This window comes from Hippopotamus amphibius, chromosome 9, assembly GCF_030028045.1.
Source record: "Hippopotamus amphibius kiboko isolate mHipAmp2 chromosome 9, mHipAmp2.hap2, whole genome shotgun sequence".
NCBI classification, from domain to species: domain Eukaryota; kingdom Metazoa; phylum Chordata; class Mammalia; order Artiodactyla; family Hippopotamidae; genus Hippopotamus; species Hippopotamus amphibius.
In genome coordinates this window covers 63,925,134-64,213,491 of record NC_080194.1, presented here as the reverse complement: position 1 = coordinate 64,213,491, position 288,358 = coordinate 63,925,134, and the positions used below count along the sequence as shown (strand labels likewise).

The window sequence follows — 288,358 nt, the reverse complement described above, 5'->3', positions numbered from 1 at the left end:
TATTTAAGATGGTTTGTCTTGCATGTTAAGGTAAGATACAGTTTATTTCTTTGCAAGTCACATGCAAGTTGGAGTTTCTGTTTCAATTCTCATTGCTTTAAGAAAATATCCATAGTTTAAAAAGAAAATCTTTACAAACTAATACATTTATTGCCCAAGTTAGGGTGGTGGTCTTCAGTTTCTATATTTTGTTTTTTTGTTTTTGTTAACTGTGAGTTTACTCTTAGTTTTTTAGTTGGCTCTTAATACATCAGGTCATGGAATTATGAGCAGTTGTTTGTGACATTTGAGGATCTCTCCTTTCACTATTTATTGTTAAATTTTTTTTGTAAGCAATATATAATTTACTGGGGAATGCATAGAGCTGAGAGAGGGTTGTTTTTGTTGTTGTTGTTGAAGTTCCTTTGATTTTTTTAGGTACACTTTTCCCTTAACAGGTTCTATTTTTCTTAACTGAGTTTTTTTGCTTGTTTTGTTTTGTCTGTTTGTTTTTTGGCCACACTGCACAGGACACGGGTTTAGTTCCCTGACCAGGGATCGAACCCATGCCCCTTGCCGTGGAACGGTGGATTCTTAACCACTGGATCACCAGGGAAGTCCCCTTAACTGAGTTTTTGTTATTGATGCTAACTTACACCAATTTCAACATGAGTTTTTCCTTTGATCATTACAATAGTGGTCATATGTTAAATCTAGACTGAAAGCATGTGAAGTTATTTGGGCTTATGTACTTTGTTCATCTTCTTTACTTGATTTCTGGCCCACATTAATAGAAATTGAGAGAAGGACTGCTATTCAACAGTGGCTGTGTTTAATATAGGCTTATAAAAGTGTGCCGGCACAATTGTAGTGTCTGCTGCTTGCCAATTTTTGTTTGATTTTAAAGATTCTTTAAATACCTATATATTGGAACCACTCATCTCTTTAGTTTTTGGGAAAACCTCAAAAAGTTATCCTCCATAATTGTACAGCGTATTGCCTCCTTTCTTGCTCAGCATTAGAAGGAATTAGTGTAAAAAAAAATTACACTAAAAACATTGTTTCTTGAAAGTATAGTCTGATATTGTTTTGCATTATATTGTAACCTGTAGAGTTAGATGTTCTCAGGCATTTTTTACTTCCACTGATTTTTTAGCATATATTCCAAACTGATAACTTAGTCCCCTTGTCCCACTCCTTTTCTATTACCTTGACCAGAAAAACCTGAGTTCTGAATAAGTCCAACCACATGTACTTTTTTTTTTTTTATGGTAAAAGGCCGCTGAGTATTGCATTAAAAAAAAATTCTTGTAACCACAATCTCTGACTTCACCTTGGTTGTCAGTGCTGCTCAGCAACCTTATGTTTTTTGATAAACTCTTCCATCTCATTTGCCTTCTATCTCAACTGTTTTTTTTTCTCCTCTGGATGCCTTTAAGATTTTCCTTTTGTCTTTTCTTTTCAGCAGTTTGAAAGTGATTTGCCTAAGTGGGTTTTGTTTTTGTCTTTTAATCTTCCTTGGTGTTTTCTGAGCTTCTTGGATCTGTGATTTGATGTCTATCATTAAATTTGGAAAATTCTTGGTGGTTATTTTCTTCCAACTTTTTCTCTTTCATTCTCTCTGTCTTATCTTTCTTTAATTCTAATTACATGTATGCTTGACCACTGATATTGTCCCACAGCTCTTTTATGTTTTTTTTTCCTTCACATTTTCCCCTCTTTGTGTTTCAGTTTGGTTATTTTCAACAGACCTATATTCAAGTTCACTAAATTTTTCTTTGGCTGTGTCAAGTCTACTAAGTCAGTGATGGTATTCTTCATCTCTATTACTGAGTTTTAAAATTTTTAGTATTTTCATTTGATTTTTTCTTCTAGTTTCCATCTCTCTGCTGAAATTACCTGTCTAATCTTATGTGTTGTCCATCTTTTCCATTAGTGCCTTTAACATATTAATCATAGTTATTTAAAATTGTCTATCAATTCCAACATATATCTCACATCTGAGTCTACTTCTGATGATTACTTTGTCTCTTAAGAATATGTTGGTTTTTTTCTTGCCTTTTCACATTCTTTGTCTGTTTATTGTTGAAAGCCAGACATCTTCTCTAGGACTGGAGTCTGAGGTAAATAGTTTTTGTGCCTGGAAGTAGGCATACCTTATCTTCAACTAGGCCTTTGTTGCAGGGTTAGTAGTTGGGCTGGTTTTGAGGCTTTGAGATTACTATCACTGCACCACAGGCTTAAAATTTCCCTAGCTGTACCTTGTGTTTTGGGTGGGGGTAGTTTGCAGAGGTTTTCTCTTTAATGTTTCTCCACCCTCACCTTTAGATTTTCCTTCTGTGTTACACCTTAGAGAGGCTCTCTGTTGCAAGTTGCGTATTGCCTGGTGCTAGTTAACTGGCAGTAGGGATTGGGGGTTGAGGGAGTGGAGATGTTCCCTGTTTTAGTGAAGTCTCAGTCTTAAGCAGTCATCATGTTCCTGGATCTTGGGGATGTGGTCTACTCAGTACTCCTGCCTCTGCCGACATAGTTCTGAACCCAACACATATTTCTGCCTCTGCCCTTGGGACAGACTTTTTATTCTCTTAGCCACAATGGGTTTTCGCGGATGCCCTAAGAGTGACAGCTTCTGTCTGCCACAGATTAAGGCTTTTGTTTCCTAGGCAGGTAGGAGTGAAGAGTCCCAGCAAACTATTTTGTTCCTCCAGCAAAGGCTGTTGTTTCCGTCCCCGAGTTGTGCATGATGAGGACTTTTCCATTACTCTCCAGATCTTTTATGTGAGCACTCAGTGGGGTTCATGAGGGAAAAGCCTGCACCAGGGAGGAGACTCTCCTGTTTTCAGTACCAGACCCTTTTTAGCCAGTCACCCTAGCTGAACTCTTCTTGTCTTTGTCTACCTATGCTTTGTCTATGTAAGCCACTGTCACATTGTTTTTCTCAGTTGGTTGCCCTACAATCTCAACATTTGGGTGGATTCAAGAAAGTTGTGAACTTGCTGTTTGTTTGTTCATTGTAAGTTTGGCAGCATCTGTTTATCTAGCTTTCTGCATTCCTGAAAAGAGACCCAAAGTCCCACAACAGTTTTAAAAATCCGCTTGATCTCTTTTAGTAAAATTCCTACACACTGCATCCCTCTCCTCAGCTGGCAGTTGGTCAGTTTGTGAGGAAGTGGACGTTATCAGCTGGGAATACTTTCCACTTCCTGCAGCCCAACGTCTGTACCTATCCTCTTCTCCATTCTGCTGTCACTGTAGATGAGGTATTCGTTCCACCTATCCAAGGCTCATCTTTGTTCTAGAGGACATTCTGAGTAAACTTCTCAGGGATCTCCCTTTGCCAGTATTCCCTTTCTCTTGTATATCTTATCCCTCTCTTGGCTTCTTTCCAACAGCATTTAAACAGAGTCGAGTCTCTCCTCTCAAACAAAAAGTCCTGTATGACACATCTGTGCCCTTTCTTGGTCCGCTCTTCTTCATAGACAGATTTTTCAGTGGAGTTGCTATCTCTACTGTCTTATAGCTCAGTGACTCCTCACCCTTTTGCAGTCTGACTTCAGTCTGTACACTTAATTTAAACTAATCCACAAAGTCATTATTGGCCTCTTTGGACACTTCAATCTTAATTTTACTTAGCATTACATATTTAATCATATCCTTCTTAAAATGATTGAGCTTTGTTTCCACTGTGTACTTATGGCATTCCATGGAAACCCATGGAATTCTACACTAGTCCCTCTGTTTCACAGTATATACTTCTAAAGCAGTGCTTTCTAATATAAATATAATGTGAGCTATGCATATAATTTAAAACTTTCTAGTATACACATTAAAAAATAAATGAAGTGAATTTTAATAATATATTTTTAATCCAATATGTGCAAAATATTACCATTTCAACATGTAATCAATTTAAAAAGTAATGAAATATTTCACTTTTTTTGTACTAACTTTTGAAAATCTGGTGTGTATTTTATATTCACAGTTCATCTCAGTTTGAATGCCAAATTTTCAAAGGCTAAAGTGAAATGTAGTATTACCAAAACAGTGAAGTTGTGTTTATTGGGAAAACATTTTACACTGCTTTAACTTTTAAATTTAAATTCATTAAAACTAAAATTGAAAAATTCAGTTCCTCAGTCACACTAAATCACACTAATCCTATTTCATGTGCTTAATGGGCTAGAGGCTACCATGTTGGAAAGTACAGTTCTAGAGTGATCTAATCTATTCCAACACATTTGGATGACTCCAGATCTCTTTTCTGAACTCCTCAAAAGCCTCATGTCCTATAAGAACTTCAAAATCAATATATACAAAACAAAAGTAATCCCTTTCCTCTGCCTCTCTGCATGTGCCTTATCTTGGGAAATGGCATTAGGGAATTCCCTGGTGGTCCAGTGATTAGGAGTCCTCGATTTCACTGCCGAGGGCCTGGGTTCAATCCCTGGTCAGGGAACTAAGATCCCACAAGCCAGATGGTGAGGCCAGAAAAGAAAGAAAGAAAAAAAGGAAAGGGCATTAATTTCTATCAAGCTAGTTGCCCACAGCTTAAATACTATTGATTTCTCTCTCTGTCCTTCCTCCCTTATCCATTCAATGATTATGCTGAGTACAATCACATCTCCCTCCAAATAGTTCTTAAATTTGTTCACTAGTCTACTTCTGCATCTACTAGGCAGGTTAGGCCAGTGTTTCTCAAAATCTACTGTACCAACAAATCATTTGGGGAGCTTGCAAATGTAGATTCTGGTTCAGTAGGTCTGGGGTGGGTCTGCACTTCCAGCAAGGTTCCAGGTGATACTGCCATTGCTCCTGCCGCTTCATTAATCATATTTTGAGTCAGAAGGGATGAGGCTGTCCTTGAAAGAGTCTCTTCAAGAATCTCTTTGCTACTTTTAACCCTTCCTTCCTCCAACCTATTTGCTGCACTGCTGCCGGAGTGATCTTTATAATGTGTAAATCTGATCATCTCAATCCCTAGCTTCGTGTCCTTCAATAATTTCTCATTGATTTCAGAATGAAGTAAGGAATTAGTACCGATCCTCCTTAACCTCTTCAGCTTTATCTCTTAATACTCATCTCCCCCCACCCCCTGCTCTCCACTTCAACTTGCACATGTTCCACCATGTGTATATACCTGGAAGGCCTTGGTACATGTTTTTCTGCTTTGCTTGGTATGTTCATCTTCCATCCCCTTTGCTTTGGTAATCCTTCCTTAAGTCTTAACTTCCACTTCCCCTGAGACCTTCCTATAGCATTTTGTGACACCTAATCGTACCGTATTATTATTGCCTATTTGCTTGTCATTTTTATCTTCTTGAGGTCAGGAACTATCTTTTTCATTGTTGGCAAGTAGCAGTTGCTCAATAGATATTTTTTGAAAGGCTGAACAAGATATGAGGGCAGTATGCTTTGTGGAGAAGTAAGAGCTTCCCTCGTTAAAATGGCCTTATGTTCCTAATGGCTTCCAACTTGAGGGTTTCAGAAGGATCTACAAAGGAAGAAATTGAGGAATGAGAGGTATTTTGGATTTTGTTTTTCAGTAGGAAACGATATTTCTCAGGACTTTAATTTATCCCCTATTTCTTAAATGATATGTGAATATCACATGTAATATGGACATTAATTTCTTGAATATGGCATAATATATTATTTAAAATGTATTTCATAAAGTACTAAACTGCTAGATATTGCGAAAAAAAGGTTTCTGTGGTCAAATAGTTTAAGAAACAGAGCATAACCTTGCCCCTTCTTAACATTCATAGGGCTACACACTTGCATAATAAAATCTCTGCAAAATCCTCAGTAAAGAAACCTGTTTTAAATTTGTTTAACTTAGTGTTTTTCTAGCTTATTGGACTATAGAATTCCATTTTAATTTCTCTTTGGCAAGTGCAGTGATGTAAGGGAAATTTAATTCTTACTGTCAGACACTTAATAAGTGTAAATATGGAATAAAAGTCATTTAAACATGTTCTGGCTTAAACATTTATTGAAACAGTTTCATGGCCTGCTATTCCCTTTTTTTCCCATTCAGAACCTATTGTGGGCCAAATATGTACCAGACATCTGAGCCATCATCAAATTCTGATGTATCTGAGCCGTCACCAAATTCAACTTTTCTTATTTAATTGACCAAAAACAATACTTTCTAACAGTTTCTTAGATCTCTATAGCACTAGCAAATAGCTTTTTTTCCCAAAAAAACAAAGCTTTTTTTTTCTTTTTGCAAAAGTGCGTAGAGAACAATAAAGTTGCATTTTATAAATTTATTATATAAAGGTCAAGGTAATGACCTTTAGAGCCAGATGGCTGGGGTTCAAAACCTGGCTCTACCATTAGGTTACTGGTGTGACCTTATCAAGTTACTTAGCCTCTCTGTCTTAGTTTCCTTAATCTGTAAAACAAAGTGACAATAATATCTGCTTTAGAGGCCCATTATAAAGTACAGATGAGTTGATTTACACAAAACTCATAGACTAGTACCTGGTATATCCTATGTGTTCACCAAGTATTACAAATCAAATTCTTGAAATCTATCAGGTGGTATATCAGCCAGGGTCACACATTGATGAAATGACCTACCATTACATACCAGCTTCAAAGAGCAGTCAAATTGTTACATACCTTTGGGAGTTCTTATGAATGATGAAATGACCAATAACTGTTTGAATACTAGGAATATGTTGTATTTTTAAAGGAAAAATACATAAATAATAGGACTACATCAACATATGTTTCTTGTTTGGAATTTTATTTTCTTTATGTGGTTTGTGTACTTGAGGTTTGAGAAAAGTGGAAAATATAGTGATAGACAAAAGTCCTTCAAAACCTGGGGACCACTAGGGAGAAATAAAAGGAGGAATAGACAATCTGAATAGGCCTGTATCTATTAAAGAAATTGAATCAGGGACTTCCCTGGAGGTTCAGTGGCTAGGACTTTGTGCTCCCAATGCCAGGGGCCTGGGTTCGATCCTTGGTCAGGGAACTAGATCCCACATGCTGCAACTAAAAAGAGACACTGCATGCTGCAACTAAGACCTGGCACAGCGAAAGAAAGAAAGAAAGAAAAAGAAAGAAAGGAAGGAAGGGAGGGAGGGAGGGAGGGACGGAGGAAGGGAGGGAGGAAGGATGGAATTGAATCAATCATTAATAACCTTCCAAAATTGAAAGCACCAGGCCTAGATGGGTTCACTGGTGAATTCTACCAAACATTTAAGGAAGAAATTATACCAATTATCTACAGTTTCTCCCAGCAGACAGAAACGGAAGAAATACTTCCTAACTCATTCTGAGGTCAGCATTGCCCTAATACTGAAACTCGAAAAAGACATTAAAAGGAAAAAAAGAAAAACTACAGATGTCTCATGAACACAGATGCAAAAATCCTCAACAAAATATTAACAGATTGAATCCAACAATGTATAAAATGAACTGTGTACCATGACCAAGTGGTATGCAAGGCTGTTTCAACATTTGAAAATCAATTAACATAATCTGTCAAATCAATAGACTAAAGAAAAATCATACGATCATATCAATAGATGTAGTAAAAGCACTGGACAAAGTCCAACACTCATTCATGATAAAAACTCTCAGGAAACAGACAATAGAGGGCAACGGGCTCAGTTTGATAAAGAACATCTACAAAAAACCTACAGCTAACATCATACTTAAGGGTAAGAAATTAGAAGCTTTCTTGCTAAGATCAGGAACAATGCAAGGATGGCCCTCTCACCACTCCTTTTCAATAGCATGCTGCAAGTCCTAGTTACTACAATAAGAAAAGGAAAGGAAACAAAAGGTATACTGATCGGGAAGGAAGAAATAAAACTATCTTTGTTTGCAGATATGTTCCTCTATATAGAAAATCTGAAAGAACTGACAAAAAACTCCTGTAGCTGCTAAGTGATGATATCAAGGTTTCAGGATACAGGTTAATAAACAAAAGTTAGTCACTTTCCTGTATACTAGCAATGGGCTAGTGGAATTTGAAATTAAAAATATATTACCATTTACATTAGCACCCGCAAAATGAAATATCTAGGTATAAATCTAATAAGATATGTACAATATCTATATAAGAAAAACTGCAAAACTGATGAAAGAAATCAAAGAACTAAATAAATGGAAGGAAGTTCCATGTTCATGATTAGGAAGACAATGTTCTCAGGATGTCAGTTCTTCCTAACTTGATCCATATATCTAATGCAATCCCATTAAAATCCTAGCAAGTTATTTTGTGGATATCAACTGATTCTGAAGTTCATATGGAGAGGCAAAAGACCCAGAAGAACCAAATCAATACTGAAAGAGAAGAACAAAGTTGGAGGAGTGACAGTGCCCAACTTCAAGACTTACTATAAAGCTACAGTAATCAAGACAGTGTGGTGTTGGCAAAAGAAGAGACAAATAAATCAGTGAAGCAGAATAGAGAGCCCAGAAATAGACGCACATAAATATAGTCAACTGATCTTTGACAAAGGAGAAAAGGCAATACAATGGAGCAAAGATAATTTCTTCAACAAATGGTTCTGGAACAAATGGACATCCACAAGCAAAAAAATAAATAAATCTAGACATAGACCTTATACCCTTCACAAAAATAAATCAAAGGTGGACCATAGACCTAAATGCAAAATGCAAAACTATAAAACGCCTAGAAAAAATCTTGATGACCTTGGAGATGGAAATGGCTTTTTATATACACCAATGGCGTGACGCATGAAAGAAAGACTTGATAAACTCAGCAGCCATGGAGCAGGGTTCTAGTTCCCTGTTCCAAGTAGGTTCTTTGTGTATATACTGGACCTTTATAGAATGTTCAGCCGTTCTTTACTAACAGGTCAAATGACTCTTCCAAAATCATGTGGAATCCATAGGCAGGGAGCAGGCATCCAGCTTTCGGTCTAGTTAACTCTTCCCTGCCCTGCATGAGACCAGAGAAGGACCTCATTGTGTAAGTCATCAGGTGACAAAATAACTCAGGAGAGATTCACCATGTTTCTTTGTCTTTCGGGCAAGCCACTTTTCAGCCCACAGAATACAGATGTTTTAGCCCCTAGTTTCTTTGTGTCTCAAATTCTCTTGCATGATATACTCACTGAATGTTTACATGTGTCTCTTCTGCTTTTACCTCCATTTATCTTTGCAGGGAGAGAGGTTCTGTTAAGTGGGGGATTACAGGGGGAGTCCACTGAGTGCTTCCCAGCTGCAGCTCATTTTCTCCTAAAGTACCTTGCATTAGTGTGCTATTATGAGGATTAATTTTCAGTCCAGGACTATCTGATCTAATCTGCATTAGAAGTGTCTAATCTTCCTGTTGACATTTGCCCCTTTCTTTTTCTGGTTTTCCGTTCAAAAGACCCTCACATTACCTGCACATGGCTCTGTTTAAGCCCCCTGACTAATTAAAGCTAGGATTTAAGTGTTTCTCTTTAATCCTCAAATTTATTCCCTGATAATGGGATGAGAGGATAGATGGCTCCATTTTACAGCAACGCTCTAGTCTGATATTTAGTTGATGTACAAACTTGTAAGCAGACAAGACCACAGTTATTAACTTGAGCTAACTTAAGGAGAAGGGAGTTATTGGAAGACTATTAGGAAGCTCACAGAGTAATGGGAGCTGGGAGAATCACACTTGGAAATGGGCAGGAATCGTGGGGACTGTGGAGGGCTGGACATTAGGAACCTGGTAATCTTTGTAAAGCAAGATAGTGAGGACAGCATGCCATCCCTGCAGTGCATATCTTCCAGACTTTTCTCTTGTCTCTATGTCATTGGTTCAAGAGTCTGAGTCTAAGAAAGAGCATCTGATAACTGAGCTTGGGTCACACGTCTGGGCCCTGGTCCTGCTGAGTTAAGAAGGACAAGGATCTGTTTCCGTCAGCTCCGGTAATGGAATGTGCTCACCAGGAATTACTGCCCCATCAAGATTACCCACAGTCTAGCTGTATGAATTCCAAAAGGAAATCTGGGTGCTCTTGAGGCAGCCAAAACAAAACAAATGCCAACTGAAACTGTGTTTCAATGAACCAGTTGAAATATAGAAGAAAGGGATTGATGGGAGGAAACAGGGAGGAGGTAAAAGAGCAGGAAACATTCACTCAAGAAAAATTAATTTTTGACAATAGGTATATCTACATATAAGTAATCATGGCTTTTTGTCCAACATGGTATTTAAAGCTCCCTGAAAGCTCAGAGTATGGAAAACACATCTTGGTGACTTAGAAGTATAGTCACCTTCTTTCACCACCAGATGGTGCTCTACATATAAATGGTGTAAGACCGATCCTGGGGAAGTTCCCAAGCGCCTGCTGTTTACAAAGTGCTTTTGTGTAACAATCATTCAAGAAATATTGAGCTGCTGCTAGAGATGAGACATATAAGCGCAGATGAGGGACACTGAATCTACCTGTGCAGATAGGGAGGGCAAGGTTTCCCAGTGAAAGCTGAGGCTTGGGCACAAGGATGTGCCCATAGAAATATGGAGGGAAATTCTAACTTAAGAGAGAACCACCAAAGAAGTAGGGAGGCTTGAGAAAGCATAAAGGGGTGAAATATGTATGCGTTAGTTTAGATATAACTATGGCTATTTCATTGTTTAGTTTGCTATTTGGCTCATCTTAATTCTGTGTCCTATGACCTGAACTTGGAAAAGTGAGCTAAGACAACTATTCTGATTCTATCCCTCGGAATTCCCACTGCTTCCCTTAGCCAGTTGTTGCTCTCCAGCTTCCCCATTTTCCCATCCTCTCTTTTTCTGTGCTAGAGCTGGATTGGAACAGATTCATTGCAAAACAGGTGTTACATTAAAATACGCCAGGACCCCAAATGTTTATGGAAAATCTACACTGTTTGTATAGAAGACTAAGAAAAAGCCCATGCCGTATTACTGATGCATTCATTCTGTTTGTAATTTATTCCATGATTTAAGCAATTATTATTTCTTGTGTTCTTATGATACATCAGATACTGTGTTAACACTTTTCCTCTGTTATCTCAGACATAGGTAGTAGCTCTGATACAGTTTAGAATGATTACCATCCCCATTTTACTGATGATGAAACTAAGACTCACAGAAATTAAGTAGCTTGCCCAAGTTTTCCAGGATAGAAAATTAAAGACCCCAGGCTTAGTTTTCCACTAAATATTCCCATAGCTGGCTTCTTTACATTATTCAGGTCTCTGTTCAAATGTAGCTCATAATAAGAAAGCTCAACACATTTTTGTTTAAGGATTGATGCTCAATCCCAAACTCTTAACCACTATGCTATATTGTGTCCCTGGAGGGGATTAAGAAGATTCAACTTTTAAATTCCCTGATACCAAAGAATATGCTGTGCAAAGGCTGTGCAGGCAGTGTACCAAATAATATGTGCATTGCTGGTCCATATTTTTGTAAAAAAATTAGAGTTTAATTTGCATATAGTAAAATAAATATTAAGCATATATGTGTTTTTACAGGTATATATACTTTTGTAATCGCCACCCAGATCAAGATACAGAACATTTTCATCCCTCGAGGAAACTCTGTGCTACTTCCAGTTGATACCCCATCTCCCAGAGATAGGTTTTGTGAATTCTATAGCATAAATTAGTTTGCTGTTTCCCTCAGCTTCATATAAATGTAATCTGTAGTTGGTACTCATGTGCTTTTCTTTTTTTGTTCATCATAATATTTTGAAAATTTATCTATGTTGTGCATGTCAGTAGTTTCTTCTTTTTTTATTGTCATATTCCTTTGTATGAAGATACCATAATATGTTTATCCCTTCACCCATTAATGCATGTTTAGGTTGTTGCTAATTTTTGGCTATTAGGAGTAAACCTGCTATAAATATTCTTATACAAATTTTTACAGACACATGCACTTGATATATTATTTGGGGGAGGATATACTCAGGAGTGAAATTGCTGCATCATAAGTAGGTATATGTTTAGCTTCCTTTCTAAAGACGTGCATGCTCCAGTGTTTTGCCAAATTTAAAAACTTTCTTATTGATCTGTAGAGTTCTTTATATATTATGGATATAATCCTTTATCAGATATATGTATTACAAATATATTCTCCCAGTCTGTGGTTTGCCTATTCAATGTCCTGCTGATGGATTCTGATGATAGAAGTTCTCAATTTTAATGAAGTCAAATTCATCAATTTTGTCTTTTAAGGTTAGTGCTTTTTCAGTCATATTTAAGAAATCTTTGCCTACCTGAAAATTGTGAAGTTACTCTTCTACATTTTCTTCTAGAGCTTTAATTTTTAGCTTTCATGTTTAGATCTACGATCCACCTTGAATTAATGTGGGGGTTTGATGTGAAGTAGGGTTTATTGCTTTTCCTATATGCATATGAAATTGCTGAAGCACCTTTTAATGAAGAAGACTATCGTTTCCCTGCTGGAGTGCAGTGACACTTTTGTCATAAGCCAAGTGACTTTATAGGTATAGGTATATCTCTGAACTCTGTTTTGTTACATTGGTCTATTTGTCTAACCTTGCACTAATATCCCACTGTCTTAATTACTGCAGCTTTATAATAAGTTTTGAACTCTTATGGTATAAGTTCTCCAATTTTGTTCATCTTTAAGAGTATCTTGGCTATTTTAGGTTCTTTGTACTTCTGTATACATTTAAGATTTAGCCTGTCAATTGCCACCAAATATTCATGCTGCGGCTTTTGATTACATTTACATTGAATCCACACATCAAATTAGGGGAAACTGACACCAATATTCAGTCTTTTGATTCATAAACATGATATAGCTCTTCTTTTATTTAGGTCATCTTTAATCTCTTTCTATAATACAAACTTGCAATATTTTGTAGTTTTCAATACTAGTTTTATGGAACTTTTCTTAAACTTGTTTCTAGATATTTGATTTTTTCATCTACTAGAAGTGGTATTTTTAAAAATTTCATTTTCTGATAGTTTCTTGCAAGTATATAGAAATATGGTTTTTTTTTTACGTTAACCTTATATCTAGAGAGCTTGTTGCTAAATTCACTATTGATTTTAATAGTTGATATATTTTCAGATTTTCTTTTTTTTACAATCATGTAACATGTAAATGAAAATTGTACTTTTTGTTTCCAGTAATGTACCTTTTATTTCTTTCTAGTCTTACAGCATTGTCTAGGGCCTCTAGCGCAACGGTGAATGAAAGCTGTGGTAGTGGACCTCCTCATCTTGTTGGGGAGAAAGCTTTGACTATTGCACCATTGAGAATGATTTAGCTGTAGGGTTTTATTACTAGATAACCTTTTAAAAATAAAAGATTTTTCCTTCCATTTCTACTTTTTTGAGTATTTTCCCCCTGATATTGTGAATGCATGTTTAGTTTTGTCAAATGTGCTTTATTAATCTATTGAAATGATTGTGATTTCCCCCCATTTTTTAAATTCTGTTAATGTTGTGAGTTACACTGATGGAATTTTAAAATGTTAAACTATCCTTTTATATGTGGAATAAAACCCTCTTGGTTATGATGCATTATGTATTTTTTATATCCCTGGAATCCTATTTATTAATATATTGTTAGGATTTTTACATCTACATTCAAAGGAGAAACAGGCTTGTAATTTCTTTTTTTTTGGTAATGTCCTTTTTAGGTTTGGTATTAATGTTTTACTGGTCTTAAAAAACAGATCAGAAGTGTTCCCTCTTTTTCTTTTCTTTGGAAGAGTTTTTGTAAATTTGGTATTATTTTTTCCTTAAATATTTGGAAGAATTCACGATTAAAACCATATGAGTCTGCTGTTTTCTTTGTGGAAAAGTTTTTTCAAAGTCTGGAAGTAATTTGTTTGTGTTAGCACATCAGATTTTAGTCATGGGTAATTTCCTTGTTCAAAATAAATGTTATATCTTAAGTGATGAATTTAGATAAAAATAATAAGCTACAGATATGTCTTTATATTAAAAAAGTAAAAAACTGGTAATACTCAACTTAATTTTTCTTCATGTATTTTTGTTTTTTTTGTTTTTTGGCACACGGGCTTAGTTGCTCCGTGGCATGTGGGATCTTCCCGGAGCAGGGATCGAACCCATGTCCCTTGCATTGGCAGGCAGATTCTTAACCACTGTGCCACCTAGGAAGCCCTCTTCATGTATTTTGAAACTCTGTTATTAAGAGCATAAAAGTAATGGGATAATTAGGATACAAAAATTAGGATTTTTATGTCTTGTTCATAAATTGACCCCTTTATCATTATGAAATGACACTCTTTATCTCTGGTAACATCCTTTGCTCTGAAATCTAACTTGTCTGATGTTAATATAACCACTCCAGTTTTCTTTTGATTAGTGTTAACGTGGTATACTTTTTGCCACCTGTTTATTTTTTGCCTATTTGTTTATATTCCAAATGTTTCTGGTAGGCAACCTATAGTGGGGTCTTGCTTTTTAACTAATTTGACAAACTTTGCCTTTTTTTAAGAAATAAATTTATTTATTTATTGGCCGTATTGGGTCTTCATTGCTGCATGCGGGCTTTCTCTAGTTGCGGCGAGCAGGGGCTACTCTTCGTTGTAGTGCGCAGGCTCCTCATTGTCATGGCTTCTCTTGTTGCGGAGCACGGGCTCTAGGCGCGTGGGCTTCAGTAGTTGCAGCACATGGGCTCAATAGTTGTGGCTCATGGGCTCTAAAGTGCAGGCTCAGTAGCCGTGGCGCACGGGCTTAGTTGCTCCGCGGCATGTGGGATCTTCCTGGAGCAGGGCATAAACCCGTGTCCCCTGCATTGGCAGGTGGATTCTTAACCACTGCACCACCTAGGAAGCCCAAAACTTTGCCTTTTAATTAGGTGTCTTTAGATGACTTAGATTATGTTTAGCATGATTACTGATATGGTTGGGTTTAAATCTACCATCTTGCTGTCTTCTATTTGTCTCACTTGGTTTTTGTTTCCTTTCTTCTCTTTTTCTGCCTTCTTTTGGATTAATTGATTTTTAAATTCCATTTGTGGGGGCTTACTTGCTACAATTCTTTGTTGTATTATTTTAGTGGTTAAGTACAGGGTTTGTAGTATACATGTTTAACCTATCACAATCTATCTTTAAATGATAATATACCACTTTACCTATAATATAAGAACCTTACAAGTGTACACTTCCACTTCCCCCTTCCAACCTTTGTCCTATTGCTGACATACATTTTACTTTCATATATTTTATAAACCCTGTAATACATTGCTATTGTTTTTGCTATAGACAATTTCCTTTCTAGAACAGTATCAGTCTGTTAAATCATGTAGAAAACTAAAAGTGAAATCACAAACTGTTGTTACAATAGTACTAGGTTATATAATTGCCCATGTATTTACTTTTACTGAGATCTTTAATTTTTCATATGGCTTTGAGTTACTTCAAGTGTCCTTTCATTTCAATTTGTAAGGTTCACTTTAGCATTTCTTGCAGGGCAGGTCTAAAGGTAATAAACTTCCTCAGCTTTTGTTGATCTGGGAATGTCTTGATTTCTCCCTCACTTTGTTTGTTTGTTTTATTTTTGTTTTGGCCATGCTTCATGGCTTGTGGGATCTTAGTTCCATGACCAGGGATTAAACCTGGGCCCTTGACAGTGAGAGTGCTGAGCTCTAACCACTGGATCACCAGGGAATTTCCTCTTCCTCTCTTTTACAGGATCATTTTGCCAGTTATAGGGTTCTTGATTGACAGTTTTTTTTTCTTTCTTTTAGCAGTTTGAATATATTGACCCACTGCCTTTTCGTCCCCAAAGTTTCTGATGAAAACTCTTTTAATTTTATTTAGAATCCCCTGTATGTGATGTGTCACTTCTCTCTTGTTGTTTTCAAGATTCTATCTTTGTCTTTTTTTTTTTTTTTGAAGTTTGATTACATTGTGTCTCAGCCTGGGTCTCTTCCAGTTCATCCAACCTGGAGTTTGTTGAGCTTCATGGATGCTTATATTCATGTCTTTCATCAAATTTGGGAAGTTCTCAGCCATTATTTCTTCAAATATTGTCTCTGTCCCTTTCCCTCTCTTCTCTTAGGGCTTCTAAAATGCATATGTTGATCTGCTTGAAGATGTCCCACAAGTCTGTTAGGTTCTGTTCACTTTTCTTCAATCTTTTTTTCTTTCTGTTACTCAGACTCAGTAATTTCCATTGTCCTATTTTCAACTTCACTGATTCTTTCTTTTGCCTGTTTAAATCTACCTTTGAATCACCCTAGTGAATTTTTCATTTTAGTTATTTTACTTTTCAGCTCCAGAATTTCTTTTTGGTTTCTTTTTAGCTTTTCTGTCTCTTTATTGATAGTTCTATTTTGTTCATACATTGTTTTCTAGATTTCCTCTATGTCTGTCTTTAGTTCTTTGGGCATCTTTAAGAGAGTTAATTTAAAGTCTTTGTCTAGTATATCTGCCTTAAGGGCTTTTCAGGGACAGTTTCTGCTGATTTATTTTTCCCTTTTAATGGGCCATACTTTCCTGTTTCTTTGTATGCCTTGTGATTTTGTTGTTGTTGTTGGAAATTGGATACTGAATCTAATAAAGCAGTAACTCTGGAAATCAGATTATCCTTCTTTATCAGGATTTGCTGATTTTTGTTTTTGTGTATTGTTTTTGTTTTGATTCTTATAGGCTGTTTCTGTGTGAGAGTGAGCCTGAGGAGCAAGCTTAAGATCTTCTCAGGTTTTTTCTGAGTGTTTGCTTTTCCCTGGGCATGTGTAGTGACTTTTTGATTTCCCTCATATATGCAGTTGCTTTTAAATGTCCTAGTCTTTAACGTATGGCTCCCAAAAGGGAAAAGAGAAACATGAAGGTGGGGGCAACAGGATGCTGGTCATTAAATCTCCTGAAAGTCACTTCACAAGGAGGGAGAGGGGCTTGTAGTAATGGGGTGGGGGAGGAGGTGTAGCAATGATGATTGCTTCTTTGTCTGCACCTTTGTGATCAGAAGCAGCAATCAGTGATCAGAGCACCAAACCCTGATTTTTGGAGGACAGCTTCCTTTTTTCCCACCCTGACTGCTACAGAAACACAGGTGCCTGCTATAGGATGGGGATGTGGTGTAGATAGCAGCTACTGTGCTAAGAGCTGAAATTGACCAAAATTAACTGCAGTTTACTGTCCAAGCCTTCCCCTCATAGATGCAAGCATTCAGTAGACTCCAGAGTTCCAAAATAGTTACATGAGATAGATTCTGCATCATCTAGGTGAAGAGACACTTTTCTGGTGCTTCCTACTCTACCATCTTCCCAGAATTCTCTCCAGCTGATTGCCTTTTAAAGAGATTTAAATAATAAGAAAAAAATATTTATGCTTACCCATGTAGTTACCATTTCTTGTGCTCTTTATTCCTTTGTACAAATTCAGGTTTCCATCTGGTATTATTTTCCTTCTACGTGAAGGACTTTCTTTATATTTCTTGTGGTACAGGTTTTCTAGTGAGGATTCTTTTAACTTTTGTATTTCTGAAAAAAGTTTCTATAGTTATTTAATTTTTGAAAGTTATTTTTGATGGGTAAAGAATTTGAGGTTGACAGATTTTTGTTTTAGCACTTTAAAGACATTGCTCCACTGCCTTCTAATGTACATGGTTTCCAACTAGAAATTTACTGTCCTATTTATCATTATTCTGTTGTGAGTAAGTAGTCTTCTCTTTGACTGCTTTTACGTTTTCTCTTTATCATTGGTTTTAAGTAATTTGAATATGATATACCCCAGTGTAAATCTGTTTGTTTCTTGTGCTTGATATTCACTGAGCTTCTTGGATCTGTAGGTATATCATCTTCATTAAATTTGGGAAAATTGTGCTAATCATTTCTTAAAATGTTTTTTTTCTCTCTCTACCTTTCTTCTCATTCATGGACACCAGTTATATTTTTCTTCTTGAGGTTGTATCACAACTCACTGGTACTCTGTTCATTTTTTTTCCCCCAGCCTTTTTCTCTCTGTACTTCATTATGGATTTTTTTTGGCTATGGTTTCAAATTTACCAGTCTTTCTTCTGCCACTAATCCCATCCAGTATATTTTTCATCTCAGGCATTGTAATTTTCATCTCTAGAAGTTTACATTGGGTCTTTTTTTTTTAAATCTCCAGTGTCACTACTTAACATCGTCTGTCTTCATGAACATATAAAATATTAGATATTTTAAAATAACTGTTTTAAATGTCCTTAAACTAAAATAATGAAATTAAAAATTTAATTTTAAAATAAATAGTAACTGTTTTAATGTCCTTAAATAATAAATTTAAGTAAAATAATAACTGTTAAAATAATGTTTTAATGTCCTTGTCTACTAATTCTAGTATTTTTGTCACTTCTTGGGTCAGTTTCAATTATGTGGTTTTTGGCCTCATTTTAGATAATATCACTATTTTCGTGCTTCCTTGCATGCCTGATAATTTTTTACTGGATGTTAAACATTGTAAATTTTACCTTGTTTGGTGCTTGAGATTTTTGTATTCCTACAAATATTGAGTTTTGTTCTGGATGCAGTTAAGTTACTTTGAAACAGGTTGACTCTTTTGGGTCTTCCTTTAAGCTTTTTTGGGCAGAACCAGAGCAGCATTTAGTCCACGGTTAATTTTCCCCACTACTGAGGCAACTCTTATTACTCTACCCAGTGCCCCATGGATGGTGAAATTTTCTACTCTGACTGTTGGGAACAGGTACTTTTCCTGTGCCTGTGTGATCTGTGGACACTGTTCCCTCTCATTCTTTTGGTTGGTTCTTTCCCTAGCTTCAGGGAGTTTTCTCACATGCATTTGCTGATCAGTACTCTACTGAATACTTCAGGAGATCCTCTAAAGATCTCTATAACTCTCTCTTTTTGTGGCTCTCTCCCTTTTCTGCACTATGGCCTGAAAACTTCCTCTAAGAGGTTAGCTGGGGCAGTAGTTGTACTTACCTCATCTATTTCCCATCTTTCAGGAATTCCTTCTTGCTGGATGCCTTATTTTGATTTTCTTGTCACATATTTTATTTCTACATGCTATAAATCTCAGATGATATAGCTATTGTTTCTCTTAAGAGTCAATAATCTTTTATTTTTACCCATTAATTTATCCTCCCTAGGGCTGTTCATTCCTTCTTAAACTTTCATGTCCCACATGGGATCATTTTCCTTTAATCTGAAGTACATCCTCATTTTTTCTCTTAGATTTTATCTGAGAAACTTTTGAAATTTTGTTTTTGATTTTGAAGGATATTTCCTAGGTACAGTATTCTAGTTTGGTGTTTTTTTTTTTTTCTTTCAGCACTTTGAAGCTACCACTCTGTTGTTTCATGCTTTGATGTTTTTGTTGTGAAATTGGTGGTATTTCTTGCTATTGTCTTTTTTGATTGATGCTTTCAAGGTTGTCTTTTTAGCTTTAGTTTCATTAGATGTGGTTTCCTTTGTATTTATCCTGTTTGAGACTTAAGCTTGGAGCTGTGGTTAATGTCTTTCATCAGTTTGGTTACTTCTCAGCCATTGTGTCTCAAATGACTGCATCTTTCTCATTCTCTCTTCCTAGAACTTATTTGTCTAATATTTCTCATACTATGTTAGGTTCTTTTTACCCATTTTCCTCTTTGAGGCTCAATTTGGATAATTTCTTCAAGTTCATTAACCCTGACCTACACTGTTTTATTTTTTGTCTGCTGTTAAAATCCCCTGATGAGTTCTTTTTAGTTTACTTATGAATTATTTATTTAAGCTTACTTATCCCAGAACTCTGGGCTACTTTTTCTTAAAAAAAATCCTCATTGAGACATATTTTATGTACAACAAACTGTACCCATTTAAAGAGTACATTTGACAAGTTTTTTTTAATTCTTTTTTTAAATTAATTAACTTATTTATTTTTTTTATTGAATGTGTTGAGTCTTTTTTTGTTGTGTGTGGGCTTTCTTTAGCTACAGTGAGTGGGGGGCTACTCTTTGTTGTGGTGCTTGGGCTCCTCATTGCTGTGGCTTCTCTTGTTGTGGAGCACAGGCTCTAGATGTGTGGGCTTCAGTAGTTGCAGCACATGGGCTCAATAGTTGTGGCTCATGGGCTATAAAGCTAGACTCAATAGTTGTGGCTCATGGGCTTAGTTGCTCCGCGGCATGTGGGATCTTCCTGGAGCTGGGATCGAACCTGTGTCCCCTGCATTGGCAGGCAGATTCTTAACCACTGCCCACCTGGGAAGCCACATTTTGATGAGTTTTGACTGTTGTATACACCAGTGAAAGTACCACATATCTTCAGAAAGATACTGAATATCTTCATCACCCCCAAAAGATTTCTCACACCCATTTGCAATTCATCTCTGCTTCTGATCCTGGCCCCAGCCAATTACTGAATTACTTGATCACTCTAAATTAGTTTGCATTTTCTAGAATTTTATACAAATGAAGTCACACAATATGTACTCTTTGTGTCTGGTTTCTATCAATCAATACAATGATTTTGAGGTTCATCAGTGTTGTTACCTATACCAGTAGGTCATTCCTTTCTATTACTGAATAGTGTTACATTGTATGGATATACTACCTGTTGTTTATTTATTTACCACATAATGGACATATGGGTCATTTCACAGTTTTGGCTCTTGTGAATAAAGCTGCTATGAATATTTATGTATAAAAGTTTGTGTGAAAGTATGTTTTTATTTTTTCCTGTTGAGTGCTTAGAACTGGAGTGGATAGGTCATGTGGTAGATGTATATTTAACTTTATAAGAAGGGCCAGTTTTTCAAAGCACATTGAACCATGTGACATTCTTACCTGCAGAATATAAGTTCTAATTATTCCATATCTTCATCAACACTTGGTATTATCAGCCTTTCTAAATGTAGCCATTCTCATGTTGCAGTGGTATCTCATTGTAGTTTTAATATGTGTTTCCCTAATAACCAGTTATGTTGAGAATCTTTTCATCTGCTTATTGGCCATTTGTATATCTGCTTTTGTAAAATATATGTTCAAACATTTTGCCCATTTAAAAAATTGAGCTGTCTTCTCTTTATTGAGTTTTAGAAATACTTAAAAAATATATATTCTGTATACCAGTTGCCAGATATTTGTATTGTGAATATTTTTTTCCTGTTATGTCTTTCCATTTCATTTCATAATTGTGTCTTTTGAAGAGCAAAAGTTTTTAATTTTGATAAAGTCCTACTTATGAAATTTTAAACTTTTATTATTAATGCTTTTTGTGTTCTAAGAAATATTTGCTTAACCCCAAGATTACAAGATTTTCTCTTACATTTTATTCTAGAAGCTTTATAGTTTTTACTTTTAGATTTAGGTCTATAATCCATTTTAAGTTAATCTTTGTGTATTGTGTGAAGTGAGTTGGCTGACCAATTTGTCACACGTTGCCAAAATCCACCTACATTTCAGTTCTTCTCAGAGTATGTTCATTTATCAGTTTTCTTCATTTAAAAAATAGCCAAGAAGTATTCTTTTGTCTACAGAATATAAATTTTTTTTTTTGGTAGGCAGAATGGTACAATATAATGGTAAAATTGGGTGAGCAGCTACAAGTTTAGTATTTTTGGAAGCCAAAATTTTTTTCTCATTTAACTTTTCCCATTGTTTCTTTAAACATACTGGAATTTCCTCTATTAGCATCTATCATCATTATTCCTATTTTATGAATGAAAAACTAACTTCTGAAATATTAACTTTTTTTCAGTCATACAAATTATTTATGCTAACATCAGGTGTGAACTCAGGTCTTCAACTGCAAAATTTTTTATTTTAGCTTATGTGGAATAAAAAAAAAGGTGCAAAATGTTTATAAGAATGACAGGTCAGATGAGCATGGCATAAATATTAACTTAGTGTTCATAAATAGATAATGTTATATACATAGGTATCATTATCATATTTATTATTCATTGAGGTCACATCTATTAAACATGGGAAAGTCCTATTGTATGACTTTTATGCTGCAGATAAACCAGGTAGAATGGTGTCAGTGTGCTATCTATTACTTGAAATCTTTTCTTTCTGAATAGTCTGACGATGAATTTTCCTACATTTCTTCCTTGGGGTATCATGCCATAGCTTAGTCTCAAAGTATTCTCATTTGTCATATTATCTAATTTATCTTTGTTCAGTTGTGTTACATCTTTGCCATTTTGTCTGTCAAAAGTTTATAAACAGCTGTCACTCCCAATGACATTAATCATTCTGGGGCCAGTCTTCCCAAGGCTAGCACTTATCCTTTTAGTTATTTTGGTAGCTTTCCCTCATCTCTCTCAGAAATTTCTCTGATTGCAGTTGACCCTTGAACAGTGGGGAGAGGGTGAGGCTTGGAGTGCCAATGCTCCCTGCAGTGGAACATCCCTCTATAACTTCTGGCCCTCAGCCCCCGCCTGTCTACCCCCATATCTACTGTTGTGCATCTGTGGATTCAACCATCCCAGCATCTGTAGTACTATAGCATATGTTTAGTGAAAAAAATCTGCGTGCAGGTGGACCCGGGCAGTTCACATCTGTGCTGCTTGAGGATCAACTGCATAGTTGCCATCTGACATGTGGATTCTTTATGCCCTGTAATGAAATACCAACTCCATTTTAATACAATATTGAAGAATATAATAATCTGTGTGAGTGATCAGGTCATCCTTTTATGCCAGAGCCTTCAGGAACCATCAACACCTTCCAAGTAAATCCCAAACTTCTTTACTAAGCACTCAGACCAATCATCTCAGAAGTAACCTCCCTCCCCTTGTACTCCTATCATATGGTCTTTATACCTGTAACGTGAGAGCTGACATAGCTTTACAATAGAGTTGCAGTGCATAAGCACTTAATTTATGTGAATTCAAGTCTATGTGAAGCTGAAAGAGAATAATTTGATTTAAACATTTCAGTTTTAACCACCAGTCCTGTATCAGTTAGGGTTAAATCAAAGAAACAGAACCCCTATAAATGATAGAAAATATGGGATTTATTATGAGCATTAGCTCTTACAATTATGTAAGAGCTGATTAAGCTGACTGTGTCTGGTGTTGGGCCTAAAGTCAGCAGGGCAGCAGTCAGGAAGGAAAATGGTCATAAAATGGGATAGAGTAAGGAAAGATTGGAACTGGTGAGAACAAGCTGGAAACCACAAGGATAAATGGGAACCTGCATGTATCTCTCATTGTATCCAACTTCAGTGATATGAATGACCTGCCAGATAAGGTGCTTGGTCACACTGTTGAACTTGCACCTAGTTGAGGATTCAGAGACACTGAGGGAGAGATCTGGCAGAAGCTGGAGAGCTGCAGGCCAGGCTGCTTGCCCATGTCAACACAGTGAGCCACCATGATTAGTACCTGGCCCTAAAGTGATTTTCAGAGGAAAAAAAGTCTTCTGCTTTACTTCTGCCTTCCAAATCTCACGCAAATTTCTCTTTTAACTAACCCTAACCAAGAGTCATACAGGGAAGGGGATTCCGAGAAATGTAGTTCCATCTTAGCTGACTTGACATGGTACAAAGTCACCATAAACACTTGAATTAGCAAGGGACTGAAGATATACATCTGGTAGTTTTCAGTCTGTCTCAGTTCCCAAGTACTTCTCATATTGTAAGCATCTCTCTGTTCTGAGTTCAATTCTACTACTTGGTTGAATTTTTCAAAGACTGCTTTCCTAATCACCAGCCAACCGCTTCAATGCATGGTCACCTGAAGAAAGTGATCTGATCCAATGCTGGAGAGAAAGACTGGCTGTATTGGGTTTATGAACCAAGAGGTGGTATGTGGGTCTCCAACATGGTGCCTTCCTAAAAAGGTATTTCTAGAATAATTTTGCCCATATTCAATTTTCAAATTACACTTTGTCTTTGGAACCCAATCCTGGTTTTAGAACCATCTTCAATAAATATTTGTTAAATGTGAATGAATTATATACTTCTCATGTGTAGGGATTTTTCTTTTCTTTTTTAAAAATTTACTTATTTATTTATTGGCTGCATTTAGTCTTCGCTGCTGCATGCAGGCTTTCTGTAGTTGCAGAAAGCAGGGGCTAATCTTCGTTGTGGTGCGTGGGCTTCTCATTGTGGCGGCTTCCCTTGTTGCAGATCATGAGCTCCAAGTGCTCGGGCTTCAGTAGCCCAATCACATGCATGGGCTCAATAGTTGTGGCTCGTGGGCTCTAGAGCACAGGCTCAGTGGTGGTGGCACACAGGCTTAGTTGCTCCGTGGCATGTGGGATCTTCCTGGACCAGGGCTTGAACCCATGTCCCCTGCATTGGCAGGTGAATTCTTAAACACTGCACCACCAGGGAAGCCCAGGGATTTTTCTACTGCTGTATTTCTCTTAGCAAACAGCAAAGCATTTGATACAAATTAGATATTCAATAGATGTGGATTAAATTACTCATTGCACATTTTTATTCTGGTGTTATATAATATCAAAACAAGAGTATGTATTTTTTTTTTTTCAGTGAAAATAGTGTCTGTATTTACAGTTTTAAACATTGGGGTAAGACTTGCATTCAGTGAAATGCACGTGTGTTAAGTGTACAATTCAGTAAGTTTTGACAAAAATATACACCTGGAACCAACACCACAGTCAAGATATGGAGTATTTCCATCACCCCAGAAAGTTCCCTGGTGTCCCATTGCAGTGAATCTTCACCATTCATAGCCAAATACTGCTCTGATTTCTATCACTGTAGAGTAGTTGGATCTGTCTTGAACTTCAAAAAAATGAAATCATATAGACCGTACTCTTTTTGTGTCAGGCATCTTTTGTTCAACTTTGAGATCTGTGTGTCAGTGGATTAGTATTCCATTGTATTACATTGCATAAAGAGTTTATCCAGTCTTCTCTTGATAAACATTTGGGGTTGTACTTAGGTTTTGGCTATTATGAATAAAGATGCTATGTACATTTGTGGACAAGTTTTGTGTGGACATAAATTTCTTTTCTCTTGGGTAAGTACCTAAAAGTGGAGTTACTGGGTCATGTGGTAAGTGAATGTTTAAATTCCTAAGGAGCTGTTAATTTTCAGAGGTGGTTGTACCTTTTTAACCTCCACAAGCAATGTATGTTGTTTTACATCCTCACCAGCATTTGGTATTGTCAGTTTTTAAAATTGTATTGTAAATGTTTTCTTTTTCAATAGGTTTCTAAGTTGCCCTGAATATGAGCGACTGAATATTGTGTATGCTTTGGGACCTGGGTAAAAGTGACTGCTCTTTCAGTGTGGGTTTTGCAAGGCAAGTTAGAGCTTGCATAACAGTGTATGTACATTGAATTACTTTGGAAAACTTTGGCTCAGTTTGTTTGTTTCAGTGTTTGCATGGATCTCTGCAGTCAGCCTGTACCTCTCTCTCTCTGTCTCTCTTCTTTGGTAAATTATCTCTAAAATATTATGAAAGTAATCCAGGTTCTTGTTAAATAGTAAATAAAGGAGAAAACTGAAAGGTTCTCTGAACTCCTCTACCTCTACACACAGTTTCACAGTATCCAAAAATAACCACTGCTAGTATTTTTTGTGTATCTTTCCTCAAATATTTTATGTATTTGCTAACATATATATCAATATGCATGTGTAATTACATATATATGTGTTTTTGGAACAAATAGGATCATATTATAAATACTATTCTGCAACAAGTTTTCACTTAATATATCTTGAAACTTTTAAAATATCAGCACAGGGACTTCGCTGGTGTCTCAGTGGTTAAGAGTCCGCCTGTCAATGCAGGGGACATGGGTTCGAGCCCTCGTCTGGGAAGATCCCACATGCCGCGGAGCCAACTAAGCCCATGCCCCACAACCACTGAGCCTGAGCTCTAGAGCCCACAAGCCTAGAGCCCGTGCTCTGCAGAAAGAGAGGCCGCTGCAGTGAGAAGCCGCCGCTCACCACAGCTAGAGAAGGTCCGCGCACAGAAACGAAGAACCAACACAGCCAAAAAATAAATTAATTAATTCAAAAAAATCAGCACATGAATGTAGTCTTTCTTTTTGTCACTCTTAAAAATGTATTTCAAAGTACGGATTTATAATTTTACTAGTTCCCTATGCTGGTTATCTTAGGTTAATTCTAAGATTTAGCATTACAAACAATGTTGCATACAATTTTTTTTTTAATGTATCATGCAGGTATACCCAAAGAATGAATTCTTAACAGTGGAATTGCACAGTTTGCTCAAGTTTTATTTCCAGCTGGAGTGTATGTAGTTTCAGGATATAAACAGCTCATTGGAAGTTGCTAGTAAACACAGGGTAATGTGTGTTTCCACAGCCTCTTTTGTCACGAGACCTTTGACAAAAGGAGAAGGTGACCTTGAAAGAAAGGTCTTTGTCTTTATCTTTTGTAGATTCTCCTTTGGCCATCTACAATTTACTAATAATTAGCAGTCATTCATAACCATCTTCTGAAACTGAAGACAGCTTTTCTAGAGACTAAAAGTGTCATCACCATAATTTACTCAAAATCTAATCTATTATTCTAGGAAACTAATATATTTTTTACAGTTCCTTTATCTTAAGATAGAACAATAATGCTGATATTGCCACTAAAAATAACTGGCTGGGCAACTGTTCAGACAAGTGTCACAAAAGACTGTGTCCTTTGCTTGTTGATCCGTTTAGCAATCTTCTCTGCCTATTTCCCCAAAGGATTTGAGATGTTTAATGCTGCAAGGACAAGTGCTTCAAGACACAACACCATCAATAGACTAAAGGACAAAAGGCAGATGGTAAAAGGGAGGGTGAGGGGAACTTATTTTTCCAAGAAACTAACTTAAGGAATGCCCAGAACTTAGTTCTGAGCTTCTTTGTAAACAAGGTAGAGAGAGAAAGAGGCTGAGTTAGAGAGCTTGCCATTTTCTGGCACAGAGGTTCTCAGTTTTATTAGATAGAACAATTTTTTATAACAAATATTTTGTAATGCCTTCTTATTATCCTGAAAGAGGTTTATGGATAATATAGCATATAGTATAGCATGCCATTTAAAATGAATATAAAGTCGTAAATCTAGTATATCACAAAAATTAAAGGTAAGTACTTTATAGTAAAATAATACATATTTTAACATGTGTATGTCCAGGCATGACTATGCTGGAAGGCAAATAAAGTTACCACATGCTTTATCTATAGGAAGAATCACTTTGAATGCAACTGCTACAAATGTAGCTTAGTTCAGGTGTGTTGGCTACTCAGCTACCACCAGCCTCATGGATGGCGAGACCATACAGTTTTCCTAATTGGTAAAGAATTCTTCTTAAATCCTGAACAAGAGCATAATCTCCCCTCAATTTACTTGGGTTTTGAATTCTTAGGAAATTAAGTGATATTGAAATTGAACAAAAACTTCTTTGTGTTTACATGTAAAGTTGATTTTTATTCCAGGCTCATAAGCAGCCTTTTTTTTTTTTTTTTCTTACATGGAAGTCTGATGAGATATGCAAAAATGGTGCAGAATGTGGAATAATTTTCCCTGCACAGGCCTGCTTTGTGCATTGCAGGCCGTGGAGCATCTCTGGTCTCTGTCCACACTAAGTGCCAGAAGTTCTTCCCTCCCACCCCCATGGGGACAACCATTTTGGAAATCCGCTTGGCATTATTTGTTAAAATCTGCATTTCTCATGAGCCAGTCATCTACTCCTAGTTATATACATATCAGAAATGAGTACATATGTGCATCACAAATTTTGTTCAAGAATGTTTGCAGCAAGATTGTTCCTAATAGCTCCAAATGAAAACTCATGTCACCTCAACAGAGGAATGGATAAATAGTGCTACAGTCACACAAAGGAGTAACATGCAACAGTGAAAAGGAACAAAGTGCTACTGCAGAAACCACGGAAAAATCTCACAACATTTAGTGACAGAGTCACACACAAAAGAATACATACTGTATGATTCCACAAGTACTAACACAGGTAAAACTAATTTATAGGATTTGTTGGAATAGTGCCTGGAGGGGGAATGAGGTGTGTTTCTGTGGTATTGATGGAGTTCTATTTCTTGACCTGGATGGGGTTTACATGGGTGTGTTTGCTTTGTGATAATTCATTATCGGCAGAGGGAAGAGTATGAAAACAATTCTGCAGGATGAGATTAGTTACATGTAAAAGGAAGGGAGGACAATATGACTGTAATGAAAAAAAAGAAAAAAGTCAGCTCCCTCCCCAATCCTCCTGCCCTCCATTTCCTAGGAGGGGAGCCTAGGAAAAACCAAACCCGAGAAGCAAATTCCAGCTGACACCCAAACCCTCAAACACATCCAGAGACTCAGAAGTCCATCACTCGGGGCAAAAGGTTATTCCCAGATTTGTCCTCGCTGCTCAGGTAAGAGGGTAAGGAAAAAACAAAGTTAAAAAACATTGAATTACTTCTCAATCTCGCTGCCTGGAGCCCGGAACTACCCGGGCCACCTGGGACAGACCCACCTAAGGGGGCGGGGCCGAAGCCCTACTCTGACTCCTTAGCAACGGAGCAGCCCTTTGTCGCGTCCTAGCAACACGCTCCTCCCTCCCCTTGGCAGGCCTGCCTTCCTCCTATCCCTCTACTCTGCTCACTGCTCCGGCTTAACCTCTCACTGGGAAGCTTAGTGGTCCTCTGGGCTTGGATTTGCACTTCCTGATTCAAGTGCCGGACAGCTCTCTGAGTTCCTGTAGTGGGAGCCTTTCAGGGAGAGCCAGAGTGCGGGAGGGACGGCGAGAAAAAACGTTTAAGAAAGAAAAAAAAAATCAAGATTTGGTAATTTTTATTTTTAAGGCACATCCAAATTTCCCAGGGGAGAGGGCTGGTAAGTGGGAAAATCTCTATTTTGTAAACTATATAAAGAAGGACGAAAAGAGACCCGTTGAAGACCCAGCCGGCTGGGGACTGGAGATGTTGGACACCATCGTCCCTTCCCTGCAGGACGTAGGCAGGCACGTGCTGCCCACGCTGCCCTCGCTGAGCCAGGAGGGTAAGCGACATGGGACGGAGGTCTTGGGGACAAACCTTTACCTGCTTGGGGGGCAAGACGAAGACCTTCTTCCCTATCCCTTGTCTCATGGCTGTATTGCCTTGGCAACCAGTTGGCAGTCACTGTAGGCTCATGCTGGACATCCGAAGACACTTTGTTTATTGACTTCGTTAATGAGAGAAAGGGGCCAGCTGAGGGTTTTTGATTAAACCAGATAATGTATACACAGGGCTTAGCTTAGGGACTAGCACAGAGTAAGTGCTCAATAAATGTTAGCTAAAAACAACCACCCCAAAGGACACCTTCTCAGAGTTCATGCAAAGACAAGGCTACTTTTGTTGCCACTGGTATCTTGAGGTTGTGTTAAGAAAGTGAGATTTAAAAAAAAAAAAAAAAAAGAACTGGGTGTTTGGGAGAAGACCTGACATCTTCTCATAGAAAACTTACTAGGCTTGGTTAGTTTCTTAGAAGAGTGACCCAAAAGTGACACAGAACTGTCTGCAAGCAACAGGAGCCTTTGGGAAGAAAGGTGCTCCAGAAATGCAAGCTATTATTGCTATTAAGTCACTGTAACTTAGGAATGATGCCTAGGCTTTAACCAAATGATTTTAGGAGACAAAATAAATAGGAGTACATGCCTCTTCTTTCTCTTTCCTTTGCATCACTCCTATTTTTCTTGTTATTTCTAAAAGAAGTATTTAAAATAATGGTTTTATGGATTTTAAAATATTTGGCATATTTATAAATTTATATATAATTTATTTATTCAAGTATTTTGAGAACATACTGTGTGCTGGGCACCAGAGAACTGATGTTGAGCAAAAAACTTGGAATTTACAATCTAATGAGGAAGATACACATTAACCAAGTATTCGCAGAAATGAATATAAATTTACATTTAGTCAGTGCTACCAAGCAAGTGTATGGTACAATGAGAACTTGTAATGAGGGTTGAGAATGGAGTTGTGTGTCAAGATTTGCTGAAGAAGGAAAGATTTGAGCTGAGATGTAAAGAATGAGTTGGAATTGTTACAAAACCAAACTTGGGTCCATTTGCCCAATGTGCAGCAAAGTCAATCTACTGACGCCAGGTTTTGGTGAAGGAAAGTATAGCCTTTATTGCAGGGCCAAGCAAGGAGAATGGGAAGCCCATGCTCAAAAGAATTGAATTCTTCAATGTCTTTCAGGGAAAGGTTTTTAAACATAGTGTGAGGGAGAGGGTTGCAGGGTGCGTGATAAGCTTGTGTACGATTCTCTCCTTGATTGATGTTGAGGTAACACAGTGATGTTTCAGGAATCTCAGGCATCAACCTTCTAATTCCAACCTGTTTGGGATCTACATGCTGTTGGTCAGCATGCAGTTAACTTCCTCCACCTGGTGGGGGTTTTAGTATCTGCAAAACAACTCAAGGATATAGCTCAGGACATTATCTTTGGCCTCTGAAAAGGAACTAAAGGTCCTTGACTTTGTGGCTAAACTCATTATTTTGTCTTGCTTGACTGTTTTCCTTTGTTTTTGCATTTTCTCATGTCTCTGATTAAATTTGCTCTTTGGAACTCGGGGAAGGTCTAGGAGGCTAAAGCTTTCCTACAAGCAATACGCAGGGGACACAGGGGATGGGGGGTTTGTCCTTGGGAAGAACCCACATGGTCCTGCTAGGTTTCAGAATTAAGTAGGTGAACTGAATCAGTTGAACAGGGAGGGGAGGGGAGGGGAGAGTGCACTTGGCAGAGAGTAGCAAGAGCAAAACTCTGGAGGGAGGGAGCATGGTGTGATTGAGGAATTGAAAGAAGGTCAACATGCTCTATAGCTTTATAGCTGCAGGAGGGAATGTGTTCTTAAAGGAGGCTGATGGGAAGTGGAGGGGTCAGATTGTGCCTGGCCTCATAAGTCACATTAAGGATGTTGGCTGTTCAGCCTGAGGGGAAGCTATTAAGTGTTTTGAGTGGAGCTAAAGGAGGAGCTGAATGACATGGCCAAGTTTGTGTTTTGAGAAGATTGGTCTGGTGGCAATGTGGAGAATGAATTGGAGGGTCAAGAATGCCTATAACAGTAACCTAGTGAGAATGAGTCATTTGAATTCACTCTTGGTTTGAATTGGTAGCAGTAAAAACGCAGTGAAGTGGACAGACTGAAAGGCTATTTGGAGAAAAACTCTGCAAATTATAGTGACGGACTGGATATAGAAGTGAGAGAGAAGGGAGGTTTCAAGAATGCCTTCTGAGTCCTTGGCTTATATAACTGAGCTGATGATGGGGCCATTCGTTGAGACTGAAACCCTGGGTAAAGGACAACATTTAAGGGAAGGAAAACCCAAGTTAAAATGCCTTCGTGAGATGTCCAGGTAGGCAGCTGGGTCTGCAAGCAACTTTTCAGGTCTGCAGCCTCAAAAGACCAAAGGTGCCTGGGCTTCTAAATAAACATTTAGGGTCATCTACATATTCGTGGTCATTAAAGCCCTGGGCAAAGATGTGAATGCTTAAGCAGAAAGTATGGAGTGGAAAGGGAAGGCGGCTGAGGGTTGTGCCTTGAGAAACTCCAACATTTAGTGGCTGGGTTGTGGAAGGTAGGCTCACAAAGGAGACAGAAGAAGTGCCTCGAGAGGCAAGAAGAAAACCCAGGAGAGAGAAGTGTCACAAAAGCCAAAAGGAGATGTGCTTAAAAGAGGAGGGAGTGGTCAGAGAGGTGAACAATTAAACAAGTCCATTGAATTTATTGACAAGGAGATCACTGGTGACTTCAGCAAGAGCTTTATTGGTTGAATGACAGAAGTAGAAGTCAAATGACTATTTACTAACTTTCACAAATGACCCACTATAAAGGAGGTGAGGATAAACTCCCAATATCAGCAAAACACACAAATTCAATTTTATCATTGTGTATGTTAAGGTGTGCTGCGTCCGTACATTTCACCAAAGTTTAATCTAATGTAATTATAGTACTTAGAGGGTACCCTCGTCATTTTACAGATGTGAGCTGGTTGAAACTATGGAAGACGACATAGCTAGCAGTCCGGGAAGGCAGGAAGGCTGTAGGTCTTCAGACACCCAACACACTGATGTTCCCACTGCACTGTGCTCTGGGAATATGTTTCTTTGTCCAGATCACTCTGTAATAATTTGCTCTGTTTGTATATCAGTGTTTTAACTTTAGAGGATGTTTTATAAAGTCAGGGGACTTATCTTTTACTTTTGATATTAATATCTATTTCAAGTATATATTATTCTATAATTTACATAATGGGCACTTGGCCCTTTTTTTTAAAATAATGATTATATATAAAGATACAGTATTCCTGCTTGGAATACACTTGGCATTGTGTTTAAAAATATGGTTTTGAATGCACAAAATGTTTAGAATTTGAAGGCAAATGAAGGTTGAATTGAATATAGAAGGTATGTCCAGGGATTATTCTCGTGATTCTTGGTATTTCAGTGTCTGATTAAAATAAATAATAACCTCAGCTTTCCTAAAAATATAAAAGTAGCATATTCTTTAATTCACTTTTTAGACTGGATTAAAATTTTTCTTTTGAGATTTAGTGATACCTTTTCTGACACTTTGGGATATGGAAAAAATCAGTTAGAAATCACAGTCTGTAGCATTTCCAAATCTATTCCATTTGAATTGCAGGAGTCTAAAACTTGCTAAGGGAAATGATGTACATGTTTTCCTTTTCCTTCAGTGAAAAATATCAAATTTCAGTTTAGAATAATAACTCTGCTCTTATATGACTTTACCTATTAGATTTTACAGAGTAAAACAACACAGTGGACTTGAATGTATCATTCAAATGAGGAAAGATGATCTTCAAATTTTAATTAAGCTCCATCAAGACTTTTCACTAGGGTTGGATTGCAAGCTATCTAGTTTCTCCTGGCCCTAATTAAATCATTTCCTTTGGTTAGATTGTTTTCCTGAAATTTGAGCTGCATATCATGAGTCTAGGTGAAAAGCTTAACAGTTTTGCTTTGAAAAGTCTCCATGTAAGTCTGGATAGAGACTTTAACCATTAGTGAATTAATAATATTTTTAGTCATGATGAAAATTTGAATTTAAAGTACAGTTGGGACTGTTTGAAAGCCCTTCTTAGTTCTTAGCAGTCAGCAGTAGAATTCTTTTGTCTGTGGGGGTGAGGAGGAGTGGGAAATGCAGCAGGTTGAGGCAGAATAGAAGAAATGCCTGATTATAACAAACTGTATATCCATGATTTAGAGTGAAGGGCGGAATCTTGGCATTCAGCTCACTGTAGCACGCAGCCCTAGTTTTTTTGGTGATTAAGTTTCCATCACCCAACTGTTCCTAGATGCTCATAAGAGTCACTGCTACTTCTTGTTGCCTAACCTGCTCTTTTCCTGGCATATTAATAAATATTTATAGCCCTGATATACTGGATTAAAAGACTACAATTTTCTGCTTTAGCTGGTGGTTTAAACCATTAGGAAAAACAGTTATACCAATAAGTCAAGCAGTTTCTAAAATGAGGAAAGAATGGGTTTTTGTCCCCAACTGCATCTGTGACCTGAAGTGGCAATCTGGTAAATGCCAGTGTTCTTGATCCTCTATTTTGAGAATTAAAACATAACACTCTTTGGATTTGCAAAGAGTTCATTAGTGGACTGTATCTGTCATAAACTCATGACTAGATTTGGAATGGAAATGTCAACACAGACACAGTTTTCTATATCTATGAATATAAGTTATAACTAGAGTATACCTTCATATCATACATTAACACTTTAGTTATTGGCAACTACTTATTTTTCTACCACAGTTTTTTTGGAACACAGTTCAGTACAAGAAAATAAGCATAGAAGGCCTCCCCCTGATCATTCAAAGCAGAAAGTGCAACGTCTATGCCCTAATTCAAAGTAAAGCCCCTTGGACCCCTGTGCAAAAGACTGTTTTTAAAAAATGTTATTTTAGACATAATATTAGTATATTTGTTGAAATCAAGAGCACAACAGATCAGAAGCAGTGAATTAGGATTGGGTAGGGAGCCTGCAGAACACTAGCAGCAGAGAGAAATGACAGCTGGAGTCCAACAGTGACAAATGAGAGTGAAAAGTAGAGTCAAGAATTTAGCCAAAATAGAAGTACAGAGGCAGTTAGTATACAGACAGCAGCCTTTCATGCCTTAGTGGCCCCTGGCCTTCTTCCTGTGTTGTAGAATGGTGTAAGAATGCATCTTCATGTTAATCAGATACTAGAGTAGACCCTTAGAGGCTTGTTGAATGGGTCGTTAAGAAAAGGCTAGATTATACTTGGTTAATTCTGTTTATAGACTAAAGGAAAGGTGTGATAGATTTTCCTTTATTCTAGGAAGATTTTCTTCAGAAATTTCTTTTTCTTTCCCTCCACCTCCCCCGCCCCCTCCTCCTCCCTTCTTCCCTTCCTCTTTCTCCTCCTCTTCCCCCTCCTCCTGCTTCACATTTTTGGAACTTAAAGGGGTAAGCTTTACTTACCAGGAAAATTAACTTTGGAGAATGACCTTATTTTCTGTTAATTCTAAATTAATTAGAAATTACTGTTATTTGGTTCTGCATTTCATATTTACAATTTAATTAACACTAAGATACTATCACAGGGGTGCTTTCATAAATTATTTTTTGTTTCCTTTGAATTTCAGAAGTCTCTACTATTTGGGGGAATGTGTCAGAATTTGTGGAACGGCAGCTATCCCTATGTAAGGTAGGATTTATGCTTTAATTTTTTTTCGTATGCTTTAATTTTAATGTAGGAAGTCAAAGAATCTTTCTGCCTTAGTCTCATATAGTTTTGCTGGGAGCAGGAGAGCAGACTTTAGAGCCACCCAGTTTAACTTGCAGTTTTGGGATTTTATGATGCTCATACTTAGGACTTGTGAACAGTAGATTTAACAAACATGGATTTCACCCTTAGGTAATGAATTTGAAAGTTTTGCTCTTCTGGTGATAGGAAGTGCATCACTGATCAGCCCGGGGTGCATGTAGAGGAAGTAGGTGAATTCTGTTCATCTGTGACCTGATAGTTCCTGGCATAGCTATATAAGGATATGATGCTTCTTGTTTTGCCTCTTTGCAGGGGATGGATTTTAATTGAAATATAAGAAGGCAGTCAGGAACTGAACTCAACTTGCCAAAATTGAGGAACTTTGCCCGTGGCTAAACTTTTTCCTCCCATCAAGTTTTAAGTTTGGATGCTGTAGAACTGAACAGAGATTTTGGGAGTTTGGAGGGAGCTGGGATGTTGTGAAACTTTTATACCCTACTCAGAGGTCCCAATATGACAGCTTTTGAGCTAAATTCATCCTTGAAACCTATTTTATTTGGTCTGATAATTTGAATTAGTCATCAGCACTTAAAATTGGAAGAATTTATGTAAAGTTTTGTATTTATTTTCTCGAAAAATTAGCAGATTAATGATACAGTTTTCCTTCCCTACATGTGACACTCAGCTGGAGCTGACAGGGGCTCTCCCCTTCAGATGGGGCACACGCTCCCTAGCCATCACGTTATCTGGCTCAGTACCTTCACTCCCTTGCATTCTTTCTTGTCTCCTATAGGTATTTGACTTTGTAACCCTTGATGTATGATACTTTCAGGGAGACAGAGACCCAGTGTGAGAGCCAAAAGCATTTGCTTCTACCCATCAGCCAAGATCACCACACTGCAGCATATGTCTTGGATGTTTTGGGTCGTTGGGTTTTAAGTGAGGGACATAAAATCTAAAGGAATGAGAGAACAGAGATTCTCATGACCCCTTAAATCCCCCTCTGATGGCAAGGGATTAAAATTGAAAATGTCACACAATTTAGGACAAGAGTAATCTTAGATATGGATTAAAAGCAGCTATGGCCTCCATACAAGTTTTCTTAGTCCTCATAGCCTTTGAATGATATGGAGATGAGGGATCAGAAAAGCATCATGGATGAATATATTATATTTTATACTTATTTGAAAACTTAGAGTCATAAAGTACTAAAGCTGTAAGGAATCATAAAGATTATTGAATAATGCCCAAGGTTAATTCTCTTCATGTTTTTTTGGGATTACAGTGCTAAGGATTATTTTTCTTTACATTTACAGTGAATTCTCTTTGTTGCTTTTTTTCCCCTTCTTTATCTGCTCAGGGAGTTCAGATTCCAGGACTTGGAACTTTCACTTTCACGAGACAAAAACTTGAGGTGGGAAACAAGAAGGTTATTCTCATTCAGAGGCCCGTGTTTATCATGACAGAGAAGTTAGTACAGATCCATCGACTCAAACAGAACAAAGTATATACTCCTGGTAAATATATTTCACTTTTAACTTTCCCAAAAGGTGACCAGCCTGGGGATAAAAACGAAAGGGCGAAGCTTGGCCATTTGCTGCTTTACTGGTTTTTGATTTGAGGAGCTCTCCTTTCATGTGGTACGTTTGGCAGAGGGAGGGGCCGAGGTAGGAAATAATATACAGTCTTCCTGCAGGCCATGTTACACCTCAGTAGCTGAAGACCTGATGTGGCATCAGGGCAAATGTATATAAAACCACATCACCAAGTCATACATATTTTTATTCATATTTCAGATCCTAAGAAATTAAAAGTGGTTATAAAGAAGAGAAAGTTAATTAGGGTCACTGGTTGGGAGAATCACAGTTAATAACAGCTGGAAAAAGATTGCTGTGTCTCTAATATATATAATCTAAATGATTAAAGTTTAAAAGTTGTTAGAAGGTTAATAATTCCGTAAAGACTTAATACCATATACACCTCTCATGCCCTGAAATCTTCCTTCTTTCCTTCCATTCCTTGTTCCTTCCCTCCCTTCCTTCCTTCCTTCCTTCTTTCCTTCCTTCCTTCCTTCCTTCCTTCCTTCCTTCCTTCCTTCCTTCCTTCCTTCCTTCCTTCCATGAATATTTACTGAGGGCCAGCTATGTGTCAAGCCTTGTTGCAGGTGCTAGAGACATAGTGGGAGACATGACACCTGCCACAGGATATTGCATTCTGGCTTTCACGTGTGGCTCTGTGACACCTGCCCTGGTTACTTAGAGGCCTCTGGGGTCTTCCTTCCTAATTTCTGGCTGTGCTCCTTTCAACCTTCCTTATCGTACCCTCCTGCAGCAGACTCATATCTGGATGAAGAGAGATCGTCCACCCCCAATGCCAACAGGTGAAACGGCTGAAACTTCCCTTCATGTTAACATCCCTGAAAGTTAATTACCAACAACCTATACTTAGAATTCATTATGCATGTATTCTGCGTGGAGAGTTTGATGGATTTTCCAGGCATTTTTACCTAGAATTTTATGACAGAAGAAATATTCTAATTAATCAAAAACCTACCAAATGAAATGAAAATAAAGCCAACTTTTTTTTTGCAAAAACATTTGTAGCTTAGAATAGAGCTTATTTTGCATCTTGGATTTTGTAGTGTAGTCCAAAAAATTTCTTTAGATCTATAATTAATTTTTTTATGAGGTTGAAGAAATTTCAGAATTAAACATACATGATTGAACTCATTCATAAGAAAAAAGACAGTTTAGCTTTTTTTTTTTCCCTTCGGTTGTGCTCCACGGTGGCTTGTGGGGTCTTAGTTCCCCAACCTGGGATCGAACCCGGGCCCTCAGCAGTGAAAGTGCACAATCCTAGGAATCTTAACCACTGGACCACCAGGGAATTCCTGACAGTTTAGCTTTGGGGTGATGATTCTTCATTATTAATTTGGTAGCTAATCAAACATTATACAGTGATTCTTTTTTTAATTAATTAAATTAATTAATTAATTGGCTGCATTGGGTCTTTGTTGCTCCGTGCAGGCTTTCTTTAGCTGTGGCAAGCGGGGGTTACTCTTCGTTGTGGTGCAGAGGCTTCTCATTGAGGTGACTTCTCTTGTTGTGGAGCATGGGCTCTAGGTGCAGGGGCTTCAGTAGTTGTGGCACATGGGCTCAGTAGTTGTGGCTTGTGAGCTCTAGAGCATAGGCTCAGTAGTTGTGGCGTATGGGCTTAGTTGCTCTGTGGCATGTGGGATCTTCTGGACCAGGGATTGAACCCACGTCCCTTGTATTGGCAGGTGGATTCTTAACCACTGTGCCACCAGGGAAATCCCTATACAATGATTCTTAAAGATTATTAAGACATGGTCCTTGCTTTGAAGAGCTCAGAATCTAGCATGGTAGATAAATATATAAGCAAATGATGCAACATGATTAAGTGCTGTAAAAGCAGCATTGATCAGAACTGGATCATTGATCAGATCTGAATCAATGCCAGGGGAGCCCCAAGGGGAGGATGCCTAACTCTGCTTGGGGAGGTTTTAGGGAGATGACATGCTAGGAGGTCTTAAAGGATGATAAAACTTTGCTGGCAGAGAAGCTGTAGAAGGTATTTCAGGAACAGTATGAACAGTTCAAGTATAAGGGAAAGAATGAAGCTTCTGAAGGCAGTAACAGGTACTTCCGTGTGGCCAGGGCATTTCATCATGGAGGCAAGTGGAGGGAAGTAAGAGGTTGGTAGGAGTAAAATTGTGAGGAGCCTTATATGGTTTGGTAAGGACTTTGGAATTCATCCTGTAGGCACTGAGGAGCCACTGAAAGTTTTTGAGCAAGGGACTCTCTGTACTGGTCCAGTTTTTAGTTTAGGAAGGTAACTCTTTTTGATAAAATATGTGAAAGCTTGAATGAAATCAGTGGCAGTCAGGAGGAAGATGAGGGAATCTACTCGTGAGATATTTCAGATGTAGAACTGGTGGGATCTGGTCACCAGTGGAGAGCGGTGGGTAGCAAGAGGAAGGAAGGTATTGAGGATGACTCACATTTCTCAGAGAATAGATGAATACTTATGCCATTAATGGCCATAGGGAGTGAAGGGGAAAGGTGGGTTGTGTGGCAGATAAAATAATGAGTTTGATTTTGTACATGTTGAATTTGAGATTCCTGTTGGGATGTTTAGGTCTAGATAATTTCAGAAGTCAGGAGAGGGGTGGAGACTAGAGGTCAAGATTAGGATAAATTTACCCAGGAGATATGATGTAAAGTAAGAAGAGGAGACCGACAAAGACAAAATCCTGTTAAAACAAACACCATCTTATAAGAAGCAGAAGAGGAAGGAAGCTAGCAAAAGACACCAAGGAGGAGGAAATTGGAGAGCCAAGAGTGGTGCCATGGATGCAAGAGAAAATAGAGGGTGAGGCCCACAGAAGTTACAGAGAAGTCATGAGAATAAGATTTGCAACACATCTGTTGGCTTGTACATCATGAGATGACAGTGTCCTTACATAAAGGCTGGAAGACAGATTGCAGATTGGTGTTGGGCAAATGGGAGGGGAGAATCTAGGGGGAGACAGTATAGAATCACCATTAAATTGTGCAAGAGGCTGTGGACTGATATAGGGAAGATTGTGTCTTGTAGAGCTGGTAAGCCTCATCATCCAGCAGTGTTAGACCTTTGAAAGGCTATAAATTAATGTTTGCTGAGTGAATGTTTAGAATGTTCTTATCTTCCCTCCGTCCTGGCCCTCTATCAGTGCACCTTGTTTACTGTCTCTCTTTTGATGTATCATCTTGATCATCTTTCCTATTTTCCCCCTTTTCTGACTTGTGGACCATACATAGCTCCTATATCTGTTCTAGTTAAGTAGAGCCTGCACTTACCTTCATGCTGGATATAACCATGTTCCCCTGCAATGCCATTTATATACTCATTAGAGAGGAAAAGCTGTCTGCAAGTCACCCAGACTGATACCCACTGATAAGACCCACTTTTGTTTGAAAGGTAACTTCTAGTAGAGATGACTGTCTTTTCAAAACACTTAATGTTTGTAGATATTTATAATCATTTAAAAATGATATGATAACTGGAAGAGAGAGGCAAATACTGCCGCAGCATATCCTGAGAGATAAGGGGACTAAAAACTTCAGAAAACCCTTTGGTGAAGAGAAACAGTTGTAGTTATAAATAGATCTCCAAGAGAAAATGAAAAGCTTGTCTGGAGTATTGCTTAGAAAGCTATTTATTCTTGTTTTGAGCAAAAAAAAATTCTACTTTTAGGGAAAATTGTATTGATTAATATCTATTAATAGGGTATAACTAAAGGCTTCACATGGACAGTTCTATTTCTGAGTCTTAAGTGAGGATCAGATAATTATTTGTGAGTATGTTTGATATGTCCTTGTTGTAATTTCCACTTCTTTCCCCTCACCCCAACTGTCTTTTTCTCCTCTAGGTGATATCCCAATTGTTCCACTTAATTTTGTCATGATATCCCTAGAGGGTCCATTTAACAGAGATACAGTGGAAGGATGTGTGAAGGAGACATTGCTTTTTTTATCACGATCCATTTCCACCAAACGAAATGTGGAGTTTACATTCAAAGGAATTGGGGTCCTCGTGATCAAAGGTGGCAAAGTGAAGATGAGATTTTATAAGGACTTCCTCTGTACAATGGACGGAACTGGAGCTTTGGTGAAAGCTCTAGCAAATGTAAATGAATGTTTTCCTTCTCCTAACCCCTTTTCCGATTGTAGCTCTGAATCTTCTGTAAATGTGTCACCTTTAAGAAAAACTAAGGTTAACATATTTTATTTTATTTTATTTTATTTTATTTTTTTAGCTCTTTGTTGGAATATAATTGCTTTACACTCTTGTACCAGCTTTTGAGGCACACCAAAGTGAATCAGCTGTATTTAGACATATATCCCCATATCCCCTCCCTCCCGTGACTCCCTCCCACCCTCCCTGTCCTGGCCCTCTAAGGCATCACCCATCATGGAGTTGATCTCCCTTTGTTATACAGCAACTTCCCACTAGCTATCTATTTAACAATTGGTGGTGTACATATGCCTATGCTACTCTCTCACTTCGTCCCAGATTCCCCTTCGCGCCCCCGCCCCCCCAACCCCGTGTCCTCCAGTCCATTCTCTGCATCTGCATCCTTATTCTTGCCCTGGGTTGACATTTTAAATGGCAATTACCCCAAATCAAAGAAGGGCTTGTTTATAGATGATTAACTCTTTGACAAAAAAGTTATAGGGGCTAAGGAATTTTAAGTTTTGAGTCAATGCCACCTGAAAACTATAGTGATAGAAACTCATAATTCTGAACTTTTATAGTACCTTATGGTTTAAAAAATTCTTCCATGTATATTATTTCATTTGTCTCAAAACATTATAAAGCCAGAATCATTATCCTGATTTTACCAATGAGAAAAGTGGGGGCTCAGAGAGGTGACGTGGGGATCTGCAGTGAGGGTGCTCAGCTGTGGAACTGCAGTTCAAGCCCGGACTTCCTAATTATTCTTTTTGTGCTGATTGCACTATTTTATTTTAATAAAAAGTCTACAGAAAAATTGAATTCAAGTCACGAAAATATATCTTTAGCTTTTAATTTGCATTGTTGTAGAAGAAATTTCATAATTAACCCATCACTATTGATCGTTAAGTAGCTGGTGTGACCTACGTGCTAAGTTGGACACAGCGAACTTCAAGGAGGCAGTGAAACAGTCAGTCAACAGGACTAACTGAATCTTAATGTACTAAGTTGGTATGAATGAACTGGATTATCACAGATGCTATATAATCCTGTGTCCCATAGAGCAAAAGCCCGACTTTTAAATGAAAAAGCTATGAAAGGAAAGGTTATAAATAATTTCTCCTTTCATGGTGCTCTGGGATGGGGCTTTAGGAGATGGAGAAGTGCATAATGAGGCCCTTGGTGTTTCCTCCACACTCTGGCTTCATACAGGATTGCTAAGAGGGATGCCGACCCTGTGTGTACAAAGTGGAAGCACACACACAAGCATCACCCTCTCTTTTGCATAAAAATATTTGCAAAACCAGAAGCAAGGCCAGAGTGCTGCTTCATCTCTCACGCCCAGGGATTCCACAGAACTTAGAGCTTCCATATGTGTTTGAAAGAAAGGATAATGTTTTAACTGGTCTGCTACACTCTAAGACATACCTTTTAAGGAGCATTTTCCAAAAGAACTAGTCTTGAGAGATAATCTATAAAAAAAGGGTCTGGAGGCCCAAGCACATGGGTGTGTTAAAGGACCTGAGAGTTCTGGCTGGGAAGAAGCTGCTTTAACAGCCTGAATGTGTTTAATCATGGACCTTTAGAATGAGTCAGTATTCAATAACGTCTATAAAACACATTTTGGGAAACTGCAATAAGGATGTGAGAGTGACTGTTGTTCTCCCAGATGTTCCATAGTGTAAACCCAAGTGCTGTCCTGCAGAAGAGTGCTTGTGGGAAGATGTGTGCTAATTTCATTGATGCTGCTTTTGCTCAAAATACTTTTAAAACCTCTATTTTTTGGAATCCCCTTGAAAGCCTTTTGTAAACCATATCATTAATCCTAAAAGAATAATTTTATATATTATTCTATATTAGTATAATTGAATAATGTGATTATTATACATTATATATGTAATTATTATATATATAATATAATATAATGTATATAATATTATTATATATAATTATATATTTATAATAAATATATAATTATAATAGCCACTATTTGTGGAGTGTTTATACCTGCTGGCCACTTATACACAGTACCTCACAAAAATCCTGTGAATTTGATCCTGTTATTGTCCCCACATACTGAGGGTCTAAGGCTATGTAACTGTTAACAGCTTGGGAATTTAAACATGAGGATGCCTGACTCCAAAGCCCTTCTCTTAACTACCCAGTTTTAGAGTTATTTGGGTCAAGAGTGGAATTTGCCATTTTCCTGAGAGTTTCAGCAAGTTGGTTGTCCTCTTAAAGATGTCTAAACGGAGTTGTCAACTCTAAGGGCAGTTTCCAAGGAGGAAATGGTTTGAGAAAAGGCAGCATCAATAGAGCTGGTATGCGACCATGCAGGGTGACTACTGTGATAAATGAGCTCATTCTTCATTGGATTTTAAGCTCTAGGCTTTAAGAACTAAACAAAAATACCAGTAGAGAGTATCATGACAGTCTGAAGCCTCTGAGCACCCTGTTGCTCTGATTTGTTGGTGTGCTGGACCACAGCCCACGTGTAACCTGTCTCTGTCCCTGTCCCCAGAGGCCCGACACTGTGGATTCGGTGTTGTCTAGCAGAGAATCCTTGAGGAAACGGCCCAACAGCGTGCTTGCATTTCCCAGGTCAGCGCTTTCCTCCACAGCTCCCTCCAGGCCCAGCAGTCCTTGCTGACCTGTTGATGCAAGTGGAGAGTGTTTCACACTTGAGATTCTAGATCATGCTCCGTCTAGCTCTCTTTCTCTGTCTCTCTCTCTCTTTCTCTCTTTTTCTTTCTGTCTCTCTCTCACTCTCTCAGCGCTCCAGCAAATGAGTTAACTGCATAAACTTTCTGTAGTTACGTTAAAAAACAACAGGCACTTAGGATACTCTTTTTTTAAACTACTCTTGGTTCCCTGGAAATTCTCATAGTACCTGCCACCAACCTTAGTCCTTGCAGTATTAATTCTTCTCACCTGCTAGGCTTTCCTCTACTTTGCACCCCTTCCCCTGACCTAGCTTCTTCCTTGTCCTGCAGTCTAGACCACCTCCTTTCTGAGCTCTGATTTTAACCTCTGAATCGGCTAGGAAGACAGGGTACAGCTTTACTCCAAGAGCATAGTGGGCAGTACTGGTGCCTGCAGCTGACACTGAATAATCATAATCATAATCATAATCATAATCATAATTATTGTCTATGGAGCACTTACTAGATGCCAGGTATTGTTAAGCGCTTCCTCAATAGTCTTGTATTTAATCTTTACTACAGCCACTTGAGATATGTATTATAATTTTATCCATTTTATAGAGGAGCAAAATTAATTGTAATTTTAATTCTTTTTTAATTTTTAATTAAAAATTTTTTATTGGAGTATAGTTGATTTACAATGTTGTGTTATTCTAGGTGTACAGCATGTAATTTTAATTTTTTTTTTTTAACAAGTGAAGTGACAGGATGCAGTATTAAAAACACTGGAATAGGGGTCAGGAAATGTGGGTTTATTTCCAGTTTGGTCATTACTTACCTGTTATGAGCTCTTAATCATGTTTTTAATCTTAATTGCTGTGTCATTAACTACTCTGCATTTTGAGTAAGGGAAGTCTGGGAAATAGTAACCAACTTCCCAGAGTGTTATTTTCTCTCTCTCTCTTTTTTTTTTCTCATGTCTGTGACATCCTCTTGTGTTTGTTGGTTTGGAACAAGTCCCTCTTGGAAAAACTGTATGGCACAGATCTCAGCAAAATCAGTGTAGGGGGAGAATAAGCCTTAAAGGTCAATTAGTCCAACCCCTCATCTTGCAGATGAAATGGTTGCACAACTGAGGGGCCAAGCCAGAAATAAACTCATGGCTCCAGACTGCTCCAGTGTTGTTTCCATTGTAGCATGTTGCCCTACTCATTAAAAATAAATCGATGGGTTCAAATAATTTTATTTTGATTATATTTTGGAAGGCAAATTTGGCTGTCCTTTGGGACATAGTTTGAATTAAGCACTCCAGGAGGGAAATCGTTGCAGTTATTTAAGGAACAGAGGGCGGTTCCTGTCAAATAGAGAGCCTAGCAATGGCCATGAGGTCTCAAATACTGAAAACAACTGTAGGTGTTTCATGTCTTTGAAGTTTGGCCCCTGAATTTACTGCATCTGCCACCTCTGCCCCACCCTTCTTTCCCAGCTCTAACCCAGCACTCCATTCCTGAGACCAAAGAAAATCTACAACTACACACACCAACTAAACAAACCCCTCCCCCCTTGCCTTTGCAAGTCCCTCACTTTTGCCCGAGGAGAGGATGGAGAAGTGGGGAGGAGAAAGAGGGAGGAGAGGAGTGGTTATTTGTGGGCATACTCTGCCTACCAGGCTGTGAGTCCTTGACTTCAAGCTATCCAATGACTACCTTTCACTGTGTCAGGCCTGTGGCATCTGATTACAGAACTGGAAAAGACAAATTCAAGCTGAAATAAAAAGCGAAAACTTTAATCCAGGCCTTCAAGGCAATTTATCTATGTAGGAACTGCTTTTGGGTCCTCAGGATAGTGGGGGAGGGTCTTGGTTGGCTCCCAGACTTAGCCCCAAAGAGAACGAGTCCATGATTTGTACTCAGCCAATAAAAGCACTTACCCCCTTGAGAGACGTAGGCTTATTTCATTCAGAATCAGTGAGCTAGCTTGGCTGCTTCTCAAAATTGAGAGTTGACACAGTTACCTGTGGACAAATACCTTGGCTTGTTCCTAGGATGGACCTCAAGGAGATGGAGAGCAAACCAACTATGGAGACCATTGTAGAAGAAGGTGGACAGAATCGACAAAGGAAGAGCAAGTTAAAAGACCAGTCAGACAAAGAAGGAGGTGCCCGAGGTAGGTTGGGGATTTCCGGGTATAATCTGTCACTCTTTACTACTTATGAGACAAGCCATACTTCTTAGCAACTCTTGTGGCCAAAATAAATAAAGTTAGCTTCATGAATAATCACTGTATTCTTCTCTCTAACAAATGTCTTCTGTTCCTGGAATCTTGTATCTCATGTTAACCACTTTATGACTCTCAGACTCTTAGACTGTAATCTCTTTGTTGGCTCCCCACTGCTCAAAACTCAGCTGCCTACAAGGTCCAGGCAGGTAACGTAAATGTGTGAACTGGGCTGGATATCATATGATAGGGAGACATGTTAGCCTAAATAATTTTTATGAAAAATGAAGAGTGGTAGTTTTATATCTTTGATATTTGGCTTTATAGAAGATAGCAGATTCTCATATCTGCATCTTCATATAATCTGTTGTGATATGTTTGTTTTGGTTGAAGCATGTGAAGAAAATCTTAGGACTTCAAAGACTTTTTGAAAGGGTCCTAGGGATCCCCAGGGGTTGCCAGACTACACCTTGATAGGATAATCTAGCAGATTATTGATTTGTGGAAATGTGGGCCAAGTGGTAGGAAATTTTCTGATTTTTCAAGAGAAGCAGAGATCCTGACATAAGAAATCTATTGATTGTTAAATGTAGACAACTAATTTATACGGAAACAAAAAATGCTAACTGGACCAAACAAAATATATATCAGTGGGTAAACATTGCCTTGTTAATGTTGGTTTTGTGACACGTGGTCTACAGGGTTACATATAAACTTTTGGCCTAATACTCACATGCTTTCCTACTTTAGCTTCATTTGTCACTGTTCCCTGCAGACTCTTTGAGCAAAATTGTCCCTTCATGTTCCTCTAACATGCCTCACCCTTCCTCAGCTTCATGCTTCTCTGTTCACTCTTTTTCTTCTGCCTGGAATCTCCTTCCTTTTTTTACAGTCTATCCCAATCCTACCCTCTTCTTTGCACCCTTTCCACATCTCACTTCTTCCATGTAAACTTCTCTCATTACTGGTTTCTGAAGTGGCTTCTTTCTTCTCTGAATGTGTCAGACCATTAAAGATTGCACCATTTATTTGAGATTTAGACATTCTGCACCATTGTCCTGATTTGCTATTTATATAATGTGTGTAAAACACTTAGTACTGTTGGCAGGTGATAAGACCTTCACAAATGAGAGCTCTCATGTTTTCTGTTTATATCTTAGTTTTTCCTCTTCAGCTGTATTTATGTATTTATTTATTTATTTAAGCTCTTTATTGGTCAACTGTATTTACTGAAAGACCTTTAAGGACAGAGATTTGGACAGTGAGCAGAAAATGGCGGTGAAGTAGAGGGACATGGAATGCATCCCTCTCCACAGATGCATTGGGAATGCACCAAAAAATGCAATAATTCCCACAGAGGACAGAGACTTGACTCTTTGTATTTTCTAAAGTGCTAAGCCAGAGCTTTGCATGTAATAAGTATACAGCAAATATATATATATGTATATATATATACACATAAAAATGTATACATAAAAATATATACTTTTTTTTTACCACACTAGAGCAAGGGACAATAATTTAAAGATAAAGTGCATCTTATGTGAACAAGTTCCCTAGTAAAATCATGAGTTAAAAAGAATCTGTAAGTACAAACCACCTATTTAGAGTTGAAAGGAAACTCACTTTCATTCATTCTATAAAGATCTTTTTTTTAAAAGAACTTTTATTGAGATACAGTTAACAGACAATAAACTGCATATATTTAGTGTACAACTGAGTATTTTTTTTCTTATTAGTAATGTATATATGGCAATCCCAATCTTGCAATTCATTTCCCCCCAACCCTCCCCGCTTTCCTCACTTGGTGTCCATATGTTTGTTCTCTACATCTGTGTCTCTATTTCTGCCTTGCAAACTGGTTGATTTGTACCATTTTTCTATATTCCACATATATGTGTTAATATACGGTATTTGTTTTTCTCTTTCTGACTCACTTCACTCTGGATGACAGTCTCTAGCTCCATCCATGTCTCTACAAATGTCCCAGTTTCATTCCTTTCTACATCTGAGTAATATTCCACTGTATATATGTACCACATCTTCTTTATCCATTCATCTGTTGATGGACATTTAGGTTGCTTCCATGTCCTGGCTATTGTAAATAGTGCTGCAATGAACATTGGAGTGCATGTGTTTTTTTTGAATTATGGTGTTCTCTGGGTATATGCCCAGTAGTGGGATTGATGAGTCATATGGTAACTCTATTTTTAGTTTTGCAAGTAACCTCCATACTGTTCTGCATAGTGGCTGTATCAATTTACATTCCCACCAAGAGTGCAAGAGCGTTCCCTTTTCTCCACACCCTCTCCAGCATTTACTGTTTGTAGACTTTCTGATGATGTCCATTCTAACCAGTGTGAGGTGATACCTCATTCATTCTACAGAGATCTTATCACCCAAGATAATGCGAGATAGACAAGGTATCTCCCCCGCCAAAGAAGCAAACATCAGTTTGCCGAACAAATTGGAGCAGAATGGGAGTGGTGGGAAGAATACGAACCTACAAAGGTAATGCATTGGGTATTTTTTTCTGTTTCACTTTACTAAATGTATTTTCAAGTCCTGTCTTGATGCAGGAAATTTTAAATATGTTCATTGTTTCATTTCTTCATCCACTATTCTTAATGCTACATTCTATTTACTAGGTGATGGGGATAATCAAGACCACCAGGGCTCACAGTCTGTGGGAAAGCCAGATTGATAAATTAGGATTCAATAGGATAAATGCTATGATAGAGGTGGAAACAAAATAGCACAAAGGAGGGAACATCTAACTTTCCTTGTGAATTTGGGAAAACCTGTCTTGTTGTTTTCTGAATGCATGGATATTAAAATGTGACACAGGTTCATATTTAGATCAAATTGGAAAGCATTTTGCCAAACATGGCTGGCACCCAATAAATGTTCTTTGAATAAATGAATGTACTACAATTTATGATGGCCCTGTTTTCTTCTTATGTCAGAAGATTTCTATTTTCTCTTTCTCCCTTTGTGTAGGATACTTTTTAAGACTTCAGATCAGAACCATAAAGTATTTATTGAGCATCTACTATGTATCTTGCACTGTGCCATCAACTTTCAATTTATGAATGTCACAGTGTATCAGCTATCATATGTGGTATTTAGGTGCTTTGTGGATTCTTAAAGTCACGTTCAACACTCTAGGCATCCTTGTTTAGGATGATCTCACTGTCATGAAAGATAATTGAGAATTAAACGTCTAGCACTTTGGAATTTAGTTCAATCCAACAAACATTGAGCACCACTGTGTGCCGGGCACTATTCTAGACACTGAAGCTACAGAACTATGAGACATAAAAGACATATAAACCTACTTTCATAAACTTAGTCTTGTAGGGCGATTGAGGCTAAAGAAATAATGCACATGATGAAGATAAAAAAAAGTACGGGGGCCACAAAGAGGAGGGAGTAATTATTAGGGATTCCTAGTGAAGGTTTCCTGTAGAAGTTGACCAAACAATTTTTTTTTTGTGCTGATTATTACTAAAGCAATACATGTTTATCACAGAAATTTTGGAAGAAATGACAAAAGCAAGAGATACAAAAAAGTCACCCATAACCCCATAAATAGAGGAAATTTTCTGTAACGTTATGGGTGTATATCCTTCATTTCAATGCATATATAATATATACATATATTTATACTTGAAACATATGCATACATTTTAAACAAAACTGAGATCATATCAGACTCACAGACTTAGAGAAGGAACTTATGGTTACCAGTGGAGAGGGGTGGGGGAAAGAATAGTTAGGGAGTTTGGAATCGACATGTACACACTGCTGTATTTAAAATGGGTAGCCAACAAGGACCTACTGTCTAGTACAGGGAACTCTACTCAATGTTATGTGGCAGCCTGGATGGGAGAGCATCTTGGGGGAGAATGGATACATATATATGTATGGCTGAGTCCCTTTGCTGTGCACCTGAAACTATCACGACATTGTTAATCGGCTATACTCCAATATAAAATAAAAATGAAAAAAAAAAAAACAAAACCCCACTGAGATCATATCATATGAACTTTTGCTACATTTAACAATAAGTGGTGAAAATGTCCCCATGGCTTTAAATATTCTAAAGCATGAACAAATGGTTGCTCATCATCTCATTGATTAAATCTTTTGTTTAGCTAATCTCCTGTTGGATACTTAGATGATTTTTAGTTTTTTATATTATAAATAATGTTGTAACATATAATCACACAGAATACTTTGCACATACCTGTATATTCTATAGTATAAAAACTTTAAAGTGAAATTTCAGAGATAAGGGATGAGCCCATTTTTCCTGCTTTTGATACACAGTACCAATTATCCTCAAGAAGATTGTACCAAATTATCTTCCCAGTAGCAATAATGTGAGGGACTGCTATGTTCTCTATAGCTGTGCTAGTACTGGATGTTGTACCCTCCAATAGCTTCCCATTCTCACCCAGGGTAAAAGCTAAAGTCATTACCATGGCCATCAAGATCCTGCCTGATCTCTGACCTCTCCTCTACTTTTTGGCTACTAACTCATCTCCCTCCAGGCACACTGACCACAAGCATGCTCCCACTTCAAGGTCTTAGCACTCACTTGCTCTTCGAGGTTCTTTTCCATCAGATACCTGATTATTATTATTCCTTTACTTCCTTCAGGTATTTGCTCAAGTTTCACCGTTTTAGTGAGAACTTCCTTGACCATTCTATTCATGATTTAATACCCCATTCCTCCAGCTTTGCTTGGCATTTATCACCATTGAACAGACTATAGAATTCACTCATTTATCTTGTTTATTGGCTGTCTACCACCAACAGCATGTTAATTCCATGAGGACAGAGCTTTTTTGTATGTGTGTTTTGTTCTTTACTACCTCTCCCATGCTTAGAGCAGTACATGTAGTAAGCACTCAAAAAATTTTTGTAGAATAAATAAATTTTATCCCAATTTCACTGAATTGGTAAGTGAGACTTTGGAAGATTACCCAGCTTGTCTAATGCCAGTCAGCTTCCAATAAAGAAAGCTGAGTTTTGAGCCCATCATGGTTTATTTGATATAAAGGCTGGGTTCTTAACCTCTGTACATGTAGATGCTCTAAAGAAAACCATTGAGATAGTTTTTATCTTCTTATATTTATACTTGTTTCTAAAATTATCATTGATAATTGAATATAATTGATGTCAGACTACATTAACATTAATGCTGCATTGTTTTTTTATAGCTTATCATCTCCAGGTGGTCTGAAAAATGACAATGAAATGAAGCCTAAAGTTTCTCCAGCCACTTCTTGCCAGGATCATAATAGGGCAGGACAGGTACAGTGTCTTCAAAGAAACCAAACCCAGTCAGAATCTTCCCTGACTTTTATTTCTCAAGGAGAATTCTAGGAATTGCTCTTTCTTTGTTATGTGGGTGTGGCTTAAGTACTCAGGACCCATAATTGGACAGTGATAAATCTATCTACTAGTCAAAATCTGCTGGTTAACAGAAATAGGGTTGAGAAATCTCTAATTCTCAGTTGCTATAAACACGTCTGTTCAAGCAAGAGTTTAGTAAATCCTCTGGAATATTTGTGGGGCCTTCTCTGAAAATTTTATTTGGCTAATATCATCAATACATCCTTTTATGAAGTGCACTTCTTGATCCACCTAGCCTTTGGGGAGCTTGGGAAGGGAATACACAGGCAAAAAAGTAAAAGGTAAAAAAATCAATTTGTCCTAAAACTTGGTGTTACAGGAAATGTGCTATGTATGCTTGCAACGAGCACAACGGAATACCCCCTTGTACTACAGCAAGGAGAGGAAGAGGAGAGAGGTGGAGGATGAGAGACTCATACAGCAGTATCAGATACTGAAAGATCAAGAGGCTCTCTTCAAAGAACAGGTAGATCAACACCTCGGTTAAGGAGGGTTTAACATGGGACAGGAGAACATGATTGTAAAAACCATTTAAAAAGTTCCATCGTGTGTCTGTACTGTAACATATTTAATCATTTACTTACTGCTGAACTAAAACTTAGGTTGTGTCCAAGTTTTCACTAATAGTAAATAGCCCTGGGATGAATATTCATGCAGCCAATGTTTGTACATCACTGATTTTTCCACCTCAAAAAATGAGTTTTGTTTTTTAAATTTTATATATGTATATACATATATATACACATATATATATATTTTGGGGGGCGCTGTATTGGGTCTTCATTGCTGTGCATGCACTTTCTCTAGTTGCAGCAAGAAGGGGCTACTCTTTGTTGCAGTGCTCGGGCTTCTCATCGCCATGGCTTCTCTTGTTGCGGAGCATGGGCTCTAGGAGCGTGGGCTTCAGTAGTTGCAGCACACAGGCTCAGTAGTTGCAGCACGTGGGTCCTAGGGCACATGGGCTTCAGTAGTTGTGGCACACAGGCTTAGTTGCTCCATGGCATGTGGGATCTTCCTGGGCCAGGGCCCGAACCTGTCTCCCCTGCATTGGCAGGCATTCTTAATCACTGTGCCACCAGGGAAGCCCCCCAAGTTTTATTATTTATTTATTTATTTTTTGGCCATGCCATACAGCTTGTGGGATCCTGGTTCCCCGACCAGGGATAGAATCCGGGCCTCTAGCAGTGAGAGGGCCAAGTCTTAACCACTGGACCACCAGGGAATTCCTAAGACTGAGTTTTAAAGGTGGAATTCCTGGATTAATATGACTTTATTTTTGATTTCTCATAAAATATAATCCCAGTCAAGGCTTTTCCCTTCAAATTCATGGCCTATCTCAAGTGAAGATGGAATGGTCCCTTTGCATTTGCTTTAACTCAATTTCTGTGAGCTCCAATAACTGTCCTTACTTCCCTCTCCTGCATTTGTGATATCATAGGTAACCACTCATGAAATCTTCTGTTTTTTCTTATGTTCCCTGTAGAGGTGGTGCCTAGAGTCCAAGAATAGGAAACAAAATCTCACTCTAAAAAAAAAAAATCTATGAACACATCAGAAAGTATTTACCATTGCCTCTAAAAGGCAAGTTTCTACCGTGGCTGGATTATTTTAATGTATTGGAATTAAATTTTTAAAGGCTTTATTTTAATATGTGATGATTTATTTTTTCAAAGATGAGAAGTCTGGCTAGTAGAGAACAGAATCAAAAAAATGCTGCCTATAACCTTGGAGTTGCTGAAGCTATAAGAATCCACAAGAGTGAGAAACCTGAATTTTATGTAAGAGTCTTTTCAAAATTTCTATTGCTGATACCTGCCCTACCTGTGAGCTTTTGGATCCACTCTCCCTATTGCACGTTATGCCAACTTTTTTAAAGTGGTAGAGGTAAAAAGAGGCTTGTGCAAGGTTGAAGCTTCCTTCCAGGGCAGGAGTGGTCCAGTATCTGCCTCCACACCATTCACATTCACAATACAGTTCCTAGTAGTCACTATAGCACTTGCTAATGATAGTAATTTTCAACCAGGACCTGGCAGAGGTGGGGGTAGGGGACAGTATATTAAATCCTGCCCCAGGATCAGATGATCTAAATAGAGAACCAGCATCCCCTGGGAGCTTGCTGGAAATGCAGAATCTGCGGTGCTACCTCAGACCTCCAGAATGAGAATCTACATTTGAATAAGATACTTAGGTGATTTGTAGTTTCCTTAAAGTTTGAGAAGCCCAGCTTCAAAGGGATGTGAGCCACCTGCTTTGCCATTGATTTAATGTTTTTCAATCATGATGTGCCTACCTTTATTTCTGCCTGAAACTTGCTTCTCCCACCTCACTCTCCAGGTAGTGTGACACTCTGGACATACATCTAATAAAATAGATTTTCTTCATTGATCATCAAGCATTCATCGAATTCCTTTGTGCTGGCCACTCTACTAGTGTCTAGGAATACAAAGATGAATAAGACAAGGTCCCTCTCTAAAGTCTCAGGATAGTGGGGGAAACAGATTTAAAGAGACTCGAGTGTGGCATACTAAAGGCAATGATCAATCTTTGAACAGGGCAAAGACGGGAGTCATTTAACCCAGACCAGAGATCTGAGATGACTTCCTGGCATACAGGAGTTAGGTAAAGACGTGAAAGGAGGCAAAACCTTCCAGGCAGGGGCAATAGGGAGGGAGGAAGAGACGGCACTATAGGTACTCTCTCTCTCTCTCCTCTTAGACAGATACAAGGTCCAGATTATATATTTATTACTGCCTACTTTGTATCTCCTCTTTGTTATAACCGTAGAGACCTTAAAGTGAAAAAGATCAAAATAGAAGTTTCGATTCCCCTTCTCAACCAGTTCTTCTCCCAGCCTTCCCATTTTAGCAAGTGGCATCACCAGCCAGACAGTTGCGGGAGCCCCATACCTAAAAGTGACCCCAGACTCCTTCTCCTCTGTCCCTCACAACCAACCATCTGCAAGTCCACCTGCCTTCACCTCCAGAAGGTATCTAATATCTCTTTATGTCTCTTCATCTTCAATGTTACCGCCCTAGTCCAAGCCACATTAGAAGGCCCAACTTTTACAATACCCTAGTTAGGCTTACTGCTTGCCCTCCTACAATCTATTCTCCATACAGCAGCCAAAGTGATCTTTTAAAACTGTTCACCAAAACAGATCATTCTCCAGTTTAAAGCCTCTAATGGCCTTCCACCAAATTAAAATGAAATCTAAACGCCTTACCTTGACCTATCAAGTCCTCCTGGGTTGGCCTGTGTCCCTCTTTGAGCTCACCTGCTCTACTCTCCCTTTGCTTACTGTGCCTCAGCCACATAGATCTTCTCTCTGCTTGTATCCATCTCGTGTCTTTGCACTTGCTGTTCCTTCTGTATAGGACATCGGTCCCCTGATATTTGCAGTGGAGGTGATTCAGTCACCTCCCTAATAAAAGCCTTCCCTAATAACCAATTTAGCCTCATTCCCACTCAGGCACTTGCTATGATAAGGGCTTCATAGCACTTATCACTACTTTAAATTATCTGTGTGTTGTTTGCTTGTTGGCTGTCTGTCTCGTGCACCAGCTTGCAGGCTCAGTGAGAGGGAGGCTCTCTGTGGATCTCTATTCTTGACCACGGCTGGGTTCCCAGTGTCTAGAGTGGCTAGGCCCAGAGCAGGTCCTCAATTCTCCCTCTTCCACCACCTCGCAGTCCCAGCTCACGCTTCTGCGCTCACTCAGAATTCCTCCTCCTTTCAACATGGGTATTGTAGTACTAGTGGAGGACCTACTCTGTGAAGTCCTTTTTCATCTCCCTCTCGGTTCTGGGGCTTTGGTCAGTTCTGTTCAGATTCATCCTTGAGTGAACACATGTGATTCTGCGGGTCACTAGCTGGTCAATGTGTTGAGGACTGGGCAAATATTATCAACTAATCAATACTTTCTGATTGAGTTTAGTCTTCTGAATGATTACCTTTATTCTTTGCTGCTTTTTTGTATTCTAGAATAAATGAGTTGCTTCTCTTTCATTCTAGAAATCCTTCCTGTTTGATAAACGGCCACTCAGTCCTGAGATTAATGCTTTTAAACAAGAGGAATATTCCCAAAGTCTCCTGAAACAAATGGACCACAGACAGGAAAAGGACATAAAGCAAAGACAAAACAGAGAGTTGATGGAGCGCCTGGAACAAGTGCAGCTCACAGAGGAGTGAGTCTAGCTAGACATGCTTTGAAAAATGGATTCAGAATGTTCACGTGATGCTTCTTTCCATGTGGGACTGGATCAGCATTGGTAGTTTCATTAGCACAATCGTAACCACCTGAACAAAGTAACCCAGCTAGCAGCCAGTACCATAGCATAACACTTCACTAGAAACACGGAAAAGCCAGCATTATTGTAACTATCATTAGAGTAATGATTGCTGTCTATAATCATTTTAATTACAGTGTCATTTTGTATTGTTTTGTGATCACTAATCCTGGTAGACGGAGGAAGGGATTTGTCTTGAGCAGGCTTTATTCCCAGTATTCCCAGGTAACTTTAAGACAAAGCTTAGTTTTATAAGCATGAAGGGGTGTCCTATGGAACCTGAGGTCCCCCAGACAGGGGACCCAAGAAGACTGGAACCAGAGACTATAATCCATGTAGAAAAAGCTTTCCCTCTGCTCACACCCACAGCTCTTTAGCTGACATTGTCTGTATTCTAGCTCACGCTTGGATGAATTTCAGTCTCAATTCCAAATTTTCAGAAAAGAGAATCTGATTGGTCCTGCTTGGGTTATCTGGAGCCTGGGATAGGGTCAGGGCCACGGAGTTCAAACACGCCTAAGGGGGCCACACTTCTGCTACTGAGGTCAGGATAGCAATTAAGGAGGCCTCTGTGGTGTGAGAGAGACTTCTAAAACAAATAAGTAGCTAGTTTCTGTGACCAAAAAACTATTTCTATAAAATGTATATTTTCCTGTTATATTCACTTTACAGATCATGTGGAGGTTGCATAGAATAGATTCATTTTACAATAGGAAAGATCATTCGTCTTAAAAAGGAATCACAATGAATCGTTTTATTGCATGCATAGATACCTCCTGCTTTCCTATCTAGATTTTTTTTAAGCATGGGGATCCCAGGGAAGGGCTGGAGCTGCCTGGGCAGCTGTCTTAGTGGTAGCGCATTTGGACAATATGGTTGGTCACTTGTTTGTTACCTGTCTGTCTGTCCTTGTCTACTATCCTATGGATTTGAATTACTCTTTCTTAAAATGAAAAGTCCTGGAAGGAAAAAAAGAAGTCACTTTTTGTTTACCAGACTCATTCCTATTAATATTTATTAAACATGTTCTGTTAATGTTAATCTGTGTTACTGAAGACTCTGTAACAAACTGTGCCCCCACCTTCTCTTATCTGTAACTGCCAGACTTGCTGCTCAAAGAGCCAAATATATAAGAGATAAGATGGAAGAAACACAGTGTTACAAGAGGGCTTTGGATGCACAGGTAAGGGGACAATTAAAATTTTTCAGTGCTTCAATAGCGTTCTGAAAATAAGTATAAATCCTGTAATGTTATGAATACCCTGATGTGTTATCCATCTGGTGGTTTTTGAGGCCCTTGTTGCTTCCTCTGAGCTATTGGTTTTTACTATGCCACGGCCTCGTGCCTTAAGTCTATTCCCTGGTATAATTATAATCTGTATTATGTGTGTGGCCTGCTTCAGATAAAGAACAAACGCTCCCAGCTGCCCGTGTTTGAGCCAGACTCTTTTGAGCCCATCATTGGTAAAAATGAGGGTGAGATGATGGCGGAAAAGCGAAAGAGAGAACAGAATTACATGAAGCACCAGCTGGAGGCAGCTGCTAATCGCAAGAGGAGAGCCATCCTGCACCAGCTGGTGGACCAAAAGCGGGATTTGCTGATGCTTCAGAGGACACACAAAGAGTAAGACACCATGGATCTTTCCTCCTCCTCCTCCTCCCCCTCCCCCTTCTCCTCTCCCCCGCTCCACAGAAGCAATAATAATAGTGAACACATTGAGGAGTTACTATGTGCAAAATATTATTCTAAGCTCATCATATGCTTTATCTCGTTTCATCCCCACAATTCACCCTGTGAAGAAAAGTTGTTAAATTAAAAACACTCATTTTTAAAGAATTTCATGTATACGTGATCATACGAGCATATTTATACATATATAATGTAAGATAAGCAATAATTAATTCCAAATACATTATCTTTTTCATATTCTTTTCCATTATGGCTTATTATAAGATGTTAAATATTGTTCTCTTGTTTGCCTATTTCATATCTAGTAGTTTGTGTCTGCTAATCCCAAACTCCTAATTTATCCCTCGCTCCATCCCCTTTCCCCTTTGGTAACCATAAGTTACAAATGAACTCTCGGGATCCCACTTCTCCCTCTAGTTACCTTTCCATAGTTTTCTTTCCCTTCACAGGACCATGTCTGAAAAGAGTTGTCCACCCCAGCAGTGTCCACTGGGAATACAGTGTGAGCCACAAACGTGCTGTCCTGCTCAAGTGGACACAGACGTGAAACGCAGGCCCTTTCTCAACCTCCACTAACTCTTGGTTCAGAGAACTGTGCATGTAGCAAGCTCTGCTGATGTTTGCTGGCGCAGGGGTGCTGAAGGTGTAGGGTAGGCAGAGGAGGACTTCATACCATATCAATGCACAATACCTTTAAATTCAAGCATCCGACACCTCGTGTTTTAGTGTACTTAATTGGTTACCCCACCAGTGGGGAATTTTTTAAGATCCTGACCAGCCCTCAGCCTTGTAACATCTCCTTGGCTCCTTCTTGTCTTCCCATTTCCCATGTTTCCTGCTCTCCCTCTTCCACCCCTCTGATTGCCACAGAGAACTACGGTTTCTTCTTTGTAGATGTTCAGCAATTCTCAGATCCTTGATCAAAGTTCTCACGAGTTCCAAGAGGGCTTCTCGTCAAAGGAATCTCCTCTTTTAAAAAGGCACTTATAATAAAAAGAAAAAGTTATTTTATTAGAATGTTATAAATTTTATAAATGGTAGGTGGGATGGTGCAACGATCTGTTATGTTCTATTCCAAGTAGGTTCGGACATGAGTATATGAGTAGAATAGTTGGGTGAAGATGAGAGGATATTGTGATAAGGGTGGGGTTACACTGGGGTAGAGAGAGGCGAGAGTAGTTAAAAGCATGGCTTTTAGAGTCAAATCGGATGTGGGACTGAGTCCTACATCTGCCCAGGGCAATGTATCCTTGTATGTCTATACTGTTTGCTAAAATACTGAAATATTTCCATACTTCTTCATAAACAGCTATTGCCCAAGCCCCACAGGTACACCCCGACTGTCCAGGCTGCTCCAGGCCCTCCCTGGGATCCCTTAGCCCACCTCTCCATGATCTTTCACCTGATGGATGGAGACCTGAGGTCTCCAAGACCACTTCCAGTCTTCATTCTGATTAATGGAAATGTGGTTTGCCATTTTACTAGTTGTGTGGGATTGGGCAGGTTACAGCCCCCTGCAGGCACTGGTTTCCTTATCAGTTATTAGGGAGAATACTAGTATCTACCTCCAAGGTGGTTCAGGGTCAGATGAAGACGTTCTTGTAAGGAGCTTGTTTCATAGCAAGCAGCTGCCCCTTGCCCCGCAGTGGGCTGCCTTTCCCTGTATGCTGCTGCACCCAGGTCCAGGACTCTTTGCATTTGTTGCAGAGATTATTGCACTTTCCTCCTCTGCTCTTTAGTGTCTCTGGCTTACTCCCTCGAACTTGGAGTTAGGAGGGTTTAAACTCTGTCACTTCCAAACTGTGTGACCTGGGCCATGTGACACATGGGGTCTTTGAGCTCTCTTTTCCTCATATGAAAAATAAGGATATGACACGTGCCCTGCTTATCCTTACTATGAGGATTAAATGAGATTATGTATGTGAGAGCATTTCTGGAAACTGCAGAGCTCTGAACAAATACAAACTGTGGTCTTTACTTGGTTATCTCTTTTGTTGGCGTTCTGGTGGTAAACCTCCTTTTCTGTATGGGTCAGATCCTTGTCTTCTGTTTCTATATCCTTTACTGATTATTCCAGATTCTCTTACTTCTCTTTTCTTTTCCAACTTCCCCACTCTCAGTCAATCTCAAGATGTGATCTTAGGTCTCCCTGTGGCAAATAGAAAGTCACTTTCTTTCAGAGGGAATGATTTAGTCTGTGTGATCCAAATAGGCCCACTGAAGTATTTTTACTTGTTTTACTTTTTTTTCTTTAAACTTTTCTGCTTTTATTTAAAAAAACATAACAATTCATGCTCATTAAAATGTCAGTTAGTGGAGAGATTAAATAAAAGGCTAATAATCTCTCTCACCAAGTAGTCAGTGTTAAGGTTAGCCTTCTATATTTTTTCCTATTCTTTACAAATATATTCAAACAATATACACACATATATTTTTCCTTCCAATTTTGGAAATGAAAATGAGGCCTGTGAGATCTTACATATTACTCTGCAACCCAACCTTTCTTTAACCTAATAATGTGTCATTAATTTGTATTTAGGTCAGTACATAGATATGAAATTCGTTTTTCTTTAATAATAGCATACTACCCATAATGTGGATTATATAGTTTAACTTTTGCACCATTGATGAACATTCACTTTGTTTCCAGGTATTTTGCTATTACAACAATTCTGCATGAAGCATTTTTCATACATATCCTTATACTGGTTCTTTTGTATTTATTGGATACATTCCTAAAAGTGGGGTTACTGAACCGAGTGCATGGCACATTTTAAATATTACCAGATACTAACAGTTGGCTTTTGAAAAAGGTATAGCCATTTGCTTCCACCAGCAGTCTTGTGAGAATCCTGGTTGCTTCCCCTCTAACCCCACTTCATTTTCTTTCTTTCTAGGCATTTAAACTAAACTGACTTTTAAATCTATCCTTTAAAGAGTAATATAACAATGGCCAAAAAGCATATGAAAAGATGCTCGACATCAGTAATCACTGGGGAAATACAGATCAGAACCGCAACGAGATAGCTGCTCATTAACAAATGGTGTCCATGCTGTGAGAGTATGTGGGTGAGCCTTATTCAACCAGCAGCTGTCATCGTTTGCACTGTTTGAAATAGAGGTCATTTAGCATTTAACTGTATGTGTGCCTCTCCAAGATAAGAGGTATTCTGGTTTTATTGAATATTTACTTATGTGAATCTGAGACACAGGGATTCTCCACTCCAGTGATTACAGGCGGCAAGGTAGGAATGTGAGATTTAAAATACAGCTGTGTTTTATTTCACACAATTTAATAACTTAATTCCACTAATATAGAAATCCTGGAATGCCAACTCTATGGAAGTCTGAATGGTGTAAGCAATCAGCAAATTGTTCATGTTTTCCCCTGCAAAACACTCATGTAGATGCAAGAAAATGTCTTTCACTGTCACTTATCTGTGACATACACAGATGAGAAGGCTATCTTTTTTCCTATGCTTTTTTTCTGAAAAGAAAACATTTATACATTTGCAGAGTAGTGTAATAAGATTTCATAAATGCAAAGATAAAATGTGCTATTATTTATCTTGTATTATAATATCTGTGGTTTAATTGTCTTATGAAGTGTCCAAATCAAGAACATTTATAGATTTTGCTCACACCACATACATCATGAAACATTTAAGAAGTATTTGTTTAGACCGTTCAAAAGATAAGGAAGGAAAAAAATTGTCTATTCAGTATTAGATAAAACCATTAAGATGTGAATATCATATGATGTAAAGGGGAAAGATGAAACTAGAACTGGCAAGGAAAGAGAGAGAGAGGAGAGAGAGAGAGAGACTACCTCACAATGTATTAGGATGGCTACTATATATATATATATATATATATATATATACCAGAAAATAATAAGCTTTGGGAAGGATATGGAGAAATAGGAGCCCTGTATGCCTTCGGTGGGAATGTTAATTGATACAACCACTATGGAAAACAATGGTAGTTCCATAGTTCCTCAAAAAATTAAAAGTAGGATTACCATATGATTCAATGATTCCATTTCTGGCTATATATCCAAAAGATTTGAAAGCCAGATCTTTAGAGGTATTTGCACACTTATGTTCATAGCAGTATTATTCACGATAGCCAAGAAACAGCAGCAACCCAAATGTCCAACCACAGGTGAACAGATAAACAAAATGTGGTATACACATACAATGGAATATTAGCCTTAAAAAGAACGTTCTGACACATGTGACAATGGGAATGAACCTTGAGGACGTTATGTCAAGTGAAATAAGCCAGACACAAAAAGAAGACAAATACTGTATAACTCCACTGATATAAGGTAATTAGAGTAGTCTAATTCATGGAAACAAAGTAGAATGGTGGTTGACAGGAGTTAGGGGGAGGGAGAAATAGGGAGTTGTTACTTAAGGAGTTTAGAATTTCAATTTTGCGAAGTGAAAAGAGTTCTAGATATTGATTGTACAACAGTGGGAATATACTTCATGCTATATGTCTGTATGTTTAGAAATGGTTAAGATAGTCAATATTATGTTATGTGTTTTTTAACTACAATTAAAAAAACTGTGAAAAGATTAAAAAAGTTATGAAAAAATAAACATAATAGGTGTCATTCAGTCACTGAACTCCCATTGTGTGATAGGCATATTGGTGCTTTCTGTACATTATCCTTCTTCGTCTTTATAAAGGCTGCACAATGCTACTGAATCAACACTTGTTGGAGGATAATGTGGCTATGCTGTTTTAGAATAAGTGAACTAGCACAGATTTTTATCGGCAGGTCCTGACATCTAGTGGCAGTTGGTACCTGTAACACAAGACCCTTCAGAGTCGGCAGGCTAAATCAAGGGTCACATTTAGTGAAGTCCCTTCCAGAATTTAATGAGAACTGACTGTAAGAGTTTCAGTTTGTCAAGAAACAGACATATTTATATTGAACCAGGTTTAAGGTTATTCACAACAGCAGTGACTATGTGTTTAGAGCCTAGTAACAGAAACCCCAACATTGGGAATGCTGGAACACTGTGCTTGAAGAGAGATATTGTACTGCAGTCATTTCTTTGATGAGGTGACCTTCACCAAATCCTTTTTAAAGAATCTTCTTTACAATGTTGGATATTTTCTCGATTTCATTTTCTTTTGCCTAGTCATTTCTGTTTCTTTCCCCCTTTCTAATCATTCATTTATATGCCTGTCTACTTTGTCTTGCAAGATGCCTGGCGAAACTGGTGGGCAGACTACTGACAGTGGAGAGGCTGGACTAAAAGGAACGAAACAAAGTATAGGAAATCCACTTGAGAAGAATCTTCAGATCAGTTAAATTAGCCTCAAAGGAAATTGAGACGGCTTTAAAGGCTGAATTTGTTAATCGGAGAAAGTTTTTAATCCTGCTAATTTAAACTAGGATTGAAGATGAAAGGTCCTAGACCCATAAATTATTTGCTAAGAGTTTCACTATGTTTTTACAGTGTTCATGACTCTTAGTCTGTTTCAAAGAATGGTGAACAAAACCAGAAGGTTTTCTGTTTAACTTAGCATAAAAGGAATGGGGCTCCTAAGGTTCGTACATACCCTTCCCAGTATTATGAATGGAATCGGACTATTCTGTTCTCTCTAGGCACTTGGCAGACAGAAATGCTGAGCTCGAGCGAGTGAACAGAATCAACCAAAGCTTACAGGATGACTGGGAAAGGAGTGCTGTCATGAAGAAGCAGCGGGACCTGGAGGAGAAGGCTTTCGAGCGGTAATACCCAATTGCACGTGAAGTTTTCTTTGCAAAGAAATCTACTCTGCATCTTGTTAGGTTCCCTCTGATCCTGGTAGGGCAGATAGGTTTTAAGTGTCAACTTCAGTTTATTCGTGGTGGCTGCCTAGAGAACTTTGTGAGAAAAGAATTCTGGATTCAGTGTGCTCTAGGTGCGTGGGCTTCAGCAGTTGCAGCACACGGGCTCAGTAGTTGTGGCACACGGGCTTAGTTGCTCCGTGGCATGTGGGATCTTTCCAGACCAGGGATCAAACCCACATCCCCTGCATTGGCAGGTGGATTCTTAACCACTATGCCACCAGAGAAGTCCCTCTGCCCTAATCTTTGACTCTGTGTAGTAGCTTTATTTTCTTTTTGTGGAGGCTATGGAGGCCAGGGGCAGGGGTGGGAGGAGGATGGGAATTCTCTTTGGAAATAATTAGTTGGAAATAGGAAGACAGTATTTCCATCTGAACACATCTAAAACTTACGGAATGGTCTCGTAAGAGCAGAGTCAAGGGGTTGTGGGTAAGATTGGCAATTGGTAAAGTGAGATGCCCAACCAAGAGCATCTTCCTGAAATGTATCATATTCCTGTTCACTTTCCCCAGCTATCTATTTACAGTCTAGAGTTGGGGAATCTAGACCTTTTGGAGAATTAACACTAACTTTGGCAGCTAATCTTTCTGCCTTACTTTTCTTATTTCTAAGATGGGCAAAGTAAACATTTGCCTGGCTTGGCTAACACAGGATTTTGGGGGATCAAATAAAGAGATAGAAAATTATTATTTACTTATTTATTTATTTATTTATTATTTTTTTGGGGGTACACCAAGTTCAATCATCTGTTTTTATACATATATCCCCGTATTCCCTCCCTCCCTCAACTCCCCCCCCACCCTCCCTTGAGTCCCCACCCCCCGTCCCAGTCCTCTAAGGCATCTTCCATCCTTGAGTTGAACTCCCTTTGTTATACAACAACTTCCCACTGGCTATCTATTTTACGGTTGGTAGTGTATATATGTCTATGCTACTCTCTCACTTCATCTCAGCTTCCCCTTCACCCCCCACCCTCCCAAACCTCGAGTTCTCCAGTCCATTATCTGCATCTGCGTCCTTCTTCTTGTCTTGTCACTGAGTTCATCAGTACCATTTTTAGATTCCGTATATGTGAGTTAGCATACAATATTTGTCTTTCTCTTTCTGACTTACTTCACTCTGTATGACAGACTCTAGGTCTATCCACCTCATTACATATAGCTCCATCTCATCCCTTTTTATAGCTGAGTAATATTCCATTGTATATATATGCCACATCTTCTGTATCCATTCATTTGTTGATGGGCATTTAGGTTGCTTCCATGTCCTGGCTATTGTAAAGAGTGCTGCAATAAACATTATGGTACATGTTTCTTTTGGGATTATGGTTTTCTTTGGGTATATGCCCAGGATTGGGATTACTGGATCATATGGTATTTCTATTTGTAGTTTTTTAAGGAACCTCCCAATTGTTTTCCATAGTGGCTGTACCAACTTACAGTCCCACCAACAGTGCAGGAGAGTTCCCTTTTCTCCACACCCTCTCCAACATTTGTTGTTTCCAGATTTTGTGATGATGGCCATTCTGATTGGTGTGAGGTGATACCTCATTGTGGCTTTGACTTGCATTTCTCTGATGATGAGTGATGTTGAGCATCTTTTCATGTGTTTGTTGGCCATCTGTATGTCTTCTTTGGAGAAATGTCTATTTAGGTCTTCCACCCATTTGTAGATTGGGTTATTTGCTTTTTTGGTATGAAGCTGCATGAGCTGCTTGTATATTTTGGAGGTTAATCCTTTGTCCGTTGTTTTGTAGGCAACTATTTTTTCCCATTCTGAGGGTTGTCTTTTAGTCTTGTTTATGGTTTCTTTTGCTGTGCAAAAGCTTTTAAGTTTCATGAGGTCCCATTCATTTATTCTTGATTTTATTTCCATGATTCTAGGAGGTGGGTCAAAAAGGATCTTGCTTTGATGGATGTCATAGAGTGTTCTGCCTATGTTTTCCTCTAGGAGTTTTCTAGTGTCTGGCCTTACATGTAGGTCTTTAATCCATTTGGAGTTTATTTTTGTGTATGGTGTTAGGAAGTGTTCTAATTTCATTCTTTGACATGTTGCTGTCCAATTTTCCCAGCACCACTTATTGAAGAGGCTTTTTTCCATTGTATATTCATGCCTCCTTTGTCAAAGATAAGGTGCCCATATGTGTTTGGGCTTACTTCTGAGTTCTCTATTCTATTCCATTGGTCTTCCTTTCTATTTTTGTGCCAGTACCATACTGTCTTGATCACTATGGCCTTGTAGTATAGTTTGAAGTCAGGAAGCCTGATTCCACCAACTCCATTTTTCCTTCTTAAGATTGCTTTGGCTGTTCGGGGTCTTTTGCGTTTCCATACAAATCGTAAGATTTCTTGCTCTAGTTCTGTGAAAAATGCCGTTGGTAATTTGATAGGGATTGCATTGAATCTGTAAATTGCTTTGGGTAGTATAGTCATTTTCACGATGTTGATTTTTACAATCCAGGAACATGGTATGTCCCTCTATCTGTTTGTGTCGTCTTTGATTTCTTTCATCAATGTCTTAAAGTTTTCTGCAAACAGATCTTTTGCCTCCTTAGGGAGGTTTATTCCTAGGTATTTTATTCTTTTTGTTGCAATGGTGAATGGGAGAGTTTCCTTAATTTCTCTTTCTGCTCTTCCGTTGTTAGTGTATAGGAATGCAAGAGATTTCTGTGCATTAATTTTGTATCCTGCTACTTTACTAAACTCATCAATTAGTGCTAGCAGTTTTCTGGTAGAGTCTTTAGGGTTTTCTATATATAATATCATGTCATCTGCAAAGAGGGACAATTTTACTTCTTCTTTTCCAATTTGGATTCCTTTGATTTCTTTTTCTTCTCTGATTGCTGTGGCTAAAACTTCCAAAACTATGTTGAATAATAATGGTGAGAGTGGACACCCTTGTCTTGTTCCTGTTCTTAGAGGGAATTCTTCCAGTTTTTCCCCATTGAGAACGATGTTGGCTTTTGGTTTGTCATATATGGCTTTTATTATGTTGAGGTAATTTCCTTCTATGCCCATTTTCTGGAGAGCTTTTATCATAAATGGATGTTGAACTTTGTCAAAAGCTTTTTCTGCGTCTATTGAGATGATCATATGGCTTTTATCCTTCAATTTGTTGATATGATGTATCACGTTGATTGATTTGCGTATATTGAAGAATCCTTGCATCCCAGGGATAAACCCCACTTGATGATGGTGTATGATTTTTTTAATGTGCTGTTGCAGTCTGTTAGCTAGTATTTTGTTGAGGATTTTTGCATCTATATTCATCAGTGATATTGGTCTGTAATTTTCTTTTTCTGTGACATCTTAGCCTGATTTTGGTATCAGGGTGATGGTGGCCTCATGGAATGAGTTTGGGAGTGTTCCGCCTTCTGCAATATTTTGGAAGAGTTTGAGAAGGATAGGTGTTAACTCTTCTCTAAATGTTTGATAGAATTTGCCCATGAATCCATCTGGTCCTGGGCTTTTGTGTGTTGGGAGATTTTTAATCACTGCCTCAATTTCCGTACTTGTGATTGGTCTGTTCATAGTTTCTATTTCTTCCTGGTTCAGTCTTGGAAGATTGTATTTTTCTAAGAATGTATCCATTTCTTCCAGGTTATCCAATTTATTGGCATGTAGTTGCTTGTAGTAGTCTCTCATGATCTTTTGTATTTCTGAGGTGTCCGTTGTTACAGAGATAGAAAATTATTACATTTTAACAAATTAAAATACTTTACAAATGTAAAGTATGACTTCATGGAATGTTGAAAACTTGAAGAAAAACTCTATACAATCAAATGTTATTAAAACCTGAATATACCAAAATAATATTTAAATTTCCAATTATCAACTAATTTTTATCATAGAGAAAATTGTTATAGTGGATTTTGTTCTGTAACTCTCCTTTTCCTTTTAGATGTTAAGGTATTTATTACCCATCTTTCTAATGGGTACAAACCCATATTTTGTGACAGTGAAAGTACAAGGGATGATGTGGAAAATAGGTCCAAAGTGAGGTTGTTTGGCCTGGAGAAGAGGAAGGGAAAGGGGAATTGGGTATTTAAAGCCATTTTCTCAATGTCGTGGGAAAGCAGGTAAAAGGCAATGAGATTAGTGTCAGGGAGATTTTAGCTGGTGTATGGAAGAAGGCTTGGCTAACATGGTGATAAAGGGTAGAGGAGACACAACATAACCTTGAGTGGCAGGATAGCCCAGCTGCTCCACAGACATGGCAGAGCAGACCTCTCACCTGAAGACCTAGGCCAAGTTGTGGGCAGGGACTCAAGTAGACAGCAGGTAGGAAGGAGGAATTGGTTGATGTTAAAAAGAAAACCAAGCAAAAGCAAAACCAAAGTTCTCATGTATGCAATTAGCTCATGGTACTCGTTCCGTTGCCGAGGCAAGCCAGGTAGCTCTTCCCCTGCCCACTGCCAAGATTGTCCTTTTTCCTTTGAAAGCTGTCATGGATGCTCCTTTTTACAGAATTCCACCCATGCGGAAATTTTGATAGCATAGGGGAACACATCAGGGACTGTCCTGCATAACCAATAAAAATTGTTGAAATGGAAAACCAGTCACTGCCATCCCTTCATCTCGGCTTCTAGCTGCTTTCGTCTCTATTTCCTCTCCTGCCCTTAACTCTCCAGAGGCCTGTGGCCCCCTGGGACTTTTCGCTGAAGTCTACTCTTCACTGTCTGCTGGGGTGTTAATTTAACCAGCAGCTTCATGGCTTGACCTCCTTCTCAAATGCTGTCTCCCAGGAAGCCTGACAGGTAAAGCCACGTCCATGGGGCAAAGCAGCTAACACTGAGGCTTTGGAGCCACCATCCCATTCACGCTGGCTGTGTGACCCTGGGCGAGTCCTGTGTTCTCTGAGGGTTTAGCTGGACTGTGGGAAGAGGGCTGGGTTCAGACTATTGGGAAGGCACCACGCAGAGCGTTTTATTCACTGGGGAAGAAGGAGAAGCAGGAGATGCCGGGCCGGGAGCGAGCAGCAGGCAGCAGCGTGGATGGGAGAGACTGCAGGAGAGATCACAGGTGGGCCGTAAGCTCCTGGAAGGCAGGGACCAGGTATTACTTTTCTTTTGAATCCTTCCATTGTGCCGGCTTCTATGTGAGGCACCCAGGGAGGACTCAGGGGACACCGCTGAATGACCGCTCTTCTTGCCTCCCCAACAGAGCCTCCGACAAGCTCTTCCTCCTGGACCAGTGTGAGAGGTATCGGCGCTGCAAGCAGTGCCGGAGGCGCACCTCCAACGTGGGCGAGAGCAACCTGTGGCCCCTGAACAAGTACATGCACGGCTCCCGGCTGTTCGTGTAAAACCCGAAAGCTGGGCCGGTGCTTCCTAGGTTAAGTTTTTCTTTTTTGAACGTGTAGGGGTGATGGTGAAACTACATATATGTACTTTAGAGGAAAAAAATTACTGTGCCATTTTGGCGCTTTCAGAAGTAGATTGAGTTGCTATAGACAGGTTCTCCCCGCCTGTCTTCCCCCCATCCCCCCGCAGACAACCCTGCCTCAGTCAGGGCTGGGAAGGGGACCAGCTCCATTCTGGCTGAGCAGCTGCTGCTGACCCAGCCCTGCCACTCCCTCTGTGACTTCGTCTAAGAAACTTTATCTTTTCCTCACCTACAGTGAAGTGTCCTAATAAATACTTTCTACGTGTTTGTGCATAACAATTCACAATGGTAAATTTTACCACCTCTCCCCCAGCCCTAGATTTTTCCAGGGCCGGAAATGTGTGAACCTCCCCAAGGTAGGTTAGGCGATTAGTCTCCGGTGGCCAGAGCAATGCTTCCTGAATTTTCTAGCTGATGACACACCCAGGACTTGTTGGGACCTCAGGGGCTATTTTTCCCTTGGTGACCTTCTGGCCAACCATTCCACCATCCAGCCATTTCTGCACCATGATCGACTGTAGGTTTATTGTTGGGATAAGTGTGTACTGGGAGGGGAGCCTGGCTGGTTGCCAGGGTCCACCTTCTTCTCTCACTGCTTCCCTGGCATCCATTCTTAAGCTGTATGTGCTGTGGCAGAGGACTAGCTTCCTGTTGAGACTGATTTTCAGTTTAGGTGTATGTTTTCTCAAACAAAACGTCCCCATTTCCTTTCACCCTTTGTCTTTCCTCTCCCTGCCCTGTCTTACCACCTCAGGTGAAACAATTAACAAAGCAGTGTGATGTCTAGATTTCTGAGATATAAAAGCTGGGCAGAAAGTCCCTTAGATCAGGGGTCCCCAATCTCTCCGGGCCGCAGACCAGTACCAGCCACACAGGAGGAGGCGAGTGGCAGGTGAGCAAGCGAAGCTTCATCTGATGCTCTCCATCACTCACATTACCGCCTGAACCATCTCCTGCACCGCCCCCCCGCCCTGGAAAAACTGCCTTCGACGAAACTGGTCCCTGGTGCCAAAAAGGTTGGGGACTGTTGCCTTAGACTCTTCCTGCCACAGCTTTCTAGACAATGTCTAGTAGAGATATAGTTTTGCCCTACTCCAAATACAAAATAGGAATGTTTTGTGCCATGAATAGTTAAGGGGAAGGTAATTTATTCAAATTGACATTGGGCACATTTTGTTGCTAATTTTCTCTTCTTCTATGGAAACAAATATGTTCTCTGGTGACTGGAATTGTCTGGAAGCTCTCCCCCCACACTTCCTACATTACCACTTCCTTCCATTTCCTTAGAAGATCCCTCCATGCAGGTCCCGTCATCACCAACCAATATCTAAACAATAGCCTTTCCCTAGGACTGCTTGACTTGCTTGAAATTCATCCCTGCTACACCCTTGGAGTATTTCTCTGTCTCTAATATACAATAAATTACTATAATAGTGTTGTATGAATATTTTTAAAAAATATAGACTGCCTTGTTAAAGAAAAAAGACTTTAGGCAATTTTGATATGTTTAGGTGGTGAAAAGATTTAAAAGTCTTCACAGACATTTTTACTGTAGGAACTGAACTTATAATTTATTACCATGCGTAGCAGTACTGACTCTTAATATGTGCCAGGTACCAAGCTAGTGACCTGGAGATTAAGACCTCATTAGTCCCTGCCTGCCTTCAGAGCACTCACTGTGTAGTGTAGAGGGGCGATGTGACTAGAAAATCTCCCTATATCAAGGTAGATACCTAATAGCGCTTTGCATTGCTTGTTATGGAAGAGTAAGATGGAGTCCTTGCAGTCAGGTTAGCCTGACAGGGAAAGCTTTTGGAAAAGATGAGGCCTAAGCTGAGTTTTAAGGAGAAATAGGAAATAGCTAGGTGAATAGTGACAAGGGGTCATAGCAACAGATGTCAAGGCCCTATGCTCGGATTTCCCTGGTGGTCTAATGGTTACGACTCTGCGCTTCCACTGAAGGGGGCACGGGTTTGATCCCTGGTCAGGGAACTAAGATCCTGCATGCTGTGCAGCAAGAGAAAAAAAAAAAAAAGCCCTGTGCTCCTGTCTATTGAGGCTAAGATGGAGACATGGTTATGTGAGTTAGGTTATAAAACCTTAGTTTAAAAAATCATTCAACCTCTGATGTATGCACGCAAAGATACTATCTAATCTTTGAAATCTATTCTTGTTCCTTTTATATCTAAACTACATTATTTCTAATTCCATTAAGTAGAACTTCTTTTCACACTACTTATAAATTTATGTAAAACACAAGGATAGCTGAGGGAGAGTGGGTTCAAGTAAAAAAACAATCATTCAACCATTTTAGGAATCAAATTTTATTACAGTCTTTCATTAAAACAGTTGACTTAATACAATAAAGCATGCACAGTCTTTTTTATTTTTTTTTGAGCAAGTCTTCCCAATTTGATATCTTTTTCACCGATCTTACCTGCTAATATTATTTTAGCTTAAACTTGTTATTAGGCCAGACTCAATTAGAATGTCTTTTTCTAAATCATTTGAATTACTGTCATCAAGTTCTCTTGTTTCTGAAACTACGGCACTGCCAGATCAGCTTAATGTATCAAAGGATTCCCAATTTCAGTGGTTTTTAATGTTTTGGACAGTCATGGACTTTTTTGAGAATCTGATGGAAAGTATGGACCCTTTCCTAAAAATAAGCACATTTTCATATACAATATTTTGCATGCGATTAGAGGTTTCCTAGATCATCTGGACCACAGATTAAGAACTCCTGCTCTAGATGGCTTGCCTTCAATGTTATTACAAGCTCAAGTTATTAAAAGTGAGTAAAGGACTTTGCTTTTGAAAATGCCCTTTTAGTTCTAGAGAACTATGTCCATTTTTGCCTTCCTTTTTGATTCTTCATAAAAAAAACAGTGAGATGAGAATTGGAATGGCTGTTAGAAAGCACATACTCCAGTAGTCTTCAAAACTTTTTGAGTAAGACTCAGTAAAAGAAATACATTTCATATTGAAACACAGAACTTATGCGCACACATGAGACAAAAGTTTTACAGGGCTATACCTACCCACCCATCTGCAATGCATTCTGATGATTTGTATTTTATTTTATTTTATTTCATTTAACATTTCTGATTAGACTGAACAAAACTGATTTAACAATCTACTAGTGTAAATAGATAATTTTCAGTTTGATAAACACAGCTTAAATCGAATTCTTCCCTCTTATAGTACTTCGTAGTTTGCTGGAATTCATTAGTGGTTAAGATGGTATTATAATGGTATTCGACCAGGAGACTGAGGAATGTTTAGGTCCTAACTTGTTGTAAGCAGACCACCTTCTCCTGAGGTACCCCAAGAAACTCAGGTAACTATTTGCCCCACCTTGTTAAGATCCACTGTAGAATGCTGATTTTTTTTTTTTTTTAGCAAAAAATCTTGATGTTCAGAACGCAAGTTCCGTCTCGCCTTCTGTGGGTAGAAGAGTAGGCTTCATCTCTTCCAAAAGCTTTCCCCATCAGGCAAAGCTGACTGCAAGGGCTCCACCTTGCTCTTCCATAATCTCAAAGCCTGTGTTTCTTTGGATCTGTTTTTCACATGTGCAGTTTGGGAGTAAACCTGAGACTTGTGTTGATTCATACACAGAATTAGGGGATCTCTTTCTCCAGCTTTCTCCTCTCTGGAATTCCTGTCTTATTTTCCAGTCTCTTATTCCCAGTCCTCTGGTTATAAAGCCAGAGTTTTCCTTGGAGTTTTAGCTCCCTTCACTCTCTCAAAGAGGAGCAGTGAGTGACAAGATAGAAACCAACAACAGAGACTCCTCCCACACTCTTCTGACCATGGGGGTCCCTTTCCCTGCTGCCTCTGGCCAGGAAGATAGGACCTCTGAGGGTCTGAGGTACTTGCAATGGCCCCACGACCACTACTGTTCCTGCTGGCACTGTGCAGCTTCACGACTGCAGTTGGTCTTAGGGCATATCAGGGAGGGGAAAAAAGGGAAAAGGGGCTTTCCCTTCACACTCTAGCCCATAGGGAACCCGTTTCCTGCTTCTCTGGCTAGAAAGAGGGGATTTCTCTTGAGTTTACGCTTTCTGTGTCATTCCGGATCTTAGATTGCCTGCAGGTCAAACCAGAAGAGAAATAAACTCACCACTAAATTCATCAGTATGCTAGTCATCCTTCAGGTTTGACTTACATAATTCCCCTGCTAGTGTTTACTTTTCAGAGTCCTAGCTGCTTTTTACATTCTGTTCAGTTACAATCAATTGAAGAGAAACACTGTAGTGTCGTTACTCCATCTTGGCCATCACCAGAAGCGTTTTATCTTGATTTTGAGTCTTCTTTCCTCTTTCTTTCACCCTCCTTTCACCTTGGTCCATCTCCGTCTCTCCTCAGCCTCTCCCAGGCTTTGTCCACCACCACTCCAACCCTCAAGTCAGTCCTCAGCCTCTTTTCTCCCCCAGCGGGAGGCGGGAAGGATGCTCTAACTTCTGCTCCGGTGACGTCTGCGGGGGGCGGGCCCCACGCCCCGGCTCTGGCCAGCCCCGCCGCGATTGGCGAAGAGGAGCGTGCGCCATGCCGCCTGTAAAAGAGACGGCTTGTGACGTAAGAGCCTGGGCGCGCGCGGATTGGCTCTCTCACGGCCGGCGCTCGCGGGAGTTCCGAGTCCCGCCGCGGCCGCTGCGCGCCGACTGCTACGGTTCCCTCTGCAGCCGACGCCACCACCGGCTGGGCCGCGGGACCCGCTGTATGATTAGGCCACGGCCTTTAATGAGTAAACTAACTCCTTCCTGTGGTGCTCTTGGTCACTCATTTATGGAGCTTCTGAAGGGCCCGGGAGACTACTGCCAGGCACAGCACGGCCTTTCTGAGGACAAGTGAGCTGTAGAAATTCATTCGTACTCCACCAAGACGCCCCCCAGAGGAGCGGTCATCGTGGACACAGAAGTGTGGGCTTGAAATCATCAGAGCCTTTTACAAGAATTGCGACCTGAATGGGGTAGACCTCGGTGCTCTTGCTTTCCATTGACTCAGTGCTACCGAACCGAAGGATGACTTCTTGTTAGGAGGTTCATTTCATTTCCTGTTACTCCCACTTTCATATCCAGAGCATTGAGACTTTCGAGTGGGGCACATTGGAGTGGACTTCAGTTTCTTTACATCATTTCTGCATTCAAAAATTTAATTTTTTTTTTTGTAATCATATCAATTTTTTCCCCTTAAACTAAATTAACATGGCTCCACTGAACCGCCCAGCCCCTGTGGAAGTCACATACAGGAACATGAGATTTCTTATTACACACAGTCCAACCAGTGCAACCTTAAACAAATTTATAGAAGACCTTAAGAAATACGGAGTTACTACAATAGTAAGAGTATGTGAAGCAACTTATGACACTGCTCTTGTGGAGAAAGAAGGCATCCAGGTTCTGGATTGGCCCTTTGCTGATGGTTCATCACCCTCTAACCAAATTGTTGATGACTGGTTAAGTCTTTTAAACATTAAATTTCGTGAAGAACCAGGTTGTTGCATTGCTGTTCACTGTGTTGCAGGTCTTGGGAGAACTCCATTGCTTGTTGCCCTGGCACTAATTGAAAGTGGAATGAAAAATGAAGATGCCGTACAGTTTGTAAGACAAAAGCAGCGCGGAGCTTTTAACAGTAAGCAACTGTTGTATTTGGAGAAATATCGTTCTGAAATGAGGTTGCGTTTCAAAGACTCCAGAGGTCATAGAAACAACTGTTGCATTCAATAAAACTTGATTGCTTGACGCTGTTGCCTTGGAAGTGGAACTTGAGACAGGACTTAATTTATCATACACCTTTGCCAGCATATAGGCTTAATGAATGACAAGTCTAATGAAGCTTCCATAGGAATACTGAAAAGCCACAAGCTTGACAGAATTGCAGCCTCTCTGTCTGGCTTACTACTTTTCCCATGCCAGAAACGATATATAGGAAATTGAGAGATTAGGTGCCAAAATACTCAGCACAATACTTGTATATTTTTAGTATCATGCAGAAGTAAACTCCTAGGAATTATGAACAGCAGTGTAAACCATATGTGGTTTATACCTCCAGTCATCTCAAATATTGCAAGAAAGACCTATATGGTTATTTGTCTGCTCCTTTGTGTTTACTGCCCCACATGTGTACCAGTATACATCAGGTTTGTGTAACAATTGATTTTGAATTCTTACCAAGACTTAGGGTGATTAGTTAATGTCTTTCTGTAAATCTCATTTTGTGCTGTTATGAAAACCTCCAGTTTGAAAAAAAATCAGACATCTCCAGTTGAAAGTTCATGTAAAATATACATCATACAGAAGCACATGTGTTTAGTGTCTTCAGACAAAAAAGCCTTGCAGTTAATTTGTTTACACTTGGGATGCAGTTTTAGAGGGGAAGGCCTGAAGACAGAATGGGAAGAGGCTATGGAATATTTCTCATATTCCATACTAGAAATTCCATGTTACCTTTGTATTGTGCAGGATGTATAGGATAGGCCTTTTTATTTAGTAAACTTTAAAGGTAAAGATACTTTGTAGACAAAACATTTCTTAATTATAAAAATTTTGAAAGTCGTAATTCTTCGCCATACCTATTGGAAGTTATTTATTAACTATTATTTTTGTTTTAAGTGTGATTTCTTTTATTGTCTTTCCAACCAAAACAGAGTTTCTACTAATGAACTGATAAGACATATAATATTTTATATGATTTTGAACTGTGTAACAATAATTGGATACTTGATACTTTGTTTTATTATGTAATTGATAAAATGGAGATATGTATTAATGTTAGTTCAACCATATATTCATAGGGTCTGGAAATGTAGTTCTGTGGGAGAAGTAATTTGTCAGTATTCACTGTTCACCAGCTCATACGAGAGCTTAAACACCTAAAGAATGAATTACAGGAGAGAGACAGAGGCAAACTAAGCAAGATGGTATAGCTGTGTTAATATTAGTAAAAGTAGAAGCAAAGGCACTACTAGACATAAAGTCATTACTTAAAGTGTCAATTCACCAGAAAGTTATAACAATTCTAAATTTTATGTATCAAATAACATTGGTTCAAAATCTATAAAGCATATATGGAGAGAACTACAAGGAAAATTGACAAGTTTACCATAGTGATAGGAAATTTATTTTTCTTTTTCTTTCAGAAACAGATCAAGTAAACATAAATCAGTAAGGATATAGATTTGAACAAAACAATTAACAAGTCTGATCCCATCCAACAGCGAGAATCCATTTTTTTAAGAGTATGTGAAATGTTTTATTAAATTTGACTATGTATTAGATCATAAATAATTTCAGCAAAATTCTAACATATTTGAATAATGCAAGTAAGTTTTTTTGACTACAGTTAAGTTAGGAAAAAAAGAAATATCATTTGGAATTTTGAAAATATGTGTCTAGAGAATTCCACTTCTAGATAGGATGTAGTAGGTCATGACAGCCCAACACCCTCCCTGCAACATCCAGAAAAATATGGGTAATTTACAAAAGTCATATGTTTAAAGACACGTGAGAGCTGTAACAGCAGCAAGAACTAGGTGAATAGGAATTCCAAAGAGGAAGGAGCTCTCCTGAGGTGAGTGGCCATTTTGTTTGCTGGGGGCATTTGCTGATTCTGGACATGGACTAAGGATCTGGCTTGGTTCTTGCAGAGGGTCTCTACTGAGAGAAAGAGAATCCCAGCAAGGCTTTTGATGGTCATGTGAGGGTGGTGCAACAGATTGGAAAACTGAGAAGCTTGGCTAGTTTCATGTTGCAAGTTGAGTTCCTCAGGAAACATACTGACTGAGATTTGCATTTGGAGGCTTACTGGGGAGTCATCTCAACAACACTTGTGAGGGAGCGAGAGAAGCAGGATACTGCATATGTTGAACGGTGATACATACAGTTGCAACAGTGGCCTTAGCCAGTCTCCCTGGGAGCTCTGAAGCTGGGATGGCCATTTAGAGATGTCTGCAATTGTGGCGAGGGGTTGGACCTTTGGGCTTCGATCAACCAGTCATTGGATCCAGGCTCTCTCTGGGGATGAGGGCTTAATCTTGGATGAATCATCTTCCTTCAGTCAAATACAACTCCCAAGGAGGGATGCAGCTGTGAGCCTTCAGCTGATAATACTCCTGGCAGCTGGCCCTGAATGAGTGTTTCAGATCTTTAGAGGAATCTGGGTGGTACAACCAGAGCATCCACTGTACTGATATCTGGGACTATGTATGAGAGGCTGGGGAGTTAGAATAAAAACTTTTAAAAGATAGAGGGAAACTTGCCTTAACCTCATAGTGCTTAGGAGAAAAAGCCCTGCTAGAAGAGTTTCTAATCCTCCCCAACACTTACTGTCTTTTTTATTATAGCCATTCTGGTGAGTAGGAAGTGGTATCCCATTGTAGTTTTAATTTGAATACAACTAATGTTGTTAAACATCTTTTCACGTACTTGTTAGCCATTCACGTATCTTTTTTAGTAATATGTTGATGCAAATATTTTGCCCATTTTTTTCAGTTGGGTTTTTGTCATCTTATAGAGTTGTAAAAGTTCTTTATATATTCTGGATCTAATGCCTTTATCAGATATATAATTTGCAGATACTTTCTCCCAGTCTGTTACTTGACACTTTTTCCCTTAATGGTGTGTTTCAAAGTGCAAAAGTTAAAAAATTTGATGATGCACAATTTATCAGTTTTCTCTTTTATGAATCATGCTTTTAAATTGTATCTAAGAACTCTCCTCAGTCACAAAGGTTTTTCTGCTGTATATTCTTCTAGAAATTGTATAGTTTTAGCTCTTACATTTAGATCTGTGGTCCTTTTTTAAAAAATTCTTTTTTTTTTTTTTAATTTATTGGCTGCATTGAGTCTTCATTGCTGCTTGAAGGCTTTCTGTAATTGTGGAGCGCAGGGGCTACTCTTCATTGCAGTGCAAAGGCTTCTTATTGTGGTGGCTTCTCTTGTGGAGTACAGGCTCTAGACGTGTGGGCTTCAGTAGTTGCAGCACGCGGGCTCAATAGTTGTGGCTCTCGGGCTTTAGAGCGCAGGCTCAGTAGTTGTGGCGCGTGGACTTAGTTGCTTCGAGGCATGTGGGATCTTCCTGGACCAGGGCTTGAACCCGTGTCCCCTGCATTGGCAGGTGGATCCTTAACCAATGCGCAACCAGGGAAGCCCCTATGGTCCTTTTTGAATTAATTTTGGTATATGGTGTGAGGTAAATGTCTCTCACTCTCTATATATTTTGCATGTGGATATGCAGTTGTCCCAGCATCATATGTTCCAAAGGCCATCCTTTCCTCCACTGAATTATCTTGGTAGTTGAAAAATCAGTTTACCATAAATGTAAGGACTTCTTTGTGAATTCTTAACTCTACTCCATTGATCTATATGAGCACACAATCTTGATCATGATAGCTTTATAGTAGGTTTTGAAATTAGATCATGTACTTCATTGTTTTTCAAAAATTTTGGCTATTCTAAGCCCCTTGCATTTCCATATAAATTTTAGGATCAGCCTGTCAATTTCTACCAAAAAAAAAAAAAAACCTCAGGGATTTTGATAGGTCTAGTGTTGAATTTATAGATAATTTGGAGAGAACTGCAGCCTTGACAATACTGAGTGTTCAAGTCCCTGAACGTGGAACATTTCTCCATTTATTTAAATCTTCAGTTTCCATCATCAATGTTTTATTTATTTATTTATTTTTTTAAATTTTTTATTTTTTTTTATTTATTATTTTTTTGGGGGTACACCAAGTTCAATCATCTGTTTTTTTTTTTTATTTTTTTTTTAATTTAATTTTATTTTTTTTTTTTATTTTTTTGGGGGTACACCAGGTTCAATCAACTATTTTTATATACATATCCCCATATTCCCAAATGTTTTATATTATAGTTTTCATTGTACAAGACTTGCACCTCTTAAATTGCTTAAGTATTTTTTCTTTTTGATGCTATTGTGAAAGGAATGTTTTCTTAATTTCATTTCTAGATTGTTTGCTGCTAGTCTGTAGAAATACAATTGATTTTTGTATATTGATCTTGCTTTCTATGACTTTTCTAAACTAATTTATTAGGAGAGAGAGAGAAATAAGGAGCAAGGGTGAGAGAGAGAGCTGTACGAGTGCTATTCTATTCTTTGGCATTTTCTGCTTACAGGATCATGTCATCTGTGAATAAAGGCAGTTTTACTCTTTTTTTTCTCTCAATCTGCATGCCTTTACTTTCTTTTTCTTTATTGAACTGGCTAGAACCTCCATGTTGACCAGGAGTGGTGAAAACAAATTCCAGATCTTAGGGAGAAAGTATTCATTTTTTCACCTTTAAGTATGATATTAGCTGTTGGTTCTTCATCAGGTTGAGGACATTCTCTTCTATTCCTAGTTTGTTGAAAGTTTCATCATAAGTGGGTGTTGGGTATTTTAAAATGCTTCTTCCACATCCATTGACATGATCTTGTGATTTGTATCCTTCATTCTAGTAATATGATGTAGTATGCTGATCAGTTTTTAAATGTTGAAGCAACCTTGCATTCCTGGGATAAATTCTACTTGTTCGTTGTGTTTAATTCTTTTAATGTTGATGGATTTGGCTTGCTGATATTTTGTTTAGAATTGTGCATCTGTATTCATGAAGGATATTGGTCCATAGTTTTCCTGTGTTGTTTTGTATCTGGTTTTGATATCACGGTAATACCAGTATCATGGAATGATTTCGGAAGTGTTCCCTCCTCTATTTTATGAAAGAATTTGTGAAGGATTGGTATTACTTATACTTTAAACGTTTGATAAAATTCACCCATGAAGAATTCTGGGCCTGGGCTTTTCTTGGTGGGAAGATTTTTAATTACTAATTCAGTTTCTTTATTTGTTATTGGTCTATTGATTTCTACTCTAATCTTTGCTTACTTTGAATTTTGTTGGCTTTCCCTTTTCTAGTTTCTTAAGGAGAAAGTTTATGTTATTGCTTTGAGACCTTTTATTCTTTTTTTTCCAGATATTGACATTTAAAGCTATAAAATTTCCCTCTAAGCACTACTTTAGCTACAGATCATTAATTTTTATTTTTTTATTAAACATATATAATTTATCTTGTATTTTTTTTCTTTGAACCATGACTGACTTAGAAAAACATTGTTTAATTTCCAAAAAGCTGGAAATTTCCCATTTTCTTTTTTACTGTTGTTGATTTCTAATTTAATTATTAACTCTCTCCAAGGAGACTTCCTGGAGCCATGTGCATCTGAACTCCAATGATGAATGATGTCTCCAGGCAGAAAGCTGGGGTGAACTGAAATTTAACTGATAAAGAGCAGAGAAGCAGAGGGAAGGACTTCCCAGGTAGAGACCAAGCTCGTGTAAGGGCACAGGCCTGAAAGTGCGTGTTTTTAGTGCCAGCAAGATTTTTATTGTGCTCGGAACAAAGGAAATATAATTTTTATCTTCTTCCTTTTTGTTTTTGTCAGTATAGCTAAAGTTTGTTATTTTAGTTGATCTTGTCAACCTGTTTTGGTTTCATTGATTTCCTCTACTATTTTTCTTTTCTGTTACATTGAATATAAAGGAGGTGTAGTTGGGATACAGAGGAAGTTGTGGGACAGGACATAGAAAAGATCATGTGAAAGGCTCCCTGATGTTCAGATTCCAGCTTTACACTTCAGACCCTCTTCTGAAGAGGTTCTCATTATCTTTGAGTCCATGGATTACAGCACAGGGATGTTTCCTCAGGATGTTCTTGGCTGAGCACCAGCACCAAGGAAGCAGATGTTGGAAAAATAAGACCTAGGCAAGGGGTGACTGATGTCTCTGCTAATCACTCCTCTAGGGTCCCAGTCATCCACCTAGCATGTCACTGAGAGGTGACCATGTAGGACCTATTCATTGTGGGCAGTGGGGGTCCTGGGGCTGAGCTGGCAGCAGGGGTGGGCAGTGGTCTCTGGGCATGGGTTGTTGTTTCCTGTGTTATACAACGAAATTAGAGGCTGGATGCTGCCATCCCAATAGATGTTAGCAGTTTAGGAGGATCTTTGATTTGGGGGGCTGCAGGCTTGTCTCCCTTGCCCCCCAAACCCCATGGTGTGGGCTCTGCTGGACATGAGGGAGGTGAAGGCTATTGAACTTGATCTAAGAAACACTCAGGACAGACTGACACCATTCTATAAGAAAACTGCTCCAGTTTGCTGAATTACTGTAGAGAGTAAAGGGTGGAAGAGAGAGAGTATTCCAGAACCAGGAACATGAAATCATCAAGCCTACCCTAGAACTCCCCATGGTGCTCTTCCGGTTACAGCCTCTCTTCCTCCTTCCTCCTGGGTTTGCTGACCATCCCCACCCACATTTCTCTGGTTTTCCTTTTAGTAATAACCACAAAGGAATGCCTGATAACAACCCACAGGGCAGTGACCATTTCTGACTTGTGAGTGGCCTGCAGCCACTCAGCTCTCACGCCCATCTGAGTCTTGAAGGGTGTGTATTCCTCCAACAGGGATTGAACTCCCTGATGGGTGGGCCACACTTTCTGGCCAGTGGCTGCCCTTATAGTCCTCATTTTGCCATTAACCCTACCCATCCTTCACTCTTGGGACTCACAGCAAACTGTGCCCCCCATGAAGCCTTCTCGTATGTCCTCATAGGAAGTGTCCTCTCCCCTTGACCTTTATCTGCAGTTCTTTCATGGACTTACCACTTTCTCCCTTGTGGCAAAATGAGTTGTGCCTGTATCTCATCTCTTCTGCTAGACCCCGGACCCTGTAAAGGCAGAGTTCTAGGCAGGATTCTAGATTTCCACAGGGTCTAGCCAATAGTTGGCAATTCATAGATGAACAAACTCTTGAGAAGAGAGCCCGAGTAGGGTTATAGAAAAGTGAATTCAAGGGCCTCAGGGACAAGGCTCTCATGCACCAGAAGCCTGGGCACCTCTCCTCACACCGGAAAGTTCAAATGAAAAACACGACAAGGATGGCCATTTGGAACCCATTTATATTGTCAGTGTTGCTCTGGGCTTCAGCCCCACACCAGCCTCTCAGATTGCATCAGACATTCTGAACATTCATGGCCTCCTTGGGCCAAGTGTAGCTGTCCAGCGTAAAGGAGTCATAGTCTGGAGTATAGACCAGGGATCTTACAAAAGCCTCCTTATCCTTGGGCTCTGGATAGTAGGAGGCCAGGTTGTGTTTGTAGGCGAAGTCGAGGACCTAGGGAAAAACAAGTTTGACTGAGGAACTGGAATTAAGGAGGAACCCGTCTAAAGGCCCTTGCTCGGGAGCTTGTGGACGGGGACTATACCCTGAGGTAGCAGACACGTTCCTCTCATGAGTTGTGGCCAATGAAGCTACTGGAGAGGAAGGATCTTGAGTTTTCTGCCTAGTAAGGAGGCTGTGAGACAGTGGAATAGACACTGGGCCAGGGTCAAGAGGCCCCAGACTAAAGTCTGCCACTGCTTCCATCTGCCTGTGGGTCCTCAGCAGTGACATCATCCTTGCTGAGCCTCAGTTTCCTCATCTGTAAAGTGGGGGTAATGAGAGCTTTCTCTGGCATAGTGTGAAGATAAAATTAGGTAGCAGGCAAAAGTGCTCAGTATCTGATATTTTTTCTGTCTTAAATGTGTCTTGAAGTGGAAGAACAGCTTGGACATTGTTCTCTGGGTATTAGATTTGGCTTCAGAAGAGCATGAATCTAAATGTCCCCACAAGGAAGGAACTGGACAGGGCGGACGTGGACTATACGCTGCGCTGTTGGTCTTGAGGGCTGATTCTGGGTCCTGCACTGGACAGCTCTTGGGGAGTGCAAGCTGTTGTGCAATGCATTTTCTGAAATTATTCTTAAAACTTAGAGAAAATGTAAACTATATATTAATAGAAATAACAGTATAGTAAATCTGAATTCATCATCCAGATTAACAATCATCAATGTTAGGCCAGTCTTTATTGCCCCATGTTTTGGTTCTTTGAACACCCATCATGTCTGCATCGTCTGTTGGGTGGCATTTTTACTTAGAATAGTGCATGAACTCGATCACCCATGGCCCAGCCATTCTGAGAGAAAGCGGAGGCATGAGCATCTCCTCTGGCCAGAAAGGCACTGAGTGTAGAGTTTTTCCACTGTTCTCTTTTAATCTTCTCCAAAACTCTGGGAGAGAGGGATTACTGGCTTCCTTGGGAAAGAAGGAAACTGAGGCTCAGGGAAGTGAAGTGGTTGGCCTGTGGTGACGCTGCCACTGATTGGCAGAGCTGGGACCCCACAGCCTGAGCGTTTTCCATGATGCTCTGCAAGCTGACCTTTCTGTATAAGTGAGCACTTATGATTCATTAAAAAAAAATTCCTCCCACATTCTGGTCCACAACACTATGGGCTTTGGCGACCTTTCTGCTTGGTGTTTGAAGGGAAATCCAGGAGCTTTCCCAGAACTGCCCTGAGTGGGTGTTGGGGTAGGGCTTGAGCTACAGGCAAGAGTTTGTCACCCTGCCTCTGGGGTGCACGCAGGGCAGCCCAGGGAGCTCAGGATGTCTCCACAGCTGCCATCCCCTTAGTCCCCCTGAAGTCACACACAGAGAGAGCTGATGAGCCCCACTACCCATATTAAGGGGCTAGGATGTCCCTTACTTTGATGGCGATTCTCAGAGACACATCTCGGATGGTGCTGAGTGGTGGGTACAGCCTCCCTTGGGACAGATGCTGCTCAGAGACCTCTTGGGCAATTTGCTGGGGAGAGAGAACCGAGAGGAACAAGCTGAGTTTCTTCCTTCCCAGAACAAGCCCAGAGACTCACCTCGCCCCTCATAGGTGGCCAATCACTGCAGTTGCCACTGTTGCCTCTCCCACCTCATGGTCCCAGGGACGCTTAATGCTTGGGCTTAAGCAAGGGCACATCCTTTCTGTCCTGTGAGACTGGCTGAGGCTTAAAACAACATGAGGCTCTCTGAATTCAAAAGGAAAATCACAAAGGCCATGTTGAATAAACTGGTGACTTGCAAAGCAGACTTTGTGATCTCCCCTTGGCTGGACCTAGCCTGTTGCATAGAAATCCCTGAGCCCCTTGCTTCCTGAGCTCCAGCCTCTCCCACATGCTTAGAGCATCCTGGGTGTCCATCTAGGCCATCTTGTGTCTCTGTATTCAGGGCTCCTTGAGCGCTCCTTTCCAGCCCTGGCCCCAGTGAGGAAAGAAAGGCTGCTTCTCCAGTGAGTGAGACCACAAGTAGACCTTATGTTTTATCTCTGAATAAAGGCCCCAAGCACTTCATCCTGGGAACAGCCCCTCCCACAGCTTCCCTCCCGGCTTCAGAGCTTGTCTTAAGGGCCAGCTCTCCCCCACAAGCCTCATCCTCCAGCCTCAGGCACGGGTGCTCAGCCAGCCTTGCAGAACAGCCTTTTTAATGGGGCTCAGAATCCACTCCCACCCCATCTTCTTGTGTCAAATTTAAATTTGGGAAAACCCACGGTGCTCTCCGAGAACTCTGTGTCCAGGAACAGACAGGGAAAGGAGCTGGTCTTTCCTCAGAGTTTGGCAGGCATTAGGGCTATGCGCTCCCCCTCTGCTGTCTTGTTCTCAAACTCCTCTCTCTCCTTTCTGTTCATTTAGTCAAACAGTCACTGAGCTCTACAATATGCCAGGCTCTGTGCGAGGTGCTGAAGAGCCATGGCGGAGAAGCCACAGTCTTTTCCTTCCCGGACCCTGGTGTCAGTGGACAATGAACAAACGAGGAAAACGATTACAGTGAGTGGGAGGAGAGGGGACGTATAGGCACAGAGGTGGGCAGGGCCCAGTCTGCCATGTACAGGAAAGGCTTCCCAGAAGAAAAGACAGAGGCTAAGACCTGAAGGACAAAGTATGAATGACTTGAAGAGGGGAGCAGGAATAACACCTGCAAATTCTTGGAGAGAAGAGAGAGCACAACTGTAAAAAGAAGGCTGGATAGGCTGCTGGCAGGGGGAGGCTGAAAAGCCGGAGAGAAAAGGAGGGCCAGGGATGCGGTGCCTCATATAGAAACCATGTGAAGGAGTTTGGATTTTGCTGGGAGCACCAAGGAGCCATACAAAGGTCTGAAATTAGGAGAGACATGGCCTGTTCCAGGCTCCGAGGGATGCACTATAGAAGATGCATTGATTAGAGGGAAGCAGGATCTCCACGGCTAGATCTGCGGCTAGAAAAGTTCTCCTGCAGGGACGAGTTCCATCATGGTATGTGTGGTCACTGCTAAGACGCTGGGCGCTGCTAATGCTCTGCTGCGTCTTTGAGTCAAATTGCCTGGGGCCATCCTGGTGCATCACTCACAAGCCAGGTGACGTTAGGCAAGTAACTTAAAATCTCTGTGCCTCAGTTTCCTTGTCTGTAACATAAGGATGATCACCATATTTTACAGGGTTGTCAAGGTGAAATGAGATAGTGTATGTAAATCTCCTACAACTTATGTTAATTTTTTCGTAGGAAAATCAGATTCAACCTAAATAATCTTAATTTTAAAGCACCCTTTTGAGAAATATACCTTGCGAGGCCTTTGAAGATGTGACTGTCAGCTCCTAGAGGGGAGGGGCCTTATGCTGCTCATAGCAAGTGATTGAGAAGTAGATTGAGGAGAGATTCCTGTTTAATTTATGGACACTGTTTATGAAAAGATGGAGCTGAACTGTCTCACAGCACAGGGTGGGGTTGTGCAGACGTCTCTGGGGGTTGCACAGGAAGGCTTTAGCAACTGTGTTTCTGCATAACAGGGGAATTTACTTTCAGGTCAACTCCAAGCAGGAAGTGACTCTTCTCATTCAATTGGGGTTTCAGACAGCTCTGCCCATGGCCACAGGATAACACCACCACTGATCAAACACAAAATACTCAGACAAGAGGGACCAAGAACCATAGCACAAAGCCAGAGCTAACGTGCACAAGGCTCGGGGAGGCTGGCAAAGGAGACATAGGAAGAAGGAACTTGTTGCATGAGGCAGTTAGTTCCTTGTGGACTCATAGAGGCAGGGCTGGGCAGGGCTGCAGGGAAGCCATTCTTGTGTCTTGCTGGTTTTGGACTCTCACCAGTGCCGTGATGAGGGGAAATGCAGACAGGTCAGAAATCACAGTAGAGGCTTTGGAGCTCATTGGGGACGAACATATTTAATATTTGTTTGTAGTTTTAATTAGTTTAACCTCCCAACAGAAACATTTCTATGTCTGGGTTTCCTCAGCGTGAAGATACACGTGAAGAGCTTGGCATTTAGTAGGCGCTTGTTAAATGTCAGCCCCTCTGACTGCTATTATTAACTATTCTTATGAATGTGGGCTGTCATCCCTAATGAATTCTTTCATTGTTTTCACCACACCCAGCAAAGAACCCTTCTGGGAGCTCTTCTAGGAAGTTACGTGGAGCAGGTGCACCCCCACATCCCTGTATCTGTGCTCAAGATATGGGTGCTCAGAGCAGGCAAAGACAACATGCAACCCATCCCCTTCCTTACAGCAGGCTGCCCTAGTGGGGCTTATTTTGCTACCAGTTATCCCAGTCATGTGGCCAAGACCCATGGCTGGAAGAATCTATTGCTTGTCATGGTCCATGAGCCCCCAGTTTCAGGGGGTTTTGGTGGCATCTCTGTTCTTGGCATGCATATGGGTACTGCTGGGAGGCAGGGAGCAGTGCAAGGTATGTTCCCTCACTGCCAGTGCCTCCTGCCAACACCCCCTCCCACGGGCTATTCCTTACCCCCTACCCCTCTTAAAAACCCTGTGTGTGTTTTCAGAGATGTTCAAGCCTCAAGGTGATCTTGAGGGAAGCTTGACATTCAAGCACTTTGGGGAACCATTGAAGGATTGGGGCAGGTAGGTAGAAGAGATGAGAGAAGGAATCTTTGGGGACCCAGTGTAGGACCTGGTGTAGCTCACAGGCCCTATCGCGAGTATGCGAGAGAGCAGGGATAGTGATACCTCTGCTGTCAGGAGGAAGATCTCGTCTGGGATGTGCCGGATCCCGCCAGCGATGACTCCCAGAGCCACTCCAGGGAACACATAGGCATTGTTTCCCTGCCCGGGAATGAAGGTCCTGCCATCTTCCAGAGTCACGCTTTTAAAAGGACTTCCACTGGCAAAGATCCCTCGGCCCTGGGGGCAGGAAGAAAACCAGAGATGGAGCTTGGAGATAGGTTCCAGGGGTCATGGTGGCCTAGTCTTATCTCCCAAATGTTGACCCCTTCTCATCTTCTCCTCGTTGTTCAGCTGAGGACACTGCAGGTGCTGAAAGCACACCTGTTCATCAGACCAGAAAGCTCAGCTCCCACTGAGTTACCTGGCAGTCACAAAACAGCTGAAAGGGGAAGGTGTGCCTTTTTAACCTGTCACCTCCCCAGAGGGCCAAGCCAGGTATGCAAATGGCCTAGAGTCTGCAAGTGCCTCGAGTTTTGGTCAAAGCTCTGTGTGAGGGGAACCTGAGCAGTATAGCACACTGGTAAGAGCCTGGGCTTTGCAGCCACACATAGTTATTGTTACTATGTCCTCTCAGCCTGGGGAAGGAAGGACTCCCCGCTGACCTCGGTGACCTGGTAGCACTTCTCAGCCGTGCACTCGGCCTTGCTGGTGGGGTTGCTCAGGGCAAAGATGATGGGGCGCTCGTGGAAGGAGGCCATGTCCCTCAGAATCTGCTCCGTGAAGGCTCCTGCGATGGCGGCAACACCTATGGGGAAAAGGGGGGGTAGTGGGGATGCCTACTCTTTATAAACACCCCATTCCTCTCGTGGTGGTGGTGGTGGGCAACTAGCTACAACACAGAAGACTCAGGAGTTTTGGGGATGGCATCTGCTATAGGGATGAGGGAGGAGAAGAGAAAAGGGTCTCCCTGCTTGAGCTGGCTGAGACCCCCTGTAATTCCTAAGGCACCACTGGCCCACATCAGGCCCCAGCCCAGTTAAGATATACCTGTGAAGCATTCCTGGCCACTGTCCTTTAGAGTGGGCTGCTCTCCCAGGACAGGGGGTGATGCCAGGGTCCCCTCATTGGGGGAGGAGTGCTCACGTCATCCTGGTTAGAGAGACCAGCCTGTGCTTTTCCACTTTACTGTACAATTATGCATCGCAAAGCCCAGCTTGGTGCCTAGTTCTATGGTTCTTATACAGCAATAACTCAATAAAAGTTTGCAGCACTGAATTGGATATGAGGGGAAAGAGCTGTGTTTCCAAGCGTTGCTTATGTCTCCTTGCTGAGACTCAGTCTTCACCTGCAAGTCAAGAGCATTAGCTGGGCTGGGCAGTGGGTTGCCCACTCCTCCTACCTATGATGGCCGTGGGCTTCACCAGCCTCACCACCTCCTCCAGGGAATTCACTTCAGGATGGTCCTGGGCAAACATCTCCTTCTCATGGTTCAAGTGGCTCCTCCCCTGCAGGGAAAGGAAGGACATGATAGAGCTGTGGTGGTGAGAACCGCTGGGCAGGGCATGGATGCATGGAGACTCTGAGAGCATTCCCTGCAGAGCCCTGTGCTTTGGTCTGAGCTCTCAGAAGCCTTGGGCCCCATCCTTTTGATCAGAATCTAAGATGGGACCTAAGGATTTTAAATGTGTGTGTGTGTGTGTGTGTGTGTGTGTGTTTCTTTAATCTGAACCACATGTGGAGAATCCATAAGGCCTTTCTTTCAGCTGCTGGGGTCATGGCTTTCTGGGCCAGGACACAAAGGCTCTGAGGAAATGCCTGCATCTGGACCGAGACTCTCGGCCCCAAGACATATAGCACACAGGCCCAGGTGAAGGATGGAGGCCTGAGTCACCCAGGGTCAGGGAATTAATTTGAATGTATTTGACAAGAGCCATTAACCTCCCTATAAATAATGATAAGCTGAGAGCCAGGACAGGCTTGCAATGGCTGGCTGCTCCCAGTGAGCTCCAGATTCCTTCCATTTCTCCAAATAGGAGTCAGTGGGTGACAGGCTGGTCTACATTTCTGGTAACTCCTTTGGGTCAGCGGGCCTCATGAGAACCAGGGTGAAGATGCCAGCGTTGAGAGATCTTTGAGGAGGGGGTGAGCTCAATGCGGTGAGGCAAAGTGATGTTGAAATGTGGGAAAGAGGCAAGTGTGGCAGCCTCCACCTCTGCCCGGACTGTACTCTGGAATGATCTGGGGCAGAAGGAGGACCCTCCAGGTCCCCGTTCCTTCCAGTGGGGAAAACAGGAAGGTCTGTCGCTTCTGAGGGGGTCTCCACTATTCTTGGTTGAGAGCCTCACGTTCCTATCTCTGTCTTTTTTTAATCTCTCACTGACACGTTCTCTGTTAGTGGAATTTGGGGATTAAAACATGGAGCTCTACTCAAAGTCCTGAGGGAGGCGGCCATCCAGCTGTGCCCCTCACCACACTGCAGTCAGAGGCTGGACTGCTGTCCTCACTGATCCCTTCACTTATACCTCAGCCATCGATTATGTGCTTATCACATGCTGGACACTGACGTCAGAACTATACAGCCTCGTGAGGAGGGGGACAAGTAAAGCGGCAACAGCCCTACCATGTGACAAGTGGGATATATGAAGGGTGGAGCTACAAGCATACACGCAGGGAACCAACTGAGACCCGGGCGCTCAGGGAAAGCTGCCTGAAGCAGGCACAGGAGGCAGGGAGGAAACAGATGGGGTTGAAGGCTGAGAGTGGGGATGTGGAAAAAGAGCACGGCATTCCAGGCCGAGGAACAAACTATGCAAAGATGCAGAAGAGAGAGAGCATGTTACTTTGGACAACCATGATTCAACACGGCTAGAGGTGAGTGCAAGCAAGGAAACGCGGGGAGGTGAGGCTGGCAGGAGTGCACACACATATTTGCACTCGTACTCAAAGCTTTTGGACGAGAGCGATTAAGCCTACTTTGGAATGAGTCTTTTGCTTTGGCGATTGGGACACTGCCTCCTTCTGCTCTCTATTCTGTCTGAGCAGTTTGCCCCTTGGAGATGTGTTCCAGTCCAGTGCCAATAGCTGTATAGAGGCCAGGTAACCTCCAGGTCTCCAGACTGACAGTACCTTGACAATGAGCCCCTTGGAGTCCACCATCCAGATCTTCCTTGTGGCCTCTGCCTTGGGTACGCCTTCTTTCTCTAGGGCCATGACAAGGAGGTGGGCGATGCCCATGGCTGCCTGCGAGGTGGGTGTTTAGACAAAAGGCAAACCTGCTCAGGATTTTATCATATGCTTCACCAAGATCCTCCCTTCTTCCCCCACTGCTCCCAGGAGGTCCAGTTAAGTCCCTGCCTCGAGACACCCAAATGTGGGTGCCCAGGCAGCTGCAGTGACCACAACACACCTGGGCTGTTTCCTCTACTCAGAAGCCCAGAACACGGTCTCCCCTTGCTGCTCCTCCACCCATTCTTACTCTCCTACAGGAACAGCAGTAGAGAGCCCCTGATAACACCCACCTCACCGGCACCTTGGAAAACAAACACGTGATTGGAGAGCTTGTTTTTGGTGATTCGCAGAGCAGCCAGGATCCCTGCCACAGCGACGGAGGCTGTGCCTGCAACAGAGTGGACTGAGCTCGCTCTCTGGCCACTGGGTCCCACCCCTAAGACCCTTGGCAGAGTTCCCCACACCTTGAACGTGTGATGGAACAAGCAACTTTCTCTTGCCCTTACACAGGTCAAGCCTGTAGGCATGGAGTTTATCAAGCAACTCTCTTTTGCGTGATATTCTCCATGCACTTTTTTGCAGATAACTTTTATTTTGAGAAACAGCTCCTGAATTGTTACCCTGGGAGAGAGGATCAGAGGGTCAGGTGCTGCTACCACCATCATTCATAAATGAGACAACAAGGACAAATATAATGGAAGCCAAAAAGAAGTGTGAGCCTCATAGAATGATTTGTTTAAGAGGTAAAAGGATAAAAACACATTAAAAATGAGGCCACAAACTAACCATGAAACACTACGTGACCATGTGACCTGAGCTGCCTGTCTTATCCAGCAAGTCATAAGGCTGGGTGTGCCCAGTAGCATCACCAGCATCAAATGGCTTGAACGTATCTGAAGGTACAGGCAAGCTGCACGAGCAGGTGGCTCAGACTTGTTTGACACCTATTCTTCCTCTCCCTCAATCCACACCCAAGACCTCACTAGGAGTCCTTATGACTCGCTGACCAAGGAGAAAAAAGCAGGCTTGGTTTACAGATTCTTCTTAACGATAGCTGGCATCAACTAGAAGTGGGTGGCTGCAGCTTCCCAGCCCCAGTAGAAGGTAGCCCTAAAGGGGAAACGGGGAAGTAAATCTTCCCAATGGACGTGACCTCCAGTTGTAAATTTTGTTGTCCACTTTGGTCCAAGAGATGGCTAGACCTACATGGATGCATGGGCAGTTGCTAATGGTTTAGCTAGATGGTCAGGGACTTAGAAAGAACAAAATAGTAAGACCCATGATGAGGAAGTCTGGGGAATGTTGTGTGGATGGAATTCTCGGAATAGGTACAGGGTGTGAATATATTTGTGCCCCAAATGAAAGTTCACCAAGGGGCATAATGAGAGTGATTTCTCCATAATCAGGTGGACAAAACGACATGGCTTATGCCTGTCAATCAGCATCTTTCCCAAGCCATCTAGGGTTTGCTCAATGAGTTTCCACGCAGAGTAGCCATGGTGGCAAGGATGGAGGCTATGCATGGACTTCCTCTCACCGGGGCTGCCTGCTACTGCTGCTGCCGAATGACTGCCCTGTCCACGGCAGAGACCAATGCTGAGCTCCTGCTAAGGCACCATCCTCTGGGAAGACTATCTACCTGGAAGGAGGATGATTACACTGGATTCCTTCCATAAGAGACAGGAAAGAGATGTGTCCTCACTGGAATAAAGGTATTTTCTGGATATGGTGTGACTTTCCCGGTCTATGACGCTCTGCCAGTGCCATCATCTGTGCGTGTTTGGAGTGCCTAGTCACCATCCTGACACATTCCAGGCAACCAGGTTTCTAATCAAGAAATTGCTTTCACAGTAACAGATGTGCAGCCATAGGCTCACGCCCATGGAACTCGGTGATCTTAACATGTACTCTGCCACCCAGGAGCAGATGACCTAATAGAGCAGTAGGATGGGCTACTGAAGACTTAAGACTTAGTTGAGGAGATGGTGAGGTTCTGTCTTATAGGATGCAATATATGATTTGACTTAGCAAACAATACCTTGTGCTCTTTCTCCCACAGCCAGAATACTTGGGTCTGGAAATCAAAGGGTTGAAGTGAGAATGGCTCCTCTCACCATTTCACCTAATAAATCACTTGCAGGGTTTTGCGTCCTGTCTCTTCAACTTTGTGCTCTCTGGATTGGAGGTCTTGGTTCCCAAGAGATAAATGCTTCCATTAGGGTTCACATCATGGTTCTATTGAATTGGGAGTTGAAACTTCCACCTGGCCATTTGGTGCTCTTTTTTCCACAAAGCTAGTGGGCAAAGAAGAGGGTTACTTTACTGACTATGGTTATTCATCCTGATAACCAAGGGGAAACTGGGACAGAGAGGACTGCATCTGAGCCTAGGAGTTCCTCTGGGGTGTGTCTTATTAATAAATACTGTTGCAGCTAAAGAGAGGCAGGGCTGCTGAGGCTGCAGATCCTTCAGGAATGAGGTTTGGGTCATCCTGCTAAGGAACCCTGGCAAGCTGAGGTCTTGTCTGAGAACAAGAAAACATGGAATGGGAGACTGAAGAAGAAATACATAAACATCAACTATGGCTTCACGACTGGTTACAGAAACGAGGAATGTAGCAGCCATGCATATTTTCTTCCTTGATTACCATGTGATTATACATAATGGTTCATATTAGCTAATTTATTCTCTTTTCTCCTTCCTCTGTTGTTCTCTAGAAGTTTTATTGGAGGTTAATTCTACAACTTAGCCTCTAGATAATAGAGTTTTCAAATGTGACTGTGACTGCGTTTTTAAGAGTAGTTAGTTAATCCTGCCCAGACATGGGTAGTGTGACTATCTTCCAGAGATAAATATGTTGACTGAGAAAGAATGCACAATGTGAGAGTTGTAAGTTTTCTTTGTTTTTGTTTTTGTTTTTTTGGCTGTGTTGGGTCTTCACTGCTGTGCGCAGGCTTTCTCTAGCTGTGGCAAGCGGGGGCTACTCTTTGTTGCAGTGCACGGGCTTCTTATTGTAGTGGCTTCTCTTGTTGTGGAACACAGGCTCTACGTGGGTGGGCTTCAGTAGTTGCGGCATATGGGCTCAGTAGTTGTGGTGCACGGGCTTAGTTGCTCCATGGCATGTGAGATCCTCCTGGACCAGGGATTGAACCCGTGTCCCCTGCATTGGCAGATGGATTCTTAACTACTGCACCACCAGGGATGTCCTGTGAGTTAAGTTTTCTTGGGGGCAAAATGAGGGCCACAGCCCAGGAGACAGCCTTTCAAATAGCTCTGAGGAACTGCTCTGAAGAGGTGTGGGGGAGGGCAGTAGGTATGTGGTTTTAGTGAAGGGGGTGTGTGCAGTCAAGCCCACATTTTGGCAGAAGGTTGCTGCTGGTCACAAGACGGTTGCTAGTCATGAGGAACAGAGGTCTCCGTTAACAGTTTTAGTGCTTTTCTAGATATGAGAAGATGTGAGAAATTGGGTTAATAAAATCTTTTCCGCAAAATATCAAACTATCTGAAGGCCTGTTCTGCTAGTTTTTCCCAGAGCGCAGAGTGCCTCATGCCTGATCTCTGCCCTGAACTCCTTTCGGGGTGTGTTGAAGGTCTGAGACTGCAGTGGCTAGTGACTTCATTCTTGTAGAACCAGATGACGAGCGACATTCTTTAGTTGGCAAATAAAATAACTGTAGAGACTCTGCCTCTCCCCATTTCAGGGAGAAGGTGAGAATGCCTTCATTTATTGGAAAGACAGTTGCATTTATTAGGCATTTTGTTAGAGTTTTTGTTGTTGTTGTTGTTGTCTGGAAGTACCAATGTGTCGGACCGTGTGTATGGATGCCGAAGAGCCAAAACGGCAGACTGTGCCAATTATTGGGTAATTGTTTCTCCTTTGTCTACAAACCACTTTTCAGCTTTACCAATTGGCTCTATGGTGGGTTCTGCCAATAGGGGGCGCCAGAGGGCAACTGACACACTAGATGAGGCAGGGAAGAACAAATTTTCCAGCATCATTCCTGCCTTGTAAGATTGCTGAGTAAAATGTAGTTAAATTTAGTTAAATCTGAATTTTAGAGAAACAAGAAATAACTTTTTTAGTGTATGTTCCATGCAATATTAGCATAAATATTCTAAAAACTGTTATTTGTCTGAAATTCAAATTTAGCTGATTGTCTGCATTTTGTTTTTGTGAAATCTGGCAACTCCATAGCCTTGGTTTTCTACTCTTACAGCAGCAGTTTGTTCCAGAAGCAGCAGTTGAATCCCGTTTGCAATCTGTCCCTCACTTACAGAACTAGCCTCGTAGCGCGCCCCTCAGAGGCAGCAACGTTAGCCAGCTATCGCCTCATCTTCCGTGTGTCCCCCCAGCTTCAGGGGTGGTAGAAGATCTTGCGTGTTTCTTTTTGACTTTTCAGTTCTTTAGTGCATAATTTACAATTCTTTATGTCAAGTTTTCTCTGTTAAAACGACTGGTGTGAACCCTGACAGAGTCACGATAATCACAACTGGCAATGCTGAGCCTCTGTGATGGTCAAAGAGAAGGAAATTAAAGTGGGACTGTTTATGGCTCATTAAAATTGTGCAAATCAAAGAAGCTGATGTTCTCTATGGCTGCTGAGGGAGCAACGAAGAGGGCACAGTTCCAGCACACATTCCATTGTAAAGAGCTACAACCCTTTTTGGAAAACTATTTCCCAATATAGACCAAAGGCACAAAATGTTTTTGCCCTTTGACCTCACGCTTCTATTTCTGGGAATCTATGCGTGAAAAAACCCAAAAGGTATGTGGTAGGATATTTATGACAGTGTTATTTACAACACAGAATGACTGGAAATAAGGAACATCTAACAAAAGAGTCATGGTTAAGTAAATTAGCTAGTGTAGGCACTCAGTAGGATATTGCAGCTATTAGAAATGCTCATTATGAAGACGATGTAGCAACATAGAAAATGCTATGAAGTTAGTAACTAACGTCACATGTTGTTCTAAGTGCTTTGTGTGTCTTAATGTGAAGACATTTATTTAATCTTAACATCATCCCCATTCTACAGACAGGGAAAATGAGATTCGGAGCAGTTTGCTGAGTTGTCCAAGATCACATAACAAAGTGAGGCTTTGAACTCTGGGAATCAGGCTCTAGGGCATGTGCGCTTAACCCCTAAACTATGCTTCACTGAGTTAGTTGGAAGGAAGAGAACATTAAACAGTCTACATACTATGATTCTAATTGCAACAAAATATACACACAGAATCTGGAAGGAGCTTCAAAATACTCATGGTTGCAGGGTGGGAGGAGGAATGAACTTTCCATTTTCTGTTTCCAGTTTTCCATTGGACAGAGAGCAAGTTTTCCGCTCATCTGATTCTATTGCAGGACAGCCTCCTGCCTCCTGAAAGGAAATGTACAAAGCACACACCACCAGGTGGCGCCAAAGATATTTCATCGGCAAACCTCCCAAAGGCACTGCATTCTTGATGGGTCTTTTCTTTCTTGGATGTCAGGTTATCTTTTGTGGTTAGAACCTGCAGGCTGAATAACAGCTTACCTGCAGAAATTTAGTGCTGGATGGAGAGCATGACATCCAATAATTGTACAGATGAGGAAACTGAGGCCAGAGAGAGGCAGTGGCTTCCCTCGGTCAGTCACCAAGTTAGAAGTGAAGCAAGTAAACCTGGGTTGCTGCTTCCAAGCCCTCCTGGTCTATGCAGCTCAGACCAGCCTTTCCTGACTCTGAAGTTGAAGGCAGCAGGAGCAGCCTTATGGGGTTTCCCCCAGAAGACCTGAGGGATGGGTGGTAGTGGAGGTGGAAGGAAGTGAACTTAGGTGGTGGATGTAACTGTTCAGCTGTGACTCTGGAAAGGGTGGAAAACACAAAGCATCGGGAAATCTGATAGAAATGAATTGAAAATTTCAAAAGGATACAACAGCAACTGCCACTTATTGATTGCTCTCACTGTGACCTTGGCTCTGTGCTATGTATGTGCTTGCTGCATTTATTTGCTCATTTAATCTTTACAGCAACTCTAGGAAACAGGTACTATTGAGCTCCAGTTTTTTCCCTTTCAGAAGTGGAAAGTGAAGTTCAAGGAAAATAGAAACAATCAGGAGAGAAGTGAATCCTCTCACCACCAAGTCTATAACACCTCTGCCTCCGGTCCATATATTTTGCCATTCCTCCTGTTACATGGATGGATGGTCCCTGCTCTTAGCTAAAGCCACCTGCAGCGTGTGCTGGACCCCACCATGTTTACTTACTCAAGGAATTTGCTTTGCAATTCTCTCCCTCTTTTTCTTCCTGCATCCTCAACTGCTCCCTCTCTAGTGGATCACTGCCATCAGCATACAAATATGCCATTAAGTTCCCATCCTTAAAAAGCCTCTTGACACTATGTCATTCCCACCCTATTTCTTACTTCCCTTTATAGCCAAATTCTTCTGAAGAGCTGAATATACTCATCGCCTCCACTTCCTTTCTTCTCGGTCTCCCTGAAACCCAGTTCCATCAAGTGACTGCCCCACTTCTTGTCAACATCACCAGTACCTACACCTTACCAAGTTCAAAGGTCAGTCCTCAGCCCTCCTCTTCCTTGATCTATCATCAGCATTTGATCCTGGTATTCGTTCTTTCCTTTGGGAAGCTCTGTATGTGGCTTCTGGAACCCCCCCCACTCACTGGCTATCTTGCTAGCTACTTCTCGTTCTCCTTTCTGGGATCTTCCTCTGAGGCCAGCCTCTGATGTGGCAAGTTACCCTAATCACAGCCCAGAACTCAAGAGGAAAAACGGCAGTTCTTAAATCCCATATTATAGAGTTTGGCAAATAAAGTTATCTCCATCATTAACTTTCATTTTGAGGAGGAAGGTCCTGGGTAACATAGAGAGGGACTTAAAAATAGAGAGGAAGGAAGCTGCTTAGCTTTCTGGGGGTAACCGCCTGGGGGTCTAGGGATGTGTCAGAACAAGGCCTGTGCCTGTAAACGCCATGGGCAGCTGAAAGTATGACTATTTGTTTCTCATTCATGATGAAAGATAAATTTTCCTTTTCAGAGCAAACTTGCCATAATTGCATTTCCTGCAAACTGAGTACTGGAGGTTGTAGGTTCAGGAGATAGCACAAAAGGACTGAAAATGTAGTTTCTATTCTGCTTTTAATAGTCACATTTGACAAAGTTAAAGAAGTTTCCATTCTAAACCACAGATTATCAGAGAAAAGGGAAAGAACTAGCTGTTTCTCAGGTGAGACAAGGTTGCAGTCTTAGGCAGTCAGGACAGGGAGTTAGGCTCGGCAGGGTCTGGCTAGGTGGCTTTGGAGGCCTGGGACCATGGGGGAATGGGTGTCCTCTAGTGTTAGGTCAGCGCACTTTCGTGATCCACAGAATTACCTTCCACAGCAGCCAGCGGCCACCATCCGTTTGTTCACGAGCGTGTACTGAGAGCCCGTTCTGGGGCTCCACTGGGTATATGGGCATATGAAGCCTTAGATTTACGAGGATGAAAACAACTGTCTTGGGCACAGGAGATAACAGCATAACTGTTCAGAAAATTCAAATTCCCCTTCTTAGATACCACTGCAAGCTGAGTACTGGAGGTTGTAGGTTCAGAAGATAGCACAAAAGGACTGAATGATTTCTAGATAACTTCAACCTACTTCTGTGTCATGTGGGGAATTTTCTGGAGCCCTTGGACTCTCAAGAAACCAGTTCCTGGCCCATGAAGAAGGCAGGGTTAGACCTATTCTGCCACAGTTTGGAAGAAACCAGAGGCAATAATTACCATCTTCTTGGCTTCTTTGGGGATTTAACTGATGCAACAGGCTAAGGGGGAGGTCTCTGAGGAGCCAGGATTAGATGTACAAAGAGACCCATGAGAATCTCAGGGCCGGGACAGCCCTGTAAGGGAAGAACAGCCTTAGAGCACAGGACTTAGTGAAAAGGAAAGTTTTGAGGACTGGGGAAAGATGAGGTTGAAGAGGCAGGAGGAAGTTTCACTGTGGCGGAGAGAGAACGGAAAGGCCAGGAACTGCTGCTCAGTGTGTGTGGTGGGGGAGGGGCAGTAGACCCCTGACAGCGGGAAATAGCCCCTGGTGTCTTGTAAACAGGACAAACCAGCTGGACAGATTTCAGAGCTGGGCCATTCCTTCCCATCTGCCCCTTTCCTACTGTGGCATCTGAGTCCTGGGGTATTTTGAAGTATTCTGCAAAGTGGGTGACCACTGCCCAATGTCACTTCTGGGCCCTGGGGAAGGGTGGGACCATCCTGGGGCCTGTGGAACAGGCTTGGCCCTGGGTGCAGTATCCTGGGGGAGGCGAGGTTTGAGTCCTCAAGGACAAAGAGAAATTAGCCAAGAGCAGAAGACAGTCCTAGGCAGAGGGACCAGCACCTGCAAAATCACAGAGTTGGCAGAAATTTCACAGAACTGACTAATTTATTGGGCTGGAAGAAGAAGGTATATGTGGAAAGTAGAAAGGGGGCGCCCTGCCTCCCCTCTCAGGCTTACCCCCGTCCTGTGCTCACACCGGTCCCTCTCCTCACCTCCACCAAAGCCTCTCTGTTTTGGGTCTCAACAGTTCCTGCCTCTGGTACTTATGTTGGGAGCCTCCTGTGCACCAGAGGTATTAGTACTCAGTACCAGAGGTATTAGTACTCAGTACCGGAACTGAGTATGGTTACATGCTTGTTTCTGCCTATACATCACCACGGTCCTTACAAGAACCTAGTCCCACAAACAAGGGTGATGATGCAAACACTTAACAATGAATCTGCCTAGTCTCCAGCCAGAATCGATGCCGGCCTTAGAAAAGCATCCTGACCTTTCTGGCAGTAGTGGCTGAGTAGCCTTCATGGCTGTGAATATTATCATGTCCATTTTACAGAAAAGGAAAAGCAGACTGTGAGGATTTAAGCCACTTGGCCAAAGTCCCAAAGCAGGAAAGTGGGGATTCAGACCTAGGCTTGTCTCAATCCAACGTCTGACCATGAAGCAGTCTGGCTCACAGATGAAAATTTGAAACTATAAGGAGTGACGATGGCCTGACATGCCACACGGGCACCCTGACTGGCTGTCTGCTCTCAGGAATGCCGCAGGACTTGAGGGCCGTGCAGGTCTAGGGAGGCCTGGTGGGGTGGGAGGACGCTTTGGAGCTGACAAGCCAGCTGGGCTTTGCTGTCCCCAGCCATTTACTGTGTGGGCAGCCAGCCGCGGAGGCCAGGGGCCGGTGCTCACCAGGCCAGCAGCGTCCTGGACCTGTGTTTTGGGAAGGACACAGCTGGCCTGTCCTCTAGCATGACCACTCCTACCACTGTTCCCCTTCCAGGTCTCTTTCTCCTCCGCTAAGAGCAGGGATGCTTCTCTGATCCCAGCTGAAACAACAAAAGTCACCTGAGCCTCTGCCTGTCCCAGAATTCCTGGAGAGGCTGCCAGCGATGAGTCAGTGCACGGGCAGCTCTGTTTACCCAGGACCAGGCTGGGGCGGCTGAGGCTTTCGGTCAGTCTGAGCTGGCAGTGGGGGCTGGGGTGCGGAGGAGACCACGGCAGCCCTGGGGAGCGCTTCACCCTTCCAGAGCCCGCTCTTCAGAGGCCCCACGCTGTGGTCGGCCACGTGGGGTTGGTGACTCCCAGGAGCGTGGAGCAGCAGGACTGTCTAGGAGACAGTTCAAATCTTGTGCCCGAGCTCAGCACCAGGCATGGCCCTGCCCTCACGGAGCGCGGTCTGGCGGGGACCCTGAGGCCTTTAGTCGTATCTTTCCTTATTCCACCAAGGACGGGAGGCTGTGCTGGTGTTTGTTTCATGTGGGCAGGCTGCTCCCAGCCCCCGCCATTCTGGGGTTCCAGAAGATTCTGACCATGGCTCCTGCTGGGGTGGACGGGGCGTGTGCCCAGCAACCACATGCGGCATGGTTTGGGTGTCTGTTTACCACCGTGATTCCTCCCACCCTCCCCCTTCTCCCAGCTCTCTCCAATTCCGTACATGCAGGCGTTCCCTTCTATTTTTGAGCACAGCTACGTAGTTTTATGTTTCTTTTTCCTCCTCTCTTTACCTTGTATTTGGAGGTAAAGGAGGGTCAATTCTAGCATGAGCTTAATCTTCCACGTTGCCGCATTAGTCCCCGAATTCCTCACTAGTCTTCTAATTGCCCACCCAGCACTGAGAACGCACATCATAGGCTTCTGGTCCCGGACCCATCACTCACCAGCTGGTGACTGTGGGCGAGCCCTTCCCCCTCCCCAGGCCTCATCGTGGGGTCTGTGAACTGTGGGAGTTGGAGGAGGGGATGGGAGGGGTGAGGAGAGCAGGGACACCCACACCTACGTGGGGTCTGAAAGTTGACCCTCAGCAAGGAGACTCGCTGTGGCATCTCACTCTCGAGGGAGCACAGGCAGCCCTTCGTCACGGAGAGACAGTGGAGAATTCTGAGTCAGAGATAACTAGGTTCTAGCCCCAGCGTTATGCCTGTCAGGCTGTGGGACCTGGAGCAAAATGTAAGCCTTGAACTTCGGTTTGCTCATCAGTGACGTGTACAGCGATGTCCGTCTTCCCCACAGGCGGAGGGGAGGGGAGGCAAGGAAGCTGTGAGATAGTGTGGATGGAGAACACTTTTCAAGCCTAAAGTTCTGTGTTCATGCAAACTGGATTACTTGGCACAGTTTGGGTTCCCTGGGAAGCAGGTTCAGGGAGGTGTGGAGTGTTCAGGATGTTATCAAGAAGTGCTCTTGGGATCAGCACCCATGCAAGGGAGGGAGCGGAAGCAGGATGGGGTTGAGGATGGGGAAGCAGGAGAAGCTGATCCGCGATGCGGTCCTGTGGGGAGCTCTGGAGTTTAAATGTGCCCTCAGAGTTGTCCTGCACTGGGCCGAAATGGTTGAGCTTCTACAGTCCCTCATCACCTGGCGCCGCTGCCCTGGCAGGGCAGGACCGTGGGTGAGACGGCCTCTGCAGCCTCGTCACATGGCAACGCCGCCCTGGCAGGGCAGGACCGTGGGTGAGACGGCCTCTGCAGCCTCGTCACCTGGCGACGCCGCCCTGGCAGGGCAGGACCGTGGGTGAGACGGCCTCTGCAGCCTCGTCACCTGGCGACGCCGCCCTGGCAGGGCAGGGCCGTGGGTGAGACGGCCTCTGCAGCTGCGGCTCTGCCTGATGCTGCCACCAGCCCTGCCGCCAGCTGGGGCAACAAGTCCTTTCTTGAAGGAAGAGCTGGGCGGTGTTCTTAATTACGTGGCCACGCCTAATGGTCAGGTTGCCTGATCAGAGACCTGATATGACAGGGCTCCTGCCGTTCTAGTGCCATGTGCCAGCTCTCCTCATGCATTTTAGTTTAATGACTTTAGTCTCTCATTTCCTAGAGAAGAATGGGAAATTCCTCCTCCATTTGCTGTGGGACCCAGAAAACCATTCCATCTGGCTTTGCCTGGGAGTGAAATGAACTACTGCAACGGGGTATCAGCAGGACATAAAAGCTAACGAATTGATTTAATTTAAAAAGTTTTGTGTGTGTATACATGAGGGTGTACACACGTGAAGATGTATGTATGTCTGCGTGTGAGCACACGAGAGGTGCATTTCTGGGTGAGTATGTGTATGAAGACCTGGACTAGAGAGAGGCTGCGGGTGCAGGTGTCCAGTGTAGACACACCCACGTGAACATGTGGTTGCTTATGAGAATCTCAGTTTGTGCAGGTAGACTTCGTTCATTCATTCTTCAAACAGTAATGCAGCATCTATGATGTGCCAGGCCCTGTGCTGGGGCTGGGAAGTGAGAAGAGGAAAGACATGGTTCCTGCCTCTGGGAGCTTATTGTCTCCTGGGGAGACAGACAGCTCAGTGCAGGCATCTGGGGTAACAGCGTGGTAAGAAAGTTGATAGAGAGGAGCACAGGAGGCTGTGCGGGCACCTGGTGTGCACCCAAATCAGGCTGTCCCTTTCCTGGGACAGGAGAACCTTGTGCTGAGCCTTGAAGGGTGAGTAGGAGTTGCTGAGCCAAAGATGATGGGGAAAGGGGGTCCCAAGCTGAGGAGCAGAGCTTTCACATGCAGAGGGAACTGACCCAGAGGGAGGTCACAGGAGTACAAGTAAGGGTGGGTCAGGGGACGGAGGGAGATTAGTAGGGGGAGGTGGGGCACAAGTAGACAGATCCCCGAAGCCTTGTATGTCCAGTGAGGGAGTGTGAACTGTCTCACCTAGAGGGGGTGACAGCCATAGCGTCATCTCAGAGACGCGTCTGGCAGCGGTGCAGGGGCAGAGGGACTGCAGGCCTGGATGTGTCCCCGTGTGTGTCTGTGTGGACACACACACGAGGCTGTGTGTGTGTCTGCACATCTGGAGTCTGTGCGCCACCAGGTGTGCCACCGTGTGGACTTGTTTTCCACTTCCACCCGCTGGCCTTGGTAGCCCATGGGCTCAGGGGGATGTCTGTCCTGCTGCTGATCCGTGGGTGAGTGGATGACAGGGGAGCCGGTCAGAGGCCAGCTGGCAGATGTTTCCTCCAGGGCTGCCAGCGCACCCCTGCCTGCCGGGCTGGCAGCAAGGTGACCGATGCTCCCGGACTGCGCTGCCATGTCGGCAGAGCGCCCCGCTTGTCCGGGGGAGGCTGGGCTAGCATAGTCCCTGCCTGTCCCAGGCCAGGGGGAGGGAATGGTGACAGGCTCAGGTGCGGGGGGGGTCGGTCACCATGCCCCAGCTTTCCCTTTCTGGGTCTCCCCTCTCTGGACACCTACTCTTCAGGAATTGTAGTTATATATTTTGATCTTAACTAATTATGCTAACCTGCCTCTTGAACATTTATGACCAGTACCAAAAAATCATTTATCCCATTTCTTTAGCTCTCAATGTGGACCATAGGAAAGGAAGAGGCACTTGGTTGTGTGATATGAGTACAAAATCTAGGAAGAGTATGGTGAGTAATTATGAATTTGGAATTTGCCTGGATTCAAATTACAACTCTATACTTCCTGGCTATGTAAATTAGTTACTCTCTCAGTGCTTCTGTTACTTCATTTATAAGACGGGGTTGGTAAAAAATCTGGTAGGATTAACATGTAAAGTGCTTACAACCATGCCTGATGTGTAACAAGTATTACAGCTCTAAATCTTAGCTATTTTTAACCTGGGCTTGAATCTTCCTAGGTCTATCTTACTTGATGAAAAGTTGTGACCTCTTTGGTCCTCATCTGCAAAATGTTGGCCAGTCTTTAACTCCCAGGGACCAATACCTGTCCCCTACCAACTTGTTCTTTTTACCAGACATGGTTCCTTGATTTGAAAAGATCTTGCTTGCCAAACTTCAATTGTTAAATAATAACCTACATGCCATCAAGATTCCCACTGGGCTTTATAAAAGACTAGGGATAGCTGGCGATACTCTTTACTGAGAACTCCTGGATCAGGCGAGATAATCCCAGAGGAACCACCCCATCCTACGCCAGTCACATGTTGGCATCTCCACAGCAAGAAGCAAGTGCTTTCAGATATTTCTGGTCCACAGAACAGGGAGCCAAGTTGACCCTGAACTAGAAGATGCTTCCCGTTAACTTTTAGAGTGTTCTGGGGCCCGGTTATCATTGTGAGAAGCACTCATTCCAGCCAGATTAAGAGAAGGCCTTATCCTGATTCCCTGACAATGATATGCCCCGTGTTTAGAAAATCCAAGAGTGAGTTCTTGTGGCTGGGGAAGGCCATCTTTATGGTGACTGATGCTTTGGTCTGATGAGTCCTATGTGTGGTACTTTCCATATATTAGCTCTTTAAATTTTCACAATAATTTTCCAAGGCAATTATTATCATCCCCAATAGATAGATGATGAAACTGTGGCTCAGAGATGTGATCTGCCCATGTTCAACCAGCTCGTAAATCACAGCGTTGTTTAAAATGTCTTTCATATATCTAATCACATAATTCGTATCTTCCTCTCAAGCAGTAATGATCTCCATTTTATAGATGAGGAAACAGGCTTAGCAAAGTATGGGACATGTCCAAGGTCACAGAGCTAAGAATTAGCCAAGTGGGAGTCGAATCTGGATTTACTGCTCTTTCTTTAACAGTTGCTGGCAGCAAACCAGCCATGAGGTAGCCTTCTCCCCACCTTGGCACCCAGGTGAGCCTTGCGAGAAGGCATTGTCCTCAGCGGCTTTGTCAGGCGGGGTGGAAACCTACCTTGGATGTCATCGTTGAACATGCAGTACTTGTTGCGGTATTTGTTGAGAAGGCGGAAGGCATTGGCATTGGCAAAGTCTTCAAACTGGATGAGGCAATTTATTCCAAACCTGTGGGGGGTGGGGGAGAGCAAAGGGCACATGATTGCCTCCCCGAGCTGATCCCTGGCAGATCCCAGCCTGCATGGGGGAGTGGGGAGGTGCAGGCCGGGGGGGGACCACGGCTCATTCACCTCACCAGGGTTTGTGCCACCTGGCTGGCTCCTGGACTCCCGACTCTGCCTGCCCCATTGAGATTGATTGATTGATTTTTAATTGAAGTGTACTTGATTTACAATGTTAACTTCTGCTATCCAGCAGATTGACTCAGTTATACACATACATACATTCTTTTTTTATATTCTTTTCCATTAAGGTTTATCCCAGGATATTGGATACCTTTCCCTGTGCTGTACAGTAGGACATTGTTGTTTATCCATTGTAAATGTAATAGTTTGCATCTACTAACCCCAAACTCCCAGTCCATCCCTCCTCCACCCCCACCCTTGGCAACCACAAGTCTGTTCTCTATGCCCGTGAATCTGTTTCTGTTTTGTAGATAGGTTCATTTGTGCCATATTTTAGATTCCACATATAAGTGATATCATATGACATTTGTCTTTCTCTTTCTGACCTATTTCACTCAGGATGATCATCTCTAGCTGCACCCATGTTGTTGCAAATTGCCTGCCCCATTATGGACGAGGGTGGTGAAGGCAGAGAGTAGGGGTCTGAAGCCTGGTGGTCAGCCAAGCCCATATCATTGTCTCTGATGTGGGCTGGTGGCTCCCATGGGCTCTGGATGGCAGACCCTGGGGCGGCTGGAAGGGCTGAGATGGGGCCCTGCCTCTCTGTGGCTGTGGCTGTCTGAAATCCCAGCAGAAAGCTTACTTGAAACCCAAGTGCATGCAGAGAGCCTGGTGTCTCTGCCACTCAGGCCTGGGGAGCCTCTGCGGCCTCCAAGTATCTCCCTCGGTGGATCCTGCAGCCTGGAGTCCCTCCACCAGACACGCTTCTGGGTTCAGGCATTGCTCCCTGATAAGATGCAGGGGAGGCTGGGAAAGGCCACGGCAGGAAGCCACTGTCATCTACCAACGCCTTGGTGAGGGGTTCTCCGTGTGCAGGTAGAGAAGGATCCGTGGGCGGGCAGATCCCCAGGCCTCTCCCTCAGAGAGTCCCCCTCAGTGATTTTGGGGGTGGGGCTCAGGACGCTCTATTTTTTCCCTCTGTCTTTACTGAGGTATAATGGACAAATAAAAATTGTATGTATTTACAGGATATGACACGACGTGTTGATCTACATATACACTTGCAATGGTTACCACAATATCAAGCGAATGAACACACCCATGCCCTCACATGGTTACTATTCTTTTTTACGTGGTGAGGACATTTAAAATCTACTGTCTTGGCAAACTTCGAGTACATGATACGGTATTAATTATTAACTGGTCACCATGCTGTACAGGCATCTGCGTTTTCAGTGAGCACCTCAGATCGTTCTGATTCTGACAGTCTGGAAAACTCAGACACACCACCTTGGTGGGTAAAGACAAGGCCCATGAAGCTGCTTGAGTTGCCTTATTTAAAATCTACACTAGAATTGCCTCCTAGATTTCAAGGTCAGGAAAACGTTTGTGTTTCCTAGAAAAAAATGACTGCATTGGTAACCTACGTTTCCTGTTACCACTGTGTGTCAGGAAGCTGAGAGCTGTCTTCTGCCCTGTCACGGTGGGCTCCCTCAGCCGAGGCTGTCTGCACACACCCTCCCCGACTCCATTCTGGCTCTTTGATGCTGCTTTTTTTGGTTGTATTGTGTCTCTTACTGGAGTCTTTCCGGAAGCAAGTGTAATGTGAATTATTAAAAATTACTTAATCCATGGGCAGAAAAAAGATTTCATTTGTGATTGACAGTATCTGCGGTTATGTTCATTGATTAAAATGCCCTGATTCATCAGCACAGAGTGTCTGGGCATGTGTGGTAGGGAGAAGTGCCTGCCATTCCCAGTCATGTGAACTGGAGGCCTGGGACCAGCTTGGGACCAGCTGTGGCAAGAAAGATGTACGACCCTGTTGGAAAACGTGGCTGGGGCACACACATGGTGGGCTTCCTGTGCTGTCAGGTCATCTGTCTGGTGAGGCTGGTGGCTGTGAGGGGGTGAGTCGCCCTGAATTGGCCCAGAACACATTTTTTTCCAACCTCAGAATTTTGTGCATGGCTTATCCTTTTTTTTTTTTTCCAGAAAATTTACCCATTTTATTGATGCATTGCAACTGCTCTACATTTTACCATATTATGTAGAAAATACTGAACATACAAGTTACTTTATAAAACCAAAGATGAACACTGAATCCAAAGGTAACCTATGTTTTACACAACAGATCCTTTTCCCGTAGTTGGTATTAAATTTTAAATATCTATTTCTTTTCTTAAAATGATATTTTACGTACTCCCTAAGAACATCTGCATTACAAACATAGCTCAGTAATTCTCAGAAACTAGAGGCTTGATGTAAAAGGAAGCGCACAACCAGAACAGGGAGAAAGTAAAAAAAGTACGGTAGAAATACCAGTGGGCAGGTAGACATTGGCTCCTGTCGTGGCCCCTCCGGAATCTTAGTGAGCTGGAGGTGCTGATGGGGGGATCTGGAGACAGGTTCACGTTACAGGGGCCGAAATGGAGGCGCGGTGACTTGCCACAGAGCACTGCTCAGGGTTTTGGGCTCAAGTCAGGAGGCTCGTGGGCCTGACCGGGCTCTGCCACTGCAACTGAGTGGTCTTACACCTGTCACTTCACTTCTCTGTTCTGCCTCAGTCTTCCATCTGTCCACGGACGCAATATCTGCCTGGCCAACTTTGGGGCTGCTGTGAGGATGAAAACCTGGGCATGATTTTAAAATTATAAAGTGCTAAACATGTGTCTTCCTGGCCACAATTCTTATTCGCAGTCACAGAGCAAGTGCCGATGGGCGTCGGGGTGGGGAGCTCGCTGGGTCTCCTGAGCCACCATCCAGCCCTCTTCTTGTACAATGAATAGAAATGGTTTTAAAAAAAAAACTTCAGTGCATAATTATAATGCTATGTTTGCCAAACCAAAATTTACTGTGAATTTTTGTTCAGGGTGTGAATTTCAAATATTTGGATGGGGAGGGGGGAACAGAATGTCTTTGGTTGCTGGTGACATTTTCATATATAGCAACCTCACAAGACGCCCAGTGTTGCTCCCCCACTGGCCTGGAGCTACAATGCTGAAAAGGTCAGATAACAAAGCAATGTGATGCACGTTCTCCTTTTTTCCCGTCTGTCTCTTTCACACACACACACACACACACACACACATTTGACCTTTAAGCAACACCACTCTTAGATAAAAAATAAGGCAAGAATTATAAATAATTTCCTTTGTCCAGTGCACTATTACTCTTTCATGTCAAATTCAGTTTTTATAAGAGAACATTTCCAGGGAGCAATTTGATGAGACATAGAGTAAAATCTCATTCATTCAGGTCACCTTAATCCTAACATGTAATTAGATAAAAGGCTATGAGAATCTCCCATCCAATAACCTAGACTCAGAGTTCCTTGCCCTCCTTGGATTTAAGGACGTTCGGGACCCCTACCCAGCTTGGCCACCCTCCCCACGGCTGCTCCCTGGACCTTTCATCACCAGAAGCTACTCCTACTCTAAAATTTCACACTGCCCAGTTCAGCCTCTGACCATGGGTTCTCCTTCCACCTCCCTCACTTCCACTACACCTGTTCTTCGTCTGCAGTGAGACCTTTGGGTCCTTCGCCATTTTTCTCCCAGTCCCTCAGCCTCTCCCTTATGGCTTTTCATGAAACCACATCACTAACTATCCAATCTGAACTGAGAGTGTTTACTTCAATTGTTCTATTAGTATCATCCATCCATCCACCTGTCTGCCCAACCATTTGCCTGTCCATCCATCCATCCATCCAAAAGCATCTACTGAGCACCTATGATAAGCCAATACTATAGTTGTTTAGTAAATGTTTTAAGAAGAGCCGGGTACATGAAGGAGTTGGTGGAAATTTAGTGTGAGTTTACCTGCCAACTTGTTAAACTAATTAAAAGCCAATTAAGAACAAAAAAAATTTGAAAATGAAAAATTTAAAAGCTTAGGTTACAAAAAAAAAACCATTTCTCATTTCATCCATATAGATCCAAATATAGGATACAGGACTTTCACCATAACACCAATTTAAATGTTAAGTATATTTGCCTTACATACTCGTGAAAATACTTCTACCTACGACAACAGTAACAAAAACAGCTAACGGTTATTAAAGGCGCTGGGCATCAGGCTGAGTTCTTTACACGCATTATCTCCACTAACCGTCCCATGACCTTATGAAGTAGGTGCCATTTCAGAGAAGGAATCCTGAGCCACAGGACGTTCAGCTCATCGCCCAGGGGTTATTTATTCTCCTGCAGTTGGAAAGTGGTGGAGCTGGAATCTGAATCCGGCTCTATCTGACTCCAGAACTTAGTGTTAACAGCAGTATGATTTTATACAAGATAAAATGAAGTAGATGTTAAAGTTGGGTTTCTTTCTCCAATGAGAAAGACAGTGCCATGTGGTGAAGAAAACACTCAACTGGGGGACGGGAAGGTCGTATCTCTCTCTGTCTCTGACACAGGCTCCAAGTCTTGGGTGGGTCCCCTTTCTCTCTGGGTCTCAGTTCCTGCTCTGAGAGCCTTGGGAGAGATGCAGGAGCTACTTAATGTAGGGTTGGAATAGGTACACTAGGAGCTTCACTCAGATAGGTATAAGTCTAAAGTAGGGAGGTCTGACCATTCCTGGTAAGAGCAACATATGACAGGGACGTCAGTATTTTCGAGTCCTTTGTGAGCTGACCCACAGCAGACCAGCTGAGCGAGCAGGGCCCAGGCAGCCACTGTCCTAGTCGTACAGCTGGAGCAGCAGTCCCTGCAGAGGGGCCCCGCTCAGCCCCCTACTCAGGGCCCTGGGCAGTTTACTGATTTTAGTGCCGGCCACGCATCGCTGACCTTCCATCCTGCCAGGAGCTGCCCCTCACGGGGGAGGCCCCTGCTTGTCTGGCCCCTTCTGCACTTTTGAACTCTTCACCCTGAACCCCTGGCAGGGGCTGAGAACATCTGATGCTTCTCAGTGGAGAATTCCTGCAATGGAGAAAGAGGCACCTCCCCAAGCCACACACAGAGCTGCCCAGACTCCTCCACCCTGGGGACGCCGATGGGAAATGGCCTTGGCGCTGCTAGGGAAGGCATTCTAAGGCCAGGGCTCACTTACAGACACAAGGCTGATGGATGGATGTTAAAAGTGTTTTTCCCTCCATCCCTCAGGCAAGAGGAAGCCTGAGAATGGCGACTTGTGCCTGGGAGCCCTAGGAAGCTGTGTGTGACAATGTGGCGAGACCAAGCCATGACCCACCGAGCTGGGTACCTGCCACCTGGGATGCAGCCTCCCCAGGGGGAGGAGGTTCTGAGGTGGCTGTTCTGCCCTTTCCCCCAGCAAGCTGACCAAAGGCTGCGTGAGACATGCGGTGAGAGCAGAACATTCCAGGGGCTGCAGACCCGGTTTCTTTGTTCCATAGGTCAGGACCTGCCATTCTTTCAAACACCTGGGTCTGACCTCTTTCAGGCCTGAACAAACACAGGGGACCTGGGAAGAGCAGGTAAATATGCTCAGCCCGTCCCCAAACAGAGTGACTAAAACCTACCACTCATATTTCCATGGGAGCCCACTCTGTGCCCCCAACAAAACACACACAAGAGTATGCGGTGAGGACATCAGTTACATTCAGTGGAAAGCTATTTTTTTTGTTTGTTTTTTCCTTCCAGGAATTAGAGCTGACGGAATCACGAAAGCTCTAGGTCTTTCTATTTTACATATTCCTTTAAATTCTAGTCCCTTGAGATGCTCTCAGAAAGAGGTTCCATGGCTTAATCCATTTTGGAAACTCTGAATGTTCATATAACATATACAATGTATATGAAAGACTCTGAAAAGTCCTGCACTAAAAAAACTTGTTTAACTCAGCATTTTCTAAACTTATTTGACTAGAGACCTCAGCCTTCTGTGTTCCACCCTCTCCATTTATATGATAGAGCACATTTGACAGACAGAGCTCTCTGCAGAAAGAACTTTGCAGGGGCTGGGTGAATTCAGGGCAAGGCCATCTCTCCCTGGGATTCCTGCAATTGTTACTTCTGGCCAGGATCCTATACTAAGGGATCGGACCTCCTCCAGCTTAATTTTCTTTCCCCCAATCCATCCACTATATCTTTCTAAACATAAATCTGTGCAGACCATTTCTTTTCTGAAAACCCTTACAAGGCTCCCACTGCCTTTGGGGTTGTGTTCAGACTCCTTAGATGGCATTCACTTCGGCCTCAGTCTTAATGTTCACCCCCTGCTCATGTCTTCCAACACCCTGGGCATATCTTGCTGCTTTCCAACCACTGTGGGCCCCTGTACTGCTCCATGTCTCTGCTCAGATGCCTAAAGGGCCTCCTTTTACCCTGGCCAACTCCTCCTTAAATGGTAAGGCCCTGCTGAAATGTCACATCTTCTAGGAAGGCTTCCCTGACCCACCGATTTCCTTATCCAGGGTAATAGTAATTCTTCTCTTCTCTGAGCTGCCTTGCTACTCCAGATGTATCTCTGTTAGCATATGTCACATTGCATCACAATTATTTATTGACATTTCTGTTTTAATTATTAAAGAAATGTATTGGGCAGGTATCCCCTTTGTGCCAGGAACTCTCCCAGGTATGATATAAATATTCAATTCAGCAAACGCTTCTAAGTGTTCCCTGTGAACAAGGGACTGTCTTCCCTGCTACATTACAAAGGCAAGTTCAAGAATTTCAAGTCTGATGGGGACACAAGAAAATAAAAAAAGCGGTTGCAGCATAGTGTGACAAAGGTAATAAGGAAGGTATGTGCTAGGTATGTGGGAGGCCTCAAAGCGGGGCCCGTGAGAGCTTACAGAGCAGGAGACGCAGAGGCGCGGTGCGGACTGTGCAGGTGAGGGGGTGGGGAGGGAGAAGGGCATCTCAGGCAGAGGGAACAGCACACCCATGTGAAGTGACAATGGGGGGCCTTCCTGGAGCTGCGGGAAAATAACCAGAGCTGGGAGAGGGCTGAAGAAGGGGAGGTGTGGGGAGAGCCGAGGCTGGGTGGATTCCAGGGGCCACACCTTTACATGCCTGTGTAAAGAGCCTACACAGTCTGGGGGGCAGTGGGGACCCGCGGAGGGGCTTCAGGCGGGAAAGTGGCCTGATGTTCATTCTGCAGCAGAGTGGATGATGGGGCGGACAGCTGGGAGGACACCCTGCAGGCACGTAGCCTCAGCAAGGGATTGTGAAGTCCTGGGGCGAGGCAACGGGGACCACGAGGGAGAGGAGGGCAGGGTGACAGATGTGAAGGCAGACGGGTGGGGAGTGGAGGGAGCTTTGAGACTGAGCGGCTCTGCCGCTCTCACTTACTAAACGTGTGACCCTAGGCAAGTTATTTAATCCAAATTTCCGTCTCTGCTGATTATAGAATGGGATGGTAGTACCTCTCTTGCAGTCCTATTGTGAGAATTAAATGAGATAATAAAAAGCCTGGCACATCGTAGGCACTGAGTCCACGGAGGCGATGGTTCTTTAGGGCAGGATTTGATCACGAGCAGGATGTGGACGCTGAAGGAGGAGGAGGAGCTCAGGCTGGGGGTGATGGTGTCCACTGCTCAGGGAGGCAGGGGACAGGGAGAGGCAGGCAAACTCACCTCACGACACAGGCTTGGCCCGTGCTGAGTCGGAGGTGCTAGGATGTCCAGGTGGACACGTTCACAAAGAACACACGCGACGTGAGGCTCAGCGGAGAGGAACAGGGAGTTCAGGGCGTCGTGTGTGGCTCAGGCCGTGGGGTTGGGTGAGGCCCTCAGGCACAGCATGTGCACGGAGCAGGGAGCAAGGCCAAGGAGAGACTCTAGGGCACACCTGTGTCCACGGAGCCACGAGGGGCAGAGGAAGAGAGTTCAGAGAAGGACAGTGAGCAGGAGGAGCGGCGAGGTGGAAAGCGGGCCCGCGGAGCAGCTGCCACAGGAGCCGCATGATGGGCTGCGGTCAGAGGCTCAGATGTTGCTGAGATGTCAAAGGAAACAAGGATCTGGAAGTGTTGAGGGGGTGGGGGGCAGTGGTTTGAAGCTCAGAAGATCATTTGCGGACTTTGCCAGCGCGCTTTTGGTGGCGTGGTGGGGAGGGAACCATTCTGCAGAGGGTTACAGAAGAGGCTTGGCTATGAAACAGGGGAGGGGTGACAGCTGGTGGTGGATGTGGGACTGAAGGATGGATTCGTTTTTGATGGGAGATGTGCACACAAGGTAGAGGAGCCAGTGAGGATGGGAGATGGAAGCAGTAATGATGGGGGATTGAGGTCCCAGGGTGAAGGGAGGAGGCAGGAGCCAGAGTCCAGTTAGAATGAGAAGAAGACGCCGTTCCTCCTTCTGGGAATGTCACAGCCTACTGGCACAGCGACGAAGCCCTCACACCACAGACATGTACAGGGAGTGACTCATTCTGCAGGGAGGGTGGGGTGGGAGGGATTCACGAGGAAAATGGGGAAACTATTCCCTAGGTGAGGAAACTGGAAACCATGGATTGGAGAGAGCGGGAATACTGTGCCTGAAAAAGAGATCTCCCAGTGGAACGAGGCATGACGAGTATCCTCGAGGACCGTTCTGTGGACAGGGAATTGAGGTAGACTTGTCTTCCATGGCCTTAAGGGAAAAAGCAGAGCCAACAGGTGGAAGTCAGAAGGTCAGAGATTTCAGTGCCCTATAGAGCAGAGATTTCAAACACTGGATGAAAAGAGGCTGCCACTAGAAGTGATTCCAGGGTCCCCAGAGCTTCACTTGGCATTCAAGTTGTGGAAGGGATTCCAGCTGCAGTGGAGGTGGGGTGTGGACCTCTGAGGCTCTTGCTTTCCCAGGTCCCACAATGGGGGATTCCCCTGGTGTGCCGGGGTCTGACAGCCAGACTGGTGGGCTCCTGTGGCTGCCATTCTGGCCTAATGGGGGAAAACTCCCACCGTATAACAAGACAGTCACAGGAAGCAGCAACTTCTAAGCAAAAGTACCAGAATAATGTAGCCATTCCTTGATCACTGCTCTGACGGCAATCCCAGGCCAGACAGAAAACACTCCAGGAACAGTTTGGATTTCCTCCTCAATTTCCCTGTTTGTCTGAGTTCCTGGGCAAACACGCAAAGGGCGCCAGAAATCCCAGTGCTGGGAAGAGGATGGTGGCTGATCGGCTGACCTCTCGACCTCTCAAAGGTCAGAGGCCAGGAGTGAGTCTTTCCTCTAGGGCACAGCAGCTCACTCCCAACCTTCTGCTCTTAAAGCGCAGGCACTTTTCCCAGCCATCAACCCACTGGCTGACCTGGCGCGTTGGCATTTATGCCAGCTCTGATTTGCCCACAGACCGTACGTTGGCGACTGATGGTCTCTGATCAGTTCGGCCTATTCCGATCTCTCTGTTCAGCTGTACTCCTGCAGTATTCGTACCACACAGTCCATCACACGACTGTATCCTGGACTTCCTGAGCATCTAAACTGCCCCACTCTCGAGAAACTGTCTACCTTCCACCTTGAATGACGACAGCATTGAGCGGAAGACCATAAAGCTGGAAACCGCAGTCTGTGTGTGTGGACTTTCGGCACCAAAGTGAGTCAAAGTCAGGGAGGGGAAGAAAGGAAAGACTAAGCCAGGTTAGGGAATAGGCTAGAGCAAAGCGGGCACTAGTCAGGGTCCTTGAGGTCAGAGGAGGTGTCTCACTCACCATGTGGGGCACGACAGCTGAAGAAGGAGCTTTAACTGACCCCCTTTCCTGCCCCCCTGCTCTGGACAAATCCACTTCAGACACCCAAGTTGGCAGACCAAAAAAACCTGCTGCCGTATGCCCAGGGCTCTGTGCTTGTCCGGCTCAGCCAGTGCTGGTGAACAAACGGAGGCGTGAATGAATGCCTGCCAGAGCCCAGTACCCCTGCAGGGATGCCCAGTCACACACACAGCCCATGTGACATCCTGGTCCCCGGGAGCCCCGCTCTCCTCTTCTAGAGGCCACTGCTGCAAAGTATCTTTGTATCACAAGAGTTCAGTCCCTTTCTTTTACCCTGAGGAATAAAGTTAACGCAAGTGAGGCTGCAGGCAGGGAAGGGCGTTCCAGCCAGCCTGGGAGAGCGGGCAGCAGAGGCTGTAGTAAAACACCTCTGATTTTGGAGTCAGATGGGTTTGGGCTGAGCCCAGACTCTTCCCTTTCTAGCTGGGTGATTTTGGACAAGTTACTTCACCTTTCTGAGCCTCAGTTTATTTATCCCTAAGGGTTGCTCTGATAATTAAAAGTAAAGCACCCAGCATAGAGTAGGTTCTCTGTAAAAGTGAGTTGCTAGCTCTTTCCTGGGAAGAAGGCCATGACTTGACTCCAACTAAATGTCCCAGGCCTTTGACCACCGTATTCCCCCATCAGCCTTGAGTGACACTGCAGGCAGGGCCATTAACTAAGCAGATGTTAGATCTACACAAACTCAACAGTAATTATTTAAGCATATTGTTATTTTCCCCAGTCCATTATAAGCTTCTTGAGAGCAAAGTCTATAATTGAATGCTGCCTTGAACTATTTTCTGATTATGTGTCCATATTACAATCTCAGGGAGAACTGAACTCTAGGACAGGTCTTTTCTTTGCATTGGCCACACTCTGAGACACAGAGAAAGCACATGATACACACAGGCCTGATGGAAACTTGGGAGAGATTTCATGAATTATGTGAATGAGAGTAAACAACTGGATAAGTTCCCCTTAATTTCCCACCACTTTTGTCATTATCTGACTGTGGGGAAAGAATTTTCTTTCTGGGTCTCAGTTTCCCCACCTATAAAGTGATGGAGTGGGATCAAAGAGCAGGTTGTTTCTTGCTCAGGTATTCTGAGATTGCGTGATTACAGTTCTAGAGCAGGCCAGGTGGCAAAATAGAGTCAGACACAGGTTGAACTCCAAAAGGCATTCCTAAAATTCAGTGTATGTGAAAATACTGAGCAGTGACCGTCTCTGCTGAGAGGGACTCAGCGCCTAAACGCTCCCTGGAAACATTACAATCGGGATTTAGAGCCACCAGTTACGCTCTTTACACTCTTTAAAAATTAAAACAAAATCTTGAAACTTGCTTTGTAGTCTGGATGCCATAAACTTAGGTGCTTTCCTTTGCTTGTATTGTTTAAAACCACCAGGAGAAGCTTGGAGCCAAAGAGCCTCAGCTTTTGCCCTGGGGCTTGACAGCACCGGCTGGGTTTGCAGTTTGTGGCGAGACCTGCAGGGGGCGCCCAGCTCTGGTGAATGGGGGGGGCAACTGGACCACTAACTTAAGTAGTTAAGAAGGAAGAACAAAGAAGCACCACCCAACTGACTCAGATGCTGGGGAATTTTCCCACCACCACCACCACCACAACAAAAAAAAGGGAAATGATAACTATGTGAGGTGATAGATGTGTTTGCTAATGCCGTGGTGGTAATCATATTGCAATATATTAATGTGTCGAATTGACATGCTGTACACCTTAAACTTACACAATGTTGTTTGTCAATTATATTTCAACAAAAATAAAAAATAAAGAGGATGTGTCCCTCGCTGAGAGAGGCTAGAGAGTTTTGAAAATGGGAGCTGATGGCTGGTCCCTCCATAGCCTCCCTAAAGGTGAGGACGGGTGGGTCACTAACCCTGCTCTAGAACAAGCTGGAGAGAGGAGACACAAGTATGCAAAGTAGAATAGTTTCCATAAGACCTTCCTCCCAATTGTTCTCCTTGTCTGTTGCATCAAGAAGGTGTCTGGAGTATGTTGGATTGTCTTTTCTTTCATGAAGAAGAAAAGAGAGAGTATCCAAGTTAGAAAGTGGGTTCTGGAGTTAAATCACCTGGGTTCATAGCTTGGCTCCACCATTGCTAAAGGTGTGATCCTGGACAAGATCCCCAACCTCTCTGTCCTTCAGTTTCATCTGTAAATTGTTCATTCATTCAATGAATGTTTATTGAGAATCCATGCTGAACAAGGCATTGTTCTGAGCGCTTGAGATACAGCAGTGAACGGAAGAGACAAAGATCTCTCCCTGGAACTTATATTTTAGTGAGACAGGACAATAACTGTATCTACTTAATAGGATTATTGTGAGTATTACATGAGTTGATGGACGTGAATTATTTTATTGTCCGTAGGAGCCAAGGTTAGACCAGCACTCAATTCACCAGAGGGTGAAGGCTGGGATGCTTGCTTGTTTCTTTGTTTCTTTAGTGGGTTAAAAAAAAAATGCAAGGATCTGTCTCTGGGAAAGAACTGCTGCCTACCATTATTTTTAGAAGTCCATTTTTTTCCTAATTACAAAAGAAATCCCTGCACACAATCAAACATTATAGAAATGACTGACTTGGAAAGCAAAAATCCCGGCTGTCTCATGCCTTAACTGTAATCACTGTTAACGGCATGGTATATATACATCCAGATATTTTTTCTTTGCACAACTTATCTTGACAGAATCATTTGCTTTCAGGGTTTTTCCCCATTTCATTAGGCTCAAGTGCATTAAAGAACAACGTGCTTGAGCCTGGTAAAATGAATGCAGTAGAATAAGAAGAGACTGCATAATATGCGTGTGTGAATGGGTGAGACAGGGAGAAAGAGAGACGAAGAGGAAATGAGAGTAAATATAACATGGGGTTGCCTGGAATTGCTACATTCTCTCTGGCATAGAATTATGAGGCTTGAGGACTTCCTCGGTGGCGCAGTGGGTAAGAATCCGCTTGCCAATGCAGGGGACACAGGTTCGATCCCTGCCCCAGGAAGATCCCACGTGCTGTGGAGCAACTAAGCCCGTGCGCCACAACTATTGAGCCTGCGCTCTAGAGCCCGTGAGCCACAACTACGGAGCCCATGGGCTGCAACTACTGAAGCCCATGTGCCTAGAGCCCGTGCTCTGCAACAAGAGAGGCCACCACAATGAAGAGTGGCCCCCGCTTGCTGCAACTAGAGAAAGCCCGTGTACAGCAACGAAGACCCAACACAGCCAATAAAATAAATAAATAAATAAATAAATTTAAAAAAAAGAATTATGAGGTTTGGATTTGGGGGCTGTAGTCTTATACATCCTTTCTTTCCCTCAAGAGAAATGCTCCTTTTCATCACTAGCAGCTCAGAAAAACCTTTCCTGATTAAGACACCTGGTGTCTCAGTTCTCTTTGGAGCATCAGCAGTAGGAACGGAGGGTGTCTGAAATGCCCGCAGGCAGTGATTTTTAAGGATCTGGCTTTCTAATGCTGTCTTGAGCTAACATCGCTGCGCTCTGCTGAATTTCCAATGCTCTGGTTTCATTTTCAGAAGTTTTATCTGTTTCTTTTTAAAATCTGCCTGCAATTTTTTTTTTATGAACTGTTGGGTACTTTCCTTATTACTTTATTCCTGTAAAAAAAAATCTCTTTAACACATCTAAGTATAACCGCTTTATAGCCTCTCTCAGAATATTCCTTTTCCTTGGGGTTCTAATTCTTCTATTAGTTTCTGACTTTCCCGCATTGCGGATGGTTTCTGTGTGGGTTACTGTGAATCATGAATTTATATTCATTGGGGAATTGTTTTTCCCTTCAAGGAGTTCCACATGGCACGGGTTGTGGGAGTGTCCTTACAGAGAAGGTTTAGTTTTCCCTCCGCCAGGTGCTCCAGCCGTATCACTGGTAGGGGACATTTTTATACTCATTTCTTAACTTGGGAACTTCTGCATCATGTGTATATTATAATTGTGGACTCTAAGTCCACATGTGGTGAGACTCAGTGTTTGGTTTCTTCCAAGAGACATTCCTCCCCTCCCCATCCCACCCCAACCCCAGTTCCTTGTAATTTCCCTAGGTTGGCAAGCAGAGCCTGTTTCTTCTTCATGGAAGGTCCAACCATTCAAAACTCCCAGTTTTCTGCAGGATTCTCAGCTCCAATGTTCTGCTTCGTATACGCCTCAATACTTGACCCTGCCTGGGTGTGGACCTATTTCCAGGCTTAGCTGATGAGAAGAAAATAGCCATGAAAATGGAAGGAGGTTCAAGGCTGGAAAACAGCAAGCATGAAGGCTCTGCAGCTCCAACAAAGATGACATGTTGAAGGAACAGCAGGAAGGCTGGTGTGGTGGAGCTGAGGGAGCAGGGGAGAGGGAGGAAGGAGGTGAAGTTATCAAAGGCTTCCTTCCAGCTCCAAGAGCAAAGTACAAAAGGTTCTACATGTGTAGCCTCTGAAAAAGTATCAGTGGGTTGACAGGGCAATTCACTAATTTTCTATCCTCGGACAAGTTTCTGATTCGCACTTCTGTATTAATAATTGTGTCCCACGAAAAGATGTTTGGTTACACATGGGAACCAATGCTCTCAGAATGGTGGGTCTGTAAGGCCCAAATAACACTCAGCTGAGGTAACTACAGAAAACATGAGATCTTGCCCCCACATGTATACACAGACACACAAAATGCCTCTCTACTTGGGGGAGGGTGGTGGCAGAATTTAACTGAATAGGTGTAGAGGGCAAGGACCAAACATTTACTAACTGTACACACCAGGGATCTGGAAATGGAGCGGGATCACACCCAGTGCTTCCAGAACTGTTCTATTTATTTCTTCAGATTAGCACCAGGGAAGAAGAATTGGAGAAGAGAATGAAGGCATTGTTGGAATGGCGGGGATGGATGAGTGGGGGACTATGGAAGGAAAAGATGGACATATTAATGGCTAATGCATTTAACTGAATGCATGAATGGGGGAAGCACTAAAGTACTGCCTAAAGGACAGTGGCTCTGGAAATTGCTTAAGTTATTATTATTACTAATAATAGCAAACATTCACGTTTATTGTTACCCAGGTATAATGTTAGGTATTTCACATGGATTGTCTCATCTATTCGGCAGAAGCGTTCTATGAGTTAAATATTAAACATGCGTCTTGGAAATGAGGACACTGAGGCACAGATAAATTAAGTAGCTTGTTAATAAGTGGCAGGTGAGAGCTTCAAACTCAGGCGGTGTGGCTCCAGAGTTTGTGCTTTTAACAACCATTGTTAGTGGGTGGGGTTTTAATAGGGTTCTCTTTCTTAGCGGGGTTACACTTCATAAGCTTCAGTTTCCTCATTCCTTAAAATGAACCTAATAACAGTACCCACCCCCAGAGGGTTGCTGTGAGAATTAAACGAATTAATATTGTATGAAGTGCTTATATTAGAGACTGTGCATAGCAGACAATTAAGTAAAAAACAGTTATTATTATTGATCCACTGAAGAAAATTGGGGGAAAAAACCCTTCTATTCTTCCCTCTCCTCTGCTATAATATGAAACTTTCAGGTCTGGGCATGATTTTGTCCCTACTCTGATACCAGGTGATACAATCCGCCTCTTGGGGAAAAATGAAATGGAAATAGCCAGCTGGTGTCACTGAATCCATCTCCCCAGTTTGTGAACTTCCTCCATGACATTTTGGCCTCTCAATTATTCAGTCTGCTTGGTCACAATGGAAACGAATAGGTCCTAGAGAGTTGGGTGCTGGTTTGCATTTTGCTACAGCCTTCCAGCCCTTTCTGTGACCCAAAACAGAGTCCTCACAGGATGAGAGTCTGTCCTTTTGCAGCATCCGGCTCCTATTCTGATGGGAACATGTAGGAGCTGGACTCGTCAACAATTAGCCATGTCAGTCTGAGACTGGGAAACTGATGTTTTTTTCAGAGGACAGACAAGCTAGAATGGGTCCCAACATTCCTTTCTCTGAGCTTCCTCAGATGCCGTCGAATTCCTAACCTTCAATCCATTCTAACTGATAGCTAGCCTGGTGAAGACTTTAAATTCCTCAACCAACCAACTCAACCAACCAACCATCCAGCTCCCACCCTCACCATTTACAGTGGGTCCACCATGAGTAGAACCATGCTCCCTGCCTCTCAGGAACTACCAGTCTGGTAGAGATGTTACAGAGTTATAAGACATGAGGAATGAATATTCTTCAAAGTCCATCTAGTTCAGGCCAGGCTGATACTTGAACCCCTCTACAATAGTCCAGGCACATCTTTGCCTAAAGTTTTCTCTGACAGTGAAAAGTTAAACACCAAAAAAGCTTTAAAGGAAAGCTCTAGACCATTATAGAAAAGATGTCACTATGCAGTGCATGATTAATCAGTAAATGGATTATATGACCAATAAGTTATGCTATGAGTACAACCAGGGAAAGAGTTTCCCGCCAGGCTGGTCAGGGCAGACTTCCTGGGGAGGGCAGAATTTGAGTTGGGGCTTTGTTATGGCTTCTGTTCTAATTTCCTCCCACATCCTGTCACTTTCAACATTTCGGTTGCTCAGGAACCTACCATGGCTCCCTATTGCTCTCTGAATCAAGTCCCAAATAAGGTTTTTTGTGGATTGATAGTTTTCAAATGCTTTTAGCAGAAGAATTTTTTAATTAATGAAATCTTGAGCAGAACCCTGATAAAGAAAGCAATTAACAACAATGACATTTCTCTTCAAGTGGTTCCAATCTCGTATGGTTGACAGGAAACATTCACTTCTAGCACCTCAAGCTTGGTTTAAAACCACTGGATTAGATACCTGCAGCCCTTTCCACTTCTGAGCTCTAATAATTACAACCTTCCGCCTGGGTCTCAAGGCCTGTCTACAGCCTGCTCTATTCCCACTTAACTTTATTTTGAACCAATAAACATTCATCTCTGCTGGGGCCAGTTCCAGAGTCTTCTGCATACTCCTTGCCTTTGCTGTGCTCTTGCTCTTCTCACAATGCATCATCTATATGGAACGCACGCTTTCTCCTGTTGCTTACTCACGTGTGGCCCTCAATCTGTTTACTTTCCACCTCTTCCCAGTCATCCCCGATTGCTCCTTTCTCTGAATTTCTATTGAACTGAAGGTCAACACTGAATAGTTGAGTACTGAACTCTTCTCTAATGAGTTTCTGTTCAAATTGTTGTCTTTTTGGAAGGTCTGTAAGATTCATGAGGACGCAGCACATGTCTTTTATTTCTTTTGAATCTCATTACAGGGCTTAGTAGAGTGCTGGGTATGTAGTCCTTACTCAAAAGCCCTGTGAAAGCATGACTAGACACATTGTTTGTTTGTGCTGCTCTTAGCTTTCTCAGAGCTTCTAGAATGAGTTTTCTTACCTTAGTGGTGAAATAAAGCTCAGGTCTCAGCAGCACCTGCTGCTCCTATCTCTTTGCCAGAAAAATGTATTTTTCCACCAGACAAGTTTGAAAAGTCAAATTCACACACACACAAAAATTGACATATTTGTTGGGAGGGTGATGTGTCTTTCTGTATTTCCACGGGAAGCTTTCTGTAAGAAATCCCCTGAATGAGGCAGTCACGACTATCTTTACCTTACCAATGCATTGGCCATCTCTGTCTCCCAAGCTCATCAGCCGTCACAGAGTCAAGGCTTGAGGCCAGGGAATCAGGCATGAGTTTGCACTAGTTGGTGGGGAAAGGCAGGCCTGATTCCTCCCCATGACGAGTCTTCTGGGCTGGGGTGCCCAGATATGTGTGTGCTTTCCCCATATGTGGAAATGCAATCATGTCAGGCCTGAAAGCAGCTCGAGTTCCTCCAGGGCTAAGGGGATTCCAGCAGAAGCAGCAGGCACAGACCGGCTTGGGAGGCTTTCAGACCGGAAGGAAGCTGTTAGAGTGGCAGGTGTGTTGTCGAGATGGACTGCCTGGCAGGGTGAGCCCAGAGAACGTGCTGGGCCTTTCTTCATGCAGGTCTCTGGTGGGAAGACGTGTGGAAAGCCTCTGTGTATTGGCCCCTAACCCTTGCCTCAGGCTCTAGTCTGACTCTGAAAGTAGGGGGAGCTGGGGCTGCTCAAAAGATGCCGCTACTGGGAGTGCAGTCCACCTGAGCTTCTCAGATCTCAACCTTTGTACAGCTCTAAGAGAAGCATCCAGAAAGCTTTGAAAACACAGATGCTCAGGCCTCAGCCCAGGCCTGCTATGGCATAGGAGGCTGGAGTCTATATTCTTGGATGCCAGATGAGTCCAGTACCAAGCCAGGTTTGGGAACCAGAGGTCAGTATTCATATGCCTACGTTTATCTGATCCACTGCTTTGCTCCAGAGCAGGTTGGAGTGGGCATGGGGGAGGCGTGTACCATAGGGGCATATTCCTGCATGTTTTTGTAACTCAGAAGAAGATTCATATGGACCCAACAGACAGGCTTGGTGTAGCTCTTGAAATATCCTGAACACCTAGAGATGAGAAATCTTGAGCCTTCAGGTTCCTTTGGCCTCTGAGCTGCTACTGACTGTAGGAGTTGCAGAAGGACCAGCAAGTGTGGGGGCTCATGGAGTTGCAGATACTGAGGCCAGAGGCTCCTCACAGATCCAGGGTGGCTAAAACATGGCAGACATGCTGCCACGCCTCCCGCCCCTGTTCAGGGCAGGCACTGCTAATCAATCGTCGTTTCCTGTTGCACTGAGAGAAGCCTAAGAATCCTAGGGATCAGAGCTGCTACAAGGATGGAAACCTGTTACCCCCCTTGACATTTCTACCAGCAATATCCTAGTCTAGCCCTAAATTTTGTTGAGTACGTTAACTTGCGGTTATTCACAGGGCACAGTTCCAAACAGGGTGGTGAGCCATTCTCTCTTCTCTCTCTGCTCTCTTTCCCTGGGTGAGCCCCATCATGCCCTTAACCTTACCTACCACCTCTGAACTGATAACTCCCAACTGTATATTTCCTTCCTAGAATTCTTCTTAAAGAGACTTGGAGGCTAAGAAAACTTAGAGGTCAGGTCTGAATTCCAGTATGTAGATAAAAATGTCTCTGAATAAACAGCTCCTTGAGAGCTGGACTGTTTATTTCTCTGTGTATTTATTACCACCTACGTTTGACACAGCGTCTTACATACCAGTAGGTACTCAATAATTGACTATCAATTGTATATGATGCATCTCCTTGTTTCCATGTGTAATGATGTTATTCTTTTCTCTACCCTTTTTGCATTTCCAGAGCACATCCTCCTGCAATGCTGGCTGCCTGATTCCTTGTTCCTCCCAGGCTGGATGGGGTGGTCTGTTACCTTGGTGGTTCCCCAATGATCCATGCCTCCTGGTATTTGGACCCCTGTGTTATTTTCTCTCTTGGCATCTGATGTGGATCTGTGATTTGCTTTAACCAGCAGAATGTGATGAAAGTTGTACTATGCCAGTTCCACTGGGGCATGAACCTGAAGTATCTGGTGTAGGGTGGCGTGTGTGTGTGTGTGTGTGTGTGTGTGTGTGTGTGTGTGTGTGTGTGTATGTGTGTGAGAGAGAGAGAGAGTGAGGGAGAGAGAGATAGAGAAACCAGAGAGAAAGATGGAGATACTCAAAAAGGAATTTTCCTGGAGCTAAAATGCAAATGCCTTTTTTAAAAGTCAGCTTTTAAAAAAACTATTATCTCCCTTCTTATTTATCACTCATCTCAGGAGCTTAGCAGTCTTTACCCTTAGGGCTTGGGGAGCTAGAGAAAGGCGGTGGCGTCCTCTCCTGGCCTGCCTAAAGTTTGCTGACGTCAAACTTCTGTCCAGCCCAGGCCAAGCATCAGACACAGCTGGGGCTCCAAGGAGCAAACTTGAAATGAACCATTCTGCTGCAAGTAACAGAAATGAAAACTATAAGAGGAAACCATCAGGGAAAACTTGTCACTTAGTTGCAGTGCTCCAGGTCCCACTGCATGGCAGCGCAAGAGCAGAAAGCATGGAATGACTGGTCTTTGCCATGGGAACATCAGGCTGTGTCTTACCTTTGATCTAGACACACACAGTTACTGCTGCGGTTCACGGGTGCACGTGGAGACTCCCTTTGCCTTGGTGGGTCCTCCCCAATGGCCAAACTCCAGGGTAGTAACTGAGCTACAGTGACTCTTTTTCTCACACCAAAAAAATCTTAAGATACACCCAATTAGCGGGTAGGGGCAAGAAGGTGGCACTTTTATTTGCAGGACATTTGGAAAGAGACAGGATGTTGAAGGCAGGAGTCAACGTTTCCCAAGGTTCTTTCTTAAAACACATCATGTTTGGCCTCAGGGTTGCTGACTCACCTGCTTCCCAGGCCGGGCATTCCATCATGGGGCTATTATATTCCCAAGGGTGCCTGGGAGACCCACTCACTCCCCAACTACAGTATCCACAGAAACATCTGCTTTAGCTTATTAGAAAGTTAAAACAACCAAGTGTCAACCCCTCATCTTTTCCACTTAAGGACACATTCCTCTTGGCTGACGCATACCTGTCCAACGGTTCACCCTGGACTGTGTGAGTGTGTCTGTGAGACTGTGAACTGATTTAATGATAATTTGAAGGGCCTCTTACTTCCTAGTTTATTTAACCTTCTCACATGAATAGCAAGGCTTCTCTCTGGGGAATCACAGAATGACTACTGACTCACCAGACAAGCAATGAGCCCTGGAAACAGGAAGCAAAAAAATGGCTCTCAAAGCCAAATTCATTCCCTTCTCTTGTCACCCACAGGTAATTGTAGAAAGCAGTCTGGCCTTGGAGTCAGCAGACGCAGAGTCAACTTGCAGTCCTGCCAGATGCTGTGTGACCTGGGACAGGTGCCTTGGCTTCTCAGAGCCTCAGCTTCCTCTTCTACAAAATAGGAATAATAAAACCTATCCTGCCAGCCATGCAGGGATCTTAAGAGGTCTGAATAGAACACTGGGTTAGGGAGGCATCTTAAAGCGCAATGGATGCTTACATTTCCTCCTATGACAGCACCACCTAGAAGCCACACAACCTGAGCTTCAGCTTGTTCTCACAGGGAGTCCCGTGCACTGTGGGATAGCTTGGATTTATTTTGAGCTGAAAACTTTTTTCTACCAATTGGTTCTTCTCCAGGTGGGTATACACACACAAGTGTAGTCCCTCCTCTAGAAGAAAAGCTTTCAGATTTCTGGAGGGAAGACTGCACCCCCGATATGGGCAGAGCAGTCCCTGTGCCCTCTCCCCATTAGGCTGAGCCTTTGGCTCCCGTCACTGCCATGGTTACTGTTCTCCAAAGGCACTGTAGGTAACTGACAATCCTCGAAGTATCGCGTCTGGAACAGAATGTCACACTCAGGATGATCTAAAAGGGGGAGAATTAAGTGGGACAGTCGCCTCTCTTGTTCTAGATGATGTACCTCTGTTCCCGTAGCTGACCCTTGATTTGGCTGCTTTGGTCATCATGTCTTAATAGCAGCACTTCCTTCACCATCTCATCTTCGAACCCCTGACTTTCTGATTATGTCTTTTATTTCCAGCTTATTCCATCTGGTACCCAATTCAATAATTCTCAGAAAAAAAAAATAATTCTCAGGCCTCATCAGGACCTTCTGTCCACTGTTCATACCACTGCCCTTCACCCTCCTCTCTACTGGGTCCTCATCTGTCCCTTCTTACCTGGCCTAGATCTCATGATGCTTCATTATAATCAACCCTTGAAGACACTCAATTCCCTTTTCTCCATCTTCCTCTCATGCCTGGCAAAATTCCAACCCTGATTAAATTCTACTCTCTGTCTCTTCCTGCCCTGCATCCAGACAGTGGAAACTGGTTAGAGAAAAGCACAGAAAAGGGTTAGCTGACCTAAGTTACATTCATGACCAGTAACCTCAAGGGGGACCAGGGAGCTTCCCAGCAGCTATCCTCTAGTTCCCTAGTCTGGACATTCCAGGTGCTGCCACCTCTGTTTCCATCCTCTGTCCCCATCCTCACTCTCAGCGGACGACCTTGTCATCCAAGGGGGCTCCCACATGCTCCCACAACATCTGCCCACCTCGGCCTTCTCTCTGTGAGGATGGGCTCTGTGCTCCCACCTCAGACGAAGCTCCCCGGTGTGCACTAGACTCTCATCCCCTTGCTTACTCGGCACGTCTCCCCCACACCCCCCCCACTCCATTACCAACTTCATCTTTTCTATAGGATCATCCGCACTGCATATAACTTCAATATTTCTTTCCCTTATCTTAAAAAATAAAAGCAAAAACCACAACAACAATAAAATGCTTTCTTCTTATCCCCAGATAAGGAATCCAGGCAAGGAGACTTGAAAGTTTAGTAACCTGTCCAAGGTCAATGACCTGGAAGTGTGGGGTTGGTTCAGCCGCCTCCAAGGCCCACCCAGATGAGGCTTCCTGGGCTGCAGAGGCCGGAGCATCTCTCTCTAGCCCACCGCTCTGGTCCGAGTGGCTGAACTCAGACAAGGAAGTTCTTTGCCAAGGACGTCCAGACCAGCTCTGCCTACCTGGGCACTCTTGGGACAGTAAGAAAGGCTGGAGGTTTTCAAGTGAGAAGGGGACCTGCTAGGTCTGCAGGGGCCTGCTGAGCTGCTGAGACTACCTTGACTGACTCAGCTGGGAGGGTGGGGGCTCTTTGGAGAACAGCCAGCATGCCATCCCAGCAGCATGCCAGCCTCAGCAGCATGCCAGCCTCAGCAGGGGCAGTGGGTGGCAACGGCGGCAGAGAGTTGGGGCAGGCCAGGAGGGCAGGAGCTGCCAGTGTGGTGCACCCCCGTGCAGACATGACTCCCCATGACTCCCCCAGGCCCAGCCCGCGTGGCCCGCGTGGCAGCTCATTAATGCTGCCTGGTCCTCGGAGCTGGAAAATGACGACTAACGAGGCGAGCTCTCTTCCCAGGCCATTCCGTCAGAAGGGCACACGTCGCTCCCCCACTACTAACAACATCCCTATTCCTGCCAGGAACCCAGAACAGCGCGGCCAAGGGGGTTTTTCTCCCGGGACATCAGATACGTAACGACCTCCAGATCACAGACCTGCAGCCACCCCCCCCACCCCCCCTTCTCTGCTCCCAAAGATTCTCCCAGAGAACAAGCCCATTTGGCTTTGAGATTTCCGAGTACACGGGGTCAAGCTGGAATTTTTGGACCACCCGGAAAAGCATGCATCCCTGCCAAAACCCATGTTGACTTAGTCATACTATCTGTTCACAGTCCTCTTTCACAAGGGACAGGCTGACCCACTCACTTGTCCGTCACGGCCTGCATGAACTCGTCCAGAAGGTCGTCGTACCCCTGCCCGCGCACGCGCCGGTGCTTCAGGCCGATGTACAGAGGGTCCCTGAGCAGCTCCTGCAACAGAGAGCATCCGTCTCATCAAGTGTCTGGGGTTAACAGGCGGGGGGAGGGGGACGGGGAGGAGGGAGGAGCTGCCCCCCAGCCCTACCCCCCGCTCCCTAGGTGCTGTCTCCGAAAGGGTCTGGAAGCTAAGCCACGGATGGAGGGTGGACCCCTAGGGGTCCACGCTAGGAACCAAGGATACTTTGCACAAGCAAGACTCTCTGATTCAGTCTTCCAACCTCTGGCTGCAGCTCTGGGTTCATTTCAGGGTTTCTCGACAGTGATACTATGGACATTTTGGCCTGGACAATTCTTTGATGTGAAGGCTGACCGCACATTGTATTGATAGAATATGTAGCAGTGTCTCTGGGCTCTTCCCACTTGAAATCAGTAGCACCCCCAGTTGTGACAATAAAACATGTCTGTAGACTTTGCCAAATGTCTCCCTGGGGGACAGAATTGCCTGCGTTGAGAATCGCCACAGACAACATCTGGATTGAGGTATTGGGTCTCGTCCAAAGTCACTGATCTGGACTCAAACTAGAAAACGTTCCCTCCCTCCCGTCCTTCCATGAAAGCTTACTGAATACCTACCATGTGCCTGGCACTGTGCCAGGCCCTGGGCATACAAGGATAGACTGATACAACCAAAGTTTCCATTCAAGAAAGATGCCCACCTTAAGGCCAGCCTGTGTTAGGTGACCCCTCCACTCCATCTCCTGCAGTAATTCTGTCACAGCTTTCACATGCTGTTTGGTCATCCTCTGTGTCTGTACTGGTCTGGTGACCACTCCCGCCCCTTCTGTACCCCTCATACACACCCCTACGCAGAATCAGCGGGCTCATTCGTGTGCGACACATTTACTGACGCTACGCCTGCCGCCATCATGCCTGTCCGGAGATTTGTAGCTAAGAGACAGTCACTGCCTCTACGGTGCTCACAGCCTAATACAGGTGGCTGATGAGGAAGCAAACTCTACTACAGAGAAGGGAGACATTCCTTCGGCACGAAGTGTGGCACGCGGCAGCACAGAGAAGGAGGGGAGCAGTTCCCACTGGGGGTAGGTGGGGACGGTGACATGGAAGAAACGGTCAGGCATTAAAAGACAGACAGATTTTGCCAGATGGGCTGGACCCTCCAGGCTTAGAAATCAGCGCAAAGAAAGGTTGGGGGCTGGAGTAGAAGGAGGTCACCAGAAGGCTGGTGACCTGGTGCGTTTAAGAAACAGGAAGTAATTTCATGTTCTAGGGTATTTGGAAATTATCTAGTTTTGTGTCCCTCCCCACCCGGCTCAAATATGAGCTCCTTGGGGTCAAGGTTTTGTGTTATCTTCATCTCCATCTGAACTGCTCCTGCAGGATTCAGAGGCAAGGATGTCATGGGTCCTGCCCTCAAGGGGCCTAGAGTCAAGTCTCACCTCTACCACTGACGAGCTGTGTGACCTCAGGCTGATTACGTGACCTCTCAGAGCCTTCTTCTCATCTGTCAAACGGGGATAAAATACGAGCTGCACAGGGCGATCACGACGAGGAAATGAAATAATACACGTGAGAGAGCTTTGTGAACCATAGCATATGCTGTAAAGTAATGGCAGCGTGCTTGCTAACGTGCCAGGTACTGCAGAGGGAGGGCAAGCCACAGCGAGGTTAAACAGCTGCCTTTCTTGGGCTCGTAAGTGGAGGAATCCGGACTCAAACTCGCAGCTGCCAGCTGCAGAGCCCATGGTCTTAACCACCGAGCCAGGCTGCTTGGGTGGTTTATTCTTGTGTGGGACACCATGCTAGCTCCATATTGTCTTGTGGGAGGTGGTAGGGCAAGGGTAGAGTGGATGGAAAAGACCAGGAAATATCTGCCTTCTCAACCCCTCACCCCTGATCCTGGGTCCACAGTACCTGAAGTGGGTTTAGCACTTTCTCCAAGGAACCGCATGGCTACATCAGAAAGACCGTGGGGCCTAAACTTCTTTTCTCAATCTCTTTGCCTCCTGGGTTATGCCTCCCAAGTTATGCATCCTTTAGATTGCCCTGGCAGGTGTGTGTGTGTGTGTGTGTGTGTGTGTGTGTGTATGTGTGTGTGTGAGAGACCAAAGGATGAGGGTGGGGCATATACGGTGCCTACCCTTCCACGGGCCACCTTCAAAGTGATCATCTAAAAGCCACTTAGAGGCAGCAACCATCCAGCCAAGGGGGATCACGGACATAAATGATGATGTAACAACTAGATGGACAACTAGGCAGTCATTGACATCAGTGGCTGTTAAGACTATGCAGCCACCTGGACAAATGTGTATGAGATTATTTAAAATGAGAAAAGCAGCATACAAAATTGCACAGATATCACAGTTTCAACTGTCTGAAACACATGAACAGCCGGAAAGGCATACACATAACTGATAAAAATAGTCTAACTCTTGTCATTTGCAGAAAATATTCACTTTTTTAGTTCTTACAGAGATGAAAGGGTCCACGGTAAGTGATAATTTGTAATGTTTCCAAGTCACAGATTGGTTCAGTGGTGCATTGGGGTGCCAACGGTGGATTTCTCAGTGCTGCACACACGGGTCCTGGGACAAGTCCAATTCTACAGTACCACGGGATTTTCCAAAAATGTCTCAGTAGATCTGCATTTAAGATGAAAGGTCAAGGCTTCCTAGGTGGCACGGTGGTTAAGAATCTGCCTACCAATGCACGGGACATGGGTTTGATCCCTGCTCCAGGAATATCCCACATGGCACAGAGCAACTAAGCCCGTGTGCCACAAAAAAAAAAAAAAAAAAAAAAAAAAAAGCATTAAGATGAAAGGTCAGCCCTAATGAGGTACTGCTGAGATATAAAGGTGACTATACGAAGCTTTAAAAAAAAGTCTTGATATTTTATAATACGTATTTTATTTATAATAAAATGTTTTATGTCCGAAATACTTCAAAACCAAGCACACCAAAAAATTGGGAAGAAAGTTTCCATATGGAAATTATACGAAAATATAGCTTTTTGTACAGAACTTTCAAGTAATTCACTCCTGAATCAAAAGTAGTTTGATCTTTCTGTCTTACATACTCTCATGCCCATTTTACAGATGAGGAAGGTGGAGTTCAAGGGTTTAAATAAATTGCCCAAACTCACACAGCCAGAAAGTAGCTAAGCTGAAACTGAGCCTTGCTTTGAGACTGGGTCTCATGACACCGCCCTTTCCACCCCATCATTTGACACTGTGGGGACCAAGGAATGTGGGTTTGGCTCCTGACCCCCTCCCCGGTCCTCCTGGAAGAGTCCAGTAGTGGCTGGAAGATCCAGCTGGTCCTGCAGACCAGGCTGGGGAGCAGTGACGGCCTGAATGGGGTCTGGGGAAAGGCCGTGTCCACATCTCCAGCCAGCTGGCTGTCTTTTGCCAAGAGGGAAAATGGCTTCTCAAAAACAGCAGAGGGTGGAGCTTCCACAATGTCTTGGCACCACATGGAACAAGAAATCCACATTCTGCCCTGTGTCCCGCTGAGTGACTGGTTATAAGAATGACTGCCAGCAAGATGAGGGACGACGAACTGGCCTGGACCCGCCCTTTGCAGCCCTCCTCTATCCTGGACTTCCTCACATAAATGTTAAAAAGAGAAGTTTTCAGTAGGCAGTATTGCCAGATAAAATACAGGATGCACAGTGAAATCTGAATTTCAGATAGGCTGTATGTATATTCATGTAAGTATAAATACATCCCAAGTAGTGCACGGAACATACTTATGGTAAAAATGATTAGCTATTTATCTGAACTTTAAATTTAACTTACCCTGTATTTTTCTTTGCTAAATCTGGTAACCCTATCAAGAGAGGCAGAAGGAATCTTGAAGCTGGGAGGCAGTGTACCACAGAGGAAAGGGCATTGCCAGGTCTGCTGGCCCCGGTCAGATACTCTCCCTGAGCACCCTCAGGACGCCCTGGCTTTAGAATCAGAAGGGGCTCTGGGCTTTGGAATCGGACACACCTGGATTTGAATTCAGGCTCTGTCACTTAACTAGCTCTGCAACCTTGGGTACCTGTCCCTGCTTCATTTTACTTCTCTGTCCAATGGGGCTAATAATGATCTCTATTGCATAATGCAAGCTCTTTGAGGAAAGGGTCCTTATCCACGTGCATCTCCCTACTGATACCTATAGCACTGGCGCATGGCAGGCCATTAAAAAGTGTTTATTGATGCGAGTTGCATTTATTCTAGAACTGGGCTAAAGAGATGTTGAATTAAGAACTAGGAAAGTCTTAGGAATCACTTGGTTCAGCTCCTCCAAATGAGTTTTTGAGGCCCAGAAAGGTTAAATGAGCTGCCTAAGGTCACAAAACAAATTTCGTGGAAGCAACAGGGTGGAAATGATGGCTTTTAGAGCAGGGGTCTTCCCAGGTGGGACCAGCTTCTCACCTCCGAGCCTGCTGCTTCCCCTCTGCTAGGTAGTTGCCAAGCTCCCACTGGCACTAAGTAAGTCTTTAGGTTAAGGCTCTATCCAAAGCAGATGAACCAGAACTTTCTCCTCTGCCATGGGAGCTGAATATGCCCTCCATGGCTGTCTGCCTGGCTCTGACTTTTTAAGGTGATAAATCTTGGAGACTAAATGTCGTGGAAACCAAAATGGCTTGCTCCTCTTCACTTACCATATCATTGAGCATTGGGTTTAAATTGGAAGAGAGATGAACCTCTTGGTCTGGATAAATATCTTGCATAGCAATGGACACACCAAGATGTTACTCAGAGAGGATCTGGGGGTCTAGGGAGATCATAGGGTTGGGTTCACTGCGTGGACACAGTGCACTTTCCTCCTCTGGGTGACAGTTAGGTCCATCACGTATTTCTCTGGAAGCGCAGTTAAGCCCAAGGGTAAGCTACAAAGATCCTAGCAAGGACCCCCTCGTTGGTCACACACGCACAGACAGCCAATGCCTGATGCCACCGTAGGAGAATGCTGACTATTTGTGAGCTGCAACAAGGACGACCTTGCCAGGTGGAGGGAACCCTTCGACACTCAGCTCTGTGGGCGATCCCACGCTGCCTCAGCAACCAGTAACACCCAAGGCACCATCTACCAGGCTCGTTGGTAATCTGTTCCCTCCATCTCCCTCTTTAGTCACATCCACAGAGACTCTCACAGCATCTCCTTGAAAGGAAAATCCATCGAGGCTCAAGACTTCCTCAGGAGAAGGCCTCCAGGCTCAGAGGCCATTTTAAAGCCAAGCCCAGGTTGCCCCACGAAACCCTTAGCATAGAGTGGGACAAGCACTGGGCTTGGACTCAAACCTGGGGGATGCTATGTCTTCCCTGGGGCCCCTTTTCCCATGTGAAACGAGGCGGTTGAGCCAGAAGTATTTATATCTAATATCTAGTAAGCATGATAACCAATGTGGACTGTCTGTGTCTCTGCTGTGTGTGTATGAAACAAGATGCATAAACAAATCCACACACAGCCCGAGGGAGGGAGGGCCACAGCAGATGCCCTGCCTAACTGGGCGGGGCTCCCTCCCCCTGGCCCTGTGGAACTTCATCACGGGATGTCCCTCCTTCATGGGATCACGTCTCACATATTTATTTTTCCAAACCTCCTTGGTGTCGGCAGGTAAAAGTGACTCAGAGTTTCAGGGCTGTAGGCAGCAGATGTTTTTCTTCAACAGGAAACCTGGAGGGGTGTTTTCTTTGACTGATTAAAGCTCCCTTTGCCTCAGGAGTTCTTTATAGAGACATACACATGGACGGTCTGGTTGCTCTGACACTCAAGCCTTCACCCTTCACAGCAGCGCTCTCCCTGCACTGACATGCGAGATGAAAGATGCAAGGCAGAGCCTCCCTCTCCTGCTGCTGTGGTTGCTCTGGGTGAGCGACGTACCCTCAGATTTCTAGGGGGAAAATCCTGCAAATTGGTTATTTTTAAAAAAGAACTTTAGTGTGGGAGATCACATTGTGAATGCATTTGAAGAGAAATCATTGTCTTCCATCTTCCCAGTGTTGGCCTCTTTGTAACTTTCTTGGAGACAGTCTGGCAGGAGCACACCTTTCTTTGTTGGGGAGAGCTGTGAACATGGCATTGGTGTGCCCTAGTTTGATCCTGAGTATCCGTGGAACCTGGACTGTGTGAAACACCTACTTTCCCAGCCTTCATCACCCAGTCTACAACACATATACTTGACGTCTTGGAGCAGTGTCCCACAGTAGACAAAGCAACTCTGGTGCCAGAGAGACCTGGGTTCAAAACCCATGTCCGACACTTAAAGCTGAGGGACCCAAGGTAAGTAGTTAATGTGTGTCAATCTCAGTTTCCTCATCTGTAAGATGGGGAGAGCAGTATCTCACACAGCTGGTGTGAGAATGAAATGAGATTGAAATATACAAAGGTCCAGAACTATGCCTGGTCCATTGCAGGTGCTGGCATAGGTCTTACTGGACAGGGTGAGACCTGTTTTCTCTCACGCTCACGGTGCTGCCAGGGCAGGTCAGGCTGTGCTCCATTCTCTCAGCTGGGGAATCCTCTGGTCCTTCCTGACAGGAGGGAGTAGGCCCAGGGGAAACTCTCTCCCTTCTATACCCAGGAGGGAAAGGTGATGCAGAGGCCGAAAGCCCCAGGGAGAGAAGCAGACACTTTGAGTAGATGTAGCACATGAGTCATTAAAATGATCAATTAGGTGACAGTGTTGAAACACTGACAACTAGAATATTCCACCCATGCCTGCCTCTCATTTATCCCTCAGCCTAGCAGAGTGCCTGACACCTACTAAACACTTCATAAACTTAAAAAAAAAAAAATAAGTAAAGAGAAAGTGCTCACAAAATAATCTTCATTGAAGAAATCAGAACAAAATTAGGGGCACAGGATGATTAACTAGGAAAAACTGTAACTACCTCTATGCATACGCACAGAGAAACATCGGATGGGAGCACAAATGTAGCATAGCGGGAGGAAAGCCATTTCCTTTTCCTTTTAACATTTTGAATAATGTTTTAAAGTTACTTTAGTAATACAAATTCTAAAAGTCAAGAAATAATCTTTACTCATAAAGCAACAGAAACCGGGGCAGGCAGTGTGGTGTGGTGCGGGGAGAGAAGTGGGACGTGGATGTGGGCCCCAGCCCTGTCACTTCTAGCAGATCTTCTTGGGCCAGTTAATCTCTCTGGGCCTCAGTTTCCTCAACTGTGAAAAGAGGGTAAAGACCGATGCTCCACTCACAGGGTTACTGCCAGGCTTAAACAGGGTGGTCTGCGAAAGGGGCCTGGCCATGATTACTACTCATAGTTTCCCACCATCTTTTCTGCTGGGTTTGTTACAAGTTGGCACTAACTCTAAACTTTAGCACATCATTGCTAAGTGCTGGACCTTCAACAATGGAGGATCTAAGGCATCTGCAAGAGGCAACCAACACCCTTCCAAGGGATGTAATGGCCTTAGAATCAATCTCAAGACTAGAGCCAGCTTTTAGGGGAGAGAGAGAGAGAGAGAGGGAGAAGGGGAAGGGCTCAATTAAATCCAATTGGAACAGCAGGAGGTGATAGATAGCAATGATAACTAACACAGAGTTTGCTATCCTCATCCACGTTTGTGTGGTTCCACACATGTTCTTTGTGACCAAGAGACAATTTCAGCAAAACCCAGGCATTTGGCTGGGAAAGGGAACCGCAGTGCAGCGCAGACCTTGAATACGGGTCTTGATGAGCAACTATAAGGCTTATGCCACCATCCAGCCTCCCTTCTCCTAGGCTGATGGGGAGGCATATGGAGAAGAGCTTTAGAGGTGGGAGAACACCTAGTAACCTTCCAGTCCAGGCCCTAGTTGTACCGAAAGGGAATGGAGTCTAGACGGTGCAGGGACTCACCCGGCTGTCAGGGGCACTGGGACCAGGGTCCCTGCTTCCCAGTCCAGCACTTCTCCCCGTCCCCTTGTTCCCTTTCCTCCCTCTTCCACCCCCATGGATTCCTGTGGATGAAACCCTTCTCACTAGGGGCTACAGTGCTTGTTCTTGTTTAGAAATGGGGATGTCGTGTGGTGTCCAGGGAGGAGGGAGGCCATGCAAAGAGTTTCGGCAAGTTTTCTTGAGAAAGATCACCACAGAATGTAAGTAAGTATAAGCTTTCTGACAATATGAATCAAGAATCCAAAAAATGACCATTCTCTTTGCCTCAATATTTCCATTTCTAGGAATTTATCCTTGGGAAATCATCAGAGGTGGAAAGACTGACCTGCAAAAAATGGATATCAGAGCACATACTTGCAAGAAGACTGGAAACAAGCTAAGCATACAAGAGTGGAGGGTTTCTTAGGTGAATTGTGATATACCACGCAGCATGAAAATGATGTTCTGGAATAATGGCTAGTGACCTGGGAGAAAACTCATGACATACATTAGGTTTAAAAAAGCAGGATACAACACTGTCTATGCAATATAAACTTAATTTTGTTTTTCTAAATGCTTCAGAGGGATAAGGCTGTAAAGAACTATCCCAAGTTGTAAACAATGATTATTGCTGGTTGTGTGACTAATATTTTATATTCAATACTTCTCTGGATTTTTCCTAATGAACATGAGAAAATGTTTTTATCAGATGGACATGCACTGATTTTAAACCCAGAGATAAATATCATTAAGAAGGAATTCATGTTCTCTGATACTGAGACACAGAGCTGAGAACTGCAGACATGCACAAACACCGTGACTCAGGGTGGTGGCACCTAGAGCAGACAAACTCTTGGCTGGAGTTTGAGCTCCTTAAATCCTAAACCTCCTGGAAGCCTGCAGAAGGCTCTCAGCCACAGCATGGGTCAGCTTCTCTCCCTGGACTTTCAGGACACTCATCAGCCTGATCCAAACATTTCAGCACGTGGTCCTGGTGCTTTGAGTTTTAATCCTTTTACCAAGGTAGCTGGCCTCTAAAATGCTGAAAAAACACAGCCCAGCAGCCACACCCACCTAGATCCGCAGCTGTCTTCACTAATGGATCAGCGAGAGGCCATGAGGGCAATGGAAGCTGCCTGGGGTCACGGAACAAGGAAGCACAGGAAGCCCACGCAGGGGGCATCTTGGCAGGAGATAGGGGAGCAAGAAGACGCAGCACTGGCTGGGGGAAGTGGATGGGGCTGGGAGGGCGGAGTGGGTAACCAGGGAGGAGAGAGGTCCTTGCGTTACAGCCCTGTAGGGGAAGTGCCCTCACAAAGAGGACCCCAGAAAGAAATGGCCCGATGCTGTGTAGATAGAACCACCACACAAAGATGCCCTGCAGCCCATCCACCCTCTGGCTCCCCGCCCGGGCCGCCTGTTACCTCGTTGTTGGTGCCGACGTCCAGCAGGACAGGGAGGCACTGCTGTGGGTTGACGCCTCCGCACGCCGTGTACAGGGCCAGCTTGCCCACAGGGATGCCCATGCCGTAGCAGCCCAGGTCTCCCAGGCCCAGGATGCGCTCCCCATCAGTCACCACCACAGCCTGAAAGACAAAGCAGGACGCCATCAATCAGGGACAGCTCCTCCTGCGACAAGGTGCTTGTTTGTACAGCACATCAGGCCTGCCAACTGGATGCCTACTGCCTCTGCAGCGGGGTGAAACAGCTTGTCTGGGACAAGGCCAAAGGATTCTCTCAACTGCAGGTGGCAGGTCCTTCCCCAACCCCTCCCCTTTCCAGTAGGGCTGATGAGAAACCCCACCGAGATGAGATGATGGAAAGACACAGGCCTGCATGCTGAGGTTCTGTTCCTGCAGGAACAGCTGGAGGGAACCCACATCGAGTCACTCTCCCTCAAAGAAACTAAGCAGACTCTCTCAGCTTGAGATTTGGGGTGGGGGATGGGGAGGGAAGGGCGGAATGAAAGGAGAAGATAAAACAAGTGTTTATGTTGCTACTACAGCCCCAGGGTTTAGAGACCCATATAAGTGCTCTCTGCCCTGTTCCTGGGGTATAATAAATCCAATCTGCAAAAAACAGAGCTCCTCATGACATCTGCTAGGGTCATTATTCCACATGAAACCAGGAGGGTTCTCAAGCTGTACTGGGATTATCTTTGTGTTTTGCAAATAATCACGGAAGGCATAGTAGGTACTAGACATAGTACTACTTCAAGGCTAGCCTACTGTGAATTAACAGATGCTGAGAGCTGATGGTGATGACAGAAATAATCGTATGACCATGATGGCTATTCATTTCCTCATTCATTCATTTAATACATCTTTATGAGACACCTATTTTGCAAAAGACACTGGTGCCAAATCCTGGGGGAAGGAGCTTCATTTTGCTCATCTATAAAAACAAGAATGTGTGATCCTAGCCCTTTAAAGGATTTTTAATGGGGAAAAGAGAGATGGAATGTATATATTTATACTGACTCTGGGGGGAAAGTGTGAGGGCAGCAGAACAGCTCCAGGGCAGCAGAGATGGAGAGAAGGGAGAGGTATTTCCTGTAGGGTGACCCTTCTTAGATGAGGGGACGCATGTGTCAGACCTTGGACAGGTGGGGGTTATCCATTAGGGGTGCAGGTGGGGAGAAAGGCATTTGATGCAAAAGGAAATTAAGGTTCAGGATAGAAGTAAGTGTGTGTGTGTGTGTGTGTGTGTCGGGGTGGGGGTGGGGTGTAGGCTGTGTGTGTGTAGGTTCTGGTCCCATGAAAGGAGAGAATGGAAAGTCTGGCAGGAGTCAGACTGTGAAGGGCCCTGAATGTCAGGCCAAGGAGAACCCGTCAGGGTGATAGTGAAGTTGTTTATAAGTCCCTCAAACTTGCTTCCCAGCACTGGTTCCCTCCACCTCTAAATGAGTGGGGTTTACAGGGCCACCCATCCCTCCACTGGAACCAGCTTTGGGTCAGGACTTAGGACCAGCTCTGAGCTGTGGACGTCCTGGTTGGCCCCAAGCATGGTGTCCATGGGCAGCATAGGGGCCAGTTTACTCCACGTGGGTACCGTGCTGGGACCAGGGATAAAGAGATGAAGACGCAGTCCCGCCGGGAAGGGTTGATGATCCAGCGCCCACAGGCTCCGTGGACTCTTGTCTCTCCCAGGGTGAGAGCACACAGGGCTGTGCTGCCTTTTGGTAGAACCAGGTGCAGAGATTCTTGAAGACACCCCTCCACTTCTGGAAAAGGGCCTCCAGAGAGTGCAGCAGACCCATGAAGATGGTGCTGTCCCCCTTAGATTGGTTTGCTGCCTCCAGGGCGAGTGCCCTACGTCTCACCTGATCCTCCCCTGCCCTGGCAGGGAGGCCCGTCTGGGATGGTTATCCCCGTTTCACGTGTGAGCACAGTGAAGCTCCTGGACCTTCACGTTCTGTACATATTTGTTAAGTATCAGCCACACGCCAGGCACTGTGCTGGATGTTTCCATATCAGTTATCTTAGAAATATTAGAGGACTTACCAAGGGCACCTTGCTTGTGTATGTGGCAAGCTGAGATTCTACTCAGGCTTTGGGTACCGGGTTCAGGGCTCCTTCTACCACTCTGTTCAGCAGGGAAAAGCACCAGTGCTCTTGGCAAAGTCCCGCCCCACCTCGGTGCCACGCTCTCTGCAGCCTGCCTCTGACCTCCTCCTGCCAGCTCTCCCCTGGGGCCTGTGCCTTTATGCTGCCCCTGGGTGTCCAGACTCTGGGCATTTCTCTACCAATCAAAGCCTCCTTAGTTTGCTTCTCATTCTCTAAGATTTTGTCTCTGCTGAGGGGCAGCGAGTGACACAGAGTTCAACAGAGGAAGTCAGCTATGACTCCAGGATGTTCTCCCTACAACTCTGGGGCCTTTTAAGATGGTGGGGCGGGGAGGGAGTTAGTCCAGTGATTAAGACTCTGCACTCCCAATGCGGGGGGCACGGGTTCGATCCCTGGTTGCAGAGCTAAGATACCATACATTGCGCGGCTTGGCTGAAAAAAGAAAAAATTTGGTAGCAGGGCTCTGCAGGGCCACCCTCCGAGCCTGGGAATGTCCGAGGGCGCTCGACCGCATGCCTGACTCCTCCTAGGGAATGTCTCACCTCCATCTGTCATCCATTCTCAATCCTGTTGTGCTAACGGTTGCATTATTGCAACGGCTTCACAAGCAGACTCAAAGGCCTTTAGTGACTTCTAACTGTCCATGAAAGAGTCCAAGAGGCTTATCTCTTTAATGACAGGAACTCCGCATACCTTCTGAAACATCTCTGGTTACTCATCTACAAACAATTGCCCCCTCTAGCCAAACTGGCCTCACTCGGGCCAGACACACTCTGAATTCACCTATAACCTCTCACCTCTCAGTCTCTATATTCCTCTCTTCCTGCTCTTTCTCCAGCAGTGCAAATACTCCTCATTACAGCCCAATGTGACTTCTCCTAGCACTTGCTGCATCTGCCTGGCCTGCTCACCCTTCCCGTCTGCCTGCCTGCCTGCTGCAAACATTTATGAAGTACCTACTGCTTGCCAAGCCCTGCGTAAGGTCCAATTTAAACACAGCCAATAAATAAATAAATAAATAAATATTTCAAAAAAAAGAATAAAAACCTGATGGTGATAGCATCGGGGTTCTTATTTAACATTAAAAAAAAAATGCACATTTAATCTCTCCAAGCAACCTAAAGGTTAGTGGCAGGGCTTTTGGCGTCTGATAACCAGTATTTGGATCTAGGCTCCTTGCTAACACACCATATGTAATCTTGGATCAATAGATCACTTTTCTGAGTTTTAATTTTCCATAAAATGAGAACAATAATAATATCCAACTTGCCAGGCTGTTGTAAAGATGAAAGAATGTGTCTCGCTTTAACCAGGTACCTTGTATAAAGTAAAGGATTGGCAAATGGTCGCTGCTCGTATGATTATATTGACAATTATTATTTGGGGCAAAGATTACATATTAGAATTTTTAATTGTTTCACCTCTCTTTAGTTCAGCCTCACCACAGAAAGGCCATGCAACAATGATCTGTTAAATGAGTGAACGAAAAGGAAACCAAGGGGAAACCCTGGCAGCTTTTAAGAAAGTCTGGCCACGCGAAACTCAACAGCATTCTAACCTTGACACTGTCATTCATTCCAATGGCAAAGAAGTCATTTCTCAGCAAACACAGCTAACTGTCTGCCAGACATTGCCACTTGGATGTCCAGTAGTCCTCTCAAATTCCCCAAGTCCTTAACCAAATGAGTCTGTTTTTCCCTTTTTCTCCTTTTCAACTTTCCACTTCTGCTGTCCTCTCTACCTCTGTTACCTCCCATCTCCCAGGCGCAGAACTGTCCACCCTGCTTTGACTTCTTCTCTCTGCCATCAGTCAGCCACAGCTAACCGGTCACCAAATTCTGCTGACTTGACCTGCTCTGTATTTTTCTCATCTGTTCCATGATCTTCATCCCCATTGCTAACCTTAGCCCAGATCATCCACTTCTCACTTGACCACTTTAGCATCTCCTAAGTGGTCTTTCTACACTTGGAGTCTCCCTATCCCATTGCACTTTTCCAAAGCATGCCCAGATTTATCACTTTCTTGCCCCCAAACCTCCAACGACTCCTGATGCCTATAAAATAAAGCTCAAACATCTTCAATGGACATTGAAGGCCTTCTGTGGTCTACACCCAATCTGCTCTTTGAATTTCCCCTTTATCCACTCCATGCTCCATCCAAACTGAAATACTGCTAATCTTGTATAAGGTTTGTACTTAACTACACGCCATTTTATACCTTAATCCCTATATCTCCTTGATTCAAATCCTACCATCCTTGCATGTTTCAAGGAAGAGCTCAAAAGGCACTTTCCTCCATGAAGCTTCCCTTCTGGAAGTTATCATCACTCCCTCCTCTGAATTCCTATGGCATTTTTATCTTCCAGGGCACCTAACCCTTTCTTCCTTGTATTATAGTTATATCTATTTCCTTGTCTTTCGTAACAACTGTGTAAGGACAAGTAAAGGATCTTGTCCTCTAGCACTTAGCTTGGGGCCTGCCATGTGATATGAGCTCAGTAAATGATGGACAGTGTGATAGATCCAACCCAGAGTGCAAAGGCTCTTTTCCATGGGACTGAATTCAGACTGACGTAGACGAACAAGTTCAGAGAGTGATGCTGCATCTTATTTTTCACGACATCAGTGGAGCTGGGGCTGGATGTCAAAGGCTCCAGCCCCAGCTCCGCTGAAGGGGAGCAGAAGGAGTCAAAGGCTGAGGGCAAACTCGAGCAGCACCCTTGGGTTTTGCAGAAATAGAGTCACAGATACAGAAAACAAAGTTATGGTTACCAGGGGGAACGGACGGGGGAGGGATAAATTGGGAGATTGAGATTGACATATACACACAACTACATATAAAGTCGACAACTGGTAAGAACCTACTTTATAGCACAGGGAACCTCTACTCAATACTCGGCAATGGCTTGTATGGGAAAAGAATCCAAAAAAGAGTGGGTATGTGTATACCTGATTCACTTTGCTGTACACCTGAAACTAACACAACATTGTAAATCAACTATACTCCAATTAAAAAAAAAAAGAATCCTGGGACTTTAGAGCCCAGCAACAGCGACCAGTGAACTACAGGATCACAGTTTCCTTGTTTGGATGGCTTTTACAACTCATAACCTCTCTGTATTTCACATGACGAGAAGGAAGGAGACTCAGATGACTAGGGGTGGTGTGTCACATTCTTCCTCTGTCCTCCTAGCTTCTGACTTACTGTCCACCTCCTTCAGCCTGGGTGGAGGCAATGGGGCTGACCCAAGACCGCTCTGAGGATCACGTGTCCTTGTCTGCTCTGGCTCTGGTTTCCCTGGACTTGGAGCTCTGGGCACGGGCTGCCCACAGCACTCTGTGCGAGGCCCTCTCCTTCCTCCTCTGCCTGTTTTCTCCTTCCCACTCATCCTTCCCTTTCCTGCTCCTCTTCCTCCTCTTTTCTCTGTCTCCACAACATAAATAATGCACAGTTGTGGTTTCAAATCTCGGGTCCATCCCTCACGAGCAAAGCTGAGCTGACCTCTCAGCTTCCTTGCCTATAAGATGGGGAGGATGATAATCCCTGCCTCTTGGAGGCTCACTGGGAGAGGCCAGTGAGTTCGTCTGAATGCTGGGGAGGTGGATGTGGTGCCGTGCCGCCCAGATTCCCCTTTAAGGAAGGAAGGGGCTACTCCCCCAGTCGTACCCTCACCTACGAGCCCACTTTGGGATTTTCCTCAACCGAAGAGAGCCATCTTGACCAAAGTCACACCTTGTTCCCAGGGCGGCAGCCCACAACCAATGGGTGCAGGGGTACCAAGGCCCAGATCCCCCTGGCCCCACTCGGGATGACTGCGAAGGGCCATCGCTGCTCCTGAGCCTCCCTGTGCACTCAGATGGGTCTTCTGGGGGCCCCCACTCGGCCCAACCTTTCCCGCTTCTCTGTCCTGCTTCCTTTCCTTCTAGAGGTGTTGATCCCAAGAGCATTCCCTAATATGCTGATCTCCATTTCAGAGACTGTTTCCCAGGAAATGCAGCTTCTGAGACTGAGTGGGGTTTCACCTATGGTGGGCATGTGCCTGACAGGCGGGTACTCGGCACTAACACCTGGTCCAAGTTTAAAGGTTCAAGTGGCTGGTGCCCAGAGGCAGGGTTGGCTCCAGTACTCAGCCGCCTCTCGACACCTGCTCCCCAGAGCTGTTGGGAGAGGGATGAAGAAGAGATTTAGGAGCTTGGGAAAGTTTTGGGGAAGGAGGCTGTTCTGAGCTGAGAGCCTTCTTCCTGGCTCCGGGCAATGGCCGCTGTGGGAAAGAGCCAGAAGAGCCGTTCTCACTCCCCTTTGTGATTTACGCTGGACGGCTCTTGGGGGGGGGCAGGCTGCCCCCTCCTCTGAGCAAGAGGGGCCCACAAAACTTCATGTTCCCCCCAGCCCTGGGCTTTGACCTCACTTTCCTCACAGCCTGTTCCTCTTATGGCTCCGTCTGCAGTTCTGCTTTCTGGCTGGGAAACCGCAGAAAGTCATCTTTTATCTTCTGAGTTGCTTCAGAAGCTTCTCTGAACCTCCCCTCCAGGCAAGCAGCCAACAACATCCGGGTCCAAAGATACCTGTACCTTGAAAAACTCTGCCTCCCCTACTCAGCTGCTGGGGAAGCGACGGCTCAGCCGGAGGGCTCTGGGCGGCATCAACAGTTACTCGTGGGCGACTGGGCATCCCTTAACATCAGCTTGCTCATTGGAGAAAAGACACGCCCCACCTACCCCTCCTCCAGGATCCATCAGGGGGGCTTCAGAAGTACTCCTTACTCCACTCTGATCACAGTGGGAAAATCGAATGAAACAGTGAAGGGGAGTCTCCACTAGCACCCAAGTACAATGAGAGGGATACTAAGCAGCGATTCCCTACTTAGGAAAGCAGTTCGTCATCTCCTCTTTTAAAGACAACTGGAGAAAAAACACCAATAAACAAGGAAAACTGTGGCTTAGAACATTCTGAACCGTTGAAAGGGCAGCCCTGGGGTGAGAGGGAAGGACCCTCCAGAGAAAGGCTGGTGATGGGGCAGGGTGGGGACTAAGGGTAACCTGATCAGTCCTATTTGACTCATACACATGACAAACTATAGATGCAATATTCCGAGCTCCTGGTTTTTCTAGAGAAGTCAGAAATCTAGGGTTTTTGGTTTTTTTCCAGTGACATCTCCTAATTTTACAATGTTGTCCACAAATTCAAAATGTTCAAAAACCACTTTAAATCAAACATGTCTAGGGACCAAATCAACTAGCTGCCCTTTTGTGGTCTGTGGTTCTCATGTAACCCACCTCCTTCCCCCCGCCCCCTTAGGTGTCTGCAGTCTCTTCCCTGCCCTGCTGTGTGTGCTACAGCTACCTCGTCCACCTCCAGCAGTGACAACGTTCATTCAAGTGTCCTTCAGTGTTGTACAGACTTTCTCATAGTTAATCTTCACAATTTCCTGTTGTGAGATCAGAGAGGTTATCAGCACACACAGCAGGTAAGTGGAAGATGCAAGACCAGAACTCCGGTCTGTCTGGTTGCAAAGCCAGAGCTGACTCTTCTACATAGTTTCTGAGACTGACCTCTGGGTTCCTCCAAAGTGAAACAGGAGCACAGAGTGGAGGGGAAGAGGCATTCACCCCAGGCATTCACCCGTCCACTTTGGGGGTACCACAGGGTAAGTGGTCAGCCAGTCACCCTGTTTGCTTCTCATCTCCAGGCTCCTCTCTTGAGCAGCACAGACAGTCTACTGTAATCGTTTCTAGGTCAGTTTCTTTAACTAGTCTGCAAGCTCCTTGAGGTTGGGCCTGCACACCTTCTTTATCCCTGAACCCCCAGGGAACTCTTATAGGATAGACTTTACTAAATGGCTGTTGAACACAACTGAATTAGGTGCACTGGCCCGATATACTCGTGTAACTTAAGGCTCTGGATGCTTCTCCTTGTTTAGGGCCTGTCGAGTTCCACCTCTTCCAGGATGACCCTAAAGCCCCCGTTTCTCTTCCTCTAAAATCACAACAGATGCTGTCTCCATCTCTCTGGTGATTAGCACTTACAACTTAGAAGATTCTTAAAATATGTTGGTTGAAGTCCATGGATACTTAGCAACTCAGTTTCTATTTTGATTTCCCAATCAGAGTGAAGCAATTTGGGTTGGGGTCTGTGTTTTTCTCATTCTACATTCCTCAAAGCAGAGCCCTGGGTGAAGTTTTGTAAGTTCTGCCCCGACAAACAGAGTGATGGGAACCCGAAACCCAGTCCATGAGCCCCTTACCGAGGCCCTGTGCCAGCCTGGAGGAAGGAGCACGTTTTTCTTACTGGTGAAGAGGGGTTGTCTTTTTGTCTTACTTTTTAATTCCTTGTAGTTTGCACAGAGGCACCGTATATGTTAGTGCAGATCCCATCTCCCTGCTCCTGGCACAGGGCCTGATACCTGAAAGATGTTTATCATGTCCATCTGCTGAGGTCATTCAACTCAGCAAGCATCTATTGAGTGCCTACTGTGGACAAGTTTCGCCATGGCTGAACTGTCCAGGAAGGAGGAAAGATTAGTCAGTAGGACCTCAGAGCAAGTCCACATAGGGCAGGCTGGAGTTAACTTCCCATCGAGTGAGCTGGCTTCCCTTAATGTGCTCAAGATTTTATTATAGATTCATTCTAGTCACACCCTGGAAACTTGCTTCTTCTGGGACTGGGAAAAACTTGCAGGGCCAAGGACTGCATGTAACTAGACTCTAAGCAGACAAGTAGGAAAGAAAATCACAAAGCACAGTACACCCAGACAGAGATGTACAAATTCAGATCTTCACTGAGGCCAGGACTGGAGTCCAAGGGCCCCGGCTTTGGCCCAGGCCTGGCTCCCGAGAGCCAAGGTCCTGCCCCATTGGCTCTGGTTCTTTTATTTTTATTTCTTTAAGCTCTTTACTGGAATATAATTTCTTTACACTGTTGTGCCAGTTTTTGCTGTACACCCAAGTGAATCAGCTGTATTTACATATATATCCTCATATCCCCTCCCTCTCGCGACTCCCTCCCACCCTTCCTATCTTAGCCCTCTAAGTCATCACCCATCATTAAGTTGATCTCCCTGTGTTATGCAGCAACTTCCCAATAGCTATCTATTTTACAATTGGTAGTGTATATATGTCAATGATACTCTCTTACTTTGTTCCAGCTTCCCCTTCATCCCCCACCCCGTGTCCTCAAGTCTGTTCTCTACACCTGCATCTTTATTCTTGTCCTGTCACTGGGTTCATCAGTACCATTTTTTTAGATTCCGTATATATGAGTTAGCATAAGGTACTTGTTTTTCTCTTTCTGGCTTACTTCACTCTGTATGACAGTCTCTAGGTCCATCCACCTCACTACAAATAACTCAATTTCATTCCTTTTTATGGCTGAGTAATATTCCACTGTATGTATATATGTGCCATATCTTCTTTATCCATTCATCTGTTGGTGGGCATTTAGGTTGCTTCCATGTCCTGGCTATTGTAAATAGTGCTGCAATAAACATTATGGTACATGTTTCTTTTTGGATTATGGTTTTCTCTGGGTATATGCCCAGTAGTGCGATTTCTGGGTCATATGGTAGTTCCACTTTTAGTTTTTTAAGGAACCTCCATACTGTTTTCCATAGTGGCTGCACCAATTTACATTCCCACCAACTGTGCAGGAGGGTTCCCTTTTCTCCACACCCTCTCCAGCATTTACTGTTTCTAGATGTTTTGATGATGGCCATTCTGACCGGTGTGAGGTGATACCTCATTGTGGCTTTGTCTTACATTTCTCTAATAATTAGTGATGTTGAATGGCTCTGGTTCTGAATGCTACCAGGTTCCTGAGAGGGCCAGAAGTGGGTGGGACACAAAGAGAGGTAGGTAGAGAGAAGCTGTACTCAGTGCCTGGTGGAGGGAGGTAGCCCAGGAAACAGGCAGGGATGGAGGGAGGGAGGGCCTGAGAGCAAACAACTCTCAGCCTCCCAGCGTGACCCCAAGAGCTACATATACTGGGCTTGGTCAGCTCCATCCCCTGCCCTGCTCTTGTGCCAGAAATGCCCTCACTGGCAGCCAGCAGGTGTTCTGTATTTTTGCTTCACCCATCTGTTTGCAGAAGTGACAAGGATCTTGGAATCCAGAGTCCCTGAAACTCTTCCACAGACGTCCCCATGACAGGAGGAGATCTGGGGACACAGCCAGAGGCTAACATGTTTCTACAAAGCTGCACCAATTTTGTGTTCTATATTATATACTGTTTTTATATATAAAAAAGTTTTCTCCTTAAATGTTTCAAGTAAAATTGATGCTCCAGGAAACAGTGCCAGGTTCATTTTGTCACTCTGCATATACATCCCCCCTGCCCCGCCCCCCCCCCCAACACATGCACTGCTGTGTACACCCAGGTGTGAAGACATTGCTGATCATAAACCTTTTCTCTTGGGGCAGAATGTCCCTGCCCTCCATCCTGGTCCCACCAATGCCTGACTGTCCAAACTCTACCCCTCAACTCAAGGCCTTGCTCCAATGTCACCTCTTCCATGAAGTCTTCCCAGATCCCCTTCAGGTTAAAAGTAATCTTTGCCTCCTTGCCCACCCCAGCTCTTCTGTGTGCCTTGTTTATCCCTGATCAAGTTTCACCTGTTAGTCTTTTGTGTCTCTGTCCTATTTTCCTCATGAAAAGTCAGCTACTTGAGAAAAGGGTCTAAGCTGGATTCTTCCCTGAATCTACTGTGGACACTGGCTGTGTATATTCAGCAGGTACTCAATAACGCACTACTACGACTACAGCTACGACTCCTAGTAGTCGTAGTAGTAATAATAATAATAATAAAAGGACAGTTTCACATGGGTGCCTGGTTAATGCAAACCTTTGCCCCGTGGTGCATCTGCGCTTGGCTCTAACTGAGCTATGGTCTGGGCCTGGGGAAGGCATGCAGTGTCTTGCCCTCCGTGTTGTAATAGCCCATTTTATAGCTAAGAATGACTAATCCAGGCTGAAAGGATTCATCCAACAATAGAGCAATATCAGAGAAAAGAGGATCATACCTTAATAGTCTCTTCCGGCCAAGAGTTCAGCATTGTTGCAAGATGGCCTTTGTCGTGAATGGTGATAAACAGCCCACTAGGAAAAAAGAAAATAACACATACACATGGAGAAACCAGTCAGACTAGGAACAGAGTGAAGACCACAAGTACTGTGTATCACTGCATCACTTAATTTTGACCACAGACCTGGGCAAAAGGGATCCCTACCCAAAGCCCCCACAACGTAGAGGGCCTTGCTCTGGTTTTCCTCCAGCTGTGCCGCTCCACAGGGCAGAGAGGTCCGCCGGGCCGACGGGTGGACCCGCCTGGAGCTTGCACCTTCTTTCCTCCCTCTGGACCAGGCACACAGGACTCCAGAATTTTCTGCCTGAGTGGCCCCCAGGCTGCTTTCAGGGACTGTGGGGGCCTCTTCTCTGGGTCCTGCCTTCCAAGTGCAGACCACATTGCAGTGGGTGGGTCCCTAAGCCTGGGGCCGTGACTGGAACTTGGAAGTGTGGGTTGTGATGTCCAGGCACAAGTACACATGGCCCCTTGCAGTGAGGGATGGAGTTGGGGACAGGAAGAGGGGTGGGCTGCCAGTTATGAGTCAGTTTCCTCTGCACCACTAGCGTCTGAGAATTCTAAATTAACTTGGCCTTCCAGACCATGATGAAGGTATACTTGTAAAGGTAGGAGGGTGAAACATACTTTACTTAACAGTTTATTAGCTTGACTTAGAACTTTGAATGTTTAGACCTAGGTCTCTAGATCTGAATCTTCTGCCCTGGAATCAACGGTGAGAGAATACGTGTACCTGGCGAGGGGAGGTGGGGAGCGGTGCAGAGGACGGCATGTGGTTTGTACCACTTCCTTTTTTCATTGTAAATATTTTTTTGGCCGTGCCACACAGCATGTGGGATCTTAGTTGCCCGACCAGGGATCGAACCCGTGCCCCCTGCAGTGGAAGTGCAGAGTCTTAACCACTGGACCACCAGGGAATTTCCCTTCTTTTCATTTTTCTTGTCCAATGCACCCGAGAGAGAGGCTCTTTTGACTTGTGAAGTGCCCAGGGCCAAATACTCCGTTTTGCCAGCATGAGGGGGTGGGGGAGGTGTAGGAGAACAGTTCTCCATTCTACTTGCCCTGGCTAAATCAGAGAGCACGCCCAAAAGACGGCTGTCACGGCTTCATGAGGTGCTTGAATTTTGTGACCCATTATTTAAGCTATGCCCTCATCAATACAGTAAACACCCGTGGCCCTGCTCTTTGGTCTCACCAGTCTTGTAAAACCCTCACCCTTCAGGAGACCCACTTTCTACTCCCTGGGCATCTCCACCAGGCAGCTGAAGGCAGATGGAGACAATCCTACCGCAGGGCAGACCGATCGGCACCACCTCCAGGCATCACTGTTCACCCACACCGTCGCTCCGTGCTGACCAGCCTCTCTGCCTGCAGCGTTCCTCTGGTCAGAAGTCACCCTTTTCAGCCTTCGCAAAGACTTTTCAAACGTCTCTGTTCTCAGAACTCCAACTGCCTCATCTTTCCCCCGGCTGCCCCAGTGACTATGTCTTCAATGCCACAGGAAGCATCTCTGTCAGTTTTCCATCAGCGAATCTACACACTGCTGCATCCACAGCCAAGCGCTTCCTTCCTCCTGTTCCAACAAAAATTACAGAGCCTCACATTGTTCACTATCCCTCCTGCCTTGCTCTGTCTCTCTCAATCTCTCACTCTGCTAGATTTTCCATATTTTCCATCAGCCCTCAAATATGCCCAAGTCTGTCATCTTGAAAACTTCTGGTTTCTGGTAGTAACAGACTCACTTGGACAGAATAACATTTCTTCAGATAACAATGATGAAATGGTTAATTGTTGAACAATTAATGTTATTGTTGTGTTATAAAAATTATTTTTAAATTAAGGCAATGGAAGTTGGCCCCAAACAGGTAGAAACTGGACAGCAATCTACCTTTGGAAGCAGGAATTACACCCTTTGAGATCTGCAAATTTGCAGCTTTTGTCTGAGGGCAGTCTAATCTGCAAGCAACTTGGAGCAGCAAAAAGCCAAAGTCTTAGGTGTCAGGAGCTGGAAGAGTAGTAAGGAAGTGAAGGGGAAAGTTCTGGAAGGGAAGGAGACACAGAGAGGATGAACTTCCAAGTCTGTGTGTAAAATCTGCCCAAGTCACCGGCTGACCATTCAGCTATGCATACCCAAGGGCCTGGCAAAAAAAAAAAAAAAAAAAATTGCTGGACGGTGAAAGAACCCAGCAGAGATTTCTGTTGCTGTAGATCAGTAGGGACAGAGTCTGGAATTTGAGTCCAGCCAAGTTAACTCCTTCCTGGAACAAAAATTACTCTTCTGAGGAACAAAACAATGCAGAGTTCACAGAATCCATGGTACAGAGAGGTCCATTATAATATTCTGCTTACATATACGTTAGACATTTTCCATAATAAAAAATTTAAACAAAATAAAACAAGTGAAATACTACTGAACTCCAAACTACTCTTGACTTCCACATTGCTTGCCAAGACTGTTCTTTCTCTCTCCTCTCTTCCATAGCCCACTTCTTGAAAGCATTGCCTGCATTCTCCACCTCCACCTGTCATCTTCCACTGAAACATGTCTTTTCTTAATATCTTGCGGCCAACATGATATTGGCTCTTGCCAAGGCCACCGATGATGTCCACATCCCTAAATGCCAGCAGCCTTCTCGTCTTCATGTCCTTTGGCTTCTAAGCAGCACCTGACACTTTAAACCACTCCCCACCCAGCCTCTGGCTTCTGCAACTCCATTCTCTGTGAGTTTTCTTCTACCTCCTTCTTGGTCCCTCATGCTGGGTCATCCCCCTATCAGGTGTTATAGTTCCTCAAAAACTTGCACTATCCCATTCTCCTCCTTATTCTTATTTTTTCTCTATATAATCTCATCAGTGCCCAAGGCTTTTGGCCAGTGACTCTCAAATATCTGTAGGCCAGTTTCTCACCTTTGACACCACTGACATTTTGGGTTGGATAACGCTTTGCTGTGAGGGGTGGGGCTGTCCTGTATGCTGCAGAATGTTTGGCAGTATCCCTGGTGTCTACCCACTAGATGCCAGTAGCACCCCCCACACTACTGTGACAACCAAAAATGTCTCCAGACATTGGTAAATGTCCCCTGGGGAGCAAATGTGCCCCTGGTTTTAGAGCCATTGTTCTAGACTTTCATATTTAACTGCTTGTCTGACATTTCCATTTGTATGTCTCAAGGGCATTTCAAACTTAACTGGTCCAAAACCAAATTTATGTTCTAAACTTGCATCACTATGACTCAAAGACAAGACAAAACAAAAACCCAAGACAAACCTGATTCTCTTGCTCCTTTCCTCAGAGACTATTACCCCCATACATCTAGTCTAACAATTCCAGACCCCTGAAAGCATCCTTGACACTGTCCTCTCCCCTTTTATACAATCCCTTGCCAAGTCTCTCATTTCTACTCTGTAATTAGTTCCTGATTCATACATTTTTTTAATCCACAACACCACCTACCTGGTCCAGGTTCCCAATAGTTCTTCCCTAAAGCACCAAAACAACTTTGTAACATCCTCTCTTGTCTCTATCTAATCTATTTTCTACACGTAGAAAGAGTGATGTTCTTGAAATCAAAGCCTTACTGTGTGGTTTTGTTTTTGTGTTTTGGCCGTGCTGCATGGCTAGTGGGATCACACATAGTTCCCTCACCAGAGATTAAACCCACGCTTACGGCAGTGAAAGTGCTGAGTCTTAACCACTGGATCAGTGAAAGCACTGAGTCCTAACCCAGTGGATCGCCAGGGAACTCCAAAACCTTACTGTGTTATCCCTTGTGGTAAAAATCCTTCATGTCTTCCCATGGTCTTGGAATAAAGACCCAAGTCGTCAGCATGGTCTACCTGTGAGGCCCAGTGTAGTCTGGCACGTGTCAACTTCTTCACTTCATCCTTATTTCATTCTCCAGTCATTGGCTGCACTGGCCTCCTTTCCATTCCTCCAGGTGCCATGATTTTCTTGCTCCAGGGCCAGTGCACATACCGTTCCCTCTGCCTGGTAACCCCTGCCTCTCTTCACTCTATGTTTAGTTAATTTCTACTTATTCTTCTGATGACTTCCAAGTCAAAGCTGGGGCTCCTTGTTGTATATTCTCAAAGTACCCCATACCTACATATACAAATCTATTACAGTGGTTATTTGGTTAGTATCTTTCCCCGTTAGACTGTAAGCTTCATCAGGGCAAGGTGAGCATTTATTCTGTTGTTGCTGTTGTTGACCACTGTATGCCCAGACTCAGTCCACAGTAGATGCTCACACTTAATTTCTGAATAAGTGGAGAAATGACTGAACTATGAGGATGGTTGAAAGCTGAGGGATGAAGATGAAAGGAGCTGAATAAAGCTGGAGCGAAGGAAACTTTCATGGTGTTATGTTGTGCCACGCTCAAGGGATCAGTGTGCTGGACTGGGTGGTGCTGGGCTGTGCCCGGGGCTTCGAGTGGGGAGATGCACGTACGAGGGCAGTGGACAGGCCAGTGCAGAGGAAAGCCCCAGAGCCTAAGACTTGGGACTTGCAGGGCTCTTTCCACCATGATGATTGGGGGCGATGTGGGTCTTTAAATTAACCTACTCATTAGGTTTGAGAAAGAGCTCCAGGCATTTGTTGTGCCATTCTGAAATGACCGTGGGGGGCTGAGTTGTATCACTCAAGACAAAACCAATCATCAGATTGGCTTCTTGGAACTTGTCGCTAAGGATCATCTCTACGCAGTTTGAGTTTGGAAAAATCACACTGAGTTGATAATAACAAACTTGAAGGACTGCCCATGGTGCGAGAAGCAGTCACACGTGGTGGGCATCCTGAGGTTTAAATAGTGGTACCTGCCTTGGTGTCAGCAGAAGGCTAAGTGGGCCAAGGTGAGCCTGTACACCTGGGACCTCTCAAAGAACCACCTTCTCTACCTCCAAGTCAGCTGCTGCTCTGAGGTGTGGCCTGAGGGGGTCGTGTGAGGAGTGTGCTCCTCACCAGCTTCTGTTGTCCCACAGCTGCAGCTCTGAGGTGCATAAGCAATACCCCACCCCCACCCCGCCTCCCCGCCGCCCAGGTCATCCAGGGCTAGTCACAGGGAACAAACAATGCTAACAAAGAGGCCAACTCTTTCCAGCTGGAAAACCCAGGGCTCAGCCCAGGCTCACGGATGACTCACCGAGTGACCTTGGGGAAGTCATTTACTCACATTAATGAATCCCAGTGACGCATTCCTGGCCTTTAGAAGCTCTTAACCTTGACCTGTTTTGGAAATGTCCCTCAGCCAAACAACTCCTGTTCTCCACTTTGCTTGCACCAGATAGAGGCTTAGGAATGATATTTAGCAAAAAGCTCACACATGAAAGGGTAAGACACAGCCACCATTTTAGACGTTAGCAAAGCTCTGATGCGATTAATTCTAAACACAGGAAAAGTGAGATTATGGAAATAATCTGGTACATTAAAGTAGGCTCTCTTTATTGAAGATAAGAAGAGCGCGGAGGGACACTTCAAATGACTATTTTTCCATTTAAATTTGAGCTACTAAAATTTCAAAAGACTCCCTTTTTTCTTGTTTTGCATATATAATTTTATTCTCTGCAGAGCTCACACAGTAAAAATAAAACCTTTTGAAATGTATTAATAGTTTTTAATCACTTCCCAAAGTGCATTCCATCTATTACATAACTTGCAGGTACAAATCATCCCAAAAGGATTGCGCTGGATGAGGATTTTGAGATATCTAGTCCAAAGACTTCTCATTATAAACAAGGACAATGAAGTCCAGAGAGGTGAAGTGACTTGCTTGAGGTCACACAGCTCATAGCAGAACCAGCTTGTACCAAGGTCCTGAGTCCAGTGCTCTCTCTACTGACCCAGATTGCCTGTTCCCTCCACGGATCTAGTTCCCAACAAACAGCTACGGATATGGACTGAAATGCACCAGAGATGCGCACTGGGGCCAGTAATGAAATATTTTTCTTTGATGCATGTTGGTGAGGAAGTAAAATGTGCAGAGTCAGGGATTATGATGATAAACAAATGGGCTGCAGTTTCCAGCAGGATCCTAGGGGGTTGCCTGCTGAATTTCCTGGCCGAACTACATCTAGACTGGCTCAAAAAGAAGACACTTTCAGGGAAGAAAACCTCTTAGATGCCCTCAGCAACCTATTTTCAGGTTTAACCACTTCCACTTGATGAGAGGGGCACTATTTTCTCCAGCAATACATGGTGACAGGGTTGGTTCTTATCTCTGCTGCCATGAGGTTCTGATTGAGTGAGAAATGCACACTCACTCCTCTGCACTCCTTCTCAGTAAAATGGGAACAATGGCTTCTCCATTATTGAGTGACCGTGAGGATCAAGTGAGGCAAGTTCACACACACTCTGCACACTGGAAAGCCCTGTAGACATGTGACTCTTAATATCTGTCTGACCTTGACCGATATGGGAAGTCTGAGAGGGGGTGTTAAGTGTGCCAGTCTCTCCGGTTTCCTGACCGCCCTTTATGGGTGAATGGGGTAGTAATTTGGGTGCCAAGGGGCTCTCTGTATTCCACAGCTGGGTCTGTTTCAATCTTCTGTCCAGGAGAGGAGCCACCCCCAGCCCCACCCCCTGAAATGAATGCCGCCCTGTGGGACACTGCCTCTGACAACTGGTGTGATGTTATCACCCTGTTCTGAGGCACAGAAGGAGGCAGGAAGGTGGGACGCTCCAGGAGGCGCTGGGCCTGGCTCCGCTGAGACAGAGGCATTTCCAGCTTTCGAGTGAATTATAGTGCCCTGGGGCTCCCAAGGCACTGAGCATCCTGCAGGGAGTTACTGTAACCTGAGCGCTCATCAATGCTCATGACTCCTCTGAGCAATTAGAACGGAACGCCCTTGGCGCTCCTGGTGCTGTGAAGACGGCCCTCTGAGTGAGCAGAACTCATGGGAAACTCACTGTTAATAGCCGTTAACTGGAACAGGAAGAAAAACAAAAACAAAAATAGTTTTCGTTACTGATACCGTCCCCCAAGTTTTTCCTGTTTGAATACTTCAGAGAGGCAATTCTGAACTTGAGGGAAGAGAAAATATATATAGTAAATATGGCAAGCTGCCAATCTATGGAATCAGGGCTTAAATGAATATATTCCCTGCTTTACAGAACATTCCTGAAAAGTTGTGAGTGAATAAACTATACCTAAAATAATATTGTATGTGTACTCGGGAGGTTGCTGTTTAAAGGGAAGCTGCAGAGACTTGTTCAGGAACATAAATCACTGTCCCCTGATTTATGGCTTTCACAAATTTGGACTTTCCTCTTTTGGTTTCTAGAACCAGAACCAGGTTCCTTCTCAGCTGATGCTTGGGCATCAGGGCCCGAGAAGGAGAGACCAGAGAAGAGGGAAGCCCCCTCTCACATGGGCTTTTGAGGTAAACGTGTGGCCAGGGAAAGGGGATGGCTTCACACTTAACAAAAACCAAACACTTCATTCTTTCACGTACTTAACTCACTTGGCCTAAAAGACATAATCGCAACAGGGCTGACCGGACATATCGGGGTGAAATTGTTTAAAGGCCAGTATGTGATTCACCATCTCCTCTTTTTCCTTTGCTGCAGCCATCTGTACTGTTCCAGATGAGGTTACCTCAGGACCTGGTTCTGGAGTGAGGAAGACGCCACACACAGCCGCCAGCTGACCCACAGGACGTGATACAGAAGCACAGAATAAGCCTTAAGGGTTGTTTGTTCCATAGCATCATCTAGCCATGGTATACTCTGTTCCACAACACCTTTTAGAGATGCCTGTTATGTAAAACAGGATGTTGGTGCTCTGGTTAAAGCAGAGGTGAGAGCCTTCCTCCTTGGAGGGTCTTCTCACTACTCTTCATCTCAGCAGTCACTGTTCCTACAACAGACCTCAGGCAATGATAGCACAGGAAAAGAATTCCTGATTGGAAACAGTGCTACAGCATTGTGGATTAGTGACTGTTATTTAGAAAAGTATATCTTTAATGCATAACTCCTCCCACTAGACTGTATGTTCTATGAGGGCAGGACGACATCTGTCTTGCTCATTGCTGTAACTTCAGGGCCCAGCATAGCACCAAGCACACGACAGGTGCTCCAGAAGCAACATATGTGTCGGGTATGCTGAGTGGTTCGGGACGTGGGTACTGAAATGAGACAGAGCTGAGCCTTTATGTTTTCAGTTATCAACTGGGCATATAATAACATCTACCTCAACATGCTTCTGTGAAGATTCAGTGAAATAATAGATCAGGTACGTGGCATAGTGCTTGGCGTGCAGTAAATGCTCTGAACGTGGTGATGGCTGATATTAGTTACTTATGCTAGAGAATAACATATCCAAATATTTTCTGGGAGAAAGAAAATTCCACGCCAAGAAAATGAAACAATTCTGAATTGAATTGTGCCCCCCTCCCCCCCACCAAAAAGATATACTGAAATCTTAACCCCCCCGGTACCTGTGACCGTCTCTGGAATAGGGTCTTTGCAGATGTCATTAAGATAGGGCCCTTAGGGAGGGCCTTCATCCAAAACGACTGGTGTCTTTATGAGAAGAGGTGAAGACAGAGACACACAGGGAGAAGATGGCCATGTGGTGATGGAGGTAGAGACTGGAGTGAAGCATCCATAAGGCAAGGAATGCCAAGAACTGCTGGCAAACAACGGAAGCCAGAAGAGGCAAGGAAGGATTCTCCCCTACAGATCTCAGAGAGAGTGCACCACCACCGACACCCTCATTTCACACTTGCAGCCTCCAGAACTGCAAGACAATACATTTCTGCTGTTTTAAGCCACCCTGTTTGCGGTATTTTGTTACAGCAATCCTAGGAAGCTAGGACACCACATCCAATTTTTGTGCAGTGGCCATGAGCAGTGCTGATCATGATTTCTTCCCTGAACCTGTCTTAAAACTCAGTCTGTTGGAATTTCATAAGGGCAAACGCAGGTGAAGTTTCCTCCCTCCCACAAAGGCCTGTAAATTACATCACTATCTCCAGTTTCCATCAGGAGCCAGAAAATCCTCTTGAAATTTAGAATTCAGTTACCGGAGAGAGAAAGAAAAACAAAGATAATGTTCACTTAGGAGAATGTTATTTATTGAGAAAAAGACTCTTAACCCTTATCTCGGCCTGCAGACCGGGGACCCTTAGAAGTTTCCTAAAATAGAAGTGAGAAAAAAACCCAACAAAACCCACTCAAAGAGACAACATTCATTTAGGCCTCTTGGCACCAAGTCCAACAAAAAAGGAGGACTTAATTAAAACAAGGTCAGTGACATCAGACAGACCACTGAGGCCGGGCTCAGGAGGAGGCACGGGAACTTTCAACTTCGGAACAAAGGCTCGCTGTCGCCACACAACCTGCATTCTGCACATTTTTGGCAACGAGGGGACCTGTCCTCTGAAAACACGCAAGAGGCCATTTTTAAAGCCCAGCAGCAGCCTCCGGGACTCAACAGCACAGCAGAAGAAAGTAGATCTGAGAAGTGCCAGGGCCTGGCTGCCCAGCACCTGGTGGGGCAGAGCCTGAGGACACAGCGACACAGCCATCCTGCCTGGGAGGAATTAAGCATTACACTCTCCCCTGGTTCTGCGAAATGTCCTCAGGGCAGTGAATAAAAGGGGAGGGGCGCCTGTTAGTGGTAGGTCACTCACAATTCTTTGGTTTTAGAGTCTACCTTGAGGGACATTTTGACTATTTTAACCCACTGAACCGTAGCGAATTTCCTGGCCCTCAGACGGCCCCTCCCGTTTCCCAGTCTGTCTCGCTCTGAGGTGGGCACATGCCCCCTCCCACCCCGACAAGGCCCTTCGTTCCCTCTGACCCTCCCAGACGACAGAGAGGTGCGGTGCGCCTGTGTGCGGAGTGAAGCGGAAAGGTGAGGATGGTGGTTCCGTCCACGTGACTCCCGCCGTGGGGCCTCGGAGTGGGCGGGGCTTCCTTGAGGGTACCACTGCCTCGCCGCCTGCCTGGGCTTCATGCATCCTGCTTTAGGTATCCAGCACTGTGCCGGGCACATGGGAAACAAGGACGAATAGGACTTTTTACTTCTGATCCGGTGGAGTTTTTAGTTCTAAGCAGACTAGAAAAAAACAAACTAACAGTATAATGGGGTATAATGGAGACATGATTGGAGGAGGGGGAGAACGATGGAACAAGCAGCCCTAGGATGGCAAAGCCACAGGCAGAGAGCAGCAGAGCTGGGCCTGGAGCCCCCACTCAAGGGCACCTTGGCCCTTCCCTCTCACCCTCCCGCCTCTTGCTGCTGTTGGACAGTTTTCCCCAAGTAGACCTGAAGCATCTTTTTTTTTTGTTTTCAGATCTTTATTGGCGTATAATTGCTTTACACTGTTATGCCAGTTTCTGCTACACAACAAAGTGAATCAGCTGTATTTATACATATATCCCCATATCCTCTCCCTCTTGAGCTTCCCTCCCACCCTCCCTATGCTACCCTTCTAGAGACCTGAAGCTTCTTAAAAGCAGGGACCACATCCTCCACCTCCACTGATTCCCATGGGTCCCCAGTACAGCGCTATAAACATCGTGTCTACTTCAGAAGGAAATCTCTGAATAGATTCCTTTCTCTCCTTCCCTGTGTGGCAATGGAGTGGTTGGAAACGGGCACTAGAAATCTTCCACTACTGTATCCAGCTATGTGAGTCTGAAAAAGTTATCAGACCTCTCTGAGCTTGTTTCCCTATCTGAAAAATGTAGAAGGTAGAGCAGATAACCTCTAAAAATCTATGATCCTATGACACAATCTAGCAAGACCTGAATATTAGAACTGGAACAGCTGCAAGAGCATGAATTTGCAGCTAGACAGGCCTGGGCTCAGATCCCAGATCTTACCCTTATTTGCTGTGCAACCTTAACAAATTACTAGCCTCACTGAGTTTCAGTTGCTCATTATTAAAGTGGGGCTCTAATTATTAATTAATAGTTAAATCCATCTCATTAAGCTGGTGTGATTTTTTTTTTAATGAACTAGCAGGAGTGGTTGGCTCCCTGCAAGCTCTTTCCTTATTTTATTTTATTAAAAAAAAAACCATTTATTTAGGCTGTACCGGGTCTTAGTTGAGGCATGCACGCTCTTAGTTGCAGCATGCATGTGGGATCTAGTTCCTGGACCAGGGATCAAACCCCAGCCCCCTGCATTGGGAGCACGGAGTCTTATCCACTGTACCACCAGGAAGTCCTTGGTGTAAGTTTTAAATAAAATAATACCAAGTCGGTCACAAGTAACCTCTCGGTAAATCTTAAGTTGGAACCTAAGACATGTTTCTCAAAGGAATGAATGTCAATTCCCATCCAAGAGGCACAGAAATTCATGTCATGGTTACCAGGTAGGGTGACTGCGTATTGTGGCTTGCCTGTGTCTTGACACAATTATTGTTTATTTTTCTTTTTTACTCTCAAAAACTTACTGATCTGGGGACTTCCCTGGTGGCACAGTGGTTAAGAATCTGCCTGCCAATGAAGGGGACACGGGTTCGAGTCCTGGTGTGGGAAGATCCCATGTGCCATAGAGCAACTAAGCCCATGCACCACAACTACTGAGCCTGCATGCCACAACTACTGAAGCCCATGCACCTAGAGCCTGTACTCTGCAACAAGAGAAGCCACGGCAATGAGAAATCTGTGCACTGCAACGAAGAGTAGCCCCTGCTCGCTGCAGCTAGAGAAAGCCTATGTGCAGCAATGAAGACTCAATGCAGCCTAAATAAATAAACAAACAAACAAACAAATAAATAAATGTTTTTAAAAAACCCCAAACTTACTGATCTTCAGGTCCAGCATATTGAATTCAATACTGCAAACATTTACTGGGAGCCTAGTATGGAAAGTCAGGGTCATCTTTTTGGTGGCATCGTTTTGATCCCTTTCCCTGTGTAGTCAATTTTAATCTTACTTACAACACAAAGCATCTGCGAAGTAGCTTATAGCACCCACAGTCTTTTGCTCTCCGTGACTTTTTTTCTTAATAAAATTTATTTATTTATTGGCTGTGTTGGGTCTTCACTGCTGCACATGGCCTTTCTCTACTTGCAGTGAGCAGGGGCTACTCTTTGTTGTGGTGCGCGGGCTCCTCATTGCCGTGGCTTCTCTTGTTGCAGAGCACAGGCTCTAGGCACGTGGGCTTCAGTAGTTGCAGCACATGTGCTCAACAATTGTGGCTCACAGGCTCTGAAGCGCAGGCTCAATAGTTGTGGTACAGAGGCTTAGTTGCTCTGAGGCATGTGGGATCTTCCTGGAGCAGGGATCATACCCATGTCCCCTGTATTGGCAGGTGGATTCTTAACCACTGTGCCATCTAGGAGCCACTCTCCGTGACTTTTTGAGACAGTCTACAACGTACCCTCTGCCAAACTCTGCAGAGTTGGTGTTGAACCTGGACAGAGGATGGAGCCTTGAGGTTCTAGACCTGTAAATCTCAGGCTTGTCTTGGCTCCTTGACAACCTGTTCTTTGGCCTCAAGTATGTCATGTCATTTTTACCTCAGTTGCGACAAGTAAAATGTAGGAAAGAAAGACAAGAAGCCAACATTTGTTTAGCTCCTGCTATGGTCTGAATGGGTCCCTCCAAAATTCATATGTTGAAATCCTAAAGTCCAATGTGATGGTATCAGGAGGTGGGGCCTTTGGGAAGAACCCTCATGAATGGGATTAGTGCCCTTATAAAAGAGGCCCTGGAGAGTTCCCTAACCCCTTCTGCCATGTGAGGAGACAGGACAAGTCTGCCACCAAAAGTGAGCCCTCACCCAACCATACCAATGCCCTGATCTCAGACTTCCAGCTTCCAGAACTGAAGAAATCAATTTCTGTTGTTTATAAACTATCCAGTCTGTGGTATTTTGTTATAGCAGCCAGAATGGACTAAGACAGCTCCCACTGGAAGCGTTTTACAGATGCTGCACCATTTACGCATCGCCATGAGTCTAGGAAGCTGGTACCACTCCCATTTACACCTGGGAGTACTGACGCTGCATGAGGTGACATCACTGAGACAGGAAGTAGCATAAGTAGTAAGTATAGGCAAGCAGGTAAGAAGCCACTGTGGCTTCATGTCTCTCTTGTTAAAGTTTCTGGAGATATCTGTAAAACACTAAAGTCCTAACTTTAGAAGACAGGCTTCTATTAACATAGAGAAAACCTAGAATAGGTTTCTAATTGTTTCAACTATTTTTTTTTTTCTCCTTCCTGGAATTTGCAGAAAGTCACTTGTTTCTCTACTGTCTTTGATTATGAGATGGCTTTGGCAGAAGAAAATTGTTCGAGTCAAATTCCAAGGGTTGGGGGAATTTCTCCTCTGTTCTCCTCGAATACGAAGGAGCCTGATAAGGTGTACAAATAGCTGAAGAAGAAAGTGTGGTTTTCGTTTGTAAGAAAGCGCATGTGTACATGGAAAGCTGATGAAGAGTGCCCTGGATTTCCATCACATCATTAGCTGACTGAACAATTTATAATCAGGAGGGGAAAAAAAGGCCCCGTAGATGAAAATTTCAGCTGAAACTGACACCCCTGTCCAAATAGCGAATCACTTTAGAATCTGAAAATTCTAATTTTGCAACTCACAGATGCTTCCAATTAGAACAGGGAAGTGTGGTTTCAGTTGTTACTTGAAAATATTAAAACATGCCAAGAAAACTCAGACAGAGTTGGTACAAAGGAGTTTCTTTTTCTACTGAAATATTTACTCCTCCAAAAATAATACTCTAAGAGGCTTCAGGCCCCGTTTTCCCGAGAAGTCACACTTAACACTCCACTTTCTTTTACGGCTGTGAACATGGCGCAGACTCACACATGCATCCACTTTATAAAACAAACAAACACCTTTCTGCCGTCTAGAAGGCCTCTAGTTAATCTGGGTCTCTAGGCAATAAGTTTTTGGGACGTGGCTCTGTTCTAACATGAACTTCTGATTTATCCAAGTAAATAATCATCAAACCTGAGAGTCTGAAATTGCTATACCTCTGACTCAGAGGCCCTGCCAGTGAGTCACTTGTTTACAGGTATGTGCAAAATCGGGAGAGAGAAACATCCTGTTTTTCCGAAGCAGGTTTGAGAAGTAGTCCCACGTATTTTTTTCCAACTGACTCATAAATCTCTGTAGCCTCAGTTTGAGAAACAGGCGAGGAGCGCAGAATCCTGTCGAGACCCACTGAAACAACAGGCCCTTATGCCAAGGGCAAGCTGAAGCTGTAAAAGCTCGGATCCATTTTATGCTAGCATTTATGAGACGATTCTATGGGCATACATCTGAGTCCTATCTTGAAGCAATTTGTAAGCGGAAGATTCTGCCCACTTTAATTTATCGTATAAACATCTCTGGACCTATCACCGCATATTAGTCATGAAAGCTGGAATTTAATAAGAGAGAACAGAATGCAGTTTTCAGAGAGGACAAAAGTTCACTGGGAAAACATATGTGCAAACATCAGGGACCCTGATCACTGGAAGCAAATGCAAGAGACAGCTAAGTGCCTGGAACCAAATGTATGAAAGGGCCACTCATCAGGTATAATTAAGCGAGGGTGAAGGGGGTGCGGGGCCCTTGACTTAATTTGTCATTGTGACTGAGTTTAGCGTCCAAACTATAAATCTCTTTAAAGGAAGAAATCTCAGAAAACTCAAGATCAGGAATGTTCAAGGCCAAGAAAGATACTTGCTCTGAAATAACTGGGAAATGATGTGTGTTTTGCCGGTCAAGAGTAAGTTCCAGTTGGACCCGCTCAATTCAAAACACCAGAGATATTGTGAATCTCAAGAGCAGAAGCTCAGGCAGACTTAGGCTCAGTTCTCAGGTCTTCTGGTTAGTAGCTGAGTGACTTTGGCAAATGACTATATCTGAGCCTCAGTTTCTTCATCTGTAAAATAGGCATAATAAAATATTTCTAATCAAGTTGTCTGAGACAATTAAGAGATAATATATGGAAAGCAGTTAGTACAATGCCTGGCACATTTAGTAAGTGCTCAATAAATAGAAGCTATTTTTACTACTATTCCATGTAAACTATCCTAGAGAATAATTGGTATCCCAGGCTTACCATTAGTAGGAGAACATAATGAGTAATGCTGAAAAAAGTTGACTTGATCTGATTATGTAGGTATGAGCTATATGCTTGCAATAGCACTTTTGTTTCTGTATTATAATACCTTGGGTCTCTATAGCTAAACCCCAAACAATTAGATGACAAAAAATTCAAATGAAGAGCTCAATCCTGACCTGTTCAGGAGAGTGTACTAATATTGGTGCCACTATGAAACATTTTTACTGTTATGCTGAGAAACATAGCAGGTCCAGTCTTTCTTTTCTATTGGCTGTGTAAGCTAAAGCACTCATTCACGAATTATTTCAACAGTTACTTATTAGACCCCTCTTTGTGACAAGACCTGTTCTAGGCACTTGGAATATTCATTTCAGTTAACAAAACAGACAAAGATCTCTGCCCTTATGGAACATCTATTCATTCATTCACTCATTCATTCGTTCATTCATTCATTCTAGTATATGGGAACTGCCATACTAGGAGTTAAAGAAAGGGAAAGGGCAAAGTTACAAAGATGAAAGAGACACACTGTCTGATAAGCTACCTCAGATGGAGGAGAGAGTGATGGACCAGATCTGTAAATAATTACTGCAGAACAACGTAGTAAGTTTGTTAGTAGAATATCAGCAGAGGCCACTGTGGTCAGACATAGAAGAAGGAGCAAAATATTCTGCAAGCAAGAGTGTGGGGACAGAGACTAAGGAGGTGGCAAGAGATGAAGACATTTGGGATGAGTTTAAGGGGTAAGAGGGAATTTGTCGTTGGATAAGATGGGAAAAGGGCATCAGGCAAAGCAAACACCTGCTGGTTTCTGTCAATTAGGGAAGCATCTGGTAGATGTAAGAGTAAAAGAAAATATAATGTATAAACTAAAATAGCTTATCTCAGAAACTCAACTGTTATCAACCACAGAATAAACTCTGGTTTTTGTTTTGTTTTTAAACTAGAACTAAGTAGAAAACAGCTTTTATTTTCCCCTAAGTTTTCCCATCAGATGAGAACAAGCTGAGTCAGCTCCAGCTTGAGTTTGATCTCTGATGCTCTGCTTACCCAGAGGAGAGTTTATGAAATTATGGTCCATGTGCTACCAATACAGTCTGTAAATTTCCTGCAGAATAATAAGTTGTGGGTGGTTTTAAAATGGAGATTCTTGTGCCCCACTCCTGACACAACGAATTGGAAACTTGGGAAAGGGAGCTGGAGTCTGTAATTTTTTAAAGTGGACTCTTATGAAAGTTTAAAACCACTGACCCCGGTAGAGGTTCACTCTGAAATACCACCCCTCCATTTCTGGTTTGATCATCAAAATCATTTAATTACCTATTTACCCTAATTCTAGCCAGCACTTTACCTGATCTTGCTCTATTATTATTTGAATTCAGATTTCCAGTACTGTCTCTGTCTAGAAAGAGAGAAGTTTCTCTGCTCCTCTCTACTGGTTACCCCCATTCCCACCCCCATGCGAGCCAAGGAGGTCCACTCCAGCTTCATCTATTCTTCCAATCAGTGAAAAAGTTACCATGACAACCTCACATCCACGTCCCTCCACCTGGTTGCACACGAGAAGCACTGCTGGCTCACGCAGGGTCCATCCTGCACCGGCAGGCAAGGGCAATCTAGTGCACCTATTTGTGGTGAGGACTGGACATCGTTGTTAATCCTTTGGAACCAAAGATTCTGGAAATGAACGTCATGATTTCATTCCATTCTTGGTGTTGATTTCTTCTCAATTGATAGGCCTGGATTTGGGGATAAAGTTATTTTGCAAAAACAGGTAATAGACAATCTATTCTTTAATTACACCAGTAACATGGAAACTCTTTGCAATTGCTTTTAACTCCCCAGCCTCACTTTTAAATTCAATTAAATTCCAGAAAGACTTATCAAGTTCCTACCATGTCCCAAGTCCTGGGCAAGTCTTCCTGCTGAAGATTCTTAAAGGAATCAAATGTAATTGATATTAATATTAAAAAATTAGGACATAATGCATTTTAAACAAAATTATAGAGTTAAAGCTCTTTGTAAGTAAGGAGCCATTAACAATAGAAGATCACTCCTCAGAGATCTATTAGAAGTCATCAGGAAAATAAGACTCCAAGTTTCTTCTGTCCACCAATACTATTCTTCTATCTGTTGATCCTTCCATCCACCCTTCCTTCCATCGAACAAGGAATGTACCCAGGCTCTGTGCTAGGTGCTGGATATCCATTGGTGAGCTAAACAAATACGGCTCCTGCCCATCAGACGCTTACAGTCAGTCCAACAGTGGAAAGAGTCCTGAATGACAAACGGAAAGCTGCCAACTCTAGGTTCGGTTCTCTCTCTTACTATTTGTACAGCCTGGGGTAGTCAACCACCGGATCCCCCATTTCATCACGTGAAAGGGGCTTCCCTGTCTGCTTCACAGAGAAGTTGGCGGGACTGTATTTGAATTCACCCTCAAACTTCAAAGTGCTGTGTAGATATAAGTCATAATTATGAATTAAGCTTGATTCAAATGGTGGGGGAGCACCTACCTATCCCTCTGCACAGTAGTGAGGGAGTAGAGAGGCAGGAGACCTAAGTTCTAGTCCTACTGCTTCCACTGACTTGTGACCCTGGTGGTGAGGGTGCCATGTCCCCTCTTGGCCTTGGTTTGAGCTCCATGATCCTGTCACCGTAGGCTGCAAAGAGAGACAAAGCTACAGCAATGCTGAGCTCAGGGGTCTCTTAAGAGCTAATCTGTTCCATCTCTTTACAGACAGGGCCTCACCTAAGACCTCCTGGAGAGATGTGACTCTTTTTAAAGTTCTCTCAGGAGGCAAGCGTCTCAGCCTGTCGTGGAACCCGGAGCGGGGAGCTGTCTGGGAGTTCTGGGAAGTGGGCTGCCGGGGCACACACGTAGCATCTGTGTTGGCTGTGTGGGGGGTGGGCATACATGTGGGGCCATTGAATGTCTCGATACCAGCTCAAGGACACATCACGGGAGCAGAACCCATGAAGTGCTTGGCATGTCCTCGCTGTGTTCCAAAAAGGCTCTGCCTGTGCGGGCATGAAGATCTCGCCAAGGTGCAAACTCCGGCTGTCTTCCCGAGGCCCTCAGACCGGGCACCCTGACACGGCCCCACGTCACCCCATCTCCCCGCAGGGGACTCCAGCCGAGACGGATGCACACAGGCTCCTGCAGATCCCTGTTGCTAATTTCATTCAGTCTAAGGAGCGTGTTTGCTTAGCTGTCATTTTGAGGAGGGCGTATGTGTGGGACACGTGACTCAGAAGTGCTGAGCCACGCAGGACAGGAGGGAGTTCCGATGTGGAAGGAGGGAGAGGCCCTGCAACAGGACAGACTCAGGTTTGAATCCTGCCACCTACTAACCCTTCGGCTCCAGGCAAGTCTCCCATCACCTCTGAACCTCGCCTCTGCGACATGGGGACAATAGCACATTCTGATTTCTTAGGGCTGTTGTGAGATCCAAAGAATAAAGGTCATGTGACCATCATGGTTCTGACCCCTCAACAGAAGGCAGGGGCAGCTGCTGTTCTGGTCCAGCTCACTGTTCCAGTTCTGGAGCCCAAGCTCAACTTTCCACACCTGTCACTGCACCACGACACAGTTCACATCGGACATTTCTTTTCCTCTCTTTCACCTTCACAGCCCACTAGTCTCCACGTCCTGCAGGTTCCTCTTTCTTGGCGTCCTGCGTTTTCACCCTTCATTTCTGCATCTCAGACCCTGTCAGGCTCTTGTCTCCTCGTCCTTCAGCTAACAGGCAGTGCCCTGTGGCCTCTCCTCTTCAGTCCTCCGGGGACTAACCTCCTTGAAAAACGCTTTTGGTGTAGCCCCCCCGCCAAGAAGTGTGCCGTGGTCCCCGAAGAGCACAATCCCAAGACCTCACGTGGCCTCACGTCGGCGGGGCTCCCCACCCACCTGATGGAGCCATCTCCTCACATGCTGCCCACACGGGGGTGGTGAGTCCTCCATCCTGGAGAAGCTCCATCACAGGGAGAAGAGGCTCAGAAAAACACGATGGGCAGTAGCCAAGGGTGTGCACTTTGGAGCCTGGGTTCGAATTGCGGCTTGACTGGGTACTAGATGTGCAACTGTTTTCAGGTTATTTAAATCTTAGTGCCTCAGTTTCCTCTTCATGAAAATGGGCCTAACATCACAACACTGAAAGAGATGCCGTGGGCCGGAATCAAGCACCCAGGAGAGTGCCTGGTGCATTGGAAGCTCTGAACAAATCAATGTGACCCATTATTACAGGACAGAAGTGATTCAAGCATCCCATCAGGAAGGGGCACTGCTTTCAGCTGTAGGCAACAGAAAACTGACTCAACTGGCCGGAAAGAGGAAATTTATTTCACGTAACAAGAAGTCCAGGAGAAGGCGACTCAGGATGTGTTTATTTGCTGGCAAAATGTCACCAAGGATGCAGGCTCCCTCCGTGACCATCCTCGGCGTTACAGGCTCCGTCCCTGTGCTGTTTTCCTCGCGACTGTAGGTTATGATTGTCATAGTTCCCAGGCAGACATGAGGATATCCAGGAAAAAAGGAGCTCTCCTGTGATGAGAAAACCTTTCCTGAAGCCCTTAGGCAGATTGCCCTCACAGCTCTTTGGCCAGAAATGTCACTGGCAAGGGAACTTCCCTATGACTGGCTGGGATTAATTAGGACCCACTGCTCAGTGTTGGGAAGGCCAAGACTTGTCAAAGCGCACGGCCATTTGGGGGAAGAAAGAACTGGAAAGACACCTGGGGTTTCTGTTAAGAAGGAAGACGTGTCCTACATTCCCAGTCCTGAGAGTCTGTGATTCTTGCTTCTTCGGGCCACATGTCTTGCTTACACAATCCCTCCTGCTTGGAACTCACCCAGTAAATCTTTGTATGTCAGGGACTGCTGGGGCACCTTCCCACCGTGAATCAAAACCTTGTTCTCGAGGTTTAGATCAAGAACCAACAATTCAGTGGAGGGATTTCTTACCATAACAAATTACCTCCATACCTTCAAAATAAACAAGACAATCCAGACCGCACTTCACTAACTGGCTTCTATCACCTTAGAGCGTCTCCTCACCTCTCAGGTGGGCTGTAAACTCCTGACGGTCAGGGGCCATGAATAAAACTATCTTATTCCATTTGGATCTTCCATGTACTTATGGTGGCCGACCAGAAAGACAGTGCTTAATCAGTGCTCGTTGAATGGAATCTAATCAGAAGACAGTCTTCCGCTGCTCCCTCTGGTAGGGGCCTAACAGGTACTATGCTTGCCAACTTCGGAGACAAAGGGCAGAACAGAACACAGTTAATTTCTCCCCTGAAGCCTGTGGTGCCGGAGAGGAGCTCATATGAGAAACTGTGTGAAGTTGGAGAAGTCCATCTTCTGCCACTCATTTTACATTTTGTCCTTCTAGCTTTTCACTTGCTCCCCTCCCTGGACAATGCTGATGCCACCGTGGGGCACCCTGCCTGATGAAGCCTTGTTTCCATCTCCAACACCCTAGACACAATCTTCCTAATCTATTCCTTCCCATCCCTCTTCCCATTCACATAAAACCTCTCCTTCTAAAGTCCCAATCCCTATGGTCTAGGGGAATGTGGGTTTAAGATTACTCTCTAAGAAACTAGTTTATAGACAAAGTTTTCAGTGTTATCCATCCAGGGCACATGAGAAATTTGGGGGATTCCTGTGGGTGCAAGGGCATGAATATAACACTGGATTCTGGGGGTTGGCCAGTTGGTGGTGGGGTTCTCTTCTGGCAAGACAGCCCTCACTTTTCTTCAAGAAATTCTACAACAATGATTTTTTCCTCTTTCTCTAGTCTAGAACCTTTCAAAGCATTTGCACTATTTGCAGCATCTCTTAAGAAGCTGCTCTTTTGGGACTAAACTTACTTTGAGCAAACACAAGCTTTTATTTTTATTGAAGTATAGTTGATTTACAATATTACATTAGTTTCAGGTATATAACCTAGTGATACAATATTTTTATCGATTATACTTCATTTAAAGTTATTAAAAATAATGGCTACAGGCACTTCCCTGGTGGTCCAGTGGTAAAGAATCCATCCTGCAGTGCAGAGGACGTGGGTTGGATCCCTGGTCTGAGGACTAAGATCCCACATGCCGTGGGGCAACTGAGCCCATGTGCCACAACTACTGAGCCCGCGCCTCATCTAGAGAAGAGAAAACCCTCACACCACAACTAGAGAGAAGCCCGTGAACTGCAACGTGCCACAACTAAGACCTGATGCAGACAAATAAATAAATAAATATTTAAAAAAATAATGGCTATATTTCTCTGTGCTGTACAATATATCCTTGCTTATCTATTTTATACATAGTAGTTCATATCTCTTAATCCTATACCCCTAGCTCACCCCTTCCTCCTTCTTTTTCCCTAATGGTAACCACCAGTTTGTTCTCTGTATCTGTGAGTCTGCTTCTGTGAGCAAACATAAGCTTTAGTGCATTTTACAGATTAATGAGAGATCAAGGTTATTTGAGGAAAGGTCTACTCAACTCCTGACTGTATGTACGGATTTCCTTCTCAGTAAGGAAATTCTCCCACACCTATTCTTTTGATCACCATGGTTGGGACTGCCAGGGACAAAGGAGGAAAAGGACAGAGTCAGATAAAAAATAAACAAAAATCAGTTTGTTTAAATTGTCAGGGAAATCTGCCTTCAGCTAAAGGAAGTTGAACTCAGAACATCCTGTTCTAGTTAATAAAGCTCATCTGCTTCCAGCTTGAACAGAAAAGTAAAATCTTTGCATCCGTGTGGGGCTGCTCAACCTTTTCCACCTTCACTCTCGGCCCCCTGCACCCAGACTCATGGATGGCGGAGGGGTGTCCGCTGTCCTCCTCACACAGCAAGCGGCTCCTTCTGAATGCTAAAGGCAGCATGTAGATCTTCAAACGTCCGCTAAAAAAGAAGCCACTTCCCTCAGCGATTGAAGCCCATGTAATTCAGACACAAAAATAAATGATCCTCAGTGGTTTCCAGGAGTGGGATGGGGGAGGGAGAGATGAATAGGCAGAGCACAGGATTTTTAGGGCAGTGAATACACTCTGTATGATACTTTATTAAGCATTTATCCAAACCCATAGCATGTACAACATCAAGAGTGAACCCGTACGTAAACTGTGGACTCTGGTTCATCAGTTGCGACAAACGTATCCCTCTGCTGGGGGATGTTGGTTGCGGGGAGGCTATGCGTGTGTCAGGGTAGGGGGTGTCTGAGAAGTCTCTGTGCCTTTTTTTCAATGCTGCTGTGAACCTAACACTGCGCTTAAAAAATACAGTCTTTACTAAAAAAACAAAAATTAAAAAGAAAGAAAGATCCTTCTCTCCATCTCTCTGCCCCAAAGTGTTTCAGCGAGGTGGAATCGAGATAAAATTTAACTTATTCCAATTGACATTCCCGTCAAATTATAGCTGAACAACTTCACGCTCTGGAAGGACTCCCTGTGCCCCCATCCTCAGATCTATTCCAGCATCAATTGCCAAGCCCTGGCACCAAACAGTCCAGGACAGACCCTGGACTGCCCAGCTGGTCTGTCTGGGAAGATGCCCACATGTGAGTCAGATCTCTCAGCAAAATGACACTTCTGCAGATAAGCCTGCAAGCTTTTTCTTATCAGAAAGTGAAAGCTACGTGTTTCATCTACTTTTGCATTTTTCTCTCTTAAATGCCAGGAACCTTAGAGGCAAATTTATAGCCACAGGGCTCTAATCTGCTCAAAAATTACAGACTATCAGGGTTGGAGGGAGGCCCCTAGATCCCCTAATAAAATGCTCTTCTTTATAGATGAGGAAATTGAGGCCTAGAAAGGGGAAGGGGTTTATTGCTAAAACTGGGACCAGCACCTCCATCTCAGGACTTCTAGCTTTTTCTGCTAATGCACAGTAGGGCCTGGAAATATCTACTTCTGCTGCTTCCCTCGGATGGTCTTGACTCATTTCTCAATGAGTGACTTTTTAAAATAATTAATTAATTAATTTTATTGGCTGTGTTGGGTCTTTGTTGCTGCGTGCAGGCTTTCTCTAGTTGCGGTGAGCAGGGGCTACTCTTTGTTGTGGTGCGTGGACTTCTCACTTGCAGTGGCTTCTCTTGTTGCAGAGCGTGGGCTCTAGGTGCTCAGGCTCAGTAGTTGTGGCACACATGCTTAGTTGCTCCGCGGCATGTGGGATCTTCTCAGACCAGGGCTTGAACCCGTGTCCCTGCATTGGCAAGCAGATTCTTAACCACTGTACCACCAGGGAAGCCCAGTGAGTGACTTTTCACCAGCCTTTAATCCAGTGGTTTTCAAAGTGTGGTCCCTGCACCAGCAGCACCAGCAGCGCCGGTAACTTGGTGGCTAAGTCAACTCTGAGTTTTTCACAAGCCCTCCAGGTGCTTTTAGTGCACCCTAAAGTTTGAGACACCCTACTTTAATTTGTTAGCACCATCTACCCAATTAACAAGCGGATCAGGACACGAATCAGATCCATCTAATCTCACAGCTCTTTTTCAGCCTGGCTCTTCCTGTGACCTAAAGCAGAGGCTCAACTAAGTTACCTCTGGAGGAACAGAGCTCATTGCAAATCTGTGAACAGGAACTGGAGTGGAAAGTGATTGTGAACTGAGGCAGTTCTGGGGACTGTCTTCCTGTTTTTCCCTCATTCTTTCCCACCTGCCCTGTTCTCTCTCCACAGATCTGTTCCTTCCTATTCTTTTTTTTTCTGCTCCATCACAGCTGGCATTTGCCTTTAGCCTACCATGACCTGCCTCTAAAATCTAAACAATAGCATCCTTTTTGCCCCAATTTCCCTTCCTAACTGGAAAATTCTCTCCATATAACTTTTCCCATTTGTCAGTTCGAATTCCTAGAAAGGACTCCAATTGGCCTAGTTCATCTTTTGAGCCAGGCTGCCCTGGTCACATCCTCACCCAAATGATTGGTCACCTTTGGTCTGATGCTTTTTCCTGTCTACTCAACTACTGACATAGGATGAATTGCAGGTTGGGACATGGGTGACTTCTGTGCAATGATAGAGGCTTCAGGAGGACATTGGGGGGAGGGGGAGGAAAACACATGTGAGATTACTTCTCCCCACCACTAACTGTGAATGAGACATAAGGGAACTTGGCAGTGGGGTTCAACAATTTGGTTGCTGAGGATTGAGCTGGAGATAAAGTTTCTGTTACATTTTCATGACGCTAATCTTCAATACATTGCTGACTGGGGTGGCCTGGAAGATACAGGCTGCAGTTTACCAACTCCTGACAAGTCACAGAAGGTCCAAGCTGGAAGGAACCTCAGAGATCACCCTGTTCAGCAATTCCTCATAAGAATCCCTGCGGAGCTTTTGAAAAATAAAGCTGCCTGGGCCCCACCTCTGGGACTCTGATGTAAAGCTCTGCAGATGCTTTCAGTCACAGCTGCCACTGAGAAATACTGCTCTCACTTGATCTTTTAATTTTACAGGTGGAGAAACTTCAGCTCAGCTCCATAATGTGACCATGGCTCACTTGAAGATCCCACTTCCAACTTGGTTATAGAGTTTGGGTTACTAGATCCTACATAGTTAGAGCTGAAAGTGACCACAGAAACCATGTGATCCAACTCCACCACCTTCACTGGAGCCGAAGGAGCTAACTGACTTGCCTGAGGAGTCATGGCCAGAAAGAGGGTGGCAAGGGCCAGAACCCCAGTCTCCTGACTCCTAACCCCGTGCTCTGCTCACAACACCAAGGCTGGGGGACTACAAGGGCCCGATGGGAAGTGAAGCAGACCCAGTTGCAGACCTGCGCTTGCTCTGCACTAGGGATACTTTCCAGCGGCACAGCTGGAACAGTCTGGCAGAGGAACCTGGGCATAACTGGACGTGGGGCAGGCTCTGGCCAAGGAATCAGCACTTTAGTGCCCTGAGGATGGGGAGGAGGCCGCTGGTCTGATGAGGCTGATCTCTGCATTCTGCCTGCCTCCCAATTATGCTGTGTGTGTGTGTGTGTGTGTGTGTGTGTGTGTGTGTGTGTGTGTTTCTCATGAACTGACAGCTGGGTTGGAGTCCAGACTGCAATGTGCTCAAAGACTGTGTCCTGCGTAGCAGCAGTCTTCTGACTTTTGCTGAGATAAGGTTGTCTCTATTTTCCAGAGTGGCTTTGGTCAAGGTGTCGGCAACATCAGTCTTGTGTGCAGCTAAAAAATGGCTTCCATAGGCATTTAGGAAGCGGACTGGTGTGTAGGGGGGTGTGTGCGTGTGGGTGGGTGGGTGGAGGTGGCTGAAGATGAAAAGGTCCCAGTGTAAAAAAAAGAAAAATGGGGCGAGGGCTCATCAGGCATTGAGAGTGGGAAGGCAGGAAACCCCAAGGGAGTGACTGTGAGCTTTAACCACACCCTCTTATGCGGGTTGGGGAGGGAGAAGAAGAGATGAAAAAGTAAAACCCCTTCAAGCTTGTGAGGAGCTTTATAATTGATAAAGCACATTCACACACTTTTAGCTCCTTTGACCTTCACAACAGCCCCACGAACTGGACAGTTCCTGTGGTCCAGGCTCGGGGATGGGGAGCAGCCAGACACACTTGTTCCTGGGGGAGCTGACCCATTCCCTCTGGACTCCAGCCCGGTGCTCTGACCACCATGGTATCCTCCAGGTGTGTGTGTGTGTGTCCCTCAAGAATACAAGTGTTTGTTTGTGAGGCATCCTGTTTACCAGGGCCACAGAAGCTGGACTATGAATGCAGGAAAAATACAGGGAATTGGCTCTGGGTCAGCTGTGATGTCTTAGACAAGTTAGTCTTAGTTTTCATCTGGGTAAAGTAACAAGCACCTTGTGGGGTTGTTGTAGGGCTCCGAGATCAAGTAGAACATGAAATACCTAACCTGGGCTCCCGAGGAGCCTTGTAAAATTCAATCGATGGTAGCTGTTAATATCCTGTGTACCTGCTACCGGCCTGTGCGCAGAAGCCCATCTTTCTGCAGATAAGAGAGACAAGAGCCCAGCCCAGGGCCAGGGCTGCTGGCTTTGTCCAAATACAAATCTATCCTCAGGTATCTGCCACAGATACCCGCTTCCTACCCTCACCTTTCTAACTCATCACACCCCCCTACTTCTGCACAAGTACCTGCCGATGGATTTGCTAGCTAAGCTCAAGTGCAGATCACTCAGGTCAGGGTGGGTGGCATTTCAGAGGCCTGAGATGCTCTCAGTCGTCTGCAGTTGAGACTCCTGGGTGGGGTGACTGCGTCAGATGACAGACCCTGGGGGAGGGTGCGTGGGGTGGATCACAGCTGCCGAGCACTTTCGAGGGCCATGTACGTGTGGCATCTCACCCAGCCCTCACAAGCAGCCCTGTGAACGGGCATCATTCCCATTTTACATATGAGGAGGCCGAGGGGGTGCTAAGTTAATTGTCAAAAGTCATCTTTTTGAACTGGGATTCAAGGTCAAGTCTGCCTGGCTTCAAAGGCCATCCTCCTTTCATTCCCTGCAAGCTAGCCCTCCTTACCCACATAGGTGGGACCCCACATGGGGGCCGGGAAGTGTTAGGTCCACAGGTGTGTGTGTGCACACAGCCTGGAGCTCGAGAGGACCAGGAGGGTGCGGGCTGGGCTGGTCCACAGAAGGCGGCCTCCTGAAGGGAGAATATTCCCTCACACTGGACAGCAAACCACACCGTACTGGCTTCCTCTCCACATCTGCTCCGTGGTTGGGCTGTGTTCCTCTTGTCTGGCCTCTCCTCTGGCTTTCACTCTTCTGAGTCACACAGTCATGACCTTGGGGGCCTTCATTCAAGCCAGGCTAGCCAGGACGCATGGCGCATGGAGGCACAGGCAGAGGGTGGGCCGGCGAGAGGCAGGAAGGGGCAGAGGGGGCTCCACAGAGCCCAGAACCTTTGTGTCTCATCTGCCCAAGGACGCCCAGGTGTCCTGGCATCTCCCTCAGCGCGGTGAGGCGCTGCAGAGCGCCAGGGGTGCCCGAGGGTCAATTTTATCCTAAGCTGGCTCCGATTAGCTTTGGGGCTGGGGGGAGGGCCTTTCCGAGAGGATTCCTTTGTTGCCAAGAACCAGACAGGAATGTTCATCATTTCAGAAACTGAGAAGGAGCTGGCCCCCTCCGTCTTGGCCTTGAGGCCGTCCTCCCTTTTGTCGCTAATTCACAGAGCCATTCCCCGCCGGGCTCAGGTGACGCTCCGGGCTGGGGTGGAGCCCAAACGCTCCTTCCCCTTCGAAGCAAGGCAGGTACGGAGTCAGCACCTGGAAAGCAGCCAAATGGACACCTGGAGCAACAGCTCAGAATGTCCCACGTCGGATAACTTAACTGGGTAATCACCTGAAGAGGGGGGGAGTCTGTACCAAGAGCGTGAGGGACGAACCCAAGCAGACGCTGCAGCCTGCCCGTGCCTGCCTCAGCCCCACCCAGCCGCGGCCCGGGCCGTGGAGATCGTGCCCTGCCAGGGGAGGCTCTGGAAACGGTATACAGCGACCCGCGCCTCAGACCCCGGGACAGTCAGATCCCAGGAGCTGCAGGGGCGCCCCATCCCGAATGCCCAGCAAACGCGCACAGCCCCAGACTACAGCGAGCAGCATGGTGCGGAGGCTACCTGCCCACTCGCCGGCTCCGGCTGCGAGGGTTTGGGTGCTGGCCCTGCTGGTTATGAGCACACGTGACCCTGGGCAAGCTTTCTCTGTGCCTCGGTTTTCCCACCTACGAATAGGATGATAATAGTACTGTCTCCTGGGGGTGGGGTGGGGGTGCTGTGGTCATGAAGCGAGGTGATCTGTGCAAAGATTTAGGAAGCACCTGGCCTTTAGCAAGCTGTTATTATGATGCTTTTCTCCTGGTTCTCATTCAACTGCAGGTCTCCTGCCCGCACCACCACGCATCTGTTTTTCCATGCCACGTGTCCAGCTTTTGCAGCACCCTCTCTGCACCCACTCAGGGCTGACCTGACTGTCTTGGCGCAAGTGGTTGGCAGGGCCCTGTTGCCCCCCGCCGTGGACCCCCACCCTGCTGCCATGGCCATCTCCATCCCTGACCCATTGGAGGACCACCAGTGAGGCCCACTCCTGAGTGCGAAACAGCTCCCCACGAATCCAACCCCCTTGGGTGGTGGGGAGGAGACCAAGTATTGGGTAGAACCACCGGTCAATTCTCCTACCCAACCCCTCTAGTCTCCTGCTTCACCCACCATGAGGTCCCAAGGTCTTACATTCTAGCGCTCCCCTGGGGGAGGTGGATGTGCTTAGGTCACTGTAGACAAAGACTTTTTGTCTCGATTCTTTGCATTCATCTTTCACGACCCAGCTCAAATGTCATCTCCTTGGTGTGGCTTTCCCTGATTCCCACAGTCAGAATTCTGAACTCACCAACTGCTCATCAGTTGTGATCTCAGACAAGTTCCTTTCCTCTGGCCACCTCAGTTTCCTCATCTGCGAAATGAATGACGCTTTTTCCAAACTAACCTTCTAGGACCTTGGGAGAACTCATTATAAGCCAATGGATGTCAAGGCCTAGCTTCCCTCCCCTTGTCCTCCTTGCCAGGCCAAGGAGACGGGGAGATACCCAAGGCAACCGACTGCCCAGCTGTCTACAACGCCAATAAAACCAAGCCCTTTCCTAGAATGGCCTTCCCGCCTTCTCCACCCGTGGAATTCCTATTCAGCCTTCGAGGACCAGCTCAAATGTCATCTCTTCTGTGAAGCATTCCTGCTGCCCTCAGGGAAAACAAAATTTCCTCTCCCTTGTGCTCCTGTAATCCTTTGTCCCTATTAAATCTCTTATTGCCTTTTAACTTTTCTTGTATTCAACTTATTATTGCTTGCGGTCAGGAAGCACACTCTGTTCTTGGGGGGTAATGTCACCCTTTGTAACATGATGCCCAGCATCCAGTAACTGCTCCAGAATTGCTCATTAACTCGGATTCAGTCTTCGTCTTTCCTGGATTCTGCAGTGAACCCTGGAGGCAAACTCTACCATCACCAGCCTGATACGAGTTTCTCTGACGCCAACAACGTAATTCACCATCTAGTCCACAGAGCCTGTGGGGAAGGGCTCCCACACAGCCTGGGAGTGGGAGGTGGGAGTGGATGGCCATGTTTCTCCATATGATCTCAGCTGCAACCCGGTGGCGGCACTCAGCCATGCCTTAAGGGTTAGAGGACCTCTTCAAGAAACAATGAGTCTGGAAGAGCCAAATGGCATCTGTAGTTACATGTTAGTTCATTACATGTTCGATGATGCAATTTTCTTTGCAAAAATTTAAAAATGCAGGCTATAGTATAACCCTACATTATCAGTCCTTCCTTCCTCCTGCAGTAGTTACTGAAGGAAACAGACCCTAACGTTTATGCCAGGTGCCTGACCACACTATCACATTTTACCTTCACAATGATTACTTGAGGTGAGTAGCATTATTACCTCCGTTTGATAAATATGGATTTTAAGCCTGAGGGAGATTAAAAAACTTGCCCAAGGTCAAGGAGACTAAACCACAGGGCTGACTGCAAAGACCTAGCTCTTTTTTCCTCACTCATTACGCAATGCTACTTTCCTATCTGAGGGTCATCTGCTCGTCAAATGGACTTGATGTGTTTCCTGCCCCCCCCCCAGAAATTTGTTTTCCAGTAGAATAGGCTGACGTGTGAGTAATTAAAAACATAAAGCAGCAAAAATAAAACTGTGGAATAGATATATGTGTAATGCATTGCGGGGGAGGCTGAGAAGGGAGAGATCAGTTCACCTTGGGGCGGATCAGGGAGGGCTGCACAGAGAAGACGACTCTTGGGAGGGGGCGTGCAGGATAACCTGAATTTTGATGGGTAGAGAACGAGGAAAGGAGAGAATGCAGGAGTCTGAGGCAGCGGGGACCACACATGCAAAGGCACACAGAGAATGCCAGGAGTACTTGGGCAAGGAGACTAGAGCAGGGTGGCCAGAACATGGGATTTTTGAGGACGATCAGAGCTGTGGCAGGCTTAGCTTTGTCAAAGTGCTGGACTTGTTTCTTGAAGCCCCAAGGGGCTGCTGACAGCCTCAGAGGAAGGAAATGACATGACATGCAGTGTGCAGAAGGGAGGATCTGCAAGGACCATCTCTGAGTAGGAACTGGGAGGTAAACAGGGTCCAGCATCCTTCAGAAATATACCATCAGCTCCAATGTTCTCTGCCAGTATTGGTTTCAGGGATGAGAATAAGGGACCAGGAGTCTCTCTGCTGTTGACGGAGGCAGGCTGAAGACCAGAACTGCTTGGGGGCCTCGGAGCACTGCCCAGTGTACCCCACCCCCACTCCCACGCCCCCAGGAAGGCAGAAGCACGGCTGCCCTGGGTGACGAGGACGGGTCTGCTGCAACAGCTGGACACCCCCGCCCAGACGAGGTGTGACACACTGTCCTCTGCCAAGGGTAACCCTGGGGGATCCCCGGGCTCGGCCTGCAGCGCTCCTCCCAAATGCTGGCTTCAGAACCGGAAGACCGTTTTTCCAAATTAACAAAAGATGCTCTAGATCCATGATTACATGTTCCCCACCTAGCGCATGATTTATAAACACAGATTTATACATTCTACGTAAACATAAATCACACATCTGTGCACAGTATGTTGCAAATGTACGTATTCTAACACAGACTGAAACAACGTTCCGTGACATATAATAAATCCAGGAGCTCTTTAATCATCAGGGCTGGAACTATGTGTTGATAATTACCTTGCACTGAGGACTTTGTAAAAATACTCCCATTTTTTCTTTTAATTTTTAAAAAATATATGTGCTGAATTCACCTGATAAAAAACAGGTGACCTCTTTAGAAAATTGCCCCCAAATTCTTTGGCTCTGAAAGAAAATGCAGTGCCAAATTTTTGCTGAATAAAGGGACATTTTGAGTGGAATCTGAGTCACGCCCAAATGAAGGAATACTGGTTCTTTGAATCAACAAAAGAATTCAGTCTCGGGCTTCCTAGGTGGCGCAGTGGTTGAGAGTCCACCTGCCAACACAGGGGACACGGGTTCGATCCCTGCTCCAGGAAGATCCCACATGGCGCGGAGCAACTAAGCCCGTGCGCCACAGCTACTGAGCCTGCGCTTTAGAGCCCGTGAGCCACAACTGTTGCACCCATGTGCTGCAACTACAGAAGCCCATGCGCCTGGAGCCCATACTCCGCAACAAAAGAAGCCACGGCAATGAGGAGCCCGTGCACCACAACGAAGAGTAGCCCCCACTCACCGCAACGAAAAAGAAAGCCCGTGCACAGCAAAAAAGACCCAACACAGCCAATAAAAAAATAAATAAATTTATTTAAAAAAAAAAAAGAATTCAGTCTCTGGTATCCAACACTCCATTAATTCATTGGCCCGAATTGGCAGGAGAGCTGTCGGCACTTTGGAGATGACCAGAAAGGCAGGATTTGGAGAGGGAGAGGGAGGGAGGTGGTAGGCAGATAAGGAGAGAAAAACAATCTGAAACACCTCTCAGCCCAACTCTGAACAACATGGTGGGCATTTGTTATTCGCAGGTGGAGAAGCTCTGAAATCTAGCTAGATACTCTCTCAGCTCATTTCTCTGCACATGGGGTCATTTCCCTGAGCAAGGGCTTAACATCAAACATCTCCTTGGGCCGCTGCCCCGACCAGGAAACGTCTCCAGAGTCCCAACAAGCAGGGCCAGCGGGAGGATTGCTCCCCCCCCCCCCCGAGACAGTCCCCACCGAGCCCTCGCCCCAGGACCACTCACCGGGGCCTGCGGAAGGTCAGCCCGTAGTGCTGACAGGCCAGCCCCACGGTTGGTGTGTACACGATGGGCATGAATGTCTCCACGTCTGACGTCAGCACTCGGTAGAAGAGCTTCTCGTTCCGGTCTTGGAGCGTCATAAGAATGATGTACCTTGGGAGGGGAGACAAGAACCAAACTGATCACACGAGCACCACCTGGAGCAGCACGGAAGGCCCTTGATGCAAAGACCAAGGGCTCCCACCAGCTACGTACAATTGCACCTTCACAGGCACGTCACCATCTCCTCTGAGCATGGGTCTCATCATGTGTGAAATGTGGAGAATAGTACCTGCCTTATGGTTCTTATTATCATGCACAGGGTAGGTGCTATTCTAAATATTTTTATTAACTCATTTGACATGGGGAACATGCCTCCTAATGACTTGGAAGGTGGGTACCATAATTCTGGCTATTTCAGAGACAAGGAGAGCAAGGCACAGAGAAGTGAAATAATTCACCCAAGGGATTTGAACCTAAACAATCTGACTCCAAAACCTGTGCTCTCAACCATGGGGCAAGATGGTTAGTAATGTTATTATTATTATGTGGACATTAATGAATGACAACAGAATAACAGCATTCTGGGGCTGGGTAGGGTCAAGGAAAATACTGGGCGGACCAGTGATGTACAAAGTGGCCTTTTCTACCACACAGGGCTGGTTCCCAACACAAGCAGAGTTCACAAGTGGTTGAGTACCTAGCGATCTCAGGAAGCATGTTCCAAAAAATATCTCTCTCTTACCTAGTTCCTGAAGCCTGAAATCACTAAGTCAGGAAAAGAGACTTTCATTCACACTCCTAAAAAAGCAAAAAAAAAAATCTGGGAGCAAAAACCTAGGGACTGAACTTCTCAATGAGGTGTACGTGACTGCTGCGATCACAGACTTTCTGGACAACAGTTTGGGAGAGCTAATGAAGGCATGTGAGGCCCTGGCATGGAGTGGCGATAGAGATGCTCTGACAGGGGAAGGATCCCTGGGCATGGCGTCAGGGTCCTGGGTGTGAATCCCAGCTCTGCTGTTCACTAGCTGTGTGACTGTGAGGAAGTTTTGTGACTTCTTGGGGCCTCAGCCTCTTCTTCCTCATGAAAGGCACTGGTCCAGGACTAAAAACTGTGTTTCAGAAGGCACTGTTAGGAAGGGGGGGTTTATGCTTAGAATAGCCAGGATCTCAGCTCAGCACCAGCGTAAGGACTCCTTTACTCAGTAGCCATTGGTACACATCTCTTCTCAACTCCGCATTCAGTGATGTCAAGTTGGTAAGTTAAAATTGGCCATGGTGGGAGGATTTACACCATGGAAACCGGCGAATGCTCTAAACCCTCCCACCCCCGGCCCCAGAACCAGTTCTTAAACATTTACCAGCACACCACCACCCTTACCCATAAGCTGGGGCACCTCTTTAGCAGTTCCCCTTAGACACCTGCTGGAATGAGGGACTCCGGGAAAGAGTGGGTCAGCGGAGGCACCAGAGCGAGCCTCAGGAGCCAGCCCCCTAGAGCTCCTGGGGTCAGGCACAACCCCTGCCCCCCAAGCCTGGCACGTCCTTCCAGGCATGTACGTGAGCTGCAAAGAACTGGAAAGGGAAGGATTTTTTTTTTTAGGGCTTAATATCTTTAGGAAAGAGGATTTCACTTTGGACTTCAATTCTTCTTTGCAAATTTAACAAAAAAGAGAAGTTCAGAGTGTTCAAAGTCAGGGCGTGTCTAATATTGTGAGCTGGAATCATTGTGTACTTTCTGGTTTGCTCTGCAGGGTGACGAGGCTGGCCCCAATCTGCGTGGGATAAACAAGAGGGAGAGAACGTGTGGCTTGGGCTGCAGCACAGCCTTGGAGCGCGTGTAAGCGCTGACCGCAGCGGTGAGCGCCGCGGGAGCAGGGGCAGAGCGGAGGCGGCACAGGCTTCCCCACCCACTACCGCGCAGAAGTGACGGATGGCATTGGGGTGCACAGGAAGAGCATGACAAGCGGCCGAGCTCTGCCCGGAGGTGGCAGTCACACCCTCAAAGACCCAAAGTCTTGGCCACGAAACTCTATGGATAGGTAAGGGGAACCCTTGTCTTCTCCCTACATTTCTGCTGGAGCCCATAGCGAGATGACACATTCATGTACCAAGCGCTTACATAGTGCCTACTATGGGCCAGGCACTGCTCCAAGCGCATCACAGATTACTAAGGCATTTAATCCTCATCATGACCCTAAGAGTTAGACACCACTGATAGACTCAATGTGCAGATGGGGAATGACCCAGGGAGGCTAAGGAACTTTTGCTGTTAAGTGGTAAAATCAGGAATTGAACTCAGGCTAGTACTAGAGTCTAGTCTTGCAACCACTAAGCTTCAACGCTTCTAAGCTAAGGTGTCTGAGAGAGGTTGAAAGCACAGACTCTGGAGCTAATGATCTGTGTTCAAATCCTGGCTGTGCCAATTCATAGCCATGTGACCTGCGAGGGCACTACCTTCTTTAGCAAGACGGATGAAGCTGACCCTGTGATCCCCCATTGGCTCTTCACGTCTACGTCCTCACTGGGGAGGAACCGGAGGGGCACTAGGGTTATTGACCACTCCCCCCAAACTTCCAACACATGACATCCCAGGTCCTTCCCAAGGCACCCCTGTCCACGTCCCCTCTTCGCCACCACATTCCCCTTATTCCAGGAACCTGGGCCACGTACCACTTCCCTAACACACTTGTCCCTGCATTTTTGCTCTGCTCCTTCCCACTGAGTGAAATGCCCTCCGTGAACCCCACTGCTGAATGCTGAAGTCCTGCTGGTGCGTCCAATAGGCTGCACCTGGCTGACTCTGATTCCATCACTTCCCGGAGGCCCACCCAGATTCCACTGGTTGGAATTCAGGCTCCTTCCCTGTCCTCCCAGGACACATGGACTGTGCCTCGATCATACCAAGTCCTGTCCCTCAGGGACACCATCACCCTAGGGAAGGCAGGGCTGGGCCTGGGATCTCTTAGGGCTCTCAGCCTTTCCTAGCTAGGGAGTATCCAGAAAACCCTCTGTGGACCACAGGAAACAGACAGCTGAGCCGGGGGCTAGGGTCGAGAGCAGACTTTCGGTACTAACTTGTCCAGGTCACTCTGCTGCCGCTCATAGTATCTCATGATCCGGAGGAGCTGGACGTCCTGGCTCAGGAAGCAGGGCGGGATTAGGCCATGAATCCCAAGCTGCAGCCTTTCTTCAAGTGTAAAGGCCATGCCCTGGGGAGAACAAGAAAGAAACACACACACACATAAGTGCACATGCAGGAAACCAAGAAACAGAAGACGTTCCATCCACAGAAAGGCCAAAGTCACTGTGACTCCACAGGAAGGGCCCTGGACTCAAATCCCACTTCTGCCATTTAAGGAGTGGGGCAATCTGTGCCAGTTATCTTTTTTTTTTTTGAAGATTTTTTTGATGTAGACCATTTTTAAAGCCTTTATTGAATTTGTTACAATATTGCTTCTGTTTAATATTTTGCTTTTTTGGCCATGAGGCACGTGGGACCTTAGCTCCCTGACCAGGGATAGAACCTGTACCCCGTGCAGTGCAAGCAAAGTCTTATTAACCACTGGACCTCCAGGGAAGTCCCTGTGCCAGTTATTTTAATTCTTTTGGGCTCCAGCTTCCTCTTAGAAAAACATGGAAAATATCTATATCATAAGGGGTTTTTTTGGTTTATTATTTTTTAATATATTTTATTTTTAGGACAGTTTTTATATTTACAGGAACATTGAGACGCTAGTACAGAGAGTTCCCATATATCTCCTCACCCAGTTTCCCCTGTTATTAACATCTTCCACCAGCATGGTACATTCGTTAGCGGTAATGAATCAACAGGGATACACCATTATTAAGTAAAGTCCATGGCTTATTCAGATTTCCTTAGTTTTCATCTGATGTCCTTGTTTGGTTATTCCAGGGTTCCATCCAGGACCCCGCATGACATGAAGCCATCATGTATCCTGAGGCTCCTCTTGGCTCTGACTTGCCTTGGTTTTGATGACCTTGGGGCATTTTGGGGAGGATGGGTCAGGTATTGTGCACACTGTCCCTCTACTGGAACTTGTCTGATGTGTCTCTCATGACTGTAGCGGGGTAACAGGTTTTGAAGAGGAAGACCACAGAGGTAAAGTGCCACTTGCATCACGTCAGATCAAGGCACACACTAGCAACAGGACCATGACCCCCTGGCAGAAGCAGTGCTTGTCAGGTCTCTCCTCTGTAAAGGCACTCCTTTCCTGGAATTCCTCTGCATGGGATGTTTGTCTCTTATTTGTTCATTCAATCATTTATTTACGTTAGAATGAACTCATGGATATTTGTTTTATACTGTCTTATAATCCAATACTGTCTTACTTATTTTTTTGCTCAAATTGTTCCAGCTTTTGGCCACTGGAAACTTTCAGTTGGCTTGGAGTCCCTTTAACTCCCATAATTTTGTGTGTTCCCCTCCTCTCCTCTCCCTTGCTCTCCCCTCCCCTCCTCTCCCCTCCTCTCCCCCCCTCCTCTCCTCCCCTCCCCTCTCCCTTCCCTTCCCTCCCTTCCTTCCTCTTTTCCTTTTTCTTTTTTTTTAGTTAGTATTTCTTACTTCCTGGCACTACAAGGTGCTCCAGGCTCATCGTGTACATTGCTTGCCCAAGTCCTAGAATCAGCCATTTTTTTCAAAGAGGCTGGATTCCTTTTTGGAGCATGGTATTAGAAACCATGATCTGGGTTCTACTTATATCTTGTGCTCCTTGCTACTGGCATTGCATTTTTCAGTCCCTCTCTGCTGGCAGAGCAAGGTAATGAATCTATACTAAGCTAAATATCAGTTGATACTAATGGCTCTAACTCTCACCCAGTACCACATGGATCATTCCAGCCTCATCACCTTGCTAGTCTGTGAATTCCGGTTCCAGGAGTGAGAGACGTAGCTTCCACCATCTGCCATCCATATGCTTAATTACTCACTACTGGAATAGAGATGCAGTGGTATGTTATTACTGTTTTAATCTGCAACTCTCTATCACCCTACGGCAGTATAAAAATTGTTAACCTGTACCGCAATGGGAAACAACTTTATGAACTAGAGTATAGTGCTTATGTGTTATTGCTTTTGCCTTTAGTCTTACAAACTCCACTCACTTCCAAAGTCACTTGGGTCAGCACTTTTCTTTCCACCCCCCTCACAGAGGTTGTAGAGGTTGTATCACATATTTGTAATACAGTTAGATTCTCTTATCACAGTCTGCATTCCTTCCTGGGATCCTCCAACCTATTAAATAATTTTTTTTAAAAATCTGGATATGCTAAGGTCCATTGTTTGTACTGTAAAGTTCCATGAGTTTTGACAAAGGCGTGATATCATGTATGCATCATGATAGTATTGTACTATATTACAATACTATACAGTTTCAGTGCTCTAAAATCCCATATACTTTACCTATTCATACCTCCTCCTACTCCCTGAAATCTTGGCAAGTACTGATATTTTTTTTAACTGTCTCTACAGTTTTGCCTTTTCCAGAACATCATACAATTGGAATCATACAGTATGTACCCTTTTCAGATTGGCTTTTTTCACTTAGCAATAAGCTCATGAGGTTCATCCGTGTATTTTTGTGGCTTGATCACGCATTTCTTTTTTATCGTTGAATGACATTCCATTGTCTGATGTACCACAGCTTGTTTCTCCATTTACCTATTAAAGGACACCTTGGTTGCTTTCAGTTTTTGGTGAATATAAATAAAGTTGCTATAAACATTCATGTGCAGGCTTTTGTGTAAACATAAGTTTTCAAATCAGGTGAGTAAATACACAGAAGCGCAATTGCTGGATCATGTGGTAAGATTATATTTAGCATTTTAAGAAACTGCCAAACAGCTTTCTAAAGTGGCTGTATCATTTTGCATTCCCATCAGCAGCAAATGAGTTTCTGTTGCTCCACATCCCCTCTAGCAACTGGTATTAGTTTAAAAAATGTAAGTTATTGTAATAGTTACATTTTAATTTGTAACTCCCTGTTGACATATGATGTTGAGCATTTTTTCATATGCTTATTTTTCAATTGTATATCTTCTTGGTGAGGTACTGTTTAGATCTTTCACCTAGTTTTTAATTTTTTTTTTGTTATTGTTGAGTTTTAATATTTCTTTGATCTACAGTTTTAATGCAATCTCAATCAAAATTTGAATGGCCTCTTTTGCAGCAACAGGAAAGCCAATCCTCAAATTCATATGGAATAGCAAGGGGCTCTGAACAACCAAAGCCATTAAAAAAAAAAAAAAAGGTTTTGAAACTTAACATAAAACTATGGTAATCAAAACAGTGTGGTGCTTTAAAAACAAACAAACAAAAAAGATGCCCAGTGTAGTATTGGCATAGGTACATATAGATCAACAGAATAGAATCACAAGTTCAGAAATAAACCCATACATCTATGGCAAGCTGACTTTTGACAAGGATGCCTATCCCATCCAGTGGGGAAAGAATAGTTTCTTCAAGAGATAGAGCTGGGACAACTGGATTTCCACATGCACTAGAACGAAGCTGGGCTCTTACTTTACACCAAATACAAAAATTAACTCAAAATGGATTAATAGCCTAAATATAAGAGCTAAAATCATAAAACTCTTAGGAAAAAACATAGGGGTAAATCTTGGGTTTGACTATGGATTCCTAGATATGACACCAACAGCACCAGCAACAAAGAAAAAATTATATAAATTGACTTCATCTAAAAACTTTTGTGCATAAAGGGACACACAAAAAGAAAGTGAAAAGACGACGTACAAAATGAGAGAAAATATTTGGAAATCAAAGGTCTGATAATGGTTTCATATCTGGTCTATAAGTAACTGCTACAACACAACAAAAACCCAAGTTAAAAAATGGGCAAATGAACAGACATTTCTTCAAAGAAGATATACAAATAGCCAATAGCATATGAAAAAATATTCAGCATCATTAGTCATTAGGGAAAGTCAAATCAAAACTACAGTGAGATACCATTTCACACCCACTAGGATGGCTGTAACTAAAAAACAAAAAAGCAAACCAAAAAAATCCCCAGTAAATAACAAGTGTTGGTGAGGATGTGGAGAAACTGAAACCCTTGTACACTGCTGGTAGGAATGTAAAGCGTTGCAGCCTCTATGGAAAAATGGTTTAGCATTTCCTCAAAAAGCTAAACACAGAATTACCATATGACCCCAGCAATTCCACTCCTAGCTGTACACCCAAAGGAACTGAAAGCAAGGACTTGAACAGTTACTTGTACCCCAATGTTCACTGCAGTGTTATTCACAATAGCCAAAAGGTGGAATCAACCCAGCTGTCCACCAACATGTGAACAGATAAACAAAATGTATATATGTACAATAAAATTTATTCAAACATAAAATGAAGTTCTGATGCTTGCTACTTCATGGATGAACCTTGAAAACATTATGATACAAAAGGACAAATATTGTATGATTCCACTTATATGAAATACCTAGAATAGGCAAATTCACAGAGACAGAAAGTAGATTAGGATTACTAAAGGCTGGGTGGTGGGGAAGTGGGTGGGTGAGTTATTACTCAGTGGTTACAGAGTTTCTGTTTAGGGCAATGAAAAAGTTTTGGACATGGATAGTAGTGATGGTTGCACAACATTATGAATGTACTTAATGCCACTTAGTTGCACACTTAAAAATGGTTAAAAAAAAACCCAGATGTTGTTACATATATACTTTACTACAACTTAAAAAGTTAATAATGGACAAAACCATTGAATTGTATACTGTGAGTGAATTGTGTGGTTATGTGAATTATAACTCAGTAAAGCTGTTTTAAAAGAATTCTTTGCATATTTTGGATGCAAGTCCTGTATCAGACATGTGTTTTGTAAATATTTCTTCCAGTATGTGGCTTGTCTTCTCATTCTCTGACCAGTGTTTTTCACCGAACAGCATTTTCTGGTTTGGGCGCTGGCAGGGAGAGATAGGGGACAAGTAGGATGTCATGGAATCTACTCCCTGGCCTGGTTAAGCCCTCTGGAGACAGTGTCTGCTGGCAGAAGTTGCAAGAACTGTTCTTATAAGGGCCACCAGGAGACATGGGGACCCCAGCGGCCCTGCCTTTATATTGAAACGATAAGGCGCAACACACTGTGAGAAAGAGACAGCTTTTCTGTGCAGAACTCTGGGTGGCTCTGCTGAACGAGGGCTGCCCAGCACTGCCTAGAAGTTCCTGGTTGAGGCTTCCTCAGCTTCCCCAACCTTCTCACTGTGGCAATGGCCACGTGGCGAGCCCCGGAGTGGCTCTGTGGGTGGCAGACATCAACAAGGAAGGGGCCAGAATCCCCATGGGGGGATTGTGTAGGGGGCTGAGAACAGGTTTTATTTAACTAATTAATCAATACTGTTAATATGAGCCCCGTTATAGTCAAGGCTGATGATACCTGGGGCAACTCTGGTTAAGCCCTCTATTCACAATGAGCCTCAAGTAACGCAAGGTTCCTCTAGAAGAGAAGGCTGTGTGGGTGATTAGTGAGAGCCAAACGACAATGCTGATGGCTGTCTAGGTTCCCCAACTCCCATTGGGAAGGGAAACTTGAAAAGGCAGGGAGCATCAGCTCTCCTCATTCCCCCACCCGCTGAAAGACAACTCACCTACAATTATTACAAGTGCCTTTCCAGCGAGTTTAATAGTGACAGGGCAAGTCGAGCCCACATGCTGATCATCCCGCCCAGCTGCTGCTATCATCAGCTCTAAGAAAAGGACTAATAAACACCCAATCTCATGCCATCCTCAACACCTTGTGAGGACGCTTTGCAACATCTACTGTACAGATGAGATGGCTGAGCACAAGAGGTACTCAGCATAGGACGGTCCTGAATTTGCATAGCTATTACCCCATATTTTATCACTTCTTAAACCAGGATGCAACTTATAACCAGTAAGTTCATTCAGTGTGATATTTTTTTTTCCTAATGATTTCTTTGACTAGAGGCAAGTGACAACGAAGATTTGATCACAGGTTGCATTTTTGCCACTTATATACACCCTGCCAGGACCTTGCTAAGATAGACCTCAGAAAATGTGAGGTGGGATGAAAGAGGAATGGAAAAAAAGAGAAATAGAGGGAAAAACGTAAATAAAAGTTAGGCTCCTTGGCTATTCCCAATTTCCTCTTCATTTTTGTTTTGTAATTTGGGAATATCTGAAACTACAAATTCTGGCTCCTATTATGTTTTTACAAAGTAACAACGATGACTCAGCTTATGAAAATCCTGAGGAATCGTTCTTCCTCTCAGAAGAACTGCTGGAACTGTAAGAAAGACCTATCTTAGGATAGGCTCGACTCTGTTTGAAAGTATGACTCACGGAGACTTTGCAAAGTACTCTCCACACATAAAGTTCCCAACGTTTTCTTCACCAAAGCCCAAAGTCACCAATGCATACATTCCCTAGGCTGAGTACCAGCTTTGCAAGTGTGGTGTGACACTGAGGTCCCTGATCCTTTGGCAGGAAACATCTCGCCCTGGAGACTGAATACTTGCACCAAACACCGTTAAGTAGGTAAGTCTTCACTGGCTTGGTAAAGACTGGGATTGTGTCTCTTTGGCCCCAGGATCTCAGGCAGGTCTGGGCATTTAATTATGATGTCATCTTTGTTAATGACCACTGTGGCTTTTAATAACAGTCCTCTTCTCTCTACAAGGCTAAGTGTTTCTCTTGGCTGACTGCCACCAACTTCTTTTGTATTTCAGGAAAAAGTATGACTGTTTAGCAACTGGTAATTTCAGGGATTAAAAAACTACTTCTAGAAGATTCTTGTCATCCTGAAGCTAATATTAAGGCAACTTCAGATTTACAAGTTTGCAAAGCAGACATGCAGGTACTTTAGCTTTACCACGGCTTCCAAAATAGAGTAGGCACAAGACGATTCAATAGGGTGTAAGGGGAAAGTATTAGAACTTACATTTCTCTGCAAAAGAAATAAACTTTGGTAATTGGCACTCAGGCTCTTGGTCAAGTCACAATTCCCATAAGGTATACCAGGAGTCCTAAGGTAAGAGTAGGGTTTGTACAACATGGAGGAGTTGACAGTGGGGGTCCTTATTCATTCTTACTACATTGAGAATTTACAGTTTCTGTATGCCTAGTTAAATAGAGTTTTGGGTCATATTATTTAGTTTTAACAAAGTCCTCAAAATAGGATAAGTGGCTTTTGAAAAATGCCTGATTCTCATAGCAGAGAGCAACATTGTGGTGCTCAGCCAGGACATACCTGTAGGGACCTACCAGTTGTGACTCTTGTGAAATATCTGAATTGCTACAGAGCCACTACTCTGACTACTCCCCCCAGTCAGGTTCCCCTCCCAACCTGCTCTGGCTTCTCCCAGGGAACCTTTGGAACTTCCCCAAGATCCAACAACCAATGGGTTAATGTTTGGCAAAGCAGGTGGCTTCAAGATCCTGCTCTAGCACTAAAGGTCTGGGACTGTTTTGATTGGCCAGTGTCTACGCTGTAGCAGCACGGGTACTGGCACACAGGAAGTGCTCGGCGAATGCTCGCTGTTCTCCTTATTACAATTACTATTTGTTCATGGGGCAGGGTGACACAAGAGAGCTCATTAGCAACGCATGAGTTAAGCCCTGAAGTCAGGGGCTCCTCTGGCAGAAGGGGCTGGAGGAACAGGGGCTGAAGTAACATCGCCACCTCCAGCATAACCAGTTGTTCGATGGCCCAGGCAAGGCTCCTGCCTCTGCAGCCCCATGCACACTCCCTGTCCCCCCACCCCTACCCCAACAGGCGCACTCACTCTGGCTGCCATGCTCTGATTCACATAGGGATCCCTGCCCACCATGCTCTGACCGCTTCCCTCCTCCATCTTCCAATCCCCAGTCGAGGCTGCCTCCTCCAGGAGGCCTTCCCTGATACTCCATCTCATACAGTTCTCCCCCTTCTCTCAGAGTCAGTGTCATATACAGTTCAGCACATGAAGGGCATTTCCTGTTTGATTTCTTGACCATTAATGACTAGATAATACACTCGGGGTAGTGGGAAGCAGACACTTGGAAGCAGCTAACACAAGTAGTACAAAAATATCCTCACCAATAACAAGAGCAACCGTTAGCTTTTGCTAAACATCCACTTGGTTGGGTCAGGCACTGAGACAGGCACTTCATACTTGTTATCTCGTTTAACCCTCATAGCAGCCGTGAGTTAACAATCCTATGATTATTATTCCCATTTTATGGACTAGGAAACCGAGGCCAGAGGGGTAACTTGCCCAAGGTCACACAGCAGGTCGATGGAAGAACCAGGAGTAGAACCCAGATCCATATGCTTCCAAAGTTCACACTCTTTTCTCTGTGCTAATCAGCTGCTCCTGAGCGTGGACAGATTAAACAGGTTGTTGACTGAGCTGGTTTTGATGTGACTAGAGATGGAATTATTCTGCTTCACCAGACAGAGTCAGTTACTTTCATGGCTCAGCCACTGATAAGTGCTCCTCTGTATTAGCACCAGGCCAGTCAGCCTATCTGCAAACAGGTGTGCCTGCACATCTGCAATTATGTACCTGGCCCATGACATACACGTAGACATGTTTCCTCGGAGAAGTGTCATTACTGGAAGGAAGGATTAGCAGACACACGTGTAACAGTCAAGGTTGTCTGTTCCACATCATTACGTCATGCTCTGAGCTGACTGCTTACTTACTCTGCAGCCAGCTTCCTCCATCAATCAATTGCAACAACAGAGAGGAGCCAGCTCCGAAACTGTACAATTAAAGCTGATTAGCGTTAGGGCACCGGAGGGCATTTCCTCCTCTTTTTGCTTAGTATTTCATGACCCTATCTGTTTGGGACTTTTATGAGCTAGGGTGACGTGGACTCCAGTTGGAGACAGGAAGTGGGATTCCCGAGGCCGCTGTTCTCTGACTGAACCCCAGGTTTATGAGGCCCCTGACCACACTCATGGGATGGATATATGGGGGTCTTAGAAACACAAGCATCGGGAAGTCTTAGCAGACACAGCCCTGAGAATGGCCTTCCTCCCAGACATACTTCTGTGATCAGGTGTAAAATGACGGATCCAGAAACACATCGTAAATTCCTGAAAGGAGAGTGGTAGATACACTACTCCTTATTGCCCAGAACCAACCCTAAACAAGTTTTGGGCTCAAAGACTGGGCTTTGGTGCTGCAGGCTGCAGATGTACAGAGGCTGCCTGTTACTGTTCCACCTATGATGGGCCCAATTCTTGTTCTACTGCGACATACAATTCAATCTTCTTTCCAGGACGCAGAGGAGCTGCACTCACACAGCCAGTGTGGGGGAAGGGAACCATTAAAAATAAAAGCTCTACATTCAGTCTCTCCACGTTCCAGCCATGTGATTCTGGGGAAAGTGACTTCACCTCTCTGAGTTTGCTGCATTCACTGGGTGGTTGTGTCAATCGAATAAGAACATCGAGATGTTGGGATCTCTTTGTAAATTCAAAGACGTGGCAAAAAGATTTTAAAAAGGCTGTGACTAAGCAGTGTAGCAATTGCACTTTATGGTATTTATTTCCTTTCTTGTCTCTTTTCCCTTCAAGACAATAAGCTTTTTTTGCAGGCAGGGACGATGTCTAATGAACTGTGTGCTCCTTTGCCGAGCACTTTTTACTGCCTCATTGTTTCTAAAATGGTCTCGTGCGGTTTACATCATTTGATCCCAAACAGGGCAGGTGTTATTATTCCCATGTATAGAAGAGGAAATTGAGGCCCAGGTGGGTCAAGGTCATGCTGAGGGCATGTGGCTAGTACACGCCAATCAAAAGCATGTGAGAATAATGGCTCTTTCATTTGTTTTGCCATTGGAAGACTAGTTTACACAAAGTTGTTGGATAAGGACCAACGTGGAAGAGAAATGGAGGAGTCTGCTCCTGAAATCCTTGGCGACTCTAGGATTTTGTCCTAACTGAACAAGGGAACAGAGGTGGATAGCTGGAAGGCTTATGAACCATTCTGTGGGCAAAACTCCCTGTGGTGGTTTGAATTCTTCATGACCCTCTCTTCCCCAAAGGCTATTATTTAAAATTTAAATAATATTGTTCTTGGCACCCTGATGGCCCTCTAACTCAGCTGAACCTCGAGAGGGTAATGGCACAGGAAGCCGAGGGGCACGGGAATTGCTGAGGACAGGGGAGCACTGCTTCCTGCCTCCAGCAACACAACGGCTTCTTGACGGGCCCAGCCTGGGAGGACCGGGTCAGATAGTGAACCATAACCAGGAGGAATAAAACAAACAGACGCTGAATGGGCATTGTACATGCATGGCTGGTGCGTGCTGATGAGTGCCTGGGGGTGCCAGAACCGGACGTGAGGCTGACCAAGGACAAGTTCATCTCACTGGGCCATTGTCCAGCAGATCACTGTTAACCTGTTCCAGCCCTGATGTTAACCAAATCCTCCTCCTCCTGGGCCTTGACGTCAACTCCACCATGCCTTGACGTCAACTCCACCATCCCATCAAACGAAGCAGGGAGGAGGTCATTCTGCCCTGGAAACAGATGATCGACGTGCACACAGCAGATCAGGGTAACCAGTCTCCTTTTCTGTGGTGACAGCAGGAGGCAGGAGTTCTAGGTCCACAGTCATTTTAGACTGAAGTTATAACAACTCTTTAGAGTTGATGGCCTCTTTAGGTTTTACGAGTAGTTGTATTTCCTTTGTAATATTTGAAAATCACAAAAACCCCATGGAATATCCTGACAGCAGTTCTCAAACTTTCCTACCCATTAGAACCACTTAGGGGCTGTTAAATGCCCAGGTCACACCCCATAACCATCAAGTCAGAATTCTGGAGATGGGAGCCTGGATGAGGAGTTTTTAAAGGTCGACAGGTGAGTCTAAGGTACAGCAAAGTTTGGGAACCACTACCCTACGAGGTAGGCTATGAAAGTGTTATGCTAATTTTTTAAGCTCTTTATTGCAATATAATTGCTTTACACTGTTGTGCCGGTTTTTGCTGTACACCAAAGTGAATCAGCTGTGTTTATACATATATCCCCATATCCCCTCCCTCCTGTGACTCCCTCCTCCCTCCCCATCCCACCCCTCTAAGTCATCACCCATCATCGAGTTGATCTCCCTATGTTGTTATGCTCCTTTTGCAGACAGTAACTCGGAGGCTAAGAGAGTTTAATACTTTGCCTAAAATCAAGTCCCTAGCAAGTTGCAGGGATAGGACTTGAACCCTGAATTCCACTCCAGATTGTTGGTTCATTAATTCATTTACACAATCATTCATTTAACAAGTATGTTTTGAGGAGCAGCCACGTAGCAGGCCCCAGACACACAATGAGAGACCAAACATATGTGGCCACTGCCTCCGTGGAGCTTTAGGCTAGTGATCTCTCATCTAAACCAGTGTCCCTTACTCCTCTTTATATTTTGTAATTAATTCAGAAGTAAGCAGGCTAGCTCAGTGCCTGGCAGGCTGTGGTGCTCAGCAAAGTAGTGCTAGTGGTATTTTTGCTGGAGTTGAGGCCTGCAGTGTGCGGATTACCCATGACAGGCCACGGAGCAGGGAGATCAGGCTTTGAAGGCACCAGCCCTGGATTCAGATTGTGACTCTCCCCTCACCAGCTGTGTGATCCCTGGACAACATTCGTAACGCCTCTGCTTCCCAATTCGCTCATCTGCGGAATGACGATAGCGAAACTCTTTCCCAAAGACCGCAGTGAGAACTAACTGCAGCCTCCCGCGTGGTGTGCCCAGCTGAGGCCCTCGGTAAACACAGCTGTGACCGGGCCCTCGCCAGATGCTGAGTGCAGTGGGGAACACACGGATTCCAGAACCTCGTGCTCCAGAGAGGCCCAGGAGCCTAGAGCATCCTTAGAACGTCTCATCCTATTTATTCTTCCCTCTCTACAACCCATTCTACTCATCTTCCTCGGTAGTCACAGCGGAGACACCATTTTCTTGGAATTTAAGGGTAAGTGCCTAGTAAATTTTCATTGGTGATGGGGACCTAATGCAGATCTAAAATTGGTGAGAGAAACTCAAGTCTCAAAGGGGGCTGGACTGAGAGTTAAAGACTGAAGTACAGGGAATGCTTTCTGAACTGTACTTCTGTTTTAAAATTAGATATATATTAAGAGAAAGGGAAAGGAGAAATGTAGACCCTCAAAGCATGTGAGTTTTTCTTCTTACCAGTGCTTAGTTTATATCATCAACATTAAATTGTTTCCTTACTCCCTTCTGAGATAGAATCTACTCTTTGCACCTAATGAATCTGAAAGTCTCTTAAAAAATTTCTCATTTCATAAACACGATTAGCTCTGGGACCTCTATGCTTAGGGACTACAGGTACTTACTTAAATCGCTCTTTTCCATTGGTGATTTCCTAAAAAGTTACTGGAATTCCTGCAAGTGTGGCTCAGCTATTCTAGTGACATTGTCTCCTCTGAAGGAAGTGATGTTGACGTTCACAGAGAACTGCAGAATGACCTCTCCTCCAAATGTCTCAAAATAAACAGCTCTAAGCCCAAGGCTATATTTGGTGCCATTAGCTACCAGCCTCTTCTAAAACTTATATCCTGTGATAAGTACAGTCAATATTTAAAATCTCCTTTAAAGGACCAATGAACAGCTTATTCTAAATTTCTGCTGATTGACTAAATACGCCACTGAATGACCGATTGGGTCATTGTTGCATAGTCTAGAAATTTAATTTGCTTTTACAGATGAATATTCAGTTTGTGAGTTAGTTTATATTTTGTAACTTCTATTAAATTAATAAAGATTTTAGTCCTATTTTTTAGTGCCTACTAAAGGACAGGCTGTGGTAGATACTGAATGAACCAAGGCGCTATTTGAATTTTATCCTCTACAACGCCCATATGAAATAAAACATTTGCCCAAGGTTATATAGCTAATAAGCTGTAGAGCTGGAATACGAACTCAGGTCTGTGTGCCACTAAAGTCCATACTCATAATCACTATTTTGCACACACTCTTTCGCATCCTTTGTTGTGATTTTGAACATTTTGCAACAATGTCTGTCAGCCACACTAAAGACCCAGTTTGACCAGTCTACTGAAGTGAGAGTTTCCTGTCTGGCCTTATCCCACTAGACCCCAGCCTGTTACCTTTAATACTTTCTCTAGAGGGAAAAGGCAAAAGCATTCAGCAACATTCAGTGTTCTCTCCCCAAAGGTGAGGGAATGACAAGGGCTGGGAATAGAAGGCAAATATTCTTCCCAGGAGATTAAAATACATTGGTGTTTGTCAAACTCAACCAAACTCTGGTTGTGAAATCAATTTAATAGGGAACAACCAATATTTAGAAAATGGTATAGACGTGAGTAGTACATATCAGGTTGCATCACATTTAGCACAGACAAGTATCATTTTCACTAAACTTTTGCTTAATTTGGAGAGCATGTGTGTGCATGCACGTGCCCATGTGTGTTGTGTATCTGTGTACTGGCTTGTGATGTAAGGTGTATTTTTAACTGAAGGTTGTGGTTTAAACATTTTGAGAAACACCGTAGCCTAGGATGATGACTACGGATGACGGCGGTAGAATGCCGAAGTCTGAATACCATCTCTGACCCTTACTAGATGCACAGCCTGGGTACATTACCTAACTTTCCAAGTTTCAGTTTCCTCCTCTGTAAAACTGGGCTGCTAACAGTACCCACTTCATAATGTGTGTCACATGTAGCAGAGTGTTTGATGCTTAGTAAGGACTCACGAAGTCAATGTCAGCTATCGTTATTTTAAATAAAGCAGCTGGGGTGATAATTCAATGGCAAAAGAAATGCTTTGCACTGTGTCTCCAGAATCATTTCAATTCCAGACCCAGACATCCATCTGCTTCCTGGGCATCTCCACCTACTTGTCTCACAGGCCTGTCAAACACCACATGCTGCACATCAAACTCATCTTCCAGGCCAAACCTCCCTCCTACATTCTCTACTCAACAATGGCACTCATTACCAGTAGCTCATTAGAAATCCTGGATTCCTCACAACTCAGTCCAAATATGCAGTCATTACCAAATCCAGGTGATGGTCCATCTCCCGAAGAGTCTGAGACAGAGTCTGAGATTCTTCTGTTACCCACCTTCCTCATTCTCATCTTCCTTCTTTTAAGACTGACACCGTCCCTGGTCTGCTCATGAACGGTTCTGCGAGTATTGGACTCCAGTCTTAATCCCTCCCACCCCTGGCTCTCCTTGTCTCGCCCTTGGAACACACCTTTCAGAACTTCTGCCAGACTAACATTTTCCAAAAACCAAACTTGATAATTCCACTCTCTAACTTAAAACATCTTTATCTGACCTAGAGATTATCATATTCAATACTAAGTGACGTAAGTCAAAGACAAATAGCGTGTGATATCACTTATACATGGAATCTAAAAAGTGATATGAACTTATTTAAAAGACAGAAATAGACTCACAGACGTAGAGAACAAACTTATAATTACCAAAGGGGAAAAGGGGGCAGGATAAATTAGGAATTTGGGATTAACAGGTAACACACTGCTGTATATAAAATAGACAACAAGGACCTACTGTACAGCACAGGGAACACTATCCAATATACCGTAATAACCTATAAGGGAAAAGAATCTGAGAAAGAATATCTATATCTATATCTATATCTATATCTATACCTATACCTATATCTATTATCTATATATCTGTGTGTGTATGCATGTGTGTGTATAACTGAATCACTTTGCTGTACACCTGAAATACTGTAAATCAACTATACTTCAATAAAAAATCTTTATCAAAGCCTGCAAGGCTTTTCATAAGCTGTGCATCATTCTTGGCTTCCTCTTCTGTCAGCCTCCAGGGGAAGCCCTCAACACAGCAAACTCCTTTACCCTTCCCAGAGGAAGCGGGCATTCTCCTGCCTGTGTGCGTGCGTGCTGGGTCCTCTGCTGGGCATGCTCTTTTATGCTCATCCATTAATCACTCTAGTGCATAGAAGGATGAAATATTATTGACTTAAAACTTACAATTCAGTACCCTGATTCTCAAAATTCAGTGTAACTGGGGAGCACCTGGGTTGCTGGTTTAACATTCAAGTCCCAGGCCTGGACCTGTGAAAGCTAATTTCTGCAGAGTTGGGGCTCTTTGCTTGCACCCCCATGATTATGAGGGACTGCACCAGAAGGGGAGACAACAGGTTTGCACAAATTCTACGCATCACACAAATTTAAAGTGTAGGTGAGTATCTTGTCCTGGGGAAATATCTCAATAGAAATGCAATCAGGAGAATTTCTGAAGGAGGCAGGCGGTGGGTAGATGCTGATTTATTAGTAAAGATTCATCCTTCAGAATGAGCAGCAATGACAAGATGGAACAATGCTGCTATTTAATATAATTATCTATTATTGTGATTGCCTTAAAATATGAAGACTGCATATGGCCAAAGCACAGTGAGGGCACTAACCATTGCACACTGTTGTATAGCAAGGTCTCTCTTTGTCCCTAGTGGAAAACCCCGGCAAGAGTCCTGGCACTGGATAAGTTTATAACAGAGAAAAAATCGGCTGCCACACCTACGGAGAAGACAGGAGCCACATTCTTTCCACTGAGTCTGAATCAAAGGGGTCTCTGTTATTTTCCCTAGTAAAAAAAAAAAAAAAGAAAGAAAAGAAAGAGAGATAGAACAGAAGCTTCAGGTTAAGTTTCTGGGTGTCCTAGGCAGTTAAACATGGGTGAGAAATCAAGATCATTAAACACTGGTGAGAAATCAAAACCAGTGACTGGCCTTTTATAGGGAACAAATCTCTGAAGCATTTTTATGGCTCAAAGTTAATGCAAACCAGATAACCTGAGGCTTGCGGATAAGGACCTATGGAGGCTTTTCTCACCGCTGCCTCTGTTGAGCTGTCCACCACCTGGCCCACCCTTCTTACTCAACCTAACTATCATGCACGCATCCACTCATTCAACTAGCAGGTATTGTGTGATGCGCCCAATTCCAGGTGCAGGTGACAGATGGCAAAGCCTAGCTTACCTTCCAGTGGGGAAAATTAACACAGATGACACACGACAAAGTGATTCATCATTCATTCAAAGTTACATAACAAGGGGATGCCATTCACTTGACAAAAACTCATTAAGTAGCTACTTCATGCAAGGTAATGTGCTAGGCGTGGGGATGCAGCTGTGTGAAAGAGAAGTTCCCATCCCCATAGGGAAGACAAGGAGTCAATAAATAATCACCACGTCATTATTTCATGATAAGAAATACTACAGAGCAGATGCAGAGGATGCTATGAAAGCATGGAAGGAACTGGGAGCCCTGATGTAGTTTCCTTTGGGGGGAGGGTGACTAGGAGAGCCTTCCCTAAGGAAGCAACATTTGAGACGCGATATGAAAGACAAATAAAGAGTTAATTAGGTCAAGCACCAGGACAGAGTTGAGCAGAGAAACATCCTAAATGGGGAAGAAACAGCATGTTCAAGGCTCAAAAAAGGGAGGCAGGATCAAGATGGTACAGTGTGTAGGCAACTTTGCTAAGGACTTGGGTTTTCAGCCTCAACAACAAAAAGGTTTTTAAACAGAAGAGATAATTTGCTGTGTGTGTGTGTGTGTGTGTGTGTGTGTGTGTGTGTGTGTGTTGGGGGGAAGATCACCATGCTTACACTGAGGAGAACTGGGCGGTATCACTGCTATGGAAACCGGATGGATGACTGTGGCAGCATCACGGAGATGGGACACTAAGTGATGAGGATTTGGGGTATGGAAGAGGGACTGGAAGGAAAGGAATGCATCTCAAATTGAACTTGATACACATTGAGTCTGACAACCTTTGAAACATCTGAATCCATCTGGAGATGTCAGGCAGGCGGCTAGATATCTGGAAGCCTGGGTCTTAATGAGGGCTAGAGAATGAATTTGAAAATTGTTAGCAAATTGGCAGTAACTGAAACCACAGCAGGGATATATTCCTCTACAGAGAGAGTTCAGAGTGAGGAAGAAGGAGGATCAGCCAGGGGAACAGACTGAGAAGAAGCAGCTGAAAGGTAGAAGGGGAACCAGAAGATGCGTTGTTGCAGGATGGTCCAAGAGGACAGTGTTTCAGAAAGGCAGGAGTGTCAACACTGCTGAATTTCTCTGCAAGGTCAAGTAACACGAGGATGGAAAACTGTTGTCTGCTGGATTTAGCCAGGTGGAGGTTCCCTGTAAGCCAGTGAAGGTCGGCTGCAGCTGGACTTCTGCGGTTTGAGGAGAGAGCAGGACGGGAGGAAAGGGAATCAGCAAATGCACACAATTCTTGCAAGAAGATCAGCTACTAACAGGGACTGGTTTAAGGTGGAGAGAAGTGAGCATGGTTAGATGCTGACGGGGTGGATTCCTCAAGAAGGGAGAGGATGGGAGCCACAGCCCTGGCCAGGGTGGGGCGGGGATGGGCCGTAGACAGAGGAGGCCACCTCAGCAGCTCTAGCAGGAGGGACGGACAAGTGGAGGTGCTGTGTGCTTACAGGCTCGATGGGGGAGTTATCTGCTGGAGTGAGCGTCGGAGATTTCAGAGCAGGGAAGTTTCGAAAGAAAAGTTGTAGAGAGGGTGAGAGCAAGATGGTCAGCGAAACAGGAGATTTCTGAGCACTGAAAAGTACTCAGCCGAGGTTGGTAATAATAAATACACCGTTGTACACTTTTTTCCGCTGCGTGCTTTCCTCTAGTACGGCGTGGAGAAAGCAAAGCGGAACTGTCTGCTTTCTCCACGCCACGCTGTTATCCAGGGATGTGATTTTTCTCAAAAGAGTGCAATGAAAAGGTACAGGCGCAAAGAGTTGAGGGTACTGTCAGGAAGAGCAGAAACGGTGAAGCATGGCCTTGAAGCGGGGCTGGACTAGCTGGACACCAGTGACGTCTGGCACAGGCAGAGGGCTGGGTGGACTGGAGACTGCGCTGAGTTCAGAGGGGGCGGCTGACCGGGCAGCATCTCTGGTCAGAGAGTGCTGTTGGGACCACTGATTTCTATGATTTTATGATTTCAATGATTCACATAGAGGAATTTCACATGAGGCCAAGGCCCAGGGTGTGACTGTGAGAGCAGCTGAGGGGGAATGCAGAGGGAAAGCATTCCAGTTGGGAGAGGCCCTGGTTTTAGGGGAACCAGCCCTTTGATGCTGAATTCCTGAATTCCAAGATGATGGCAGGACTGGGGTGGAGAAAGTCTATAAGCTGGTGCCAAAGTCCTCAATGAATGGAAGGTGGTAAATGACAGTGACGAAAAGGAGGAAAGGTCAATCTCCCTGAACAGCACAACTCTTAGAAAAGGCGCAGAGAGGCAGTGTTTGTTGCTGGGGAAGTTATCTGTTTGTTTAAATAAGAGGATGGGAAAGGACAGTTCTAAAAGTGGCCTTAAGGAGTAAAAGGCCACCTACCTTTGTCCTGACTCGGAAGGCTGAGGAGTGTGAAAGTAACGTGAGAAGGGTTTGAGAAAAACAGTCAACTCAGGTTGGGGGTAGGTCTAAGTTAATAGATGGAGTTGGAGAGAGCATCCCGGAAGGGACTGAAGATTTAAGAGTAAGCCTTTACTCCTGAAATCCAATTGGAAGGGTATGGGGTGGAGGATGGAAAGCTACTTTGGGGGCAAGGACGTACAGACATGACAGTTTGATAGAGAAACAGATTCAAGTAAAGGAGGAGCTGTGAGTATGAGGAGAAGGGGACTAATTGCTTGGGGTTACAAAGGAGGTGCGCAGGAGGGCTTTGCAAAGGGGGTCATATCTAGCTGAGATCACGGAGAAGCGCTGCCGGTGGGCAAGGGCGGGGGAAGCACTCCAGGCAGGAGGATCAGCACGTGCAGAGCTGCAGAGGCCCGGGAGGCATGTGCTCAAGGCCAGCGCAGCCAGCTTCAGCGGGGCTGCTGCGCAGGGGACTGGTGGAGATCAGGCCAGAGGCCCGGGCAGGCACGAAGCAGGCAGGCTCAGGTCGTGGAGGGCTTTGGGGTCCAGCTGAGTCAAAGGAGACCCAGTAAAAAATGACCCCATGAAATCACATATCTCAACCTCCAAACCTGTGGCTTAGCAGAGCAGAAAGTGCAAACACAAGTTCCAGGGGGAGCATCGTCCTGGGACTTGGGCTGGGTGGAGGCAAAAACGGCCGCTCTGAGTGCGGAGGCCTGGCCCTCTCCACAGCCCGTCCAGCCTCGAAATATGAAGGGGAGGGGAGGGCCCGTGCCTCTACTGATGGGTTCAATTCATTTCTGGTGAAAGAAAGCCTGGGTTTCCCTCAGGTTTACTCGTGAGTGACGACATTATTTAAAGATCTCTGGGCACAGTGGCTTTCCTAGGTCCCCGGTGGCCTGGGACAAAAGAACAGGGGCCCGCGCTGGCCCTGCCCATTGTGAGGCAGCAGCTGCGGGTCCTGAGGCTGCAGAGAAACCTCCCCCCTGCCCTCCCTCACCTCCGGCGCCTGCTCTGTGCTCTCAGCACCGCTGGCGCGGAGCTGGGAGGCCTGGGCGGGGCACAGGCTCTTAACAGAAAAGCTTCCTCTTTTATTCCTTTAGCAGCAGCGGGGTAGGAAATAAATCTCACTGATTTGGGAATTCAGGCAACCTTATTTTGGGCACTGACTGGAGGTCAATTGCTCTTTCCTTTCTTGGTAACCTCTCTGTCTCCTGCACCACCCTGGAGCTCTAAAAATATTTGTCAATGTGCTGCAAGTGTTTGTTTACAAGTCTGTCTCCCCGTTTAGACACCTAGGTTTCCTTATGGCAGGTACTGCATCCTACTTATTTTTACCTTAGTGCTTGACTCGTAGCAGGAGCTGAATAAACGTTTGGAGAAAGAGAGAGAGCGAAAATGAATGGATGAGTGAATCGATATCAGTCTCCGAGACTGGACAACTTGATTAGGAGATGCCAGTCTGGACTTTGAAGACCCTAGTGGGTCCTCAGAGGTTCCACAGAGGTACTGAGTCGGGAGTGTTGTGGGAATGGGTGTCTGTCTTGCTTCCCCCGTGCAGCTTAACTCAGCTTTTATGATATTCATTGAGCTTCCTTATTTGAGATTTTGTGTGAATAAAAGGTTCTGTGGCTAGGAAAATTGTTTGAAAAGAATACTGGGCCTGATTTTTCTCCCTTAGATCTCTTCCTGCTTTGCTATTTTCCATGACAGGTAAGTACTTGTACCTCTTCTGCTTTCGACCACTGGTAGAACATTCTCCAGTGTCTTATTCTTGGAAGACAGAAGGAACAACACGGATGAGGGCGTTCGCTTGCCAAGTGCTCACAGTGTGTTCTACTTGGGCCAGAGCTCCAACAGCTAAGCTGCTACTGCCAGGTCCCATGGGTTCTCCTTACACTAGTGTGTTGTCCCCCATTGCAGTGACGTGGCTCCTGAGGTGTGTGGTGTTTGCAGCCTCTATCTCCAGCTCCATTTGCTCACGTCTAATTTTAACATAACTTACACGACACTTCATAGCACTTCTGCTGGCTCTCCCAAATGGGGAGGGGACTCCACCCACAGAGGACAGAAGCACTGCTGCAGACAGAATGGTCACAGACACTATCATAGAAGAGCTCATCATTCAAGTTTGAAAAGGACTCATCAGAGAACCCAAGAAGCCCAGACCATCATAAGGTTATAGAGAGAGCCCCTCACAACTTCATCTATTTACTCACTAGCAAGGGTCTACAGAGCACCTACTATGTGTGGGGCTGTGGGGATACAGGGATGGATACGAGAAAGTCCTTTTGTTAAGGAGCTCCCATCGCAGTGATGGAGACAAAGTTAAGAAAATGAAACAATTCAAGATGTTAAGCACAGAGGCAGAAATGTATTAAGTGCTAAGGGATTACAGAAAAGGGAGAGAACAATTCTTCCTGAGGGCTGGGGGAGCAGTGGGGAAGGTGTCACCAAAAAGTGACATTTGAATTAGACCTTGACTTTGGACAGTTCTTCAAGTCTGGAGGCAAGAGACGGAAGCAGGGCAGGCATAGAGCACCTGAAGTAAGAGGAGGAGATGCGGGGCGCTGGACCATATGGAGGGTGGGGCTGAGGGGCAGGGGTACATCAGGCAGTCAAGCTAGAGGGATAGATCTCACCAGGTTGAATGGGCTTTGCAAGCTTTGCTAATCGTGTTACTCTGGGGGCGGTGGGGAGCCACTGAGGGTTTTCAAGCATGCCACGCTAAGGAATGCTAGTCATCCTGCAGGCGATGGGGAAGGCAACAAGTGGGCAAGTACTGACCCAATTTCACAGTAAAAAGCCCTCTGGCAGCTGAGTAGAGGGCTGGGGTGGAACGGAGGCTGGAGGCACCAGGCAGTGATAGGCTGTGGCTGTGGTCCACATGAAGAAAGAAGATGCTCTATACCGAACACAGCAGAGGAAATGAAGTGGAAGAGAAGGGATAGCTTCAAAGCACATTTCAGAGGGAGAGGAAGCAAGACACGAGCCTCCTAGTGTATGGAGCCATGTGGGGGAGGTAGAACACATGCAAACCTAGGAGACCAGGGCCAGCCCCCATGTCTGCTGCTCAGCACCACATGGGCATCTGTGAGTCTGGGGTCCTCACAGTCTCTGTGATGCTGCTCTGTTCCTGGGATCTGATGAGGGACCCCAGCATCAGAGTTGTTGACATCGGCTCTTGTGGTTTGGAATGTGGTAAGTGATTGCTCAATTCTGGTTGTTCTATTCTGATTTTCTGCAAGTCCCCTGTTATATTGTGTTCCCCAAATTCATGTGTTGAAGTCCTAACCCCCAGTACCTCAGAATCCGACGGTATTTGGTGTTAAGGTTTTTAAAGAGGTAATTAAGGTAAAACAGGGTTTCGGTGTCCCCTACTCCACTCTGACTGTCCTTAAAAAACAGATCAGGGCATAGATTCAGAAGATAGACCATATGAAGGCCTGGGAGAAGACGGCCTCCTGCAAGCCAAGGAGAGAGACCTAAGAAGAAACCATATCTGCCAACACCTTGATCTTGAACTTCTAGTCTTCACAACTGTGAGAAAATAAATTTCTGTCGTTTAAGGCATCCAGTCTGTGGTACTTTGTTATGGCAGCCCCAGCAAACTAACGCACCTCCTGTGAACAAAATCTCACTCGGGGTCCAAGCCTGCCTGAACCCACCTGGGCAGGATAAACAAAGGCCAGGAACTGGGACCACGTTCCTTCTTTTTATTTCTCCAGCCAGTCCAGCTTCTCCACTTTATTACAGTCACGGGCACCATGACAACAGATGGGCAGATGAGTCCAGGGAATTCGGTCACTTGAACAAGAATGGCACTGGGTTATCACTCGCAGGGGACCGCTGCTTTTCTCCAAAGAGTCAGTCAATTGGTTCACAAAGCTCACAATAACCCAGCTCTTGGCATATGCTCAGAGCTGGCTTCTTAGGCGTTGGGAGGGAGAATATTCTGCTTATACCAGGATGGCTATTGAGCTCTGTCAAATACCACTTGGAAGAACAACATAAACGGATTCCATCTTCAAGAAGTAAAGGCTATCGGAGAGGTCAAGGAGCACTTCCCCAGCTGCGGTAACTTCACCACTACATCCGAGGAGAGAGAAGCGGGAGGCCTGTAGCCTTTGGTAGGCAAACACAGGGCATTTCATTGTGACCGATGGGGAGACACGGTTTGCTAGACAATTGCTGGATGTGGCTAGCTCAGCCCCCACATCTGAGATAAGCCATGCCTCTAAGGGTTGCTACAGAAATCAGCAACAAAGGAGCATTTTACCCAATTCCTCTCCATTGATTTGGAGATGTCGAGTTTTGTTTGCTTCTCCATAGCAACAACAGAGGAGGTTAGAACAGTACTGTCTGGAATATCCAAGGAAACCCCCCAATTCAGCAAGACCTGAAGAATATAAATACTTCCTAGTCACTCCTCTGGAAGGAAGTCCAGGAGGGGGAAGAGTACACAACGTAGGAGCCAAAGAGAACTGTATTTGAATTCTGGTTCCACCGGTTACTAAGTCTGTGACTTCTGGTAGTCTGTTTACCCTTCCACTGGCCTCAGCTTTCTCAGTCTACAAACCTGGCATAACACAGACCCTTCTGCACGGGGTTATTACGAGGATTCAGCGTGACTGTGTATGAAAAGAGGACAAAGAAGCTGCATGGAGATGGTGATGGTGGGCTAGGCTCATGGCCAGGAAAATGACTCACTTGTGTACACTACAGTACAGGCCACCGTTACCCTGACAAGTTAACACAGCGGGTCAGCAATTCCTCAACCTTTCTTTACTCACACAGGAAAAAAGTCAGCCAGCACCTGAATTTCCGCATCACAATATACAAAACAGACGGGGTCACTGAAGATGCTATTCCCAGCTTGCTGGGGATTTTAACACCTGTCATGAAAGGATATTACGACACTCTGGACACCCTTCTCAAAAGATGCAACTTTGCTACAATGGTTGTAAGAACAATAGCTATCATTTCATACATTAGTTTTTGCTTATTATTTTGTAAAACAACACTTTTACATATATCACATGAACCATATAAAGTCTCCGAAACATCAACACACAATCAGCAAGTTGTAGAGCTGAGTCACAAGCCTGGTCTCCATCTGACTCTAACTTCAATAGGGATTTTGTAAAATATCTTTTTCTTAAATTTAAAAGTAATATATACCTATTATACACTGAAAAGTTAAGAAAAATTAAATAAAAATCACATCTAATCTCATCACTCAGAGATAACCACTGTATTGTTTTGCTCTATTTCCTTCCTATATTTTCTCTGTGCTTAAACAAACAAACTTGGTTTAGACAAAGTTGAGATTATACTATATGTAAAATTTCATACATATACATGAAATTTTTTACACTTAAAATTATAAGATAAGCATTTTCCCATCTACTAAAACTTCGACCTAAAATATTACTTAAAAATTGAAAAACAACTCCAACTGATTATCTAATAATTCCCCTGCTTTGTATATTATAATTGTTTCCAAACTTTCACTATTATAAATTACGCTGTGAAGAGCACACTTAAAACTGTTTGCATTTCTGATTTTTCTTCAGGTTGAACCACTGGACTTAAGAAACATGACTTTTTCATTCATTCAGTGAATATTTAATGAGCACCCACTAGGAGCTGGATAACATTCAAAATTGGTAATGCAGCAATAAGCAAAAAAATTTAAAGATAGACAAAAACGCTTGCCTTCAGGAATTTTACGTGCTAGAGAGATCTAAACAATTTTGTCCTTAGGCGTATTGCCAAATCACTTCAGAAAGGCTGGAGCAACTTACAGCCCCACTAGCAGGACATCAGTAGCTGTCTTACTGCATGATCACCAGCACTGAGTATTACGGTTCAAAAACTATCTGACGATTTTATAACAGTTCATGGCTATGTTGCATTCCTTAAAGACCTTTCCCCTTCCCTCTCTCTCCCATTTACTCACCACCTCACAAAACACAAGTAAACTGAAGAGACATTTAAATTCCCATCCAAAGGGTAAGTTTCAAAATTGTTCCTTTCCCTCCAGTGAGAAAACAATCCCAGCCCCAAATCAGGAATGGCAAGAGTGGAATCACCTCCTAAAGTCTGCAAGGCAGCCAGAAACAATGATGACAAATCCGTGTTCTGTTAGGGCTTGATGTATCTGGGAGAAAAGTCAGCAGTGAGTTTCTCCAGCCAAAGGCCAGGCTTCCTTGGGGGATCCGCCAGAATGAGGCAAGTAGGATCCCTGTAGGGCAGGGTTGAGGTTGAGATCAAATAAGATTCTGTCACCAAAGCATTTGGTAAGCTACAAAGCACTGAGCAGTAGAAGGGAGTTTTATTCTTTTTCATGGAGGCCTTTGGAGGATGTTGAAGACTTTGGCAGGGCCTTATAACATGTATGGAAATATATAAAAATAAGTAAACTATCAATAAAGAAATAAAGTAAAAATTGGAGGGTTTATCACATGTTAGAAATTTTCAGAATTCTCTGTTTACGACAAATCCATACAAAGTACTTACTCTGTATCAGGCCCTGTTTTAAGCACTTTGACTCGTGATCATCATAACCAGCTTATGACGTAGATACTATCATCCCCATTTGATAGATGAAGAAACTGAGCCATTGAGATTAAGTACGTGTAAAGCCAGGACTCGTTCTGTCTTTAAAACCTGTGCTCTTAAACACTATCTTATAAGAAGGAAACTGATGATCAAATCAAGTAAGTAATCAGCCTGGTTCAACAGTTCAGGTCAAGAGGGATTCACTGAATGCCTTCCAAGAACAAGGCACTGTGCTGGACCAAGGTCACAAAGCTCACGGGTGGGAGGGCTGGGAGCCTGGGTCTACCTCAAGGTCTGTCTGACTCCAGGCCTTCACTCTTTCTACTACATCTTGTTTGGGTTGATGTCTAAGAGGCGAGGTTGGCACAAGGCACGGTGCTCTTGGAACAAAATGCCACGGCTGCAGGAACACAGCTGTGCTGTGCTTTGGGAGGGCAGTCGTGTTAGAAGGCAGATCTAGGTGAGCCCCTCTCTAGACCTTTGAGGCCTCAGACATTCTAATATGGTCCAGGTGGTTCAGAATTTATCTTTTTGGTTCAGATGCCTCCATGCAATGAAAACAACAGTCTTTAGAATTCCAATGTGTTCATAAAATCCTGGGCCTCGGCATTAGAAACGGCTGAACCTTCGGTTATTGAAAACTCTCTTATATTTTTCCCCTGACAACTCCCTCTGTGCCTCAGACTGCTTTGATAACTCCCTTAACGGCTGCCTTCACATTTTAAAACCTATGAAATTACATATTTGAAGGGATTATTCCTTTTTTTTTCCTATGGAAAGCATACACACCCCATAATGCTTTAATAATGATAACCAGATGGATTGAGGGGTCTTTGACAAGGGGTTTCTTTAGCTAATTTGGGAACATACTGAATTTCAGTCTCTTCTGACTAGCGCAAAAATGAGCAGAATGTAAAGTGCCCTATAAATTTCCTACTTGTGCAATTTTAATACTTTCATCATAGTCAGATGAAATGTATTTAAAGCCAAGTCTCCCCTTTCTCCATTTTGAAAGTACAGGTTTCAGGCTTTACTCAGTAAAGCCCAGGAAAATGTTTAACCAGAAGGACTGGCTACTCCTCGTAGTTCTCACTCAAAATTCACCCCATAATACCTCCCAGTCGTGCTTATGCTCCGACCTCCTTCTTTCTCACTCTCAGAAGAGTCCGAGAGACTTTAAGGAAGTTTCTTACCTACATGTAGAATCATAAGATGTCAGGGATGGAAGGGATCTTAACGATCACCTGGTCTACCTCTTTCACGTCATAGCTGAGGATACCGAAGTTTCAGAAGGTTCCATGATGTGGCCAAGATCATGTAGGTAGGAAGTGGCTGAGTTTAGACTTGAACTTCATTCCGAGTGCAATGTTCATTTCTTATATCACTTTGCCTCTCTCTTCTGCTTTCATTTTCTGTACTTTCTCTCCTTTTTCTTTATGTTTTCTATTTCCCTGCCAGAACCAGGTCTTGGATGATGATGGGCGGGATGGGTCAAACCATCCTCAGTGGATGCGAAGTGGTATCTCACTGCAATTTTGATATTCATTTCCTTAATGATTAATACTGTGCAGCATCTTTTCCTGCACTATTGGCCATTTGTAGATCTTCTTTGGAGAAAGGTCTATTCAAGTACTTTGCTCACTTTTTTAGTTAGTTTTTTGGTTTATGGTGGGTTTTTTTTTTGTTTTTTGTTTTTTTTGGTCTTTTTGTGGTTGAGTTGTGAGAGTTCTTTATGTATTCTGGACACTAAATCATTATCAGATATATGACTTGTAAACATTTTCTCCCATTCTGTAGCTTATCTTCTTATCTTAAATTGCGGTGTCTAAGTCTGTTTCTTACTGAAAGAGACTTCTTATGATACTAAAAAGTTTGTTCTCATATTTCTAAGTACAGCTGCCTTATACCCTTGAAATTATAAATATTTGTTATGGGAAACTATATTTGTTAAAATTTGTTATAGAAATTCATTATTAAACTTTGTGGTTTATAGTAGAAAAAAATTAACGAGTATTTATTAAGCATCTATTGTATCTCTTGTCCTCAGTGTATTTTGATTTAATTTGGAGCAGAAGACTTTTACTACTGACATGGCTATACCATACATAATCCAGTGCAATGCAGGAAAGTACCGGAATTAGCGCCCAGCTTTATGCCGGGTCAAGTTCAGACACGCTGCTTTACCTCTGCCCCTTGGTTTTCCTTATCTGAAGGATAGGGGTGATAACATCCTCTTTGCCGCCCTCTGAGGGCTGTTGTGAGCATCAAATGAGAAGAATGAGAATCTGCATCAAGGAAGCAGAGACGTCAGTGGAACAGCCCTGCCCCCCCCAACACATCTCTTAGTAAATTTTGATTATACAGTACAGTATTATCAACTACAGTCACCATGTTATACATTAGATCAGATCCTTATAACTGAAAGCTTGTACCCTTTTACCAGCCTCTCCATATTCGCTCCATCCCCAGCCCCTGGCAACCACCATACTACTCTTTGTCTCTATGTATTCCACTTTTTTAAAGATTCTGCATATAAGCGATCCCATGCAGTACTTGTATGAACAAGTATTTCCTGTTACATTATACTGAAGTCAGTGATCCTTAATAATAGTCATTATTCACTGACGTTTACTATTTAGGCTCTATTTAACTACATTATTTTAAAAATAGACATATAAAAATCATGCCTGTTTTACAGATGGAATGGACAAGTAACTTGCCTGAATCATATAGCCAGAAAGGGAGGAGCTAGCTAGGGTTCAAACCCAGACAGTTTGACTCCAAAGCCCATAGTTTTTTCACTTCAAGTCCCCTCCTCCAGGACTCTTTCAATGATTTTCTCTTCCCTGAGTTTGCCTCCCTGCCCCACCCCCATGGGCCTCCCACAACTCCCCAAAACATTTGATTATTTCTCCACTCTACCAATTTTCTAAGGGCTTCCAAAGCCCACAAGCATCCCTCCCAGAAAAGAATCTGGAAGTCTACTCCATACAGCAGAGATCTGCTCCCCCAAGCTATCTGAGCTCATTTGAGAAGAAGAATAATGGCAATATTATGTGACCCTTACATAGCAAAGATCATTTTATCCCTTGTTGTCTATTATCTTATGAGACTGCCACAGCAATTCCATAAGCTAAGTGAGGATGGATTTTATAGATGAGGAGACAGAGGGTCAGAGAGTTCACCTGCCCATGGTCACTTAGCTAGCTCCAAATATACTATTTCCCTCCTGCGCTAAGCTGGAGTCTGGGGAAATAACTCAGGGACATGCCTTCCTAAGGTTCTCTTTGTGGACAGAAAAGAGGAGGGGGTGTCTCTGGCCACTTATAGCCACACACCCAAGTGCCACTCTGATGGAACTCTGGCCTTGACCCTAAAGAATCAATCAGCGGCCGGTCTTTGGTGAAGCTATTTTCAGGGCCCTTTCAGTTCTCTCACATTCCACCTCACTGGCCTCTCGCATACTCCATGAGCTTGACAGTCCCCCCAAAATATCCCTGACAACCCCAGTGACTGATGTTCACCAGAAGCTGCTCAGGACTCACATTCTCAGGTGGGGAAGATGGAAAACTCCACCATTACCTGATGGGGACTGACAGCTCTTGATGCCGATGACTCTTCCCTTAAGGAAAACCGGTGTCGTGACTTTGGTTGGTTGCCTGGTTTTGAGCTGGAGGTCATCTGTCTGGCTTCGGATCATCTGGTGTTAACCCTTCCTGTTTTAATCATCCCTATTTCTTTTTCTAATCCGTATGTCACCAGGAGAAAGAAGTGTAAACATGCGAGGTTGCTGTTTTCAGCAAATTCATTCGGTAATCAATGCCAAACCAGGCTTTGCCTGAAAACCAGTCTGGCACTGACCATAAGAGAAGCAGACAGGGTTACATTTCTTGTAAACCAGCAGCTTGATTTTCATTTTGGCACATTGTGGATTTTGTTGTTGTTATTCTGGACTGAGGGACGGGCTTATTTTTCATAGCTAGGTTTATGGTTTAGTGCAGCATTGCTTCTTGACACTTGCTGAATAAATTCTATTCAAAGTACATTCCCAGCCATTAAGAATTTTAGCAACCCACCCTCCTCTCAGAGTGATCTTTCTAAATTGCAAATGTGATTGTGCTACTCCTTTTGGGAGATATTCTGGTCAAAAATTACTTTTCAGATTTACTGATCAGGCTGACATTTACCTGGTATTCCAGCAGCACTGTGAAATGGCTAGCCTCTGTTTTGACTCATTTAGATGCATGCCATATAGGTCATTAAATATTTTGAATATTACTTCTATTTATTAATCTCTATATCTACCCTTACAGCACTAAGTCAAGCCATTATAGCAAACACATCATGCTTTAAATAAACCAAGATCTCTTATTTTCTCATACTTTTGCCTTGAGTCCTCCAACTTTCCCTAACTCCTCTCATCCTTCAATGTTCTCGGGTTGTGAAACCTTCCTCAACCCCTTCCCCTCTGCCTTTTCCCACCATGCACATTGTTAGTCTTTCCTTCCTCTCTGATTCCATAGCACTACCTAACACCAAAGAGTTATGAGACACAGTTTTCTCACTACAGGGAAAAATATTCCCCCAACGTCAAGTCAATATCATCAGAAGAAAGAAAACTAAGAAAGTCAGTCATTCCCATAGAGATTTATAGAATCTTATATTTGGAAGGGATCTAAGAGGGTCCTTCCTAACCCCTTCTGGAGTACCCTTGATAGATGGTTTTTCAGCTTCCAATCAAGTGCTTCTAGGAATGGAGAAGTCAGTGTGTTCTGTAGGCTTTTTCTTTACATTGAGCAAAAGTTGATCTCGCAATAAACTCTGCCCATATCCCCTTGGTCTGCCTTCTGGAGGTGCAGAGCAAGTCTGCTTCTCCCTGTACTTGATGGCCCTTCATATTTGAGGAGGGTTCTCATCTGCCTTTTGTCCTTCAGAAAGAGACTGGGGTCCCAGAATCATTTTTTCCCAGCATGCCAGAATGAGGACTGTGCCGTGACTGTCCTCTTAAGACAACTGTACCTATCAGCTTATTTCCCAAATGCTTGGCACGAGGCTGTTTTCTGGGGGGGAATATAAATACATTGTATTCAGAATTGATTAGTTTAAGCATAAGCAGTGCACCCCTTAAATATAAGATTAAAAATGAAGAAAAAAAATTTTTTAAATAACAGAAGGTATTTCTTAGAGAGACAGAAAAAGTTCCAAACATGCTGCGATGGAGCTAACGATTAAAGTTCAGCTGCAGTTCCTTATTTGTGAAATGTTATGCCTGTTTCTTGCAGGGGAACAAAGAGGCAGACAAAAGATAAGGCTGTGTGTCTCTCAGGCTCCGTGCGTGCTGGCTTCACTTTGGAAAAAATTCCTAGCAGGGGCCACTGTGGGGAGCTGGAGACCACTCTGAAATGAACGCTACTTCTATGAAAATTAAGTATGCACGGGATGGAAGCAATCTGGGCAGTGTCTGAATCTATTCTGGGAAGTGATCCTGGAATTTTTCTCTTAGAATCCACTCCCAAGAATGATGTTTTCAGGCATAGTTTAAAGGCAGTTTTGCCCAGAGCAGAGCAATGGACTCAAATACCCTCTAAGCTCCCTCTAGAGGTTCAAGCGTGCAGCTGCCAGCAGAGCTCCTGGGCTTGGAAGCCTGTCCCAGTGCCCAGAGAGGGGTCAAGAGACACACAAGGAGTTAGTGATTCTTTCTCTTAATTAGAACCAAATCTATTGGTTGAAACAAATTAGAAAGCAAAACTCCATTCTCCAAAAAAAAGTAAGGCTGAGATCAAATACATTGTGAATATACATTCACCCAGAAGAGGTAGTAACTGGTAACATTCTAAAATTTCAAATTAGGTAATAGGCTGATGGTTCACAGAACAATGAAAAGAGCAGAAATTCTTGATGACTTCCGAGATGTGCTGACGTCTAACATGGCACGTGCCTTTTGGTCCACGGGTGATGTAATCAAGATGATCATCATTACAGCCACCAACTGTTGAGCACTTCTTACGTGTCAGGCACTGTGCTAAATACTTTCCCTGCCTTTTCTCATGTAATCTTCACAAGCCCTCCTTTAGATAGATACTATTATTAGCACCATTTACAGATCCAGAAGCAGGGACTTCTGGGAATTAAATCCTTTGTACAAGTTCATGCAGTTCATGCGTGGTGATGCTGAGATTGGAACTCTGACCTGTGCTCTTAAACACAATAAAACAAGCCTTTCTCACTGGAGGAAAACTGAACTAATCAAGATTAATGACTAATCCCAGGCACGCAACAAGCAGTGGTGCCATCAATGAGAGACCTGACTCAGAGGGTGCACATACAATGTCTGGTCCATCGCGAATATTCAGGAAAACCGTCCTCTCTGAAGTGATCACCCATCTGATTTCACGTGTCCTGTGTCTCCCAGAGCACAGAGACCCCTGGGAGATAGTCTATGCCATTTAATCTTTGCATCCTGTCCCCTAGACCTGTACGCTGCCTATAATAGGTGCTGAGTACACATTTGTTAAATGAATCAGTGAATGGCTGAACGCCACTGCCTGTCTCCTAAGAGCTCATGATCTGCTAGCAATGATAAGAGTTGTGTACACAAACACACATGCACACACGTACACGTACAAACACACACACCAGTACAATTATAATACTAGCCAGAAGTGAGTTAAAATATATAAAAGATATAAACCAGCAATTCCACACTCTTCATTTATACAAAGCCAGAAAAAACTTGCCCATGTACAAGGAGACATGCAAGAATGCTGACTGCAAAATTATTTCTAAAAATAAAAATAGGGAACAACTAAATTTTCATCAACAGATGCATGGAGAAGTACATTTCAGTTTACTGACACAATGGAATGTTTTAATAGTAATTAAAATGAATGATATAAAACTAAATATGGATAACTCATGAAACACAAGTGCAAAAATAATGATAATAATAGCTAACATTTATTTAACACTTGTTAAGGTTAGTAGTACTAGGCACTACTTTATGCACTTTGTGTGTATTAACTCAGTCTTCACAACAACCCTTTAAGGGTAGATGCTGTCACCAAACCCATCTTAGAAATGAGGAAGTTGAAGGATACCTACATTTGATAATATAATGGCTAAGATGTTTAAACATATGTAAAAAAGACTGTAATATAAGAATATATCCATATGTAATAAAAGTATTAAAACATGCACAGGAATCCCATGATTATGACAGTGATGACATTAGGGGTGGCAAGACGGAGGGGACCGTGATCAGGGAGGGGAACACAGCGAGCATCAAATGTATTTACGTTTTTATTTCTCAAGCTGGATGACTGTTTCATAGATACTCTTTATTTATACTTTTTCTATGTCTGAACTATTTCATAATAAAGAAAGTGATCAACAAAAAGAAACTAAATACTTGGAGGGTTCAAAGGAAAGAAACGTGATTCCTGATATGGCCTGGAGAAAGGGGCATTTAAATGAGACCTAACCTTTACGGGGAGCACTCGCAAATGTGGAAATCGGAGCCTTGGCGGAGTGAGGGACGGTGCACACAAAGGTAGGAGGTGCAGGAGAACTCCGATGCGTAGAGAGACACTCCACTCTCCAGCCCAATGCCCCCAGGAGGCCCAGCCTGGGCGACTCAGACTCCGGACTTGGTGGTTCCGATATCTATTTGGCCTTTTTTCTGTGGCTGTAGAACTGGGGAACTGGGAGGCCCCGGCCTCTCTGTCAGGGGTGACTCGGGTGGCTGGGAATGCTTGCATCTGCTGGCATCCTGTGGCTCTCTCTTGGATGGTGTGGGAGGGGGCGTGCTTGCCTGCTACTCAAAGGCAGATTGGCCGGATGGGGACGTCTGCTCACAAGCATGAATAATGACCACCAGAGTGTCTGCTTTGGAGTTTGGGGAGGAATGATGGGGACTTACTACAATTCAAAACCCAGCCAGGGACTGGCTGACAATAAGGGGGAAATATTTTGCTGAGTAGAACTAAACCAACTGCTGGCCAGAAAGACTAGGGCACTTTGGAAGACCTCAGACAGTCCAGTTTTCAGACAGCTGTGGCACTGGGTCTGGACAGCCCCAAACCCCAAGTGGACTTACCAGACACTGTACTGGACCTGGGCCTCAGCCTCTTCCTCACCCTACCAACCTGTGCCTGTGGGGACTGGCCACACTGCTGACCAGTTCTCACCAGCTCTTTAATTGCTTGTGGTCTGGATCAGAAAACCTGGGAAGGCATAACTTAGACCCTTAGACCAAATTTGCCAGAGCCTCTGGGGGCAACAGCTGGTTTCCCAAGTGCACACTCCAAAAGGAAGTAACTGCTCAAAAGACACTCGTTGTTTGACTGATAGAAATGAGTATTGGGTTGATGCCGCATTCAAAGGAAGGAAGTGCCTTGTCCTGCAATGGGAAGACCTAGAAGTTAAGTCTGAAGATGGGCCTTGGATGTTAGCACTTCCTCTGCTGCTGTATGTCTGATCTTGGACAAGCACTCAGCTTCCCTAAGCCTCACTTCCTCATCTGTAAAACAGGGGCCACAGCAACAACTACCTAGAGAGTGGTTGTGAGGAGGAAAGACAACACACCACTGGTCACCGTTTCTTGACGTTCACTATGCACTTTGCACTTTGAAACAGAATCTCACATAAGCTTCCCAGCATCTCTAAGAAGGATCTGGGGAACAGAAAGCTTCAGTAATCTGCCCCAGTCTTAAATTCATAAATTGTGGATCTGGGCTTCAAACCCAGGTCTGCCTGGCTCCAAAGACTATTACAGCACTAGAAGCTGCAAAATGCTTTGCTCATGTGTTTCCGCTGCTCATGCAGACGTTGTAAACTCACCTCAACTGGGTTAAAACATTCTCTCTTGAACTGACTTGATCTGGGATTAATTTAAATCCAAAACACATAGGCTGGATTACATTTTTGCTGTGAGTCCAAGACCCTCTTTGTTCCATATGAGCAGACTGGGCCCTTTCTGTCCGGGCCCTCAGTGGGCCAGGTCGGCCACCAAGGGCTCCCCAAAGCAAGAACAACCTTCCCTGGGGGACCCAGATCTTCCAATTTCCAGGGTGGTGCTTTCACCTTGGGCCTCAGTTCTCTGTCTTCACAGCTTCTTGGCAATGGTCACCAACCAGGTGCCTAAGGATGCTTTTTGGTAGCCTCCCAAAGCTAAGCCCTCAAACCCAAATATTCACTTCACTTGCCAAACCCTTCCCTGAATTAAGTGTGCTGGAGATTAAGCTTTTCAATAGCTTCTCTGTATCCACTAACCTATGAACAGGTCAAGCCACTTCTCTTATACTGGTATTATTCTTAATATTGTATTAAATATTGAGGGCTTGCCAGTCCTAGTTCCATAGCACTTACCACTTCAAATAAATTAATGAACTACTTCTTTATAAAATGTCCAAAATGCTAAATCATGTCACATGTGGCCACAAGAGAACTTTCAGAGCCTCTGGCAGAACCAAATTCTTTCTTTCCTATGATCCAGCATGAAAAACCAAGAGCTATGGCCTTCAGCTGGAGGTCCTTTTGGGACATGCTTTTCTGACTTTTAGAAGTCAGAGCAGGAGTTTATACACTATTCTTCCACATGAATAGATGTTAGTGAGCTTCTAGCCACATTTAGACCATACATATTTTTCAGTCACAATTTGAGACACTATAGCCTCTAGATAACTGGAATCATGGCATTTTAGAGCTGGAGGTTACTTGAGAAATCATCTAGTAGAGGATTCTCAAATTCACGGTGAAAAAAAATCAACTGTTTAACCACAAGCCATCATATTAAATACCATTCATTGAGTACCTACCATAAGCCATGCACTGTTCTAAGCACTTTACAGGTAGTAACTTATTTTGCCCTCTCCCAAGTCTCATAAAGTAGATACCGTTATTATTCCCATTTTATAGATGAGGAAACAGAGGCACAGGGAGTTAAATAACCTGCCCAAGGTTCAAATCCAGGCAGTGGGACTACCCTTAACTATCTCTTTACACTACCTCTTGATCCTTAACTACCTCTTTACACTACCTTTTGATTCAAGATCACAGAGTTAGTAAGGGTCCCAACTCTGTCTCAGTCTAGAGTCAAGTTGCTACAGGTACACCCTTTGCCTTTGAAGGGCTGTTGAGGAATTGGGAGTGTGTACATGGGGGTGTTGGTGGTGTCAGGTGGGTAGTGGTGGAACACCTCCTTCCTCTTCTCAATTCCCCATACTCACAGAATGTTAGCATTCTGACATGGGGATACTATGGCTTGGGGGTTAGGGACAGAATGAAGCCTAATTCATATGTCTTGCTCTCAGGGATTCTTCTGTGTAATCACCTCTTGAAGTCACAAAATATTCTTTTAATGGTACGAGTGTTCCTTTTAAAAAATATATATTTTTAAACAGAAGAAAATGTAAACATCCTAAATGCATGGAATGCATAGAGAAGTAGAAGAAAGTAAAACTTATAATCCCACCACCCAAAGACAATCATTGTTGACATTTTAGTATATTTTCTTCTAGTCATTTTTTGACAATTCATATATTGTTAGCTGTAACTATAACAAATATGCAGTGTTGTATCTTGCTTTTTCCACTAAATACTGTCTATACTATTACCACCTTTTATAAACATCATTTTAAAATGCTGTTTAATATACCATTATGGGGATATGCCATAATTTATGTAAACATTTCTCTGCTGTTAGGCATTTAGGCTATTTTAAAATGTTTTATTATCATAAATAGCACTAAAGAAAATTTTCCTGAATAGAACTTTTGCCATATTTAGGCTTACTTCTCTTGAAAAGATTTCCAACATGAAAATATTGAAACTTCTCTTCACCTGAAATATCACTTCATTAGGAATCTCTCAGTGTTCACATTAATTATCAAGCTGTCAATTTTCAATATGGAAATAAGCTAGTAGTCATCATGGGAGTTTTAATTATATCATATTCTTAGATGAACAACTCCTCTTTCCCCCAAATCACACTACAGCTACAGTTCATTCCCTGGTAGAATGGCAAGTAGAAATACTCTGCCCACCTATAATATAGGCATGTCTGAAAATGACACAGAATGTGCTTAAGAATAAGGGTTCTACCTCCGTGATATTCTTTCAAAAAATTCATAACCCCCGTCTAATTATGAGAAAACATCAGACAAACCCAGTTGGGAGGCACCTGGTCAGGACTTCTCAAGACTGTCAAGGTCATGAAAAATAAGGAAAGACTGAGAAATCATCTAGTAGAGGATTCTCAGGTAACTGAGAAACTGTCACAGACCAAATATAATAGGCGGACATGGCAACCAAATGCAATGTGGTACCTTGGATCAGATCCTGGAACTGAAAATGGGCCTCAGTGGAAAAACTGGTGGAATCCAAATAAAATCTGGAGGGGACTTCCCTCGTGGCACAGTGGTTAAGAATCTGCCTGCCAATGCAGGGGATATGGGTTTGAGCCCTGATCCAGGAAGATCCCACATGCTGCAGAGCAACTAAGCCCGTGCGCCACAACTACTGAAGCCCGTGCACTAGAGCCTGTGCTTTGAAACAAGAGAAGCCACTGTAATAAGACCTCCCATCGCAATGAAGAGGAGCCCCCACTCACCGCAACTAGAGAGACACCATGAGCAGCAACAAAGACCCAACGCAGCCAAAACTAAATAAACAAATAAATATTTAAAAAATAAAACATAAAACCTGGAGTCTTTAGTTAATAGTAATGTACTAACATCAGTTTCCTAGTGTTGACAAATGTACCATGGAAATGTCAGATGTTAACATGAGGAAAGACTGGGTGAGAGGCACACATCAACTCTCTGTGATAGCTCTGTACTTTTCTATCAATCTAAAGTATTTCAAAATAAGAGGGTTTTTTTTTTTAAGAACTTTTATTGAGATACAGTTAACAGACAATAAACAGCATATATTTAGAGTGTACAGTTTGGTATCCCAATCTCCCAGTTCATTCCCCCCCAACCCTCCCCGCTTTCCCCACTTGGTGTCCATGTGTTTGTTCTCTATACCTGTGTCTCTATTTCTGCCTTGCATTTCCTCTTTCACAGTTGTTAGCATTTGCCTTAGGTATTGAGGTGCTCCTGTATTGGGTTCATATATATTTATAATTATCTCCTCTTCTTGGATGGATCCCTTGATCTTTATGTAATGTCCTTTCTTGTCTCTTGTAACATTTTTATTTTAAAGTCTATTTTATCTGATATGACTATTGCTACTCCAGCTTTCTTTTGATTTTCACTTGCATGGAATATCTTTTTCCATCCCCTCACTTTCAGTCTGTATGTGTGCCTAGGTCTGAAGTGGGTCTCTTTGAGACAGCATATATATGGGTCTTGTTTTTGTATCCATTCAGCCAGTCTGTATCTTCTGGTTGGTGCATTTAGTCCATTGACATTCAAGGTAATTATCGATATGTATGTTCCTATTATCATTTTCTGAATTGTTTTGTTTTTGTAGGTCCTTCTCTTCTCTTATGTTTCCCACTTAGAGAAGTTCCTTTAGCATTTGTTGTAGGGCTGGTTTGGTGGTGCTGAATTCTCTTAGCTGTTGCTTGTCTGTAAAGCTTTTGATTTCTCCGTCGAATCTGAATGAGATCCTTGCTGTGTAGAGTATTCTTGGTTGTAGGTTCTTCCCTTTCATCACTTCAAATATATCGTGCCACTCCTTTCTGGCTTGCAGAGTTTCTGCTGAGAAATCAGCTGTTAACCTGATGGGAATTCCCTTGTATGTTATTTGTCATTTTTCTCTTGTTGCTTTTAATAACATTTCTCTGTCCTTAATTTTTGTCAGCTTGACTACTACATGTCTTAGCGTGTTTCTCCTTGGGTTTATCCTGCCTGGGACTCTCTGTGCTTCCTGGACTTGGGTAGCTATTTCCTTTCCCATGTTAGGGAAGTTTTCAACTAGAATCTCTTCCAGTATTTTCTCAGGTCCTTTCTCTCTCTTTTCTCCTTCTGGGACCCCTATAATGCGAATGTTGGTGCGTTTAACATTGTCCCAGAGGTCTCTTAGGCTGTCTTCAGTTCTTTTCATTCTTTTTTCTTTATTCTTTTCTGCATCAGTGATTATCACCATTCTGTCTTCCAGGTCACTTATTCGCCCTTCTGCCTCAGTTAATCTGCTATTGGTTCCTTCTAGTGTATTTTTCATTTCCGTTATTGTGTTGCATATCTCTGTTTGTTCTTTAATTCTTCTAGGTCTTTGGTAAACTTTTTGATCTTTGCATCCAGTCTTTTTTCAAAGTCCTGGATCATCTTCACTATCATTATTCTGAATTCTTTTTCTGGAAGGGTGCCTATCTCCTCTTCATTTAATTGTTTTTCTGGGGCTTTATCCTGTCCCTTCATCTGGTACCAAGTCCTCTGCTTTTTCATTTTCTCTATCTTTCTGTGGCTGTGGTTTTCAGTTCTACAAGACGAAATACCGCTGATACTGCTTGATACTGCTGTCTGCCCTCTTATAGTCTTGTTCCTTATTCTTTGCGGAGTATCAAAATTGTCATCCTGCTGGTGTTGGATGGTTGCCTGCAGAGGTGGGGGGCAGCTGTGGCTCACTGAGGAGACAGGGTCACTGGCAGCAGGGATTCTGAGAAATGTTCATTGGCGTGAGCCCTTCCAGAGTCCACCATTCTTTTGTTTTGTTTTGTTTTGTTTCGTTTTTTTAAAGATGAAGAGCAAGGGTTCTGGAGCCAGTCTGATTTGGTTTTCAGTTTGGGATCTGGCATTTGTTACAACTGAGTGACCTCAAACAAATGATTTCTTTGAGTGAGGTTCATCTATTTTGTATGAAGAAAATCATCAACCACAGGGGGTTATAGGTCTTAATTAAAATAATGTAGATAGAGCACTTAGCATTATTCCTGGCACAAGGTGAGTGCTTGCCAAATGTAAGCCATATGATTATTTTATTTCGTTTGAGAGTTTTTCTGTCCAATTCTTCATTTCCTCCAAGGTAAGAAGGAATTTTTATGCACAGCTATGTTAAAAGTGGAAAATTAAATAGCCTCATTAAAACTGCAAACAATACAAAGGAGACAAACTGTTGCACGAATCTGGAAATGGTAACTGATGTGGGCTTTCGTGTCCTTGCTTTTGTTTTCTGTGTCGTTATTGGGTTGTTTCCTAAGGGTAGATGGAGTGAGAAGATGCACGGTTTTGAAAAGAGACTACATTCTCGCACTGATTGCCCAAAATAACCAAACTTACAAATGCCCATTGTGAGACATAGGAATTCTTTCACTTGAACTGCTTAAAAAAACAATCTTGTAGAGAATTGAAAATGGTCCATGCTTGGCCTCTACCCAAAGGCAAATTATTTTAGTACGAAAGTCTAAGGAAAATAATTTAACCACAAGCTATATGAGTAGGAAAGGAAAAATAACCAAAGGATAAAGAATAATGCACTCTGGCGCTATCATATAGAAAACTTCTTTTTTGGGTGCTAAACTGCAGAACAGATGTGAAACTTGATCTACAAGTTAGTGTCCAAATGACAAAAGGAAAATAAATAATCCAAGATCTAAAGAAATACTCTGAGACGATATTAAACTTCAGAAGAAAACTAAGGATGGGCATGGCTAAAACCCATGATTCAACACAGCTGGACCCAATGTCTAGGACCTGAATTCAGATCCACCGACAGGATGTAGAATCATCAATTACCTAAGAAAAATCACCTAGCTTCAGTTTCCTCACTCCCAAAAGTGTGAAAATAATTTCTGTATCAAAAGATCCTTTAAAAGACAATACAAGAATTAAATGAGCTAACGTGAAAAATACCTTGCGTGGAGCTCACATACAGGAGACCATGAATAGATATCATCTAACTCTAAGTCTGAACATACACAGCTCTAACCTGTGGTCACCTTTATGACCTTGTTTCTAATGGTAAGGAATCTGCAATCTGGCTGTTGAAAAAACTATCCACATGAAAAAGTATAGAATAATACTGAAACCGCATAACAAAGTGTTAATTTATGTGTTAAAAATATGGTACGAACATCAACTTTCTTTTGGCTGCCAAATTCAACCTTACTCATCAACACGATAACTTTTGAAAATGGAGAGAAGAAAGGGGTTAAATACCAGACATTACTTAAGGCAGCACATTTATCCCTTTGGTGGAAGCCTAGTTAACTAACTAACCCTCTTCCAACTTTGGGATTCACAGTAATTCACAGCAGCAAATCATTTCTCCAGGGAATGAGCTCTTCCATATAAGTAGATTTTCCAGTGTAATTAATTCTACATTCTTAAGTGTTAAAAATTCAATATTTTTGGACAAAAATTAAAAATAAAATTGTTTATGTTATCCGTTTCACACTCCAGACTACAAACACATCTCTCCCTTTAAATCTCTAGCACTAAGCACAGTGCCTGCCTGGCATCTACTAAAGAGTCGATCAATGTTTTGCTAAACTGCAGTGTAAGACACGTATTCCTACCCTCTTTAGCAGCGTTTCATGAACATGATCCAACCTTATCTTAACAACTACCATCATTATTCTAAACACAATAACTGTACATCCTCTCATGTGAGTCAAGTCCTCTGAGGCTATCTGCCTTCATAAAATGAAGGCATAAAATGGTTGTAGATGTGATCTTTTAATTTTTCAGCTTGTTTTAAAGTCTTCTATCTTCTCTCTCGTCAAGATGTCAGCGATCACTGCTAGCTGTTATCATACTGTCACCTCTCAGGGTCTTTTTTCTAATCTGTTGTGAGCTGGGAAATGAGAGACCCCATTTGTTGGGATGATATCTAAAAATAAGAGTCAACAGGCTCTGTGCGAGGGACTCTAAGGCTGCCTTCAGAATAAATCACACAAGTTGTGTTCCATGGGCTCTTCTGGTTGACTGGAGGCTCAGCTTTCATTTAGCCATTAAAAATTATGTATCGAGTGCCTTTTTCTGCGCTAGTCACTATTCTAGGGGCAAAATTAAATTAAAAAACTGGCACAAAGGTCTCTGCTCTGAAGGATAGTCCATTGGGCAGATAGATAAAAAGCAATAAACATCATAAGTTGGCAATAAATGCTAAGAAAACAAATTCAAATGGGATTTGGAAGATGTGGAGAGAGACATGGCAGGTAGAGCAGGTTGCAGCATTAAAAAGGTTGGTCAAGGTTGGCCTCTGATAAGATAAGACACGAAGGAGGTGGGGTAGTTTGCTGAGCAGCTATCGGGAGGAACCAGGTTCCAGGCAGCAGGTAAAGCACAGCAAAGCCCGTCAAGTCAGAGTAGAGAATAGCAAGGGGGCCAGTGTGACCAGAGTGGCACAGAGAAGAGGAAGGCCAGGAGGAGAAAAGACTGACCTGTGGAGAGGAGATCAAGTAGGGCCATTTTAGGCTATTGGATTTTCTTTGTGAGGCAGATGGGGCAGAGGCCATGGCTCCATTTTACAATGAACCAACTCAAGATCAGGGAATTTAAGCATCAATATAAGGCATCACTGATCACTGTTAGCTACTGTCACACTACTTCCCTTTGGGGGTCTTCTCTTTTCTAATACGTTAGAATATAGGTCTTTGTTTTCCTAATATGTCAGGCTTTGTGCAAGGGACTTCAGAGCTAGTGTCTGAAGTCACAGCTTTGGATTAGAAATGCACTCCTTTCTCCATCATGCCATACAGCTGCAGAAAGAATGTCAATCACATGTACGTGAACAATCATTTAAGGAAATCGATCATATGATTCACTTGCACATTAATGCTGCTGATTACAAAGGAAGGGGTCATCTTATAGGCACCTCCAGCAGGTAATGCCCTTTGAGGAGTTAGTTTCAGCTACTTGCGTACCTTAATATAATACAACTTTCTTCTGGTCAGCTATTTTATAATTTAGACATTTTGCTAATTCAGCCAATCTCTGCTCTCCAGGGTCTTAGTCCAATTTCCTGAGGTTTTACATAATGGGCTCCATTTGACCGACTGCCACTTGTTTCAGTGCATTTTCCCATCAGAGCATGAGGTTTCTCAGGCCTTGTGATTGGTTAAATAATGCAATCCAGTCCAAGCTCCTGACGAGGCCTCCTCAGAAGTAAGGTCTGAGTTTGGATCCAGGACACAGTGGATGTTAAGGGAACTCTTCCAGACCTCACAGAGAAGTGTCCAGAATCAAAATGTTTCTGTTTTGAGTCCAGCTCAGAATATCAAAACCCACCTATTTGTGCCAACTCCAAATTTCTCCATAATTGCTTTGGGAAGATTGTTTGCCTACTTGAAATATTCATTTCCCATCCTGACAGAATGTTCTTTGAGGTTAATAAAAGGAGCAAAATCACTATTTTCAACCACTTCAACCCAGTGCGAATGGAAAGAAAAACAATGTTTTTACTGGCACAGGATTCATGGGACTTAAGAACAATAGAGGTCAACGGCATCATACTTTCAAACTTTTTTCTCCTTAGTCTTGGCTAATTTGTGAGCAAGATTCTCAGAATTCTTAAACAAAAATGCAGAACTACGAATTATTTACAACTGGCCGGAGAATTTCTCTTGGGTAATCAACAGGCCAGGTGTGGTTTTATCACTTCTGGAAGTTTTCACTTATTTTTTTTTCCTAAATTACTTTAAAATTCAAGCCTTCCTTTCCTTATTTATTCTTTTTTTTAATAGCAAATTTCCAAACTTTAAACTTGTAATTACAAATAGGAATGTATTCAAGTTCAATTTGATCTAAAACATAAGTTTAAGGTCAAGTTAGCCCAAGCTCTCAGCCTAATTTAATAATGAAGATTTAGAGGGTTTCAGGACAAGCAACATTCAAATCATAATTACAGTCTAGATTGGAATAACTGGGAGAGGGAAGATCTGCATGAGACAAAAAAAAAAAAAATCAAAGTACTAAAATATTTGTTGAATGAATTTTTATACAAATGAAAATGAACCCTTTAAAACAAAACAAAACAAAAATTACTTTTTTCCTTTCAGAGAGCTATGTATTTTAAGAATTTACAGGGACTTTGTGGATCACCTAGTCTAGAGATAACAAGTAAGTTTTAACTGGAAGCCAACTACAAGCAATGGTTAGTGGGTGGGTGCCTGGGGTGCTGTGATAGATATTGGGAAGTCCCATCTGAGTTCAGCCAGGAGTGTCATGATTGATTAACAATATCTGCCACGGCCAGGGGAGGATGTGGAAGGTTGCAGGACATATGAAAGGACATGCATGGAAGGACATATTCCAGATACCTTTCATTGACCCAGTCTAACTTACAACCTTGGCAAAAGAGAAATCTGAAACTGCAGAAAAATTGTGCCTGTCAATGGTCACACTGCTAGTTTGTGACAGAGCCAGAATTAAAGCTTAGCAGTTTGGGTTCTCATCTGAGATCCTCCTATCAATGGAAGTCATCAAAAATGTACTACACACTTTCCTGCCACAGTAAATAGATTGAAGGAAGATGCCGCCATATCCAGTGATGCCTACAGGGTGGTGGAGGTGCACAAGGCTGTTCAACGCTCACTCAGTGCTCTTGAGCTGAGAATGCCTAACAGTGTTTGTTAAAACAACTGGCTCTCTGGTAGACCTGACAGATTTCTGATTTCAGTTCAGAGCAGGGTCTAGGCAACTGCATTTTTATCAAGAGCTCAGGAGGATACACCACAATCCCCAAAACAATGAGATGGTATCTTTTCTTTCTGCCAGTTCTGTTCTGTGGTTTTCCATTTCACACTGTCCTTCCCACCACCTCTTTGGTCTAGTCTCTTCCTCCTTCCAACCACATTTTTCGATGTTTTCTTGTCTCCTCACTTTTTGGTGCAGCTACTTTTGTTCCTGGCTCCAGCTGCCATCATCAGCCTCTTTTTTATTTTTTGAATTGATCCATCCCAGAATGTCTTCCCAGTTTTGTCTATGGAGCTTTTCAGCAATTCCCAACCACACCCCCTGGAAGCACAGACTCTGAAGTAGACTACTGGGATTCAAATCCTGATTCCACCTCTTATTGACAGTGTGACTTTGGGTAAATGACTTCACCCTTCTGTGCCTCAGTTACCAGATCTGTAAAATGGAACTAATAATAGTATCTACTTCATGGCATTGTTGTGAGGATTAATTTAAATGAATTAACAAAAAGTAATGTGCTTAGGGACTTCCCTGCTGGTCCAGTGGTTAAGAATCTATCTTGCAATGCAGGGGACACGAGTTTGATCACTGGTCGGGGAACTAAGATCCCACATACCTCAGGGCAACTAAGCTACCTGTGCTGCAACTACTGAGCACACGAGCCACAACTAGAGAAGCCTGCACACTGCAGCAGAGGACCCTGCATGCCACAACGAAGATGCCATGTGCCATAACTAAGACCTGATGGAGCCAAAAATAAAATAAATATTAAAAAAAATAGAACAGGGTCTGGTATATTAAAGTGCTATGTAAGTCTTCACTATTATTACTGATGTCATACTGTTTGAGGCTATACAGACAGTCAAGGGTCAAATAACTAAGGCACTGTTATAGAAATAACAGCTTAATCCACAGCTTGGTCAATAGGTCATTTCACAGGTACCTCTGAGGGCCCTTCCAGTTCAACAGCAGGCAGTGAAGCATTCTGTGTATCCAGATGTATCATGGATATATGTTCCCCCCTGGGGATTATACATACTTTTTCTTAATAGACATCTTTGGAATGATTGCCCGGCTCAGAATTACCCCCTGACCAGCACATGCTTGTTCACCCCCAGCAGCCCTGATACACAGTGTTATCCTTCCTTCCAGTCACTGATTGGACCAGGGTGGCCACCTGACTCAGGCTGGACTGATCCATTCTTTCTCTCATAACAGTACTGGGACTAAGAGATGCCTTTATGTCTTTGAAGCTGGAAGTTTAATATAAATTTGGGAGCTATGGAGCAGGTGTGAGAAATTGTGAAACAGAAGTTGGTTTATTAGCAGTAAGAGAACAGAGAAGCCAGAAGATTCTGAGGGCCTCCCAGCCCCCGGTTCCAGTATTCCCTCGGGCCTGTCTGAAGTCCACTGACTGGGTCTGTCTGACACCCCTATAACCTTCGATTCTCTATTCTTCTTAATCTAGATCAAGTTTGTTTCTCTGCTTGTCTCAACTAGCAGAGATCCAGCATCGCCTTTCACTAGCAGTGGCTGTAAAAGCTGTAGATTCTCAGATGAATCCTTCCAATCCAGTAAGTATAGACTCAAGTAAAAATAATATGCTCACCACACAGATAGCTTTGCGACCACTCCCTTATTTCCCCTCTCCCAGTGCCCCATCCAACCAGATGGCTGCCCTGGGCCACATTTAATAGTTTCTGGAGCTGCTACTGTTCATGGGAATATCTGAGACAACAGCACAGGAAACGAAGATTGATTTCACTGGTTAAACTAGCCCATGTAGAAAACTCAGCTGATTACGTTGAATGACTACATTTTACTGGTTGGTTAAAAGGTGAATTGAATGAGTGAATGTTTGTGAAACCTACTGCCCTTCTGCCCTTCTCTGTTATTTCTCTCTGATTCCTCTGATCTTCTATACTGGCACCAGACAGAGGAACAGAAAGAGGGCACAAAGGCTGCTCTGAGGACACACATGGAGTGCCTCACGTGCTGTTGTGGGGTTGTTGGCTTTACTCTGAGTGGACGGTATTGCAAAGGTACACAGAAAAGAGAAAACGCAGCCTGTGGAACCTGCAAGTATGGGAGCTATGTGGGCGTAGAGAGAGTTAGAAGATGACATGCTGACTACCCCCCGCAAAAAAAAAACAAAAAATAATAAAACTGAAGGTCCAGCGGTTAGGACTCTGAGCTTTCACTGCTGAGGGTGCAGGTTCAATCCCTGGCCAGGGCAACAATGTTGTCCTGAAGTCACGAACACCATTCAATTTTGTTCAAATTTCCTAAAACAACCACTGTTTTTCCATTATTTTAAATAAAATGTTTTCTTTAGTATGCTCTTTGTAAAAAAAAAAAAAAAAAAATTCCAAATCCTTGAACAGTATATGGAACTAAAAGTACAAGAATCTCCTGCCTGCATTGCTAAATGTCTCACCAGAAATAACTATAGTTAGTTAACATGGTATGTGTCTGAAAAAGCTTTGCTAAAAGACCCAGCTCTCTGGGTTTGGGGACTGTATTTACACAGCACAGTGCTTTCTCTCATGCAGCATGACACATATAATTCACACATTCTGGAAAACCCAAAGACCACAAGGAACACTGTCATTTGTTCAAAACACAGAGAAGAGTGACGAATTGACAGTGCCTCAAGGCCATCGTCGAGTATCACTGGCTGGCAAGCGCTTATCTGCCAGCTCATGACTGGGAAGAATACGGGCTCCAGAGTTAAACAGACCTGGGTTTGAATCCCAGCTCTGAAAGTTACCAGTTGGCTTAACTTTTCTGTGACTCCAATTTCTCATCCATTCAAGCCTCCTGTGTGTCAGACCTTGTAGCAGGCATAGTGGATGCAGTGATCAGCAGGAAGAGACCTAATGCCTGCCCTCATGAAGCCAGTCTAATTTGGAAGACACACAGTGAATCAAGATTTACAAACACAGGGCTTCCCTGGTGGTGCAGTGGTTAAGAATCCGCCTGCCAATGCAGGGGATACGAGTTCAAGCCCTGGACCGGGAAGATCCCACATGCCTCGGAGCAACTAAGCCTATGCACCACAACTACTGAGCCTGTGCTCTAGAGCCCACGAGCCGCAACTATTGAGCCCACGTGCCACAAGTACTGAAGCCAGTGCACCTAGAGCCTGTTCTCCTCAACAAGAGAAGCCACTGCAATGACAAGCCTGCACACTGCAATGAAGAGTAGCCCCCGTTCACTTCAACTAGAGAAAGCCCACGTGCAGCAACGAAGACCCACCATAGCCAATAAATAAATAAATAAATAATAAATAAATTTATTTAAAAAAAAAAAGATTTACAAACATAAAACTGAAACCAAGGAGAAGTATCATGTAGTTTAGAACCCAGATCTTGGAACAAAACTGTCAAAGTTCAAAGTCTGGTTCTTCTGTCTACTAGCTGAGTGTAACCTTGAGTAAGTTGTTTCACTTTCCTATGCCTCAGTTTCATTATCGGTAAAGTGGGGATAATATTAATATCTGTGCAAGGCTGCTGTGAGGATTAAATCTTGAAACTGTGATTAAATCTCAGAACTGTGCTGGCGCATTGTAAGTGCTGTCTAAGTCCTTGCTATTAGCATCATTAATTGTGCTAGGTCTATAGAGAAAAGACACATAGCCCAATAATGATATGATGGAGGGCAGTGAGTACATCCTGGAGTTCAGGGAAGGCTTCCTGTGCCAGTTATTAAATTATTAAAAAGAGTGAATATATGTGTATGTATAACTGAATCACTTTGCTGTACACCTGAAACTAACACAGCACTGTAAATCAACTATACTCCAATAAAAAAATTTTTTAAAATTATTACCCTCCAAACCTACTCCTCTAGAGTGTCTCTTGTGATTTGGGGGCCAGGATTCTGCAAACCACATTTTTGCTTTGCAAACTGCCTTTTTGTTGGGCTCTACCAAGAGGGTACAATGGAGGGAGAGAGAAAGCCTGGAGGGGAGAGAGAGAGAACCTGCTCCGTGTCTACTCCTGAGTGATTTCTGTGAGCGTCCTGTACCCAGCGATGGCACCCGTGTAAGGCCAAGGCTTCTTCACCTGAGCAGCAGTGGTTCCTGCCCGTGCGCAGTTCTGCTACCACGTGTGGAACCAGCTTCGTCACACCCCACCTCAGAGACAGCAGCCCCAGCCACCGGTGCCCCCTCTTCAGAGATCTGGGGTGCAGGCCCTTGGGCCCCTTCTTTAAGCTTCTGCGTTTTAATAATTCCAACTTGTGTTCCCGCAGTCCCAGAGGTGGTGGCTGCATCCTACAGTTGCTACCTCTGTGGGACTGAAGAGCAGAGGTTGTCAACCTTCTTCAGATCGTAAATTTTTAAACTTTGTGGGGCACATGGCTTTTTTTTTTTTTTATAACAAACTTTTACAAATGTAAAAACCATTCTTAGCTCACTGGTCACACAAAAACAGACCCTGAGCTGGATCTGGCCCATGGGCTGCAGTTTCCAACCCCTCTTCTGTGATCTAGTTCATCTTTTCTGTTATCTAGTTAATAACTCAGTACTTATTTTATAATGTATTATGTTATATTCCCTTGGTTCAAATAACTGGTATGGTTTCACGCTCCCGCCTGGACCCTGACGGTTACACTTTCATTGGGATCTGAAGGAACAGGTAAAGGGTGATTGGAAGCTATGGAGTGGAGAATGGGAGAAGGGATTCCAGAGGAGGGGAGCACGGGTATAAGTGCCCTGCAGCGGGAGGGAGCAGGGCTCACCCAAGAACTGCCGCGGTCGGAGCAGACAGACCACAGGTGGCGTGGGGCCAGCCTATGCAAGGCTTTATTGGCCACGTCAAGGTTTCGGTTTTCTATTCCAAAAAGCTCTGGAAAGCCACTGAAGGGCTCTAAGCAGATGGGTTAAGGTCTCATATTTGTGTTTTGAAAATATCTTCTTGGGTAACATAGAGTGTGGCAAGTATTAAATGAGCTATCTTTTACAAAACAACTTGCTCAAATCAAATAGATGCTCAGCAAGTTTCCGTTTCTAAATTCTATCCCCTTTCCATATCATGGCTACAAGGCCTGCTGCTGGGTTTCTGACCAAACTGTGGGCAAATCTGCTTGCCCTCATGATCTTCAGCTTTGGAAGGATGACTTTTTCAAACCGTGAGGATTTCTCTGCCTACACGCAAACAAATATTAAGTGTATTATTTCTTTATTCTTGTCTTGCCCAAGACCACAAATATGATTTTTTCAATCAGACACAGGGAAATTACCCAGGTTCTGAGAATCATGTACTCAACCACTGGGCAAGCATATTCCTGGCAGCTTTTCTGCTGACTTGTGAAATCTGCCCTCCTCTCCTCACTTTGAAGGATTTAGTGTCAACCTCAAAATCACAACCTTCAGGACCCAGTGAATCTCCTTCATGCTTTTCTGCCAAGGCCAGTCTCAATAGCAGCAGAAGCCTGTGAACCTGCACCAAAGGGAAAGCACAGGAGGCCGACCTTGTGGCAGGAGGGAGACGGACTTGGCAGGAAAGGGCGGCTTTGGTTACAGCCTGTACAAGCACATACCCAATTTCAGACATGAAAGCAGAATGGCTTCTGTAATGAACTAATGTGAAAATATTACCCTTTCCAAGGATGACCATGCCTCTAGCTAAAATTCCCACCCCCACCCCGCGCCCCATCCTCTCTGTGTCCAGTCACCACGTGCTGTGCTCTGCAGCCTGGGAGACTGTCAAGAAAAGTAACTATAGGCCCTGCCCTCCAGAGCATAGCGTTTAATGGGGAAGACAGTAGACCTCTTCTGGGTACTGGCATCTGAAACTCAAGGGAGCTTACAATCCATTTGGAGAGTTCAGATTTAAGTACACAAAGTAATTACCGGCCAGCACGCAAGAGTCAACCCCTGGGCTCCCACAACGATTACTGTGGGCGGTTAGCGTGACGGTTTGGTTCCCAGCCTTGTCTGAGCTCCACTGCCTGCCCCCATGTCCATCTCTCTTCCCGGTACCGCTGGGGCTGCTAGAACGCCTTCTGGGTCCAGCCCCTGGTGCAGCAGACAATCAAGCAGCTCCACTCTCACTTTTTAAGATGCCATTTCTGCCTTTCCCAAGCAGTGGTTCTCAATTTTGGTCGCACATTAGAATCACCTGGGGTGGTTTAAAAAATTCTGATGCCTAGGCCATACCCCAGACAAATTTCTTCAGAATCTCTGGAGATGGGGCCTGTCCTTAGTATTTTTTAAAAAGTCTCCAAATAATTACAAAGTGCAGTCAAGGTTGAGAACCAGTGTCCTACAGTGGGCCTGCCCCTGCCCTTGTAGATTATTTGAAAATCGGGATCCAGAGATCAGTCCGACCTAGCAGTTTTAATAATGTTTCTGTTCTGGTTGCCTGTCTAGGGTTCCAACTCCTTTTCAGGTAATGAGTTAGGTAACCAAGACAGGAGCTGAAAAACAGGCTTTGGATTTACATAGAACAGTGTTCCAGTCCCTCCACTGTGTGGACTTGGACTAAATTATGCATTTCTGAGCCTCAGTTTCACAGTCTCAATCATAGAAAGCGCCCTATGATGATAGAGGAGAAACTTCACATGGAGAGGAACTTCTAGGGCTAGAATTTCTCATTGGCAAGTATGGGATGAAAAAAATCAGAGAAGGTGACTGGTCATCATCTGATTAGCCTAAGCATGGAGCCAGTCCATTTTTCTTCCTTGATGTCCTCATTAACACACCCAAGTAAACAGTCTCTGTAGAGAGAAACCAGTAAGCCTCAAGCATACCCCTTGCTCCTGCAAGAACTAACTGATGATACGGAGAATTCAATGGGCCTGACGGATGATCTGTCTTTTGGGGAAAGAAAACCCAAGCCTGGAAACTGGAGCCCTACTATCTTTCTCACAGGGGTCATGAGAACGTCTAGCATCTCGAGTTCATGTCTCTGAACTTGTATTCCTTTGTCATAACATTTAGAGCAGCTGGACTATTCCCAGAGGCATGGCTTTGTCTAATGCAGGGCTTGTACTCATGTATTTGTTTTCTTAAAGAAGGCTTTCACTCTAGAAAATAGTTTTTTTAAAACTGAGGGGGAGTTTCTAAAGCTGAGAAAAGAAGGTTGACCACATGTCAAGCTTTAGACAAGACTCCTCCCCTCCCCCCCACCCCCACCCCAATGGATAAAGGACACTTGATTTCCTGTTGCCTGCCGGACCTGGTTGCAGCTTCCTTCATCAGCTGGAGCCTTAGGCACTCACTATATGAAAATAAACCACATAAAGCTTTCATTTCCCTCTATGAGACAAAAAATAGTGGCTACACTCTACACCGTCCTCGAATCCCAAAGTCAGTTCTCACTGTCCCGGGTATCTGCTGTGCCCTGGTTTTCCAATGTCGCTTCCAGGGGTCAAGCGTGCCCTGTCAGACACAGGGCAGGGGTGTCTGAGGTTTTGAGCAAAGCAGTCATTCTTACCTAAGAAGGCAGCTTACAGAAATTACCCTGCTGGCTGGGCTTGCCACCCACTCACAGCTACCAGGGGCCTCCCTAGCTAGCTTTGATGGGTGAGATTGTGATCGAAGCTGGATGTGAATAACAATCTCAGCTGGAACCACTGAGGTTTAATCCTGCTAAACCTGCAGCACGACCCTGAGGCAGCGTGAAGTACGCGGAAGAGGAACCTGCGTCTGCACAACGCCCACATGGGCGCTCGCCTCACAGCTGTGGAACCCGGGGAACGTCGTGGGGTCCATGAACAATGGCGTTCAATAAAGATCTAAATCTCCTGATGAACCTTTCATTGCTTTGCTCTGTTTTCTCTACAGGGTTTCCGCACAGAGTTCTTTGTCGAAGAGAGTTCAAGGCCGTGCAAATAGCATAAAAACAAAAGGGCTGAGCCACGTGGATTTACCTCTGTTACTGATAAAGGAAAAAGAACAAACAGCACAAACGTGGATGTCTGGTCGCCAGGCCCTGACGGAGAACATCTGTTTGAAGCATTTTACAAATATAGCCAGACTTCACGGGCTTGGGCCTCCCCCGCCAGGGGCCTGAGCTGGACACCTGAGTGGGTTTGTCCCCACTGACTCTCCTGTGACCACGATGCCATGGGGTATGCTGTCTCTGGGTTCCTATGAAACAGGCCACTGGGAATGTGTTTCTGGCCATTTCTCTGCTACAGAGTTTACACAGCAACTTGGTGCTTTACACAGAAGCTTCCAAGCCCAAAAGGAACAAGATAATTTTAGGTAAAAAACCAAACCTCCTACAGCACTTATATCAAAAAAGTCCAAATGCCAAGAAAAATCAACAGGATGTAACAGATTTCATCAGATCGGGCCTTTGGCCTGGAGAAAACACACTTGTTGGCATCTTCTCGAAATAGCAACCTCCAGCATCTCCCCTCAGAAACTGTTGTTATTTCATGAATAATCATGTTCATAAATGTGAGTAATCTGCTGGAGACCTGAGTCAGGATTTTCAAAGGATTTTTCAGGCCCAGGTTGGTGCCTGTGCAGCATGGCCCAAGTCTGCAGGCAAAGAGGAGCCAGTGGAGGTTTGAGAGGAAGCAACAGTCGATCAGGAGCCCCTGATGGGGACTGATCTGGGGCCACCCAGAACCTGGATGGGGGTGGGGCGACGGACTGCAAGCAGTTAGAAGGTGCTGGTAGATGCCTCCGTTCCAAAAAAGGCTGGACAAGATGCTGGAGAGGACAGACTGACCAAGTCACAGATAAGCTCAGGTCACTGCGTCCCTCGGAAACAGGATGCCCAAGAACAGCTGGTTTTGGGGAAAGATGCTACGTACTGAATTGCAGGTGCTGGGCAGCCCAAAACACTTAAAAAACGGTTCGAAAATGGTGGTCTTGGGGCTTGGCTTGGGGACATAAAGCAACTTGCCAAAGGTCACACAGTCAGTAAAAGACAGACCTTGGATTTGAACACGGGGATTTCCATTTCCGAAGCCCAGTGTTTTCAACCCCTGTGCTCTCCTGCCTCCTGAGAGAACAGAGCCCTGTTCTCTGCACATCAACATCTTGGTGGGATGTAGCTCATTAAGGAGGATAGACAAATTAGAGACTGAGTCAGAATTTTCCAAAACGAAGGCCAGCCCACATACAAAACTGGCTTTAATTTGTCTGGAATGAAAAAATGTGAAAGAACTAGAGCAAGACTCAGGATAGGAAAACTGGGGGCAATGAGGGAGTTGTGTTTCCAAATCCAAGTGTATGTCACACTCTTCTTTGTAAACTTTAAAAAGGTCTCCAACCCCATCTCAGGCCTACTAAATCAGGCTGTATCATCTACAAAGCTCCTTAGGTGATTCTGAGGCATCTGGAACCACTGGCATAATAAAGACAATCTGAGAAGGTATTAAAGATAACAGGCAATAATAAATAATAGGCTTTGCACATTAGATGCCTACTGTATGCCAGAAGCTGTTCTGAGGGCTGGCTCTCATGATTGCATTTAATTTAGTGCAGAAAATTGCAGAAGGAGAAATGGAGGCTCCAAGAGGCTAAGTACCTTGTACACGGCCCCCAAGGGGCCGGCCTCAGGCCAAGGTCATGGTGTGAACAGGGGTGCCTCCAACAGGGATGTGTTTGAGAGATGCTGGGAACATGAGTGGGCTGCCTGGGCAGAGCCTCCTTCCCGGGAGGCGGCGGCACCGGCCTCACAGCTCGCTGGGGAAAGAGTAAACAGAGGAGCTGGGAAGTGGGAGCAGACAGCTGGCTGGAGCCTGGCAGAGCAGCCTCTGCTAAGCTGTGTACCTGCGACTCGTTCGCCTGTACCTGATTCTGCGCACTCCTCCCTCCACGGCCAAGCAGATTCATCCTTTCACTTTAACAAGGTTTCCTGAAAAGAACATGGACTTGGGAATCAGTCCTTAGGGTTCCAGCCCTGACTGTACTGCTAACCCTCCTGCTTCCCCTGTGACATCAGTGTCCATATCTGCAAAATGAGGAGGTGCCCTGGGTCCTGTCCCCGAGGTTCCTTCTGGCATCGAGTGCCTGTGACAACCAACTGCCTCACTAGGAAGGGGGTACAGAGGAGGTCAGAGGGCAGAGCTGCCCTCCCGGGGCCTCGGCTGGCACAGGAGATGTGAGCGCTGGTCGAGGCAGGTAGTTTCCTTCAGGGCAACCCAGGTGCTCTGCATCGGAGGAAGCCGCCTTGGGCACTGCTCCTCCACGGAAGCCCCAAGCCCCGGAGCAGGGCTGTACTGACAGGAAACCCACAAGGAGGCGTGGGCTTTCCGAGTCCCCATCCTTCAACCCCCTCACGCGTGAGTCAGTCACCACAGCTGAACAGCAGCACTTAGTCACTCTCCTCCCAAGCGCCACACGAGCCCCGTACCCGGGGACACAGAGTCAGGACGTCGAGGGTTCCCACAGAAGAACGCTGTGGGTCTCTGCTACGCATTCCAGCCAGGACCACGGAGTCACCACTGAGCACTGCGTGGCCTGGCTCAGGGTCTGGTTTCTTATACTTTGGCCACAGAACCTCGTCTCTGCAAAGTATGAGGTAGCTTTACGGTCTCTGTTGTTGTTGAGCTCGTTGACACACAGGACAGATGTGACCCAGGACAAACTGGCATTTAGTCACTTACCGTGTGCCAGGCACTGTTCCGAGAGCTTCACGGTACTAATGCATTTCGTTCTCGTTACAACCGCAAGAGGGGTATGCAACCCTATTTTACTGATTAGGAAACTGAGCAGAACATGCTTAGACGATTTGCCCAAAGTCACAGAGTTAGGGGAGTCAAAGCCAGAACTTGAACCCACATAATGCTAGTTCTAAAGCCTCTATTGTTAAATGCCACGTTTCACTGTCTACATTAAAGTAACTAGAAAATAAGGGCATGAAGGAGAAATGTAATAAGAGAAATAAAAGGGGACCAGACAGGACACTGAGACTCCATTGCTCTGGGAGAGGTAGACGTGAGGGAGGGGAAGGTATTTGCACAGGCATCTGGGACACAGATCCAGGATGATCTGAAACCAAGTGCATGTTCTTCCCCAGGCCAGAGGGCAACAGGGAACAGTGTTAGAGGGGCCCAGAAAGGAAGACAGCATGTCCGTCAGATGCATCACGAAAGGTTTCTAAAGAGGAAGCATCTGCTATGGGCCTCAGAGTTTCCTAGGCACAAATGAAGATGGGGGCTGGTCCAGGGAGGTCCTTTCAGGAGGTGGGACAGCTTGAGCAAAGACAAAGAGGCAGGAAAGTCAAGCGCTTTCAGGAAGAGTGGGGTGTTGTGTTTTCCTGGGTCACAGCATGCGTGAAGGGAAGTAAGGCGGGGAGGCAGGCTGGAGAGGTCTGGTCACAGGAGACCTTAAATGACAGGGTGAGGAGGCTAGGTTTTATTTGTTCGTCAATGGGTGGCTGATTCTTTCCAAATAGGACAGTGCATGACGGAGCAAAGTCTTCGGAAGCTGCCTTGGTGTAGGGTGTGTGACGAACAGAGGCGAGCAGTCAGGATGGCGCTGTGGCAGATGTCAGCGCACAGTGAGACCTGGGCAGGGTCAGTGGCGCCAGCAATCCAAAAGTGAGAGACACACTGGAGAGGAAGAACCAACAGGACTTCAGGACAGGAAACATTTGTATGTGTGGCAATGGGTGGGGGGTTAGGGGGTAGAGATGGAAATCAACAGCACAGAGGTGCCTACCCTAAGCGCATGGCAGAACAGGAAGGAAGTGAATTTTCATTTGAGACAGTCTAGAATTTTGGAGATGGAGCAGATCCTAGCAATGCGGCAGACAAGATGGGCTGCATGGAGGCTGGGAGGCTCCCAGTAGAGAGGACTGAGGCCGCTGCACAAAGGGAAGCCAAGGGACAGTACAGACAGGAGTGAAGCACTGTCTCCTTTACCAGGATATGTATCTTTCTGCTTGTAAGATTGTAGCTAATGTTTATAGAAGAGTGATTAAGAGCACCCGCCCTGGAGCTAGAGAGCTCTGATTTTAATCCCAGCTGTGTGATCTTGAGCAAGTTACTTAATTCTATGCCTCAATTTCAAATTCTGTAAAATGGGGATAATAATAGTACCTACCTCCAAAAGTTACCAGATATCAAAGAGTCAATATACATAAAAGGCTTTGGTCAGTACTTGGCACACAGTAAGTGCTATGACTCTTGGCATTACAATTAATGTAAGTGTTAACATAAATAGCACTTTCAAGCCATATTCACATCAGCTATCTCGCTGGGTTATCACGGTGATGCGGTGAGGTTACATCTCACCATCTAGTTGGGGAACTGGGACTCAGAGCAGTTACGTGACTGGCCTCCTGCAGTGGCAGAGCTGAGATGGGAGCAGCTAACTCTGCCATCATGCTGCCTCTGGAGTCCAAAAGAGAAGAACAAAAAGGAACCAGAATTGCCTTCTTTCATTTATTCTCCATTGACCAATATGTTCCACTAATTCAGTCCCCAAATCTCACCCAAAATACACCCCTCTGCTTCCATCCCAACACGCAGCCATCATGGGCATGAGGAAGGGAGGGAGAAGAAAAAGAGGAGGAGGAAGAGAGGGAGGAGACAGGTGGAGGACCAGAGAGAGGGGGTCAGGGGAGTCTGCACCTGCCCGTCAGAAGTGGGGGCCCTGATGTAAATGCCCCGAATGAAGCACGGGGGGTGGGGGCCAGGGCCTAGGGCACAGGCCTCCACACGAGCCACCCGCACCCGCGCCCGGGCCGGCTTCGCCCTGCTCTCACCCCCCGCAGCGCGGGCAGCCACGAGGCTCCACACGTGCCTCCTGATGGTGCCCACCGGCTCCACAACCCCCGAGAGCGCGGGCTTCCCGGCTTTCTCGACTCACCCTCAGACCCTGTGCGCACCTGTCTCTCAGCACAGCCGTGGCTTTAGGTTTGAAATAAATGGTCGTGCCTCCAAAAGAAAATCCTTCGGGCAACGAAGGGTGACTAGCCACATGTCAGTCTCATGTCCGAGGCACCGTCTACTGTGCATGAAGCCTCAGGTGAGAGAGAGGATCACGTTCACGGGGTGGAAAAATGGTTCTGGGCTGTGTGTTTCTTTTTTTGTGTTTTGGGGTTTGTTCCTGAAAAAAAAAGGTGGGGGGGGGTGGGGTGGGGATATAGCAGCTGGCTTGTCCATTGTTGTCATTCTGGGAAACCTTTCGGCAGGTTCCTTTAAACCCTATCCGCGGCTCGCTCCCTTAGGACGCGCTGCAGCTGTGACTGAGGATAAGGAACAATGACAGTTAATTTAGACAGAGTTCTCCATGGCAGTTCTTGAGAGGTGAGATGCTAGCTTTGCCCCATTCTGGATGTCACCAGGCACTGTTAGAAAATTAGGAACTGCCCATAGACTTGAGGCGTGAGAGTTTTGCAGGTGACTTTAATATGTCCCCCAAACTAGGAGGTCTTAGTGACTGGCCCTACAACTCTCTTCCTCCTCCTCCTCAATGCCATGGTGGCGAATACTGCAGGCTGAGGGCTGTTAAAGGACCAAATGCTTGCGTCCCCCCAAATTCAAATGCTGAAGCTCTAAGCTCCAGTGCAATGGTATTTGGAGGTGGAACTTTGGGAGGTAATCAGGTTAAGATGAGATTGTAAGGATAGGGCTCTCATGCTGGGAGGAAGACACCAGAGTGTTCTCTCTCCACAGGAGCGCGAATCAAGAAAGGCCATGTGAGCACGCGGCGCAAAGGCAGCTGCATGCAAACCAGGAAGAGGGCTCTCACAGAACCTGCCCGTGCCGGCACCCTGCTCTCAGACTACAGCCTCCCAAACTGTGAAAGTAAATATCCGCTGTTGAAGCCACCCAGTCTATGGTATTTTGTTCTGGCAGCCTGAGCTCACTCAGACAAGGGTTTACTGATTACAGAGAACCTGTGTCATTTCCTAGAGCAACTATACTCTGATAAAAATTAATTTTAAAAAAAGACTAATGATGGCTGGGTCTTATCCATAGCTAACATCTATGCACGCACATTTAGCGCATGAACTCATGACCTCATTCAATCAATAAGTATTAGGAAGCACCTGCTATGTGTGTGAAGCCCTAAGCCAGGCTCTTGGGGCTACAAAAACTGATAGAGCAGTTACCGTCTGTGGGGGATCCTATTAGAGTGGGTAAGATAAAAATAAAAGCCAAAAAATAACTCATCAAGAGTGTGATAAGAGCCACTGTAGTGAAATAAACGTAGGGATACAATGGAAAAAGCCTATATTTGGTCTGGAGCTGTCAGGGAGGATTTCCAGAGGAAGTGCACTGGCGCTGCCAGAATTAGGAGGAGCAAGGGACCAGCAGGCACAAAGATCTGGGCTGAGAGACAGCGTGGTGTGCACAGAAGAACTGTAACATGTTTCAGGTCGGCAGGCACAGAGCACATGGTGGAGGAGTGATGATGCCACTAGGGTGAGAGTCCCTTGACAGGGGCCATGGACACTGCGCTAAGGAGTTTGAACTTTGTAGTGCAGGTGGGAGGAAGCCACAGAAAGCATTTTTAAAAGGGGAGTATCCATGTTTAAAAATTTCACCTGGTGGAGGTTGAAACAGAAGTTGTCCTGGTGGGCAGGAGAAACTGGAGAGAAGGCAATAAAGAGGCTACAGAAATGTCCAGATGAGAAAAACAAGATTGTGAACTTTGCACAAAAGCACACACATACACACACACACACACACACACAGCTGGTTCTGCCTGGATTGAAACACCCTGGCATGAGCCACACCTGGCTTCCAGCTCCCAGAGAAGCCCCCCAGGCCTGGCTCTGCCGGGTTACCTTAGATCTGCCCCATCCTCTTCCTTCTCGGCTGTGGTAAACCCAAATAGTTTTTCACTTCCAGGCTAACCTCAAACCCAGAGTTTGAGGTGATTAAACACTGCCTGTGAGTTTGTGGTCCTGGAAACTTCCTGCCAAACAACATTAAGTACAGGGAGCGCTGCGTGCCTGGACCCACACACAGCAAAGCTGGGGCCGTGCAGATGGAGGGTGCCTCGGCTATGCTCGTTCCGCAATCAGACCTGTAAATTAACACAGCAATTACATCCCCCAAGGGAAAGGGAAACTGGCATTGACTACTGATTTTATAAACAAATGTTAAAAAAAAAAAAAAAAAAACCCACAACCCACAGAATACACAGAAGGAAATAAGTAATATTTAACATGGCTTTGTTAAAATAAAAGCTCTTATTGGGAAAAAGACGGAAGCTCTTGTGGAATGCAGGGTGAAGGTAGAGGACACATCGTCTTTCAAATTCCTGAAACTCTTATGAATATGACGTCAATGTTAGTTAAAGGATAAGAAGCTTGCTAGAATTTCCTGGGTGCCTACTACATGTCAACTGCTGAGTTAAGCAAGCATTTTAGATATATTTCAACTCATCATCCTCAAAATGACCTCGGGAGGTTGGAATTGTTATCCTCCTTCCACAGACTTTGGGAGAGAAAGATCACCTAGCCTTCATGAGATCCTACAGCTCATAAGCAGCAGATACAAACTCACTTCCCTTGAATTCCAAAGGGAGCTCCTCCCACTGCACCTCTCACCCCCCCCCCCCAACCCCAGCCCCGCTTAGGCTCACCTCCCTACGGAAGTGTGAAGCACTATACCTCCACAGCTGGCTAGAAAGTCCCTGAGGAAGTCACCCCCCTAGTGCCCTGTTCCTATCTCTAAGGAATGTTAGGCTGGAAGGAGCCTTGGAAGTAATCAACAATGACCCCCCAGGATGGGGATCAGAGATGAATGGGGATCACTTCCGCACATCCCGTAGCTGAGAGGATGGGCATCAGTCTATAACTAAGGTCTCCTCTCTTCCTGGCTACCATCCTGCTACATCAGGCTGAGGTCTCCTGTCTCAGGAGTCAATGATTTCCTGCAAAAGTTTGTTGTTCTTGTTATTTTTTAGTAACACGATTTCTATTCTCACCTGTGTCTAAAAAGGAGGTAGGGAAGTAAACAGCAACTCCTTTTCCTCTAGCAGATTTACTCGATGGAAAAGCATGAGCTGCGTCTCCCTAATGTACATAATCTGCTTCCACAAGATCCTACAAGGGAATGAGTAAGAAGTGATTAAATCACAGCAAAATGGTTTCATTTACAATTAGTGCTCAGTGTCTTGAAACATAAACCTCCCACCCAAATATCTATCCCAAGATAAACATCTCCCCCGCCACGTTGCTGTAACTAGCTCCTGCTGCCACCAAAGCACACATCTAAACACTCGTACCCAGAATGTAAATGATGACTTCCACAAGAAGAGCTCCAGAGGACACCCCTGTGCAGTGATTCTTGTCCTAGCATCCAGGACTTAAGCTTCCTATTGGGTCTGGATCCAAATCTACTTTTCTCTCAAAGGAAAAAAAGAACTCATAAACTCAGTTACACTGATCTCAGAGATGTCCAGAAATCTCTCTTTTCTATAACTGAGATGCTAAAGAGAATAAAAATATAGTTCCACATTAAAGCAGAAAATTTCAAGGTGAAAGAAGTCTGAATATTCTTTCAAATTAAGTGATAGGTTTGTTCAAAGAGTCACATGATTCAAAGCCTCTAGGATGGGCAGAGAACTGGGACTCAGTCCTCCAATTAGGCTTGACATTGGTGGGTGACTGGAGGCTGGGTGTGGTTAGGTGGAGCGGGGAGAGAACTGAAAGAGCAGAGCTGATAGGAATCAGAACCCACCACTGGGCATGTGATCTGACCATCTACTATCAGACAGAGAGAGTGGACGTGAGGCCAAAACTGACCTTTGGCCTCAGGTCAAACCTTAGCCACCTACAGGTTTCTGCCCCAGCTTCTACTATTCCCCCACCAGTAAGAAGTGGGTACAATTAAATGAGAACCATTTGAGAGGTCCTTGACACAGGAAGAAGAGACAACAAAATCAAGACTGCATGACAATCTTTGGTGTTTAGCCCAGACTCCTGCAAGGACATCGCCTGGTACACTGGATCCTGCCACGGAGGAGATCAGGCTTGGTGGAGTTCCACAGAGCATATTAGCTTCTGGCATTAAAGGCCACCACAGTTTGGAAAGTAAGAGAGTATGGGGTTTCCTAAGCTAGAAGGCTTCTGAGTCTGATTTCCCCTGAACCCCAGGGGCCCTGATGTCCTTCAAGCTGCAGATGTATAGTGACTGCCATGCATGCAGAGGTCTCGCCTCTCATACTCACTGGCTGTGATCCCAGTGTTTGGGTCAACAGTTTTAGCACGTAACTACCACATGCTCAAATGACTAGTGGGATCACAGCCTTCTTGTACTGACTGGGCAGGTGGCAGCCATCCAGCCCAGTTTGGTTTTCTTAAGGTACTGTCTTACCTCTGCAGAGGTGTCAAGACCCACCAAAACAATCACGTTCCATAGGTACCCAGCAGTCATTCATTCTGATCTTGAACTGTCTCACCCGAGCTACTGCAGCCCTGCATCCTCACTCCCCTCTCTCTTCACCTCTTTCCCTATCTGTCATGCTACACCTTCCACCATGCTCTCCAACATGGTACACAATGCAGTTCCTGGTCTCCACCACTGGCCCGCCTCTCCCTCAGGTTCTCCTCTCTCCTTCGTGGTTGGGGGCTTCCTCCCGTGATATTTCAGGATGCAGCCCTCCCTCTCAATTCAGCTGCAGGATCTCGTCTCTCGGATGAGAGCCCCCAGACTTGAACACTTACTTCTGACGGGAAGAAACGGGGGAGAAAGTGTTTCTGACTCCCCAGAGGCTTCACATCATCATGTTCAACAACTGGCAATCCAATTAAGCGAACACAACATACTCTCCGTTTCACTGGGGTAAACGAAAGGCACATGTCAGTACATCCTAGAAGAACGGGATGCATGATACATATTTAAATTAAGTATAATTTTCAATAACCCTTATGCAACTCTAATGGACTGGATACCTTGTCCTGACACCAAGCAGAAAAGAAGAAGGTAGGAGAAAAGTCTTCTCACTCATGTAGCAAGGAAAATAAGAAAGCAACAATAAAATTAACAAACCAGTTTAAGGCAGACATACAACTATAACACAAAAACCACACAAAAATTCCTCAGAAAAGGTTATTTGACCAAAGATGCTAATGAAGCCCTTGCTCTCTGAGAGGGCTGCTGGGAACAGCACTTCAGAGGCAAAGCCAGTGGAATAAATGCTTCCCCTGTGGAAAACAGGGACCTCAGAGTCCCTCCGATCTACAAACCAGCAGCTAAATGGATGCAAATGTGTTTACAGTCTCCCTTCTTTGAAGCTACAGTATTATGAAATGTTTACAATGTTAGCCCCCCCCCTTATAAAAATTCACTCTTTTGAAGAGGAAATGAATTAAAGACAACCACTGCAGTTATACTACACAGAGTAAGTTACACAAGATCAAAGACTTGGGACACCCATTGTGTAAAATCAAAGATCTTTTATGATTTGGCAAGAACTGGAAGACAACTACCCTCCCAAGAATTTTCATTCTGGGAACCTTGCTTTCATCACTGAACTTTCTATATGGTCCACAGCTCCATGGTTAGAGTCATATCGTGTGACAGATCACCTTGCCCAGATGACACCAAAAAGTGTACGAAAAACAAGAGGCGACTTACTATGGTATTCTTATGCTGATTCTACTAAAACTTTACCTCTTCTTAAAAATCTTTAATTACTCACCTAGACAAGTGGCTGATACTGGGTCGAATTAGCCAAGAAAAATCATTCCTGCAAGCTTCTGACTTTCTGTTTTCCTTCTCCAGGAATTATGGTTCACAAAGACAAACCAGGACTCAGCAGAGAAAGGCAAGCAAAAATGCAATCCAACAGAGAAAGTGACAGCACCTGCTTATGGAGGCCAAATTTGTGAAAGGTTCATATTGCATGAACTTCAAATTCTTGTTTCTATTCAACATAAGTCTTCTCAGAAAAAAAAAGAAAAAGAAAACCACCTAGAGAAAGGAAATTCTCATCTAGAAAATACACTTTCCAAATTATGAACATTCTTTCCATTTTCAATGTAAGGAGTTACTGTTTTTCCAAGGGACTGAGGGAAAACACAAAAGAAGAAGGAAGTCCCCCATGAGCTCCTACAGGTGTTAAAATAGCATCTCACCCACGTCTTTGTGAGTGGGGGGGCGTGGGCGGGCAGTGATGTTAATTACTGCATGGGAGGCTGGGCAATGTCCCCACAATGACAAAAAATGCCAGCTAACTTAAGCACATACTCAGTGAGTCAGTGCCTTCTTTCCATTTTAGGAGATAAAATTATAATTAGAGTGTTGCTTTGTGAGAATAGAAGCAGAACAAGGGTGGTTAGTTAGATAAAGGTCAATGACACTAATATTCATAATAAAACACCTCAAATAAACAGGGCCCAAGTCAGTAATTCACCACATTTTCACTAGTCTTAAAGTACTCCTTAAGGAATTTCATGTTTTGAAAAATCTTGCATTTGTAATAAATTTATTTTCCAGTGTTTAAGGTACACATGACTGGCAGGCAGAACTTCTGCTACTGGCATGAGATCATCAGTATTAATAGTTTTATTTTGTTTAATTCTAGGCAAAGATAAAGGAATGTGATACCCTAATTAAGCTGTATAAATTTATGGCAGACACATACAAGGTTTCCATGAAGTTTGTTTTGGAATATTGACAATAAGTCTTGGACTCTTTTTTGCTGCTTTGGAGCTCAAGGAATTCTGGAAGCGACACAGCCTTCTACTTTCTGAGCATTCTCACATCTGCGTCCACCACACCACTGGCCACCTCTGGTCCTCATCTCCCTTATGGGAGTCAAATTCTATATTCTTCAGTCTCCCTGACTCTGCTCTTGCCTCCTCTCTGGGGCCAAAGTGATCTGCCTGTAGCTCGAATCCAATCGTGTCCCTTCCCAGTGTCCTCCCCTCTCCTTCAAGACTAAGGTCCAAATCTTCCCCCAGGCAAAGAGCAGTCCCAGACCCCCAGGCAGGTCTGGCCCCTGCCTTGGTCTCCAGCCCCATCCCTCCACACACCCTGCCCTCCTTCAGAATCACCCGCATACCACGCTGTTCTGCTATGTTTCCTTGGAACATCTTGCCCCCACTTTGTCCGCCCAGGGAATCCCTATATGCCTTTTAGGTCTTAGCACTGACACACCAAGAAAAGAAGCAGTTACCTCAGGAGAGAAGTCGGAGCAGATTTTCCTTTTTACTTTATGCAACATATTTGTGTAATTTAATATAAGGATCAAAGGTCATCCACTTAAAGAAATGTCACCTTCTTTCTCCCCGCCAAGGGAAAAATTACTTGGACATTATTAATAGCATACTTTTAATACAATATAAAACCTATTATACTGCATTACATTTGTGAGCTTGCAAATCTGTCCCTTTGTCTGAACTCCAGGTGCCTTGAGAGCAAGGACTGACTGGTTCATCTCTTTATTTTTTGAACCCAGCACAGTGCCTGGAACACAGTAGGTGCTCAATAGATGTTTTTGAATAAACCAGTGAATGGTCTCAGGAAACCTGGATTGAGGCTTGTTGCTGCCCCTTACTGTCCAGGAGACCATGGGCAACTCATTCAGGCTCTCTGGGCCCCGGTGTCCCCCTAAAACACAAAGGTAGTAGCGCCTGCCTTGTGAGGATCCAGTGAGATGACCAGTCAGGAAACCCCAAAGGTAAAACACAAACACTCCATTTCCGTGTTGTTATGAAGTGTGCCGAGGGAGGACAGGAAGTAACTGAGATAAACAGTAGTGGTAACTGTGGTGGGTTGGGAGGGCACGGCAGGGAAAATACAGACTGAGTCCAGGTGAACCTGCAGGCGAAGGACATAGGGGACCTGTCCTGTACATTCTACGCTCAAACTCGATTCCCAACCCAACCAGCTCTCTCCTCTCCCTGCCTCCTCCCACAGCCCAGCAGCCACCTTCTCATGCTCCCATTTCTCGTGCTGCAGGGCCTCTAACTAGGCTTCCTGCTTCCACTCGGGCCCCTCCAGTCTGTTCTCTACACGGCAGGGAGAGAGATCTTTTGTGAATGTAAAGCCAATCATGTCCCTTCCTTGCTTAGAACCATTTAATAATGTCCCGTTTTACAGAGGATAAACCCAGCCCACATCCCACAGATTCCAAGGTCCTGCACAGACCTGAGACCCCTGAGCCATCTCCACTCTGATTTTAGGCAACTCCCCCCTGCTCAGCACACTCCTACTGGACTGCCTGTTGTCAGTTCCCAGAACCTGCCATGCCAAGTTATTTGTTGCCTCCGGCTCTACCTGTGCAGTTCCCTCTGCCCAAAGCACTCTTAACCCTGGCTTCTCCACCCGCTGGCTCCTCTTTCTCTAGGTCTTTTCTCAGATATCACCTCTTAAGAGGTCTTCTCTCACCACTGAAGTGGACCCTCTGTTATTCTCTCATGCCATACCCTGTTTGTTCCTTCTCTGCCACTAATAACCATCTGTACACTTTTGTTTGTTTACTCACTGTTTTTCTCACTAGACTACATATTTGATAAGGAGAAGGATCATAGCGGTCACATCTCCTATGTTATTTCCAATGCCTAACAATGCCTGGTAGATGGTAGGTGCTCAGTAAACATCTGATGGTTGGATGGATGGGCGGATGGATGGATAGATGGATGGAGGGATGGTTGGGTGGGGAGGCAGGGAAGGATGTAAAGAAGAGATGAGATGCAGGTCAGGAAGCAGGACTCTAAGATGTAAAGGTCCTTTAGGTTGGCAACCCTGGGCATCATAGCGACACCATGAAGACCCTCAGGATGTCTCGTATAGAAATCTGTAAGGGAGAGGAGGCCATGGAAACAGGAGGTGAGGGAGCTATAGGCAAAGTTTACCTTCTTCATAATTTTTTTTCTCTGTTTGGGAGCAATAAATATACAGTACCTATGAGAGGACCTGGCATGCAAGGCATTAGATACGTGTTTATTATTATTATTTCTAATATTATTATTCCAGCAACTATGAGTCTCAGAGGAGGCAGCGGACACTGTGTGCGTTTGGCTGGTAGAAGGTCACAGAACACTGAATAGCTCAATTAACAAAAAAGCAGCTGAGGATGTTCAAGACCCTGCAGCCCCACAGCCAAAGCCGGTTACTGGAGGCTGGACCCCACCCCCGCCCCTGCGCTAGGTATGCTCTCCCTCCTGGCACTACCTGGCCAGCTGCCCCACCAGCACCCGTGGCATCACCTCCCACAGGCATGGCCAGGCAGCTTCCGAGGCTCCTCAGACATGAGCAGAAGCTGCTGCCGCTCCTGAAGTGTGAGAAGAGGGGAAATCTTTCAGCTCTGACAGGCAGATTTCAAAGCCTGTTTCTAAAAATGGCCACTGATAGGCTTTTCTTCACACCATCTCTCTCTACACCTGCTTTATCGGGCGGCAAGTGCATTGCTATTCACTGTCCTGTGACCAAAGTGATTTCACCAGTCAAAACAAACAATTATGGGCTAGAAGATCCCAAAAATAAAATAAAAGAGATAAGAAGGGAGGGTATGACATGAGGGCTGAGCTTTCTGTCAAATGGTTGAACTGTCTTCAAGATCATGTTACGACAGAGAAAAACAGAAACCCAAGACAAAGGTGGGCGTCATGTCCACTCATCGGAAATGGACATGCAGGAGTGACAGCAGGAGCTGCGTGAGCAGGTGTTTGTGTTTGCAACACTTGCCAGTGTTTAACATGAACACATCAAAAAGCACTTTGCTTAAGTCAATGAGGACTGCCTCAGGCACCATTTCAGGAGAGCAGGCACGGTGCTACGCATCAAAGGCAGCGTGTCTAAGAGACAGACACCACCCCAGGAGGGCCAGGGTCACTCTCCGACATTCACTTCCTGGGCAGGACATCCAACCCCTCTGGTCCTCAGAAACCTTATCTGCAAAATGGTGGCAACACATAAGGGATCTTATCTACTCAAAGACAAAGGGCTGAACAAGATGACCTCTTAATAGTCTTTTGGGGAATGCTCATCCTGAGTTCTAACGGGGAGGGATGCTCATTTAAAATATATATACATATGCAAAAAATATGCATATGCAATTATTTATCATAACCCACAGCAGAGTGTATGCAGGCTGGAGGACTATCTTACACTCCCAGCTAGGTGAACTGGGCCTAGCCAGGCTCTCTTTAGCTGGATTTGAAGCAACTTTTTAATTTTAATGCTAAACTACCATAGCAGACATTCGCATGTCTTGCTGTCTTGCTATCAGAATCTCATGAGACTGGCCATACTGATGATAGATAGATAGATAGATAGATAGATAGATAGATAGATAGATATAGATAGATGATAGATAGATAGATAGATAGATAGATAGATAGATAGATAGATAGATAGATAGATATAGATAGATGATAGATAGATAGATAGATAGATAGATAGATAGATAGATAGATGATAGATATAGAGAGATGATAGATAGATAGATAGATAGATAGATAGATAGATAGATAGATGATAGATAGATGATAGATAGATAGAGACAGAGCTAGACAAATTGACAGATAAAAAGATCCAGCTACATCTGGATTAGTGTTCCTTAAAAAAAACCTTGGTTAGAATGTGCCGCAATGTTGGGGCAACATCCCAAGATTCCTTTAGGGTATGATGGCAGCCACTCCCTTCGACATCAGCTTCAAATTCTGGAAGTACCGGCTCTTCAAATGGCACTGAGGTTTCTGCTGCTGAAGACATTTTAATTTCATTTTCTTTCAGACAAACGTCTAGATCATTCAGCTTAAGCTCCATCAAGTACCCAGAAATTATCACTAAGACTCTACCCAAACTGCCTCTCCCTGGATTCACTCCTCTCTTATCAAATCTCTGCCAGAATCAGATGCATCCACGCCCTCTGAGAATGAGTCTGGGTCCCTTAGTCTTCCCCTCTCCTTCTGGACTGGACGCTCTTAGAAGGGCAAGGACCAGGTCTAAACCCTTTTAGGTCTGTGACTTCTGAGGCCCACACAGGGCTTTGCATTATGCTAGGAATAGAGCAAAATTTTTAGAGGTGTGGATTCATTGAGAATTAACTGAGCACTTACAATGTGCTTACATAATTTCATTTAATCATTATAGCACTGTGACATGGGTATATTTTATTATCATCCCCATTCACAGATGTGGAAACTGAAGCTTAGAGAAATGTCATGCCCTTCCCAAGATTCCTACATATAGTGAATGGCTGAGCTGGAACCGGAACCTTGGGCTTTTCAGACTCCAAATCCCTAGACTGTAGCCAGTGTGCTCTGCTGTCTACTGCCTGGTCATAGGCTGTGCCCTGCTGGTGGCGGTGGGGGCGGGGGAGGGAATCACACACAGCTGATTCTAGCTGACTACTTTCCTTCACCTCCAGAACCCTTTAACCTGCTGCTAGTTACAGCAGGTCTAAATCTAGGGTCTTTAAAGCAGCCTCAAAGATGGGAACAAATCATCTGATCATAAAGGTGTAGTTCTTTAGATGAAATGCACCAGCACAGCATCAGAGCAGGAAAACTCTCTTAAAGAAATGGTTCCTGAAATTTATATGACCAAAATAAAAGATTTCTCTTAGCTTTCAAAATTCTCCAAGCCCCATGAAGAGAACTAAATATAAGTATGTTGTCACCATCTTTTTAGAAGAGATGACAGATGGGGTTGTGTATTATCAGTCTTCACCAGAGCGGTTTCTGATGTGTCCAGGAGGGAATGTGAAAGTGATTCACAGAACTAATTTTTATTGAGAGTATATTATGAAGAAGACATCGTGCTGGCCATGCAGTGCTGAAGACGGGGTCCTGGCTGTGAAGATGACATCCAGATGGAGACAGACACATGCACTGTAAGTGTGTATTGAGACTCAATGTAGAAAAGAGCCATGAGGACACAAGCTAAAAGCCAGAGGGGTGCACAGGGCATTATCAAGGAAGGCAGCATGGCAGAGGCGGCCCTGGAGAGCTGAGCCCTGAAGTACGCTGAGGATTCTGATAAGTGAACCCAACGTGAATTGTGCCCCCGGGAGTTGGGCAACACAAAAGCAACGGAAAGAGAAGATCAAAGGGCATGTCATGGTCCTGGAGATATATCATTAGTTCTACTCGTAGAATTAGAAGTTTTATAAAATTATTTAGCTCTCTGAAAACAGGGCCCCTTTGAAGGTGTGGGTCTACTGCTCAACTTCTGCAGAACCACAAAAGGTGGCTGTTCTCAGAGAGAGAGCCACTCTCTCTCATAGTTTCATCTAGACAGCTTCTCCTCCACCATCTTCATCTGCCAACTCCTCCTCTTGCACAGTGTCGGCTGACAGCACTGCCAGAGGGAGTGTTTTCGCACCCCTTTCCCAAGCTCCCGCAGCACTAGGACATTTGCTCCTCATTACACTGATCTCCTGAATTGAAACCGTCTGCTTGCAAACTGGTCCCCACCTCCACTCCTCTTACAGGTAAGCTCCTTGAAGGCAAAAGTGGTGTCATATTCACTACTGAGGTTCCACTGCCTAAAATACAATAGGGACTCAGCAAATGTCTAATGAATAAACTTAATAAATAAACAGACGGGTCTTGGGAGAATTATACAAGTTTAGAGGGCAAAGAAAAGGCATCCAGTGATGTTTAAAGTTAACCTCCAACTCCCAGATTCTGATCCTAACAGAAGCTGTAGGTACGATCATAGCCCATCAGAGAGCCATAGCAGGGACTGCCCCCTTTACACCTGGCAAGGCCCCAGAGCATCAGACTCTACATACCAGTGTAAGTGAGAGGGCACCTGCCCACTGGAAGTGGCCGTACAGCATGGGGGTGAGGCTGTGGGCCCTAAAACCAGATGGCCCAGGTTCAAGACCCAGCTCTGCCACTAGGAGCTGCTGCTAGACCTTGGGCAAGTTAGCTAACCTAGCGAACCTCCTTGCACCTCAGATTTCTCATCTGTACTATGACAGTGTATGTCAAAGCAGTATGATATGGTATTAAATGAGTTAATGTGTAGAGACTGCTTAGAACAATCCCTGACACATTGTACGTCCAAAAAGATGCCAGCTCGTCTCGTTAGGACTTGGATTCCTTCCACAGGCATTCAGCTACTGAAGGAAATTCAGTAAAATATGAATCTGGGTTGAAATCCTCAACACCCCCTTCAGAAACCAGAGAAAGGAGGGATGGGAACCATCTGCTGTGAATGGAGACCCGGCTCCACCCAAGTCATGCGGGAACGCGGCAGCCTTTGTTTCATGGGGAAAGTCACTGGACCACTCGCCAACTCAGAAGGGATGCCACCTTGTGCAGATGCTGCCTCCCTCCTGCTGCTTTCTGGAAGAACAAGGCAAAACAAAACGCAGGAGCCAACAGGGTCTGCCTTCTCCAGAGTTCCACGCCGGCACGCAGGGGAGTGTGTTTCAGGACCATCATTCTACGGGCTTCGTGTAGATCACTATCAAACAAGGATATGGAATCCAGACAAAATGCTTTCAAAAAAATAATATTCTCAAGTTGCTAATCATTCAACTCTATCCCCCGTGGTCCCTCTAGCTTTCAGTATCACTTTTAAAAGCAAATGCAGCTCTGATTTTCTCATATTCAAGTTCCTCAAAAGCGGATGATCTTTCCACCCAAAAACCCTCTCCTCAAATGACTGAGGACATTTTACTCTTTGTCCTTTTGGTAGGAACTGTGTTTTCACCAGGCTGCCAGGCAACCATTTGAGTACAGAATGAATGCATGCTTTTAACTGCTGACCCTGGCACCCCCAATCGTAGGCTAGCCCTCAGATCTTCATCACACAGTCATAGAGCATCTTTTGTGCTCTACAGTGGGACACCACCCCAAAGGATTTCCCAGTGTACTTTCTACACATCAGAGTGAAGGTCTGGAAGCTGACTGGAACCATGTCTTTGCCAACAAAAGTGCTGCACACCAGTGACCCCTTTGCAGTGCCACAATTAATTAAAAAAGAAAACCAAAAACAAAAAAAATGACACAAATGCAAAGTAAAATAAAGCCACAACCCCCAGAGCCTACAAAGGCCCAAGAGGACCAAGAGAAACTAGAAACAGAGGCTGGAGATGAGCCTGAAAAAGTGTCCACAGAAACTCCATGTACAGTCCACATTTAGATTGATTTTTACACCATTTAGCCCAAGTTTGAGCCAGACAACATGTCTTTCTGTATGGGATGTGCCTTCCAGCGCTGCTGGTTACAGATTCTAGATACTGCTGTTTACACTTGTTTTTAGAACAACTGGCAGTTCCCACGTTGACATTTTATTACATGAATCTAAACATATTGCCTCTAGGAGATGACTAATTATATGCAAGCAAATCTTGAAATAAGACTATTTTAGAGGGATTTCCACAGGATCAGAAGGCCACCCTTGTGTTACAGATGATGGGTCAACTTACAAAAGCTGGTCTGAATGTTATTTACTTGGCTCTAGATACTCAATTTCCAACAGAAACTGTAACCTAAAATTGAAAAGACAATGGACCACTAAAGAAAATTACATAAAGAGGAAATAAATCTCCCATAATTCCACTGCCCTAACACGATAATTTTCACACGTTTAGTTTCAAGTCTTTTTATAGAGCTACATCTTTCTACAGTAATGCTCATGGATATAGATTCCACTTAGTATTTTGCATTTTAAATTAAGCAATCATAAACATAAGACAACATTTCTGAAATCTTCATAATGATCACACAAGTGCTAATCTAACACATAATATACTTTCTTTGGAGAACAATTCAACTATTTATAACAACATGTTTATGAGAACATACTTTCTGAGCATCAGCTTTGGGTTCTGGGAGTAGCACATCTTCCTTCTGAGCTTCTGGCATCCCACCTGACATGTCCTCAATTCCCTCACCCCTGAGATATGAGGCAGTTCTTGGTATGATGTCTTAGTCCATTAGGGCTGCTATAACAATGTACCATAGACTGGGTGGCTTACACAACAGAAATTTGCTTCTCACAGCTCTGGAGGCTGAAAGTCTAAGAACAAGGTATGGCTGATTCAGTTCCTGGTGAGAACCATCTTCCTGGCTTGCAGATGGCCATTTTCTTGCTCTGTTTTCACACTGAAGAGAGGGAGAGGGGGTTCTCTCCTGTCCCTTTTACAAGGGCACTAATCCCATCATGAGGGATTCCCCTCATGATCTAATTACCTCCCAAAGGCCCCACATCCAAGTATCACTGCATTGGGAAGCCAGGGCTTTAACACATGAACAGGGGTGGGTCACTGAGTCTACAACATGGTTTCCCTTATTTTCAGCAGGGGTGCTGCAGCATGGAGAAATCAGAGAAGTTCAGAGCAGGGATGGGGGCCACCAAGACTCAAAGCAGAGGGCGGGAGTTCTAGGAAGCTGGAGATGCTGACAGAAGCTGAAGTTTCCTATCTCTGGTCCACTACCTGGACACACACACCCACTTTGGTTTTTTCTGTGGGCCTCAAGACTGTCTCCACCCATCTCTGGTTTCAGAGTACCACCTATGTCTCCAGAATAGGGTCTCTTTTTCCCAAGGCTTGGTTTAATGCTGGTAAAACTGGAAATAACAAAGGGTGAGCATCTGTGTTGTGCTTCTGAAGTCTTTACACTAAGTGGGCCTCTGGGCACACAAAGGGCTGAGATGAAATTTATCCACATTCCAAATATGAATGATCTTGAGCATATAAACCCCACAGAGGGGGACAATGAGGGAGGAAAAGCACCAGAGGAAAAGAAGAGGGGTTTTTGTAGAGAAGGAGGGGGAAGGGAAGGCATGAGAGGAAGGATCTTCAGCAGATATCTCCCTGAATGATTCACTCATCCAATAACTGTTCACTGGGTACCAAACTATGGACCAGGCACTGTTCGAAGTACCTTGGCTACACCAATGAACAAATAAAATAAACATCCCTGCCTAGATGGAGATTACATTACAGTGGGAAATACAAACAATAAACAAGTAGGAAAATTAAGGAGTATGTTAGGAAGTATCAAATACTATGGAGGAAAAGTAGAAGACGTTAAGGGGACCAAGTAGGTTGAAAGGGCTCTTTACAACTTCCCATGGGCTGGTGTGAGTAGGTCTCATTGAGAAAGTGAGAAGCCTTGAAGACGGTGAGGGAGTTAACCACGTGGCTATGTAGGGGCCAAGTGTGCTAGAGGAGGGAACAGCCAGTGCAGAGACTCCAGGCAGGAGCGTGCTTGGAGTGTGTGAGGCCAGCATGTCTGGGCAGCAAGTGAGGCTGAGGAGCAGCAAGAGATGAGGTGAGAGAGGGTCAGATCGCGCAGGGCATGGTAAGAACTTTGACTCTGCAGGATTTCAAGCAGAAGAGCGATGTGATCAAACTCCTTTTTAAAAGGATCACACTGGCTGTTGTGTGGAGAATAAACAAGAGGAACATAAGGAGACCAGCTAGGGGTCTGCTGCAGTCATCTAGCAGAGAAACAGCGGCGCCTTAGGTCAGGGTGGGACCCGTGGTGAGAGCAGAGGCTGGATTCCAGGTCTAGTCTGAAGACAGAGCAACAGGACTATCTGGTGGATTGGACATGGCATCTAAAAGAAAGAGAGCGGTTGAGGATGTGTGCAAGGTTTTAGCCTCTCAAGGTGTGGTTAACAGACACGGAGAAGTAGGTTGAAAGGAACAGGACTGGAAGCTGGAGACCCATGAGAAGGCTCCTGCCTAAGCTAGACACAAGATGATGAAGGAGTGAACAAGGCTGGTGGTAGAGGGGATGTAGAGTAGAGAAACTGATGGATTTTAAAGGTCAGGATAAAACTGACAGTAAATCAAATTAAAACTTCAGATAAGCATTTTGTAGCCATTTCCACAATATCCATTCTTTCTTTCCTTAGTGGTACAGAATTTTTAGCTGGATACGTGGGTGCCCAGCTAAACATTACATTTCCCAGATTCTCTTGCAGCTAGGTATGACGTATGACCAAGCTCTGGCCAATTGGATGTGAATGGAAGTGATATTTGTGTATTTTCCCTCCCAACTGGCTTCTGTATGGAATTATGGCAGAGGCTAGAAGCAACCATCCTGGACCATGAAATGTAAGATGCACACTGAGGACAGCAGAGCAACAAAACCAAGCCCCATACCAACCTGTGACTGCCTACCCAGACTTGTTTATGAGAGAAATACGCTTCTATCTTGTTTAAGCCTCTGAGTCTGGGGTTTGCTTTGTTAAAGTTGCCTAACCTTTAGCCTAACTAATACAAGTTCCTTTAGCTGCTCCAAACACGAAGCCCTAACATCAAATATTATCAGTCCCATGAAGCCAGGACAGTATTCAACAGGGAAGGATTTAATCCCAACCTGACTCTGCTTGTTTGTTGTTAAAGTATCTGAACAGTATTTGAGCTTCAATGCTCCGAGTCACTGCACAAGAGGCTCAGGTCTAGAGAAAACTGCTGCTAATGGAAATAATGTTTACTTAATAATGCATTGTGGGACTTCCCTGGTGGCACAGTGGTTGAGAATCCGCCTGCCAATGCAGGGGACATGGGTTTGATCCCTGGTCCGGGAAGATCTCACATGCGGTGGACCAACTAAGTCCGTGTGCTACAACTACTGAGCCCACGTGCTGCAACTACTGAAGCCCATGCACCTAGAGCCTGTGCTCCCCAACAAGAGAAGCCACTGCAATGAGAAGCCCGTTCACTGCAATGAAGAGTAGCCTCCGCTCGTCGCAACTAGAGAAAAGCCCACACACAGTAAGGAAGACCCAAAGCAGCCAATAAATAAATAAAAATAATAATGCACTGCTTGTTTATTAATCAAGGAAGCCCAACCCAACATCACATTTGAAGCAGAGGTCTCAGGAAGATATATATGTTATTGGCCTTTGGGACAGAAAACAGCATCTCAACAAACTTAATTCTCCATACAACCCAGCCATCACCTCTTGACTCATCAAGGAGCCAAGTGTGTGATGACAGACTCCCCCCAACCCAAGATCAAGTTCTAAACTGGCAGCAAATGAAAACACACTTTAGTCAAAGGCAAATCTCAGCTGTGTGGGAGTCTAATAAATTACCACCGCATATAGAAGGGATTGAGCTAAAACCTGTGCAGCCTCAGATGTGCAGCCAGCACTGCAGGCCCCCAGGCCTTTACACGCTCACTAATCTAGATGCATCTAGGCCACGTGGGAAGGCAGTCACCACGCCCTGCAGCTTCGGAGGGCCCCACTGCATGAAATGCGCTGGTCCATAATCACAGTGATTGGACCAAGCACCCTTCATTCATTCTTTCCCTGACCATCAAGCTCAAGAGATCAAAAAACTACAGAGAAGCAGGTGAAGGGTCAGTGGAAGTTTATGGCAAAAATCATTGCTGGTATGTGGGTCAAAGGAGGAGGCTGACCCACTTTGGAAAATACAACACCCCCCTGCAGTGAAATGCCCTGAAGTCCAGGAAGATTAAGGTCAAGTAGGTGTATTTCCTCCTAACGGGCTATCTGTAGACATTTCTCTAGGCAACGAGAGCATAAAGCTAACTGTAAAACAGTGACATTAAGATTCATAATAAGAGAGAAAAGGTTAGGACTTGAGATCATTTAAAGAGCAAATATTTATTGAGCATCTCAAGTCAGACATAGAGAATACTGCGTGACAAGACGGTCTCTGTCCTCAAGGTGCTCAGGCTCTAGTGTGGAAGACAAAGCAACCAGCCATGACAACAGGGTGCTCAGCACCACCTCTCACAGGGAGTGAGAAGACAAACGGGAGGGGACTCAAGTCTAGCCTGGGGAGTGGGAATAGAACAGGCCTTCCCCAACGAGGCCAGAAGTAAGCTAAGGCCAGCAACGTTTTGATGGCTCACTTGCTACGTGAATACGATGGGGATGATTCCTCCTAAGAAGATACCTTATAAAATGGGGTTGATAATTGCCTGTTTAACATAGGTAAAATATGGCTGATATCTTATAATATGTAATCAGAGATTTACTCTGTTGCCACAATCTACATGGATAACAGAAGAGGTCATTAAGTAAATTTTAGAAGAAAGACACAATATTAGTTTGTTTTATTTTTAAGGTAAACAGAAATTGACAGATTGGTGAATTTGCATCAATCAGAAAATCTAGACTCCTATAGGGAACTTGGAATCATCTAGTTCCAATTCTGTCATCATTATGAATATGCCTAAATCAGCCAAAGCAGATGTGAATGAGAATTGTCATTGTGATTCTGAAAATCCGGAGGTGGGCTTCCTCTGCCCACTTCTGCAACCAATGACAATCTCTGTGGCATCGCTTGACTTTCTCAGCCTGTCCCTTCATCTGAAAATGAGATGCTGAATGAGAACAATGGTTTTCAAAAACATTTTTTTAATGACAATCCACAGCAAAAATCAGCATTTCACATGGTGACTTGGTAGAATACTTATCTTTATAAAGTTTAATAGAGTTACCATTTTTTAATTCTGTTCTAGCCCATTTCTTTAACATAAAAATGCTGGTTAGACCCGCTAAGCTAATTTCATGTCCCATAGTTTGTGAACTACAATCTGAACAATTCCAGACTAGGTCATATCTAAGGGACCTTACAAACCTCGATTCTGGAACTTGTCAACACGATCATCTAATATCTAGCGCCTTACAGTTTTCAAGATGATTTCACCCCTGTGGTCCTCATAGCAGTGGTGTGACACGGGCAGAGAGGCTAATGAGATTCAGCACAGACCGCACAGTGAGATTACAGCAGAGCAGGGACCAGACCCTGACTGCACAAAAGCAGTGATGCTTCGCCTGTTCAGAAGCTCTTCTCTCAGAGAATTCTGTCTCCTGACACCCCCCTGCCCACAAACTTCAACTTAAATGCCTCTCCTTATCCGTTAAAAGCAGGAGGCAAACCCAGTGAACATGTTCGAAGAATGTAATGTTAGCTTTCATGTTCGTGTCCTTGTTGCATCCTTCAGGAACTACCCAGGGCCAGTCACAAATGCATAAACCTCAGTCCTGTCCTGGAGGAACTCGAAGTCCAGCAGAAAAAAATCCACCCACAGACCTGCCCGCTAAGCACAGCTCCCTTTCAAAACTGCCGTTCTCTTGTTTTCTCAGTGATAACCTCAATTGTTCTGTTTAACTCAGCAAGTCTCCCCACCTGGCTGATGGAAAGTGCCAAGTGTCAAGCCTTCCCTGGAGACTCTCTGAGTGCTGGAGGTCAGCAGGACCGCAAGAGGGTGGCATCCCAGAGAGGGAGGGGCTGCTCCCAGGCAGTGCTGCTCCCTCCAATGTCTACCCTCCCTTCCCAAGGGCGAATGGGGGAGGTCAACAGGCTCTCACAGCATCACTCCAGACACCCTCCTCACCCCAGAACAGCATTAACTGACTTCAGGGATATACAAAAAATCTTTAACATCATGAAAAGGTCAGGTCCCTAGATTTATGGATAATGTCCCATTTATATTATTTAGGAGGGAAAAAATTACATCGAGGACAAGGGAAAGGGGCAAGAGTGCCTTTAGGGAACTATAAATTTACGGCTAAAAAAAGAAAAGAAAAAAGAGACGTTCAAGTCCTTTTATTTTTTTAACTATTCATAAAGCATTAAGTGCTAATTGTAATTTGTCAATATTTCTGAAGCCATGATTGTTAAAACAATTGGAGTCAGTAATGGGAATTTATTATTTTGCCTTCCAGCATCTATCCCTCCTCCTGCAGGTGACAATACACAGATTTACTAGGGCGGGGGGAGGCGGGGAGTGGGGAACCACATCCCCTTTATTCTAAACCAGTTGGTATGGGTACCCTTCACCTAAACTCTCTCTTTAAATCCAGGGGTGAGCCCTGACTGACTTAAGTTATGGTGACCGGTTTGGGAATGGAAGGGAATCCAATCAGAGTCCAGGAGACAGAAAGACTCTTTTCCTGAGGCTCCAGAGAAAGTGTCCTTTCTCTTCCACAGGAGCTACCAGAAGAAAGCGTCCTTCCATCCCTGGATGGTGTGGTGTGAGAAAAGGAGATGGGGGACGATGGCAGCATCTGGGTGAAAGACTCTACTGGCTGGAGTCTGAGGATGCAGCTGACACTGCAAAAGCAGAGCAGAGAGCCAGAGAGAACCTGTATCCTTAGGGATGCCATCTGGACTGCTGAGTCAACCCTTTCTTCCTCTAGATATTTAGTTAAAGAAATCTCTTATTTGCGAAGTCAGTTTGAGCTGAGTTTTCTAACACTTGCTACCAAAGTAAATTTAAATTCATAAAACACCTTACCTATCTCACAGTAGTCACATACAAAAGGATTTAGGGTTTATTGGAGGGGGGGGGAAGCAGGGATCATAGCGTGATAGGTGGAGGCTGAGAGAAAATTTTTCTTTCTTAGCTTCCTCTATTAATTCTGTAAGAAACAATCCCAATACGTAGCATCTATATGATTGTTCTTATTTCTCAAAAACACCTTTTCCACAAGTACTTCCTCACTTGAGTTTCACAATCCTGATTCAAAGAAAATTATTAAAAAATTTATTTTGTAGTAATTACATATTTACCAAGCACTTTATATAGGTTAAAATTCGATTTCAAATTTAGTAATTCATTTGATTGCCACAATAACTGAATGTGGTAGGAGTAGTGGGTCTGTCATAACATCCGCTTTTAGCAGGAGAAAGCTGAACCTCAGAGAAATTAAATAAAATGCCCATGTTCATTTGAGCAGGTGTTGGGAGACAGGCCTCAAATCCAGATCTCTTGGTCTTAACACCAGTGATACTAAACAGAAACAAATATGTGTGCTCTTAAGCAGTGTGTTAGCAGTAGGCTGAACTTGACCCAAGCACCGGAGATCCAGACCCGGATTCCAGCAGCAGAGCCAGAACTAACTAGCTGGTGACCTTGGGTAAGTTCCGTTTGTCTTGTTGTCTCATTTGTAAAAGGAAAGATTTGAATTAGGATCTCTGATGCCCTTTCAAGGTCTACACGTTCCATAATTCTAGCCTTTCTTGTCCCTGCTCTAATTAAAAATATTTTTTCTCAGAATAATTATAACTTTAGCTGATATTTGTTCTCACTGGATGTCAGGTACTGTGCTAAGAAGCTACCTCCATTTTCTCTTTAAATCTCACAACACTCCCCAGACAACTGTTTCGCTATTACAGATTAGTAAACTTGGACTGACAGAGGTTAAATGATCTTGAACTGCCCAAGATCAACAGAATCACGAAGCATCAAGGGGAGATCTGACCTCAAGTCAGACTGGCCATGAGGACCTTAACCCAGTCCGTATTTGTTCTTGCGAAAGAAATTAGGCTTCCTGCATTACTGGTCACCTCCTTCCACGCAGAAGAGGTGTGGTAAAAAAAAGCCGAACCGAGTTACACCAAGCCTTGCCAAGGCAAAAATGGAAAGCCACTGGAAGGGCCTCTGAAAGGATCCTCCCCGGGCCCAGGGGGCGGGGCGCCCATCCCGCCGGCCGCAGGTTAGCGGCTCGGGCCATCCTACCCTCCCGGACCGTTACCTTGTTGAGATGCGGGTTCCTGGTGACATCGTATCCGCGCTTCTTCAGGGGCACAGGGCGCGCCGGGCCGGCCTTGGAGTGGCAGCCTCGGGCGGGCGCGGAGGGCGCCCAGTGCCGGACAGCGCTGCAGGCCCGGCCGGGCCGGAGAGCCAGCCGCGCGCCGCTGCCCAGCGCGGCGCCCATGGTCCTTGCGCAGACCTGCCACGGGGAGACACCAAGGTCAGGGGCGCCTTCCGGGCAGCCAGGACCCAAGCGCGCCGCGGGGCACCGACTCTGTGCCAGGGACGCGTGCTCCGGGAGAGGGCAGGGGTCCCGCAGGGCTTAAGGCGCCGCCCCCGCCCCTGCCCCTCCCCCGAGGCCACCTGCGCGGCTGTCTCTGCTCCCTTGCGGTGCACAGGCCTCGCCAAGCCCCGGGCAAAGCGAAAGCAAGCTCTGGAAGCAGATCCGGTGCGGGCAACACTCCGCGCCACCCCCGCCCCCATCCCCGAAGAGAAGAAGAGGCGACTGCGTGGCGAGGAGTCCCCGAATCTCCAACCCCCTCGGTGGCTCGCCTCGGTCCCCGCTTCCCCAGCCCACCTGTGCGGCGCCCGGAGCGGATGTCTAGGCGGCCGGGCTGCGGGGCAGGCGGGGCGAGACGCTGCGGGGCCGTTATTCGCCTCCTCCCAATGGCTGGACCGCGCCGGCGGCTGCGAGAACTTGAGGCTGGTGCGTTCTGGAAAGAGCGGTCCCGAAACCTTTGTTCGCAGTGCGGGGCTTCCCCTGAGGGCGCGCGTGGAGCGCTTCACAGCCGTGTGCACGTGCCTCCCTGGTGACAAACTGAAGCTCAGGATGCCCCTTGAACCTCTCCATCTTGACAGGCTGAACGCATAGAGGGGGCTTAGCGTTTAGGGATCAACATACCTTCTTACAGGCCCAACATTTGGAGAAGGCCCTGGCTTCGGGATAACCAGTAGAAACCTTCAGACACCCAGCGCTGTGTTGCCTTGTGCTGTCAGGTACAGTGGCCATTAGCCACACGTGGCTCTATGCCTTTAAACAAATTACTTTAAAAGGAATAATATTTAAACTCTAGTTCCTCAGTCATACTAGCCACATGTCACCTGCTCAAGAGCCACTTGCACATTGTAGCTTTGGGACTGAATAGCACAGGTATGGAACATTTACATCTTTGCAGAAAGTTCTATCGGTCGTGGCTGATACAGGGTCCCCAGTTACTAAGAAGGCTCCTGGGGACCCCACGGAGCCTGACATGAATTGTTGGGACCAGAAAAGAACCTTGGGAGTCCATCTAGTCCTGAATTTAATTTTACACTTTTCCATTACAGTAGCCAGGAAATTCCTTTCAACACAAACATTTCATTGTGGGTGGAATAAAATCCAGACTCTTGTTGATGCCCACGGGTTATCCCATAGCCTGGCTGCTGCCAACTTCTTCAGGCTCATTCCACTCCAGTCCCTGTCACCGAGCTCTGGCCGCACTTGCTCTTCCTGCGTTTCCACCCCATCCAGTTCCCTCTCCCCTCAGGGCCTTTGCACGTGCTGTACTATTGCCTCTGCTTGGAATGCTCATGCTCTCAGTCTCCACTAAGTTGTCAGCTCGAAGGCCTTTTCTCCACTCCACCCAATGTCAGCCTCTACTAGGGACTAAGTAGTGAAGGATTTTTTTCCATTCTTAAAGCTTAAGACAGCCAGTAATTAGCTTGTTTTTCTAATTGTTTATTATCTTGTCTTCCCCTAGAAGGTAAGCTTCACGAGAAAAGGCTCTGTGCCTCTAAACCCCTGTATTGTCACTTCTAGCTCAGTGCCTGGTGCATAGTTGCACAATAAATAGTAGTTGGGTGAAGGAAGGGAAGTGACAGCCACTTTCATAAGGATTGTGAACCCTCGGACTGACTGCTAGACAGATGGCATGGTCTTCTACTGACTCCCTTTCAAACCTCTGAGGCAAGTAGCTTTCAGAATGTGCACTCTGGCTTCATTCTAAGTACAAAGCAGATATCATGGTGCTCCAGGCTGCCCCTGCCTGGATTCAAAATTCCCTCCTGTCCCTCAGAAACGACCATCTCCTCTTTCATTCTCTCCTCTTTCCAGTCCAATCTCCAATTGCAGCTCAATGATCTATATAAAACAGTAATTTCCAAAACAGAATTGAAATTACCTGGTGGGGGGATGGAATGGGGGGGCAAGATACAGATTTCCAGGTCCCAGTCACAGAGATTCCAGTTCAGAAGGGTTTAAATGCTGAAGTCAGGTTTGCTCTTGGACTGTACATCTACATAAACACATAAATGATCCTTGTTTTTTCTTAAACCAGTTTGAGTCAGATTTTTGGTTGCTTACAACCAAGAGTATTAACTGATACTTTTCCCCTCAACACTGTTTTTACATCTGCCAAACTTCCCACTAGTTGACAAACATCTTGAGGGGAGAGAGAGAGAGTGAGTGAGTGAGTGTGTGTGTGTTTACAGTTACAGTACCTGACACATAACAAATTATCCAAAACTCTTGAATGAGTCTGCCTTTCCTCAATACAATGACGGTTCTCTTACCTGAGGACATTTAATAGGTAACTACAGTCATTTGAAACTTAACTAGAAACCAGGATGTAAACAAAGGTTCCCAAATATGCCAATATAATTTTTATACAATCTGTTCACTGGAGCACATACAGCTTACGTCTAAGATTCTCTCACGTGTCCCCACCTGTGACCTATATTCTCTTAACCCAGACATTAGGTCTAACAATATTGTTTTTCTTTCGCATGTGTTTGATCTTTGGCCAAGTGAAGGAAAGGTGCTAAAGGCAGGCTCACCAGGTGGAGCAGCAGAAGGCAGTGGCAAGAGGAGAGGCTGCTCTGTTTACAAACCCAGGTTCTTTCTCCAGGGTGTTGGCCTTCTCTCCACAGAAGCATGAGTACTGTGTCAGTATCCCAGCCAGTGGAAAGAGGGAAGAGGAAGTGGAGGGCACGCCTTTAGGGAAATGATGTGAAAGTGGCACACATTACGTCTACTCATGTTCTGCTGGTGAAGCCTGTCACACAGTCACATCAGCTACAAGGAAGCCTGGAAATATCTTCTCTAGCAGGAAAGGAATATATGCCCTCTACTAAAGCTCAGTGGGGAAGTCTACTACTAGAAGGAGGAAGGGGAGAATGATTCCTGGGGACTGGTAACTACCAGTTACTACTGGTAACTGGATATAATACTCATTTTATATGAAAGTGCTTGGCATGGAGTGGATGCTCAGAAACTGTTAACTATTATTATTGGCATGTGTGGTTTCCATCTCTGGTTCCCTGGCACATTCCTTACTTTTAGAGCTTAACATAGGATTACAGAGGCCAGGTTCAGAGCCATGGAAGTATTTCAGAACTCCTTCAGCTCCATACTACTCTGACTTCCTTAGCAAGCCAGCCCTGTGGTCTGGTCTAGCACTAGATAGAACTAACGAGTCTCTGTAATTTGTCTCGGTCTCTCTGCCTTCACATCCCATTTACTGACTTCTGCTGTGGTTGTAATGCTGATTCCTGGGGTGGCAGGGAAGGAATCCCATTCCCATTCTCCCTGGCCAGAGTTCCCATAACCCCCTTACATTTAGTACATTTGCTCTTTCATTTTGATTGCAGAGATTTGCATACGCATCTGTTGCACTGCTAGGTTGAGTTCCTCGACTACCGGAACTACCGTTTACAATTCCTTGCATCTCCAGTACCTGGGACAGTATCTGGCACCAAGAATGCCCTCAGTCTTTTGAATTAAATAAAACTGATATGAATCAAATTTGTTCATACTCTTCTAAGAAGTGGACTTGTTGAAATAAGATTTGGTACATTGGTAAAAGGGCATCAAAGCAACTTCAAATTAGGATTTTAGTTTATTTGCTATCTTGAAACAAGACCACTTGTCTTTTGTAAGCATATTTTAATGACACTATATATGGGTTTTAAAAAATGGAGGTGCGTTAAAATCATTATTTTTCAGCTAATCCCATTGCTTCACAAATGTATAATACTCTACGCAACATTTTATGAATGTTGTGAACTCTTTAATTCACACTGCTGCTAGAAATATTTGGAGACACCTCAATTCTGTTGTTTACACCAAAAGAGGACGGTGAGGAACATTTATTTCCCCCTTGTTCTCATACTCACCACTCTGCCTACATGCCCTGCACCCTGGGTCTTTGCTTAAGCAGTTTCTTCTGCCCCCATCACCTGCCAGTTGAAGCCCTCTCCTTCAACTTCACTCAAACACCACATCCTTTGGCAAGTCTTCTCAGATTCCTTAACCTGCAGCAGCTCACCTCTCTCCCACATGCTCCCCAAACTCTATCTGTACCTCTCCTCTTGCATTTTTACAGTCTGTCTCACTGTGACATGATTTATTTATGTGCCCTTTTTCTCTGAGCCTCAAAGGAGGCTCACAGAAGGAAAAGCAACAGCTTTGCATTCAGATAGTGCTGACTGCACCAGTGACGAGCTTGTGTGACCTTGGGCATTTATGTGACCTCTTTAAGCCCCATCGTTTTCATGGATAAAAACTGGGATTCTAATACTACTTCCCACATTGGTTTTTGGTGGAGCAATGTATTCATCTGTTTTTTTTTTTTTTTTTTAAGCACATTGTAATACACTTACCACATGCCAGGCACTGTTCTAGAAGTTTGTAAATATTAACTCATTTAATAGTTAATAGTTAATAATATGAGAAATACTCTTTTTTCGTTTCTATGAAATACTGAGCTGGGTATTAATCTGTCTACCTCAGCTCCAGATCTAGCTTCCTACACTCTGCTTTATGGCTGGAGTTGGTACTCTGATTTTCTATTAATTCCTGTCAATTGGGGCAGTAGAGGGAGACTGAGGCTGGAGAGGGGAGATGTCCTCCTTTCTGTTTGCTTGCCATTATTTCCTTTCAGTATCCATCCAGCCATGGTCCTTCGCCCACCATCAACCATCGGCCCCAGCCTCTTCCATGCTCTAGAACCGGCCTCACCAGGGCCCTGCAAACTTAGCAGTGGGTCACTTCCTGCACATGTCCAGCTTCTGATGGCCCCAGCCTCTTCCCTTTCCTCCAGCCTTAGGGATGGGAGCTGCTTCCTACAGTTACTCTTTGTGGTTGCCTCAGCACTCCCTTCCTTCTCATTCAGTCCTCTAGCACCTGTGAAGCCAGTTCCTTCTATTAAATTCTCTCTGTTGAGCTACATCTACTACAGTTTTCTTAACTGGACCCTGCCTGGTACAATTATTACCTCCATTTTACAGATGAGGACGCAAAAGCTGAAGAGGTCAAACAACTCACTGAAGTGGGCCAGGATTTAAACCCAGGTTCCAGAGGCCATGGTGGACCCGAAGGGCTTCCATTTGGGAAGTGATCAGCCTGGCCTGGTGGGGGCAAGCACTGCACAGACAGCGATCATGTCATCTCCAGTCATCATCCTTGCTACTCTCAGCCTTGCATCCTACACGACACCTAGCACAGGGGTGGGTGCAGTAAATGTCCACGGAATTGAATTTGATTCACCTGCATAGGGAAGGACAAAGTGGCACAGAGGGGCCACGGAGCCTCTGCATCTGATCCCTTTGACCCCCTCCTTTGGAGCTGTTTCCAGGGTAACTGATTCTCCCTCTCTCCTTATCCCCCTTTCCACCTCCCCGCCACCCCCACCCCCGTCCCATTAAGTGGGAATAAACAGTCCTCTGACATTCTGAAAATGTCACAAGGAGAAATGAAAGAGTAATTTTGTTGGGTAGCAGAAGAAAACATGTTTCTTATTTTTCTATTGCATTGCCTCCTATTTCTCTGTTCCTCTGTTGCAGTGCCATAGTTTTGTGATAGCTAATTTTAATAAGAGAAGAATATCTTTGAAGTAACCACATTTCTAATAGAGGCGGCTGCCAGACCCAGTTATTCCTGCACACTGTTATCACAAAAACACTTTGGAATCTTTATGTATAAACTCATTCAGCCTTCGACTCAAGCAGTTGTCGTACCAAACATAATTGCTTCCAGATAGAAGGATACAACATACTGCACTTCTTTCTCATCAGACTCCCTGCCTGATTCTCATTTAGTTCTGCGCTAATCCTGAACAAGCTCACTTCCTTTCCTGGCCTGACCCACGAGCCGGCCTTTATCTTCATGGTTAGTTTAGGCACAAACAATTTATAATCTATTTCATACATGCCCCTACTTCCGTCCTGCGGCAGGAATGCCAAGAGGAAAACATTCTCGATCAGAGTGACCAGGGAGAGAACAAATAACCAGCACTTCTTGTGTATTCGCTAGGCCTCTGGGTCTCCCAGAGGCTGTTTTTAAAAGTCTATTTTCTGCCCCTCTTGAAACACTCTATTCAATCACTCCGTCCTCTGACAGCCAGCATGCCACCCTTCCCTTCTGCTCCCAGCCCCCCGGCCTCTTCTCTCCTCACACAAAAGTTAGACAAAAAGGCAACTGTTTGAAAAAAGGCAAGATGCGGAAACAGAAATTCATGGCAGCAGCCGCTGGGCTAAAGCAGCTGATAAGGGGGAACAAATTTGTGCCCTGGGTGTCTGTTGGGAGGTCAGGGCGGTGGCTCGGCGGGGGCAGGAGAGGGCTCTTTGTCCGCAGTGCGGTTCGCCCATCTGGCCCATTCAGCATCCCCTGCACTCGCTGACCCCCGCTTCCCCAGCTCAGCAACTTCCCTCCTTCGGCTCAGAGCTTGTTAAACTGTAATGAGCACAGCCTCCTGCTTCCTCATCGACTTTGCAGCAGTCCTGACACAAGTCCGTAATGGGGAAAGAATGGTTTTCCCTGCTGACAGGCTTACTTCTCAGTGGGACAAAAAATATCAGCCTTCTGGAGGAACCTTGAGGATCTCGCTAGAGTTTGGGTTACTTTTGCTTTCAGTGTTTTTCAAGTATGTTTTCTTTACGTATATAATTAGTGAGAGTGACAAGCCTAGTCAATTCCTAGTGAATAGCGATAAGATTCTCTTCAGCTCCTTATCGCTTCAGTTGGCCTTTGTTTTCTCGTCTCACAAGGTTTAACCACGCAACCCCTCCCCTCAGCTCTTATTTAGCCTCAGATCCCCCCTGCCGCATTCACTGAGTCTTTCCCTGAAGAGATGTAATTTGTTTCCTTTGTGGATTCACAGGTTAGAGCTTCAGCTCACATGGTATATTATTGCGAGGGATGTTATCTGTGTCATCGGTAGCCCACAGAGCAAGCTTTCACTGCGCTGTGAAACCAAATGTGGATTCTGACCAACAGGTCAGTGTTTCTCCCTCCAGGTCACACCAATTGTTCCCCGAAGGCCACTCATTATCAGGAATATGCGTGCTTCTCAGAGCAGGTGGACTTAGTTCTCCTCAGCTTGAATTTGGGGTTTGGTTTCAAATCTGAAAGACTGGCTTACAAAGAGTTCAAATGGAGACTGATCCAGCAGCACCCAAGCAATACCGACAGGAGAGGCACCTTTTTGCTTTTCAGGCATTAGAATTAGCTACACATCGTTTTATGCTTTTGCAGGCTTGACCCTGCTGTTTCAAAGCAGGTTTTGAGATTTGAGCTTCATCAACATGTTATTTAACACTTTAATTTGCACAGTACAATAAGGGATAGAAACCATGGTCACCGTTTCAGGCTGTTGTCTCAGATTTTTGCCAATATAAATTTCAAGTTCTTTGTATAGTAGCTGAGAGCTTTCTCTTTGGAGTCAAATACCTCTGGGTTTGGATACTCACTGTGTGATCTTGGGAGATTTACTAGATCTTTCTGAACCTCAGTTTTCTTATCCATAAAATGAGGATGTTAATAATAGTATTTAACTCATAAAGTTAAACTGTGAGGATTAAATACCTGGTACATAGTAAATCTGCAATAAATAGTAATTATTGCTCTTTCAATGCTTCCTCTGTATTCCCACAGAACAATTCTGGGTACATCATAAATGCTGAATAGACAGTTAAATTGCATCTGATTAAATTTTCGAAGATACAGCTTCCAAAGAGTCAATGTGAAATATTGGTATATCTCCAAGGTAGGTAATGCCCAGAGTAGGGACTAACTATTCAGTGAGTTTTAGCTGTATTTTAATTATCATAGAAAACACACACACACAAACACACACACACACAGTATAAACCCTTTAGTTACTATTAAAACAGGTGTTGTGTGAATGTCCCCTGGGCTCCCCCATCTCACGTTGCAGGTAAGGTCACTTGCACCACTAGCCTTTCATTTGCTAGATCTATGTGCCTCCACCTATTGAATGGCAGGACCTCAGCTCACCCCAGCTTGGCGCATATCTAGGATTCTTCCCAGCAGAGAGGCAGGTTTTCATAATCTGAATTATATCTGTGGCTCCGCTGCTTCCCTTCTGCTCACTGGGCTGTGGCCACCTTTCCCAGTCCCCAGCACTGCTACAACTCTGCTCAGATCCTTGCCAAGTGACACTGACCACTGTAACTTCTGAAGCTTCTCTCTTGGCTGGTGCTGCTTGAAACTCTGCTATTTCTGCCTGCCTCTACATTTCTGTGGTTCCCCACTTCTACTGGAGATGCTTTTAGAATCTAGCTCTCTTGGTGGTGGCAGGCGAAGGTTGAGATTAAGGTCTAGGACACCTCTCAACACATTTCTTTCAGATTTAGCACCCCCTTGGAAGACTGCAGATTCCTGGACCTCAACAGACTTGGTTATTATATCTCTCCCCTTCTCAGAGTACACAGATGTCCTAGGGGGGAGATGGGATCCCAGGACAAACTCATATGTACTCTGAAACTCTGCTTCCTCCTGTCCAGCCTCCTAATTCCAGCCTATCCTAGAAACTGTCTTTGTTCAAGTTTTTCTGGAGGATAGGCCTTTTCCCTATCTATATTCAAGCTTCAGTAGGTCCACTTGGTTTAATACACATATATATCAATCAGTTGTAATTAGGCTCAAGTTTTTCTTCATGAGGCTCTAAGGCCACATGCAAATCAGCAGTGTGCCCAGATAGCAATTTAAATGTCCTGAGCATCCTGTCACATTTAAGACATTTGTCTGCCTAGAGCATACAGAGGAGTGACCTCCAGTAGGAGCTGTGTAATTCAACAGACCTGCCTCCAAATCCAAGCTCTCACCCAGTCCAGACGCCCTGCCGCATGTCTTCAAAAATATTTGCTTTAACAAGATGTGTGACAGACATGGAGGGAGGAATTGGAATTTCTTTGCAAATCAGGAGAATTACCAAAGTTGAACTGGGAGTTTCTAAAACTCCTGGTAATTCCAGAGTACATGAAATTACATAATTCTCACATTAGAAGGGACCTTAGAGGTCATCTAAGTTTTATACTAAATCAGTGATGGTGCCAAGAATAGAAACTTTGCTCTCTGGGAAGAGCTTTCCAGATGCAAGAAGACAACATCCCTGAAGTGGGATTTCTAATGAAATGGAGAAAACCCTTTCCTTTGAGGAAGAAAACCATTCTTTATGATGAAAAAGAATGATCACCTTCAGCAGCCTTATTTTTCAGCTTTTATCAAGCCTCATGTTTCAGAAAGAAAAAATCTACTTTGTAAGAAGAAAGGGAGAGACTGGATTGATAAATAATCCACACGCTGAACACCGGAGCTACCACGGAGAGAAAATTCATGGTAGTTAAAAGACTCTAAGTCAGGGATTTTTGATCTAGTCACAAGTTCTGACTAGCTCTAGCCAAGCCAAGAAAATGAATATCCTAGATAGAATAATAATTGATTGATAATAGATGAGAATTAGTACAGAAGATATCAAATTGGAACAATATGTTTACATTTCTTAAATCTTGTTTTCTATTCTATACATTGTACAACAGGATATTGAATGGGATTTTTCTTATTGTGTCAGGATTTCAGCTAAAGCTCCAACCTAAGGACAATAGGTAGCACCCCACATTATGTAAAGAAACCAACAAACCATTAGACATGATCTCCAGGACTGCTCTAAGGAGTGGCCAAATGGATCCTCCAGCTATCACCCCCACTGGCAAATGACAAGAGCCCAGGGCTCTTTTCTTGTTGTTGGTAGACAAAGAAAGAAGCCTCCCAGGGGACACACCCAGAGGAGAGTGCTGCTGTAGGAGGGCAGACTAGCATCTCAGTCTCTGGCTGGAGGCTTAGTGAACAGCCCATCTCAGTGGCTCATGAGAGAGCCTGAGCCATGGTCCCAAGAGGTGGGAAATTCTGTAGCCAGAGGCTGACCAAAGTAATCAGTGCTTAGAGGGCTGGGATAGGGAGGGCGGGAGGAAGTCGCAGGAGGAGGGTATATGGGGATATATGTATAAATACAGCAGAGTCACTTTGATGTACAGGAAAAAACTGGCACAACAGTGTAAAGCAATTATATTTCAATAAAAAGCTTAAAAAAAAAGTAGTCAGTGATGGTGGGAGAGGAAAGAGACCAACTGCATGGTGGGGTGATCTCCACTCTTCACACTGGCCAGGATGAGTAGAGATTCTTGAAGGCCAAGGAGATTGCACAAAAAGTAGCTGGGCCTGAGCCATTTGAGGGTATAACACCCCTGAGGGTGGTCTATTCAAGGGCCAGTAAGAGGCTGTGAGGTTTATCACTCTGGCCAGGAACTGAGTAGAAAGTCATGGGAGGTCAGCCAGGGAGCTCTTCACGTAAGTCAGGTCCCTGTAAGGGCATCCAGGAAAACCTGCTCTTGCATCTGATGACACAGCCAGCTTTGGGACACTTGCCACACAGAGGGCTTCAACAGCCATGAGAGAACTACAAAGAGGACACTCAATATAAAGGCTTTTTACTCCTTGTATTAGTTTTGTAGGGCTGCCATAACAAATTACTATCAACATGGTGGCTTAAAACAATAGAAATGTATTCTCTCACTATTCTGGAGGACAGAAATCTGAAATCAAGGTGTCAGCAGGGATGTGGCCCCTCCAAAAGCTCCTTGCCCCTTCCAGCTTCAGATAGCTTCAGGAATTCTTTGGCTTGTGGCTGCATCACTGCAATCTGACTCTATAGTCACACTGCATCTTCCTCTCCTCTCTGTGTTTCTGATAAGGAGATGTGATTGGATTCAGGACCCACATGGATAACCCAGGATAATCTCACCTCAAGATCCTTAACTTAATTACACCTGCAAAGATTCCTTTTCCAAATAAGTTCACAATCACAGGATGTGGGGATTAGGACATGGACACATCATTTTTGAGGTAACAAGTCAACTCACTACCTTCCTTATCCCCCTTTCCTCCTCCAACCAGGTTGGGACCAGAAATTTCAAAGTGAGGGGGTAAAGGAGGGAAGCATAGACTATACCTTTTTCTTCCCCAGAGATTTCCCATTGCATGTGAAAAAGGCCCAAGCTGGGAGAAGAATCTTTGAAGTGAATGTGTGGTTGAAATGTTAAATTGTACCTTATTAAACTTTCATTACCTCAAAGTAAATTTGAAGTTCTGAGATCTGCTTAAGATTTTCTCAAGGGTCATGAAAAGGAGACCTAACCAAATGTAGCGAAAGGCCCTGATGGGAAGGATTAAAATGGGCATTTCTTGTTGTACTCCATTGAAATCAGCATAGCAATAAAGTGGTTACACTAACATTAGTTAATAGTTTGTGCTTTTCTAATATGAGGTCTCTGGGTCTTTTTCTTAAATAAGAAAATACAATTTAGAGGTGAATTGTGCTAATTTATGTTCTTAGTAACCATCATATTAAGAAGGGACTAGTTGTTTGGGACAAATATCCATGGAAACCCAAACTATACAATTGCACTAAATGTCAATCACTGAAGCAGGAAGAGCGAGAACAAGCAGTTCTCCTATTAGCAGATTTCTTACCCACCTTCGTGACCACCAACTCCAGCTATGGACTGATTAGGAAAGTACAGCAGAACTATTACCTACCCTATCCATCAAAATTCTAATAATGCAGCCCCATAGCACTTGAAATTTGGAAGAGCTCTGCCACATGCTGGCTAGATTGAATTGTTATTAATGGAAATCCCAAGGTCAAATGAACAGCTAAAGAGGCAATTGTCTACTTGAACAACTGGTTTTTTTTGAGATTACAGAACATTTCTAACCTAAATTCCTCTTTGTTCTTTTGTGCCTTCTAACTGTAATTTTGTTCATTTTGGCTGTTTTCAGCTTGTTTCCATCTTCGTGATGTTGACTTTGTTACTCATGTGTTAGGTCTCGCTCATCGTTTCACATCATCCACACATTGGTAAGCTGGCGTTCTGGGATTGCATTAACAGGAACTTTGGGACAGGGTAGAGCTCTGTGGTAAGCCAGTGGTGACCGCTGATCTAGTATTCAGTCAGCTATAAAGTCAACAGTCAGAAGCTTTCACTTAGTTATTTTTGCAGCATTGGATTTCTTAGAGAAAGAGAAACACCAACAACGTAAGAAAATGTCAAAGTCAGTAAGGAAAAAATTACATGGTAAACCTGGACTCAATCCCATTCTGCCCAATATCCTCCTGCTTCTACCTCAATAGTTACTGCTCTGCAAAGTTAGAATTTATATTCCGTTTAATGACTTTCAAAAATGTTAAGGCAAAAACAAAAAAGATAGTTGAATTCATTTCAATAAGATGTGAAAACCCCAACGGAGCTATTTAATCCTGACTTAACCGGAAATATCAGTTGTGCAGTTACCACTGTTCTCTGACTTTTGGTATAATCAACCTATTCTCCTTGTCTTTACCTTAAGTGATAGTTGAAGTTATGATAGGACAGTGGCTGGAGGGCAGACAGCATTTAGTAAGAGAGAGAATTGACAAGAGAAGAGAGTAATACACAGAGTTCAGAGATGGAGCAATTCTGGAGCACAGACATCTAGCGTGTAGCTCGTGGATCAAATGCCATCCCTCTGATAGAGAATTTTAGCCAAAACAAAGAATGCTCTCTAATTAGATGACACACCTGGACTAGAAAGCCGGAGTTCTGTAACTACCCTGTCTGGGTCTCGCACTGCGTAGAGATGTCACCCTAGCGGCCTTTGATTAATTTATTTATCATTAGGAAGAAAGTGACTGCTATTATCTAACCTGGGCTTCATTACATTAATACTACATCATGATACCAGGGCATTAAGACAGATTATTGAGTATAGGAAATAGTGACTTGGATCAAGCTTTCCCATGCATATGACTCACACTGCAATTTCATTCAATAATCCATGCCAGGCGTGGATCATCTTGCCTCACTAGTGTCAGTACTGAAACATCATGCAGACATATGAAAATTCCCGGTGCCTCTGCCCTGGATGTCTTAACAGTGCCTGGGATCCTGCCCTGCAGAGCCTTTTCCAGACAGTCTTGGTTCCTTGGGGAGCCTGAAGCAGATTTGCTCATGATCCTGTCTGACTCACAGGGCCAGTACGTGGCGAGTCCCAACAGGCCAAAACCACCGAAATGCCAAAATTGGTAAAACAGAAAAGATGAGCAGAAAATGACTCTGAACTTCCATGGTTGCCACAATGGAACACAGTGCATGCTTTCTATGCTTCAAAATCATAGAAAACAATGTCCTTTATTTAAGATTAAAATAGATACTTGGTTTTTAGAATATTATAAAAGCTTAGGAAGAAACTATAGCTTAGGACAGAAACCAAATCTTAACACTGGATATATTTAACTCAAGTTTATCGATCACAATGGGATTAGGGCTTGTTTTTTCTTGGAGCAAGTATAAACATCAGTGCTTTGGTGACAGAGTGCTTAAAAGCTAACAAATATGTGTGTGTGTGTGGGGGGGTGATGTAGAAAAAGAAATAATATACAAAAAAGTTATGTACTATTTTTGTTTCTTTTTATTGGTTTTGTTATAGGTGTAGCTTTTATTATTAACTGCCCAAAGTAGCAGATACCATAAAAATAGGGAGAAGATGCAGAATAGGAAATATATATACTCTTTTACTTGCTTTGGCATTAATAATTAGCCATTTAGATTCATCAAAAAAGTATATATTGCAGAATGTATTTCCTGGAGTTTCTTCTCTGGGGCAGGAATACCAGGCATGCCTCTGTGCTGGTCTCTTCTACTGGGTAACTGAGGACTGCGGCTCTGGATTGCTCTAGAAGTGCTCTCCCCTTGCACTTTGAAGGGACTTCTTGCCTTTGTTCAGTTCCCTCCTCCCGCAACACTCTTTACTCATCAATGCCTAAATCACGGTATTTTGCAAGGCCTGGTTCGTATGCCTCCTTACTCTCCAAGCTTTGCGTAGTACACCTTTCCTCTCTGAACTCCCACCGCTCAAAGTCACCGTCTGCACTTTAAGTGGGTGATTTCCCAAATCTCAATCCCCAAAAACCTTTCTCCCTTCTGTGAATGCCACCTTTTGAAAAGGTGCATCTCCCCAGTAAATAATATTTATTAAGAAAAAGTTCATCTGTTCAATCAGTGCTCTTTGCTTGGGCAGTTGTTGTGTAACTCAGTAATGTCATTTTAATTTAGTATTATGAATTGCATAATCACGAGAGTCACTATCATGGTTGTGGCACTAATTGTAATAATGAGGGAAAAGTTAAGTCAGCAGTTAGTGGCCTAACTCCAGCTATTGTGCTATACTTGTCTCCAAGGTCATGCCTATTCTGGATGTTTTCCCTTGGGCTACTGAAATCACCAAATATGTGGCTGTAAAGACATGTCACCCACCGATTGCATCCTAGAAATTCCAACACTGTCATCAAGAAGCTTTCATCAAAGGCACTGGTGTGCGTGAGCTAAGCAGTGTTAGCATAGGGTTGGTAATACTGCAGCCCGAAGAAACTTGACCTTTTCTTTTAGCTGGTGTGACAAGTTTTCACTTTCTGCAAAGCTTTGTTTAATTCTGAAAATAGCTTTTAAACCTTCAGCTTTACTGTCTAAAAGTCCTAAGGTTCCAGGGAGGCTAAAGTGAGAAGGAGGAATCCTTATTCTAAGCCTCTCTGATTCTTTTACCAAATTTAAGTTGTATTCAACATTGCTGTAACTTCAAAAGTTCTAGTTCCAGAAAAACATTGATCATAGCTGACTACCCAAAATGTCAAATAGGAGCTATGAAAGGGAAAAATTCAGAGTGAACCACGGTGTCCTGTCTTTTCAAACATATACTTGGCTGAGCTTGGAAGAATGCTTCTTAACTTCAGTCTCATGGAAATAACCTTTAAAGAGGGAATTATAACGGTATAATGTATTGCAGTCCTACTGTGTGGTAGGCAATTTGTATTCATTACCTCGAGTCCACCAACAGCTTTGCATAGTAGGTTTTATTGTCTCAATATAATGCTCATGGATTTACATTTTTGTGCAATCAGTCTTTCCTCTTTAAACCTGGTGCCCTTCTTCTGTTCAAACTCGTCCTTGACACTGGTTACCCACAGGGTAAAGTCATTACAACAGAAATGAAAAGAGAGTCAAAAGAATATGGTTCTTGTCTATAAAGTTTAAACAATAGACTTAGAAGAACACTTTCTAAGTGAACTTTAACCACAACAGAAAAGATACAACTTCTTGGGCTAAGGGTCTAAAAGAAAGAAAAACAACAAATTCCTAATTTCATCCTTTTAAAAATAGCTGTGCTGTTTCTAGTTTACCCGTGTGTCCAGAGTATAGCCCTTTGGAGGCCCAGCAGAAGATCTGGAACTTATAGTCTCATCACTGGTATAAAAACATGTCCTTTTTTGCACACTCACAAAACTGATGCTATCAGTCTCACTATTTTTGTTAATCAAATGGAAAACAATAATACTTCATTATTGTGTTAATTTTTACTTTCCTGATCACTAGTGAGGGTGAGAATCTTTTATATCTTTATTGTCTAGTTATAATTGCTTTTCTTCAAACCATTTGTTTCATTGATTCATAGTTTTATGATCCTTTTCTTAATAATTTATAGTCATTGTTTTTATTGTATTCCTGTTAATCCCTTTTCTCCTACATGATACTTTTAATAACTAGTATTTATTGAGTGCTTATTTTGCTAGATATGGGACTAAATGCTTTAAGATATTACCTTACTTAATCTTCATAAAAACCTCGTGTTATTACTACGCTCACTAGAATGGCTAAAATAAAAACCACTGACAATACCAAGTGTTGATGAAGAAGAGAACAAAGGAGCTCATACATTGCTGGTGGGAATACAAAATGTACAACCACTTTGGGAAACAGTTTGACAGTTTCTTACAAAGTTAAACATATGTTTATTATATGACCAAGCAATCCCCCCCTGTATTTATCCATGATAAATTAAAAAAAATATATTTACTTGAATGTTCATAGACTATTCACAGTAATCAAATAGCTCCATATTGAAAAGAACCCAAATATGGTTTTGATTGTGGTTGTATCAGATTGTTCCATTTTTTAAAAAAAAATTATCTATTTATTTATTTATTAGCTATGTTGGGTCTTCCCTGCTGTGCATAGGCTTTCTCTAGTTGTGGAGACTGGGGGCTCCTCTTCGTTGCTGTGTGTGGGCTGCTCATTGTGGTGGCTTCTCTCACTGTGGAGCACAGGCTCTAGGTGTGCAGGCTTCAGTAGTTGCGGCACTTGAGCTCAATAGTTGTGGCTCACAGGCTCTAGAGCACAGGCTCAGTAGTTGTGGCTCACAGGTTTAGCTGCTCCGTGGGATCTTCCCAGACCAGGGCTCAAACCTGTCTCCCCTGCATTGGCAGGTGGATTCTTAACCACTGAGCCACCAGGGAAGCCCCAGATTCTTCCATTTTTAGAAGTTTTTCTTTTATGCAGTTCACTCTTATTTTGTTTGGTACATAAGAATTTATAGCAGTGATATATTCCTTTTACCATTCAAAATATCCTTTTCCATCTTACTGAATATTTTATGCTGAATTCCACTTTATTTAATATTAATTTTGTGTCTTTGCTGTTGTTTAGTTTTCTTTTGTCTTGTACATTTTTCAGTGTTTCTCTGACAGGGCTAGTAAGAAGTTAATATTCACAGATGCTCAATTATCAATTGCTTATGACAAATATCAGTTCTGATTGGTTAGTTCCCATGCCACATTAGTTAACTATTTTAAAATTCATTTTGGGGATATTTTTGTTTTCTTTGGTTTCTTATAAACAGCTGAATGGCCAGATCTTAACTTTTCTCCCAATTAGCGACCCTTTCTCATTTGATGGGATAATTTCATTTATTAAATTTATTATAATTTATGTTTAGTTTTTTCCTTCCATTATATTTTACACATGCTATTTATTACATTTTGTTGTCACTTCTCTCCCTATTTTCTTCTTTTTGCTAGTTTAAGGGCTTTTCTTTTTTAACATTTATTTATTTATTTATTTATTTATTGGATGCTTGGTTGCTGCACAGAGGATCTTTCATTGCGGTGCGCAGGCTCTTCATTGTGATGCACAGGCTTCTCTGTACAGAGCACGCGGGCTCCATAGCTGCAGCACACAGGCTCAGTAGTTGCAGCGTGAGGGCTTAATTCCCCCAACCACGGATCAAACTGGTGTCCCCTGCATTGCAAGATGGATTCTTAACCACTGGACCACCAGGGAAGTCCCTGATTAAGTTTTAAAACTTTCCTCTTTTCTCTGTTATTTAATATGGGAGTTTCACTATTTTTTTCTGATAATGGTTACTTTCCACTTTTAGTCATATTAAACTATATTTCTTTATTGATAAAAATATATATTATTGTCCCAACCAAAAGTAGACTACTTATATTCTTTAGCTGCCCTACTCTTATTCCCCCTTATCTCACTAAAATGAAACCTCGAATATGCTTTTTATTTCCCCATTTCATTAGCTCTCCATTCCACAGTTAAAATCTCTTGAAATAAATTACAACTTATTTCAAGACTACAAGTAAGTTTTTCCTTATAGATGTCTCTCTGTATCAAGGATCCTTCAATCAGTACCAATTACATTTTACCAAAACCTACTTAAAATTAACTACTATAAAATCTTAATAGGTGAATTATTTCTTTTTGCTTATTCTTTCCTCATTTTTGGTGTTATTTGATATTCAAATGCCTTGAATATTTCTTAAGCAATGTCCTTAGTAATCATGTGAGTTGTACGTAATAGTACATGGTGGACCACTGTGATTTGTGCTTATTCAGCATCCCCTTTCCCTTCTTATAGTTCAGAGCCCTGCTTCCCTGTGACAAATCCATTTCATTGATTTGGGTAAGGCCCACGCTAGCTAACTCTTCAACTTTTCAGGAAAAGGCAAATGACCCAAATCCTGGGCTCTTTCTTCAAGATGCATCAGAGAGCACCACTTTCTCTTTGAGGATTTCTAAACTTATAGAATGTGAGTCAAGTTATTGGTGACCTCCCAATGCTATGTACAGAGAAATGATGAAACCAAGAGATGGTGAAACAGAGACCAGATAACATCACTGATTCATGTCTGAAGCCTATCAATGGACATGGAAATAGATTAGTTGAGTTTCTATCAGTTTCAACCAAGACTTGGATTAATACAGTTGATATACCTTTTTAATCACCGCATGGCTAAGAAACTTTTTTGCTTTTGTACTTAACAATCACAGCTGTGGTATTCCTAGATTATAATTCTTTTGTCTAAATTGTCTGTGAATTTTGTTATACTAGCTACTACATGTTGCAAATGAGAAATTCAACACCAATCTAACTTTCTTTTGCAATTTGCCTTTAGAGTTTGTAATACAAAGTCTTATTGGCTTGTCCCCCAGCCACCCCCCTCCTGCAACAAAACATACCAAGATTTTGTTTTGGATAGGCAGAATTTTACTGAAATACCAACCCACCAATGAATGTAAAATGAAATTTTAATTTTTATGATAACTTTTTAGTATCAACATTTTTGTTTAACAAATGATACAAACAACTGATTTGCCACAGTTCATAATGAGCGTCTGGACAGATGAGGAGAGGAATTACTACCTGGAGAGATGACGAAAAGCCTTGTAAAGAGGTTGGGGTTTGAGTTGAGATGGATGAGACTTCAATACACAGACAGCAGTAGATAGAATATCCCAGTGAGCCATGAGCAAAACAATCAAGTCCAAACACTGAACAGTGTTTAGAAAGTGGAAAGGAGGCTATTGGAATTGAGTGAAGAAATTCCATAAGAAAATATTCTGGGATCAAATTGTAAAGGTCCAGGAGTGCCAAGCTGAGGAGTTTGAAGGTTATTCTTTCTGCAGAGGGCAGCCTGGGAGGGTCTGTGGCCGTAGAGTGGAAAGAAGGTAACAGATGGGAGCCATTTCTCTGACCCCGGAGAAATAGAGTGAAGCCTGTGTGTGGCAGTGAGTGGCAGTGGGATTGAGACCTAGGCCCTCCACAGCGCTAGCCAAATTAGGTTCAGCATAGGGTTTGGAGGAGTTTCACTGCTAACTCTGTTTGGATTTCATGGAAGATCAGAGGAATAAAGATGGTGGTAAAGACAGCCTCTGGGCACGAACTTGCAACTAAGTGACAGGTTGGAAGCCTGGGAATGAATTGTTTCTATGAAACCTCCATCTGCTTGATCATGGCACACTAAATTATGTAAGTTAGCAATAATAGTTTCCTATTATTCACACAGCTGCACTTCCACAAATTCTCGTTTAAAAGCTTAGATGTGGAATTTGGCAAGTCCACAGATCTATATTAGGATTCAAGATCCTAATATTTTCATTGTTTATGCATAACAATCTCAGGTTTACAGGTTGCAGAATGAAAAACATAGTTGCATAAAATTGAAACTCAATAACCTTCATATCAGAATCTTTATCTATGTATCCAGATGTATCCCTTGATGCTTACTTACAGCCTCTGTAATTGGAATGATGTATTCTTACTTTATATTCATCCATTCATTCATTATTTATTGAATACCTTCTTTGTGCAAGGTGCTAAGCTAGAATCTATATAGTACCATCCTCAGAATTCAGTCCTCATTCAGAATAACACTTTGGGTTAGGTGTTATTATCTCCATCTTGCAGATGAGGAATCTGAGGCTGAGAGGTAAGACATTTGTTAGCAGAGTTTTCTCTCTTTCTCTCCCCCTGTGGAACTGAGCGCACATCTACATAAGCTGCCCTCTGGAAGCTATTTTTGGACAGAATCTTGCCTCCCTTGTCCTTTTTGATTGGGACCAGCAGTGAACATGTGACCTAAAGCTGAGTTAATTGGAGTCTTTCTCTTAGAAATTTGAAATTGAAATTCAGAGACTGTAAGTCTCTGCTTGTAGCTGGAACACATAGCCTTGACAGCCTTGGGGAGGCAGATTCTAATAACATGTTTAGAGAAGCATAGAAAGCACAGAAAATGAGGATGGAGCTGCTTCAAAGAGAGAAGCAGAGATGAGAGAGTCACGATGGTCTTTCAGTTCCTCATTTCCATCCCTTCTTCAGCTCTAGCTATATTTCTACCCATGATTTCCATAAGGTTCCCCTACATCCTTGTAATAGATTTCCCTTTTTAGCATAACCTGGGTCAAGTTTATATTTGTTACTTTCAATTAGAGTGTCTTAATTAATACAACTAGCATATGACAAAATTTGAACCCAGGTATAATTCCAGGCCATGTTTATAGCTACTACATTATATTTCCTGCTTAGGCAAGGAATTGTTTAACTCACAGACAGTGTATTAATTCTGGGCAAAGATATGAGGGTTATGCTGATGACATTAGTTTATTTCAATGGTAAAGGAAGGATTTCACCAGTTTATACACCACTCATATACAGATTTAAAGAAGCAAGACAGGGCTTCCCTGGTGGCGCAGTGGTCAAGAATCTGCCTGCCAATACAGGGGACACGGGTTCAGTCCCTGGGCTGGGAAGATTCCACACGCCCCGGAGCAACTAAGCCCGTGCACCGCTACTAGCGGGCCTTCGCTCTAGAGCCCGAGCCACAACTACTGAGCCCACACACCTAGAACCAGTGCTCCACAACAGGGGAAGTGACCACATGGAGAACAAAGAGTAGCCCCGCTCACCACAACTAGAGAAAGCCCATGCGCAGTAATGAAGACCCAATGCAGCCAAAAATAAAATTAAATAAATAAATAAATAAAATAAGTCTTTAAAAAAATAAAGAAGCAAGACAACTGACACAGTTTCGATGGTGAGTTCATTGGCTTATTAGCACTTCTTTGATGCATCAACAGCCTTGCTCTCCTCCTCATCACTATATAGGACTGTAGACCTTGGAAGGTCTCCAGATATTTTGCAAATCACCTTGTTTTTGATCACCATCATGCAGTGACTTCAGGGAGTATGGCAGACTTGTTTCCTCTTCTTCCTGGGCACAGAGTTTTATTACATTACCCAGGCATCCTTGAAGTTAGTGTGGCCATAAGACCAAGTTCTAGCCAAAGGACTGTGAACAGAAATGATCTGAGCTACTTGCAGGCCTGGCCCATAGAAACACCTAACTGCCATCTTCTTTGATTTTTCTCCCAATTCAATGATCTTGGAGCCCATGTATTGAAGATGGAGGAGCTCCAAGCTGGAGGAATTCCGGGATCTTTAATTATTGCGTGAAACAGAACCAACCACTAAGATATAAAACCCCTTTGAACTTTAAGTGAGCAAGAAGTACGTTTATATTTTGCTAAGCTACTAATATTTTGGAGTTTATGTGATATAGCAGCTAGTGCTACCTTAACAGGGATTATCTCTTAGGTTTATGACTAATTAGCACATAACCCAAGGCAGGAGAACTTCACTAATAGATCTTATAAAAAGGGAAAGTTCTCCGGTACTAACAGGCCATGTTTAGAATTTTTCCTTTTAAGTCCTGACTACATGCCAGGTTTGTCATGGAAATAGGATGACTCTGGTTGATTAGCATCCTGGACATCTGAGTGATGAAAGAGGCCAGTGTTCCAGCCCTTAATTGATTAATCACATTTCCAGCAAGAAAAATTACCCCCTGGCTTTTAGCAGTCACTGTTGCCATAGAAGAAAAGCTCCCCCATTCCGGGATGCCTATTAGTTGTTTTTGCAAGGATGAGCTTTCTTCAAAGACTTTGATTCACAGATCAAGCCCTAAATACTTAAGCAGAGATAGCTAAATGTGATTAGTTCCTAACAAGCCATCTGATGGGGACAGTGGAGCAATTCTGTGGCTAATGTATTTAACCAAGAGACCAACACCCCAGAGAGTTTAGGCCACACAGTGGATTACTGTTGTTGCTATCATTGTTGTTATAATTTATTTTTTACACACTGAGGGCCAATGAGCTCAAATAGAATAGGCTGTCGGTCTAGCAAGAAATACCCCTTTCCTTTCTCTGTCCACCATCTCCTTAATCTGGAGTCAGAGTATACCTGACTGGTTGCCTGTGCAGCGCCTGTTTGTCGGAGAATATACAGTTCTCTGCTTTACTCTATCCTGATATCCTTGGTCTGGGTAGGCAACCCCAAACAAACCTGGGGAAAGACCGTGATTTCACACATTGGAATACAGCATCTCAGGTGACATTGGATGGCCAGGACTGAGGTAGACCTAGAACGAGATTGGAGTCAAGCTGTTGGGGGAGGGAGCAGAGATCTGGGGTGAAAACCTGGGAGCAGAGTTCAGGGGCCATTGTGCCAATGCAGTTGGTTAGACATGACTGTTCTAGTCCAGGAAGGCCTGTAAGCAGACTTCAGGTCCCCAGAGGCTCAGTCACAGGGGCGTGTGGATGCAGGGAAATGGATGGAAGTCAGTCACTGGAGCACAGCCTTCTCGCTTCCCCAGCGCCCTCTGCACACCCCTGCTCTAGCTTTTCTCTTAAGGTGCTGTGATTATTACTGTCTCCCTCTGGGGATTTTCAGCTCCGTGAGGCCATGAACCACAGCTTTCATGAAAGTCAACTTTTAAATATGGGGAAAGGGGGAGGGATAAATTAGGACTTGGGGATTAACAGATACACACTTATATATATATATATATATATATATATAATAGATAAATAACAAGGACCTACTGCACAGCACAGGGAACTATATTCAATATTTTGTGATAACCTATAATTGCAATGAATCTGAAAAAGATTCATATATATATATCTCAAATGACTTTGCTGTACATCTGAAACTAACATAACATTGTAAATCAAATATACTTCAATTTTTTAAAAATAGTTGATTGCTACCACAAAACAACTCAACAAAGGAAGAATGATAGTCTTTTCAACAAATTCTTTGGTAACAGGATATCCCTAGGCAAAAAACAAAAAAAAAGAACTTTGACCTAAATATATACTTTACATCATATATAACCATTAATTAAAAAATGGATCATGGATTTAAATGTAAAATATCAACCTACAAAACTTTTAGGAAAAAACGTGGGAAAACATCTTCAGGACCTAGCACTAGATGAGGAATTATCAGACATGTCATCAAAAGCAAAATTCGTACAGAAAATACCGCTAAGTTGGACTTTATCAAAATTAAAAACCTTATTCTGTGAAAGACCTTCTTAACAGAAGGTGAGAAGACAGCTAGAGATCGGAAGAAAATATTTGCAAAACACCTCTCTGACAGAGGTCTTATCTTTACAATATATAAAAAACCTTTTAGAACTCAACAGTAAAAAGACAAACAATCCAGTTATACAGTGGGAAAAGACATAAACAGATATTTCACTACAGAGGAATGGCGAAAAAAGCACATGAAAAGATTTTCAACATTATTAGCCCTTTAGAAATATCAGTTTACCTCAAATGAGATATCACTAAAAACCTATGAAAACAGCTAAAACAAGAAGCATGCCTATACCAAAGGCTGGCAAGAATGCAGAGAGCCTGCATCTCATTCATTGATGGCGGGAATGTACAAAGGTACAGCCACTCTCGAAAGCAGCTTGGAAGTTGCTTACAAAATTAAACACGCACTTACCACACAACCTAGCAATTGCACTCTTGGGCATTCTATGTCAGAGAAAGGAAAGCTCATGTGCACACACAAACCTGTACATACATGTTCACAGCAGCTTTATTCATAATAGCAAACAACTAAAAACTACCCAAATGTCTTTCAAGGAGTGAATGGTTGAACACATTCTGGGGCATCTACATCATGCAACACTGCTCAGCAATAAAAAAGAACAAACTCTTGATACGTGCGACAACTCTGATGGGCTTCCAGAGAGACACAGGAGCTATGGGACCCTACATGGAGGGATTGGCCTCCCTGAGGAAGTGGCATTTAAGAGGAGATGTACTTTCCTTTGTACCCCAACACCTAACAAAGTGCCTCGCTTCTCTGATGAATGAATGAACGACGTACAAGCCAAAGGGACCAAGGTAACTTCAAGACAAGCAGCAGGAGTGACATCTCACGAAGGCAGAGAACCACTGCCATGGCATCTGACATTTCCCTAAACCAGGGAGCTTGATCACAGTGCTGGTGAGACAGGAGGGAAGGGGGCAGTGCACAACCTTTAAAAGAATGACACAGCCATGGGACATGACAGAAACCGCTTAGAACCAACTAGGTCCAAGATGGTGGAAACTGACTTCCAGTGGGTCTGGAGCCTCATCATACACTCCTTATATCAGCTACATGACACACCCAGCAGCGCCATGACAGTTCTGAGGCCAACCATGTAAGGGCAAAAAGTGGGTGGTGGCCCAATTCCTGGAAATCTCCACCCCTTCCCCCAAATAATTGGAATAATCCTCCCACTCATGAGCCTATGAAATTACCCAGCCCATAAAAACTAATCACATCATATTTCAAGGCCTCTTGCCTTCTGAGATGGCCCACACTCTGCAGAGTGTGTTTCTCTCTAAATAAATCTGCTTCTTAAATATCACTTTGTCTCTCACTGAATTCTTTCTGCAACGAGACATGAAGGACCTCAAATTCACTGGAAACACTGGGAGCTATTGGAAACAAGGGACCCGGGATTCACCTGTAAGAGTTAGAAAGGACCGAATGCACAGTAGGGCTGGGAGCCAGGCAAAGAATGCAGGACCACCATCTTCCATGCTATTTTCCATGTTACACATTTAGCACTTCCTTATGCACTGCTATTATGTCTAACAGCCTGTTCCAAACAATCAAATACTTGCTAATAATGACATATATTAGATGGTCAAATTCTTGTTTGTAAATGGTTTGATTGGTATATATACATATACCAATATACACACACATATATATGGAGGGTTCCATTCTAGTTAACAAGAGAAGATATATTTTCTGTCATTAGTTAGTTGGAAACCCTTCTGTGAGCGGGACTTTTTTTCAGGAAAAAAAAAATGTTTCTTTACACAGGGCTTTTGTCACAGTGTTTTTTTTGTAAAAACAGTCACACACTTAAGATGGACTTGGGAGACAGTTTTGCTCCCTGCTCTGCTCCCAGTCATTTTACAAATAATGAACCCAAGGCTCAGAGCCAGAACTGTCTTTATGGCTCAGTCTCTCACACAGTTTCACGTGTACATTGTTACCAAATCATGGATTATGAAGGTGTTCATATCAGAGAATATTAGACCTGGAAGGCATCCTCAAGGCCAAAGTCACACACGTCATTGATGACAGAGCCAGGAAAAGAGCTATCCCCACTCCCAGTCCGCTGCTTCTTCCGTGGCCCCAGGCTCTCTCCCTGGGCGCTCCACGTCACGCTGACTGATTTATTGTGGATTCTTTGGGACGGATGACAATTCTTCCTGGCAAGATAAACCTCCTGCCCCAAATGGGAAACTTGTAATGCAGACACCCAAAGACTTCTGAAGTTTAAGTTTTTTTTTTAACTACCGATGGAAATTTTCAGAAGGATATGCGCAGGTTTGATGGACCTGTGCTTTTGAAATCCAGGCAGGTTTCAGCAGTGATCATTCCTGGGACTTCTGGCTTCCAGGACTCTGGTCTGGCACATGTGAAATCCATGTGTGCAGATCCACAGCCTCATGTCAGGCGCCTATGGGGTTTCCTTGCTGTGGGAACAAAGAAGAAAGGCTTATACTTACAGTCACCAATGTGCCTCACTCCACATGTCTCATCAGGATGTTTCCCCTGGAGGTTTGTTTTCCAGGTTTTAAGGTGAAAGAAAAGAGAGACTAAGTATTTACAGGATTTAGAATAAGCCAGACTTTCACTCATAAAGAGAAGCTTTTATGCAAATCAATTTTCCATTTGCCTGCGTTTAAAGCTCTTCCTTCCTGGACAGAGCGCTCAACCAGGGCACTTAGCGTGAAAGACTGGTTCGATTAAAATGAAAAGCTAAACATTGAATGGATGAAGGTGTGTGTGTTGTGTTATATACAGTGAATGAACTTGCTGAGGCTAGAAAGCAACTAGGTATTAACGAATATGTATAAACAGTTTTTTTAATCAATCAGGTGTGAACAGTTTAATTGGACATGTTAATTAAGAAAGCTACAATCCCAAATTAAAGTTATGTTTAGATCTTAAATGAGTGTGGTGTTTTTCTTTATACTGGTGTCAGAGACAAAAGAAATGCTTTCAGTTGCAAATACAAATTTTCTTCCTTCCTTTTCTCCCCAACCCCAGAAAGGACTCTTGCTGGCTAGATCTGCTTTTTTGTGGGGGAAGGGAGAAGAGTTGGAGTTATGGCAAAATAGGCAAAGGAAAGAAATCAGAGAGATTAAATCGATCTACATAACACAGAATTAAGATAGAGAGAGGAATGGCGCTATCAGAGTTTAAATGCACGGAATAGGGAGAAATATTAGAGCTTGAAGTGGGGGAGGAGAAATACTTTGGAACAGGTTCCATTCATGAGAAATGATAAAAGGACATGAAATGGGAAAAAAAGAATATCAAATAATTTTTGCCTTTGATTATTTTCCATTTAGTGCTGAGAGACTTCAATACAAATTTATGTTTCTCCTCGAATATTATGAACGTAGGACCAAATTTCTTTGAATGTGAAGCCACGGAAAGAGTCACCAGGTTGTTGAAACTTATGTGAGTTCCATACTGAATGTTAAATAAGAGGCATTTTTTTTGACATTAGCTATTGCATATACACCTATATGATTTCATGCTCACACACAGTATTTAGCCTCATTGACTATCTAATAAATGCTTTCTGATATTCCAGCGGAAGTGACTGTGTTACAGCAAGACTATTCTCTCTACTGGGAGGAAAAAAAATCAAAATACCACCTCTACACTATATCTCAGCAACAAAAGGCAGAACTCTCATATACTATTAAAGGCATAGATAGAATATTTATGACAAAGGGCTGAACTTGGAGAATCTCAGAGAGAGAAAAACATGTGACTCACAAACATGGACCATATAACTTTTTTTCATACTCTTTGACGACACTAATTTACCGAGAATTACAGTCGGCCCTCCCTATCCAGGATTCTGCATCACATGCAACCATCCTTGAATCAAATTATCCACAGTAGGATTAACCATGGATGCATGGGCCCGTGAATGTGAAGGGCTGACTGTACAACATCATTTTATATAAAGGACTTGAGCATCCACAGATTTTGGTATCTGTGGGGTCCTGGAACCAACCCCCCGTGGATACCAAGGGACAACTGTACTATAATACATCTGGCTATGAAGAATCTCTCTATTGTTCCATGCATTTACTTAGTTATGTCTCTAGAAATTTCTGTAGCAGTGATCTTAAGTTTGGTAAGGTCAAGAACATCTTTCAGATTCGGTTGAAAGCTATGGACCCAACCTAGAAAAATGCACATACATAACAAATACATATCACTTGCAACTTTATGGTTTCTCTTGGGGACTGGCTTAAAAACTTCTAGATCTTTCTAGAACATCAAAAGCCTGTCTCAGAGGTGCCATTGTCCTGTCATGAGACTTAAGCTGGCAAAGCTATGGGACTCTCCTCTCCTAACTATGCCTTCATACTCAGAAAGAGGAGCTAGTTCTTGAGTAGAAATACTGCTCACCAAGTTCCAAAGTTACTAAACTAAGGGCCAGTTTTTCAGTGGCATAGCATATTAAGTCAAAGAAAGACTTATTAATGCTCCTTAGTAATTGAAAAAGAAAAACACACCATCCTTCCCTTCCCCACACACGAAGAGGAAGCAGGCCAAAAATCATGAAATAACATTTGTGCATCTTTAAAGTTGCAATTAATTATTTCAATGAAGCTTTCAAATGCATATTTCTTTGTTCCATAGCCTT

The 288,358-nt window shown here is 43.9% G+C and overlaps 3 protein-coding genes and 1 long non-coding RNA gene across 11 annotated transcripts; 3 read left to right on the top strand and 1 right to left on the bottom strand.

Annotated features, from left to right (window-relative positions):
- The first annotated feature begins 28,755 nt into the window (after window positions 1-28,755).
- Window positions 28,756-67,734, top strand: CCDC81 (coiled-coil domain containing 81). 2 transcript variants are annotated; one of them, XM_057750571.1, is made up of 15 exons: window positions 28,756-28,834; window positions 34,465-34,526; window positions 35,947-36,103; window positions 40,018-40,274; window positions 42,844-42,923; window positions 45,009-45,130; window positions 47,569-47,692; window positions 50,410-50,503; window positions 50,925-51,071; window positions 52,279-52,383; window positions 54,615-54,787; window positions 55,994-56,072; window positions 56,293-56,513; window positions 62,206-62,331; window positions 67,593-67,734. In XM_057750571.1, the coding sequence occupies exons 1-15, from the start codon at window positions 28,756-28,758 to the stop codon at window positions 67,732-67,734; spliced, it is 1,968 nt and encodes a 655-aa protein (XP_057606554.1). The 2 variants fall into 2 exon arrangements, with proteins under 2 accessions (XP_057606554.1, XP_057606555.1); XM_057750572.1 differs by lacking the exon at window positions 40,018-40,274 and having other exon boundaries at window positions 35,947-36,090.
- A 5,287-nt stretch (window positions 67,735-73,021) lies between these two features.
- LOC130861560 (protein tyrosine phosphatase type IVA 1-like) lies at window positions 73,022-73,755 on the top strand. Of its 2 annotated transcripts, XM_057750567.1 has the most exons (2): window positions 73,022-73,363; window positions 73,415-73,755. In XM_057750567.1, exons 1-2 carry the CDS (start codon window positions 73,022-73,024, stop codon window positions 73,541-73,543), a joined length of 471 nt encoding a protein of 156 aa, XP_057606550.1. In that variant the 3' UTR covers window positions 73,544-73,755. The 2 variants fall into 2 exon arrangements, with proteins under 2 accessions (XP_057606550.1, XP_057606549.1); XM_057750566.1 differs by having other exon boundaries at window positions 73,022-73,755.
- A 6,995-nt stretch (window positions 73,756-80,750) lies between these two features.
- Window positions 80,751-260,956, bottom strand: ME3 (malic enzyme 3). 4 transcript variants are annotated; one of them, XM_057750048.1, is made up of 15 exons: window positions 260,896-260,956; window positions 260,320-260,517; window positions 181,522-181,655; window positions 178,405-178,554; window positions 146,624-146,699; window positions 135,467-135,628; window positions 126,099-126,202; window positions 102,992-103,101; window positions 89,148-89,245; window positions 88,756-88,869; window positions 87,029-87,134; window positions 86,292-86,434; window positions 85,693-85,866; window positions 82,392-82,490; window positions 80,751-80,983 (listed from the first exon to the last, which is right to left on the bottom strand). In XM_057750048.1, exons 2-15 carry the CDS (start codon window positions 260,500-260,502, stop codon window positions 80,822-80,824), a joined length of 1,815 nt encoding a protein of 604 aa, XP_057606031.1. In that variant the 5' UTR covers window positions 260,503-260,517; window positions 260,896-260,956; the 3' UTR covers window positions 80,751-80,821. The 4 variants fall into 4 exon arrangements, with proteins under 4 accessions (XP_057606031.1, XP_057606032.1, XP_057606034.1 ...); XM_057750049.1 differs by lacking the exons at window positions 260,320-260,517; window positions 260,896-260,956 and adding exons at window positions 183,314-183,395; window positions 205,815-205,937; XM_057750051.1 differs by lacking the exons at window positions 260,320-260,517; window positions 260,896-260,956 and adding an exon at window positions 205,948-206,005.
- Window positions 100,161-126,594, top strand: LOC130861298 (uncharacterized). 3 transcript variants are annotated; one of them, XR_009055563.1, is made up of 4 exons: window positions 100,161-100,407; window positions 101,661-101,734; window positions 123,603-123,688; window positions 125,138-126,594. It is a non-coding gene; the product is annotated as an uncharacterized LOC130861298 (long non-coding RNA). The 3 variants fall into 3 exon arrangements; XR_009055562.1 differs by adding an exon at window positions 122,102-122,203 and having other exon boundaries at window positions 123,603-126,594; XR_009055561.1 differs by having other exon boundaries at window positions 123,603-126,594.
- Window positions 260,957-288,358: the final 27,402 nt, after the last annotated feature.

Coding starts and splice junctions, on each gene's coding strand:
- ME3 (XM_057750048.1), bottom strand. CDS start 260,502: ATGGGCGCCGCGCTGGGCAGCGGCGCGCGGCTGGCTCTCCGGCCCGGC. Junction 135,629..146,623: donor GGCCGGAAGAGACTATTAAG/GTATGATCCTCT, acceptor TTTGTCTTTCAG/GCTGTGGTGGTGACTGATGG. Junction 88,870..89,147: donor TTTTCCAAGGTGCCGGTGAG/GTGGGTGTTATC, acceptor CCCACCTCGCAG/GCAGCCATGGGCATCGCCCA.
- LOC130861560 (XM_057750566.1), top strand. CDS start 73,022: ATGGCTCCACTGAACCGCCCAGCCCCTGTGGAAGTCACATACAGGAAC.
- CCDC81 (XM_057750571.1), top strand. CDS start 28,756: ATGTTGGACACCATCGTCCCTTCCCTGCAGGACGTAGGCAGGCACGTG. Junction 51,072..52,278: donor AGGCTCTCTTCAAAGAACAG/GTAGATCAACAC, acceptor ATTTTTTCAAAG/ATGAGAAGTCTGGCTAGTAG. Junction 56,073..56,292: donor AGAGGGCTTTGGATGCACAG/GTAAGGGGACAA, acceptor GGCCTGCTTCAG/ATAAAGAACAAACGCTCCCA.